This window comes from Gorilla gorilla, chromosome 8 (genome assembly GCF_029281585.2).
Source record: "Gorilla gorilla gorilla isolate KB3781 chromosome 8, NHGRI_mGorGor1-v2.1_pri, whole genome shotgun sequence".
Lineage (NCBI taxonomy): Eukaryota > Metazoa > Chordata > Mammalia > Primates > Hominidae > Gorilla > Gorilla gorilla.
Window position 1 is genome coordinate 90,421,215 of NC_073232.2, and position 288,358 is coordinate 90,709,572.

At 41.6% G+C, this 288,358-nt stretch overlaps 1 protein-coding gene, 1 long non-coding RNA gene, 2 other non-coding genes and 1 pseudogene across 28 annotated transcripts; 2 read left to right on the forward strand and 3 right to left on the reverse strand.

Moving 5' to 3' along the window:
* Positions 1-7,886: 7,886 nt before the first annotated feature.
* Positions 7,887-9,138, reverse strand: LOC101128973 (EKC/KEOPS complex subunit TPRKB-like; annotated as a pseudogene).
* Positions 9,139-14,551: 5,413 nt separating this feature from the next.
* On the reverse strand, positions 14,552-14,677 carry LOC115936130 (U4atac minor spliceosomal RNA). Its single transcript, XR_004071709.1, has one exon. It is a non-coding gene; the product is annotated as a U4atac minor spliceosomal RNA (small nuclear RNA).
* Positions 14,678-17,892: 3,215 nt separating this feature from the next.
* WAC (WW domain containing adaptor with coiled-coil) lies at positions 17,893-134,231 on the reverse strand. 25 transcript variants are annotated; one of them, XM_063710270.1, is made up of 14 exons: positions 134,113-134,231; positions 133,086-133,122; positions 131,363-131,558; positions 85,447-85,553; positions 79,092-79,207; positions 78,120-78,232; positions 72,882-73,190; positions 60,542-60,787; positions 58,145-58,267; positions 57,045-57,193; positions 54,542-54,660; positions 52,862-53,051; positions 51,410-51,537; positions 17,893-18,089 (listed from the first exon to the last, which is right to left on the reverse strand). In XM_063710270.1, the coding sequence occupies exons 3-14, from the start codon at positions 131,499-131,501 to the stop codon at positions 17,897-17,899; spliced, it is 1,932 nt and encodes a 643-aa protein (XP_063566340.1). In that variant the 5' UTR covers positions 131,502-131,558; positions 133,086-133,122; positions 134,113-134,231; the 3' UTR covers positions 17,893-17,896. The 25 variants fall into 25 exon arrangements, with proteins under 25 accessions (XP_063566340.1, XP_063566346.1, XP_063566339.1 ...); XM_063710276.1 differs by having other exon boundaries at positions 131,363-131,575; positions 133,085-133,122; positions 134,113-134,209; XM_063710269.1 differs by lacking the exon at positions 134,113-134,231 and adding an exon at positions 133,538-133,671.
* A 32,880-nt stretch (positions 134,232-167,111) lies between these two features.
* Positions 167,112-230,601, forward strand: LOC109028530 (uncharacterized). The gene is made up of 3 exons (XR_002007541.3): positions 167,112-167,538; positions 227,038-227,118; positions 230,504-230,601. It is a non-coding gene; the product is annotated as an uncharacterized lncRNA (long non-coding RNA).
* A 24,711-nt stretch (positions 230,602-255,312) lies between these two features.
* Positions 255,313-255,525, forward strand: LOC115936165 (small nucleolar RNA U3). The gene has a single exon (XR_004071732.2). It is a non-coding gene; the product is annotated as a small nucleolar RNA U3 (small nucleolar RNA).
* Positions 255,526-288,358: the final 32,833 nt, after the last annotated feature.

Genomic DNA, 288,358 nt, shown 5'->3' on the forward strand with positions numbered 1-288,358 from the left:
GGCAGGGAGTCTGTTCCTAGGCCAGTTCCCAAGGCAGAACCAGACACAAGGAAGCAGTGGCGAGGTGGGCTCCTGTACCTGGGGCCCAGCATTAGCTTGGGGCTTAGTCACTTACCAGTGTGTGGCTTCGGGCAAACATTGTTAAACCTCTCTAGACTTCATTTTGTCACCTGTAAAATATGACTAATAAAATGACCTCTAAGATCCCTTCTCGGCTCTGTGAAAGGCAACCTCAGAAATCAACTCTGAGTCCAAAACAAGTGGCATGAGCTTCTCCACCAAGTCAAATAAAGTGGAATTACTACTTTCCTAGAAATGCTTTAAGAAAGCATTGGAAAAGCAGATCTACGACTCCATCTGTCTTTCAGGAGTGCTGTCTCTTAAAAACAGATGTGAATAATAACACAAATATTTGGCAGGTGCCAATACACGTTAAAAGTCCAGTCCAAGGCGATGACCATTCTGATCACACCATTCTAGAACGGTCAACCCAGTGGAAAGTGTGGCATCTTTAAAAATTCTGTAATGAAGCAGAGTGATCAAGTTGGTAAAAGCACTTAATACCACATTCACACAGGGAATGTGAAGGAGGGACTTACATGATAAGAAAGGATACTTCATTTGTATAATTGCAGAGGTCACAACAAGGACTAGTGGGTGCCAGGGAAAAGGCACCACATAGGTTTAAGATAAGGAAGAACTTCTAGGAATTAATTCTGTCTGAAGACAGCACAGGCTGTGGTTCCCAAGCACCAGGAGAAGTCCAGCAAGGGACACACGGACTAATTGTTGAACCAAGTGACCATATAAAATCTCTTTCAATGTCCAGATGTTGTCATAACAGCGACATCTTCTAGTTATCATTTCCTTTAATATTAGAGATGACAATGATTTTTCACAACTAGGAAGAACGCTGCGCACTGGATCTCATCTAAGGAGTAAGAACCTGAGTGTCAGCTCGGACTTTCCTGAGCTGTTCAAGACCAAAGATGCCCAACTGCGGAGAGAAATGAGGGCAGGTGCGCAACTCACTTCAGAACAGGCCGAGCACCAGGGCTGGCTGCGACTGCTTAAGAGGAACAAAAAAAGGCATGAGATGGGGCCATCACATTCCTATGACCCAGCCCTCCCTAACCTAGCAGGCCTGCTCATGAGTGAATAATTATGGGAAGGGCTGCAGAGGGCAGAGGGCCCACAGAAGACAGCTGTAAGTAGGATCTTTTTTTTTTTTTTTTTGAGACAGAGTTTCACTCTTGTTGCCCAGGCTGGAATGCAGTGGTGCAATCTCAGCTCACTGCAACCTCTGACTCCCTGGTTCAAGCGATTCTCCTGCCTCAGCCTCCTAAGTAGCTGGGATTACAGGCACGTGCCATTATGCCCAGCTAATTTTTGTATTTTTAGTAGAGACAGGGGTTTCACCATGTTGACCAGGATGGTCTTGATCTCCTGACCTCATGATCTGCCCGCCTCACCCTCCCAAAGTGTTGGGATTACAGGCGTGAGCCACCGTGCCCAGCCCATAGGCAGGATCTTGATTCACGTTTAGGATCCATTTTAAACCAATAGGGAGTCTCCCAAACCTGTATTCTGTATGACTGAAAGGCACTTTCTCTCTCCCTTTTCTGACCAGTCTCTAAACAATGCCTCATGTCCATTTTGTTTTGGTCAACAACTGGACAGTTTTAACTTTCGACGGATTAAAGGTAAATTCTGTCTGGCAGGCTCTACCAATCTTCCTTATAAGTCATTTCATATCATGGCCAGGCACAGTGGCTCACACCTGTAATCCCAGCACTTTGAGAGGCTGAGGCGGGTGGATCACCTGAGGTCAGGAGTTCAAGACCAGCCTGGCCAACATGGTGAAACCCTGTCTCTACTAAAAATACAAAAATTAGCCGGACCTGGTGGTGGGCACCTGTAATCCCAGCTACTCAAGAGACTGAGGCAGGAGAATCGCTTGAACACGGGAGGCGGAGGTTGCAGTGAGCTGAGATTGTGCCACTGCTCTCCAGCCTGGGCAACAAGAGTGAAACTTTGTCTAAAAAAAAAATCATTTCATATCATATCATAATTCCAGACAAAAAAGGCAGAGGAAGGAGGTGGGAGAGAGAGGAAGGAAAACCCAAGTAGATCTGATATCTTTCTTTAAGGAGCAGTCATAGTTTATTTTCCCTGCTTTTGCTAACACTGTTCCTTGGTAAGTACCTCTTGAGGTGTATATACTGGAGGTGTACTGGACCTTCCAGTACCAGGAATAGAATCACCATATCCCAGCCTCTTGGCTTTTCTTCTCTTGAAAACACTGTCCTCCCCAGTCCCCTCCCAAGTTTTCTGCACATCACATAGCCTGGTAGCAAGAGAAGCAGCTTATGCTCCAAACCATCAAACCCTCTTTTTTTTTTTTTCTTTTTTGAGACAGAGTCTCACTCTGTTGCCCAAGCTGGAATGCAGTGGCACAATCTCGGTTCACTGCAACCTCCACCTCCCAGGTTCAAGCGATTCTCCTGCCTCAGCCTCCCCAGTAGGTGGGACTACAGGCACGCACCACCATGCCCGGCTAATTTCTTTTGTATTTATTTTTAGTAGAGATGGGGTTTCACCATGTTGACCAGGCTGGTCTTGAATCCTGACCTCGTGATCCACCTGCCTTGGTCCCCCAAAATGCTGGGATTACAAGTGTGAGCCATCGTGCCCGTCCTCAAGCCCTCTTTTATCAAATGTTTGGATTCTTACACGTACATCATTCAAGTTACTTAAAAAAATGTGTTCAGGCCAGGCCTGGTAATTCATGCCTGTATTCCCAGAGCTTTAGGAGGCCAGACTGGGGAATTGCTTGAGGCCAGGAGTTAAAGACCAGATTGGGCAACATAGTAAGAACCTTCTCTACAAAAAATATGAAAATTAGCCAGGCATGGTGGTGCATTCCTGTAGCCCCTCAGTCAGGAGGCTGAGGCAGGAAGATTGTTTGAGCCCAGGAGTTCGAGGCTGCAATGAGTTCTGCTCAAACCACTGCCTTCCAGCCTGGGCAACACAGTGAGGCCCTGTCTCTAAATAATAATAATAATAAATAATAATGCTGTGTTCATTCTCTAGAGAATAATGATGTTCCAAGCTCTAAAAGACTGAGGCGAGGGGAAGCAAGCAAACAAACAAAAAACCCACTAGGGTAACAACTGTTTCTTAAGCCAACACTGGAACTTTGGCATCTCTTATTACTTTTATTTTCCAGAGAATAAAATGCCTTCTTAACGGCAGCCCAGAGCTTTCTCTTCCATCCTCCCGCAGGGAGGGAGAAGTCCTGTCGCGGGTCTTTCTCGCCCTCTTGTGGTGAGAGGGAAGCAGCGCTCAGCTGGGAAGACAGCGGCTGCTGTTTGCTGTTGGTACAAGAAGCAAGGTCGTTCTAGGGAATATTTAGACTCGATATTTTAATGACTCTGTCTCCATGTCATGCAATGATCTCAGTAAAAGAGGACTGTGACCCCTGTTCCCAGAGTCTTTTTAAGGCTTCAGACAATAATGAGCCAGATTCCCTTTGTGCATAAGACAGAGAAGAGGTGGTGTTACCTCCAGCAGGTGCATATATGCCATGAAGTGCAACAGTGGCCATTGTTCTAAATAAATCACCCTTGCCTGAGAGTGTGTGTCACCCACCAGAAGGGAGAGTTTCTATTCTGGGCCATCCGAGTTCATTTCTGGGTCTTAATATTTTTGAATGGAAATGTGCTAACTGAACAGTACAAGGCATCATTCCTAATCTCTATGATCTAAACCTGGCCTTTTTTTTCCCTACAAATTTAGAAACTTTTGTTTGTTTGTTTGTTTGTTTGTTTGTTTTTGAGATGGAGTTTCACTCTTGTTGCCCAGGCTGGAGTGCAGTGCAGTGGTGTGATCTTGGCTCACTGCAACCTCCACCTCCCGGGTTCAAGTGATTGTCCTGCCTTAGCCTCACAAGTAGCTGGGATTACAGGCTCCCAAGTAGCTGGAATTAGCCACCACGCCCGGTTAATTTTTGTATTTTTAGTAGAGATGGGATTTCACCATGTTGGCCAGGCTGGTCTTGAATACACACTTTTTGACTGACTCTGACTTTAAAAAGCAAACAAACAGGAAGCCCCCAAACAGATGAATTAAGAAATGATCCCCTCCTTTCCTGATCTATATAACACCAAATGATGGGCGACTGAATTTTTGTCTCTAACTGAAACTGACAGCATTGTATTGACAGGAACTCTTATCCAGTCGGAGACCAAAGCCAAGAGACTAACAGGAAAAATCAGCCTCTAACTCTACATTAATCCCCAGTCTATACTGATCATATGAATCAAATAGTTCATGCGGATGCTAAGAGCTATGTGAGACCACATCAGCCACTCTTTAAATTAAATGATGGGGGCTGGATACGATGGCTCACGCCTGTTATCTTAGCACTTTGGAAGGCCGAGGCATGTGGATTACTTGAGCCCAGGAGTTTGAGATCAGCCTGGGCAACATAGTGAAACACTGTCTCTACAAAAAATACAAAAATTAGCCAGAAATGGTGGCATGTGCCTGTAGTCCCAAATTCCTCAGAGGCTGTGGTGGGAAGATCGCTTGAGCCATGGAGATTGAGGCTGCAGTGAGCCATAATCATGCCACTATACTCCAGACTGGGCAACAGAGCGAGATCCTCTCTCAAAAAACAAACAAAAATTAATTAATTAATTAATAAAAATGAGGCTGGGCACGGTGGTTCACGCCTGTGATCCCAGCACTTTGGGAGGCTGAGGCAGGTAGATCACCTGAGGTCAGATGTTCGAGACCAGCCTGGCCAACATGGTGAAACTCTGTCTCTACTAAAAATACAAAAAATGAGCCAGGCGTGGTGGTGGGAGCCTGTAATCCCAGTTACTCGGGAGACTGAGGCAGAAGAATTGCTTGAACCCAGGAGGCAGAGGTTGCAGTGAGCAGAGATTGCGCCATTGCACTCCAGCCTGGGTGACAGAGTGAGACTCCATCTCAAAAAAAGAAAGATCACATCTGTCTCTGATTTTACAGTTGAGGGGACCAAGACTAGGTTAAATGGCTTCCTCAAGGTCACACCAACTGCACCGAAGCGCTGAGTTCAGGACACCACCCTCCATCTCAAAGGCTGGGAAGCTATGAAGGGATCATCACTGGCAAATAGTGGTTTGTTTCTCCTTGAACAGGATGTGGCAAGAAATTGTTAAGAGAGGGAGGAGAAGGGAAGGAGAGGAAGGGGAGAGCCTTTATAGCTGAAAATATGGGCTGTTTTTGAGTTGATTAAATAACTACCACTCCCAAACTTGTCTCAGTTTCTATGAGCCTAAAGTAAGGAATTCTGGGAATGAGTTTTAGGTCATTCTTGGATTTCAGCTTTCAGTTACAGGAAGCAACCTGTCTAGGGAGCTGTCAGTGGCTGCTTTCTCCAATGCTTCATTTTATTTGCAAGGTCCTTCTGCTCAGAGCTTGGCCTTCTCCTATGGAAAAATGCTCTATGGGAAATTCCTGACCCTCACACCAGTCAGGGAAATGGCTTCCATGGAAGGGACACCCCAGGGCCCCTGGGGTCCATACCTGGTTCCATTTCAAGGACCATAAATGGGAGACCCACCAATCGCTAAGGACCTGGAGATGATTTTATCTTCCAGGCTGAAACTGCCTTTGAAAGATGACGATAGTGAGGGAAGTGTAGCATGGCTGACTCCATCTTGCTCTAGCCTCACAGGCTGGCTGTCTTTGCTCACACCTGGGCATACGCCAAATTAACCATGGGAAGAATTTAGTTTATAGTTTAAGTTGGAAGCAAGAATGATAATGGTCCCTCCCTCAAAGTAACCCCTTCCTTGCTCAGGGACCAAAAACTAATGAAAGGCGATGAGATTAAAATTATGGGAGGGTCCTGAACTCTGCTAAAATGTAGGAATAGTTTCTATAATCCCTTACTGCTCAGGAGTTCTGTGGCCAGAAGCCACAAGATTTGTGACTTCCCCAGTTGCTCCTATAGATAACACCACTGGTGTAGAAGCTCAGATTGGTCTTTTGAGATGTTTTCCAGATATTTGCATTCTGGCAACCGACTGGCCCCACCCAGGATCGTGACTAATGACTCAACCAGTCCTGTGGCCATCAACCAGAGGCAGACTCAGTGAACAAGAACCATTTTTCCATACCCTGTGATTTCATCACCAACCAGTTAGCAGCATCCATTCCCTAGTCTCCAGCCCACCATACTATCCTTGAAAAACCCTAACCCCAGTTTTCTGGGAGACTGATTTGAGTGACAACTCCAGTTCTTTCACGTGGCCAGCCTCAAGTCAGTTAAACTCTTGCTTTTGCTCTGTCACCAAGGCTGGAGTACAGTGGCGTGATTTTGGCTCACTGCAACCTCCGCCTCCTGGGTTCAAGCAATTCTCCTTCCTCAGCCTGTCTAGTAACTGGGATTACAGGTGCAAGCCACCATGCCTGGCTAATTTTTGTATTTTTAGTAGAGACAGAGTTTTGCCATGTTGGCCAGGCTGGTCTCAAACTCCTGACCTCAATTGATCTGCCCACCTCAGCCTCCCAAAGTGCTGGGATTACAGGTGTGAGCCACCACACACAGCTTAAACTCTTTCTTTACTGCAATACCACAGTCTCAGCGAACTGGTTTTGTCTGTAGCAGGCAGGAAGAACCCATCAGGCAATTTACAAGACCAAGAACAAGGAAGGTAGCTGTAACTTCCCCTGGGGCCCCGCCCTCTGGGCTAGAACGAAGTGGGTCTACCTAAACCCAGCTTCTCCACCTGACCTTGCTCGTTCAAGCTCTACTGCCTTCAGGTCACAACCGCATGGTGCTTTTGCTCTGACTACAAGACAGGGAGAGGACACACAGGAAGGGCCCTGGGCTGAGAGTCGCCTTGACATCAGCTGTTGGCCTGGCTCTGGGTCAGACTTCACTTAGCCCCTTGGGTTGCAAAGTCCTCAGCTACAAAACAAACTGACCTGAGAAATGGCTTCTCAAGTCCCTCCTGGCTCTAGGAGTTGAAGCCTCTTTTGTGCGGCTTGCTCACACTATGCAAGATAATGAAAAGGCTGTTAAAGTGGAGTCCTCGTTCTTGGTTCTTGCAGAGGCTCCAAAGACCTAGGTCAGTGATTCTCCAACTTCAGCATGCTTTAGAATCATCTGGAGTGCTTTGAAAAACAGATTCATGGGCCCCATCCCACAGTGTACAATTTAGTAAGGTTGAGATAGGGCCTGAGAATTTGCATTTCTTCTTTTTTAAAAGTGTTTGCAATTTTTATTCCAATTACATAAAAATAAAATATATTTGAATAGAAGTAGAAGACTAGAAGGCACTAACAAATAATAGTAACAGTGGTTATCTTTTAAAACAATAAAAGAGGTGGGGCCAAGGCATGGTGACTCATGCCTATAATCCTAGTGCTTTAGGAGGCTGAGGTGGGAGGATCGCTTGAGGTTAGGAGTTTGAGACCACTCTGGGCAACATAGCGAGATGCCATCACTACAAAAAAATAAAATAAAATAACATTTTAATCAGCAAAGGAAAATACATTTGTTTTGTTTTGTTTTGTTTTTGAGACGGAGGCTCACTCTGTCGCCCAGGCTGGAATGCAGTGGCACGATCTGGGCTCACTGCAACCTCCTCCTCCCGGGTTCAAGCAATTCTCCCAAGTAGCTGTGATTACAGATGCACCACCACTACGCCCAGCTAATTTTTTGTATTTTTATAGAGATGGGGTTTCACCATGTTGCTCAGGCTGGTCTTGAACGCCTGAGCTCAGGTGATCTGCCCACCTTGGTCCCCCAAAGTGCTGGGATTACAGGCCCAGTGTTTTCTTTAATGCCGAAAATTTCTGCAAATAATTCTTTTCACAAAACATCCTTTTCACAAAACATTCTTTGTTGACATTCTACAAATACCATCCAATAATGTTCCCAATGCTTTCTTCTTGTGGAGGGAGTGTATATTTCTTTTTGACTTTTGTAATATTTATTATTTCAGGAAGATTTTTCAGAGAAACCTGCTGACCTTCTATTTGAGATATTAGATATCCTTGATTTATTTGTTTTTCTCCCTCGTTAGTATAAACAATTGGAATTTAAGTGTCATTTGCTGAGATACCACATTTTTTCAATGCCTCTGAAATATTGTTATTTGGGGAAAGGCTGAAAATAATTTCAGTAGATAGAGCTCTTGTCTTCATTTCTCCCAGTTTGTAGAGGCAAACTGCTTTCTTTGTGGCTGCAAATATCTCAAATGGATTGACAATCACTGCAGGATGTATCAGTGAGCCATCAATGATACCTTCCATGGCTTTCTTCCTCAAGTTCCCCACATTTTTTACGTCTTTAAATAATATTAACAGAAGGGTCAGCCGGGCACGGTGACTCACTCCTGTAATCCCAGCACTTTGGGAGGCTGAAGCGGGCGGATCACCTGAGGTCAGGAGTTTGAGACCAGCCCGGCCAACATGGTGAAACCCTGTCTCTACTGAAAATACAAAAATTAGCCAGGCGTGGTGACACATACCTGTAATCCCAGCTACTTGGGAGGCTGATGCACGAGACTCACTTGAACCTGGGAGGCGGAGGTTGCAGTGAGCCGAGATCGGGCCACTGCATTCCAGCCTGGGTGACAGAGCAAGACTCCGTCTCAAAAAAAAAAAAAAGTGCCGAGCACAGTGGCTCATGCCTGTAATCCCAGCACTTTGGGAGGCTGAGGTGGCTGGATTACCTGAGGTCAGGAGTTCAAGACCAGCCTGGCCAACATGGTGAAATCCTGTCTCTACTAAAAATACAAAAACTAGCTGGGCATGGTGGCACATGCCTGTAGTCCCAGCTACCCAGAAGGCTGAGGCAGGAAAATTGCTCAAACCCAGGAGGCAGAGGTTGCAGTAAGCCAAGATGGTGCCACTGCACTCCAGCCTGGTGACAAAGCAAGACATCAACTCCAAAAAAAAAAGAAAAAGAAAAAATAGAACAGTCACCCATCCAGTCACCTGTCCAGTCTCTGGTGCATCTCCTGCAGGTCTTGTAAGTTCCCAGGTGATGCTGATGCTGCCAACTGGGGACCACCCTTTGAGAACCTTTGGCCTAGAGCTAGAGGCACCAGGTATTCTCCGGTTCTTACAAGACATGCCAAGAGATTGGAACCCTACTCTGCCAGCAATAAGAAGGCTCCTACAGGCAGACACCTAACCCTATACCTGACGACAGATTCCGACACAACCTGTTTCCTAAGGTCAGTCTCATGGAGACTGTTCAGTGATAACTAATATTCACACGGTGCATTATAGTTTTCAGAGAGCTGCACTTTACTTCATTTGTTTCTCCTCACAATTCTATGATATGGATACCGTACCTTCATTTTTGGAGAAAAAAAAGTCAAGTCTTTGATGAGTGTCATGGTCAAGACTTGGACGAGTGTCATGCAGCTACAAAGAGGTGGAGTGGGGACCCAGGACTCATCCAGGTCTTTTGAGTCATCCGTGATCTCTGTACTTTACCAAGCTGCACTTCAATCTACTCTTCTGGTTTACTGGAGCACTGGGGTTTTTTGTTGTTGTTGTTGTTGTTTTTTGAGATGGAGTCTTGCTCTTTCACCCAGGCTGGAGTGCAGTGTCACCATCTCAGCTCACTGCAACTTCCACCTCCAGGTTCAAGTGATTCTCCTGCCTCAGCCTCCCAAGTAGCTGGGATTACAGTTGGGTGCCACCACCCCTGGCTAATTTTTTTGTATTTTTAGTAGAGACGGGGTTTTGCCATGTTGGCCAGGCTGGTTGCGAACTCCTGACCTTAAGTGATCTGCCCGCCTCAGCCTCCCAAAGTGCTGGGATTACAGATGTGAACCACCATGCCCAGGCTGGGGCACTGTTTCTTTTCTTTTCTTTCTTTCTTTCTTTTCTTTTTCTTTTCTTTTCTTTTCTTTTTTTCTTTTTTTTTTTTTTGAGACAGAGTTTCTCTCTTGTTGCCCAGGCTGGAGTGCAATGGTGTGATCTCAGCTCACTGCAACCTCCACCTCCTGGGCTCAAGCGATTCTCCTGCCTCAGCCTCCTGAGTAGCTGGGACTACAGGCATGCGCCACCACGTCCAGCTAATTTTTGTATTTTTAGTAGAGATGGGGTTTCACCATGTTGGCCAGGCTGGTCTCAAACTCCTGACCTCAGGTGACCCACCCACTTTTGCCTCCCAAAGTGCTGAGATTACAGGCGTGAGCCACTGCGCCCAGCCCTGGGCACTGTTTCTGACCAGAAAACTACTTCTTGAGGTGCTAATTAGGGATCATTTTAACACATGCAAAACTGTGTTATTCAGACGGCCATTTTTCCCTGGTTCCATTGCAAATCCCAGTAGAAACCTGACCTGGAAGCCCTTGCTCCTGCATTAGAACATGGCATGGAAATAGTCTGGTGAAATAGTGAATTAAGTTTCGTTGTGTTTCAGTCATTGTCCTCAGTGGTGTCAGTTTTTCTGTACCGTCCAATGTGCTGGAGAACAACTCTCTAGATAGGATTGTCTAAAGATACATTTTGATATTTAGTTCTCAGTTTTGATTTTTCAAATCCCTGATCACTTTCTTTTTTTTATTTTTTGAGACAGAGTTTCGCTCTTGTTGCCCAGGCTGGAGTGCGATGGCATGATCTCAGCTCACGGTGACCTCCACATCCCAGCTTCAAGTGATTCTCCTGCCTCAGCCTCCCTAGTAGCTGGGATTATAGGCATGTGCCACCATACCCGGCTAATTTTGTATTTTGGGTTGAGATGGGGTTTATCCATGTTGGTCAGGCTAGCCTTGAACTCCCGAACTCAGGTGATCCGCCAGCCTCAGCCTCCCAAAGTGCTGGGATTACAGGCTTCTTTTTTTTTTTTAAAGATGGGGTCTCACCATGTTGCCCAGACTGGTCTTGAACTCCTGGGCTCAAGCGATCAACCCACTTTGGCCTCCTAAAGTGCTGGGATTACAGGCATAAGTCACCGCATCTGGCTCTGATCACTTTCTTAATTCCTTTCTGTCCACACAGAACATAATGAACAGCAAGTTCTTAGAAGTATTTGGCAGACAGTTAACATAAAGTGATGACTGCAAACAGAATAAGCTCATTCTCCTCCGTAGGTAACTCTTCTGCATTGACTATTAGGAACTTCCTAAATAATGTTACTTAAGTGATGTGTCCGGCTCATTCTTGATCAGTCCTTCAGGGAATGCCAGCTGTGGAGAGGATGCTGTTGCTGTCTTTCATGATGAATGACCCAGTGTAGTTAAAGGGAATTCAGCCCAGTTTACTAGGATGGACACACACACACACACACACACACACACACTCACAATCACCTATCACCTTAAATGTTTCTACTTTAGAACAAATGGACCATCTTATAATGACTTAACTATGCTTGTCCTATGGTGAAACATTGACTCTTGACATAGGTTTTTGTTTGTTTGTTTGTTTTTCTTTTGGAGACGGAGTCTTGCTCTGTCGCCCAGGCTGGAGTGCAGTGGCACAGTCTTGGCTCACTGCAACTTCCGCCTCCTGGGTTCAAGCAATTCTGCTGCCTCAGCCTCCTGAGTAGCTGGGATTACAGGCGCCCACCACCACACCTGGCTAATCACCCAGCTAATTTTTTGTATTTTTAGTAGAGACGGGTTTTTTTTTTTAATTTATTTTTTTTATTGATCATTCTTGGGTGTTTCCCGCAGAGGGGGATTTGGCAGGGTCATAGGACAATAGTGGAGGGAAGGTCAGCAGATAAACAAGTGAACAAACGTCTCTGGTTTTCCTAGGCAGAGGACCCTGCGGCCTTCCGCAGTGTTTGTGTCCCTGGGTACTTGAGATTAGGGAGTGGTGATGACTCTTAACGAGCACGCTGCCTTCAAGCATCTGTTTAACAAAGCACATCTTGCACCGCCCTTAATCCATTTAACCCTGAGTGGACACAGCACATGTTTCAGAGAGCACATGGTTGGGGGTAAGGTCATAGATCAACAGCATCCCAAGGCAGAAGAATTTTTCTTAGTACAGAACAAAATGAAGTCTCCCATGTCTACTCCTTTCTACACAGACACAGCAACAATCTGATTTCTCCAGCTTTTCCCCACCTTTCCCCCTTTTCTATTCCACAAAACCGCCATCGTCATCATGGCCCGTTCTCAATGAGCTGTTGGGTACACCTCCTAGACGGGGTGGTGGCCGGGCAGAGGGAGACGGGGTTTTTTAGTAGAGACGGGGTTTCACCATGTTGGCCAGGCTGGTCTTGAACAACTGACTCAGGTGATCAACCTGCCTCAGCCTCCCAAACTGTTGGGATTACAGGTGTGAGCCACTATGCCTGGCCAACATAGGCCTTTTGAATGAGAGATTAAAAACCATGTTCATTCATCCTGAGATTCTCCCCCCATCACAGGGTCCTGCATTCCTCATCAGTGATGCTGAGAGATGAGTGGGGCATAGGGTGTCAGTTCTGACCGGTGGAAGTCTCCCAAGCCACAAGGGATGGAGAGAATTGGGCTTTCTGGTCTTACAGTCAAAACCCCATCTTCGCAAGCCTATTTCCCTAAGACCAGACTCTAAGGAGAGAGGAAAGGGGAAATGCTGTGGCCTCAAGCCCTCTGGACAATGTGAAGGTTGGATAGTTGGTCTTGAGCAGCAGTTAGACAGAGATGAGCCCAGAAGGGCAGTAGTGGCCGAGCAGAGGTAGGGAGAGGTAGGGAAAAGGCCGCCCTGATGCATGACGAGGGCATGGACAGGAACACCAGGGCCAGGGGCAGGAACCAAACTTTCCCAAAGTCCTCAATGAGTTGACAGAATGCATTTTTTAGCAAACTGGTTGAGAGTCATCCAGAGCAGGATGATTCTGCCTTGAGATCTTCCTCGTTTGGATATTTTTTTTTTTTTTTTTTTTGAGATGGGGTCTCACTGTGTCACCCAGGCTAGAGTACAGTGGTGCGATCTCAGCTCACTGCAACCTCCACCTCCTGGGTTCAAGTGACTCTCCTGCTTCAGCCTCCTGAGTAGCTGAGATTACAGGTGCTCACCACCATGACCGGCTAATTTTTTGTGTTTTTAGTATAGAGACGGGGTTTCACCATGTTGGTCAGGCTGGTCTCGAACTCCTGACCTCAGGTGATCCGCCCACCTCGGCCTCCCAAAGTGCTGGGATTACTGGCGTGAGCCAACATTCTGTGGCCCCATTCTTGGATTTTATGCACTCAATCAACTACCTTCTCACCTAAATTTGGTTGCATAGCTTTGGTGAAAGTCAGGCCTCTCCTTCAGTGAAAAAATAATTTTAATACTTAATTATTCATCTTACATAGTAGCACAATAAAATGCACCACATTCTGAAGAAATTTCAGAATTATGGGAATAAGAGTCAGGAAAATTCAGATGGGCTACAATATCCACTACCTTAAACTCCAAAGACAAGGTTAATATTTACATATTTGTGGCTTAGCATGGTGGCTCACATCACACCTATAATCTCCAGCGCTTTGGGAGGCTGAGGCAGGAGAATTGCTTGAGGTCAGGAGTTCGAGACCAGCCTGGGCAGCATGGTGAGATCTCATCTCTACAAAAAAAAGTTAAAAAATTAGCCAAATGTGATGACATGCACCTGTGGTCCCAGCTACTTGGGAGGCTGAAGTGGGAGGATCACTTGAGCGCAGGAATTCAAGGACACAGTGAGCTATGATTGCAGCATTGCCCTCCAGCCTGGGTGACAGAGGGAGGTGCTGTCTCTAAAAATTAATTAATTAATTTAATTGATTAAAAAAACCATTTGGAGTCTGGGCGCAGTGGCTCACACCTGTAATCTCAGCACTTTGGGAGTCTGAGGTGGGCAGATCACCTGAGGTCAGGAGTTCGAGACCAGCCTGGTCAACATGGTGAAACCCCGTCTCTAGTAAAAATACAAAAAATTAGCCGGGCGTGGTGGCTGGCACCTGTAGTCCCAGCTACTTGGGAGGCTTAGACAGGAGAATCGCTTGAACCTGGGAGGCAGAGGTTACAGTGAGCAGAGATCCCACCACTGCACTCCAGCCTGGGTGACAGAGCAAGACTGTCTCAAAAACAAAACAAAAACCATTTGGTAAGCTGTAAAGATCCATTACTGGTATTCCATGGAACGGGTATCCTAGAAGGGACCATGAACGGGAGAATGAGCTCAAAAGAAGAACAACGGGAAGATGCTGAACACAGACTTCTGCTCACAGTTGTGCCTAAAGGCTACCATAGCTGTCCTTGGAATACGCAGCTCCTCAAATAAAGTTCTATTGCTGGTGTTTGGTGTGTTCTATAGGCAGCATTTCAGTATGACTTACTCTAAACTGAAATGTTTTGGACTCCCTGCTCATGTTCCCTAGGTTACTGACAAACAACCTACAGATAATCTCAGATGCTACCAGCACTTGGGATGAGAGGCCACTAGGCTACAGGGCACCCGCCCATACTAGGGAGCCGCCTTTCCCCACACTCAGCCCATCAGCACCGGAGAGAGGAGGCAGGGGGAGGAATTGCCCCTAATGCACTGCTTTTGGTTTTTGCTTTTTTTCTTTTTTTCAAAAATTGCACGAAGATAAAGCAAAGCTGTAGTTGATGCAGGTGTGTTGTGTAGACGCTTGCAGTTCCACCCTCACTGTGCGCTCACTGGATAGTAACGCAACCCCAAGTAAAGGATGGTGGTTGCTGCCAATGTACTTCCATTCCACCGGGGTGAGGTCCACCAAGCAAATGGTCTATTTGGAAAAAAATATAAGGACATTTGCTCTCCTACCCAGAAATGACCTTTGAACTTAGAAGAAAATGAATAAACACATAAAAATAAAAAAAGAAAGAAAATGAATAAACACAACAGAGTTAGGTTATTACATAGTGAGGTTCATTTTCTTCTAAAGTAACAAGAGTCACAACATACATGTTGAAGTCTGATACACTCTCTGTTCTTCTCCCTGCTATGGGTTCCCCACTAATAACTTTATGAGCTCAGGCTGAAATGTCAACTTGAACTTTAGCGCTTGTGGCACAACCAACTATAACTCAGTTTAAGCATACTTATTTTATTTGATTGAGTGTTTCAATTTACTCTGCACTTCCTGAGGTTCTTGGGTTAAAACAACATGATCTAATGCAATAAAAACTAGCAAAAATATATATTTATTCTTTATTTCCAGTAGCACAAGGCCAATTGAATCTACCCAAAGCATACCTAAACAGTGTTAACAAGCCTGCATGCTAAATGATTTTCTCTCCTTTCTGGTGCCCACACATTCAATTCAGAAGCCCCTTGGTTTTGCAATGGCATATCAACATACGCAGTTTCAGGACTAACCAAGAGTGTCTGCAAGCTAAAAGGTGGTGTTAATAGTGAGTGCATAAGGAAGTTTCTGAATAGTTTTGAGGCAGATCAGGCCAAGGAGAAACAAGGTTTATTCTTCAATGATTAATATTAATTGTATAACTCCTGCCAGGAGTATAGAGCATAAGAACTTTACAATTTTTATTTTTATTTTTTTGAGATGGAGTTTCGCTCTTGTTGCCCAGGCTGGAGTGCAGTGGAGCAATCTTGCCTCACTGAAACCTCCGCCTCCCAGTTTCAAGCAATTCTCCTGCCTCAGCCTCCCGAGTAGCTGGGATTACAGGCATGTGCCACCAGACCCAGCTAATTTTTGTATTTTTAGTAGAGACAGGGTTTCACCATGTTGGCCAGGCTGGTCTTGAACTCCTGACCTCAAGTGGCCCACCTGCCTCTTCCTCCCAAAGTGCTGGGATTACAGGTGTGAGCCACTGCGCTCAGCCTGAACTTTACAATATTCTTGAACACGTAAAACCAGGAAAGGGACCAGGGAGAAGCTGGTACTTGACTTGGACCTTAAAGCAAGAACAGGAGATTTAAAAAGAGAGAGAGTGAAGGCAGGAAAGCACAAGTGAGAGTGGCATGCATGCACTCAACAAATATTAATAGTGCATGAACTGGCTGGGTGCGGTGGCTCACGCCTGTAATCCCAGCATTTTCAGAGGCTGAGGTGGGTGGATCACTTGGGGTTGGGAGTTGGAGACCAGCCTGATCAACATGGAGAAACCCCATCTCTACTAAAAATACCAAAAAAATTAGCTGGACGTGGTGGCGCACATCTGTAATCCCAGCTACTTGGGAGGCTGAGGCAGGAGAATTGCTTGAAGCCAGGGCGCAGATGTTGCAGTGAGCTGAGATCACACCATTGCACTCCAGCCTGGGCAACAAGAGCGAAACTCTGTCTCAAAAAAAAAAAAAAAAAAAAAAAAAATAGCGCATGAACCATGTGCCAGGACCTGGACTAGAAGCTAGGATACATCCGTGAATACAAATATTTCCTGGAACTTACATTGTCACAGAGGGAGACACACAATGGACAAGTAACATATAGAGGTTACAGATGGTAATAGGTCCAATAGAGAATAGTGCTAGGAAAGGGGATGGGGGGTCCTGAGTGAGTTAAAACAGAGTGACCAGGTGATGCCTCTCTGATAAAGTGACCATTTTATAAGACCGCAAGGAAGTAAGAGAGCGGGTTGTCCAGCTATAAAGAGGAAGTTTTCTGCACAGAGGGTACAGTAAGTGTAAACGCCCTGTGGTAGAATTATGCTCAGAGAAAGCATGCATTCTCAAACGGGGCAGACAGCATCCTGAGGGAGTGAAAATTCATTCTTGGAAGATGAAGAAAAACTTACTCTTTTTTTCCCCCCGAAAGGGAGTCTCACTCTGTTGCCCAGGCTGGAGTGCAGTGGCGCGATCTCGGCTCACTGCAAGCTCTGCCTCCCGGGTTCAAGCGATTCTCCTGCCTCAGCCTCCCGAGTAGCTGGGATTACAGGCACATGCCATCACGCCCGGCTGATTTTTTGTATTTTTAGTAGAGACTGGGTTTCACTGTGTTAGCCAGGATGGTGTCTATCTCCTGACCTCGTGGTCCTCACGCCTTGGCCTCCCAAAGTGCTGGGATTACAGGGATGAGCCACCGTGCCAGGCCTTTTTTTTTTTTAGACAATGTCTCACTCTGTTGCCCAGGCTGGAGTGCAGTGGCATCATTTCGGCTCACTGCCACCTCTGCCTCCCGGTTCAAGCGATTCTCGTGCCTCAGCCACCCGAGTAGCTGGGACCACAAGCACATGCCACCACACCCGGCTAATTTTTGTATTTTTGGTAGAGATGGGGTTTCACCATGTTGGCCAGGCTGGTCTCCAACTCCAGACCTCAAGTGATCCGCCTGCCTCAGCCTCCCAAAGTACTGGGATAATAGGCATATAGGCATGAGACACCACATTGTACCAAAACTTACTCTTTTCTTTTTTTTTTTTTTTTTTTTGAGACGGAGTCTCGCTCTGTAGCCTAGTCTGGAGTGCAGTGGTGCGATCTCGGCTCACTGCAACCTCCGCCTCCTGGGTTCAGGCCATTCTCATGCCTCAGCCTCCCCAGCAGCTGGGACTACAGGGGCCCAATGCCACGTCCGGCTATTTTTTTGTATGTTTAGGAGAGACGGGGTTTCACCGTGTTAGCCAGGATGGTCTCAATCTCCTGACCTCGTGATCGGCCTGCCTCAGCCTCCCAAAGTGCTGGGATTACAGGTGTGAGTCACCGCGCCCGGCCAGCTTACTCTTTTAATGTACATAGCACAGATATAGATTCAGTAGATAACCATACATCATATATCCATGGCATTAAAATTTCTTGCCCCTGACAAGAGTGATAATTTTAAAAGATGGGAAAACACTGAGTTAGGGAAACAGTAAGGAAGCCAAGGTGGCTACAATGAAGTGAGCAAGGGAAAGTATAGAAGATGGCAAAAAAATATTGAGACGTGGCTCTTATTCTGAGTAACATTGGGGATGATTGCAAGATTTTAACAGAGCAGGGATGTGACTTAATTTAGATTTTAATAGCATCCGTCTGGCTGCTATGTTGAGCATAGACTGTAGGGAGACCAGCAGAAGATGATTGCTGTATCCCAGGTAGAAGACGATGAAGCTTGGTCTGGGGTGGTAGAGGTGGAGGTGGTGAGAAGTGGTAGACTCTGTAAATATTTTGAAGATAACGCTGACAGGATATGCACGTACTGAATCTGGGGAGTAAAAGAAAGAGAAGAGTTGAGTATGACTCCAAGTTTGGCCAGAAGAACTAGAAGGATGGAGTTGTCACTGACTTAGATGGAGACCATTGGGAGAAGAATTGGGAGAGGACTGTCAGGAGTTCAAGTGTTGTGTGTTAAGTTTGAAGTGCCTAGTATCCAAACACAGATGCTGAGTAAGCAATTGAATGCAGGAGTCTGGAGTTCAGGGGAGAGACTCAGGCTGGAGATACAAATCTGGGTGTTATACATGAGACATGGCAATAACATTAAAAGGAGAGGGGCAGGAAAAGAGGAATAGAGGAAAAAAACGAGAAAACTAACCAAATGGAAGATCCAAACCCAGACATATCAATAATTATATTAAAGATGAATGAACTAAACACTACAATTAAAAGGCAGAGATTGTCAGAATGGAAACTTACTCTATTTTTTCCTTTCTTTTTTTTTTTTTTTTTTTTTGAGATGGAGTCTTGCTCTGTCGCCCAGGCTGGAGTGCAGTGGCACGATCTTGGCTCACTGCAAGCTCCACCTCCTGGGTTCACACCATTCTCCTACCTCAGCCTCCTGAGTAGCTTTGACTACAGGCACCCACCACCATACCTAGCTAATTTTTTTGTATTTTTAGTAAAGACGGGGTTTCACCATGTTAGCCAGGATGGTCTTGATCTCCTGACCTTGTGATCCGCCTGCCTCGGCCTCCCAAAGTGCTGGGATTACAGGAGTGAGCCACCACACCCGGCCTACTCTATTTTTTTCTAGAAGAAATGCAGTTTAAGTATAGAAACACACAGATAGGCTAAAAGCAAGTGGAAAAAGATGTACCATGCAAACAGTAAGCATAACAGGGTTTGAGTGGCTGTATTAAGGCCAGATAAAATGGACTTCAAGAAAAACATATTTCCAGAGATGAAAAGGGACATTTAATTATAATTAAAATTGTTCCACAGCTAATATTTTACTGAATGGGGAAAAACTGAAAGCTTTTCCTCTAAAAACTGGAACAAGACAAGTATACCCACTCTCATCACTCTTATTCAATACAGTATTATTAATAGAAGTTCTAGCCATAGCAACTAAGCAAGAGAAAGGAACAAAGGGCATCCATATAGGAAAGTAGGAAGTAACATTGTCCCTTTTTGCAGATGACATTTTCTTATATGTAGAAAAACCTAAATACTCTACCAAAAAAGCCATTTGAATTGAAAAATTCAGTAAAATTACAGGATACAAAATTTTATACAAAAATCAGTGGCATTTCTTTCTTTTTTTCTTTTTTTTTTGAGATGGAGTCTCGCTCTGTCACCCAGCCTGGAGTGCAGTGGTGTGATCTCGGCTTACTGCAAGCTCCGCCTCCCGGGTTCAGGCCATTCTCCTGCCTCAGCCTCCCACGTAGCTGGGACTACAGGCGCCCGCCACCATGCCCGGCTAATTTTTTTTGTATTTTTAGTAGAGACGGGGTTTCACTGTGTTAGCCAGGATGGTCTTGATCTCCTAACCTCGTGATCCACCCACCTTGGCCTCCCAAAGTGCTGGGATTACAGGCGTGAGCCACCGCGCCTGGCAAATCAGTGGCATTTGTATGCACAAACAATGAACTAGCTGAAGGAGAAAATCAAGAAGGCAATTCTATTTCCAATAGCTACAGGAAAGTATCTAGGAATAAATGTAACCAAGGAGGTGAAACACCCCTACAAGGAATACTACAAAACACTGGTGAGAGAAATTGCCGAGGATACAAACAAATGGAAAAACACCCCATGCTCATGGATGGAAATAATTAATATTGTTAAAATGACAATACTACCTAAAGCAATTTACAGATTTAATGCAATCTCTATCAAAATACCAATGACATTCTTCACAGAAATAGGAAGAAAATATCCTATTATTTGTGTGGAACCACAAAAGACCCTGAAGCAATCCTAGCAAAAAGAATGAAGCTGGAGTCAGAACACTGCCAGACCTCAAAATATACTACAAAGCTGTAGTAACCCAAACAGCATGGCATGAGCATAAAAACAGACACTTAGACCAATATAACAAAATAGAGAACTCAGAAATTAATCTGCATATCTACAGGCAACTAATTTTTGGCAAAAGTGTGAAGAACACTCATTGGGGAAAGGACAGTCTGTTCAATTAATGGTGCTGAGAAAACTGAATATTTATATGCAGAAGAATAAAACCAGACCACCACCTCTCACCCTATATAAAATTCAACTCAAAATGGATCAAAGCTGGTGGGAGGGGAGCATAAAAAAATAAAAATAAAAATAATGGATCAGAGACCTAAGTATAAGATCTGAAACAATAAAAATACTAGAAGAAAGCATAGGGAAAATCCTTCAGGACACTGGTCAGGAATAGATTTTATGAATAAGACCTCCAAAAACACACTCAACAAAAACAAAAATAAACAAATGGGATATATCAAACTAGAAAGCTTCTGCACAGCAAGGGAAGCAATTAACAGCGTGAAAAAACAGCCTACAGAATGGGAAAAATATTTGCAAATGATTTATCCAGCAGGTGATTAATATCCAGAATATACAAGGAATTCTAACATCTCAACAGCAAAAAATAATCTGAGGTCAGCCGCGGTGGCTCATGCCTGTAATCCCAGCACTTTGGGAGGCTGAGGCGGGTGCATCACCTGAGATCAGGAGTTTGAGACCAGCCTGGGCAACTTGGTGAAACCCCATCTCTACTAAAAATACAAAATTAGCTGGGTATGGTGGCGCATGCCTGTAATCCCAGCTACTCGGGAGGCTGAGGCAGGAGAATCACTTGAACCCAGAAGCGGAGCTTGCAGTGAGCCAAGATTGCACCATTGCTTTCCAGCCTTGGCGACAGAGTGAGATACCACCTCAAAAAAAACAAAATCTGATTAAAAAATGGGCAAATTATCTGAACAGACATTTCTTAAAAGAAGACATACAAATGGTCAACAAAGATATGAGAAAAATGCTCAGCATCACTATCATGGAAATGCAAATCAAAACCACCATGAGATATCATCTCACTCCAGTTAGGAGGACTATTATTAAAATGACAAAAAGTAACAAATGCTGGCGAGGGTGTAGAGAAAAGGGAATTCTTACACATTGTTGGTGGGAAAGCAAACTAGTACAGCTACTATGGTGAGTGGTATGAAGGTCCTTCAAAAAGCTACAAATGGAACCACCATATGATCCAGCAATCCTACTACTGGAAATTTATCCAAAGACAAGGAAATCATTATATCGAAGAGACACCTGTATCCCATATTTACTGCAGTACTATTCACAATAGTCAAGATACGGAATCAACCTAAGTGTCCAACACTGGATAAATGGATAAAGAAACTGTGGTATTTATACACCATGGAATACAATTCAGCCATAAAAAAATTAAATTTTGTCATTTGAGGCAACCTCGAAAGAACTAGAAGACATTATGTTAAGTGAAATAATCCAGGAACAGAAAGTTAAACACTGCATGTTCTCACTCATAGGTAGAAGCTAATAAAAGTTGATCACATAGAAGTAAAAAGTAGAACAGAGCCTACTAGAAGCTGGGAAGGGTAGGGGAAAGAGAGGGATAGGGAGATTTGTTAAAGGATACAAAATTACACTAAGAAGGAGGAATAAATTCTAGTGTTCTATAGCACTACAGGATGACTAGAGTTAACAATAATATATTAATATTACATAGTTTCAAATAGCTAGATGGAAAATATTGAATGTTCCCATCACAAAGGAATGACAAATGTTTGTGAAGATGGATATGCTAATTGCCCTGATCTGATCACTATAAATTGTATGTATCAAAATATCACTATGTACCCCATAGGTATGTGCAATCATTATTTGCCAATTTAAAAAATAAACTAAATTTTAAAATTGTCCATTCATCAGGAAGACATAACCATATTTTGTATATGGTTTGTATATGTTTGTATATGTATATCTAATAATAGGTGTTTGAAACACATGAAGCAAATATCGATATAATTAAAGAGAAGAGAGGCATTTTCACAATTATAGAGGTTTTAATATCTCTCTTTCAGCAATTAACAGAACAACTAGGTAAAGAATAGAAAATACACAGAAAAACCACGCATGGTGGCTCATGCCTGTAATCCCAGCTACACAGGAGGATTGCTTGAGGTCAGCAGTTTGAAACCATCCTGGGCAACTTAGTGAGATCCCATCTTTATAAAGAAATAAATAATACTTAGAAGTTCTGAACACCATTGACTACCTTCCTAGAACACTATACCTAACAAGAACAGAATACAGATTATTTTCAAGTATATATGATACTTACCAGGATAGACTATATATATATATGCTGGGTTATAAAAAAAGCCTCAATAAATTTTAAAATATTGAAATAATGCAAAGTATATTCTCTGACTATAATGGAATTAAATCAGAAATTAAAAACAATAAAATAACTAGGAAAGCCTCAAATATTTGAAAATTAAACACAGGTTGGGTGCGGTGGCTCACGCCTGTAATCCCAGCACTTTGGGAGGCCAAGGTGGGTGGATCACCTGAGGTCGGGAGTTCAAGACCAGCCTGACCAACATGGAGAAACCCTATCTCTACTAAATACAAAATTAGCCAGACATGGTTGCACATGCCTGTAATCCCAGCTACTCGGGAGGCTGAGGCGGGAGAATCACTTGAACCTGGGAGGCGGAGGTTGTGGTGAGCTGATATCACACCATTGCACTCCAGCCTGGGCAACAAGAGCTTGACTCCATCTCAAAAGCAAAAAAAAAAAAAAAAAAAAAAAAAACACACTTCTGAAAAATCTATGGGTCAAAAGAAAAAATTATCAGAGAAATTAGAAAAGATTTCCAACTAAATGATAATCAGAATAAGCCAGGCAGAGTGCTTCATGTCTGTAATCCCAGCAATTTGGGAGGTTGAGGTCAGAGGATTGCTTGAAGCCAGGAGTTCCAAGACTAGTCTGGGCAACATAGTGAGATACTGTCTCTACAAAAAATAAGAAAAAAAAAAATTAGCCAGGTGTGGCCGGGCGCTGTGGCTCTCTCCTGTAATCCCAGCACTCTGGGAGGCCCAGGCGGGCAGATCATGAGGTCAGAAGATCGAGACCATCCTGGCTAACATGGTGAAACACTGTCTCTACTAAAAATACAAAAAATTAGCCGGGCATGGTGGCGGGTGCCTGTAGTCCCAGCTACTCGGGAGACTGAGGCAGGAGAATGGCATGAACCCACGAGGTGGAGCTTGCAGTGAGCCAAGATCGCGCCACTGCACTCCAACCTGGGCAACAGAGCAAGACTCCGTATCAAAAAAAAAAAAAAAAAAATTAGCCGGGTGTGCTTATAGTCTTAGCTACTCGGGAGGCTGAGTGGGGAGGCTCACTTGAGCCCAGGAGTTTGAGGCTGCAGTGAGCTATTATTGCACCGTTGTGCTTCAGCCTGGGTGATAGAGCAAGATACTAACTCTAAAAAAAAAAAAAAAAAAGTGAAATACAGCTGAAGCCATGCTTAGAATCTAGATGTCCAGCATAGCTCACCCTAGTCTATATTTTGAATATTCCTGACCTTTTAATCCTGCCTCAACCAGGGAGAAGGTCTCACTGAACGCCTGGAGCTCTGCAAAGCCAAAGCTTCTTCAGGTACACACCGTCTGTTACAGGAGGCCTCAGAGCGGAAGGAGAAAGGAGCAGGCTGGCTGTGGTACAGATTTACGAAAGATCAGTGATCAAAGGCCATAAAATACAGTAGGTTTCTGTAAAGTCCAAGCACTTTAAACGTCACCATTCTAAATAAACTACATGAGGAGATGCCCCAATAAGGTTCTGAAAACTGGAAAGATATTTTTTCCCCGCTCCCATGTAGATACGTCACAGTCTTCTGCTTTTCAGTCCAACTCTGATTCAGTTTTCTAGATAAATAAACCCTCCCAAGACCTGATTCTGCAGCTTCACCCGAGTGGACGTCATCCGATGTCAATGGAAGGTCTGCCAGTGTAAGAACTTCCTGACTGAGGCCTGAGCTGGTATTTGCTCAGGTACCTCCAAACCTCTGTCATGGTACCTCTGAGCCTCTTTTTTTTTTTTTTTTTTTTTTTTTTTTGCTATAAAAAGGCGATGGGGATGCTCAACAAGAGTCCTGCTTAAGTGTCACCGGTAAAAGTCTTTGCCAAGGCATGAATAGTTTATAATCACAGTAGCATGGCAAGAGAAGTATCTCTCACGTCTCTCTTGATTGACAGGTGTCAGTGTTGAAACTCATTTTGCCACCTCACACACCAGAACTCTCATTTTGCAGCTGCCTGTTGGTCTCCACGTTCTTCTGTTCCCTGAACCCATTTCTTGGTTAACTCAGACCACAGACACTCCCCTCCCCCAGGCTAGAGAGAAGCTCCTCCCTTCAACAGCCCACACTCAAACCAGGACCAGCCTTGAGGCTGTGTCAAGAAGGCCCCAATTCCCTCTGCGTTCCCTCGGGCTTAGTGACTCCCACTACCTGGGAAGTCTTCCCTTTGTCAAACCCATACATTTTACAAAGTTTGAAAATTTCATTTCCCGGCTGGGCACAGTGGCTCACACCTGTAATCCTAGAACTTTGGGAGGCTGAGACAGGCAGATCACTTGAGGCCATGAGTTCGAGACCAGCCTGGGCAACATGGAGAAACTGTCTCTACAAATAGGCAAAAATTAGCCAGACATGGTGGTGCACTCCTGTAATCCCAGTTACTTGGGAGGCTGAGGCAGGAGAATTGCTTGAACCTGGGAGGTGGAGGTTGCCGTGAGCCAAGATGGTACCACTGCACTCCAGCCTGGGAGACAGAGCAAGACTCCATCTCAAAAAAAAAAAAAATTTCCCGTTGGATCAACCTTAGCCGAGACAGACAGTTGACTCCCATTCTTCCCATGATACCCCTTTGTGTATTTTTTTTTTCAAGATGGGGGTCTTCTTCTGTCCTCCAGGCTGGAGGGCAGTGTCACAACCATGGCTCACTGCAGCCTCTACCTCCCAGGCTCAAGTGATCCTCCCACCTCAGCCTCCCTAATAGCTGGGACTACAGATGTGCACCACCACAGCCAGCTAATTTTTATTTTTATTTTTTGGTAGAGATGGAGTCTTTCTATGTTTCCCAGGCTGGTCTTGGAACTCCTGGCCTTGAGTGATCCTCCTGCCTTGGCCTCCCAAAGTGCTGGGATTACAGGCATGAGCCAGTGCACCCAGCCAATCCTTCGTGTATTTGAGGACCATTTATGACATGGACTAGCCGTATTAATGACATTAATCACTCGAGTTCCTTTCCCAAGATTAGTCACCAATGTGGCTGTCCCATGGCCTCTCTTCCATCTCTGGGTACTGCTCCCTTTTTGCCAAGGTCAGCCCTGAATGCTCAGTCTGCTGAGGGCCTGACCGAGACAGCAAACTGGCAGCCCTCAGCTCGCTAGTCAGTTCCCTAGCAGTTCTGAGCCTAGGCTGTGTGCTGCTGTTCCTTCCTCCACGTCACCTCCCTTGGTAACTCTGCTTTTGCAGAGCATAAAGAAGAGGAGCTTGTGGCAGGGCTTGAAAGGCAGGGACCCTACATGTGGCAAACAGCACTGATCCCATCTGTGTCACTCCTTGGCCACTGGATGGGACAAGACAGCTTCAGTAGCTGCCTCTGCCTCCTCTGCCAAGAATAAATGCCCAGACCTTAACTTTTGTGAGAAGAACTTCCTGTACCATATTCATCTCAGAGTGTGCTTCTTCTACTCACAAGACAGGGCTCTTCCCCAACTGCAGTGGCAGCCTTAGGGCCACCACCTCAGGTTCAATGTGGAGACTCCAGACGCACAAGGCAGGGCCTGGAAGGGGCTCCAGGAGACAAGGCAGGAGGGATGGAGCACACGGGCAGTCTTCCTCTCTCTGCCAGTTTCATCCATCTACCCTTGGGCCCCGCCATTCTGCAGGAGGAGAGGAGTTGGGTGTTGACGGGGAGAGACTTTACCTGCTTGGCACTCCAACCCATGGCTAAGGATCCTTCACCCACCAAACTTCACAGCAAGTAGGCTGAATGCAGCAGGACTCACCCTCCACCCCCCACAGCCAGGAAGTAAAGGGAGGGCCCCCCAATTCTGTACCGAAACTCCCTCTGGGAGCACCCTGGGCTCAACAAAGGGCTCTCCTTCCAGCTTATTTTACTTCCAAATACTTATTTCCTTTTTATTTATTAATTATTACTATTATTGAGACAAGATTTTGCTCTGTTGCCCAGGCTGAAGTGCAGTGGCACAATCACAGCTCACTACAGCCTCGTCTTCCCGCCTCAGCCTCACAAGTAGCTGGGACTACAGGCACGCATCACCACACCTGGCTAATATTGGTATTTTTTTTGAAGAGACGGGGTCTCGCCATGCAGTGCAGGCTGGTCTCGAACTCCTGGGCTCAAGTGATGCAACCGCCTCGGCCTCCCAAAGTGCTAGGATTACAGGTGTGAGCCACTGCACACAGCCTAAATACTGATTTTACTTCTTGGCAGAACAGCTGGAGGTAAGAAGCCCAAGAAGGGCTGCTTCCTGGAAAAAGGAAGAAGCGCAAAGCCTTGAGTTCAGGATAGTTCCCCAGCACGTTCTATAAATTTGGGTTATAAAAACATCTGTCATTTATTCATGTGTTAATGTTAATTGCTTGAGTTTCCACCTTCCAGTGAGTAGGAGCGTGTTAGTAGAAGAAGAAAGAGGTAGGTGCGGAGGCTAAATGAGACAAAAAGGAAAAGAGAGGGGAGAGGGGAGAAGGAGCTGAATGCAGACATTGATTTTCTTCCTATCTTCTCTCTCTTTTTTTTTTTTTGAGACAGAGATTCGCTCTTGTTGCCCAGGCTGGAGTACAATGGCGCGATCTTGGCTCACTGCAATCTCCACCTCCTGTGTTCAAGCAATTCTACCTCAGCCTCCTGAGTAGCTGGGATTACAGGCATGTGCCACCATGCCCAGCTAATTTTTGTATTTTTAGTAGAGACGGGGTTTCACAATGTTGGCCAGGCTGGTCTCAAACTCCTGACCCCAAGTGATCCACCTGCCTTGGCCTCCCAAAGTGCTGGGATTACAGGTGTGAGCTACTGTGCCTGGCCCCTATCTTCTCGTTTTTTAATCTGCCCTACAACTTCCCTCCCATCTTTTTCTTTTTTATAAGCATATAAGGGCTTCCTTACTTAAAAGCTGAGTGTGGCTCTCCCCTTCCTTGATGGCAAGGGCTTCCTAAGTGTGGGACAGACCGACCTCAGTGTTTCTGAGTTTATGGGGCTCTGTGGGGCTGCCTCCTACGTAACCACCTGCATGGCTGGCTTTGTTGGTGACTCGGCCTCTTGAACAAACCCTGTGATTCCTGGATCACTTTACTCTTTCTGGTGCGAGACAGTGATGGAGAAACACCTCTTCCAAGATTTTTAGTAGGAAGTAGGGAACAGTTGTGTTTTAATAAGCAAATAGTGAAAACAGCAAGACAGTAAGCTCTTTCAGGATTGGTATAATTGGGAAGAGACCAATGATTCTGGTTAACAGAGCTATTTAATACATAATATGTTGGCGGTGCACAGTGGCTCATACCTGTAATCCCAGCATTTTGGGAGGCTGAGGCAGGTGGATCACCTGAGGTCCAGAGCTCGAGACCAGCCTGGCCAACATGGTAATACCCCATCTCTACTAAAAATACAAAAATTAGCCAGGCATGGTGGCACATGCCTGTAGTCCTGTAATCCCAGCTACTCAGGAGGCTGAGGCAGGGGAATTGCTTGAACCCAGGAGGCAGAGACTGCAGTGAGCTGAGATCACACCACTGCATTCCAGCCTGGGCAACAGAGAGAGACTCCAGCTCAAAAAAATAAAGGAAGAAAATACATAATATATCAACCAATAATTTTTAGCAAATATTTATAACACTAAGACTGTAATGAAAATAGGTGTGATCTTCTGATGACTGAGCTAGACCATAAGTTGCTTGAGAATGGGGGCCATCTGCGCATCTCCCAGAGCCCTCCCCTCCCTTATTGCTGATCTGTGTGGCCCTTGCCTCTCCCTGGGGTCATCTCTGTGAACATCCAGCGTCCCTGTACTAAATGGATGGAGTGAAGCACTTGTTACCAATAACGATAGCAACAACAATCACATATCTCTTCGAACACTTTCGCATACATTCTCTCATTTGATTCTCACAACCAACCATGCAAGCTTTATAGGGAAATATTGCCATCTGCATTTTACAAATGAGAAAACTGAAACTCAGAAGGTTAATTGACATGACTGCAACTCTAGTCAATGAGAGAGCCAGGACCCCAATTCTGTGGGGCTGGGAGTTTGTCCACTTCTCCTCTGAGCTCTGATGCTGGAAGGCAAAGCCCCGTCAGCATGTGCAGAGATCACATGGTGAGAAAGGAAGCCAGAGAGAGCCGAAGGAGGTGCCACGCTCTAACAACCAGCTCTCACGGGAACAAATAGACTGAGAACTCACCAGCCTTCCCCCAACCCCCTCATAGGGAGGGATCGACCCCCATGACCCAAACACCTTCCATTAGGCCCCAACTCTGACACTGGAAATCCAGTTTCAACATGAGATTTGGAGGTGTCAAGCAACTATATCCAAACTATAGCAATGCTCCACATCACTAATGATCAGGGAAGTGCAAACAAAAACCGTGAAGAGATACCACCTCACCGCTGTTAAGATGGTCATTATATATGTTAAAAAACAACAACAGAAAACAACAAATGCTGACAAGAATGTAGAGAAGTGGGAACCCTTGTGGACTATTGGTTGGAATGTAAGATGGTGCAGCTGTTATGGAAAATAGTATGGAGGTTTCTCAAAAGCTTAAAACTAGAACCACCATATGATCCAGCAATCTTGTTTCCGGCTATTCTAAAAGAATTGAAAGCAGAGTCTCAAAGAGATATTTGCACTCCCCTGGTCATTGCAGCATTATTCCCTATAGCCAAGAATTGGAAACAACCTAAATGTCCCTCAAGGGATGAATGGATAAAGAAATTGTGGTAATATATGTACAATGGGATGTTACTTTGCCTTAAAAAAGAAGGAAGGCCAGGTGCAGTGGCTCACACCTGCAATCCTAGCACTTTGGGAGGCCTAGGTGGGTGGTTCACTTGAGTTCAGGAGTTCAAGGCCAGCTTGCCAACACGGTGAAACCCTGTCTCTACTGAAAATACAAAAATTAGCTGGGTGTGGTGGTGGGCGCCTGTGATCCCAGCTATTCAGGAGGCTGAGGCAGAACCGCTTGAACCCAGGAGACAGAGGTTGCGGTGAGCCAAAACGGCACCACTGCACTCCAGCCTGGGCAACAGGGGAGACTCCATCTCAAAAGAAGAAGAAGAAGGAGGAGGAGGAAGAAAATTTCTGCCATATGCATGGATGAACTTTGAGGAGATTATGCTAAATGCAATAGGCCAGTCCCAAATCAACACACACTGCATGTACAATTCCACTTATATGAGGCAGCTAAAGTAGTCAAACTCATAGAAGCAGAAAGTAAAATAGTTACCAGGAGCTGATGGCAGGGGGAAATGGGAAGTTGCTGTTTAATGGGCATAACATCTTAGTCATGCAAGATGAAAAAGTTATGGATATCTGTTTTACAAAAACATGCAAGTAAATAATACTGTGCTATACACTTAAAAATGTGTTAATGGCTGGGTGTGGTGGCTCACCCCTGTAATCCCAGAACTTTGGGAGGCTGAGGCAGGTAGATCACCTGAGGTCAGGAGTTCAAGAGCAGCCTGGCCAACATGGTGAAATCCTGTCTCTACTAAAAATACAAAAATTAGCCAGGCATGGTGGTGGGCACTTGTAATCCCAGCTACTCGGGAGGCTGGGGCAGGAGAATTGCTTGAACCCCGGAGGCAGAGGGTTCAGTGAGCCGAGATCCCACCACAGCACTCCAGCCTGGGCAACAAAAGCAAAAACTCTGTCTCAAAAAAAAAAAAAGTGCGTTAAGAAGGCAGATTTCACGTTAGGTGTTTTTTATCACAACACAATAATGAGGGTTAGCTTGAACACTAATTTTTCACCTATTTTACCCTTATTGAATTGTAAGCAATTTTCTTCTTGTCATTAAATATCTTGGAAAACAAAACAAACAAGTCATAAATTGTGAAGTAATATTCGTAATACACACATCAATAAAAAAAGAGGATCTTCCCTATAGAAAGAGTTTCCTAAAGTCAACATTTTATATAATCATTTTTCACTCATCAGATTACCAATATATAATAAGAATGACAGTGCCTGGGCCAGAAAGGGTGTGACAAAGGGCATTCTCTTCAATGTTGCTGGCCAGATTAACTGGTCCATACTGCTGGAGGTCAGTTTGGCATTGTCAAAAGTCTTAAAAATAGATATTCCTTTTGGCCTAGCAGTTTTGCATCTCAGAATTTCTCCTGAGCACTAAACAATCAAGTAATGTTACATGTATAAGAATGTTATCTAAAGCACTATAAAAAATGAAGAAAAGCCTCCAGACTAGCTTATTGAAGTAGGCCAAAAAAATTTTTTTTAATTAAAAAACTTTAAAAAAAAAACCAACCTTGATGTCTAACAACAGGTGGTTGTCAGGAAATAAATGATGATATTGCTGTACTTAGAATAATATGTGGGCAGTAAAAATCATCATGTGGTTCTATGTTCCTTGACATGCAATGATATCCATCTATATGTTAAGTGTAAAGAGAAGTTAACAAAACAATATGGATGGGATGATTCTAGTTTTGTAAAGATATATTTTGTTTGTATAAGTTAACTAATTAAAAAAATCTGGAGATATATCTGTGTGTATATATATACATACATATATAAACAATGGTTATCCTTAAACAGAATAAATAAAGGATGTTTTATTTTTCTCCTTACACATTTCAATATTTTTCAAGCAATTTTTTTTCTTTTTTGAGACAGGGATCTTGCTCTGTTGCCCAGGCTGGAGTTCAGTGGCACTATCATAGCTCACTGCAGCCTCGAACTCCGGGCTAAAGTGATCCTCCCACCTCAGCCTCCCGAGTAGCTGGGACTAAAGTTGTGAACCACTATGTCCAATTTTTTATTTTTGTAGAGATGGGGTCTAATTATGTTTTCCAGTCTGGTCTCAAATTTCTGAGCTCAAACGATCCTCCTGCCTTGGCCTCCCAAACTGTTGGGATTATAGGTGTGAACCACTGCATCTGGCTTTTTTTTTTTTCACAAAAACATAAAAAAATAGTTGTCCTTCTACATGAAATGACTGAGCAGTTACCAAAAATCCAATTTTGGTTTTGCATTTTCCCCCAAGACAGAAAGCTCTGTTTTGTCTACAATGCTCCTGGCAGAGGCTATGTTCCCTGCATTCCCCTGTGTCTTCTCCCCAGCCCTTCTGAATAGGTTGGCTTGGTTCAACCTAAATGACAATCAGCTAGTTCGACTCTAAGTCCTTGGAGCAGAAGGTGCAGATTAGTTTAATCTCATAAATAAACTAATTCCTCTGGAAGCAAGGACAAGTCACAGCTTAATTCAGATCTTCTTCCAATCAATGAAATCCTCGCTGGTGTGGACCAGGTGATCCGCTCAGGCTAGCAGCCGGATGGGTAAGGACACATGAGTCTCACCAGGACCCTGGGACCCCAGCCAGTAACACACAGTACTAGTACCCTCACAGTGGCCATGTAATTTATCATCCAAACAGAAACTGTTTTTTGTTTTTTTTTTCTTTTTTTTTCTTGAGACAGTCTTGCTCTGTCACCCAGGCTGGAGTACAGTGGCATGATCTCGGCTCATGCAACCTCTGCCTCCCGTGTTCAAGCAATCCTCCTGCCTCAGCCTCCTGAGTAGCTGGGATTACAGGCATGCACCACCATGCTGGCTAATTTTTGTATTTTTAGTAGAGACAGGGTTTCACCATGTTGGCCAGGCTGCTCTCGAACTCCTGACCTCAGGTGATCTGCCCGCCTCAGCCTCCCAAAATGCTGGGATGATAGGCGTGAGCCACTGCACCCATGATAGAAACACTTTTGAGAGGGAAATTTAGGGTTACTTGAGGTGCCAGTTCAACAGACATAAGTGGAACATTGCCAAGCAAACCAGGCTGCAGGGTTGCCCTCCCCAAGATGCTCATGGCTTTTAAGCTGAGATGGAGGCCTGTGGTCAGTGCCTACAGAAGCACAGTCCCACCTGCTCTGCCCTACTCAAGAATTCCTGAGAAATAAGAGCAGTCAACCTCACTGGATTTATGGGTGACTTTGGGGTCTAACAGGGAGGGCTGAAAAAGAGCTCAAAAAACAAAGGTGGGTTCTTTCTCTTATTTCACAAGCCTGGTTTTGTGTGTTTGGCAGGTGTTGCAGGAACCCCCTGACCGGAACAGCCCAGTAGCATGCCTGGATAGAGAAACCCTGCTCAATGCACACTTGCAAAACGAGCCGCCCTGAGTCCACGCAGGCCTGCAGGTACAGACAGGGCCTCGTGGGAGGTCACTCCTGCAGCTTCATGGGCACTGTCATATCCAGTCTAAGGCTGGACCCCGCTCTCTGAAACCTCACTCAGTCACTTTCTTTTTTTCTTTCTTTTTTTTTTTTTTTTTTTTTTTGAGACAGAGTCTTGCTCTGTTGCCCAGGGTGGAGTGCAGTGGCACGACCTTGGCTCACCGTAACCTCTATCTCCCAGGTTCAGGTGAGTCTCCTGCCTCAGCCTCCTGTGTAGCTGGGATTACAGGCACCTGCCACCACGTCTGGCTAATTTTATATTTTTAGTAAAGACAGGGTTTCACCATGTTGGCCAGGCTGGTCTCACACTCCTGACATCAAGTGACCCACCCTCCTTAGCATCCTAAAGGGCTGGGATTACAGGCGTGAGCCACCACACCTGGCCACACTCAGTCATTTTCTAAAGGAGCTTCTCTGAAAGACTAACATCACTGCTCCTCCCGATGGCTTGAGGGATACCAAGACTAGAGGTGGAAATAGGGTCCCTCCATTGGATCACTGGGCCCTTCATGGATGCTGTGCTGCCCCCCACAGCCCCCTGTGCTGCAAGGTGCCAAGAGCGACCTGTGCCATCCACAGCCTCCAATGCAGCACCAAAGCTATAGGGTACCCTGTGCAGAACCGGGAAACCTCCCATCTCACTTACTGCCAACTTTATTCTTCTAAAAACCTTGGAGTCATCCTCAACTCCTCTCTTCCTCTGAAACCATACATCCCATTCAACAGGCAGTTCTATTGAGCTGCCTTCAAAATCTCCCAGGACCCTGCCTCTTGTCACAATGTTGCTGCCTTGCCCTGGTCCAAGCTACCAGCAGGTGTACCTGGGTTACGGCAGTAGCCTCCTGAAGGGTATCCCTGCCTCTCTCCTCGCCACCACCTCCATTCAATCTGTTCTCAAGACACAGCCCTTGGAAATGTAAGTTAGATCACGTCACTGCCATGACCAAAACCCTCCAATGGGCATATCTTGCTTAGGGTGAAAGCCAACGTTCTTACCAGGCCTCCAGGCCCTGTACCATCTGCACCATGTGTGCCCTGTTACCTTTCTCCCCTTCTCTCTTCCTCATCTCCACACTGGTCACTCCATTCCTCCACACACTAGTAGTCCTGTTCTAACCTGGGGACCTTTGTGCCAGCAGTCTCCTCTTCTTATGTATGTATGTATGTATTTATTTATTTATTTTTGGAGACAGCATCTCCCTCTGTCACTCACACCCGAGAGCAGTGGTGCAATCTGAGCTCACTGCAGCCTCCAACTCCTGGGCTCAAGCGATCCTCCCACTCCAGCCTCCTGAGTAGCTAGGACTACAGGCATGTCTAGCTGAATTTTTTTTCTTAAAATTTTTTGTAGAGATGGGGTCTTGCTATGTTGCCCAGGCTAGTCTTGAACTCCTGGGTTCAAGTAATCCTCCCACCTCAGCCTCCTAAAGTGCTGGAATTACAGGCATGAGCCACTGTGCCAAGCAGTTTCCTCTTTGTGACGCTCCCTTAGCAATGGCCAAATCAAGTCTTGGCATCAATGTCACCTCTCAACCAAGTCTATTCTGACCACTCCATTTAAAATTGCAGTTGGTTCTTCTGGCCACATGCACATCTGGATTTTCTTATCCTGTCCCACTCTATATCACTTCCCACCTCCTAAATGACCACATAATTGGCTTATCTATTATATTTACCATTTATTGTCTATTCCCCACTGTGGAAGCTTGTGGGTTTCATGATGGCAGGGGTTTGTTACTGTTGTTGTTCACTGATGTATCTATCCTTAGTACCTAGGACAGTTTCTGGCACATAAGTAGTTGCTCCATTAATATTTGTTGAATGAATGGGCTGAGTGCAGTGGCTCATACCTGTAATCCCAGCACTTTGGGACGTCAAAGCGGGCAGATCACTTGAGTTCAGGAGTTCGAGACCAGCCTGGACAACATGGTAAACGCCCATCTCTACTAAAAATACAAAAATTAGCCAGGAATGGTGGCACGCGCCTGTAATCCCAGCTACTCAAGAGGCTGAGGCAGGAGAATCGCTTGATCTCGAACTGCAGTGAACCGAGATGGCGCCACTGAACTCCAGCCTGGGCAAGAGAATGAGACTTGGTCTCGAAAAAAAATTTTTTTTTGAATGAATGATCAAAAAAACCGTCTCTCTTTACCAATAGGCATGACACCTTGTCACTTGGGCGTTGAAGCCACTATGCTTGTGCTCCTGCCTGTGAGTCCTAGAGTCTCTTGTGAAAATATTCCTTCCTCCTAATTCATAGGTACATCTGAATCTCAGAGATAATTGCACGACTGAAATTAAACTGGTCCCAAAGATGGAAGAAAACAGGAGAAAGGGCAGGAGAACTCCCTGAATGCAGCCTCTCCGATGTGGCTCCATATCAGAGAACACATAGGCGGTAAAATCCGGGCTTAACCTCCCAAACACCCAATGACTGCTTGGGCAGGTGAATGACAACCCCACAGGGTTGTGGCTTTGTTTGGTTATAGAGATTATTATATACAACCACCTAATATATGGTAGGTATTTGATAAATGATTGAACCTTTTAATCTGCCTTTTCAGCCCAAGAAGCATGTTTGTAATTGCCATTACAAGGTGGTTGGGCATTTCCGAGGCTCGTTACCATTGACTGGGCACCACCAGCTTGCTGGGTAGCTGCTCCTATCTGAGTCATGTCTGGTAGCCCTGGCTAAATAAACAAACTGACCTGGAATGGAAAGCTGAAAGATAAGAGAAATGTAGCGCGCGAAACAGTCTGACACAGTTTTGATATTTGCCCTGGCCCAAATCTCATGTTGAAATGTAATTCCCAACTTTGGAGGTGGGGCCTGGGGAGGTGTTTGGATCATGGGGGTGGATTCCTCATGAATGGCTCGGGCTATGCCCTTGGCGATAAGTGAGCTCTCGCTCTGAGTTCACGCGAGATCTGGTCATTTAAAAGTGTGTGGGACCTCCCTCTGCCCCCACCCTCAATCTCACTTGCTCCTGCTTTTGCCGTGTGACGTGCCTGCCCCCGCTTCACCTTCCGCCATGATTGTAAGATTCCTGAGGCCTCCCCAGAAGTCGAGAAGATGTCGGCATCACGCTTCCTATACAGCCCGCAGAACTGTGAGCCAGTGAAACCTCTTTTCTTGATAAGTTACCCAGTATCAGGTATTTCTTTACAGCAACGTAAGAACGGCCTAACACACAGTCATTGATGCAAAAACAAGTGACTAGTTAATGATGTTAATTCTCTTGATGACTTCTCTTTCCTTTTTTTCTTTTTTCTTTTTTTTTTTGAGACGGAGTTTCGCTCTTGTTGCCCAGGCTGGAGTGCAGTAGTGCCATCTCGGCTCACCACAACCTCCACCTCCTGGGTTCAGGTGATTCTCCTGCCTCAGACTCCCGAGTACCGGGGATTAGAGGCATGTGCCATCACGCCCAGTTAATTTTGTAATTTTAGTAGAGATGGGGTTTCTCCATGTTGGTCAGGCTGGTCTCGAACTCCTGACCTCAGGTGATCTGCCCGCCTAGGCCTCCCAAAATGCTGGGGTTACAGGCGTGAGCCAACGCTCCCAGCCCCTCTTCATGATTTCTAATTGTAGAAAGCAACAAATGAAGATGCAGTAAAGAGCCAAACACACACACACGTATACACACACACGTATGCACACATTCCTGGTTCAAATTAAGCACTCTCAGGTGTTAACTGTGAAATCAACTTATATTGCCTTTTCTCTCAGGAAGATTTTTCAAGTTTCCTCCTCTTAAGGTTAAAAAAAAAAAGCTCCCAGGCATTGGTTACAAAGCAGTCATTAATATGCTTGCAGTTCTGCAGAGGTAAGAGAGCACCTACTCATTGGTGAGTGCTCAACCCACTAACTAGCATCTGTCTTTGGCAAGGAGAAGAATGATGTGTCATTCAGTAGACTTGGCTTCTCCCAGCTGAATTCTACTTTCTTTTATTCCTCTACGTGATCTGAGTAAAATAGCAAAGCTCAGAGTTAAGCAGGCCCATATGAATATCATCAGTCTCTTTACGCGTGTTTTTCTGTTTTAATTTCTTGCTAACTCCTTAGAAAAATAAACTTCACTATCTTACTAATGCCTGCTTTTCACCCAATTATCCTAGCTATAATAAGTACTATTTCTTGAGCACATTCTATGGGCCAAACACTGGGCTGGCACATTACCTACGTGATCTCATTAAGTTTTTACAGTCACCATTCAGAGAAACTTATGCAGCTGGGCACTGTGACTCATGCCTGTAATCACAGTACTTTGAAGGGTTGAGGTGGATGGATCGCTTGAGCTCAGGAGTTCAATACCAGCCTGGGCAACACGATGAAACCCTGTCTTTACCAAAAATACACAAAAATTAACTGGGCGTGGTGGTGCCCACACCTGTCATCCCAGCTACTCAGGAGGCTGAGATGGGAGGGTCACTTTAGCCTGGAAGGTTGCAGGAAGCAGAGATCATGCCACTGCACTCCAGCCTGGGTGACAAAACAAAACCCTGTCTCAAAAACAAACAAACAAAAAAGCCAGAGAAGGTCACCCAGTCCCCTGGTGAGGCAAGAGGAACTCACATGCACTCTGAGAGCTGATTTGCGCAGTCTTACAGTTAGAAATGAGCAGGGTTGACATTTGAACTCAGGTTCACCTGAATTTCTTTGTGTTTTTTTTTTCTTTTCTCTTTTTTTTTTTTTTTTAGGGAGAGAGAGAGACAGGGTCTTACTTGGTCACCCAGGCTGGAATGCAGTGGCACAATTACGGCTCATTGTCACTGTAATCCCGACCTCATTCCTGGGCTCAAGCAATCCTCCCACCTCAGCCTCCAGAGTAGTTGGGACTATAGGTGCACCACCTTGCCAGCTAATTTTTAAATTTTTTTGTAGAGATGGGGTCTCGCTATGCTGCCCAGGCTGGTCTTGAACTCCTAGCCACTGCATTTCTTTTCACTGATTGTCTTGGCTGACAACTTGGTGCTCACTTTGGAGATTAATTCCACCTTGCCCTGTACTATAAACTCAGCATGTAGAGAAAGCCCAGGTCCTCTTGTGCCAGCTGAGTTTCAGCTTGTCCCCAATCCTCTCAGGGCACTCGCCTTTCTTAGTTTCTTTGCCTTCCAACCCAGACTCTGTTGAGAACAGAGCTTTGCACAAATCCATGCTGTGAGCTCCATGTGGGCTGGAACCTTTGTGCCCCTCCACTAGGTGCTCATTGTGTCCATGGTTGTGGAACTAAGCCTTGGTCTCCTCACCCATGACCTAACCCCTTTCCTAGTCTGTACAGGCTCCTGCCCTCTCACTTGCTGTCAGCCTCTGGCTGCCATCTTCCTGTATAGATCAATCACTGTTAGCTGGGCGTGGTGGCTCACACCTCTAGTCACATGTACTTAGGAGTCCAAGGTGGGAGCATTGCTTGAAGCCAGGAGTTCCAGACCAGCCTGGGCAATAGAGTGAGACCCTGTCTCTATAAAAAATTAAAAAATTAGCTGGGCATGGTGGTGCACAACTGCAGTCCCAGCTACTCGGGAGGCTGAGGTGGGAGAACCACTTGAGCCCAGGAGTTCAAGGCTACACTCAGCTATGATTGTCCCACTGCACTCTAGCCTAGGCAACAGAGCAAGACTCTGTCTCAAAACAAACAAACAAAAAGAATCACTGTCCACTTTGGGCTGTTGCTCACCTGCACTGCTAACCCTGTTCCACCCGCAGCAGCCCTATGTCCTTCTCCTCTAAGCCAGTCCATGCCATGGAGATACAGAAGCCAAGTCGGCTTACATGATGAGAGTGAATGGGAAGTAGATCCCTCCAGCCACAAGGCTTTGGGTTTTTCAGAGTGGTTAGAATAGGGCAGGCAGATGCTTCCTGCAGCTTCCATGCTGCTAAACAGTTTGCTCCTTTATTCCTTTCCTATGTCCTAGGCACGGTCTAGACTGCTTCCACTGCTCACGGATCAATGCAGATCTGAGTGGCATGTGCACAGGGTCACCAGAATGGTAGACTTGAGGATCCTCCCCAGCTCAGAAAACTCCTATAAACACCAAAGGATAAACCTGAGGCCAAAAGACAGCCAAAACCAGCCAAGGAATGATACACAAGGCAAGCATTCTCAAAGACACAAAGCTGAGTGTTCTGGGGCTGCTATTTCCCATCTCGCTTCCAGCTTGTCTGGACAGAAGAGCCCCAGAGCTATCAGCTTCCACAGGTTCAGAGAGGTTCAGACAAAGAGCAAGAGAGAGTTTGCCAGAGTGTATGACTGCTTCCAGTTTGGGGGCCGGGATCTTTATTCATTCAGTAATTTTTACCAAGCACTTTTTTTTTAAGAGACTGGCTCTTGCTCTGTCACCAAGGCTGGACTGCTGTGGCACAATCATGACTCATTGCAGCCTTGGACTCCAGGGCTCAAGCGATACCCCTGCCTCAGCCTCCGAAGGAACTAGGATTACAGGTGGGTATCACTGTGCCCAGATAATTTTTGATTTTGTTAGAGACAGGGTCTTGAACTCCTGGCCTCAAGTAATCCTCCCACCATGGCCTCCCAAAGTGCTGGGATGACAGGTGTGAGCCACCACATCTGGCATATGGGGCATCTCTCATGTGCCAGGCCCTACTGTAGGTGTGGGGACCGAGCAGTCAATAAACAAGACCAAGTCCCTGCCCTTGGGGAGTTTATTTATTACTCGAGTAGCAGGAAAGAAACCATAAATACGTTAAAAATAAAGTGACCTTTCCTGATACTCACAGATAAATTAGTGTAAACTTAGAGAGGGCCACATGCCATGAAAAAAATACACAGAGTGGGCTGGGCATGGTAGCGCACGTCTGTAATCCCAGCACTTTGGGAGGTTGAGGCAGGCGGATCACCTGAGGTCGGGAGTTGGAGACCAGCCTGGACAGCATGGTGAAATCCCTTCTCTACTAAAAATACAGAAATTAGCTGGGCATGGTGGTGGGCGCCTGTAATCCTGGCTACTTGGGAGGCTGAGGCAGGAGAATTGCTTGAACCCGGGAGGTGGAGGTTGCAGTGAGTCGAGATCGCGCCACTGCACTCCAGCCTGGGTGATAGAGCAAAACTCCATCTCAAAAAAAAAAAAAAAAAAAAAAGAAAGAAAAAGAAAATACCCAGAGTGATAGGGTAGCGAGACTAGGAAGGGAAGGTCCCCCAGGGAGCGGCACTGCAGCCAAGACCTAGGAGGTGTGAAGGAACCAATCACCTGAGACTCTTGGGGGATCATTCCAGGCAGAGGCAACAGCTGGAGATAGCAGAGTGGATCTGCACTAAGAAGGGGCATTTGCCCAGCTCTTGAACGATGCTGGGTGCAGATACCTAGAGGAAGAGGCGGGCATTCCCAGGAGAAAGGGGCAAGAGGAGCTCTGACAAGGGAGGGCACACACCGGCAGCAGGTAGAAGAAATCAGTGCAACGTTGGGTGGACGTGGGCAGTGGCAAGAGCTGTCAGGGAGGGCTCTGGGTCAGCTTGCTGGCTGGGATGAGCCACCCAGTGACCCCGAGTCCTCTCCAACCTGCTTCTTAGGAGAAGGCTGATGCCGTCCTATGAAACAAAGCAGCTACTGTGCATGCTCCGGAGGGAGCTTGGCAAAGCCGGCCGAGGGCCTGAATGTTTCCATTCTAGGGTGGCTTTGTGCCAATATATTCTGAACCCAAAATCAAGATTCTTTGTCCATCAGGTATAAGTACACTTATGCTACAGGATGGACTCTGGAGGCCAATGGATAACTCTCCTGTGCTTGCAGCCTGTGACGCAGTCCTGCTCTCAACATGTGGGTGCTGTCCACCTCCCTGACTCTGCAAAAGAAGCCACTGTCCACCCATACCCAGGTAGCTCTGCAAACAAGGTGACTAGAGCAGAGGCAGAAGAGGTTTTCGAGAGGACAAAGCCAGCAGTGGCTCAGTTGTGGAGAGAAGTGAGTCATCATAGTTAAGTAGCCAGCACGTTGTATGCACTTGCACGGTGTCAGGCCCTGTGCTCAGTGCTTTCGTCACCCGTATCCCTGCCAGTCGTCCTACATAGGATAAAACAAAACCCAGCATTCTCTGGGTCAAGTTGCTTGTACATGGCAAGTCAACAAGGAGGGAACAGAATGAGGGTTTGAATTCAGTAGATCAGCCTCCTGAGACAATGTATAGAACATCTTCCCCCAAAAGAGGTGTATGTTCATTAAGTTCTCCGTCATTTCCCCCTTCCTATGTCTTTAGGGGTTTACTTGAAGTTCTGACATTCACTTTGAAAGTGCAACCACCCTTCTCTTGCCCCATCCCTAGTTTCCCAGGGAGGCTTCTCACCGGTTAGTACCGGCTTGCTGAATGTAGCTGAACACCGACACCTGGTGTTGAAGGCCCATGACAAGCCCAGTGGCCACCACAGACATGGCTGAGACCCAGTGTTCCTGACCGCTGCTTTAAAAGGTTTTGTATTTTTCTTCGTTCTGACTCCAAAAGAACATGCTCATTGTAAAACATTTAAGTATGCTTGTAGGGAGTAATTGGAAAAGCCTGCTTGCACAATAGAACGTGAAACCTCCTCTGCTTTGACCTCCATAGGGATATTTCTCTAATTATTCCTGTCCCCAAATTCCATCAAATTGTGTTTGCTTTTGTGATGACAATATATATGTAAATTTTTTTTTTTTTTTTTTTTTTGAGACAGTCTCGCTCTGTCACCCAGGCTGGAGTGCAATGGCGCGATCTCGGCTCACTGCAACCTCCACCTCCCAGGTTCAAGCGATTCTTGTACCTCAGTCTCGCAAGTGGCTGGGACTACAGGCATGCACCACCACACCTGGCTAATTTTTGTATTTTTAGTAGAGATGAGGTTTCACCATGTTGCCCAGTCTGGTCTCAAACCCCTGACCTCAAGTGATCTGCCTGCTTTGGCCTCCCAAAATGCTGTGATTACATGTGTGAGCCACCATGCCCAGCTTATTATAGTTATGTAGGATGATGGCCTTATTCTTAGGAGAGTCACACTAAAGTGTGTAGGGGTATGTCCCACCGTGTCTACAATTGGCTTTCAAATGGTTCAAAAGACCATACAGAGACAGAGAAAGAGAGGTAGAGAAATAGGACCATGTTAATCATTGAATCTCAATGGGGAATATACGAGTAGGTGCTCACTGTATAGTTCTTTCAACTTTTTATACGTTTGATATTTTTCAAAATAAGAAGTCACAGCATCACTGTTGAGGAGAGAGGAGAGACAGCTGGAATGTCAAACATCCACACTTAGAAAAGCTGACATGAGTGCCCTTCCATATGAGTGGGACTCCTAGGCACTGCATGGTGCTAACGAGCAAGCTGAATGATGTGGGATGGATTCCAGCCAAGAAACTCAATGGTAGCATTAAACCTTCTTGGAGATATGCAGTCTTCCCCTGCCTGAGAAGTTCAGTGGCCCCAGCCAAACAAAACATGGTAATTCTTACACGGCATTAAATGCAATTCACCAGAGTGATTTGCAGCAAGAACCTCCTATTGACCATCATCAGTGATTCTTTGGAAGCAGAGAGGATGCAGATAAGGGGGTCCCCATGATGAATGGCTGCCAAGGCATCAATGGAAAGGCTTGACATTTGCTCCGCAGTTTGCATTGACCTTGTCCCCAGGCACAGTTTTCCTCTTTCCTGGTTCAATTACATGGGAAAAGCTCAGTTCCTTCCTTTAGTGCTGGACACAGACACATTTCTCTTCCTAGGTTCTCACCTTCATTCTCTACCAGCGGCTTTTCTAACACTTTTCTGTTTTTACACTAAAGCAGGAAATACTAGCTCCAGCAAAGTCCACATGGAAAATAACAATAGGTGAAGAGACTCGATTAAGGTTCCCAAAGTGCTAGTTGATATCTTGTCTTGCGGGGTTGGGGCAGAGGGGAACGGGCATGTGTGGAAGAAGTAGAATGAAAAGATCTCACTAGGATCGTGGGAACCAGAGAGTGCGTCCATTTCTGAAGTTAATCGCTCCCGTCATCTGACAAATTCTTCTGGGAGACATGCATTTAACCAAAGTAAATGTTGAAAAAATTTTGCAATTGGTTCACATAATTGGAAACCCCACTGAGGGAAAAGCAGTGAAAAGGATTTTGTAATGAAGCCTCTCCTTCCCCAGATCTGCATCTTTTGTCCCAGGCCTGCCTGCAGGGCTCCACTGTTATGACCTCATCCCTGTGAGATTTCTTGAAGGCAATTCACACTGTGTTCAAACTGGAAAGTTTTTTGCACATTTAAAAAAGGACCCTCGGCTGGGCGCGGTGGCTCACACCTGTAATCCCAGCACTTTGGTAGGCTGAGGCGGGTGGATCACATGAGGTCAGGAGTTCAAGACCAGCCTGACCAACATGGTGAAACCCCATCTCTACAAAAATACAAAAATTAGCTGGGCATAATGACAAGTGCCTGTAATCCTGGCTACTCAGGAGGCAGAGGCAGGAGAATTGCTTGAACTTGGGAGGTGGAGGTTGCAATGAGCTGAGATGGTTGCAGTGAGCTTGAACCTGGGAAGCAAGAGGTTGCAGTGAGCCCAGGCTGCACTCTAGCCTGGGCAACAGAGTGAGACTCTATCTCAAAAAAAAAAAAAAAAAAAATCAACTAGACAGCCTACAGTGCTATAGAACACTTTTATTTCTCCCGTCTAGCTGTAATTTTATATCCTTTAACCAATTAATCAGTTTCTCCCTATTCCCTCTCCCCTTCCCAGCCTCTAGTAACGACTTTCTACTTCAATGATACCAACTTGTTTAGGTTCTGCATATGAGAAGTATGTATCTTTCTGTTCCTGGCTTATTTCATTTAACATAATGTCCTCCAGGGAATGACAGGATTTCATTTTTTTAATGGCCAAATAGTATTCCATTGTGTATACACACCACACTTTTATCCATCCACTGAGAGACACTTAAGTTGATTCTCTATCTTAGCTACTGTGAATAGTGCTTGCTGCAGTAAATATGGGGTTGCAGAGCATATCTCTGATACACGCTTTTCTTTAGGTACAGGAAATGCTACTAAAGGAATTGCTGGATCATATGGTGGTTCTATTTGTATTGTTGTTTGTTTGTTTGTTTTTTAAGACAGTGCCTTGCTGTTGTCGCCCAAGCTGGAGTGTAGTGGCATGATCTTAGCCCACTGCAATCTCCGCCTCCCGGGTTCAAGCGATTCTCTTGCCTCAGCCTCCTGAGTAGCTGGGATTACAGGCATGCACCACTGTGCCCGGCCCTATTTGTAGTTTCTTAAGGAAACTCCATACCACTTTCCATAATGGCTGTACTAGTGTCACATTCCCACCAACAGTGATTGAGTTCTCTTTTCTCCAATCCTTGCCAGCATGTTATTTTTCATCTGATAACAGTCAAAAGTGGAGTTGATATCTCGTGGCTTTGATTTCCATTTCCCTGATTAATGGTATCAAGCATTTTTTTCACACCACTGTATTTTAGATAGTATCTTTGGAACTCCTGTGCTTGTGAAGATACAAGTGCAGCCTGAAACGACTCTGACATCTTAAAAGTGAGAGCCCTCACCAACCATGGTAGTATTTTCAGCTTATCACTTTTTTAGTTCATAAAGGTAATAAAATGTCAAGGCATCAAAATGTGGGTCAAAACGTGAAATTTAAAAGGCTTATTGACAAATATCTGTTGATTCTCCAACGTGTGTTGATTCTTCTAGGTGATGGGGATACATAAGACACAAAAATGACAAAAATCATTGTCCTTACATTCTGTTGTCCCAAGATAAAGCCCTTGAACTGCCTAAAAGTGTAAGAAACAGTTCATACTAGCACACTAAGATACGCTGATCAAATTGGGCAATTAACAGAAGGCATCTTAAAAAAGGAAGCTCATTTATGGGGAAAAACAATGGCATCAAGTTCTGTTCAATCTTAATCTTCCCATCCCTTGCAAAGGCAGGCAATTCTTACATCCTAGCCTTTTTCCTTTAAGATGGGTATGGGTAGTACAGATGTTCTATTAGTGACACAGCTTAGAATGTGATGAGTGCCTGGTTCCTGTTCTAGAAGTCAGAAGGGGGCTGGTTGGATGTCAAAGCATCTTCTAAACCACAGGTTCAGTCCTACCTAGTGAAACCAGGCCAATCTCCAACCCCCATGCCTCACCCAATCCTGGCTTTAGAAGCAGGGTCACTTCCTCCTACCAGTCCATCTCCCCAGGATTGTCGCATCAGAAGCAGCATCTCATTTCTCATTGGCTTATTTACTCCTAAAACGTGTTCCTCTTAGGAATATGCTTACTGGTCCCTCTTAGGCTATGATTACTGGTTTAGTTGGTTACCCTTGCTTAGAGACTACATATGCTAACAATTTAGGACAGGTTTGCAGTTAGGTTTTGGTGACCAATCGTGAAGTGTTATTTTTTTTTTTTAAATGCTACTTGCTGTTCCTCTTCCATCTCTCAAGGTGAGGGGACCAAAATCAAAACGAAGAAAAAAAATTCATTAACCTTTTTACATCTTCACAGGTTCAGATTCGTCCAAAGCCCTTTAAACATTCACAATTCACTCAACACATCTGGTATTCTTTCGAAGAAAACCTGAGTGAAGAGTGATGGAGGTGCTTTTAGATGGTCTGAGCCATCAGCAAAGGCTAAAAAACAAAAAAAGTCTCACTAAGGCTGGTCTCAAACTCGAGCTCAAGCAATCCTTCCACCTTGACCTCCCAAGTGCTAGGATTACAAGGGTAAGCCACTGCACCTGGCCCAGGAAAGGCCTCTTTGAGGAGACTGATAAAGAGGCAGCAAGCTGTACCAATTTCTATCACGAGCTTTCTAGGCAGAGGAAAGCAAACCTGCAAGGAGACTGCAGCGATGAAAACGTGGCAATAACCAGGGGCTTGAACACGCAAGCCATGGTATGAGCTCTGGGCTTTATTCTGAGTGTGAATCATTGCAGGATTATGAACAGAACAGCCTGGTGGAGAACAGGTTGTGTATGCGCGGAGGTGGGGTGGAGAAAACCTTGGGAGATCTGAGTAGCAGCAGAAAGGTTAGGAGGTTGTGGCAGGGATTTGGTTCAAAGATGATCGTGGATTGGACTAGAGAGGTGAACATTAAGGAAACATTTTCAAAGAGCTTGTGGGTCTTGATGGATTAAATATCGAGTGTTAGAAAAAAAGGATGACTTGATTTGGGTTTTGGGAAACTTTAACAATGATGGTGTCAATTACTAAAAAACTAAAAGAGAATAATCTGAGGCACAAACCGTGAGTTCTTTTTGGAGCGCATGCTGTGTTAAGGAAAGCATCTAAGTGGACTGTTTTTGGGAACTCAAAGAGATCAGGGCTAGAGATAATCGGGATGTAAAGTAGCACATGAAGGGGTTTTTAGAGCCAAGAGCCTGGATGAGATCTTCTAGACAGGCTGCACTTCAGGGCACTATCAAAGGTCGTGATCAGGAAAAGGAGGGTACCGCAAATTAGAGCAGGACCTAAAGAATCCCAATTTTACGTCATAATTTTCACTAAAATGTTTCAGAGACTATTGAAACACACCGACTGATTAAAATTTCAGCAGCAATCTGTATTTTAAATTTCCTTACTCAAATGCAAATTATGCATTCTAAGACTTTCAAAACACAGTTCTGAAATAACTGCACAATATAGTCAAAACATATTTATTACTTTTCAGTGTCATTTTGTACACTCCCGTACAAATACAAGAATATAGCCATATTTACAGGTATTGAAAAGAAATCTGTATATTCAAACCCAACATCTAAATACAGTAGCTGGAAGTCCTGAACTACAATAGTTCCAGTGCGCAGAGTGAATTATTTCCCGCGTTGCCCTCTCCCCTTTAAAACAGTCCCTCAAAGATATGCTGGTTTTTGAACATAATAAACTGTTTTTGGAAATGGGTAACAATTCCTGGCAAAGTTTTAAGAACCTCCTTCCCAAGATTTTACAAGTGTGAAACAAAGATTTAGAAGAAAAATAAAACTACTAATTTGGACTGTTAAAAGAAGCATAATGTCTTGAAACAGGGCTGAAGCATGTTTTTAGTCTAGAATTACAGTCATTTCAAAATCAGGTTAGACAAGTTAGAAAAATAAAAAGCGTAGGAAAGCTGGTTCTTCAGGGGAGTCTCTAACCTTCTTTCATCAAATATATTGTTACAATACCACGACATTTTAAGTTTGAATAGAGACTACTAATCTTTTAAAAAGGGGGGGGGGGGGGAGGGAAAGGCCACTCAAGTTCCCTAGAGGCTATTCAGTATTTCTATTTTCAAAGTATCTAAACCAAGGTACATGTTCAAATCCATAGCCAACTAGATAAGGAATACTCCAGTCCAGAACATTATGCTTATTTTAATAGATATTCCCTAGTTAAGGTTAGGAGCTGGATACCATGTCTGTATTAAGGTGCAATATTTAAAATATTTCCACAAAATTTTAGATTTTCTGTGTTTAAAAATTCACTACTGGCCAGGAGCGGTGGCTCACGCCTGTAATCCCAGCACTTTGGGAGGCCAAGGTAGGCAGATCACCTGAAGTTGGCAGTTCAAGACCAGCCTGACCAACATGGAGAAACCCCATCTCTACTAAAAATAGAAAATTAGCCAGGCGTGGTGGTGCATGCCTGTAATCCCAGCTACTCGGAACGCTGAGGCAGGAGAATCGCTTGAACCCAGGAGGCAGAGGTTGTGGTGAGACGAGATCGTGCCATTGCACTCCAGCCTGGGCAACAAGAGTGAAACTCCGTCTCAAGAAAAAAAAAAAATTAACTATTAAGAAATATCAAATTAGGCATCTTCTCCTAAATATATGTGACTCATTCATTTAGGGATGTAAACTTTTTTGAAAAACAAAACATAGGTACACAGACCAGTAGACTATAAGCAAATCAAATTCAAATTTACCTAAATCACAAATTGCCATCTGATCAGGAAACATTTGCCTATTACAACAAATTGCTCACTTCTTTCCAGAAAAGATACAGTAAGGTTTCTAGCTGAACACACAGCTCTTTGGGGTTTCACTTACATGCACTAATTAAATTCAGCAGATGTTAACAATCTCACAGAGGTATAAACATGACAATAAATTAATGACATTTGTCTTTTCTTACATTTAAAAAGTATCCTTAAATTACAGGAAAATATCTTCCAGTATAAGATTTTAATTCCTTTTAATTACACTGGAACATTTTTGCATTTTAGAAAACACCAACACTATCGCTTACAGTTAACTTTTTGAGCTTACTGAAAAGCCTGAATATTTAACTTCCATACTTTCAATATATGCTTAAAGCACAAGAGCAATTTCAAAATTTATGTTAGCATCCGAGAATGTAGTAACATTGACATTGATGTCTAACATAAAAAATAAGCCCTTGGTGCTGCCAGTTTTGGAAGCACTTACCTGCCCCAACAGAAAAAAAAAAAAAAAAAATCACCAAAAAACCCTAAAGCAATTTAAAAAAAAAAAAAAAAAAGAAGAAGAAAAAACACCTTTCTAAATCAGATGGCAAGATTTTGATGGTAAAAGTTTTTTTGTGAGGGAAGAAAAGATTTTTTTCATGTGGAAACCCTTGTGATTTGATACATTACTGGCAGTGTGAAGCTAAGGCTATGTGACTAATATTTTAGCAAAGGAAAAAAAAAGTCAAGGTAATTTTATAGTAGCAATAGTTTCTTTTTTTATTTTAATATACTTTAGGAAACAATATACAAAGCTGCGCTTTCCTGCTATTTCCAGATAACAGCAGGAAGCTCCAATTACACAAATTTAGCGTTTTGTGATGGCTAAGAACAGCAGTCAGCACCAGACTTGAACAGTTAGCTACAACACAAACATCCTTCCAAATGAAATGTCATAATAGCAAGACAGGTAAACCAGGGTTTAACAAATGACAACTACTTGGGAAGTGACTTAATCATTCTTGTTGAATTTCTTATTTCATTAAATATCTTATACACAATTTCCTGTTAATACGTTTTAAACAAAACCTCCCTTAAGGAATTATTTCAATTAAGTATAAATATTCAACAAGAACAGTTGTGATAAAGAATCCCCAGGTAGTTCAAATGCTAATGTGCACTGACCGAAGGAAAAGAAAAATAACAATTTTTGTTTGTTTTAACATGTTTATTACAACAGATACAATTCACATCTGACTAGCTCTGTTTCCTCTTTCCCCTCCCACAACCATGTTCATTGGGCCATTTCCTTATATTTGAGCAATCAATGTACTTTGAGCACACATGCCTGTCCAGCAGTACTTTTAAGTCCATTCTTACAGGGTGCAAATGGATTTCAATAATTTATACAAACAAGTAGGTTATGCTCAATCACTGCAATTTTAAGCTACTGTACACAGGAATGAAAAGGTTATAGAAAAGTGCCATAGCAACAGTGCCTTAAGAAAGGAGATAAAGAGGAGCCTTAAAAAAATGGATAAAATCAGAATTTCAGAGGGAAATGGAAACACACGGGAAATGAAAAACATTTCTCTGCAAAACAAATGGAGAAGCACTGCTCTTGATCAGGTGCAAGTGTGGAAACAGTTGTTTCATATTTTGTACACTGCCCATATGGTTCAAAATCGTATCCTTAGACACAGATCGCCCGGCGCTTGCACTGAATTTTTGAAAATGCAAGATTTCTGAATGATAAATTAACCCCCCCCAATTTTTTTTTTTTTTTTTAAAAAAAGCTCATTTTGCAGACAGGTTTACATGTAAAAGGCTAGGTATTTAGCCACCTCAGCATTGATTAGTTTTGGATGTCTAAGCTCTGTTACACATGGCTTCCCATGGCTTCACTCTACAAAACATATTTACAACGTGAAGGATACATCTACAAGAAATCTACATTTCAAGCGTTTTACAAATCAATCTTGTATCTTTCCCCTGAATTGACTCTCACAGACCCCGTCCCCTTGTCATTTCCTTTGCCCAGCTTAACGGTCCAAAGTCTACTTAAATGCAGCTCAAAAATGTTAAGATTGGGCAACAGATTTACAGTTCCTGTTCTCAAAACCATGTGCAATTATTCACATCTTCACACCATGAAGGAATTCTGATTTTTTAGCTTTTCAAGTTCCTTAATTTGTTGTCTCAAAAATAGTATCCTGGGAAAAAAAAGCAGACATTAGAACCTGTGTACATATACAAATATTACAGAAAACCCAAGCTTTTATAATTAAAATTTTTAAAATTAAAACAAGTGATTTCTAATTAAGGCAAAGAAATTTAAAAAATTATTTAACTATAAATTGGTTTACAGTTAAGACAAAGTAAACATTTAATACATAACATCTATTAAAGTATAAGGATGATGAAAGGATGTTTTAGTTTTCTAACAACTTTTTATTTTATTTTTTGAGACAGAGTCTTGCTCTGTTGCCCAGGCTAGAGTGCAGGGGTGCAATCTTGACTCACTGCAATCTCCGCCTCCCGGGTTCAAGCAATTCTCCCTGCCTCAGCCTCCTGAGTAGCTGGGATTACAGGCACCTGTCCTTATGCCCGGCTAATTTTTATATTTTCAGTAGAGACAGGGTTTTGCCATGTTGGCCAGGCTGGTCTTGAACTCCTGACCTCAGGTGATCCGCCCACCTTGGCCTCCCAAAGTGCTGGGATTACAGGCGTTAGCCACCGCGCCCGGCCTTTTCTAACAATTTCTTAATAATTCCTTGGCTCTAAAGACTTAAAATGTATTACTTTATAAACCGTATCATCACAATAAAGAAAGCAGTAGCTATTATACATGAAATAAACCTATACTGCATGTTTTCTGGCCCACTATATAGTAAAGAGTAGAATTAACCAGGTGTAAGAGATTAATCATTTAGAAGAGCAATTCTCAATATGTAGGTACATAAAAATGAAGCCAAAAACCAAAAATTGAAACACACAAACCCCAGTTACCCAGATTCCCATGAACGTAAAAATATTTCCTGTTTTTACTCTTCTCTTCTGGGAACTATAATATTTATTGCCTGTACACATGAATGAGGCATAATCAGGCTGGCTTGATATTTGACTGTATATACTGTTTTCCTAAGATGCAATAATGAATAATTTCCCAAAAGTCGAATGAGGTAACAAGCCAAAATGAAGTTTGTTAGAACTACTTTCAGAGCAATCTGAGAGTATAAGAACCCAAGTTGTTACTCAGAGAGTACCTCTAGATATTTCAGTAACTGTAAATAAACTTACTTTTTCAAGCTGTACTATAAACTCCATTTCGTATTTACTAAATATTTATGGTTTCTTGACAAGATTCAATCGACCTGTAACTCTGTGACTTGCACAGACAGGACATAAAGCCATTGCCAAGTTTGTCCTCAATTCTGTAACAGGCATTAAAAAAAAATACCTATGCTATTATTATTGTGACCTAGATATTCTACTTGAGTGAAACACTAGATTAAGAAATACAAGACAAGAGTTCAGGTGAAAAATACTAAGACAGCAGATACACTAAACTTGCTAGACAAATTCTTTCTATACTTTTCAAGGGATCTATTGATGATGCAAGGACAAATAATCTGAAATTTCAATGGAAACACCCTCAGCAAGAGAGGACATTTATAATTAGTTGTGGTTAATATTTCATTTTTTCAGTAATATATTATTGCAGCTTATGGAGTTATGAGGAAAGTCTAATGAAGCATTCATCATGGGTTAAGAGAAAATCGACAGGCTTTATCCTTCACGAGAAATATTAACTTATGAAAATGCAGTGATAGAATGTGATCAATGTATCAAAGAGAACTTTACATTTCATAAATAAAATGTGATTTACATTCTTTAGTTCGATTTAAGAATCATAATCCTGAGAAACATAAAAATATATTTCAGTGAAAGACTTACCTTTGCTCTCGCAAAGTTGCTTGAATTTCACATACTCGGACTAAAGATCTTAAATTTTTTAATTCAGTACAAATTTCGGACATGTGAATAGTTCCCATGTTATGCGCTTCTTCGCGTAATCTTGATGCCTGTAATTAAAGAAATGAACAAAACATAAAATATAAACATTAACATACACAAAATAAAACATTAAATTTCTGAGTACAATTTTATACTAGGATTAGAGAATAATCCTTTTCCCTTCAATACACAAAAATGCTGGTGAATCTAATGGGGAAAATTAATTTAAGAAACTGTCTCTAAGGGTGGAAGGTACTTATTTTAATATTTCTCTTCTAAGTTGGAGAAAATAGGATTTCCAACCTGAAGCTAATACAGCACTAAGAAAGGACTCATAATTTATGGTTAATAAAAGATGCTGGGTCAGCCAAAGAGATTGTCGTTTCTGCAAGTTCAGGTATTAGCTATTGATTCAAGAGCCTCACTATACTCCTCTATCATAGACACACAACATATTCTCTGTAAACTTTCGAACATCCTAGATGGTCAGTTATCTGATAAAAAGAAAGAGGCAAATGGCAGTAACTGGAATGTCCTAAGGTCTCTCATCCCAAAGCAAAAATGTTTCCTAACTTCCAGTTGCTAGTCTAGTGAGAGAGTTATAGAAAATCAACAGTTTTTTGTTGTTGTTGTTGTTTTTCTTTTTTTTTTTTTTTGAGACAGAGTCTCACTGTGTCACCCAGGCTGGAGTGCAGTGGTGCAATCTCGGCTCATTGCAACTTCTGCCTCCTGGGTTCAAGTAATTCTGGTGCCTCAGGCTCCCGAGTAGCTGGAATTACAGGTGCATGCCACCATGCCTGGCTCATTTTTATACTTGTGGTTAGAGATGGGGTTTCACCATGTTGGCCAGACTGGTCTCGAACTCCTGGCTGGCCTCAAGTGATCCACCTGCCTTGGCCTCCCAAAGTGTTGGGATTACAGGTATGAGCCACTGCGCTTGGCCAGTAGATTAACAGTGCTAATGGAATCTGAAACTATCAGAGAAGCTGAGTGGAAAAAGTACACTGGCTTTGAGCCACATCACTGTTAACTGGGTGACCCTGGGATCAAGGTCTTATGCACTATTTGGTCTTAAGGACTTCAATGGCAAAATGAGAAAACTCTATCTACACTGCTTAGCTGTTTTAAGAAGCAGAGAAAATAAATATAAGGCATTAAGCACTGAGCTAACTGCTGAGTACTTGACAACAGTGCCTATAATTATGTTAAAATATTTTGTAAAACCAGAAAAGTTATCTTATATATCAAATATTTTTTAAATGACTACAAAGTTAGAGATTCATTATTTTAAATATTGCTTGAATTCAGTGGTCACATTATATTCTCTAGAAGTTGATTAAATTCTGTTTTGCTAATCATCCAAAGGTAAAATCTAGGCTGTACATAACATACCTGCTTCTCTGCATGATCTGCAGGCCATCCTTGAACGTGTTTTATGAGATTTTCACTGAAGTGTGCTGCTAGTGCAGGCGTTAATGAACACGTGGATCGGGCAGAAGAATTCTGTGGTACAACTGTTGCATTTGATGCATTACTACTATTAGAAGTATGATTGGGACCAGGTGATGGACTCCTCTGGCTACTAGAAAACAGAATTGAATGTGTAGTATGTTTAAAAGTAGTTTCTGGGTATCCTTATCCTAGAAACTGCATGTTAATACCTTTTATTAACTTAAAGATATCCAAATTCCTAAGAAAAATTTGTTATTTTAATGTCAAATAAAGAGAACTAACAATCCAAAGTATATTATTCCTCAAAACACTTTAGGGGGAAAAAACCCTTTTAACACTACTGTCAGAGTCAAATGTAAACTACTCTCCAAATCTGAGAGCAGAACCTGTTAACTCTTGTGTACCACAAACACTAATAATGTAACTTAAAAAAGTCACATTTTAACAGCTGTAGATGCACATCTGAAGACTGCTCATATACATCTAGATAAGGGGAAAATATATATTGCCTTTGTTCAACGTCAGAACTGCTGCTGAATCAGAGGGTGAAATAATGTGAAGCAAAATACAGACATTTTATTGGATAGCACTGAACAAGCATAGTGGCAAAACAAAACCAAAAAAATGACACTCTGAGATTCTTTATCTTCTTTTAAAACTGAATGGTTTGGGCCAGGGTTGGGGATATGGTGGTGAGAACCAAAAAATTTAATCACCCAAGTTGATCTCCTACCTGCTTCACCAGACTTGGCTCTGAATGCATTTCAGTTATTTCCAAAAACTAAATCTCCCAAAGGATGAAGAGTTTTCATCACTGAGGATATTTAAAATAATACTGCAGCCTCTAAAAACAATTTAAAAGAAGAATTTCCCAAAAATGTTCAGAGCAATGGCAACATTGCTGGAGTAAGTAGACAGCTTCCCAAGGTGATTATTTTGAAGGGAACAACTCTCATTTGGAGGTATAAGTTCTGAAATGCTTGTTTAGAAAACAACAATAAAAACAACAGTTGAATTATTTTGCTACCTCATAGCATGAAATAAAAAATAGGAAAATCAATCAAATGAAAACCATTTATTCAACAAATGTCATTTAAAGTTGTGTTGTTAATGAACAAAGAAAAGTGCTAACACAATACAGCAGTGTAGAACTATCTAAAAAGCCATCCGTATAGGGTCACAGTTAAGCTACTGGGAAAGCCTGACATATACCAGTTGGGAAACATTGGCCCAAGTTTTTGATACCAGACTTTGGCTTTCATCAATATACTCAAACCAAAACTGCTATGAGGAGGTTAAAAAGTAAGGTAATTCCAACAAATATTGTAAAATCGTGTGCCTTTCTGGTACAAGTATCACAAATCTTTAGCCCCGTCATATTCCACTGTGTAAAATTTTAAAGAGCCACTTTCTTCAAAATAACCCGGGCTTCACTACTAGAGACAATAACCTACCTCTTGTATACAGGTTTGTCTTTGTAAATTTTACAACATGTAAGCCTACTTTAGGGTATTCATGGAGTTTAAGGTTAAGTTCTATTTTACAGATATAATATTCAAACAACACAGTGTACCATCATTAAATAAAACAATGTGGTCTCAATATACAATATCAACCTACCTTGAGCGCTGAAGACTTCGAGGAGAGACAGGTTCATGACCTTGCTGCTTGTCAGCAGTTACAGGCTGCTGTGTGGCTGACTGTGACACTGGTCCTTGCTTAACTACTGGAGTACTAACCTGTAATGTCAAAATCTGGTGAGATGGTCTCCAAATCTAATCCACATCTCTCCCCCCAAAATCTAGGTAATCGTCTTGAAACATGTAAAATGTGGTGCTTTAAAGAAGACAGTCAAGTTCTGAAACTTAGATCTCATTTCTTTGTGAAAATGGCCCAAGGTCATAAAATTACTTCCCTATCAAACCAGTGTAAGAAACTAGTTCTCCTTTACAGCTCAGTTTTCTTTCCAATACATTATTGTCTCTTCTGATTTACTGTTACTTTTATATCAATAAAAGTAAATTATGTATGCTACCACATCATACACATAAGGATGCTTAGATTTTAATGATATGGAGAAATATGTGATTGGGCTATCAGAAAATGAGTTATGGCCCATATAAAGTTCAACATGAGAGTTTTTCAACGAGATGTTACTCTACAGAGGTAGACTGAAGTCCATGATTGCCAATCAGGATATGTATTATATTCAGAAGCCACATAGAGAAAAGCAGTTTAAAATATAAGCTCTAAATTGAGGCACAAAGGCAGATGGAGTCCTTTGTGATTAAGTCACACCTCACTGCTGTTTTTCTTTTGGTGGGGTGAGGGGATATGATTAATAATTCTCCCTAACAAATCTGGAATGTCCTGCTTAACTTCTGAATATTACCTATCAATTCTAGTCAAGTCTTATAAAGAACATTTTAGTAAGCACTACATAAAAGCTCAAATGTTCAATTATTTTAAAAAACAACTTGAAGAAGTTTTTGGAACACAAAAAACGAACAGCTACCTGCTTAAAGGAATTTTTTTTTTTTTCAGACAGGGTCTTAGTCTGGTTGCCTACTCTGGAGTGCAGAGTGACGTGATCTTGGCTCACTCCAACCTTGAATTCCCAGGCGCAGGTGATTCTCCTACCTCAGCCTCCTGAGTAGTGCACATCACCATGCCCAAGAAAGTTTTTCAGAGTTTCACTCTCTTGCCCAGGCTGGAGTGCAGTGGCGTGATCTTGGCTCAACTGCACCTCCACTTCCCAGGTCAAGTGATTCTCATGCCTCAGCCGCCTGAGTAGCTGGGATTATAGGTCTGTGCCAGCACACCCAGATAATTTTTGTACTTTTAGTAGAGACCGGGTTTTGCCTGTTGGCCAGGCTTGTTTCAAACTCTAGGCCTCAAGTGATCCGCCTGCCTCGGCCTCCCCCAGCAAATTTTCAAATTATTTTTGTAGAGATGGGGTCTTGCTATATTGCCCAGGGCCTAATTCAATCCTCCTGCCTTGGCCTCCTAAGTGCTGTAATCGTAGCTGTGAGCCACCGCGCCCAGCCTTCTTAAAGGAGTTGAAATGCTCAGTTTACAAGTGACTATAAAACCAATACTACCACTTATTTCACTTTTAACCATTATTCACTGTACTCTAAAAATGCCACCCTGAAGACAAGTTCTAAGCTCCAAAAATAACATCTTTTGCCAAAACTCACATTTTAATTCTTTCCTCCTTAAAATACTGGCAAATGATAAGGAACTGCATAATAAACTAACAACTGTAACTTGGAATTTTAAAAATCAATCTAAATTGACCCTAAAACATGCAATGATCAATGGCCAAGGTAGGGAAGGGATGAACAAACGGGAACACTTAAAAGCTGACCAACCACTTCTTTCAAGTTATATTTCAATGCATTTTTATTTTTGGGCTTCTGCTTAAGATCTTACAAAGAATTATTTGGCATTAAAAAGTCTGAAACAGCCCACTGTTTCAAAACTACTCGAAAGAAATTCCCCCTACATTTACCATTTAGACCAGCAATTTTCTAACTGCACCTATGGAGCCAGCCATGTAAGATTCTGCTGGGACAAATACAGGCAATATAAGCTTAGTAAAATGGGTCCCTGTATTCACAAACACCTAGGTTTCAAATTCTGACTCTACCACAAAAACTTAACTGAGAGTTTGATTTTCTCATCTATTAAATAAAGCTAGTGATTCTCATGATGTGAAAGCTAAACATACATTAAGTTCTTAGCACAGAAACTGCCTCATTTTTGAAATACAAATATGGAAAAGTCACTGGAAAACATGTTCATTCATGTCTTTTGGAGTTTGAAAATTCTACAAATATTAAGACTCAGTATATCCTCTTTATCTCACTCTCCATGTGACAAATCCCAAAACCATTAGGGAACAGACTCAGATGGTGTATTAAAGTAGCACAGATTCAAAGCCCCCCTCTATCCCTCAGTGAGCTGAGAAATTCTAGGCTGCATCTACTATCATACCTGTCATTCATTCTACCACTACACCTCATTCTCAGAGGGCTTTTTCTATAACAGATTCTAAAATGTTATTGACTTTCCAAAAGTAAGTAGTTTCTTTCCCAAATGTCTCTCAAAGGTGACATACCTTTGGCTGTGATGAAACAGGAGGAGTACTGATCAAAGGTTTGATAGGGACTGTGTTAGTTTGAGGTGTGCTTATTCTTGGAGAAACATATGATCTTGGGGATGACGCATCGGACGTTAAAGACATCGGAGACTGATTAGATGGCTGGGCTGTAAAAGAGGGAAGCAATTAATTTTAAAGAAAAACAAAACAAAACAAAAAACTAAAGTCCTTTGTAATATATGTGGCAAAGATATTTGTATTACTCTAACCCCCCCCACCCCCATATTACCCAGAGAACACTTATTGGAAGAAATCAGAATCTGACCTTCTCACTGGGCCACACTGACTAAGTGAGCTGTGTGTTCAGAGGTAAGCACACCCAGTGTGGCCCACTCTCCTTTATGTGGCTGGGACAGGAAGCTAGGCCTGAACCTAATCTCACATGGAAGGCCTCCTCACCATCCTTATTTCTTCTTTCTTATTCTACATTTAGGCCCAGGTATCCCACGCAGTCTCCTGCTCATGAGGCTAGCCAGAGGGTTGCAAGAGTCTTTGCACCATTATACTTCCATTCCAGACAAGGCATTCCTGCTGTTTATCAGCTTTCTGACAAAGTGACCCTTTCACTTCCCATTTGCTCCTATGTGTATCTCTCTCCATTTGGATACCTTCATGAAGAGGGATATCTAATTCAAGGCAGAAAATGAGCATTTCCATATTATCCAGTCAAAAAACATCTAACGTCAATCTGAACCAAACTTCAACTCTTCAAATACATGCAATGTTTCACAAAGATATATGGCACATCATAGTTTACTTTCAGCTTTGGCATAAAAAAACTCATTAATAACAAAGTCTGAATTAAATACTGTATTAAACAATTACAGATTTGATGGCAATACCTTAAGACAAATGTCAAAGCTTGCTTCATCTAAAAAGAAAGGAAACAAAAATACTACTGTATATGCCAGTGTTACAAAAAAAACAAAATTATTGTAGCTAATCTCTTAAAAAACTAAAAAAAAAAGGAAAGAAAAAACTAAATACAAAAAAGGGCTATTAATTCCAAAACAAAATCAAGATACCATTCTAGAGATATCTAAGATGAGTAAGAATACCTTGTGTAGAGAGCTGAGCAGCTTGAGAAATCAGAGACGTTATGTTGAAAGCAGATGGTCCAGCAGTAAGAAACTTATGAATTATAGACTGCAGTGAGGCTTGTGTCACAGCTGCTGTAAGAACTAAAAACATATTATTTCATACATTCATATAAAAACAAGAGGCTTATGTGGCATTAGTAACAACCTGACAAGGAAGAGAACTCACAAGAAACTGGAATATTTCAACCTAGAACTCTCAAAATAAAAGCCTACTAGATAGGAGTAATACAATGGGTCCCAAATTTGAAATGATCTGAGGCAGAGAAAAAGAAACTTAATGGGTTTACAATAAAGGTAAACCAACAGTTTCTTTTACACTAATTAAGATGATCACCTGAACAAAGTCTCTCTACAAAATTTAACGAGTGTTCACAGGAACTTCCGATTACGTCAGAAACCTATTCATATGTGAGTGTTCAGTATGTTACATGGAATTAACTGGATAAACAACTGCTATTTCATGTGACTGCCTTTTTAGACAAGCTGGCCATTCAAATCCTATATCAAGATCCACCCTAATAAATCTAAAAATGGATACAAAAAAGGGAGTATTGGCCAGACATGGTAGCTCACACCCAGCACTTTGGGAGGCTGAGGCGGGTGGATCGCCTAAGGTTAGGAGTTCGAGAGCAGCCTGCCCAACATAGTGAAACCCTGTCTCGACTAAAAATACAAAAAATTAGCTGGGCATAGTGGCAGGTGCCTGTAATTCCAGCTACTAGGGAGGCTGAGGCAGGAGAATCGCTTGAACCTGGGAGGCAGAGGTTGCAGTGAGCCGGGATTGCACCACTGCACCCCAGCCTGGGCAACAAGAGCAAAAACTCCATCTCAAAAAAAAAAAAAAAAAAAAAGTATTTAGAAATACCATGTATTTTTGATGTGTAAGATATTTTATTACTGACATTAACTATTATTTCTTCAACTATTTATTTTGGAGACAGGGTTGTGCAATCAGCTTACCATAGCCTTCACCTTCCAGGCTTAAGTTATTCTCCCACCTCAGCCTCCCAAGTAGCTGGAACTACAGGCGTTCACCACCACACCTGGCTAAGTTTTTGTATTTTTAGTAGAGATGGGGTTTCACCATGTTGCCCAGGCTGGTCTCAAACACCTGGGCTTAAGTGGCCCACCAGCCTCAGCAAGTGCTGGAATTACAGGCATGAGCCACTGCATCTGGCCTCCTCAAACTATCTAAAAGCCCCACTTTGCCTAAATGAAACATTTACCTACCACACAAAAGAACTGCGTGGTTAGAGAATAAAATAAAAATACAAAAAAATTAAGGACAGTAAGAACAGACTAATGACCAACTAGCCTGAGATAGCTTTATTTTTAGGATAAGAACTTAACCACTTAACACTACTTTTAAGTATATTATGTGAAAATGCACATAAAAATTGATCACTTTATTTTTATTTATTTATTTTGAGATGGAGTCTTGCTCTGTCAGCCAGGTTGGAGTGCACAGGCACCATCTCAGCTCACTGCAACCTCCGTCTCCTGGGTTCAAGCGATTCTCGTACCTCAGCCTCCTGAGTAGCTGGGATTTACAGGCATGTGCCATCACGCCTGGTTAACTTTTGTATTTTTATTAGAGATAGCGTTTCACCATCTTGGTCAGGCTGGTTTCAAACTCCTGACCTCAGGTGATCCACCCGCCTCGGCCTAAAAATTTATCATTTTCAACAGAAAATTTTGCAGTGCTTTTAGGAATTAACGTGTGAATCTGAATAGTTTCCAAATTAACACATCTACTTTTCACACTTTTTCAAAGTGGCTGACTAAATATTCTGAAACATAAGCAGCATTACTGAAAAGCAAGGCTGGAATTAAATAATGCAATTCACCAGGAAAAAAATGGCAACATTTTATCTAGTACCTATCTCCTCCCTTCTCAGAATTTTTTGAAAGTATTTTAAGTAGCTACCTGAATTCCTACTTTTCTAGTAATTAGCATATTTTAAATATTCTGAGTAATTATTTATACAGGTTTTTTAGAAACATACCAGAAGTTTTTATACCAATTTCAACAAACGCTCGATTGTTTTAATGTAAAATTTCACCATACACATTATGTGCATAGAATGGCTTATCTCCAGTAACTACCAGACACATAACAAGTATTGAAAAATATACACAAGATCCAAGCACCACTAACTCAATTATACTACCAATGGTCTTAAACTACAGTGGATATAAATTTCCAAACTCCAAAAACAAAAAACAAAACAAAAAAAAGTGTTCAACTATAAATTTCAAAGGAAAACAAAGACCATTCCTAAACTGGGGATTTTACTACTTACATAACTTTGCACAATGCAAATAAATTTTTAAAAAACTGTTACGAAGATTTACCTTCATTTATTTTAGATATGTCCACATTAGAATTATTAAGCTGCAGCGTGGCTTGCAAAGCAGGAAGCAATTGTCTAAGAAGATTTGGGTCCTGAAGTAAGGGAGGTATTGGTGACTGTGGAACAGGAGAAACAGGGACCGCTGAAGCAGATGTTGGAGGTGCAGATGTGGGGTTCAGTCCAGAGGCAGAAGACGTGGAAGGAGTTGTGCAAGAATGTGATACGGATTTGTCTCCTGATGTAGATTCTAAATAAAAAGATAATACGCCTGAAAAATTACTTGAATAGAGAAAATTGGAACAAACATCAAAAGAACACCTCTCATGTGCCAGCCAGGCACCTAACATAAGTAATCTTATTTAACCCTTACACATTGGAGCACACAGAAGATGCTCAGTAAACATTCACGTGACTAGAATAATGATTTAGACATTTCTCACCCTATTTCATAGGTAAGAAAGCTGAACAAGAAAGGTTAGATAACCTGAAGCCATAAAACCTGGTAAATCATACCCATATCTGATTTGAAAAGTACCAATCTGTCTACCACCAATGCTATCTCAAAGATAATTATTTATTAACCACACATTCAAATAAGCTTCCATTAGGATAAAAGGACAATATAATTCTACAGGATTTAATTTATATCTCATGAAATAAGGTGAAAAATGTTTATGGCCACAGTAACAACCTACCTCAATAAGACACTGGTCTTAATACAAATCAGGGTAGGTACACCAAGGTGGTTACACCCAAAATGGGCTAAAGATGTGATGAGAAGAGACTTTTATACTTAATAACTGGGTTTTGTAACTACATACTTCCCTTTTGTAATTCAATATATAAGGCAATGAGCTATTTGTTTCATTTTAAGATTATTAAAAAGGACACTTTAATATTAAAAACAACCCACCTCATAGTATTTAGAAATAAAAGATGTATAAAATATGCATGGAAAATTATTTGAAAGCTGTTGTTTCAATTATTTATATAGATTTAAGGTAACTGTAATCAAAGCCCCAAGAGCACTGTTAATACTATTTGACAAGCTAGTAACATAAATCCTGAAGATTCCATAACCTGAAGAAAAAGAACACTGCCAGCAGGACATGCCCTGCCAAATATAAAAACTTACATTTAAAACAAAGCCAGTTAAAGGTAGACTGAACTTTTGTGTAGGTATTTAAGTCTTTAAAACTCTTAGAGGAAAACACAGAAAGGTATCCGTAACACCAAGCAGATGTGTAAAGTTACAAAAAGCAGAACAATTATATTCAAAGTAGTGGTAATCAGACTAAAGAATTTCTATATGTCAAAAAAGACAAACTGCCCAATAGAAAAATGTACAGAAGACATTATTTCAAAGAAGGAACTTGAATGCCTAGGAAATTCAAGAAAAGATGCTCAACTTCATTCAGAATCAGGACAATGTAAAACAAAGCAACATATCCCTTTACATTCACCATAATGCAAAAATTTTAAAGTCAGACATACCAAATGTTGGCAAAGAGTAATGAGAACATTTACTCAACATTTCGGATGGGTAATAAATTGATATAACCACACTGGAAAGTAATTTGGCATTATTTAGAAAAGTTGAAGATACGAACACTACGTGACCCAGTAATTCCCCTTTAGGTACACACCCTCAGTGAAACTCAGATATATGTAAATCAGGAGAAAATTCAAAGACTATCACAACAGCACTCTGTTTGCTTTTAGTACAAAACTAGAAACAACCTATTTCTTTAAGATTTTCAAGATCATATATACAGTACTAGCAAGGTTATTGAAAACACACTCCCCAATGAGTCTTTTTACACTACTATAATGGTCGAAAGAACTAGGGATAATAGCTCTCTAAAGTGTGGATCTCATAGCTGATTTAAGTACATTTCAAAAATGTGTTGATTAACCATGATGAACTCAGAAGGACTAAGATATTTTTATTTGCGTAAGGGTATACACTTTTAAAGGAGGGTGCTTGAATCCAGCAGACTGCCTATTATTTTCAGCTTTACTGTTCTGGATTCATAGACAAGCACAAAGAAACTCAAATAAAACGATAAATGTTTTCCTTGCGAAAATTCTGCTGTCAGATGGACGTGGTGGCTCATGCCTATAATCCCAGCATTTTGCAAGTCTGAGATGGGTGATTGCTTGAGCCCAGGATTTCCAAGACCAGCCTGGGCAACACGGCAAAACCCTGTCTCTACTAAAAATACAAAAAATTAGCCAGCTGTGGTGGCTTGCGCCTGTGGTCCCAGCTACTCAGGAAACTGAGGTGGGAGAACCACCTGAGCCACGAAGTCGTGGCTGCATTAAGCTGTGATTCAGCCACTGCAATCTAGCCTGGGCAATGGGAGTGAGGCCCTGTCTAAAAAAAAAAAAAAACCACAAAACTGCTGTCAGCTATTGTATTTTATGGGGCAATCAATTATGGAGTATATTAGCAGTATTCTCCAGATCACATCCCTCTTAAAGGTTCTTTCACACACAACTTGGGGGCATCCTGATTAATATTAATAATGAAATAAACTCTTTATTTCTACTTACTGCATGAATTAAACTAGTATTAATATCCCCCTGAAATTATCCTCATTCTTTGTTATTTTTGTAAATTTTCTTCTGCTTTTAACAGAAACAAGTTGGAGAAGAAAGTGCAAGGTGTTTACAATTTTATTTGGTGCTACCAAATCTACGAGACATGAAAATTTGCAGAAGGGCTTAAAAATCCTTCAGTGTTGCTCATCAAGCCAAGCAAAAGGGAAAATACTCCAAAATAAAAAAAAAATACACATCATCATTAACAAAAAATAACAAAAACATCCTTAATTTCTGTTTATTTACCCCAAGGATAGACTTCTTTTGCAGTTTTGGGGAATTACAGGTGAGTAGTGTGGAAACCAGTTGATTCTACTTAATATTTATGGGACTCTTGGGCAAGTGACATCTCTGAAGGCCAGAATTTCTCTATGAAAACGTTTGATTTTATTAAACCTTTTAATAAAGGTATTAGTCCTCAACAGACTGCTCATCGGAATCACTTCTAAAGTTAAAAAACAAAACAAAACAGATACCTGGGCTCCAAGCCACATTTACTGAACGGAAGCCTGGGCATATCTAACAACTTGTAAAAGTTCTATGTGTGATTCTGGCACTACTTGCTGTTTATGCAAAAATAGACTGGAGAACCTCCAAGGTTCCTTTTAACTTTAAAAACAAACAAAAGAAAAACATAAAGCAAAATTGAAAAAATATAGCACAATGTGGAGAACTGAATTGAATAAGGATACGATCAGGGACAGAAGCGAAATCTTTTATCCATGCAGGTCTTCAGCATGCTATATTTACACTTTTTTTATTGCTCCACTCTCTCAACCAAAGACACACATACAAACGTCCTTCCAAAGCACGCTGCAAGTTATTTACATATTTCTTATGTTACATGCCTCAATCTACATGTATAATACTAAAAGCTGAGTTTAATAATACAAACATAAAATGCTATTCTGAGAGGTAGTTTTAGTTTTATCACTGAAATAGTATAAAAGGTAGAAGTTTTAAAGTGTTGGTTGGGTTCCCCTCCCCTTTGGTTTGGAGTGCCCTTACACAAATCTAGCGTATTACTCAGTATCTTCTATTACATAACATTTATTATCCCTCCTTTGTACTAGGAACATGAGCTTCCTCGGGAGAGGAATTGTGTTGTATCTTTTCTTTCCTGAGATACAGTCGTTCTCTGTCACCCAGGCCGGAGTGCAGTGGCGTGATCTTGGTTCTCTGCAATCTCTGCCTCCGGGTTCAAGTGATTCTCCTGCCTCAGCTGGAATTACAGGTGCATGCCACCACACCCAGCGAATTTTTTGTATTTTTAGTAGAGATGGGATTTTGCCATATTGGCCAAGCAAGCTGGTCTCGAACTCCTGGCCTCAACTGATCTGTTCACCTCGGCTTCCCAAAGTGCTGGGATTACAGGCACGAGCCACCACGCCGGGCCTTGTTGTACTTTTCTCTGTAGCCCTTGTAGAAAACAGGACTCGGCACCAAAATGGCATCAACATACACTTGCTGCCTGGGTGCCAGTTAATGACAGCATTCTTCAACACAGGTAACAGGAGCATGTACACATGCATTCGCATTTAACTTCTAGGCCAATCATCTTGATTGGCCTCAAAACTGATAATGCTAAACAATAAAAAAAAAAAAAAACCTGATAATGCTGGGAAGGTAGGCCTTACACTTCCATCGATGTAACAGTCAAAGAAAACGATGAATAGCTCATTTTATGCTATATTCATAAAGCTAAGTAACACTATGTAGAGACAAATTTAACTTAAACTTATTTTAAATAATCTTATAAAAATAAACCACCTTTTGTAAACACAAAGGCAACAAAACTTTGGAATAACTTAAAAAAAAATCAGCGTACTTTTAGTATAGAAATATATATATATATTGAGACGGAGTCTTGCTCTGTCACCCAGGCTGGAGTGCAGTGGTACAATCTCAGCTCACTGCAAGATCTGCCTCCCGGGTTCACGCCATTCTCCTGCCTCAGCCTCCCGAGTAGCTGGGACTACAGGCGCCTGCCACCTCGACCGGCTAATTTTTTGTATTTTTAGTAGAGACGGGGTTTCACCGTGTTAGCCAGGATGGTCTCGATCTCCTGACCTCGTGGATCCACCTGCCTCAGTCTCCCAAAGTGCTGGGATTACAGGCGTGAACTACCGCACCTGGCCTACAAATACATAATTTTAATTAACACTTCATTTGTCTGAAACCTTTTCGTCTAATTTGTTAGGATATGAGGCTAATATGCTTAATAACATGTTTTACATGTTTGCAACAAACTGAACATAAACAGAAAATCCACATCTTTGAAAAGAGCTAAACACAAAGAATGAATTTACGTAAGAGAGAATGTAGTGTTTTTCATTAAAAAGTCAGTTCAATGCTTTCTTCTGCGCTTGAAGAATATCAGCCCTACTCTCACTGCTTCAATGCAAACTTTTCCAAGCATTAAGGAAACCTAGACTACTACAGATCAAGCTCGTCCAACCCATGGGCCACGGGCCACATGAGGCCTAGGACAGCTTTGAATGTGGCTCGACACAAATTTGTAAATTTTCTTAAAACATGCAATTTTTTAAAAAGCTCATCAGCTATCATTATTTTATGTGTGGACCAAGACAATTCTTCTTCCAATGTGGCCCAGGGAAGCCAAAAGATTGGATACTCCTACTTTAAATGGTCTTTCAAAATCACTCTTTAGTAATGGAATAATATCTGGTTTTAGCTCTAGTGTTGACTTGTGTGTGGCTATGATCTTTCAAAGGATATTTTGTGATCTCTTCCTAAGCTATTTTAAACTTTCCTTCACTCTCCCATTTGACATTTCTGTGACTTGTATATCGACCAATTATTTGATATGTGCTGTAAATATCACCCTTTGATTTTAAATTCTATGTATTTAAGAGACAAAACTTCTTAATGCTTTATAATTATAAATTATTCACTTGTATTTCCAAATTCTGCTGGGGCAGGGCAGCCTACCAAAGACTAGACGCATAAAAATCTGTTGCTATAACCTCTTTCTAGGGTTTAAAATATTATCACTTCAACTCTTCTTAAAGGTACCCTTGCAAACTACTGTAAAGAGCATAAACTAAAGTCAAACTTTATTTCTTACCTATATTTTTCTGGTATCTCAAATCCTTTTCAATATACACAAGATCTAAAATGATACTGGTAATAAGTGCATTTCTAATCATTACTTTCCTGTTGTGTTTTGACAGTTGCTATAATACTGAGCAGGACATGGGGACACATGAAACTCAAATTACTGCTACAAAGACAGCCTGCTTTATCTATTTTGTAATAGTGGTGTTACATGGGAAACACAGAGCAGATTATGAAGAGGTATGTAAGTGTAGTAGGAAAAAACCATAAGGTAGGTAGGTGACAACACCTAAATCTGTGACTTTAATTTTTAAATTCATATTTTTACTCATGTATCCTTCTAGAACTTAATGCATTTATAAATGTACATAAATATGCTGTTTTATAACGAAGAAAGTATTCTTTAACCTGTTTTATTCAACTGAGAAAATCTTCATGTTAATACACACAAAAGATAAGCAACTTCCAACAGATTTTGCTAAAGTGACATCCCATACTAGCAAGACCCACTTACACACTCCCACATACTGTGCTTCCCAACATTCAATTGTTGTCATTAGTCTCAAGAGTGAAAAATATCCTCCTAGTAATCTTAATTTTCAGCATGCACTGGCAATCTTTCTCTTGCATTGTTTTTATCCTGGTAAAGTATACACAGCATCAAACTTACTATTTTAACCATTTTACAAGTATAATGCAGTGTCTTTAAGTACATCCACATTTCTGTGCAACTATCACCACTATACGTCTCCAGAACATTTTCATCTTCCCAAACAGAAACTTAACACCCACTCCCACCCCGGACACCACCAAACAGTCCCTGGTAACTACTATTCCAGTTTCTGTCTGTATGAATTTGACCATTCTAGGTACTCTAGTATATGTGGAATCGTAAAATATGTGTCCTGCTCCTGGCTTATTTCATGTAATATTCTCAAGGTTCATCCATGTTGTAGCATGTATCAGAATTTCACTCCCTTTGAAGGCTGAATATTGTATTGTTAGTCTATGTATCACGTCGTATCCTTTCATCTGCTGATGAACACTTGATTGTTTCTATCTAATGTTTGTCTGTTGTGAATTACTAGGAACACCCGCATGTAAGCATGTTTTGAGTCTCTGCCTTTCTTTTGGGTATGTATCTAGAAATGGAATTGCCAGATCCTACACATAATTCTGTTTAACTTTCTGAAGAGCTGCCAAACTGTATTCCCGAGTAGCTGCATCATTTTACATTCCCACCAACAATGTACAAGGGTTTCAATTTTTCCACACCCTCCAAAACACCTATTTCCATTTTTTAATTATAATAGTCATCCTAATGGGTATTAAGTGGTATTTCATTATGGTTTTTGAATTGCATTTCCCTAATGACTAAGGAGGCTGAGCATCTTTTCATGTGCTTACTGGCCACCAGGATATCTTCTTTGCAGAAATGTTTATTCGAGTCCTTTGCCCATTTATGAACTGTGTTGTTTTACATGGTTAAGCTGGACTTCTACATATATTCATTCATCCCTTATCAACATACATGATTTACAAATATTTTCTTTCATTCTATGAATTGCATTTTCACTCCCTTTGATGTACAAGTTTTTAATACTGACGAAGTCCAATGTGCCTATTTTTTTCTTTTGTTGCCTGTGCTCTGGTATCATATTTCAAGAAATCATGGCCAACTCCAATACCATTTAGATTTTGTTTTCTTCCAAGAGTCTCAGTGTTTTAGTTCTTAAATTTAGGTCTTTGATCCATTCTCGGTGAATTTTTGTATATGGTGCAACAGCTCTTCTCTAATTTTCTGTTCATTGGATTGTCCACTGTTCTATTGGATTGTCTTTTTCATTCTGCTTTGTATATATCTTTTTATGTATCTTTAATGTATCCTGTTACATGTCGCAAGTATTTTCTCCTGTCTGATACTTATCTTTCAACCTTTGTTTATTGTACTTTTCATAAAGAAGTTTTAAATGTCTATGTGGTCAAATTTATTAATTTTTAAAAAGACAAATCCATTTTGGGTCTTGATGAAGACTTTCCTTACCCTCAAATTACAAACAATATTTCCTAATATTCTTTTTATCAGTTATTTCTTCATTAAGTTGACTAAACCTAGTTAAATTTAATGACTAAGACTAAATTCCTACACTAAGTCATTCGATTATTCAATAAATATTTGAATAACTATGGCCAATCTTTCTAACTTTTCATGAATATTTAGTAAGCCTAAAAATTATTTTAAAGCAAAGCAACTGAGTGCTGAAGTTGGCCCACTACCACTGCCAGTTAATGACCATCTACATCAGCTATAAGAGCCTAGCTTTAACACATACTGAAGTTTTTGAGTTCATTCAATGGTCATTTAGTCTACAGATAGCATAAAAACAGAAGGAAATTTTACTTCAAGTGACTGACTCACACCTCATATTAAAACGACTAGTCTGTCCTGCCCTTTACATATGGCACCCAGCATGTGAGTATGTGATTATTTACACATGGTTCATACGGAGAGCTAGCTTGAGATTACTAAATAGGTCTAATTCTATGGCTACTTTGTTTTGTTTTCAAATTTATCTCTGCTAATAAATCATAATTCTAAATCACTAAATAGAGAACTTACTGAATAAGGATATTAAACTCTCCTGACAACTTGGTCATAGCAAACAATAAGGACCCACGTTTCCTATTTTGTCATTTCACCAATCTAGAAGGGATGGCAGAGTTAGAGCAGGTTTAAAATGGCCATTGGGGTGCCAACTGATAAAATTCAATTTTGTATTTTTTTGGTGTATCAGAGTTTCTCTATTTGTTGTATGGTTGTCCAATAAAGTGATCATACATAGATGTTCAAATGTTACCCTAACAAACAACTATAGACCTAAATGGGGTCACCTCACTCCCTTGTTTCACTCTACCTAACATCAAGACTGTTCTCTGCAAAAATAAAAGAGCTCTGCAGCTTTCTCTACCTTTCTGACTACTCATGCAGGCACAAAACTTGAATTCACCTTAGGTTCTTTCTCTCAAATGACATACTGGCATCAAACAGATCTAAATCCATTGCTGGTATGCTTTAATCAGATGCACAACACATACACAAACTTCTTTTTCTCCAAATACTTTTTTAAAAACCATGACCAGTGCAAGTGCTCCCAACTCTCAACACCTGTTCTTACAGCATCCATCTACAACAAATATTTAACACATAGAACATGGATGCCTATACAACATCCATTACACACATGTAGTACAGGCATCCATCCAACATTTACACACTGTTGTATAGGCATCTACAACAAATATTTACACACTGCCTATTATCTGTCAAGCACTAGGAATAGAGCAGTGGTTAAGAAAGACAAAGACTCTGCTCTTATACACAGCATCAACCACTGACATCTTTAGACACAGCTCAGCTATACTATCAGTGCTTAAGAACAACAGGCCAACCTGATTTGAACCATCAGCGCTTAATATAAATTATTTAATTGTTAAGAAAAACCTAAACAAGTAAAATCACTAATTTTACTTGTTTTAATCATTTTAATCATCTACTGATGAGAAGAGTCAATAGAAAGCTTAATTTAAATAACATGGATGTCTCCGTTGAGGAAAAAAATATGTCAAATGGACATTTCAGAAATATGGAGAACAATCTAAATGAACAATCTAAACAGACTAAATGGAAAACAATCTGTAAAGATTAAAGTTGCTATAAAACTTATCTAAGGATGTAACAGTCTTCAATTAACATACAAGGAGAAGTACTTGGAAAGACTGCACAATTTCCCCTACAAAAACAGATAATTCCATGGAAGGTAATCGAGTGTCTTCCTACAAGTTTAAGAATACTATATATAAATTATGCACATGCTTGTGATTAGCAAACACACTTCGTGAAATTTAAACTCGAATCTACTCTGTCAGAAATTTTACATTACGAGCGTCCGAACTGACATAGATGTGCTGTATGTTATGTCTTTCATTACATTTGGTTTTGAGGAAAGAACAGGGTTGTGGAGAAGCTGCCTCTAACACCACACGTTTGAATTGGGGTAATGTTTAGGCTCTTCATTTCTACCATAAGAGATATTACCTTCCCTCACAGTGTTGTTTTAAGGAATAAACTAAAATGAACATAAGACAATTAGCATCAAACTGCATGGAGGGAAGGGTTAGAAGGTGAACAAAGTACAAAATACAGTAAAACATAATGTTGAGCCCTAGAGGGGATAGAATCTAAGTGAAAAAACTGAAATTACAATGTTTAAGTGTTGTAACAAAAGAGTATTGGATTCAACAGGACAGCAATGAAAGAAAGAACATGTTCTGTTTAGCAAAAGCTCAGGACAGGAAAGATAATGGCAAGTCCTAACAAATGTCCAAGTTTGCAACAGATGAATTACAGAGAATTAAGAGTGCAACGGGTGGAGACCAAGCTAGTAAAACAGACTGCAACCATCCTGTCAAGTGCTTGCTATAATAATCTAAGCATGGACTTTATCATCCGGATGTTTAAAAAACCACCAGAAGTTTCTAAGCAAGGAGCCGACACAATTCAATTTAAATGGTATAATGATGCCACTGTTAAGCGGATAGACTGGGTAAGAAGATAATCAGGAGATTATTTCAAGAGAACCTGGCCAGGTATGGTGGCTCGCACCTGTAATCCCAGCACTTTGGGGGGCCAAGGCCAGAAGACTGCTTGAGGCCAAAAGTTTGAGACCAGTCTGAGCAATAGTGATTTTTACAAATTAACAAACAGAGAGAGATGACCTGAATTTCAGTAAGTGAAATCTCCACAAAAGATTTTTACAATTAAAAGAGAGAGAGACAATCTGAATTTCAATGAGTGCTAGGAGAAAGAGCCCAAGATTTGTCAATGGGTGGGTGGGTGAGAATGTTTAAGAATAAGGCAAAGTTAGGGAGAACAGTGCTGTCAATTACTGCGAATCTAAGAATAAATTGTGGGAAAGGGAGAAATTAGGGACACATTGTATATGAGGATACATAACAAATACTAAGAGTTTACAGAAGGTAAGTAGATACGTAAGTCTGAACTAGAACTAAAGACTTGCTAGTCTTAACAGTAACAAAATGACTACCAAGGAATATGGTTAACAAGAAAAAGAACCAAACAGAGGAAAAAAGGCTGAGATGCTGATATGTAAGAAGCAGGAAGGAACAGAAATAGGCAGCTGAAGGAGGGTAGTATCACAGAAGCCAGAGAAAGAATTTCAAAAAGGAGTTAAAAAGTGTTAAATGTACAAAGGTGACATGGGATAAATACTTTCAAAGGGCCACCAGAATTTTAACTGACAAGGATTGTTAAAGTAAAATTTTCTGTGAGCAAATTGTTAAAATTATAGGAACTTAAGAAACCAAAATGTCCTATGGAAAATATATTAACTATAGCATTAATTCAGATTTCATCTCTCAATATTTCTCTTTGCAAATTTGTCACAGGGTAAATCTGACATGTTATGTATGAATTTTGGTACAAACCATCTTTACCGAATTTGACATTTGGAACAAGCAATAATCTGACACATTATGTACTGTATGATATATATACTAAAGTATATGGTTGAATAACAAGGAAAATTCAAATAACATGTATAATACATACGCATGTATTACATGCATATAACATGTAATAAGAAAATTTCAAATAAAATGTATTTATAGTTGAGTTTCTGCTCAACTATAAATATTAATCTATTAATCTAGATTTTAAGGGGACTACAAGTTCTTTTTTAGGATTCTTTAAAATCACACTGTAGTTCAAGGAGAGAGGAAATCAGAAACAAAAGAAATCCAACTATTTGAGCCCTTTTGTCAACAAATTAAATCAATGTAAATTAATGTATCAAGCCTCTCCTAAACCCACAGCACATTTAAAAGCGCATCAACACTTACTAATGGTCTGCTAATGGATCTACCAGTGACAATTTATTTACTGCATTTTAATTTCCTTAGATTCTTAAAACATACTATGAAGTACAAGTTTCAGATTGTGAATGGTCTATGCAAATTTTATCACATTGCTTATGTTGTGTCACACCTTCCAAGTAGTTGTTCTTAAATTTTTCTGTAACTTTTTAAACATGCTATGATTATTGACACTGAGTTGGATAAACGCAATTTGGGTTGCAACGTTTAACTTCCACTCTTCAGACTTAAGGTCCAATTCAGACATTAACACGCCTTATCTTATGGCCCACAACTTAATTTTCTAATCACAAACTGAAACCAATAATGAAATGTTATACAGACATTAGTTTTAAAATACCTCTATTTATATTAAGAGAAAACTGAGACAATTTATAAACTAAACTGTCAAGACAATGATCACAAACAGAGAAAATTGAAGAAACAGTTACTTGACTTTAACAAATTACTTAAACCATTATTGTTATAAATTAAGCACTTGACTTAAAATTCAGAGGCAAGAAACAGTTCTGAGGCTGGATAATTATAAATTAAAGAAAAAAGCTAAATATTGCTAACTCTACACCTAACTCTACACAGAAACATTCTAAAAGACTTTTTTAAAAATTTATAATTCAGAGCCAAAGGAAATAATGTAATATATAAGAAACTTAGAAGAAACTTAGAAACTATAGTTCAACGTGCAGCATCTAGTAATAATGGCATACCTTTTCTTTCTGTTTTCTGTGCAGGGACAGAAGATGTGGGTGTAGGCAGTTTTGATAAAGTAGATGCTCCATTAGCATCAAATGATTTCTTTGGCTGGTGATCAGACTGTAGCGTAAATGGACTAGAAGGAACAGTGCTTGGGGTAGCAGTTGGATGAACCACTGGTTTGATGGGGTGCTGTACTGGCGTAGAACTACTGTGAGTCTCTGCTCTTGGCAGTCTGTAGTCTCTGTCATTGTGTCTGCTTGTTTGAGACAAAATATTCTGTGGGAGCAAACTACTGGCATCACTGGAATGCTTGTCTTCCACTTTAGTTCACAGTTCGAAAAAACAGATGTTGGAATGACAGAAGGGGGAAGAAAAAAGATTACATTAGAATCCTACCTTTAACATCAGCTAATTTAGCAACATACTTGTACTTACATATTCTTTTATAAAACTGCAAACCCAGTTAGTGTCTGCAGTTTTACCACTGGCCTATAAATATGCAATACTGGAAGAGGAGGAGTTTTTGCTCAACTATAAATATTCATCTATACTCATATTTCAAGGGTGCTACACATTTTTTAAGGATTCCTTAGAATCACACTGTAGTTCAAACAAAACATAAAAAAAACAAAGAAATCAACATATGGAGTTATAATATCTCATAAAATTTTTAAAAATGTTTTAAAAGCAGAAAAAGTAAATGCTTCGTTCTTTTGCACTACGGGTCACAGATTTTAATAACTGAATTATTCACAGTGGTTCAACTGCAAAGGAATATTAGGCTTTATTAGCCTGGTCTTTCTGAATACTAAGTTAGCTACAATTAGTTGCCTCTAAAGCAGTTTATAAGAAGGCTTAAATGAAATCATTTTAAGATGACTGAAGTTATGATGAACTGTGAACACAGTAAGTAAACCAATCTGTAGTATTTTTAATGTTACAAATACCAGAGAGTTAATAAAATCATGATGCATAATGCTATCTGAAAATAGAAGTCCAACACCTGCAGCATAGTCAGAACAATCTACTTATCACTAGGTGTATTAAAAACAAATCCTCTTTCAATTTAAAGCCACAAAAACACTTTAAGCTCAGAAATACTGAAAACAGTTTAAAATCTATCAATTTAAATTCTAACACCATGATTCCACAAAACAGTACAAAAGAACGAAAATTTCAACTATCATGTTGAAGTTCATTCAAAGTGTCCAATCTAAATTACAATATTCCCAACAATAACTAAAGAATTAAAATAACCTCCAAGGAGAGAAACGACCTAAAATCCAAGCATGTGATGTACAATAATTTTACTAAAGGATGCCCTCTCTGTTGATTATTGTATAGTTTTTTTCAATTCACAGCTCCTCCAATTGTAAAGACCAAGACAAAACAACGAAGGAGGAACATTCAAACTAGAAGTCAGTTTCAAAGCTGTCAGTACACAACCACTACATGGTACACCACAACAAAAGGTACCGGAATACCACCCAAAAAGTCAATCACATCAAAGCACAAGATCTTTTGACAATGACTTACTACATAAAATTCAGTGTTATAAATGATACAATATAAAAATCTACAAAAATGAACAGAATACAAACATCTATTGTATGATAGTAATATATAAGTAAGCTATCAACTTGCATGAACATGAAATTTAAAAAGTTTTATTCTACAGTTTCTACCTGCAATGAGGATACAACTAAGACAGAAACCTTTAGAGACAGACATAGCAGGAATATCATGCCCAACCCTGTATACAATTTTTATTTCCTGAACCAAGAAAACTTCCTTTCAGTTCTATATCGCTAGTCAAAATGTATCAAGCGTATGTACTCCAATGAAAATTAAGGATATTCTAACATTTTTGAATTAAAAAAACAAAAAGGGCAGTAGCATTACAGGAACAGGGGACGCTATAGCTGTAACAGCTTTCTATACTTACAACTCTAGATAAACACAGTTAAAGCAGTGCCTGTTTGTCACCCTCCCAGAGGGTGGTGCTTTGCTTGTCCTGACTGGAGAGAGGGGAGGTATGCTACTGGCATCTAGTGAGGAGAGGCCAGTTATGGTGCTCAACAACCTACAAAACAGGAAACCCTTCCATAACAAACAATTACTTCACCCAAAGTGTCATCAGTGCTTCTGTTGAGAAACCCTAAGTAAGGTTTCTCTAAACATAGAGCCGTCAACATATAAAGCACAGGTTTGCAAAAATAAAAATTAGTAGCAGTTAAACGCAAATTAAAAATTTTATCCATATAATTTTCAGTATCAAGTTGTGGAGAATATTAACATTTGATAAAATATTTTATTTTTTTTTTTTGAGACAGTCTCACTCTGTCACCCAGGCTGGAGTGCAATGGCATGAATCTCGCCTCACTGAAACCTCTGCCAGCCTCAGCCTCCCAAGTGGCTGGGATTACAGGCGCGCACCACCATGCCCAGCTTATTTTTGTATTTTTAGTAGAGATGGGGTTTCGCCACATTGGCCGGGCTGGTCTCAAACTCTTGACCTCAGATGATCCACCCGTCTTGGCCTCCCAAAGTGCTGGGATTACAGGCGTGAGCCACCGTGCCTGGCCTTTGTTAAAATATTTTAGTGCTTTACAAACACTTAATATATTGCAAAAAAAAAACAAAAACAAAAACCTCATTAAAACCTACTTTATCTCTTTACATGTAAAAATCTTCTGAATCCTTCCCCCTCTGCCATCCCCTAAAGTTCTTTTATTGGTAGTCAAGAACAAGCTTTAAGCTATACTCTACACAAACACCAATACACTGAAACACAAGGCAACACTCTGCCAATATGTTTTGGATAGACTACGTTAAATACTTGAATGGCTTATTCACTTTATTACTAAGTTGACCAATTTTTTAAAAAAGCAACAACACAGCTAAGGTTCTTCCTCAAACATTACCTAAACTAAAAAAAAAGTGTGATACATGACTACATTTCAACACAAGCACAGACACAATGACTCATCATTTGCCTATCTAGGAATTTAACTGAAGGCAGTAATCAGAGAAGTGGGCAGATATGAAATCATAATCTTGTTTATAGTAGGAAAAGGCCAAAAACCTCCCAAGTATTCATTGATATGGGATTATTTGTCAATGAAGGTATACCTACGCAATCAATATAACAAATGCAGAATTATAAACAGACATAAAAACATATTCCTGACACATTACTGAATAAAAGAACACGTAAAAAACAGCAACACAGAATCCCATTTTTCAAATACATACATATGTAATTTGTATACACATTTATATGCATACAGAAAAAAAAGTATATATTCCAAAATGTTCCGGAGTCATGGAATTTAAAAACTTTACCTATTTACGAATATGGCCTACTTTTGAAATCATGAAGAAAAACAAGTTAAAAAGTTATTTTTATACTTATCTATCATTCATCACTCATTTTCTTTTTTTTTCTTTTTTTTCCTTTTTTTTCGGAGACAGAGTCTTGCTCTGTCGCCCAGGCTGGAGTACAGTGGTGCAATCTCAGGTCACAGCAACCTCCACCTCCTGGGTTCAAGCGATTTTCCTGCCTCAGCCTCCCGAGTGGCTGGGATTACAGGCATGCGCCACCACACCTAGCTAACTTTTGTATTTTAGTAGAGACGGGGTTTCACCATGTTGGCCAGGATGGGCTCCATCTTGACTTTGTGATCCGCATGCCTCGGCCTCCCAAAGTGCTGGGATTACAGGTGTGAGCCATCGCACCCAGCCATCTGTCACTCATTTTCTGTGCATCCCCTCCCCTGCAATTTGCTCAAAAAACCCACAAGCTGGGTGCAACTTGTTTATGTCTAGAGGAAAACCTCGGTCTCATTTTTAATTGTTTGACAAAAGTCAGTTAATTAAGATATAAAAAGAAATGGGACTAGAATCTAATTCTTCCATCTCAAAATTCAATGTTCTTTAATATGCCAACTTCAGTACTTTATACCATTAAAAAAATTATATACAATTTCACTGATTTAAAAATTTAACACTTAATCCTGCAGATGTATGTTACTGTTTCATCTTAAATATTTTCTCCCATCAAAAACTCAATAATCCCTTCTAAGACCAAACACACCCCCAACTTTTTGGTTTGAGTTATAGGAGCAGGATGGAAACACTGAAGTCTAAGAATTCCCAGAAAACATCATCTTGAAATTCTTCTCAAAATTGCAAAAGGAACCCAAGAAGTCTATGTGACAGTTAAATTTTTTTTTTTTTTTTGAGAGAGAGAGTCTGACTCTGCTGCCAGGCTAGAGTGCAGTGGCAAGATCATAGCCAAACGCCAGGGCTCAAGTCATCTTCTTGCCTCAGCCTCCCAAGTGGCTGGGATTACAGCTGCGTAGTTAATTTTTAATTCTGTGGACACTGGGTCTTGCCATGTTGCACAGGCCAGTCTCAAACTCTTGGCCTCAAGCCATCCTCCTGCCTCGGCTTCCCAAAGGGCTGGGATTGCAGCAGGCATGAGCCACGGCACTGGGAGTAAATTTTATTCAAGTTAAGGGAAGCCAGTGGAAATAGAGTACCTTTAATAAAGCTTCAAATCTGGAGAATGAATTACAAAATAAATGTATGTTATACAAAATTGTCCCACTAGCACAAAATTTGGCCTCAGAAGAATACTGAGGTATTCCCACGGTTTGATTTATAGATGAAGAGCACCTTGGAACAAAAAGGTGTAAGTTTTCTAGTAGACATTTTTAAATTGCGTGGAAATTCAAACTAGAGATGTTACATAGATCTGTGATCATGGTGAAATTAGTTTCTAAATACACGGATAAACAAGTTACTCACTGGTAACATAAAAAAACAAGTAGCTATTCTGGTGTCACTGTGTGTAGCTATGATTCAATTATTAGACTAAAAGCCGGTGAGATTTGTGTCCAGTTTAACAGGACACAACTTAAGGGCAGGCAGGTAGGGTGGGAGAGGACGCTCCTGTCTGGGGGGATCAGGGGAAACCAATCCAAAACAAAATTTTACTGTTTGCAATTCAAGTCCACTATAGCCATAATGTGTAGTGGGAAACACATACCTGTACTACTCGACCGTGTATCTTTTCCCTTTTCAGGGACCAAAATGGTGGAGGGTATAATAAATCCAACATAAAACAATTTCCATATGTTTCTATTTATTTTAATTTACATATGTAGATGGCAATGGATACGGATTTGAAAAATAAATACGAATAAGTCAAACATACATTTCAAAGAAAAAAAATTAATACTTACTTCCACTGGCAAACCCACTAGTGGCTGTTGCTTGCATCACCTCTCTTCTGTAATCCCTATCTTTTGGGAAGCTGTTGACTGCCATCTTGTTTGCTTCTTTTTGTCTCTGTTCTCTAAAAATAAAAAAAAAGATAAACATATAAAAATTACATTAACGGCATGAGTTTCCATAATAAACAGCTCTGGCCAAATGCCTAACAAATGGTATATAGAAAACAAAAGGAGTGAACATGGTCATAATTTAACTGGTGTGTGAGATGGAACGTAGCAAACAGAACACTAACGTGTCTCACTAATGGCAAAATTATACCAATTATTATACCACTAACGCCATAACCAAAGCTCAGCAATTTTAATTCTACATGTGAAAGAAACATTACAGCCTTATGAAACTATTAAAATTTCCATCAAAATTAAAGATGCATAAATGTAGGTATTTTATTAACTATACTGACTATTCAAAAGTCCTTTGTGGACAGCTGCCTATCTATCCTAGATTTTTTTTTTTTTGGAGATAGCATCTTGCTCTGTTGCTCAGGCTACAGTGTAGTGGCACCATGATGGCTCACTGCAGCTTTGGCCTCTTAGGCTCAAGCCATCCTCCCACCTCAGCCTCCTTAGTAGCTAGGACTACAAGTGCATGCTACCACTCACAGCTAACTTTTTGTAGAGGCAGGGTCTCACTATGTTGCCAGGGCTGGCCTCAAACTCCTGGGCTCAAGTGATCCTCCCGTCTTGGCCTCCCAAAGTTCTGGGATTACAGGCATGAGCCACTGCACCCAGCCAGGTTTTTTGTTTTTAAAAGTAAAGACAAACTATGGAAAACATGAAGGGGCAACCAACCACTGCAACTAAAAAGTGTAGATGGGCAGCACTATAAAAAAGCTAAATTAGAATGTTTAATGCTGTAAGATGTTAACCAGTAGAACCAAGCTAGAGAAATAATGTTTAATTAGATTAAAAGCTAATTACCTTTCAAGCCACTCTTTTGGTTTTTCCCATTGTGAAACTTCTGTTCGACAATTGTAGTAGTACTTTTTCCCAGAAGAGCTAATATGCTCAGACCAGTCATCTGCAGAATCATAAGGCTTAAAAATATATTTTTTACAATTAGAAAATGTTAATACTATTTAATCCCATGAAGTATCAAGAACATCAAAGCACACATACAGGAAAACACTTATGAGATAAAGGTACTCTGAACTAGAATGCAATTATCTGTGTAAGTATTTATAAGACCTTAGTTTATGAAAGTCTTCAAAGACAACAGAACTTTATAAAATATCAAAATTAAGCAGAATAAAAATTAGATTGTTAGGCACAGAAAGAAAACTGTGAAATTAACATCACCTTGATTTTAGAAAGCATGACAAAATCTCCCACCACAATTTTAATTGTTGAAATCCAGTAACATGGGGGTGGGGAATGCACTCTCGACTAGATGATGGCATGAAATCATCAGTTCTAAATTCTAAGGCACAATAGTAATTATATATGGTATAAAAGAGAACAATCTTGCCTGTATTAACTGTTACTCAGTGAGAAAAGGAACCAAAATATGTAAACATAAACAGAAAGCTAATTAAAAGCTATAAGTTTGTTTCACCTTCAAAATGGACAAGATGGATCAAGTACACATAAACTAGAATCTTGTTCTCATGTAATATACAGGATTAGCAGTATCACTCTTTTTCCCATAACTAAAAATGGTCTTTCAAAAATTCTCAGGTACAGTCTCTTCCAGGTAGTTCTACAGACAATGTAACATAATGAAATTAGAAAGATCTGAAAGGTCTCGTTTCCACGAAACGAATCTCACAAAGATTAGTTAAGTATCTAATTGCCCCCAGGAAATCTGGTAGAATCTCAACTATCCTGGTTGAATTCCTTATTTTTTCAAAGGAGCTTACTGAAATAACATTGATTATATTTTGTCAAATAGCTAGGAAAGAGGATTTTGAGTGTTCCCAACACAAATAAATGTTTGAGATGATAGATACGCAAATTACTCATTTGAACATTATAAAAATATACTGTATGTATTGAAACATCACTATGTACCCCATAAATATGTAGAATTGTCAATTTAGAAAAATTAAAAAATATTTATAAAAAGATTAAACCACTTAAAAAAATGAAATAATGTACTATACTATCATAGCCTATCCTTCCGGGTTCACTGTATCGTGCCACAATTTTCAAGCTTGAGGAAATGAAGTCTTATTCACTGCCTTACCCTTGGCCCAGCTTTAATTTTAACAACTAGGAAACAAGCTGAGAGAACTTATGAGTTGTCTATAGGCCACAAAACTAATTAGTGGTTTATCAAAGGACAAAAAACTCTGGTTTCCAAATGCCTATTATTTCCACTAAATTAACACCAATTCTGGAAACTCCCCTAACAATTCTGAAGGCAGCTGGAAAAAGATCAGACTCTGCCATGTATTTATATGCTCAGGTTTACATCCCAAAATAATGAGGGTGGCAAAGCAGCCCTGTGCCCTCACACCTCAAAAAGCAGTGGAGAGTTAATTCTCAATCCCACTAGCTTCCAGAAGCCTACAATCAAGCTTTAGGAACCCAATCACAAAGGGCCAAATTCAGAAAGTTCTTGCCTACCACCTACTCCTCCCTATACATAAATTATTATGCAACTGATCCCTTCTACGGATGTTATCTGGAAGACTTGGTTTGCTTGCCAAGTGGTTATGTGGAATTACTGAACTGAAGAGGTAGAATGAGATTTGAGACTAGTGGACAGAGGACACCAGAGGTCAGTATGGTCTAGGCCAGTGCTCTTCCAAGTGATGGTTTGCCAACTTATCCTGGAGGAAATAAGGAGTTTGCATTTGAATATATAAACATACTGTTTCTTTCACAGAAGTTGTGCTTTAAGGAAAAAAAAAAGTCAGCTGAACTAAACATTCTATTTAAGTGATTAACATTCTGGCACAACCTCCAGGACAGAAAGTTCACAAACCCGAGCACCGGTCTACCACACTACATTGATTTTGCCTATCAAATTCTAGGTTAGTCCAAGCTGATGCCTTACACTTAACAAAATTCCAGGGTAGAGCATACAATCACATACCAATAACTTTATTTTCTCCACCCCACTGCCATCCTCAAGGGGTTAAGGAAAAAGAAACCCTTCAAATTATGGGATAATTTTTACAATGCCGATGTGCAATAGCAGGTGTCAAATTTCTTAACTTTACAAAAAGAGTAACTAATATTGAGAACTTAAACGAAAGGCCTGCAAACATTTAAAGTTTTCTAGATTTGGCCTGGGATGGTTGCCAACATATGCTCTAAAGCAGCTCTCCAAGTGTTATCCAGGAAACCTTGGGGAACCCCAACAGCCTTTCACAAGACCAGAACTATTTTCATAATAATACTAGCATGATTATTTTTTTCTTCCTCATTTTACCACAATCATACAGTGAAGTTTACCCAGAGGCTCAACAAAACACTGGATGTATCATAACAGATTGAATGCAGAAGCAGATATGAAATTATGAAATTCTAAGTGTCTTTTTCTATTAAGTCAAACATTACCAAGATGTTCAATGTCTATTTTTTAAAAATTACTTTTCATAAAGATGTTACATATGTTACCATATAATGGGTTTACGATTGATATTTTAAATGAAATGAATAGTTAATTTCCCAGTTTTAATTTTTAATATGGTAGATATTGATGAGACTCAAACTTTTTCTTTCCTTTCCGTTCTTCCCCGAGATGAGGTCTTGTTATACTGCCCAGGCTGGTTTCCAACTCCTGGGCTCAAGCGAGCCTCCCTCCTCAGTCTCCTGAGTAGCCAGGACTACAGGTGGGAAGCACCTCGCCTGGCTCAAGACTCAAAAGCTCCAAAGTATGCAGATGATGCTTAGTTGATAACAAGATGAGCTGGAATATGAATGCAAACTCATACAGGATTGAACTTAAGCACATCCCAGCAAATCAAAATTGGCATAGAATATTTAGAAGGGAAAATCTCAATTACAGTGTCTTTAAATAAAAATAAGCAACATTTTTTCCCTAATTCAGAGCCCCCTTTGAAAAATCAAATATGCACAACTAATCTAAAATAATCTACAAGTCATACCATGATTTTTTTATTTTACCTTTTATTATTATTTTTTTTGAAACAGGGTCTTGCTGTCGGCCAGGCTGGAGGTGCAGTGGCGCAACCATAGCTCAATGCAGCAGCCTCAACCTTCTGGGCTCAAGCAATCCTTTGCTTCAGCCTTCCAAGTAGTTGGGACCACAGGAACACACCACCACACTTAGCTATTTATTTTTTTATTTTTATTTTTTTGTAGAGACAGGCGCTTACTATGTTGCCCAGGCTGGTTTTAAACTCCAAGCCTCAAGTGATCCTCCTGCCTTGGCATTCCAAAGTGCTGGGATTATAGTTGTGAGCCACTGCGCCCAACATTCCCATGACTTTTTTGTGAAGGAGGCATTCACCAAGCTTTTCCTAATCTTTACCATAAGCCAGGCTCTGCGGTAAACACCCCACAATAAATGTTTATCAGAGGCCTTAGCAGGGAAGTACATTAAATGTTAACGCCTTAATCTGATACTGAAAATAAAAGATAATTTCAACTTGGTTTTTAATAGTTAACTTGATTTTAAAAAATCACCCACATACCCAAATATCTGTGTAGATAACTCTAAAGCCAACTTTTCAGGTAAGATTAAATTTACAGTTCATAAGGGCTGTTTGTGTCATTCCCACTAGGTACATTATAATGCAAAAGACCACTACATATGCACCTACAGGTGAAATCTAGAGAAACCAGAACGCGGATTCCAGAAACACAAAACATTTTATCTATTCTAGTAATGGTCTTCAACTTTCACTTACATAATTAAGTTCCCTGACACCCTTATGATTTGAATCATTCAAGCTTATCTACGCCCATTATTTATTCTTTCTGACTTCACTGGGTTAAACCCACTGCTGTAAAATCCTAATAATCAAAGTTTGTCTTCCCTGAATGAGGTGTTTGTTTTGTTTGCATTTGTGTTTTACAAAATAAAAAAAAAACAATGCCCACAAGAGCTGCTGCTGTCCTAAGAGTAGACAAATAGCAAATCTAAACTGTCAATGACAAGTGGAACTTTAGGTTAGTGTTACTTTGTAAAGTAATAGACTGTTTTCCAGGAAAACAGGCAGATTCATTCTAAAATCCTGAATATACATCTCAGTGAAAATGATTTGCTCCCCCTTCTCCCCACTTGGCCTCATCCTCCCTTCCCTACTTGAAAAAAAAAAAAAAAAAAAGAAAGGAAAAAGAAAATGACCCATCACAAATAGTTTGACGATAGCACGCGTGAAGGCTTAGCGAGCTGTTTTCTCAGTCCCAGTCCCACCCTTTGATAGTCCGCTCTGTGATGCTAGAGCTGGGACAGTGCAAATTACTCTCTATTTAGCCAGATGGCTTCCTTCCTCTTAGAAGCATTAGACGAATGAAAGGCAGGAGAAAGGAGCAGCCACAGTTGTTACCAGCTCTCGGCTACCATTCCACCACTAGAACTAGCTTCACTATACCCTCAGAGGTATTACTACCAGCTCTGTGGGGCTCCTCCTCTATGCTACTGGGTTCTAAAACCCCAAATTCATCCGGTTTTTCAATAGCCTTGAGTGGTGATTACTGTATGTGTTACCTCAGGGTTCCTTTGTTTTTTTTTCAGTATCTGCTTAACCAATCCCATATATTAAATTCTGTGTTAAAACAATTAACATGATTTTCTTTTCTTTTTTTGAGAGTCTTGCTCTGTCACCCAGGCTGGAATGCAATGGGGCGATCTTGGCTCACTGCAACCTCCGCCTCCCAGGTTCAAGTAATTCTCCTGCCTCAGCCTCCCAAGTAGCTGGGACTACAGGTGCTTGCCACCATGCCAGGATAACTTTTGTATCTTTAGTAGAGATGGGGTTTCACCATCTTGGCCTCAAGTGATCCACCCGCCTTGGCCTCCCAAGTGCTAGGATTACAGGAGCGAGCCACCGTGCCTGGCCAATAGTATAATTTTCTAAATGGACACTAATACTATCTATTTTTATCCAAATATTATCCTAATGTCTCAATTTTCTATGGAAATGTACTATCCACACTGCTTCAACAAGAAACAAAAATAAAATCTGAAGGTCTTTCAACGTCAATTAAGACATGATGATCACTCAAATATTCAAAGCAAAATCAGTTGGACTCAACCTACACCTTCGTCGGCCTTCTCATTGTTCATTCTTTTCTATATTTTTCACACTGCTACCCAAGATAATTTTTTAAATTGCAAATATGATGTTATTTTACTGATTATATCCTTCAATACCTCTCCACTGCCTTATATATGTATAATTAATATTCCTTGGCATGACATAGAGCTTCTTATGATATGCATCCCACTTACCTCTGTAACTTTAGCTCCTGCCATTTTTCCACACTGTCAAAATTCCGGCAGTTCTCTAACCGTGCTACACTATTTTACACTTCTACATCGTTGCAAGCTCTATTCCTTTGTATGCTATGAAGTCCAGAGCTCTTTTACTGCCTAAGTTTTAGTCAGCCTGTTGGGAAGCATTAGTTATACTTTACCATCTTCCTCACCCAAGCTGGGAGTCCTGTGTTGAGGACTCTCCAAAGCAACTTTAACAGGCACTATTTGTTTAGTTTTCTGTCTCTACCACAGGTCTCAGAATTCCTTTAAGATGGGCCACATTCCATATATATGCAGCTTAGCATACGCCTGGTGAATTAAAACCTTATTAATGTTTTGCTGAAATAAAAATTTCATTTAAACCTATGACTTAAAATTCAAAATAAATAACTTATTTCATTAAACTAAACTTCTGAAAATATTTAAAATCCCTCACTGGGTTTCACACCCTTGTGGACAGGTAACTGTATATCCCTAGTGTCTGGGAGAGTGTGTAAGGCACAGTAGATAATAAATGTATCCTATAAGGAGTTTATACACTATGGAAAGAAAGTAAGCTTAACTTACACCACTTTAAAGAAGTTTCAGCCTGAAGTTCTTTTTATTTCAGATATCACAACGGAAAAACATTGTTTTGTACAGGAATCCTAATTAAGTAATACCAAAGATACTATCTTCTGACAACTCTTCAGTTCCATTAATAAGCTTGGCTCATTGGTTTAAAATAGGATAATAATAATATCAAATAAACACATTAAGACTGTGATTGAAACATTTAAAAAAAAAGACATTAGATTTTACAAGACTTGCCATGGGTTGTGTTTTTTTTTTTGCAATAAATTCCAAAGAAACAATATTGGACATGTTTATAATACTTACTGCATCTGAAGTTTTGCTTGGGTTATTGCTTGGATTAGAAGAATGTGAATTTGAACTATGAAGAGCACTGTGGTTGTGTGAATTTTCTTGTGGAGAGTAACTGGTCCCTTAAAAAAATAAAGAACAAAGTGAATTACAAGTAAACTGTATTTCATGTTTAATCTAAACTGTTTTCTATCATACTAGATATTATTGTATATCTCTAAACGAACATCTTACATAAGCATTAGGAATATATACACAGTCATACTTTTCATAGTATATAAAGTATCTGTGAACCTACTAAAGATGTGGCTTTAAAATATTATACATAGTTGTCATCCTGATATGTCCTGGAACAGCAGCATTTAACAGAACCTTTTTGAGAGAAACAAAACCTTATCTTTATCATTTGTAGCAACTTCTGGGTTCTCTTAAAGTTTTACTGGACAAAAATAGAAGTACAATGTGCACAGAAAAAAGGCACAAGAACTCAAATGATACAGAACTAAAAGTCACTGTTATCAGTATGTTTTTGCAACTGTATTTCAATTTCTTAACAGCTTCCCCTATTTGCCTTTTAATAGTCTTGACGATTTTTCAAATAAAACAGCATCAACTTTTTTCAAGAAGTTAAAGAGTCTTAGGGAAGGTGCTCACTTATAAGATGATAAAGATGACATCAAGAGTCTTTTCCTAACAGGTCCAACTCTATCTAAAAATTGCTTAAGAGTAACTCAAGTTTTATGAAAATCTGTATATGTCAGTGACCACAGAAAAAAGTTTCTCTTGCTTTAAGAAAAAGCAGGGTATAAAAATCCAGACTTGCAAAAACACTTTGATGAATGACACAAAAAGGTTCACCACAGAGGTCTAATGTTAGTATTTCAATATCATTCCTTAATTCTAGATTTTTCAGCAACAAAGTAACATAATCCAACTGGTATTTTTTTTAATAAGTGATCTAGGAGTGGCATGGGGGCTACACTATTATGAACAAAAGCTAGAAGTGCAAAGAGCAATTTAAATGCGCCAGTGGTCCAGGAATTATCAGTCAGAACCAGGGTGGATAAAAGTAGAAATGAGTTAGGAATATTATTTCAATCAATAGAAACAACTAAATGGTAAGAGGAAAGGTGAACTGAGACAGATGATGACTACAAGGTTTTAGATATCCAAGTGAAAATGGTCAGATTAATACAGAACTAGGAATTCAGAAGAAAAGGTGTAAGTAGATGTGGATTTGGAAGTCTTTTCTATTAGAAGTCAAAGGTAGGAGAGGGGACTAACTGCTTTGCATGTAAGCAGCAGGCACTAAAAAAGTTCATGGATGAAGTAAGAGTATGACAGGAAAAAAGGCAATGGCCAAGATTTACCCTCAGATAAGGGTCTGCTTATAATGGAAACTACATGCAGATTCAAAGACCCAAGAAAGCTAGTGATGTCACAAAAGATCAAAGAGAATTACCTAAGTACAATGGTTACTTAAGAACAACGTAGGTGGTATGATAGAGGATATTTCCTAAGAAGCCTGATGGGTTCTTCTACTTATTTTGATTTCATCTTGCTGTACAGTATTCTATTTATATAGATAGAATACCCTAAACCCCCTTTTAAATAACAGGAAGCAAGAAATAAATCCTCAATAAATGCTCTATGAATGAACACAATCAAGAAGAAATCAGTCAAAAATAAGCTGAACACTTTGGGAGGCCGAGGCGGGTGGATCACCCGAGGTCCAGGAGTTCGAGACCAGCCTGACCAACATGGTAAAACCCCATCTCTACTAAAAATACAAAAGTTAGCTGGACGTGGTGGTGTGTGCCTGTAGTCCCAGCTACTCGGGAGGCTGAGGCAGGAGCATCACTTGAACCTGGGAGGCGAGGTTGCAGTGAGCTGAGAATTGTGCCACTGCACTCCAGCCTGGGCAACAGAGCAAGACTCTGTCTCAAAAAACAAAAAACAAACAAACAAACAAAAAGGCTGAGTATGCAGGAAAAGTTAACAGAAGCCCAGAGACTGCTTATCTTTAGAAAGGCTTTCTGGCACAGCTGGCCCTTGACAGACATGTGGGAATCTAGACTTCCAGAGGGATCTCACAACCCTAACTGATAAAGAGGTGAAAGAGGTGCTCACTGAGGCCAGGCACAGTGGCTTGCACTAGTCCCGACTACTGAGGAGGTAGAGGCAGGGGAATCCCTTGAGTCCAGGAGTTCAAGACCAGCCTGGGTGATATAATGAGAACCTGTCTTAAAAAAAAAAAAAAAAAAAAAAAAAAGAATCGCTCATTGTACCTAAGCTGTTTGGGTATATAATATGGTTTGTACTGAACACCTGCTTTCCTACTGGAGTCTGAAATTTTGGTACATGCAAGGCAAAGAGTACCTACATAACTCACCAAATCCAGTAAAAGCCATGCACACTAAATCTCTAGTGAGCTTCCCTGGTAGACAACATTCCACAAGTGTGTCACAATTTGTTGCTGGAGGAATTACGTGCATCCTGTATGACTCTCTTAGGCAAGAATTCTTAGAAGCTTACACCTGGATTCCTTCAGATTTTGCCCCATGTGCCTTTTCTCTTTGCACCTGTCCACTGTAGTAAGTCACAGTCATGATAATGACTATGTTGAGTCCTGAGAGTCTTAGAGAATCACCAAACCTCACAAATGGTTTTAGGATCCCAAAATGCTTAGTAACAAATGAAAATTAATACTTCAAGTTTTAAAGAAAAACATGAGATCTATGCTGAAATTTCTACTTTTCAGATATAACTCCAAAGATTTTTTAAAAATCAGATTTACAACTGAATATAAGAAGTAGAACTAGTAATATGGACTACTAGAATATATATGCACTACTCGCAGAGTGGGATTTCCATGAAAATTTCCTTAAGTTTGTTGACAGTAACGGGAAAAAAGCTAATCTTACTGACTGAAATAAATCCCAGAGTAATCCATTAAAAAGCCTGGGTTAGATACCCCACTCAGACATTTATTTGCACACATTCTTGAACAGTATGTTCTATGCTTAAATCTATGAAATGAAAGTGCCACATTAAAAGTTTGCTGAAAGACGTGACAGGTATTCTACAAACATAAGGTATATTACAAATGAGGTCTATTGACCTCTCATGAGGTTAAGATCCAGGAATTCACTCCGCTTTAGTGACTATTCCTGAAGTCAATGAAAACTCAAATACTGATAAGCATTCCAATTAATTATACCTCTAAAGAAATGGTATGCCTTCCACCAGCCTGACGGAAGTTACCAACTAACTTTTAGGTCTAGTGTATGTGTTTTCAGAAGGCACAGCATAATAATCAAGTCATAAGCATCAAGGCACACCAGCCTGACTTCTCTAAAAGAGAAAACGGAATCAGTTGTTGATGTGGAAATTATTTTCAAAGACAAGAGCTTTTTGGATAGGGACCAGATTCCACATTCTATGGAGATTTACTTAGACTGCTTACCAACAACAAAACTTAAAATGGGTGAGGAGTAAGATAAAGATATTTTTGTGAAAGACTAAGAATAAACTAACATTCTTAAACAGATTTCAAATTCACATAAGAGGTTTTATACAAAGCATGGCAGGCAATACATCTTTACATTCCAACTAGAAGGATGCCCTTTGGACCTGAAGGTAGTGCAGATTTGCCCCTGAATAAAATGACAATAATAAGGTAAACAAAGTTAAATGTCTCAGAATAAAAGCTTCAGCTTATATTACCTTACATACTTTCTTTGGTATTTCATTTGAGCCTCTTACTTTCTCCGTGTATCTCTTTCCAAACTGAAGTAATACACAAGTAGAAGAACAAATTGATTGTGCACATCCTCCCCAAGGCTGGGGTAATGGTGGTTATGATTTTCTAGAGCCATACCGAAAAGAAGTGATACAACACAAAATTCCTTTTAAATCTCCTATCTTAAAATATCACATGAATTTTTATATGCGACCCCACAAGTTTTAGATTTCTTTTATTATAATACAGAATCTAAGGCTAAGAGAAAGAATATAGTAAGACTTCTGAACCTATCCAGTAAGAGCAGAATCCACGCATAAAACTTGAACTCAGAATTTCAATCCCAAATCTAGTGAGTATTCAAGCACACAAAGGAAGATAATATATACATGCTCATGAGAGACAGAGTGCATAAAGGGTACTTTTTACTGTATAAACAGCATTGTCTCCATTGCTTCATTGGGTCACACATTGGGTCACACACTGATCCAAAAAAGCAACGGAGGCAATGCCATTTATACAGTCAAGTACCTTTATGCACTGTGTATATTACCAAGGAAAAGCTCGCTATTTAACGACAAAAAAAAAAAAAAATCATCTACCCAAGAAATACTGTATCAGTGAGTAAGTGGGATAAAAATGTTTTTAAATGTTGTACATTTAAACCAACCTCAAGAAATTAAAGTTAGGACTGATAAAGTTAAGTCTTAAAGGAGTCTAAGAAAAGGATGCTATTGGGAATGACCTGGTTTAGGGAGAAGAGCAGGACAGATATAGGGGCTCTATACTTAAGCTTGCAACTTGAAGAACTTAAATGGTGAGCAAAATTCTCCCTTCCAGTGCTTAGCCAGGGCAAATTATAAAATGGAGATGTAACAACATGACTGGATGCTAGTTTCAGACCACCGTCCAAGGGTCAGTACAAGAGAATGACATTTTCCCTGACAAAATCTTCAGTATTTTTGACAGAATAATCCCTATTTGGCATCTTCTGAAACTTCAGAAGCTAAAATTTAAGGGTGAGAAGGACACAACCCATAGTTTCAAAGAGTGAGGGCCTAGGAAAATAATCAGAAAATGGTCCAAAAAAATTCATCAAAACATAACTGACTCAGCGAGAAATGGACATTAAGCAATTACAATGCCCTTCCATTTACAAAAAGGAACCAGGATATTCGGAGCAGGGAAAGCAGAGGGAGGACATACAACTCTATACGATTAAATGGCAGTGGGAAAGGCAACCAGCTTTCAAAAAGGTGGAACAACAGTTTTCAGTCTACTCAGGAGCAAAATATTATGGCATTTATGTCCTTATTCAGACCCTGACAACCGCCAGAATTTATTACCAGATCCACACACTTAGAAGTCTTAGTGTCTTTATTCTCTTTAAGACACTAAGGAAGGAACAGGTATATCTGTATACTAAATGAAATAATTCAAAGACATCTACCATCTCATATTGCTTTCAGACAAAAGCAAAAATAGGACTGAATAAAGCTCAGTAGTGGATCTGAATCTTTAGTATATTAAAAATTGTAGATCTCAAAGTTGTCTTTCTCAGAGATTCTAATTCACAGTAATTTTTAAATTTTTTTGTTTTGTTTTGTTTTGAGACAGGATCTCTCAGTTACCCAAGCTGGAATGCAGTGGCACGATCTTGACTCATTGCAACCTCTGCCTCCCGGGCTCAAGAGATCCTTGTGCCTCAGCCTCCCAAGTAGCTGGCACTACAGATGTACATTACCATGTCCCACTAATTTTTGTATTTTTAGTAGAGACGTTCACTTTGTTGGCCAGGCTATTTTCGAACTCTTGTCCTCAAGTGATCCATCCACCTGCCTTGGTCTCCCAAAGTGCTGGGACTGAAGGCATGAGCCACCATGCCTGGCTTAATACCTGAATTTTTAATAGGCATTCCCAGGATGGTTCTAGTATAGTTAGCACCCAGGCCACACACTGGGAAACATAGGTTTACGAAGTCAAATGGTAGAGGACACTCAACGAATCTCCCCTGAAAGGATGGCAATATGCTAAAAATAAACTGATGATCATACCCTCTTCATTTACAGAGATGATTATACTCCACAGGTCTCTTTCTAAGTCTTTTCCAGTACCTTCCCAAGGATCTTCTTCCTCTGTTACTCTGAATGCTGTACTACCTTCCAGTGTCCTTGGCCTTTCATCACTCCTAACCAGTGGCCACAGCACTTAAGAGTTTCACCAAGAAAGCCACATATCTGTACTGTACGGTATTTCTGCTATAACATGATAAATGTTCTCCTTGAAAAGACTGAATTCTGCAAAACTGCATATTAAAAAGTCTTATGGGAAAAATAGGAACAAAGCCGTTCAAAATTATGCAACTTTATTATCAGAGTACTAATAAAAACTTGAATAGCACAGACAAGCAGCTCAGCATGGAAATCAATTACTTTCAAGAGATAATAATGCAAAAAAAACCATTAGGATAAAAATGCAGCTATTTAGGGGTAAGAACGTGGAAATGGAAGTAACTTCTGAGCATTATCCTTGACTAAAAAAAATTTGTACACACGAACCAATACAACTTTAGTTTATAATAATATCATTCTGCAATTTACCAACTGTATATCAAGAAACTTGGTGGTGAAAAGCGAAACTTATAGCTAACCAGGTTTTGTCTCTTGCGGGAGGGAAAAATGGATCACAACAAGTATCAACAATTTGACAGCTGGCTGTACAGTTACAAATCCCTCTACATTTGTGCTATTCAATGACAGTCACTGGCCACACATAGCTACTAAGCACTTGAAACATGGCTAGTAGGAATTGGAATTTTCTGTATGTGTAAAATAGATACTAGATTCCAAGACTTAGGTAAAAAAAAAAACAAATGCAAAATATCACATTAATATTTTTATATTGATTACATGAAGTGTTTTAGCTGTATCTGGTTAAATAATAAATATAATTGAAATTCCAGATGTTGGCTACTAAAAAACTTAAAACTGCATATGAGACTCACTGGACAGCACTGCTCTAGATGAAGGTGAGCTGATATTTAGTGAAAGGGGGCCAGGAATGCCTACTGCGCATTATACATGTCTCCCAAAGAACTGTCTAACGTCTGAAAACAAGCTGCTTATAATTAACTGAGTCTAGAACCAAAATCTGTTTAGCACAGCATGCTAAATTTTCCAGGAATATAGCTGCTATGCAAATTGTACTGTATAAAACTTAATTCTTTTTTACACATGAACCAATACAACTTTAGTTTATAATAAGGTCATTTTTGGAACTTTTATCAAAATGTTCACTACTTGGAAAAATCTCACCACTGACAATAATGCTATATATATAATACATCTGCCTTATATCTGTCACAAACAAATGACATTAAGTAGATTCCTTTGTTAACAGGTTCAAACATTGAAGTGGCAGAGATAAACGCTAGATGAAACACTCAACAAATTTCATTGTTTAAAAAACAGTACTGCCGTATCTTATATATATATGGCTACATATTTTTAGCACAGTGCTACAAAGAGTTTGTGAAAATTACACATAACATTATTTCTATCTGCAGGCAGTATATGTTATTATGTATATATTACTATGGCGATTTTATACCATACAGTCATGTGCTGCTTAAAGACAAGGATACGTTCTGAGCAATATGTTGTTGAGCAATTTTGTTGTGCAAACATCCTAAGAGTGTACTAACGCAAACCTAGATGGTATAGTCTACTACACACCTTGGCTATGTGGTATAACCTATTGCTCCTATGCTATAAATCTATACAGCCTGTAACTGTACTGAAGACTGTAGGCAACTATAATACAATGTTAGTATTCGTGTATCTAAGCATATCTAAACATAGAAAAGGTATAGTAAAAATACATTATGAGATCACCTTCACATACAGAGTCCTTCATTTATGGAAACATTATGCAACAGGGGAGTTTTAAAATGGGAGGCGGCACGTGCAAAAGAATGAAACTGAGTTGTGTTTGAAAAGACACTATCCAAAAGTGAAAAGACAACACATAGAATGTTGCTAATCATACATCTGGTAAGACTTTTACCTAATTCTACCAGTAAGAAGTCCACAGCTCAATAAAAATAATCTGATTAAAAATGAGTAAAAAATCTGAACAAACATTTCCTCAAAGATGACATACAAATTGCCAAAGCGCATATCAAAGATGAACAATGGCATTAGCCATTGGGGAAATGCAAACCAAACCTGCAGGGAAATAACACTTCACACCCACTAGAATAGCTATAGTCAAAAAGACAGGCAAAAACAAGTGTTGGTGAGGATGCAGAGAAACTGGAACCCTCTTATACACACTGCTAATGTGAAAGTAAAATACTGCATCTGCTTTGGCAAACAGTCTGGTAGTTCCTGAAAATGTTAAGCATAGTTATCTGTAGCCATAAAAAAGAACAAAAGCACATCATATATACAAACAAAACATTGGGTACTCGGGGACATAAAGATGGCAACAACAGAAACTGGGGACTACTAGAAGGGGAGGAAAGGAGGAGATAAGGGTTGAAAAACTAACTGTTGGGTACTATGCTCAGTACCTGGGTGATGGGATCATTCGTACCCCAAACCTCAGCATCACTCAATATACCCAAGTAACAAATCTGCAAATGTACCCAACTAAATCTTACACAAATAAAAACTTAAAAATAGGATATCCTCTATTAGTTGAAGATATATACAAAATACTAATAATAAACAAGTGCTATAATCCTGGGTTAAATAGAACATCAACATTTACCAAATAATAAGCTCTAGGTACCATTAATGTAACTTTTTCTTTGATTCATTCATTCATTCATTCATTCATTCATTCAAACATCTACTTGTGTACCTAAAATGTACTGGCACTATACTGGCAAACAAGAATAAAGCAGTGAAAAAGAGATGAAAAAAACCACCAACCAACCAATCAGTTATATGAGCCAGCAATCCCACGCCTAGGTACATATTGAGAAGAAATGAAAACATATGCCCAAACACTTGTACATGAATATTCATAATGCATTATTCTTGGCCGGGCACAGTGGCTCACACCTGTAATCCTAGCACTTTGGGAGGCTGAGGCAAGCGGATTGCCTGAGCTCAGGAGTTTGAGACCAGCTTGGGCAACATGGTGAAACCCCGTCTCTACTAAAAATACAAAAAATTAGCTGGGTGCGGTGCTGTGTGCCTGTAAGTCCCAGCTACCGAGGAGGCTGACCCAGGAGAATCGCCAGAACCCAGGAGGCAGAGGCTGCAGTGAGCTGAGATTGCACCACTGCAGTCCAGCCTGGGCAACAAAATGAGACACTGTCTCAAAAACAGCAACAGGCCGTGCGCACTGGCTCACTCCTGTAAGCTCAGCACTTTGGGCAGCCAAGACAGGCGGACTGCCTGAGGTCAGGAGTTTGAGACCAGCCTGGCCAACATGGGGAAACCCCGCCTCTACTAAAAATACAAAAATAAACCAGGTGTGGTGACGCATGCCTGTAATCCCAGCTACTTGGGAGGCAGAGGCAGGAGAATCACTGGAACCTGGGAGGCGGAGGTTGTAGTGAGCCGAGATCATGTCACTGTACACAGAGCAAGACTGTCTAAAAAAAAAAAAAACAAAAAACAAAAACAAAACAAAAAAACATAATGCATTATTCTTAAAGTCAAAAAATAAAAACCAAATGTTTACCAATTGACAAGAAAATGTGGCATAATCATGCAACAGAATATCATTTAGCAACAAAAAGAAATGAGTACTAATACATGCTACAACATAAATGAATCTCAAAAATATGCTAAGTGAAATACCCCGGTCACAAAAGATCATATATGGTATGAGCCCATTTATTCAAAACATTAAGAATAGACAAACCTGTCGAGACAGAAAATGCAGTAGCAGTTTCTTAGAGCTGAGGGTGAGGGGGGTGTTGGGGGATGACAGTTAAAGGGTTTGTAAGTGATATAAATATTCTAAAGTTGATTTAGAACATTGGTGACTACTAACTGTGAATATATTAAAAATCAGTGAACTATACACTTCAAATGGCTGAATGGTATGGTATGTGAATTACACATGAATAAAACTTACGCCCCTCCCCAAAAAAAAGCAATCTACTATACATGTGACTTTAATTTGTCTAGCTTAGACACAGTCCTTAATTCTTCAGTTCTCAACACCTAATCCCATGGGATGCTTTGAATAGAAAGTGGTGCACGACTGTGAATCTGGAATAAGCTGTACTGACATTCTCTTATGGCTTAAATGTACCTTATAGGCTCTGAGAATTACTGGAGTAAAATTTTAACCTAGGAAGCGAAAGCCTAAGTACTGATATGTAAAACAACATGAGCGAGCCTTGCAAACACTAAGTGAAAGAAGCCAGTCACAAAAGACCATATACTACGTAATCAGTTTATATGACACATCCAGAAAACAAAAATCTAGAGAGACAGAAAGTAGATCAGTAATTGGGGAGTTGGGCTTTGAGAAGAAAAAATGAAAGTGACTGCTAATGGGTATACAGTAATTTTGGGGGGGGGGGAGATGACAATTGGTATGTGAATTTCATCTCGATTTTTAAAAATAATCAGGAATTCCAGACCAGCCTAGGGAAATATAGGAAGAGATTCTGTCTCTACAATAATACTAACAAATATCTTAAAAATAGAAAAAAAAATAGCCATGTAAAATATTTTTTAAAAGAGATGGCTGGTCTAACCATGTTAAAAGCCACTCCTTTAGTGAAACTAGCAATCAGGCAATCTGGGCTTCACTTCAGATTTTGCCTCTACCTAGGTGGGGGCCCACCTGTGGTCACTTGTCAAATAAGATATTGCCTGACACTGTACACACACAGCTGAAATAATCACAACAAAGTCTAAAATGAGATACTTATGAATGTTTCTAACTTCTTTTGACCCCTGCCATCTGACTTTTCACTAAGGAATTAGCTAAGATTTCAAGAGTAAGGTTTTTGTTGTTGTTGCTGAGACTGAGTTTCGCTCTCATCGCCAAGGCTGGAGTGCAATGGTGCAACCTTGGCTCACCGCAACCTCTGCCTCCCAGGTTCAAGCAATTCTCCTGCCTCAGCCTCCCAAGTAGCTGGGATTACAGGTGCCCACTACCACGCCAGGCTAATTTTTGTATGTTTAGTAGAGACGGGGTTTCACCATATTGCCCAGGCTGGTCTGGAACTTCTGACCTCAAGTGATTGGCCCACCTCCGCCTCCCAAAGTGTGGGACTACAGGTGTGAGCCACCACACCCAGCCAAGAGTAAGATTTTTAGATCCTTTATACATTCTGTATCTACTCTCCTCTATCTCCCACTCTATTTCTTGGTCATGTTTGATTTCTCAGCTTAAATGTCACATCCTCAGAAAAGCCTTTCTTGACCACCAAATTTAAAGCAAGCCCCCATCACAGCACACATCTCTCCTTAATGGCTTTTTTTTTTTTTTTTTGGAGACAGAGTCTCACTCTGTTGCCCAGGCTGGAGTGCAGTGGTGCGATCTCGGCTCACTGCAAAATCTGCCGCCCAGGTTCAAGCGATTTTCCTGCCTCAGCCTCTCGAGTAGCTGGGATTACATGCACCTGCCACCACGCCCAGCTAATTTTTGTACTTTTAGTAGAGATGGGGTTTCACCATCTTGGCCAGGCTGGTCTTGAACTCCTAACCTCATGATCCACCCGCCTCGGCCTCCCAAAGTGCTGGGATTACAGGCCTGAGCCACTGTGCCTGGACAACAGCTACTTTTATGCAGTGTAATTACATCCCATATTGCTCCCTGTTTTATTTTTAAATTAAGTAGTTATTCTAAGGGAGGAAAGCATTCCTCTGAGAGAAAAAATATAGGTTAGTGTAAAACAGTTAAGTTTTATAAAAATTTATCAAATTATAATAAGATTCTAAAAGGTGAGCAAGTAATATAGCTAAAAAACTGAGTTATTATCCCTTTTCCAAGCTGACTGATTAGAGTTACAAGAACAGAAGGCAAAAAGAAACAGAGGCAGGTACCTGCATACACATAGGTGTCTCCAAGTAATTTTACCTCCTGACCCTAATTAACCAAGAAGTGGATTTCAACTTTGGAAGCCACATGGAACTCACCTCTCAATCTGAAAAGGAGTGAAAATGAGCACAAAGCAATCTTCAAGTACATGCTGCGCTATCATCTGTCTGAGTTACATTAAGATAGTAAGGCAAGCTACAAAAATCATCTCACACAGAAGATTTCAACTTGGTACAGTAGACAACAACCTTCAGTCAAGGGACACATTATAAACAACAGCATAAAAGTAGGAAAGTACATGGTGATAAAGATTCAGAGGGCAAAGTACAACAGTCTGACAGGAACACGGTTACTGTACCTGCGATGTAACAGATGTGTAAAGCTGTTATGCTAGACTACTAAGGGGCCTTGGATACTAAACTAAAGAAAGAACAGATCTCATCTTCTGAATAACAAATTCTCAAAATTATTTACTTTTCACTTTTAAGCATTTTTCGATGCTTCTGAATAGTACTCGTGGCATCACAAAAAAGCACATTAAAAGTATATATTTAAGGGCCAGGCATGGTGGCTCACGCCTGTAATTCCAGCACTCTGGGAGGCCAAGGTGGGTGGATCACGTGAGGTCAGGAGTTCAAGACCAGCCTGGCCAACATGGCGAAACCCCAGGTGTGGTGGCGAGCGCCTGTAGTCCCAGCTACTCGAAGAGGCCAAGGCAGGAGAATCGTCTGAACTCGGGAGGCCGAAGTTGCAGTGAGCCGAGATCGCGCCACTGAACTCCAGCCTGGGTGACAGAGTGAGACTTCAACTCAAAAAAAAAAAAAAAAAAAAAAAAAGTATATCTTTAAGGATAGCACAACTAAAGAAGAAGAGTCTTTCTAGAACAACAGTTATCTAATTTTTTCCCCAACTATTTAAAGCCACAGAGTTCTTTCCTTATATGGCTGGCTGTTCATCCTTCAGGTGTTAATTCATAAGTCAGCCTTTCCCTGACCAATGTAACTACTCTGCCTACGACACTGCCACTACTGTTTGAATCACTATTTCCTTATCACACAATTATCCTTTTATATATTTTATATTGCCTGTCTCTTCCACTAGAAGAGAAACTCTGAGGACAGGGATCTTCCTGACATGCCACTGGAATAATTTCATAATTACAACAGTGCCCAGATCTGACAGTAGACTCCAAAATAAAATAAATGCATGAATGAAAGTCCAATACTTAAAAGCAGAGCTGCTCCTATTGCAACAGGATAGTGGGTGATTAAGGAGCAACTCTTAATTCAGTCTGTTCTTAGAACCTTTGGGCTCCATACCGCATCATTTAATAATAAGGGATAGAGAGAGTCTCTGCAGATGAGCTGCCGAAGGCTGGAGATAACAAATCTTAGTGTCATATCCAAGAATATAAACATCATCTATTAAATACAACTATTATAAGCATAGCAAAAAAGTTTTAAGACAACACACTATACCTGTAATACCCACTAAAAATACTTAGAATAAAAGTCGGTAACTAGTAACTTAAAATTACTCTAGCCTCCGTTCTATTATCTGTACATAATAAAATAAATTGGAATAGTACTTTTCCCAAAAATATGTGGTATTAAAGAGAGAAAAAAGGTAGCATATTACAGCAGAGTTACCTCAAGGAAAACTTTAAGTAAATTCTCCCTTACAGATAAGACAATTTCAATACTGCTCATGTGTCTCAGTTGAGACATGTGCACACAGCAGTATTTATTCTAAAACCCCAACTGTTTTGGGTGCTTAGTCATCCTGCTTTTATGCTGAGGGAACCAGAGGTGCATTTTTGGATAGAGCCATTGATAACCCAATATTGGACACTTTTGGTGCTGTTGAACTATGAAATGGTTGTTTATTCAAGGGAAAGTACATATTGCCACACTGCCTAAACCAATTTTATACACAAAAAGAAACAGATGGAAATGTTACTTACTATAAAATACTGTACTAAAGATAAAAACAGAATCTCAATGATTACTGGAGGGGAAGCCCCAACAAACCATATGTATGACAACATGCTCTAGACATATCTCTTCACTTTCCCTTCAGTCCCAATCTTTCCATTCCCCACCAACCTCCTTGCCCAGCCACAGCTCTAGCCAAACTAGATTATAGAAGTTCATTGAGGAACTGTTTCAAACATTCAGAGATTCTCAGTGTATATATGCTCCAGAAACAGATTCAATCATAAAAGTAATCAACTGCAAAATGCTGACAAACAATAGAATAAGAGAATTCACAACTATATACACCCCTTAGCACAGGAATACAAAATGGCTGAATAATCAGACTGGCAAAAATATAATTCTTAAATGTTAATGTCTTTAAAATATGCTATCAAAAGAGAGCAGTTGATAACATTCAAACAGATATCCAACAAAGCATTAACAACTAATTGTAGGAATAGATGAATGTTTCCTTAATATGAAAAAGTTTTTGCATAATGATCATTTACCACCAGGCACAAGAACGAAATTCTCATAAATCTATTTTTACCACTACTTTTAAAAACTGCAGTACTATTTTATCTGATTTTCTATAAAGAACAGTTATTAGTATTAAGAGGCTATAGAAAAACACTTAGAAAAGGTGAGTCTCCTCATAGTTTTTCTATATGTACATATTGTAACCAAAAATAGAATCATGCTACTTTGTGTGGGGATTTTTCTATTTAGTATCCAGGAACTTCTTCATTCATCAATAAATGTGCCTCTTACACCATCATTTTTAACAGCAACTCCACATGTACAATGCATATATTGTATGTAATCCACATGTACAATGCATATATTGTATGTAATCACAGGGACATGTACGTTCTCTAATTACTATTTATCTGGGTGTTGGAATTCCCAACTCATATAAAAAGAACTTAGGCCAGGCACAGTGGCTCATGCCTGTAATCCCAGCACTTTGGGAGGCCAAGGTGGGCGGATCATGAGGTCAGGAGTTCAAGAGCAGCCTGGTCAGCATAGTGAAACCCCGTCTCTATAATAAATTAGCCTGACATAAGGGGAACATCACACACCGGGGCCTGTCGTGGGGTGTGGGGAGAGGGGAGGGATAGCATTAGGAGATATACCTAATGTAAATGACAAGTTAATGGGTGCAGCACACCATGATGGAACATGTATACATATGTAACAAACCTCACGTTGTGCACATGTACCCTAGAACTTGAAGTATTAAAAAAAAAAAAAAATTAGCCTGGCATGGTGGCGGGTGCCTGTAATCCTAGCTACTCAGGAGGCTGAGACAGGAAAATTGCTTGAACCCGGGAGGTGGAGGCTGCAGCGAGCCAAGATCGTGCCACTGCACACCAGCCCGGCTGACAGTGCGAGACTCCATCTCAAAACAACAACAAAAAAAGAACTTAGTATCTAATATTGAAATAATCAAATGAAAGTTATCTTAAAAGACCTATTTCCAATTGACTTAAAAAGCCATTAATTCAGCAACTGGAATAATGTATTTTTGCAAACAACTCAGATGAATCCGACAGCAAACTGACACTGAAAATTACATTAAAAGTAAACTTTCAAAAAGAAGACAGTTTGAGAATATGTTTCTGTATTTGCCCTCTATAACACCTATCAAAAATAACTAAGGGACCAAAAAGAATATGTAATCAAATCTAACAAGGCAAGTCATAACTCAACAAACCGTCTCTGACAAATGGTTTCAAGAGACAAATTAAATCCATACTGAGGCCGGGCGAGGTGGCTCAGGCCTGTAATCCCAGTGCTTTGGGAGGCCAGCGTGGGCGGATCGCTTGAGCCCAGGAGTTCAAGACCAGCTTGGGCAACATAGCGAGACCCCCATCTCTACAATGGTGTGGTGGTACCTGCCTTTAGTCTCAGCTACTTGGGAGGCTGGAGTGGGAGGATCACTTAAGCTGAGGAGGTCAAGGCTGCAGTGAGCCATGATAGTGCCACTGCACTCCAGCTTGGGCGATAAAGTGGGACCTCATCTCCATTTAAAGAAAGAAAGAAAAAAAAGAAAAGCCCACACTGAAATGCAGGAAGGTACAAATTCCAATTCTTGCCAAGGCTACATATTTTGAAAACTTATGGCAGGCAGAAGAGGTGGGAGAGAAGGGTCATCTGTACCAATAAACTGCCTTTTTTTGGCCCAGTGATGTAGAGAATTGTCAGAAGGGAGCCCTGCGCCACCCTACATCTTTGCCTGGATCCCCAGGTGTAATCTCTGAGAAGAGACTTCATCAAATACTGTAAACCTTCAGAGTAAATATATAACCTCCTCACTTTATCACTCTCTTCCAAATACATGCCTTTCATAGCTCTTTCCTTAACCTGGCCTCAGTTACAAACACCAAATTTTAAGGGCACAATTAAAATAGTGTCCAAAAGAGTAAGACGCAGAATCAGAGAGTATCTAATCATACTATCCACACTGGATCCACTCAAAACAAACACACACAAAGCCTGTACAGACATGGAAGTGGGGGTATACAACATAAAGAAAATATAATTAGAAAGAAATTTCAGGAAACCAAAAACTTTAGATAAAGTCCCCCCAACTAAAAAGAAAAAAAAAAAAAGGAGCTGAAATTTAGAGGAACTTAAGGAAAAAGATGAAATTATTTAAAAATAAAACCACATTAGAAGTAGCAAAAGAATAACATGACTGAAAGCAATGTCAATCATAAGGAACAGAACAGAGAAATACCATAAAGCACATAAGACAAAAATGTAAAGTACTTAGAGATAAGATGCCCAATATGAAAGATGAAGCCAATATATGCAAAACTGAAGGTCCTGAAAAAAAAACAGGGAGAACATTCAAGGGGATAATAAAACAAAACTTCCCTGAAATAAAAGAAGATCTGAATCTGCAGATTGAAAAGGACTCACCACATACCAGCAAAAATAAAGAACTGAAAAAAACTGACACATGTCCTCATATCCTGGTGGAGCTGTTGAATTTTACCCATTAACAAAAATTCTAAAAGCATCCCAGCAGAAGCATGTCACTTACAAAACAAAAATGGGCTGACCTTGGACTTTTCCACAGTAACACTAAATGCCAGAAGACAATGGAGTAATGTCTTATGGTAAGAGAAAAAAATTGGATGTGACCCAGAAAATTATTTTCCAACCTAAGATGTCATTCATGAGTGAAAGCAATAGGAAGACATTCTCAAATACACTGGGGGAGAGGAAACTACAGAATACAGACAATCATAAGAAAAATCAACATACATTCACAAATGGAGTAGCTGTACTTTGAGGACTGACAGTGTACACCAAATCCAGCTAAACTCACCTGCTTACTGTCTGAGATCAATAGCCACTCTGATTACCATGTGCTTATTTTGACAACTTAATTTGTTTTGTGTCCAAGGACTGACATTATACAGTAAATATTTACTCAAAATATATTCCTCACACTTTTTCTATTTTTTTATAAAAACAGTCAACACTTGCCCCACCCTACTCCCAGCATATGCACACACACACGTGCACACACAATACTTAACAAACATTTAATTTATTGAACATTTACTATATGCCAAAGCTGGTATAAGACACCAAAAGAGTAAGATAGAAATTATTCTTCCCTGGAGCTTTGTCTGACTTTCCAAGCTTTATTAGGCATCAAACAAAACTGAAGTGCTTTTTAAGATTCAAGTCTCCTACGTCGTCTAAGGCAGAGTAAGTAGCCTTCAGTACTATATTTTACTCTAATTTTTTTTTAACACAATGGCAGTACTATAAGTATGAAACTTTGGTATAAATGTCAGATTCTAGATTGTGCTCCTGCTTTCTGCACACTCTTTAATATTTTTAAACATCTCGAAAATACAGAGTGGCAGCAAAATTACCTGTGAAAACATACTAGCTCAAGAGTTTGACAGGCTCAAAATAAATTACCTTAAATACATTAAACAAGAAGTGTATTTGTTATACAGTATGTACTGACCAAAATTAAAGTGCAGGTTGTACAGAAAGAGTTGCTTGTGTTATTTTATGAGCAAAATGAAAAGCTAATTTGGTACATTTAAAAATTAGCATCTAGCAAATTCCTTTTAAAAATTCAGGTATTTCCATAATAACCTACAGAAAAATGTAATGAGAAGACAATAGATAAAAACAGTAACAATTTATAATAATATTATTTGATAATTGATGACAATAAGTGAAGATTATTCTGCTTTTAACTGTCACTAGAACATTAAGCAGAGCTGGGTGGGGTGGTGCACACCTGTAGTCCCAGCTACTCCAGAGGCTGAGGCAAGAGGATTGCTTGAGCCCAGGAGTTCCAGGCTGCAGTGAGCTATGATTGAGCCACTGCACTCCAGCCTGGGTGACAGAACAAGACCCTATCACTTCAAAGCAAAAGTAAAAAATGTTAAGCAGCTAACCTACCATATGAATTTTGCAGTTGCACTCTTGGGAATTTATCACAGAGATACAAAAAGTTATGTTCACACAAGAATCTGTACATGAATGTTATAAGAGCTGTACTGCTAACAGCCTTAACCTGGAAACGATCCACATTTCCTTCAATGGCGTATGGTTAAACAAACTGTGGTACATTCAAACCAGCAGTAAAACAGGAACATGTAACAACCTGGATGGTTTTCAAGGGAATTTTGCTGAGTGAAAAAAGCACATTTCAAAAGGGTAATGCTATACCATTTATACATAACACATTCCTGAAATGACAAAACTAGAGAGGCTGAGAACAGATTAGATTAGTAGTTACTAGGGGTTATGGAAGGTTAGGCCGTGCCTTTAAAAGAGTAGCACAAAGAATTCTTGTGATGGAACTGCTCTGTATCTTGACTGTGGCGGTAGTCACCTTAACGTATTCATGCAAAAAACAACAACCAACCCTGCATGGAACAAAATACAGACACACACACTGCATGCAAATCTAGTAAAATCTCAATAGAGTCAATGGGGATTATCATTATCAATTTTGAGGCTGTCATAATATACTACAGCTATGCAAGGTGATGCCATTGTGGCAAACTGGATGAAGGCTATACTGAATTTCTCTGCAGTATTATTTCATAATTGCAGGTAAATCTACAATTATCTCAAAACAGATTTTTCTTCCCCTAAAAAACTAGCTAAATATAAACAGATGAGGTTTAAACCCAAGTATAACCTTTATGTCTATTCTCCTGCCTATTAACAAGCATGAGTAGTGTGGTTTTGTTCTCCTTGTCCCTAATGATAAAGACATTGTTGGTGGATGTTCTTTTGGCACTGCTCCTCAGTATCCCCACTAACATTCCTTAATCTCCACTAATGTGTTTTCATCACTCCCACTACTCCTCTAACCACCATGGCCTTCTCTGTCTTCTCTTCTTCCATCTCTATGACTTCAGTCAGCATCAAAACTTAATCCAAAAACTCATTTTTGCCTTCTAGCTACAACAATAGTATCTGACCACAGGACATTTTCCCTTCCCATTGTTCTTGTTCCTAGGGTTTTTGTCTTGTTTGGTTTTGTTTTTTTGAGACAAGGTCTGGCTCTATCGTGCAGTGGCACAATCTTGGCTCATTGCAACCTCCACCTCCTAGGCTTAATCCTTCCTCCCACCTCAGCCTCCAGAGTTGCTGGGACTACAGGTGTACACCACCATGCCTGGCTCATTTTTGTATTTTTTGGTAGAGATGGAGTTGCCCAGCCTGGTCTCAAACTGAGCTCAAGGGATCCGCCCGCCTCAGCTTCCCAAAGTGCTGGGGTTACAGGCTTGAGCCACCACATCCAGCCTTTTTCTTCTACTTTCAGATTGGATGGTGTTTCAGAAAACAAGCCTCTATTCAAATAATATTTTACTATAATTCTCGTTAAAAATAGTGTATACTAAGCTGGGCACAGTGGCTCACGCTTGTAATTCCAGCACTTTGGGAGACCAAGGCAGCGGATCATGAGGTCAGGAGATCAAGACCATCCTGGCCAACATGTTGAAACCCCGTCTCTACTAAAATACTAAAAATCCAAAAAAAAAAAAAAAAAAAAAAAAAAGCTGGGTGTAGGCAGCATGCATTTGTAGTCCCAGCTACTCAGGAGGCTGAGGCAGGAGAATTGCTTGAACCCAGGAGGCGGAGGCTGCAGTGAGCGGAGATCGCGCCACTGCACTCCAGCCTGGGTGACAGAGCAAAACTCCGTCTCAAAAAAACAAAAACAAAAAACAAACAAACAAAAAAACCCACTGTATACTAAATCTCTTGTGTTGCTATCATTAAACTGCCACAAATCTAAAACATGTTGAAGAACCAAAAAGACTAAAGATACCTTATGTCAAAATATACTATAAAAATTCCCAAACTTAACTAATTACTGTTACAAAATACAGCATTTTAAGAATTCTAACAAATATTTCCTAAAATAGAGAACTATTAGCTCTTTTGTTTTTCCTCCAAAACCTCACTTGTTCTACCTCCTAGAACATAATCACTAAGGTTGGCCATTAAGTGAAAATTAAGAAAAGATAGGAACACTGGGTATTACTAATCTTCCCAACTAGAAGGAAAAGAATCAAATTACTTGAAAAGAGTAATGCTAAAATGCTCGGCCACATGCGGTGACTCACACCTGTAATCCCAGCACTTTGGGAGGCCAAGGCAGGCAGATCACTTGAGGTCAGGAGTTCGAGACCACCCTGGCCAACATGGTGAAACTCTATCTCTACAAAAAATAAAATTGAATAAAAGAGTCATGCTGAAAGAGTAATATAGTTCTTTGTACCTAACTCCAAAGAGTTTTACTCAAACATAAAACACAAAATAAAATTTTTGATCACCCGCTGCACACTAGTAATTGTTACAGATTTCACCGTTTCATTTATTTTTCAAGAAAATCTTTGCAGAAGGTAGTAAAAAATACATTTTTCACAGTTTGAAAAACAGCATTAAAGAAAAAAAAAGCCCAAAGCCACAAACTGGGAAGACAACCACAGGCTAGAGTTTTTGCCCTAATGCTAACTTTGTTATTTTCATTCTATCACTGTCATTAATGCACTACAATTTATACAACATCTGATATTTGGTTACAGTATAGCCATAATGTAATTAGTTTAACCTCTTCAAATAAGCACAGAATGAAATGCCTAAATGTTGTCAGCTTTATTAATGTTTACTACCTTTCTTATCTCATAAAAATGTTCTGAAAATATATTCAAATTCAGAAACATTAATAACACTTATTAAATCACCATATCATTCAGCATCTCCTATGTGCAAAGACAATACATACCAGACCAAAAGTCATGTTGTAAAATACCAGATCACTATATCAGACCAAAAAATCATGGTTGTAAAATGATCAATCATTATATTTGCAACAAATTTTCAAATATTGTCACTGCTCTTAAGAAACTGGAAAAAAACACATAGAAAATCTATTAGAAAATTGGCTGGGCCTGGTGGCTGATGCCTGTAATCCCAACACTTTGGGAGGCTGAGGTGGGCGGATTACTTGAGGTCAGAGTTCGAGACCAGCCTGGCTAACATGGTGAAACCCCGTCTCTACTAAAAATACAAAAATTAGCCAGATGTGGTTGCGCACACCTACAATCCCAGCTACTCAGGAAGTTGAGGCAGGAGAATCACTTGAACTCAGGAGGCAAAGTTGCAGTGAACCAAGATGGCGCCACTGCACTCCAACCTGGGTGACAGAGCACGCGACTCCATCTCAAAAAGAAAATCTATTAGAAAACAGAACTAATCTCAGCTGTCTGTAGCATATCACAGATCATACTCAGCTCCTAGTCTCTGCACCCTACCTGCTTCTCATCCTTACCCTTCTTCCCAACAATTCCAATTCAATGGGGGTAGAGGGTGGTTGGGAAGGTGTTGATGGTTTTGGGGTGAAACGATTCCACCTCAGATAAGGCATTAGTTAGATTCTCATAAGGAGTACATAACCTAGATTCCTCGCATGCACAGTTCACAATAGGGTTCTCATGCTCCTATGAGAATCAAATGCCGTGGCTGATCTGACAGGAGGCGGAACTCCGGCTGCAATGCTTGCTCAACTGCCGCTCACCTCCTGCTGTGAAGCCTGATTGCTAACAGGCCACAGAAAGGTACTGGTCTGCGGCCCAGGGGTTAAAGACGCCGGGGTTTCAAAAAACCTGTATTATTTCACCCATTATCCCACCTAGCGAAAAAACTTAAAAAGTTCCATAATCCTTTTTTTCCCACAGGGTCAAATTCCATTAAATACACACGTGCTCTAATGTAAATTGTTTATGCCATCTTTAAAAAAACAAAACATTTAAAAGTGAACTTTTCATTTTGGATTAAATTCTTGTCAAAGGAAAATCTGTAAAACTGCATTTTGGATAAATCCAAACTAGAAACAAGATAGTCAAATTAATCGGAATGACAAAATCAGGACAATTCTGGGAAGAGAAGGGTTAGAGAATAAAATGACTGAGAAAAGGTAGTACATAGCGGCTTCCTTTATGTGTAATTGAGTGGTGAGTACCCAGTTCTGGAGAGCTGTAGCAGATCATCACCTTGTATTACTGTTTGTGTAACTTGGCCATCAATATTTCACGTTAAAAGACAGAACATAAACTAAAATATTTTGAAATATTCCCAAGTCCACTGATACTGCTCTCCAGTAATGTCAATGCCCTCTAGGTTGCAGATTTTCAGTTATTACAGTATCTGATCTACTGGCAGACCTAGACACAGTATACACTCACATATCCTTGAGACATCCTCTTCATCTGGCATTCAGTAAACATTCTCTTCATCTGGCATTCAGTAGACATTCTCTAGGTTCTCTTCCTACCTCACATGCCACTCCTTCTTGGTCTCATTTGCTAGTCTCTCCTCATATCCTTGCCTCCTCAACAACATAGTAATACAGGGATCCCCCCAAAGCCTTAACTTCCTGTCTACAGCAGGAGTGTACAAATTAGGAAAATCTGCCTACTGGTCAAAGCTGGCAACACTCCTTCACTTCCATCTTGCCTGTGGCTGCTTTTACACTATATAGCCAGACTTGAATACTACTACGTTTGCAAGAGACTCTATAGCAGCAAAGCCAAAAATATTTACATGTGTCCTTTACAGAGTTTGCAGGTTCCTGGTCTTTACTCAATTTCTTTAAGAGTCTGGGTGGAATATACTAGTTTCATGGTTTTAAATTCCATGTACATGCAGATAACCTCAGCCCAAATCTGTGCCTTCGACTCTAGACTCTACCTACTTATTTGCCTACTCAACATCTGTTTGGTATCTAAACCAGAATCTCAGGCATAAGACAACACAAAAAAACAAAATTCCCAATTCTCTTCACACCACAAACATTTTGCTCTATAGTCTTCCTCATCTCAATAAGCAATTCCAGCTAATGCCTGCTTCGGCTTAAAATCATGCCCCCCACACACACTCCCACTCCCGACAGGATCTCGCTTTGTTGCCCAGGCTGGAATACAGTGGCATCAGGACGGCTCGCTAGACCTCCTAGTCTCAAGCTATCTGTGACTGCCCCCTCAGGTGCCTCCCATCCCCTAGCAGCTGGTACTACAGGTGCCTACCACCACGCCTGGCTAATTTTTAAATTTATTTTATTTTTTGCAGAGACAGAGTCTCACTATGTTGCCTAGCCTGGTCTCGAACTCCTGGGCTCATGCAATCCTCCCACGTCAGCCTCCCAAAGTGCTGGGATTACAAGCATGAGCCACCACGCCTGGCCTTATTCTTCGTTCTTAACTTCCAGTTCATCAATCAGTTGATTCTTTCAAAATTATCCAGAAACACATTACATCTATTGTCATTACCCTAATCCAAGTCATTCTATTCAGAGGAAAAACCAAAATCCTTTCCAAAAGCCTGCGAGACCTTACATGATCTAGCCCTTGTGAGAAAGAAAAGAAACATCTATCTGAGGAATGTGAACCCTTTCATCAGGCCCAGAGAGGCAATGAAATGTGACACGAAGTCATGTCTCACTCCCTGCTCAAGCTAAGTAATCACCTCTTGAAGTTTCTTGCTATGTGGGTTCTAGACTGACACCAAGTAGCCGTAAATTAACCTAACAATGATATGCTGGACACCTTAACTTATCCCTTATCATTAACAATAATAATAATGTTATTTCTGTAAACCAGTGGGAACTGCCATCAAACATCCTTGTATCAGCCCACTCCTTGTATCCTTGTCTTTACAAACTTGCTTGTCACAAATGCTAAACAGAACACCTCCCAGTGTTTTTGGGGCTGCAGTGCTCAACCTTGGTCCAAAGGAAATCTCTATATTAATTTTGCCTCCGTTTCCTTCTTAGGTCAACTCTTGTTACCCCTTCCCTGAACTCATCTTGTATTACTTTCCCACCAGAAACACACTGCTAGCTATCTTGTTTAAACAAACACTCTCACCATAAGGCCTGGACATTTACTGTTCTCTGCCTAGAACACACTTCCCTCACTCCCATATCCACAGGCTTAGCTTCCTCACTGTTACATAAAAAAGCAACTCCTACTTCCCAAGCATATCTTACTACTTCCTCCTTTACCTAGCTTTATTTTTCTACAAGACAGCACTATCACCAACTCATATACTATCGCACCCAACAGAACATCAGACTTACACACACACACTCTCTCACACACACACACAATCAGGTTTCTCGAGAGCAGAGATTTAACTAATCTGTTGTCTACCATACCCACAGTACTTGACACACTAGGCTGCTTGATATATTTACGTACTACGTTAAGTGTCTCATGGAAAATATTACACCCACCTCCAAAGCTTTATTTTACACATTCTATTTGTTATATTAACAAATTGAGCTGGGTTGATTTGCACCAAATGAACTACCCGTATTCGTCAATTCTAGGATTTTCTGATATTTTCCAACATTCCAATAACATCAAAAGCAATACTTGACCTCTAAGGGCCAGCCAACTGTATCAAGTAAAAAGCCCACAGTGCACAAAACTTATATTCTACTCTTTGCAATGTATCTTTATCACAGGACAGCACCACCTTTGGATTCCTTGAATTTCTTGAGTGCACCAGACTTTGTTGATTCACTGTAAAGCAAACTCACTATTATTTTACTTGCTTTCATTAATACCCACGATTTTAGTCTCTGATAAAATGAAGGCAATGAGGAACAACATAAAAAATAGAAAATTTTGGAACATAACACAGGTGGTTCACTTACATAATTTTTTTTTACAATTTATATTTATACAAATAGATTGCTACACATAACTCAAAAGAATTAAAATTAAAATTAAACAAACCCGGCTTCCTAATGAAAATGAAACACACTCAGCCAATCACAGGTGGCTAAATAGGTATTAGTTACAATGTCTTGAACTTCCCACTTAGTCCAAATAAGGCAACTGCTCAAACATTAAGAAATCAAATAATTTCTTTGCTCTGCTTCTGCATTTACCCTATATTAGCTTTCCCCTCAAACGCCGCAGGCTGAGCTCCCTAACTGCTTAAGGTCTGATTGTAAATCACTCTCCTCAATAAAATCTTTAAATTTTAAACATTAGAGAACAAAGTGGCAACAGAAAAAAAAAGGAGAAAAATAATTTCACAAAGTTTTCTCTCTAAAGATTGAGTTTTCTTGTAGATATTTTATAGGGAAAGAGCTAGGCCAAAAGATGACCCACAAGGAGTTTCTCAAAGTGTTTCAAGTGACTCTAAGAGTATTTTCTTTTTTTTCCGAGACGGAATCTCGCTCTGTTGCCCAGGCTGGAATGCAATGGCACGATCTAGGCTCACTGCAACTTCCGCCTCCTGGGTTCAAGCGATTCTCTTGCCTCAGCCTCCCAAGTAGCTGGGACTACAGGCGCCTGCCACCACACCCGGCTCATTTTTTGTATTTTTAGTAGAGACGGGGTTTCACGATGTTAGCCAGGACAGTCTCAATCTCCTGACCTCATGATCCACCCATCTCGGCCTCTGAAAGCGCTGGGATTACAGGCGTGAGCCACTGAGCCTGACCCCTAAGAGTATTTTCTTAACATCTATCAAAATCTATCCAAAGACATTTTTCCACATTCCAGGACCATTTTAATAAAGCTATTCCTTTTTCTCTTTAAAGACACAATGTCTCATTCTGTCTCCCAGGCTGGAGTGCAGTGGAACAATGATGGCTCACTGCAGCCTCAACCTCCTAGGCTCAAGCAATCCTCCTGCCTCAGCCTCTCAAATAGCTGAGACCATAGGGGCACACCACCACACCCAGCTGATTTTTAAAAATTTTTGTAGAGACAAGGTCTTACTATGTTCAGGTGGGTCTTGAACACCTGACTTCAGGTGATCCTCCCACCTTGGCCTCCCCATGTGCTAGGATTATAGGTGTGATCCACCACACCCAGCCTACAACTATTCCTTTATTTTCCAATTTTGACGGTTTATACAAAAGAAAATCTCATATCCTTTATACAGCTAATGACACTGTATAATATTGACAGTTTTATAATATTATTACATTGCTTCAATAAGGTGATTTTTATTGGCACTGAAAATGCATTAAATTATGCCTAACAGTTTATTAGTCAATATTACAAGGCACTCAAATTTATCTTTAAAAATCTGGCACAGGAACCTGAGTCAGGATATAAACACCTATATTACCAGTTGTTATTAGAAAAAGGCTGTTCAACTTAAATAACCCTGACTTATACCTATCAAAATTCCAATGAAATTTTCAACACAAAAAAAACTCCCAACATTTGTAGGGAACATAAAAAGACCACAAATAGCTAAGCATTTTGAGAAAGAACAAAGCTGGAGGTATCACAATTCTTGATTTAAAAGTATCTTACAAAGCTATGGTAATAATAAAAAAAGTATGGTTCTGGTATAAAAACAGAAACATGCACCAATGCAACAGAATGCCCAAAAATAAACCCATGCTTCCATGGTCAAATAATCTTTGACAACAATACACAATGAGAAACGGAAATGGAAAGTCTCTTCAAAAAATGTTGCTGGGAAAACTGGATATCCGCACGCAGAAGAATGAAATTGGATCCTTGTTGTACACCATATACAATCAGTAACTCAAAATGAATAACAACTGAAAATATAAGGTCTGAGACTGTAGAACTCCCATAAGAAAACATAGGGGACAAAACAGCTCTTTGACTTTGGTTCTGGCAATAATTTTTTGAATACTACACCAAAGGCACAGGCAACAAAAGCAAAAATACGTGTGACTATGTCACACTAAAAAGCTTCTTGCATGAAAAAAAGAAAAAAATCAACAAAACAAAAAGACAACCTACAAAATAGTAGAAAATATTTGCAAACCATATATGTGATAAGGGGTTAAGTATCCAAAATCTATAAGGAACTCACCAGCTTAATGGCAAAAAAAAAAAAAAAAAAAATTTAATAGGCAACGAAATTGAATCTACCATTTTTAAAACATACAAATGGTTGACAGGTATATTAAAAAGTGCTTAGCATCACTAATCATCAGAGAAATGCAAATCAAACTGCAATGATCTATTAGCTCACACCTCTTAGGATGGCTATTATGGAAAAAACAAGAGGTTAAGTGTTGGTGAGGGTGCAGAGGAGGGAACCTTTGTACACTATTGGTGGAAATAATGGAAACCAAAATAGAGGCTTCTTTAAAAATTAACAATAGAACTACCATATGATCCAGCAAACCTACAACTGGATATCTATCCGAAGGAAAGGAAATCAGTATCTCAAACAGATGTGCTCGATATCTGATCAGGGTTCTCATCCTCCACCACCTCCCAGGTGATGTCTAATCACCCTGGCCAATATTCAGCAGGAATCCTGCTTGGCTGGTGTCTTAGTTTTCTGTTGCTATAACTGAATACCAGATTGTGTAATTTATAAAGAATAGAAGCTCATTTAGTTCATGGTTCTGGAAGCTGGAAAGTTGTACAGCATGGTGCCAGTCATCACATGGCAAGAGGTCAAGTGCACACAAGCTCAGGTCTCTTTTCCTCTTCTTACAAAGCCACCAATGCCATCATGGCGGCCCTACACTGGTGACTTATCTAATCTTAATTACTTGCCAAAGGCCCAACCTCCAAATACGATCAATATATGAATCTGGGAATTAAGTTTCCAAGAAATAAAAATTTAGGGAACGCACTCAAACCATAGCAGTTGGTTTAGCCAAATCCCCCTCTCACCACTGTATGTTTCCTCTTAGTAACTTTCCACCCACTGACTCCTACACTACTCCTTGCTATGAATTCCCACTTGCTCATGCTGCATTCAGAGTTGAGCCCAACACTCCCACCAACCCCAAGACCTGGTTGCAGTGGTTCTTGTATCTACTGCAATAGTCCCAGAAAAAAAAATCTTCCTTACTGTGCTTTAAACAAGTATCACTGAATAACATTTTCTCTAATATAAGGCAGGAATGTGCCTGGAATGCTCAAGGAACTACAACGTTCATGTGACTGAGTAAACCTAAGTGAAGAGCATAACTCAGAGATATAAGGTTGGAGAGGTAAGGGGGCTAGGCAGGAGTTAACAACGTGTAGGGCCTCAAGAGCCACTTGCAAGGACATCTGAGAGGGTTTTGAGCAGAAGAGTAACTGGAGCTCATTGCTACACAAAGATACTGAAGAGTAGAAGGTTGGAAAGCAGAAAGACCGGTTAAGGAGGAGGCTCAAGATTACTGGCCTGGCAATTGGGAAACTGTAGTTTCCATTTAACAAAATGCCCAAGACCTGAGAAAAGCAGGTTTGGGGGGGGAAAACACACAATTCTGTTTCAGACACTAAAATACTATCATCATAAACTATTATATGTGATAACGGATATGCTAAGTAACCTAGACTTGGGGGTTGAGAGGATAGAGGAAGTAACTTTTAAGTTGAAGCCTGAAAAATAAGGAATTAACTAGGCAAAAGGAGCTGATGGAAAGAGAGTATTCTAGAAAGAAAAAGCATGTGTGAGGTACCCAAGATAAGTCGGAACTCTTACCTCAAAGAACATCTTCAATGAAAGAGCAAAGGGGAGGGGTGGAAAAGTAGAAAGACATAGGAGTTGGCCACTGTAATGTCTGTGCTTCATTTTAAGGGCAATAAAAGATTTTTACAAAAAGAACAAGCAAGTGTGCTTTTCTTAAAAGGTGATTCTGACTGCAATGTGGAGAATGAACTGGGAGGGAATGGTGGGGTAGTATGACTCTTAGAGCAAGAAACAATCATGGCCCAACCCAGAAAAAGTGAACAAATTCACGAGCTATTTGTGGATATTGGGGATAAGGGAGAACAATGACCTAAGCAAAATAAGGGAAACCAAGATACAAAAATGAACTTAAGTTAATACAACTCCTAAGTTTTATTAAACCTCAGTAGTTCCTTCCATTCCACAGCAACAGAAGCAAACAACTTTACAAATATTAACTGATTCTAGATATCTGCATTTTGAAAAAATCCATTTTCACAAAAAATAAATCATCACATTTAGGTACAGTCATGTCTCAGTATCCATGGGAGACTGGTTCTAAGATGCTCCAGCTGATACCAAATTCCACAGATGCTCAATTCCCTTATATGAAATAGTGTAGTATTTGCATATAACCTATGCACATCCTGTGTACTTAAAATCACCTCTAAAGCTGGGTGCAGCAGTTCATGCCTATAAATCCCAGCACTGTGGGAGGCAGAGGCGGGCAGATCACTTGAGGTCAGGAGTTCGAGACCAGCCTGACCAACATGGCGAAACCCCATCTCTTACTAAAAATACAAAAATTAGCCAGGCGTGGTGGTATGCGCCTGTAGTCTCGGCCACTTGGGAGACGGAGGCAGGAGAATCACCTGAACCTGGGAGGTGGAGGCTGCAGTGAGCCAAAATAGCACCACTGCACTCCAGCATGGTTAACAGAGCAAGACTCTGCCTCAAAAGAGAAAAAAATCTCTAGATTACTTATGATACCTATTACAATGTAAACATTTCTTATACCCTATTCCTTAGGGAATAAAAAAGAAGTCTGTACATGTTCAGTAAAGACACAACCATCCTTTTATTCCCCCAAATATTTTCTATCTGTGGTTGGGGAAACCACAGATGTGGAATCCATGGATATATAAGGCTGACTGTATTAATATTTACACTCTACTTATATACCTTAACAACCTTAAAACTTTAACTTAAAACAGTAACAACCCTTCCCTCAATCTTAAACGGCACTATAAAACCATATAATGCCTTTGTTCTTCAACACCATGAGTGCCTTAAGGAAAAAAGAAAAAGCCATACATTTAAAATACAAATACACAAGAATTTCTGAAATATGAAATTCATTTTTCATTAAAAAAATTAAACCCACCAGAAATAAAAATTGTATTTGCCCAGTGGATTAAGTTTAAAATGCTTAGTATCTACTATTTCAAGAGTCAAAATGAGTATTTCCTGACTTAAGCAGAAAATGAATACTGTATCTGGCAGGCAGCTTAAGATTTACTAAATTGAAAGCTGTATTAACAAGGCTACAAAGTAAATCACTTTTTACATAAACAAAAATTATTTGTAAACAAACAGTACATACAGTACATACAGCAAAAACTATAAAAGATTTGTTTATAATAGTTGTGAAAATTTTCAACCTTGTTTCTCAATGTAAACCTAATAAATCCAGAGATAACTATTTTCCTGTTCTATCCTTCTCTATATACTGATGAAAATATTAAATGAACATTGGGGGAAAATATTCCATTCGTCTCCACACAAACAAATGAAGCCATAAATACTACCTCGGGCAGGGAAAGTTACCATGGGCTGGCAGGACACAGAACAAATATTTGAAAGCAAAAATTAAAGTACAAAAATCGAAAGGCTCTCCTGTACAGGTCTCAAATCATTTATTCTGAAAAGGACCTTGGAGATTATCAAATTCAACCTTGTTCTTTACCCAAGAAGACCAAAAAAAAAAAAGCAGCCAAGTGGATTTGCTGTCAAAACACTAAAAACCAAAATAAAAACGGCAACATCCAGATCCCAAGACTGCTCTAATACTCTTTTTTTCTCACTTTAATTCTTGTTATCGAGTTAACAATACTCTCTACCAGCATACAACCCTAAATGATACATAATATCCAAACCCAAAAAGGAAATTCCTCATACACATTAGAATCCAGTCAATATTCAAAGAGTTCTGACTATATGATTCAAAATTTTCAGTTTTAAATTTTATTTGGTGTAATTCCTTAACATGATGCTTTCTCAAAAACCCAAAGGCCAACCAATTAAGGGTCTTCTAAAGTAAAACTACACAAAACACAAGCTCTCTATATGCTTCCTTGCATTCCTCCACTGACAGCAACATTAATGATATTGAAAGAATTACAATAGAAAGAGGGGTAGTATCTAATGTCATAAGGAAGAAACAGCGCTAACAAACCAAAATATAAACTACCACTCTGACCAACAAGCCTGATTTTAACCACCTGATTCTGATCAATTCTGAGCCTAGGCAGAAGAAAAACCATAATGATACATCACTGCAGCATCCACAAAATTAATGCTTTTTAAAGTCAGAAGATGGCTTTTCAAAAACCACACATATACCTAAGAATAAATACTAAGAGGAAAAAAAACTGAAAAGTAACAAATAATGTATTGATTTTTAAAAAGTAAACATTATTACAATACCTATACAAGGGCTGGGCGTGGTGGTGGCTCACGCCTAAAATCCCAGCACTTTGGGAGGCCAAGGCAGGTGGATCACCTGAGGTCAGGAGTTTGAGACCAGCGAAACCCTGTCTCTACTAAAAATACAAACATTAGTCGGGCGTCGTGGTGCACGCCTGGAATCCCAGCTCCTTGGGAAGCTGAGAGGCAGGAGAATCATTTGAACTCAGGAGGCAAGGGTTGCAGTGAGCCGAGATCGTGCCACTGCACTCCAGCCTGGGCAACAGAGCGAGACTCCATCTCAGGAAAACACACACACACACACGAAACATAAAAGCATTTAAGTCTAAAATGACATCAATTCTCAAAACATTAACTGTTTCTGAAAAACAATTTCAGATCCTACAGCATTCACTCCAATATCTTAAGCTAATTAATTATTGGGGATGGGTTTAACCATTAAAAACAATTCAGTGAAATTCAGTGTCTTTAAACTTCAAGTTATATTTATACAAGCCAGAAACCTAGTCTGAGATGCTAACTTTCAGGCATGGACGTAACAGTTCATTTCAGTGGCCTCTTATGTACATTAGATAAGAAAATGTATCTGATAAGTATATGTGGAAGCGGAGAAACTCATTTTTGGACAACTGTCATCAATACAACATAATTAAGACCTATAAAATTCAGGCTTTCAGGGTTAATGAAAGGAGTATGTTTAAATTTGTAGTTAATTTTTACTCAGCTGTGAGTAAAGAATGAGACAACAGGTCTGTAAACAAGATATTGCAATATTTTAAAACAGGGCAATGAGTTCTGGAAGTTGCCCATAAACACAGGAAAAAAAAATCAGGGACAACTTCCCAGGCATTAATCAGGACAGGGAATAGCCAAATTAGAAAAAGATTTAGGAAGATTATCTATAGAACATTAGGTGGTGGCTGTCCAATAAGCAAAGAGATAGGTAGGCCTGAAAATCAAAGGATTAAAAGCATGAGATACCCACAGCTATACCCAGGTAGGGTATGAAAACTGAGAAAGCAGCAAAGACAGAACACCTCAGAAAAAGTAACTTTTGAGTCACGGCTCAAGCATGAGATTAAAACAGCAGCACAGAAAGGAAAGCCAACACCATAAAAAATCAAAAAGTTGTCTGGATGTGGTGGCTCACACCCATTATCCCAGCACTTTGGGAGGCAGGAGGATTACTTAAAGCCAGGAGTTCAAGACCAGCCTGGGTAACATGGTAAAACTATGTCTCTATAAAAAATGCAAAAATTAGCCAGAAGTGGCAGCATGTGCCTGCAGGCTCAACTACTTGGGAGGTTGTGGCAAGAGGATCACTTGAGCCCAGCAGTTTTTTTGAGGCTGCAGTGAGCCATGACCATACCAGTGCACTCCAGCCTGGGTGACAGGACAAGACTCTGCCTCAAAAACAAAACAAAACCAAAAAAAAACTACAAAAATTGAGTTTCTTAGCTGCACTAGCCACATTTCAAATGCTCAATATACTTGTAGCTGGTGGCTACCACACTGGACAGCTCAGACAGCAAACATTTTCAACCATATATTCTATTTGATAGAGTTGACCTAGTCTCGTATTCCCAAACATGAATAGACAACTATGAACAGCAAGCATCTGAGGAACCCAGTAACATGGGTATGATGCACCAAACTCAACCAGAAAAAAATATATTTAACATGAAAAAAACTAAAAAATAACCCAAATTCTCAAGAGTATTTCTAGTAAATCAGTCATAAAATCACAAAAAGCTATGAAAAAAGCACAGCACCCAAAATAAAACTTGGAATTGGCGGATGAAATGAACACAGCTTTAATTATCAGGGGGTTGAAAGAAGATGCCAAGAGATTCTCCCCAGAGTGGAGTGTACACTTAAAAATTATCAAACTACTGTATTTACTATTTACCAGGCAAAAGAGAAATAGAATAGAACCAAAAAACATCTAACAGGAGTTCTAAAAGGAGAAAAGTTAGAAACAAGTAAAAGAGAAGAAAAAAAGAGTGTGGAAGATGACTCTCTAACGGATAGGGTTAGACAAAAAGGCACTAAGCATTCAGGGTATTGTCCAGGGTCTTTAGAAAATTAAAATGTTGGCCGGGCGTGGTGGCTCACTCCTGTAAATCCCAGCACTTTGGGAGGCAGAGGTAGGTGGATCACCTGAGGTAAGGAGTTCAAGACCAGCCTGGCTAACATGGTAAAACCCTGTTTCTACTAAAAATAAAAAAAATTAGCCAGGCATGGTGGCACGCACCTGTAATCCCAGCTACTCGGGAGGCTGAGGCAGGAGAATCCCTTGAACCCGGGAGGCGGAGATTGCAGTGAGCCAAGATTGCGCCACTACACTCCAGGTTCAGCAACAAGAGCGAAACTCTCTCTCAAAGAAAAAAAAAAAGAAAAAGAGAAAGAAAATTAAAATGTAATTAAAAAAATAAAACGCACTAATTAGAAGTAACGAAAAAAGGCCTACACTTACAAAGTGAGATTTGTGAAGTTTTAGATCCAAGGATAAAGAAGGAAAAACTTTCAAGCTGGGTAGGAGAGTAAATTAGGAGTCATACATCCCAATGGGTATCTATCCATGAAAAAGAACCAGGTTTGATTTTTAGAAATATCTTCAGGGAAAAAAAAAATTAAAGGATAAATGATTTTTTAATATAGCCAAAAGATAATTTATTCAGACATGAAAACAAAATGAAGACATTTCCCAACGTGCAAAGTCTTAGATTACAATTCACAAAAAAAGTTGTAAGTCTTTTTTTTTTTTTTGGAGATGGAGTCTCACTCTTGTTGCCCAGGCTGGAGTGCAGTGGCATGATCCAGGCTCACTGCATCTTCTGCCTCCTAGGCTCAAGTGATTCTCCTGCCTCAGCCTCCGAGGTAGCTGGGATTACAGGCACATGCCACCACGCCCAGCTAATTTTTGTATTTTTAGTAGAGACGGGGTTTCACCATGTTGGCCAGGCTGGTCTCTAACTCCTGACCTCAGGTGATCCGCCCACCTTGCCCTCCCAAAGCGCTGGGATTACAGGGGTGAGCCACTGCACCTGGCCAAAAGTCCGAAATCTTTAAGCAAACATATGTAACACACAAAGCAAAAAGTGCTTTTAAAAATGAGAAATGAAATGAACTATGCTATAAAATAATCCCATCTGTCAGAAAATGCTAAATCAAATAAAGATACAAAAGACATACTACATAATTATTCATTAAATAATTTAAAAGCTTATCTACTGACAGAGATCTTTGTACCCAACAGGAAATACATTATTTTCAAATATCCCAAAAATATCGACAAAGTATCCAGAGATAATAAAAATCCTAATTCCAAAAAGCCAAGAAAATTAGAAACAAAAAGAAAGCCCAACAGTGATTTACAAAACTGATTCATTTAGATTTTTAAAATACCCTTCTTAATAGATTTGGGTTAAAAAAAAGACAAATCAAAACTGAAATTACATTTAGGCTTGAATAAAAAATGAGATAACTCTTCAACTTTCCATCAAAACCTATGCAATATGAACAAAGCAGCAAAGTTTACAAAATTTACATGTTTAAATAAATAAAATTGGTCCAACTCAAAGGGGAGAGTTCATTCTGTTTTTCCAAAATAATTAACACTGGCATTTATTTAACAGCTATACAAAAAAGGAACTCTCATAATTACACAAAAATATAAAATTATTTTAGTTTTAGAAAGTACTACTTTGGGACTTAACTCATTATTCTTTAAAAAAAATCAAAGTATCATAACTACGATTCAGGTATCTGTGCATATTAAATATGAATGCTTAGAAGACTGACAAGGAGCCAGCAGGCAGCAGAACAGAAACCAACCCCAATAACCACAGAAAAGGTTCCTGAAGGCAGCAGAGAACAGTACTTCTAGCAGCTTGTCACTCTGTACCCCAACTTCTCCAGCTTTCTTCCATTACAATGAATCTTTTCACAATCAACAGGCACACAATTCTATGAAGTTAGAACAAATTATTAAATGCAGAAATATTTCATGATGATCCTCTCTTCATCGTAACCAAAGTACTCCAATGTAACATAATTCACTAGCATTGCTTTTTTAGCTACCAGAAAAGATTAGTTCTATGAATACAGAACAGGTCAGAACCTTTAGGAAGACGCCAATAGTAGGTCACGCTCTTTTGGCACTCTCATACAAAGTCAGAAGTAATTAAAGCCTACACAGAAAGACTAACACTATCTAAATATATCAACCACACACATTCTAAATTTCCTTTAAAATGCAAATACTCCTAAGAGTAAACTTCAGGAAATCTTTTGTTAACACCTAAGATCAGCCTAAGTATACTCTACTAACTTGGAGAAAGGCTATTTTTCCAACTGAGATAAAAGCTAAATGAAATTTACCACTGAAGTGTCTCAGGACAGCTTAATGCTAGAGACGAGGTGTTATGGTGGAAATGTAGTACCTAAGTACGTATTATCTAAAGTAACACCAGTGGCTCCAGATACTACCCAATGTATCTCACTGGCCTGTCCAATTAGAAACTTATCTACTGCTGGGCATTAGATGCCCTTGCACAGGATATTAAGTTAGCTATTTAATAGCAATTACTTACAAATCCTAATACTATCTGTGAATCTAGAAGATGATAGAGAATTCTTTGAAACAAGAACACATTACACAATTTGCCAAATAACCACTCTAATAATCAGACTGTTAATGATAAAACTCACATTCCTTAATGTCCACTTCAGAGTTCCTCTTCCCTTCTGTGTACTCTCCCTAAATCTGCAGTTTATAAATACTTAAATTAACCCAGTGTTTATTTTAAAATTCAGTTTTCTTCTCTTTTTCTTCTTTTAGATGGAGTTTCGCTCTTGTTGCCCAGGGTGGAATGTAATGGCGTGATCTCAGCTCACCACAACCTCCGCCTCACGGGTTCAAGCAATTCTCCTGCCTCAGCCTCCCAAGTAGCTGGGATTACAGGCATGCACCATGCCTAATTTTGTATTTTTAGTAGAGATAGGGTTTCTCCACATTGGTCAGGCTGGTCTCTCCCGAACTTAGGTGATCCGCCCTCCTCGGCCTCCCAAAATGCTGGGATTACATGCATGACCCACTGCGCCCGGCCTAAAAAATCAGTTTTCTAGACTCCATCAACTATTGCTTTGATTCTGGGTAATGGGGAGGGAGTCAAGGAAGCTGTAACTTTAAAAGCTTCTCAGGGGAGCCTAATAAGCAGCCTAATTTGGGAACCATTACTCTAAACTTGCACTACCATTTTTTTTTTTTTTTTTTTTGAGACAGAGTCTCACTCTGTCACCCAGGCTGGAGTGCAGTGGTGCAATCCTGGGTTTAAGCGATTCTCCTGCCTCAGCCTCTCGAGTAGCTGGGATTACAGGTATGCACCACCACGTCCCAGCTAATTTTTGTATTTTTAGTAGAGACAGGGTTTTACTATGTTGCCCAGGCTGGTCTCAAACTCCTGAGCTCAGGTGATCTGCCCGCCTTGGCCTCCCAAAGTGCTGGCATTACAGGCGTGAGCCACCGCGCCTGGCCGTTTTCTGTTTTTTTAACCCTTACATCTATCCCCAAAAATCTCTGAACCACAAAGTCCTGGAAATGGGCAAGTTCCAAGTTAGAATGTTCCCACAAGCCACATCATGTAACTCTCATTTGGCAAACTGTCCAGCATGTTTCTTCCTAACTCTAAACAAAGAAAGCAGCAGCAGCTTTAGAAGTAGCTATAGGTTGCTAATCTGACACTAAATTTAATCACAGGAATAAGAGCAAGCCTAATAATCTACTCTGTCACAGTCTGGGCACTGGGGTAAATGCTTTACAAATACACACAATTTCATTTAACCCCGCAACAATCCTACAGGGATGGACACAAACACTCAGAAATTAAGTAGCATGTTAGGTCATCTAGCTAGCGAGTGCCTGAACCAAAACACCAACCTAACTGAAAAATGACTTTCCTAATTAGCTAGAAATATAAAGTAGGTATCAGTATTCCCTGAGCCCCAAATGAAAACTACTTCTAGTCAGTCCTCTAAGACTGACAGTCAACACCAAGTATTTGTTTAATCCACTATGCAAATATTAATACAAGCGAATAAAGGGAACACAATGCAAAACAATTTTACAAAAAATCTGGAAAGAAGTGGGCTCAGTGACTCATGCCTATAATCCCAGCACTTTGGGAGGCTGAGGCGAATGGATCACATGAGGCCAAGAGTTCAAGACCAGCCTGGCCAACATGACAAAACCCTGTCTCTACTAAAAATACAAAAATTAGCTGGGCGTGGCAGTGCGCACCTGTAATCCCAGCTATTTGGGTGGCGGGAAAATCACTTGACCTGCAGAGGCGAGCTTGCTGTGAGCAAAGATTGTGCCACTGCACTCCAGCCTGGGATGACAGAGTAAGACCCTGCCTCAAACAACAAGTACAACAACAACAACAAAAAACAAAACAAAGGAAACCAATTCTGGAAAGATTACAGAATACTAATTATTTTATGGCATGAGAATGTTTTCTATGAAAACTAGTGATTAACTCTTAAATGAGAAGATACAAGGCGACTTTGTTTTTCCCCTTTTCTCTGCATTTCCTAATTTTTCTACAATGAGCGTGTACTAACAAAATTTTAGTACAAGCAGCACTATATAGCTCAAGGACCCATTAACTCCAATCTTGCTTTGCATAAATATGGCATTTCAGAAGTCAAGCATACAAAATACTTTCCTTAGAGAAATAAAAATATATGTAAAAGCCAGACAGGCCAACAGAGCGATCACATTCTTCAGAACCGCATTGTCCAATTCAATAACCATCATTCACATGTGGCAATTAAACACATGAAATGCGGCTTGTCCAAACTGAAACGTGCTGTAAATGTTAAATAGACACTAGGTTTCAAAGATCTTGTACCAAAAAGGGAATGTAAAGTACGTCATTAATAGTTTTTAAGGTATCAATTACAAGTTGAAATATTTTTGATATATTGTCAAATAAAATATACTAAAATTGAATCATTTTTACTTTTTAAGCAAAGCTACTAGAAAAGTACACATATGGTTTGCATTTGTGGCCAACATATTTCCACCGGACGGTGCTGCTATAGAACCTTGTTACTCTAGCGAAGCGTAGGTATCATCCCAGATCTTGTTAAAAGGCAGATCTTTGGGACCCACCCAAGAATTACTGACTATAGTGTCTCCAGGTGCTTAGTATACACATTCAAGTTTGAGGAATGCTAATCCAAAATACTGTAATTTCATTCCCCTTAAATTATAACAATCCAAATTTTTTTTATCTATCCATTTAGTTAAATGCTATAAAGTTTCAGGCACTATTCAAGGTAACAGGAATACAAGGTGGATAAAAACATTAAAACTCTCACTTCCTCTTCTGGTGGAGCTTATATTCCACAAAAGGCAAGCAAACAAAAACTAAAATACAGTCAGTTCTGCTATTAACATTTGTTTCCAAATACACAAATTTGTTTGAAGGCTACTGATATATCAGAAACCAGCAAATTTCCCACTTACGTGTATTTTCACCTGTGAGAAACACTAGCTACATCAAGCTGCACAGGAATTTACAAGGCAGATAGACACAGCTCAAACATCTAATAGCTATCTTAGTTCATCATGAATTATGAGTCAGGTCCATCCACATTTGATGTTACAAGTTTTTGTCTCATATCAGGTATCTTCCATCCATCACTTTACAGTAATTCATGAGCTGCAACCCTTCCAATGAGTGGCCACTTTCACAAGAAGTCAGGTTTTGGTCAAGGTAAAGTGCCATTTATTGCGGTGTTAAGTATTCTTTAACCATTTTATACATGTAAAACTAAGTTACAATTTTTATTAGGTTCCTATCTTTTTAAAATGTGTCACTGACAATGTTTTTGGTTACTGTGCTCCTAACTCCATTTTCCCCATAAATTGGTCTGGTGCAATTTTGCACAGCACCGTGACTTTCAGAAATGCCCATGTCATGTTATAGCAGAATGACTATAAGTAAATCATAACAGGTCACCTTCATACAAGAAAGGAACAAGCAGGGGCAAGGAAAGACAATGAGAATGACTGTTTCAGAGTGTTCAGCAAGGGCAGAGAAGGCCCTGTGAGAGGGTGACACTTAAGCGGACACATTACTGAAGTGAGTGAGCACAGTAGGAGAAACATAAAGGCACATAATGTGCAGAGCCCCTGAGACAGGAACAAACTTCTGCCTGCAGGGCCAGTATGGAGAGAGTAGCACAAACAAGGGGAAGATAGTAGAAGAGGCTGAAAAAATACCCAGACACCAGATTACACAGGATCTATTATAAGCCTTGCTAAGAAACAGGGAGTCACTGGAGGGCCGTGAGCTTGAGAGAGATGTGAGGTGACTGGCATTTTAACTGGATCACTCTGGCTACTGTGTGGGGAAACAATCATACAAAGCAAAATGGACTCGGGAACACTAGGGGGCTCTTGCAGAATTCAAGCTAAGAAAAGGTGGTAGCCAGAACTAAAATGATAAAGTAGTGAGAATTAGTTATACTTGGAGTATAATTTGAAGGCAGAGATAAAATTTTATGTGAAGAGACTTCCTTTCCAGTTTCAACAACAGTAGGCTAAATACTTTATAATTTCATCAGTACAACAGGAATAATACTGATCAGCCTATTTCAAAGAGCTACTGTGGAGTCAGAAGAGAAACAATATAGAAACCCTTTGAAAATTATAAAGCATCATACAAATCCTGAAAAGGACTGTTCACAGAATATATTTGCAAGCCCCAAATAATTGATTTTGCCAGGGGGTGGAGGTTGCAGTGAGGTGAGATCGAGATCGTGCCACTGCACTCCAGCCTAGGTACAGAGTGAGACTGTCTTAAAAAAAAAAAAAAAAAACAACAACACACACAACCCCACAAAAATTGGTTTTGTAATTATCAAATTGACAATGAGTTGTATCTAGTGCCTGGTATAGCATCCCAAATGCCCAGCTTATTTCCATCTTCACTCTTTCCAGCATCATAACAAAATGATGCACTACCCCCCCCAAACAATTCTGCACAACAGAATAAGGTAACAGATGCTTAACAGACACAAATTAGAATATATAAATTTTCTGTGAATTACAGACCAAAACCCCAAGTATGTTACACCAAAAATTTTAAATACTTCTTGCACAACTAGAAAACAGTTCAATTAAGACTGTCTTAAGGATCTAAGTGAACTCATCCCAAAATATTGTCATTGTAAAATAGAAATACCATTAAATCATAAACAATACATAATAACCATCTCTCTAAAAATATAAAAAGTTAAAATATGATGATAAGCGTAAGACAAATGACTTGGTACTAGTGTTCAAATTTAACAATTTACATGCACAGATGCTTACATCACAGACACTGTTTTCTAAAATTAAAAAAAAAAAAAATGAAGAGTTGAAACATTAAGACTGCTACTCCTTCAATCTTATTCCACTTCTCTTGAAACAGAGTATGTTTCCTGTGTTTTCTAAATTGACCAATGGAAATTCAATGCAAACATTTCTGCATAGTATTATCACAAAGCATAAATCAATGAAAAAAGGTCATGTGTCACTATTTTTACTAGACAAAAAATACTTAACATCACTCAAACGTATTGTTAAAATCCAAACGTTAGTGTATTATATTCTATGCAATATTTCCACTTCGTAAACAAGTCTTCAAATATGAGGGATTAAGAGAAAATGGACTTTTCCTAGTGAAATCTGTGTCATGCTTCCATGTCAAAACTTATTTTTGAAAATAAAACACTGATGTGATAACTGGGCCTAGAACTACACAAATACATTTTATCAAGGTACTATAATTTGGCAAGTTGTAACCACTGAGGGAAGAAGGGTGAAGATATTAGCAGGATAAAAGCAAAAATGCCTTCAAACTAATTCATGCCATAGTAACCACCACCAAATAAGCTTTCAATACCCAAGTGTTTAATCTCTGACAACATACAAGTTACCGAAGTTAGAGAACTAGTTTCTAGACTCAGCTGTTGCTCTCTGTTCAATTTTATTAGATTTTCCCTCATTTGTAAAACTGGAAATAAGGATACTATCTGTTTTCCAATGTTAACATGAGTATCAAAAGCGACTGTTAACTTGTATACTTACTTTCTATACAACATTTCTAATGTTAGTAATTTGTAACATTACTAACTCAAAGCGTATTTCAAAGTCATCTAAACAACGGTAAGACCATGTTGCTCAACTGCCAGTCTATTATTCAATGTGAAAGACTCAAACGTTACTAAATTATATTAAAAAAAGACAAATTATCACCAAATAATCCCTACTAATTCCTTCAAAATGTTAATAGTAACTTTTATTTGAAAGTTAGGGAGATGAAAATACATTTCCAAATTTTTCCAAAGATATAGCTAAATGACAAAATAAAAACTTCACTATGGGCCAGGCGCGGTGACTCACACCTGTAATCCTAGCACTTTAGGAGGCCGAGGCAGGTGGATCACTTGAGATCAGGAGATTGAGACCAGCCTGGCCAACTTGGTGAAACCCTATTTCTACTAAAAATACAAAAATTAGCCGGGCATGATGGCATATGTTTGTAATCCCAGCTACTTGGGATATTAAGGCAGAAGGATCGCTTGAACTCAGGAGGCAGAGGTTACAGCGAGCCAGGATCACACCACTGCACTGCAGCCTGGGCGACTCTGTCTTCAAAAAAAAAAACAAAAACAAAAAAACCCTAACGATTGTACCTTAAGGTTTTTGCTTTTGGTTACTTTAAACACGATTGTATGTTTTCAGACAGATCACAGACTATATAAAAATAACTCATTTCACAAAAAAATCTTTTAATTATACTCTCATATAACCTATCTTAAATTTACAATAGACATTATTTCCTTTAATAAATCCTAATGGATAAAATCTCTAAACTATACACGCTATGTTACAGCAAGTCTTATTTTAACTAGCAAGGTTTTTGGGAGTAAAAACCCTCACAATCCCTGATTTCTCACTTTTTATATTATATCTGCAAGTCCTTTCATACATTACTTCTGAACGAGCATTTTTCAATGAAATCCAAGATGCTAAAAAATCTAGTAATTACTGAAAAATGCTGTGATGCCAGTAAAGCCTAATCCTAAGGTAAACAAACACACAAGTTCCACATTTAACTTGCTTTGTAAAATGCAAGTTACAAATCATAGCATATAGGTTATTATTAGTAAAGAAAATCATTAAATCTTAAAATGAAAAACTGAGAAATTTGAATTCAGTAGTTCAATGCATATAAGTAACCTGCTGTAATCTTAAGTTTTTTACATGCTTAGAGCTTAGATAATCCAACTCACTTGCATTTGATTTTTGATAATGGTCTTGAATTTATATACATTAATTCTTTTTTCTTTTTTTTTTAAACAGACAGGTCTCACTCTATCAACCCAGGCTAGAGTGTGGTGGCACAACCACAGCTCACTGTTAACCTCAAACTCCTGGGCTCAGGCAATCATCCCACCACACCCAGCTAATCAAAAAAAAAATTTTTTTTTTTTTTTTAGTAGACACAGGGTCTTGCTATGTTGCCAAGGCTAGTCTCAAACTCCTGGCTTCAAAGGACCTTCCCATCTCAACCTCCCAAGCAACCAGCATTAGAGATGAGCAGCTGTGCCTGGCTGAATTCTTTTTTTTGAGACAGGGTCTCAATCCGTCTCCCAGGCTGGAGTGCAATGGCGCAATCTCAGCTCACTGCAACCTCCACCTCCTGGGTTCAAGTGATTCTCCTGCCTCAGCCTCCCTAGTAGTTGGGATTACAGGCACTCGCCACTGTGACCAGCTAACTTTTGTATTTGTAGTAGAGACAGGGTTTCACCACGTTGGCCAGGCTGGTCTCAAACTCCTGACCTCAGGTGATCTGCCTGCCTCGGCCTCCCAAAGTGCTGAGATTACAGGCGTGAGCCACTGAACCCGCCTGAATTCATTTTTGGATAAAAATCCAAAGGAGTTTATAATGCCTGCAATAAAAATCATACATATACACTTTTAACATCTTAGTGCCAAACACATCATTAGCAATAAAAAATAAACACCAGAAAACAAATTATGACTAAATATCTCACTATAAAATGAGGAAAAATCACCATTTTACGTTTTTTGAAGACAGAATTAATGTTAAAGATGTACTCTCAATTCCAGAATGGAGATATACCTCATATTATTATTTCCATATAATATAAAGGAATATGGCAGCCAGGTATGTTAGAGATGGTAGAGACAGGAATGGAATTACAGTATTAGCTGGAAGACTCCAGAAGACGACAAGCAGCTAGAAAGAAAATTGGCAAGTGGGGCCTAACTTAGCAAGTGATTAGATCAGAAAAACATCAAGTTTCTTGCAAATGAAGCTAAAGAAACATCAGGAAAGATGCAAATTTTTAAAAACGAAAAGCTAACAAGTACCTGGAGTTCATACAGGTAGAAAAATGAAAAATCAAAGTGAAGAAAAAATGGGTACAGAAAAAGTAAGTGGCTAAAACACCACTAGCTCTCAAGAGTCAAAGCATTTAAGAATAGCTTCAAGGCCAGGATCACATCTTGACTCCCAGGAGTATCACACAAATGTTGGCACACAGTAAATGCCCCAGGTTTGTTGAATGAATAAGCAACAGAATGTTCTTGGGATTACTTCACCTGTAAAAGAATTGGCTGAGCAAGGTTTGCTGGAAATGATTGAAAGCATTTATAACTGAAAAACTGACTTCTTGCATTTGGGGATAAACTGGATCACAGTCACTAAGATAAGAGCCTATTTGTAAGAAGATGGGTGCCATATCTATTTTGTTACAATCACCAAATTTTTCAAAATAAATACAGTATAGTACAACCAGTACCTGCTCTCCAATAGCTAACATTAGAAATGAAATCCACTATAGAAGAGTGGTTGATAGAGAGTACCATCTCAGGCTTTATATAATACTATGGAAAACTTACCCACAAAACTGATAACTCTAAAAGCTTAATTTTGCAACCCAATAACTTGTAACACTTTAATAATCAAATACACCTGCTACTACTGTTACAAAAATGTGGTTTATCCGCATAAATAGCACTAAGCTATAACTACATTCAATAGAGAACTACTTTCTTCTCATCCAAATTATTCAATCCCAGTGCAATCTTCTGACTGTATTTTCTCAAACCAGTAATTATGTAGAGGAAGCCAATGTTTCTCAGTATATGATCACACTGAATAAAGCTGATTTCTATCCTAGGTGGACAAAAGGGGCAAGATGCAAGGTATTTTTTTTTAAAGTAAGCCAAGTATTGAAGAACTAGCTGCCAATAGGGGCAAAAAGTCACATGGTACTTTACTGAGTTTCCTTGGAAGCTTTTAATATTGTAAATCTGCTTAAGATATGTTATCTACTTAAGCAACATGTAGGAGAGAATATAGGTGTCTTTACTGAAATTGCTTTGTTCCTTAATGCATGCTTTTGACATGAAATGTAATTCGGGCAAATTAAGCCTGAAAATAGTTACTGAGAATTGGTTTTGTTTACTTATTCTCAGACTCCTACCACAAACAGCTTGAGGCAAACTTATAATTGAAGGTACAGGACTGTGCAAAAGAAATCAGACTAACTTTTAAAAAGAATATTTCAATGAACCAGGTATAAAAATCACATCACCAAAACTGGAGAATACTGAAAATGTTTACAACAAAAAGCAAGAATGTATTTTCTAAGTCACAAATAATTTTTTAAATCTGGGAACTATCCTGAAAAAACATACTGAGTTTTTAAATTCATAGTTTATCATTGTAATTAGAAAACAGATTTGAACACCTTAAAAAGTAACAAACTTAAGCAACAATAAGGATCTCAAACTGAAATCTTTAAAAGGTCAAAGTTCCTTTCTTGGAAAAAAGTCCTGCATTTTTCCCATCCTTAAGAAAGCATGTTTTAAACTATATTCATAAATGCATTCCCTTATTATTAAACACTAAAGTCCACTTTTTTTTTTTTTTAATGGAGTCTCACTCTATCGCCCAGGCTGGAGTGCAGTGGCACCATCTCAGGCTAACTGCAACCTCCACCAACCAGGTTCAAGTGATTCTCCTACCTCAGCTTCCTGAAGAGCTGGCACTACAGGCGCCTGCCACCACCACCATGCCCAACTAACTTCTGTATTTTTAGTAGAGACGGGTTTTCACCTGCTGGCCAGGCTGGTCTTGAACTCCTGACCTCAAGTGATCTGCCCGCCTCGGCCTCCCAAGTGCTGAGATTACAGGCGTGAGCCACCGCGCCTGGCCTTAGAGTCCACTTTTTAGATGCTCACATCAGCATCTTGTTTCTACAGTAACTTGTTCAGAGTATAAAAAAGAAAAAAAATGATAGGATTAAAATATTTTAATGACATAACTGAACAGTAACTTCTTCAAGCTAGAAATACTACTGCCGCCTTTTATATACAGCTATTGTTAAAAACGTATGTCAAAGTTTCAACAAGAAAGATACTCACCACCATCCCTCTCTCTAACTCTGTGAGTATGCACATTTTTGGCCTTACTGTGACCTGTGCTGTCACTGTATTTGTTTTCAGGACTATCAGATCTCCGCAACATTTTATTTGGTGGTGAAGGATCTGCGGCGTCTCGCATCTTTTCATGTCTGTGATCACCGCTACTGGGGTGACTCTTCGATGAATACTTAAGTGCCTGTAAAACATCACCCCCCCAAAAAAAGAGAGAAAGAATTGAAACCTTAAACTCCCTAATTTAAACATAAACTTTGGTGTATTATCACTAAATTTTATGAACTTACAAAATTAAAATTTCCACTTTCAATTCTGCTTTACTCTTTAAAGTTTCTCAGACAAAAAACCTAATGCTTAAGCGTTACAATAAGACTCCTGATAACAAATCATACTAAACACAAAAAAACCACTCCATTATCTTATAAATAAACCACCTTGCACACTGATTCTGCAAAAAATAAAAAAATTTGGCTGAGAATATTTAGAATCATTTTTTGATAGTCAAAAGAAAACTAGAAATTCAGTACTACTATAATCAATTTCTGCTCTACAGCTGATATACACAAACACATGTATAAATAAGCACATGCATATTTTTGCAAACCTATCAAAAAAAAAAAAAAACCCACACACCAGTTTCTCCAATTCTTTGATTCAAATAAAGCATTTCAGACCTAACTTCCTTACTCTCCCAGGTGTGGGAAACAATTTTAAGGTATAAAAATACTAACCAAAATAAACTAATGTGAGTACTATTTCTAATTAAGCATAATGCGCTCAAAATAATGGTTTAGCTTTATTCTAACACATATCTTAAGACAACCATGATGTACTAATCTGTTGCAGTGTGTAATCAGCTATACTTTGGAGGAGAGATTCAGTAAAGTTTAATTTTTGACATATCCAATGTTTTACATATCAGAGGACAGTGTTTTCAAATTCAGCTGTATAACACAACCATCAGGTTAGAAACCTGCTCTCTAGTCCTTTAAGATGTAGAAAGTGTTTTCTGCAGTCATCTGATGGTTAACAATCATTATGAGGTTTCCCTCCTGAAAATTGGGGCCACTTTCATCATAATCCTTAGAACTTTACACGCAACGACTGCAGTAACAAAAAGGAACCCACCTACCTAGAACCACCTACATCAGAATGATTATCCAAGTACCCAAAGACCTCAATTCTTACAGAAACAAAAGCACACATATCTTTTACTTGTAAGGCAATTAAGTATACCAAAAATATTAAAAGGGGAAAGGGTAGTACTTTATAACCGACTTGAAAGTTGTAAGTCATTTAGCTATTTACCCAAGTTCTTCACTTAATTTTAATACCTTTACATTAACTTTTCAGTTCCCCCAACACAATAAATAAATAAATAAGCCTCGGAAGTCACCTATCATCTCATCCCATCGATTCCTTCACTCGCAAATAATCAAATAATCGAGTCAGGTCTTTCTGGCTGCAAATGATTCTTTTTTCCTAAATCAGCGAACTCCCTCCAGTCACCTGTCAAAATAAGTCACTAAACCTTGCTGGAGGGCGCTAAAGGAACCAAACCTGGAATTTTAAGGGGATCCGCGGTGCTAGTTTCAGATGTGTTGCACCGAAGGGCCTGTATCGACTTCTGAGGCCTGCGCTCGAGTAGCAGTCCCTCCCTTCCCCCTCCGGCCCCTTCCAATCCCTCCACCCCGGCCTCGGCTGGTACCTGGTAAGGCTGCGAGTCCCCCCTCCGGTCGTGACAGCTGAAAAACAGGAAGAGAAGGCAGCGACATAAGACACGGCGGGGGTGGGGGGCCGGGGAGGAAGAAAACGGGGCCCCCGCCGCCCCTCCCCGCGGGAGACCTACCGAGCGCCCCAGCACCGAGCCCCGCACGCACACGGCACAAACCCGGAGCCTCCGGAAGGGCCGGAGAGGGCGAAATGCCGCGAAGCCGGGCCCCCGCTCCCCGCCACACTGCGTTCCCGCCCGCCCGCCCGCGCGGCCGCTCCTCCTCCCCAACCCGATCCGGATCAGGGTTAACAACAAAAATGGCGGCCCGGCCAGCTCCAGATAAGGAGGAACAGCCCCCCCGCCGCCGCCCCCCGCCGCCGCCCGGCCCGAAACGAAAAGACAATTTACCCATCACTGAGTCTCTGCTGTTTCCTCGCATACATTACCATCAATGCCCGGCCTGTGAGTGTGTGTCGGGGAGGGGGGAGAGCGGCCGCAAAAGGCGGGCGGACGCGCAGGCGGCGGCGGCGGCGGGCGGCGGGCAGCCCCGGCACCTGGGCCCGGCGCGCCCTCGGCGACTCTCAGCAGCTCCCAGTTACTGGCGCCGGCGCTCCCGGGCCATCTCCCTCCGTCGACACCACGCTCACTCTCAGCCGGGGCAGCGGCGCCAACTACACGGCGGCACCGCGAACCGGGGGGAGGGGGGCAAGACGACGCGTCCGGCTCAGCCCCGCGGAGAGCGACTGCCTCCTCCGCCTTCTCCTCCTCCTGCTCCGCCGCCTCCTCCCCTCCTCCCCCCGCCGCCGCCGCTGCTGCCGCCGCCTGGTCCTTCTTCTCCTCCTCCTCCTCCCGCCGCCGCCGCCGCCGCTGGTGCCGCCGCTGCCGCTCCACCAACTACATCCGGGCAACTCGGACGCTGCCGCCTTCGGGAAACCTCGGCAGTTTCCGCCGGGCCCCTCCTCTCCCACCCTCGGCCTTCCTCCCCGCCCCGCGCGGGTCCGGAACACCGCCCTCGGCAAACCTCGGCTGGCTCCGGCCTTTCTCCTCCTCTGAGGCCTGGATCTCCTCTTCGCGACCAGTCTGCCCTTTCCTTCTTTTCCTCACTCGCGAGTCGGCCACCGCCGTTCCCGTTTAGGGATAGTCTCGCTCGGGCGCCTGCTCAAGGCTGATCCCAGGGGCTCCGCGCTGCGCAGGGAGGGAGCCGCCTTCCGGAAGAGGACGGTGGGGCGCGAGGGAAGCCATCGCGGACTAAATAAGGGAGGCTGCAGCGGCTGCGCGTGCGCCCAGAGGCGCCGCGGGAGGGGGTGCTCTCGGGCGAGCTCTCCGGCCGCGGCCTCCGCCCCTGCGCTGTCGGGCGGGGAGGTCGGAAACCCCCTGGCGAGACCACGGGCAGACGCTTCCCGAAGAGCTGCCTGGGCTGCAGCCGCGGAAGCTGCGTTCTGGGGAGCGGAGAGCGTGCTCCGGCGCCTTCGGGCCGCTGCTGGAAGCCGGAACCGAGCCCGGGCCGCTGCCCCTCACCGGACGCCGCGCGCCACCGGCCCTCCGCGGGGCAGGGGCTGCTGCGAGCTCGCCGGGCGCCCTTTAGACGTGAGTCTCACCCTGCGCCCCGAGACGGGAAGGAGCGCGTGCAGTCCCGGCCAGAAACGGCTAATAGGAAGGGCTGAGGGGTTCTGTGTCCAAGGCAGAAGGCCGTGCGTCAGGACGGCCCTCAGCGGAGATGCCTGCACGGAGCGGGGAGCGCCGCTCGGGGCAGGGAATGAAAGCGGCCCTTGAGACTGGAAATTTAGGGAGATGAGTTCCTTGGGAACAACGCTGAACCATCTCACTGCCCCACCCTACCCCTTGTTATGTTTTTTTTTGAGACAGGTCTCGCGCTGTCGTCCAGTCTGAGTGCAGTGACGCGATCATGGCTCACTGCAGCCTCGACCTCCGGGGCTCGCGGGTCGTCCCACCTCAGCCCTCTGAGTAGCTGGCACCACGGGCATGCACCACCACACCCGGCTAATTTTTTTAAAAAAGTTTTTCCGGAGATAGGGTCTCGCTGTGTTACCCAGGCTGGTCTCGAACCCCTGGCCTGAAGCGATCCTCCCGCCTCGGCCTCCCAAAGTGCTGGGATTACAGGCGTGAGCCACTGCGCTCGGCTTTTCACCCGTTTCTAACGTTTTCCATACCCAGCGGTGCCCTGCCCACCCTCTCTTTATCTCTCACTTTTCCCTCCTCTGTTTATTCCTCGCTGAAGTCCATTGGTGAAAGAAAATTCATGTGAAAGTTCTGGATGTGAATAAAGGCCTCAGGTGTGTTAAGTGAAATTGCTACAAATTTGATTGTATGTACAGCTGCAGGTACACTGAGAGAAGAAACGTGAAGTATACCAAACAACCGTTAGTTGAGAGTGGTGGTATTCGGGTGATTGGTTGACTTTTTTTTTTTTTGCACTATTTGTAAGGCAACATAGTTTAATGAAAAGAATTGTGGTAAACATAATTAGGTGATTAACACAGGAGAGGCAAATAGTAAACAAGTCAGAAGAAACAACCCCCTCCAAAAAATAAAAAGTAACTGATTTACTTGGTATCCAAGAAGTTACATTATTGCTAGACCTAATAGAATGAAGAGATGGAATGATGTAGGGAGAAAGGCTCTGAAATCAGAACTGGTTGGAAAAAAAATTTTAATTACATAATCTTATTTGTCACATCCATCTGCCAGATGTAAAGCTTATTGCTGTTTGTGGAGATGTGCAGACCAATAAAAAGCCTATTTAATGCTCTCTTAAACTACCAGTAACTAAAAAAAAAAATTGCCAGTGACTGAAATTATGAAAACAAAAAAATTCGGTAGCGTCTTAACATGTAATTTCTGACATATTTGTAGTGAATCCATTGAAGACAAACATCAGAGGAGTACAACAAATAACATTTCATAGAAACTTTTTGAAAACTGGCAGCAAAATTACTACTAATTTGTTTGATAACTAGATGTCTGCTGAAATTGGTATAAACCATTTGCTCAAAAGTAGCCAGGCATGGTGATGCATGCCTGTATTCCTAGCTACTCCCAGAGGCTGAAGCTGAACAATCACTTTAGTCCAGGAGTTCGAGACTGCAGTGAGTCATGATCACACCAGTGCACTCCAGCCTGGACGACAGAGGGAGACCCTGTCTCAAAAAATAAATAGGCCAGATGCAGTGGGTCATGCCTGTAATCCCAGCACCTTGGGAGGCCAAGTCAGGTGGATCATTTTGAGGTCTGGAGTTTGAGACTAGCCTGGCCAACATATTGAAACCCCATCTGTACTAAAAATATAAAAGTTAGCCAGGTGTGGTGGCGTGCGCCTGTAATCCCAGTTATTCGGGAGACTGAGGCAGGAGAATCGCTTGGGCCTGGGAGGCGGAGGTTGTGGTGAGCCAAGATCTTGCCACTGCACTCCAGTCTGGGTGACAGTGAGACACTGTCTCTAAATAAAACCACATTATCAAAAGTCTGATCTGCCCTCCTTTACAGAAATACTTTATCTTTACTTCTGTCTCTTGAACCCACAGACTTCATTCCCACACTCCTGGACCTGTTCAAGATCATCTGTAGCGTCCATGTTTTCAAGTCTGATTTTTATTTCTCAGTCTTCATCTCTACTTGTCAGCAGCATTTGACACAGCTGATAACTTTCTTCTCCTTAAAGTTCATTGTCTTGCCTACCAGGATTTCATTTTCTTTCTTGCTTCTCTTCCTTCCCAAATGGCTGTTCCTTAGACTCCTTACTGGTTTCTCCTTCTTTTCCAGCCTCTAAATGCTGGAGTGGCACCAGATTCAAATCTTACAACCCGCACTCCTCTGTTCTCTCTCCCTAGGCAATCTCATTCAGATCTCTGGCTGGATGAAACCCACATTTGAATTTCCAGTCCACACCTTTCCTCTGAACACAAGACTCACACTTAACTGCCTACTGTATAGCGCTGCTTGAGTTTCTAACAGGCATCACAAACTTAAATGTATTCAAAACGAAACTCTTAATCTCCCCCCACCCCAAACAAGTCCTGCTGAGATCTTCCCAATCTCTTGAAATGACAACTCCATTCTTCTAGTGGAGGCTAAAAACTTTGGAGTCATCTTTGATTGTTTTATATCTCACATTGACTCCATCAACAAATTTTGCCAGCATTACCTTCAAAATGTATCCACAATCTGATCTCTGTAACCCACCTCCAGCAAGTTCACTCTGGTCCAAGCCACCATCATTAAACCTGGACCGTGGCAAAGGCTTTCTAACTGATCTTGCCCTTCTGTGCCTGCTTCCACATTGTTTGCTGTCTCATACAGTGTAGTAATCCCTTAAAAAGTCAGATAATATTCCAATCTTGAATGAAAGCCAAAGTTATAGCCATGATCCACTAGGCCATATGTAAACTGCCTGTTACTTCTGGCTTCTTATCCACTGACTTCTTTATTTGCTCTTTTTTTGTTTTTGTTTTTGTTTTTGTTTGAGACTGATTCTCACTGTCGCCAGGCTGGAGTGCAGTGGCATGATCTTGGCTCACTGCAACCTCTGCCTCCCAGGTTCAAGCAATGCTCCTGCCTCAGCCTCCTGAGTAGCTGGGACTACAGGCACGTGCCACCACACCCAGCTAATTTTTGTATTTTCAGTAGAGACGGGGTTTCACCATGTTGGCCAGGATGGTCTCCATCTCTTGACCTCGTGATCCACCCACCTCAGCCTCCCAAAGTGCTGGGATTACAGGCGTGAGCCACCGCGCTCAGCCCTGCTTTCTCATTCTCCCACCGTTCTACCCTCCCTCCCTGTTTTCTCCAGTATACCAAGCATGCCTCTGCCTCAGGACCTTTGCACTGCTGTCCCTTTGCCTGGAATCCTCTTCCCTCTTAGTACTTGCTTGGCTCACACCCTCACTTCTTCAGGTCTCTGCTTAAGTCTTGTCTTGTTTAATTGAGAACTCTACATGATGGCACCCTACCACCATGTTGCTCCCTTAACCCTGATCTATTTTTCCTAAACCATTTGCCATATATTTTGTTTATTGGTTGTTTCCCACTAGAATGAATGCTTCATGTGACATACCATAAATATTTGTTGAATTAAAGGATATTTGCCTGCAGAAACATACAATAAAAATAGCAAAATTGAATTCTCAAGAGGAAAAAGCTTAGGTTCTATTTCTGTTTACATTGTGAAAGAATAAAAGAATTATAAATCCAGTCCTGTTCTCACAAATAAGATGGAGGATAAAGCTAGATTATTCCTAATACAGGCAAAATATTGTAATAGTAAAAAAAGTACATGAATTTGCATGTATAGGAAATCTTAAACCAGATTATTTACACTGCTATCTAATGAGAAATATCAAGTTTGCAAATGAGTAAAAGACCCATATTTCAACCTGTAGACTGAACACATACCAACCAATAGAGGGGAAAAACCATCAACTCATAGGTTATATATAGGTTGACCAAGATTTTAATATGATTCTATTGAAGGAAGAACTGAAGGAGGAACCAAAAAGTGAAATCCTCAAGCCTCTAGTTGTGAAAGGGATTTTTTTTTTTTTTTTTTTTGAGACAGAGTCTGACTCTATAGCCAGGCTGGAGTGCAGTGGCGTGATCTCAGCTCCCTGCAACCTCTGCCTCCTGGGTTCAAGCGATTCTCCTGCCTCTACCTCCCGAGTAGCTGGGATTACAGGCACTTGCCACCATGCCTGACCAATTTTTGTATTTTTAGTTGAGACGGGATTTTGCCATGTTGGCTAGGCTGGTCTCGAACTCCTGACCTCAGGTGATCCGCCCACCTCAGCCTCCCAAAGTGCTGGGATTACAGGCATGAGCCACTGTGCCTGGCCGTGGACCTTCTTTTCAAAGAATTATGGAGGCTTATTTTAGTTCCCCTAACTTGGAAATCTCCTGAGGAAGAAAGGTGACTACAGGCATTTGTCAAAAATTTGTAAAGGCAAGTTTATTAGCCTCTGCCATCAGGGGCAAAGAATAATAGCTAAGGCAAACAATAGACACACCAAAAAGCCTGGGAGGAAAAGCTGGAAAGTAAGATATTTTGGAGAATAAAGGCTTTTAAAACTTCCACATATTCCTGGGAATCCAAAAGGCCACATGTACGTGCAGGGTGAGCAAATACTCAGAAAAGACTTGAGAAAGCCTTAAACTCTCACCTCTGGCTAACCATCAGGCTTGCTCAAATGGGAAGTGAAAACTAAGGTGAATTTGTTGCTTAGCTGAATGTTGAAGGTGTGCCCCAGCACTTACACAGAGCCTACTGGTAAAGACTGAGAGTGTTTTCTTTTTGTCTTGGTTTCAGGCATTTAAGGAAATCTGTTTCTCTTTTGGATCACTAGCTGCGAATTAAGCTAACAGAACAGAAGCTCAGCTGGTCACACACAGCAACGAATACAGACTTTATAAAGTTCAGAAAAGTTACCAAACAGTGGTAACCATAACAAGTACCAACAATGAACTATGGGGAGGGAGGAGAATCTGATTTCCAGAGTTACCACATTATAATACTATTCAAAATGTCACATTTTTAGCAAAGATTACAAGACAAGGAAAAACCAGAAAAGTATGGCCCATACGCAGGTAAAAAAAGAAATTAATAGAAACTACCCCTGAAGAAGCACAGACTTTGGATGTACAAAACAGACTTTTCATCAACTCTTTTAGATATGCTAGAAGAGCTAAAGGAAACCATGGACAGAGAACAAAAAAATTAGGAAAGCAATGTCTCATCAAATACAGAATATCAATAAAGAGATTGAAATTGTAGAAAAGAACCAAATAGAAATTCTGGAGTTGAAAAGTATTATAACTAAAACTGAAAATTCACTAGAGGTATTCAGCAGCAGACTGGAGAAGTCAGAAGAAAGAATCAACAGGCTTCAAGATAGGTCAATTAAGATTATACAAATGGCTGTTCCTTAGACTCCTTAGAGTCCTTAGAGCAGAAAGGAAAAAGAATGAAGAAAAATGAACAGAGCATAAAAGACCTCTGGGACTCTATCAAGCATACCAGTATATGCATGAGGGGAGTCCCAGAAGGAGAAGAAAGAGAGAAAGGGACATAATAGTTGAAGAAATAATGGTAGAAAATGTCCCAGCTTTGATGAAATACATGAATCTAGATATTCAAGAGGCTCAAAGAACCCTAAATAGGGTAAACTCAAAAAGACCCACACCAAGACACATCATAATTAAACCATCAAAAGTCAATGACAATCCTGCAAGCAGCAAGAGAGAAGCAATTCCTCATGTACAAAGGATTCTCAATAAGATTAATAGCTGACTTCTCATTAGAAACCACAGAGGCCAGGAGGCAGTGGGATGATATATTCGAAGTGCTGAAAGAAAAAACTGTCAAGAATTCTGTGTCCAGCAAAACTATCCTTCAAAAAAAAAAAAAAGTGAAGGAGAAATTAAGACATTCACAGATAAGCAAAAACAGAAAGAGTATCTCACTAGTAGTCCTGCCTTACAAGAAATACTAAAGGGATCCTTCAGCCTGAAGTGAAAAGACACTAGACAGTAATTCAGATCCACATGAGGAAATAAAAAACACTGAAAAAGATTTAAATACATAGGTAGATATAAATGAAAGCAATAATTATATCTGTGTCAAAGCACAATGTATAAAGGTGATTCATGATGAGGAAAGGATGAAGTATAGGAGCAAAAATTTTGTGTACTATTGAAACTAAGTTGGTATTTATTTGAAATAGATTGTTATAAATGAAAGTTAATTGTAATCCCTAGAGCAACTACTAAGAAAATAACTAGAAATTTTGAAAAGGGAATAAAAATGGTATGCTAGAAAATATCTAATACAAAAAAGGCATAAGGGAGGAATTGAGGAAGACATAGGGAAAACAAATAGCAAGTGGCAATGTCCTTCCTACTAATTACATTAAGTGTGAATGCCTTAAACTCCATTTAACAGATGGAGAGATTGGCAGAATGGAGTCTTTTAAATGTTCTAACTATATCCTGTTTACAGAAGACTGACTTTAGAACCAAAGACACAAATATGTTGAAAGTGAAAGGGTGTCACCTTAGTTTTCTTTCTTTTTTTTTTTTTTTTTTGGAGATGGAGTTTCACTCTTTTTGCCCAGGCTGGAATGCAATGGCGTGCTTGGCTCACCACAACCTCCGCCTCCTGGGTCCAAGCAATTCTCCTGCCTCAGCCTCCTGAGTAGCTGGGATTACAGGCATGCGCCACCACGCCCAGTTAATTTTGTATTTTTTAGTAGAGATGGGGTTTCTCCATGTTGGCCAGGCTGGTCTTGAACTCCCAACCTCAGGTGATCTGCCTGCCTTGGCCTCCCAAAGTGCTGGGATTACAGGCTGAGCCACCGCGCCCGGCCAGCACCTTAGTTTTCTTGTGCTGCCGTAACAGAATACCTGAGACTGGGTAATTTATATAGAGCAGAAATTTATTTTCTCACAGTTTTGGAATCTGAGAAATTCAAAATTACGACATTGGCAGGTTTGGTTGTCTGGTAAGAGCTGCTTTCTGCTTCCAAGATGACACCTTATTGCTGCATCTTCTATAGGGGAGGAATGTTATATCCTCAACGTGGCAGAAGGTAAAAGGGCAAAAAGGAATGAAATTCCTCATCAGGCCCTAACTTAAGGGCACCTAATCTCATTCATGAGGGGAGGAGCCCTCAAGACTTAACCACCTCTTCCTGGCTGGGCGCAGTGGCTCACGCCTGTAATCCCAGCACTTTGGAAGGCCGAGGCGGGTGGATCACAAGGTCAGGAGATAGAGACCATCCTGGTCCTAGTAGAGACACGGTGAAACGCAGTCTCTACTAAAAATACAAAAACAAGATTAGCCGGCCGTGCTGGCGGGCGCCTGTAGTCCCAGCTACTTGGGAGGCTGAGGTGGGAGAATGGCGTGAACCTGGGAGGCGGAGCTTGCAGTAAGCCGAGATTGCGCCACTGCACTCCAGCCTGGGCGACAGAGCAAGACTCCGTCTCAAAAAAAAGAAAGAAAGAAAAAAAAAGACTTAACCACCTCTTAAAAGTCCCACCTCTTAATACCATCATGTTGGCCATTAAGTTTAAATATCTGAATTTTGGAGGGCACACATTCAAACCCATAGCAAGTGGAAAAAGACATTCCAAGATATCTCAGGTTCACATGGAACATTCTTCAGAATAAAACATGTTAGTCCACAAGTCTCAGTTTTAAAAGATTGAATTACAAAGTGCCTTCTCTGACTACAATGGAATAAAACTGAAAATAACACACCCTTAAACAACCAATGGGTCAAAGAAAGATTAAATCACAAGAGAAATCAGAAAATACTTTGAGATGAATAAAAACAAAAATGCAGCACCCTAAAACGTTTGGAATGCAGCAAAAGCAGTGCTCAAAGGCAATTTTATAGCTGCACATGCCTACATTAAAAAATACCTAGAATCAGCAACCTAACCTTCCACCTTCAGGAACTAGAAAAAGAAGAGGAAATCAAACCCAAAGCTAGCAGAAGGAAGGAAATAATAAAGACTGGAGTAGAGATAAATGAAATATACAGTAGAAGATAGAATCCACAAAACCAAAAGTTGGTTGTTTGAAATAATGTTCACAAACCCTTAAAAAGACTGAGCAAGACAAAAAGATTCAGGTTACTAAAATCAGGAATAAAGTGGGGACATTACTGCCAATGTTACAGAAATAAAAAGGATTGTAAGGAAATACTATTAACAATTATATGCTAACAAATTAGATAACGTAGATAAAATGGACAAATTCCTAGCAGCACACAAACTACCAAAACTAACTCAAGAAAAAACTAAACCTATAATAATACTAGTTAAAAAAAAAAAAGTAAACCAGTTAAAAACAAAAAACTTCCAAGATAGGAAAGATCAAACCATGTGGCTTTACTGGTGACGTAAAATATTTTAAGAGTGCCAGTCCTTCTCTAATACTTAAAGTAGGGGAAGAGGGAATATCTTAACTCATTATATGATGCCGGCGTTACCCTGGTACCAAATCCAGACAAAGACGTCACAAGAAAATAAAACTACAGTCCAATAGTTCTAATGAATATAGATGCAAAGATCCTCAGCCAAAGTGAATCCTGAAGCACATTACAAGGATATCCACAAACAAAACTGTTAGAGCTAATACCTCAATATCACAGGATGCCCAGGATCAACATACAAAAATTAGTTATATTTCTGTATCCTTGCAATGAACATTTCAAAGTGAAATGAAAACTCATTTACAGTAGCATCAAAAAGAATAAAATACTAATAAACAAGATGTAAGACTTACACACTGAGAACTACAAAACATAGTTGAGAGAAATTTAAAAAGACCTAAATAAATAGGCATTTTATGTTCATGTATTAGAAGACTTTGAAAATGGCAATACTCCCCCAATTAACCAACAGAATCAGTGAAATTCCTATGAAAATTCCAACTGCCATTAATGTAGAAATGGGCAGGTTGATCCTAAAATTCATAAGAAATTGCAAGGATGTGGCCAGGCGCGGTGGTTCAACGTCTGTAATTCCAGCACTTTGGGAGGCTGAGGCGGGCGGATCACGAGGTCAGGAGATAGATACCATTCTGGGTAACACGGTTAAACCCCGTCTCTACTGAAAAAAAAAAAAAAAAAAAAAAAAAAATGTAGCCGGGCAGGTGGTGGGCGCCTGTAGTCCCAGCTACTGGGGAGGCTGAGGCAGAAGAATGGCATGAACCCAGGTGGCGGAGTTTGCAATGAGCCGAGATCGCGCCACTGCACTCCAGACTGGGTAACAGAGCGAGATTCCATCTCGAAAGAAAAAAGAAAATGACAAAAAGAAATTGCAAGGATGCCAAAACAGTCTTGGAAAAGAACAAAGTTAGAAGACCCACATTTTGTGATTTCAAAATTTACCACGAAGCTACAGTAATCAAGAGTGTGGTACTGACATAAGGATAGATATATAGGCCAATAAAACAATTGAGAGCCCAGAAGTAAGCCTATACATCTTTGGTCAATTGATTTTTGACAAAGGTGTCAAGATAGATCACTGGGGAATAGAATAGTATTTTTAAGAAATGCTGAGGATACTGGGTATCCACATGTAATAGAATGGATTTGGACCCTTACCTTACACCACATGCAAACATTAAGTCAAAATAAATCAAATACCTAAATATAAGAATGAAACTATACAACTATTAAAAGAAAATATTGGGGTAAGTCTACATGACCTGGGATTTGCCAGTGGATTCTTAGATATGATACCAAGAACTCAAGTAGCAACATGAAAAATAGATACAATTGGGCTTGATCAAAATTTAAAACTTTACATATCAAATGAAACTATCAAGAAAGAGAAAAGAGAACCCACTGAGTGAGAGAAAATATTTGCAAGTCATATACCTGGTAAAGCTCGAATAACTATTACAAGTCATCAATTAAAAGACGACCCAAGTTAAAAATGGGCAAAGGACTTGAATAGACATTTCTCCAAGGGCGATATTCTAATGGCCAAGTACATGAAGAGATGCTTTGCATCATAACCTTCCACCTTAAGGGAAATGCAAATCAAAACCACGATGAGATACCACTTTCTATACTCACTAGGGTGCTATTATTAAAAGACAAGTGTTGGCAAGGATGTGGAGAAATTGGAAAGCTCATAAATTGCTGGTGGAAATATAAAATGGTGCTTTCATTATAAAATAGTTTGATGGTTCATCAAAATTTTATACGGAATTAACATATAACCCAGCAGTTCTCCTAAATATATACTCGAGGATAGAAAACTAATCAAACAAAAACTTCTGCATGAGTGTGTATAGCAGCACTATAATAGCCAATAAGTAGAAACAACCCAAATGTTCATCAATAGATGAATGGACAAATTGTGGTATATTCATATAATGAAAAACTACTCAGCCATAAAAAGAAATTAGGTACTAGTATATGTTGCAACATGGATCAACCTTGAAAGACCTTGCTAACTGAAAGAAAAGGCCACATCTTACATGATTGTATTTATGTGAAACATCTAGAAGAGGCACATCCATAGAGACAGAAAACATTGGTGGATGCTAGGGGTTAGGGAAATGTAGAAATGGGGAGTTGCTGCTTAAAGAGTTTCTTTTTTGAGTGATGAAAATATTCAGATTTGGGTAGTGGTGATACTTGCAAACATTGTGAATGTACTGGAAGGCACTGAATTGTACAGTAAAATGGTTAAAATGGTGAGTTTTATGTCATGTGAATTTTACCCCAATAATACCTCAATAATAATTTTTTAAAAGTAGCCCCTCTCTTAGTCCATTTTGTGCTGCTCTAACAGAATACCCGAAACTTTATAAAGAACAAACGTTGGCCGGGCACTGTGGCTCATGTCTGTAATCCCAGCACTTTGGGAGGCCAAGGTGGGCAGATCACGAGGTCAGGAGTTCAAGACCAGCCTAGCCAACATGGTGAAACCCTGTCTCTACTAAAAATAACAAAAACTAGCTGGGCGTGGTAGCACATGCCTGTAATCCCAGCTACTTGGGAGGCTGAGGCAGGAGAATTGCTTAAACCCGGGAGGTGGGGGTTGCAGTGAGCTGCGATCACGCCATTGCACTCCAGCATGGGCGACAGAGCAAGAGACTCTTGTCTAAAAAAAAAAAGGAACTATATTGGCCCACATTTCTGGCAGTTGAGAAGTCCTAGATGAAGGGGCCACATCTAGTGAGGGCCTTCTTACTGCATCATAACGGTGGAAGGCATCACATGATGAGAGAGAGAGCAAGAAAAGGTGCTTTTGTTACAAGCCCATTCCATTATAATGAACCCACTCCCATGATAACAAGCTATTCATGAGGACAGAGCCATCATGACCTATTCTCTAATTAGGCCCTACCTCCCGACACTGTTGCATTGAAGATTAATTTTCCAACACAAGAACTTTGGGGAACACAATCCATAGCAGTCCCTCTCTTCACTAATTTCTTTTCCATGAATTCTTCCACTCCCCTGACTTTTGTGTGTAGTTACCATCTATACACAGATGCCTCAATAGAGGCAGTTTGTATCTCCAACCCACATCTTTTTTCTGAGTTCCAGATGTGAATATCCTGCTGTTTACTTACCTACCACCTCCACACATATGCTTCAAATGCAACTTTGAAATATAAAACTGAGTTCATTACCTTTTCTCCTAAATTTGATTATCTGTGAATGCTTTCTGTCTCACTAAAGATAGCTTCCAGTCATTGAGAGTTTGCTGTATGTTTGGACGAAAGTGTTAATCCATTAATTTACTTAATCCTCAGAAGAACCTCAGATAATACTATTTTCCATTTGCAGCGAGAGAGTTGAAAGGTAAAATAACTTACTGAAATCACAAACCTTTTAAGGAAAGGCTAGCCCTCAACAAAGGCAGCCTGACTTTTCAGAGCCTATGTTCTTAATGCCATTGCTATACCATCCTCTAACTTTTTCTAGAGACCTAGAAGTCATCTTTGTCACTTCTCTCCTTTACATGCTTTATCAAGTTGATCATGAGGTCCTATTGATTTGACTTCCTAAATAACTCTCACTCCATCCAGTTCATTTCATCTGCTACTGCCAGCCTTATTCAAGCAACCATCTTTTGTCTATACAATGGCCTCTTAACTAACCTCCCATATTCACTGACAACAACCTAATAAAAATATTTATAAATATAAATTTGTATCTTACAGGTAGGGAATTAATATTCTTCTCTTATTATGCCCAAGGAATATTTCCAAATATTAATCATAAGATTGATCACCTAGAAAACCTTAGTGAATCATGAAAAGTAGAAATCTTAAGAGCTGCTTTTCAGATAGTGCAATAAAACCTAAAGTCAACAAAGGTTGTTTTTTGTTTCTTGATGATTTTAACTGTTGGTTTACTATCAGTCTCTCCAACACTCCTGCCTTAATTCTTGGTGATTTTAATATGCACATCAATGATCTTTCCAATATCTTGACCTCCAGCTTCTTGGACACCTCTTTTCATTCCACTTCAGCCACTCCTTTGGTCATTGCCTAGGTAGATCTGCTTATTACCATTAACTGCAAACTCAATTATCTCAACTTCATGCATCCACCTTTCTGGCTGCCACATCCTGTCTTTCCAGCTTTCCCCTCTAGATCCCTAGCTCCTCATAATTATTTATCTTTGTTGGTAATTCTAATCTATTGATTCTATCACTGTTTCACTGCCCCTCACCCTTATTTTCCTCCTCACTTGGTTTAAATTCCATAGCCAGTCATTGACTGGATATTCCTTTTTCCCACTGACAAAACCGTAACCCTAATCATTACTTATCTACTCCATTCTTGCTCCCGTGTAGCTGAACATGACTGGAAGAAAAATGCAAGAGTTTCACTTTAAATTCTTGAAGACAAACCTCATGTGACCTCAAAATGCTGCCAGTCAGTCAAATTATATTTTCTCCAAGTTTATTCACTTGTAGTCAGCTTGGGCTGCTACAATAAAATATCATAAACTAGGTAGCTTGTAAACAACAGACTTGTCTTCCTTATGGTTCTGGAGGCTGGGAAATTCATGATCAAGGCACCAGCAGATTTAGTGTCTGTTGAAGTCCAGCTTTGTGGTTCATGGATGGCGACTTCTCACTGTGAGAAGATATGGTGGAAGGAAAGAGGGGTCCTTTCTTGAGCCTCTTTTATAAGGACACTAATCTCAATCATGAGGACCACCCCCCATAACCTAATCACCCTCCAAACGTGATTAGGCCTTCCAATACTATCACCTTGTGTGTTAGGATTTCAACATACGAATTTTGAAGGGACACAAACATTCAGAGCATAGCACTCCCTTTTCCTGAAATGATTTTATGTAAAATTGTCTCTTTTCGAATATCCAACACTCTATTCCCAGTCTTACCCTCGATGATAACTCTTGTTCCTATTTCCTGGAGAAAATCGGAGCAATCAGAAGAGATCCCCTGCCACTAAATCTATCCTTCTAGCAGCTTGTGAACTCATATAATTTTCTTTCCAGCCTGTTACTATACATATATGCATGATGTCCATGCTCTCATCTAAAATCAGCCTCTGCTTGTGTACTAGATCAGGGTTGACAAAATGCAGCCTGTGGCCCAAATCCTGCATTTTGTTTTGTTTTTGTACAGCCCGTAAGCCAAGAATAGTTTTTACTTTTTTTTTTTTTTTTTTTTTTTGAGACATTCTTACTCTGTTACCCAGGCTGGAGTGCAGTAGCACAATCTTGGCTCACTGCAACCTCCACCTCCTGGGTTCAAGCGATTCTTCTGCCTCAGCCTCCCAAGTAGCTGGGACTAGAGGCACCCGCCACCAGGCCTGGTTAATCTTTGTATTTTTTAGTAGAGATGGGGTTTCACTATGTTGGCCAGGCTAGTCTTGAACTCCTGACCTTGTGATACACCCACCTCAGCCTCCCAAAGTGCTGGGATTGCAGGCATGAGCCACTGCGCCCGGCTAGTTTTTTACGTTTTTAAGTGTTGGGGAGAAAAAAGTATATACAGCAGAGACCATGTGTGATCCACAAAGCCTAAAATATTTACTGGCTCTTTCCAAAAAAATTTTACTGATTCCTGTACTAGATCACATTCTCTCACACCTACTTGATAGTAACACAGCAATTCTTCCTTCTCTCTTCTACATTAACCAGTGTTTGCCCTCATTCAAGATTACTTCCACTAGCATTCAAGCATTCTGTTATTTCTCCCATCTTTAAACAAACCGAAAAAATCTCGATACTACTTTTCTTGCCAGTTACTGTCCTGTTTCTTTGCTCCCCTTCGCAACACAGCACCTTGATTTTTATTTTTATTTTATTTTATTTTATTTTGAGACAGGGTCTCGCTCTGTTGCCCAGGCTGGAGTGCAGTGGTGCAATCTCGGCTCACTGCAACCTCCACCTCCTGGGTTCAAGTGATTCTCCTGTCTCAGCCTGCTGAGTAGCTGGGATTACAGGCATGTGCCACCATGCCCAGCTAATTTTTGTATTTTTAGTAGAGACAGGGTTTCACCATGTTGGCCAGGCTGGTCTTCAACTCCTGACCTCAGGTGATCCGCCCGTCTTGGCCACCCAAAATGCTAGGATTACAGGCACGAACCACTGCGCCCAAACAGCACCTTGAAATAATAATCTATAGTTGCTGTTTTGAATTCCTCCTTTCTAATTCTCACTTGAACCTACTCTAATCAGGTTTTCTCCCCTGTCACAAAGACCACTGTCCTTATCACAGTCACTAATAGCTTCCATATGCTAATTCCAGTGGTCAGTTTTCAATCCTACTTTATTTGACCTAGCAGCAACATTTGACCAAGTATATTCACTACCTCCTCCTTGGTAAACTTTTCTTCACTTGATTGCCGAACACCACACTGTGTTTTCTCCCTACATTACTGATGTCTCCTTTATTGGTCTGATACGTTTCCCAGATCTCTTCACACTGGAGTGCCCCAGGGCTCAGCCTGTCTTTCTCCATCTACACATCTTGAGGGATCTTATCCAGTTTCATGACTTTCAAAACCACCTATTTGCTGACAACTCCCAAATTTATATGTAGCCTTGACTTCTCACCTAAAACCCAGATTCCTTTATCGAACAACCTACCCAACATCTCCAGGTAAATGTCAGATAAACATCTCAAAACCAAAACATCTAAAACCAAATTTCTGATATTTAATCCTAAACCTGTTCAGTAGTTATCCTCATTTTATGAATGTTAACTCATCCTTCTCGATAATAATGGTAAAAACTTTGGAGTCGGCTGGGCACGGTGGCTCACGCCTGTAATCTCAGCACTTTGGGAGGCCGAGGTGGGCGGATCACAAGGTCAGGAGATGAAGACCATCCTGGCTAACACGGTGAAACCCCATCTCTACTAAAAATACAAAAAAAATTAGCCAGGCGTGGTGGCGGGTGCCTGTAGTCCCAGCTACTTGGGAGGCTGAGGCGGGAGAATGGCATGAACCCAGGACATGGAGCTTGCAGTGAGCCAAGATCAAGATCACGCTACTGCACTCCAGCCTGGGTGACAAAGTGAGACTCTGTCTCAGAAAAAAAAAACAAAAAAAAAAACAACTTTGGAGTCATCCTTGACTTTCCTGTTTAATACCACACATTCATTGTATCAAGAAATCCTTCTGGCTGTACCTTTGAAATGGAACAAGAGTCTGACCCCTTCTCAGTCCTCTACTGCCACCACCTTGATCCAAGCTGCTATTATCTCTCACCTGGGTTACTGCTCACTTGCCTCCTACTTCTATCCTTGTTCCCTGTAATCTGTGCTCAAATAGCAGCCAGTCATGCTTTTGAAATGTAAATTATATCGTGTCACTCATCTGCTCAGGATTCTTCAGTGGCCCCCCATTTCACTCAGTGAAACCCAAAGTCATAACAATGGCCTAAAAGCCTACGTGAACTGATCCCTCTTGCGTCTTGGACCTCATCTCCAACTCTCCACCCATGCTATTCTGGGCACTTACTAATTCAGGGCTTTTGCACAAGCTGTTTACTTTCTATTCTTCTGCTGTGTATTCACTTGGCTAACTCCCTCCCCTCCTTTAAGTCCTTCCTTAAATCCCACCTGCTCAGTGGGGCCTACTTTGATCACATTATTTTAAATTACAGCCCCTCCATCTGCACATATGATTTTCCTTTCTCTTTTTTATTTTTGTGTTACATAGAACACTTATCACCTTCTAGCATGCTGTATAATTTATGTATTATGTTTATTGTCTAGCTCCTGCCCCCTAATGGAGGCTTCATAAGGATAAAAATCAGAATCTCTTTCGCTCTGTGATATATTCCAAGCACATGGCTCGTAGTTGATACTTCATAGATATTTGTAGAATAAATAAAAATGAATTTAAAAACTTCCCAATTCTTTAAAAACACTACAAAATAATTACTGGATTATAGCAGATGTCAAATTTGAGATTACAAGTTGTATACAAATTGGAAAACTGGAACACTTCATATGAATATGTATGGGAAGTGAATCAAACCTAAGCCCAGAGAAGAATTCATAGCTTTAAAGGAATATAATGCCAAACAAAATAATTCTTACCGTGATCAGAGCTCTTACTAATAATGTTCTCTCTATCATCACTTCCTGCATCAATCTCCTAGCAAAGCTACTGGGCTTTCTCTCCCAAAGTTATTACGTTAGAAGACGGTTCTCAATATGTAGTTGCTGGACTAACAGCATCAGCTTCACCTGAGAACTTGTTAGAAATGCAAATTGTTTTAATAAGCCCGCCAACTGATTTCAATACACGCGATTGTTTGAGAATATTGCATTAGACTCAGGAAGCTTATTTCTTAGTGCCTTTTTCTTTTCTCACATAAAAGAATAGAGTCTGCTGTTGATTCAAACACTGTCTTGCTTAGGGAGGCAAATTTAATGGATCAGACAGGGTTAATAGATAATCGTTTCTCCCGTGTTAGCTAATATACAATTATCTTTAGGGCCAGGCACGGTGGCTCACGCCTGTAATCCCAGTACTTTGGGGGGGCCGAGGCAGGCGGATCAGGAGTTCAAGAACAGCCTGGCCAACATGGTGAGACCCCATCTCTACTAAAAATACAAAAATTAGCTAGGCGTGGTGGTGTGTGCCTGCAGTCCCACCTACTTGGGAGGCTGAGGCAGGAGAATCGCTTGAACCCGGGAGGCGGAGGTTGCAGTGAGCCGAGATTGTACAACTGCACTCTAGCCTGGGCGACAGAGTGAGACTACTCAAAAAAAAAAAAAAATGCATTCTGGATGCATTTTGTTCACCATGTATACCTTGAGTATCATTATCTTAACTTCTATTTTTAAGATGAACCAAAACAAAAATATTGTGTTGAAGTCATAATCATAGGCTTGTATCAGCCTTACAGTTTTTATCCTGAGGTTCATAATCACAAACAAATTTTTGTAGAAAATCCTGTTTAATATCCACGAATATGTTTTAAAAGAAATATCAAGACATATTCAGAACATCTTAAGAATTTACAGAAGGGCGCTCTTGGGCAACCTACTTTCTCAACATGAGGAAGCTTTCTCTCTCTCTCTTCTTTTTTGTCTATTAAACTTTCCACTCCTAAACTCAAAAAAAAAAAAGAATTTACAGAAGAGCATAAAATAATCTAAGTCAAAAAACCATTTAATTTCCTGGTTAGAATAACTTAATAGTGTAAAGATAACTTCTTTACACTATTAATATATACATGTAATGCAATAATTTCAATCGTAATCATAACTTTGGAAAAATGAGGGTAGTATTTGGTAAGTTGATTCTAAAATTTATCCTGAGAAATTAATTCATGGAAAAATTTAAAATCATGAGGAAGAAGAAGAATGTGGGAATACCATACATTAAAATGTACTGTAAGTCTAAAGTCATTTTAAATGTATGTTATAGCTACCGGAAGAGACAAATACTACATGAATCAAAATACTTCAAAAATACCTCCATATGGCCATGAGAATTGAATGAATTATAAAGGAGGCATTTTCAATCAGTAGCAAATTGATGGAATATTTAAGAAATAATGTTGGAACATGTATCTACTCATTCTGAAGAAAAAGTTAAATCTCTTCTTTACATTGTACTCCGAAATAAGTTCTTAATGTATTAAATACCTAAATGTTAAAAAATAAAGTATGAAAGCGCTAAAATAATATATAGAATTGTTTTAATCTAGGTATCAACAGAACATGAAACCCAGAAGCCACAGAGAAAAACACTGATAGATTTGACACATACAAATTTATAACTTCTTTATGATGAAAAATATAAATAAAGTTAAAAGTTAGGTTATGGATTTGGAGAAAATAATTACAATACATAAAAGAATCAAGAAGTTAATCCATATACTATACAAATAACTCCCCAAATTAGTAAAAATACCAACTCAACAAAAAGTAGATAGAATATATTAACATACAGATGAGTCAGAAAAGGAAATACAGATGGCCAGTAATAAATGTTTAATCTCATATATAAAGTAAGAAATACAAATAACATTGAACTTTCAGTGTAAGGCTAGACTGAGCACCCATATGTACCTCTCTTTCAAGGTCTTACTTTATTTTTCTAATTTCACTGTTACATACCCTCATGGGTATCACCTCATTATTACCATCACTCTACAAATAAGGAAACTAGGACATAAAGTAGTTAAATCATTTGGCCAAAGTCAAACAGATAATAAAAGCGGCAGAGCTGGGGTGTGCACTCAGCATTTGGACTGCAGGATCTACCCTCTAACCCACCATACTATGCTACCTCTAAATGAATTAAAGCAGGTCTGGGAGTGGCCAAGACACTTTCAGAGAAGATCTACGAAGTTAAAACTTTTCGTAATAATAGCAAAACATAATTTGGCTTTTCCACTCCTTCATGAGTGTGGCAATGTCATTTTCCAGAGACTTCATGACGTGTAATGTTGCAAAAGATTAAATGCAGAAGCAGATACGAGAATTCAGCTGATTTCCATGAAGTCTCATCTTAAAAGAGATTTACAAAAAAGTAAACAAAGCCACTCTTGTTTGGAAATATGTAACTTTTCATGAAAATATTTATAATGTAATTAGTTTATTTTAAATGAATTTATAGTTTTAAATTTCTCACTTTTAATTTCTAATTGGTAAATATAAATAGATAAAATCCACATAAACAAAAGCTCTTTGTATTCCTCAATAATTTTTAAGGATGCAAAGGGATCTTGAGGCCACAAAGTTTGAGAACTACTGAATTAAACAATTACCTCCAGTCAACTGACAGCTGAGCCAGTTAGGCCTCTATCCCCCTTCACTCACAAATACAGAGGGAACCCTCTGGGAATCTGTGGCTTTTCCCCCAGGAATAAAATCTCAAGAGGTCTTCTGTAGGCTAGAGCAAAGTATGGTAAGGAAAAACATTTGAGATGGTACCATGTCACCATCAGCTGTTCTCTACGTCCTGGGCACAAACTTTTGCACAAGTGCAAACTGTCTATTGAATAGCCGGTTCACTAAATGGCCCCACTGTGGCATGCTAGCAGATGCTCTCTGTTAGGGAAAGGGACGTGCCCATCTAGTATCAACAGTAAGAAATCTCCTAGATGACAAAGGAGTGACTGATGTTTCTAATCTGTTGTGCCTGAAAAGGCACCTGATTCTGGTTTTCCATTTACAGTACTGCAGTGGCTCACTTCTGTAATCCCAGCACTTTGGGAGGCTGAGGCAGGCAGATTGCCTGAGGTCAGGAGTTCAAGACCAGCCTTCCCAACATGGTGAAACCCTGTCTCTACTAAAAATACAAACAATTAGCCGGGCGTGGTGGTGGGCGCCTGTAATCCCAGCTACTTGGGAGGCTGGGGCAGGACAATTGCTTGAACCCGGGAGGCGGAGGTTGCAGTGAGCCAAGATCGAGCCACTCCACTCCAGACTGGGCGACAAGAGCGAAACTCCGTCTCAAAATAAATAAATAAATAAATAAATAAATAAATAAATAAATAAATAAAAAGTTTCCTTTTAAAATAAATTTAGTGGCCAGGCGTGGTGGCTCATGTCTGTAATCCCAGCACTTTGGGAGGCCGAGGCGGGAGGATCACCTGAGGTCAGGAGTTCGAGACCAGTCTAGCCAATGTGGCGAAACCCTGTCTCTACTAAAAATACAAAAATTAGCCAGGCATGGTGGCTTGCACCTGTAATCTCAGCTACTCAGGAGGCTGAGGCATAAGAATCACTTGAACCCAGGAGGCGGAGGTTGCAGTGAGCCGAGATCGTGTCACTGCACTCCAGCCTAGGTGACAGACTGAGATTCCATCTCAAAAATAAAATAATAAATTTAATTTTCAAAATTGAGTTGATTTAAAGAAAAGTGTTAAGAAAATGTTATATATGTAAAGATGGCAAAAATTGTTAAGCGAAGGAAGTTTGAGAAACATTGCTAGAAAGCAAATCATTAGTCTGTCTCGGGTGGGTCTTTGATGTAGTAGTTAGGGGTCTGAGAAAAATGGGGCAGACATGAGGTAACTCCAGACCCCCACGCTAAGGGAGATAAGAAGCAAAGTGAAAGGGCAACTCTGCCTGAGAGTGAAAGATTGAAACTCTGCACCCTGGCATTCTCTGGTCTGTACTTGTTCCTTCCCCAGTAAATCTGCTTACTGGTATGTTTCACTCACACAAAGCTTGTGTTCACCTCTCTGTGTCTTCTACTGCTACTCAGTCTTCATTGGAGACCTAATTTTCCCTTAAAACTCTTTATGATTGGCCAGGCACGGTGGCTCACGCCTGTAATCCCAGCACTTTGGGACACCGAGGCGGGTGGATCACGAGGTCAGGGGTTCGAGACCAGCCTAACCAACATGGTGAAACCCCTTCTCTACTAAAAATACAAAAATTAGCTGAGCATGGTGGCAGGCGCCTTAATCCCAGCTACTCAGGAGGCTGAGGCATGAGAATTGCTTGAACCTGGGAGGTGGAGGTTGCAGTGAGTCGAGATCGTGCCACTGCACTCCAGCCTGGGTGACAGAGCGAAACTCCGTCTCAAACAAAACAAAACAAAACAAAACAAAAAAACACTTTATAATTGCCCAGGCTCGGTGGCTCATGCCTGTAATCCCAGCACTTTGGGAGGCTGAGGCAGGCAGATCACGAGGTCATGAGATCAAGACCATCCTGGCTAACATGGTGAAACCCCATCTCTACTAAAAATACAAAAAAATTAGCTGGGTGTGGTGGTGGGCGCCTGTAGTCCCAGCTACTTGGGAGGCTGATGCAGGAGAATGGCATTAACCCGGGAGGCAGAGCTTGCAGTGAGCTGAGATCGCACCACTGCACTCCAGCCTGGGCGACAGAGCGAGACTCTGTCTCAAAAAAAAAAAAAAAAAATAGAAAAACACTTTATGATCATCTATCTGATAAGGAATTGCTACCCAGAATATATAAAGAACTCTCTACAACTCAACCACACACACACACACAAAAACAATTAAAAAATGAGCAAAGGACTTGAATAGACATTTTCCCAAAGAAGATATACAAATGGCCAATAATCCCATAAAAAGATGCTCAGTGTCACAAGTGAAATGCAAGTCAAAACCACAGTGAGATACCACCTCACACTCATTAGGATGGCTATTATAAAACAAAAACAAAACAGAAGATAACAAGTGTTGGTGAGGATATGGAGAAACTGGAACACTTGTGCACTGCTGGTTGGAATATAAAATGGTGCAGCTCCTATGAAAAACAGTTTGGCAGTTCCTCAAAAATTTAAAAATATGTTTACCATATGATCCAGCATTTCCACTTCTGGGTATAAACCCAAAAGAAAGCAGTAACCCTAACAGATGTTTGTACACCAATGTTCGTAGCAAAGTTATTCACAAAAGCCAAAAGGTGGAAGCAACCCAGGTGTCTGTTGATGGATAAATGGATAAACAAATGTGGTATATACATATAATGGAATATTATTCAGCCTTAAAAGAGAACTAAATTTTTAAATTTTAAAAGAGAATCGCTTGAACACATGCTACAACATGGATGAAACTTGAAGTTATTATTCTAAGTGAAATAATGTCATCATGAAAGGACAAATATTGTATGATTCCACTTATGTGAGGTGCCTATAGTAGTCAAATTCATAGAGACAGAAAGTAGCATGGTGGTTGCCAGGGGTGCGGGGAGAGGGGAGCAGGAAGTTCTTATTTAATGTGTACAGAGTTTCTGTTTGATATGATTTTGAAAGTTTTGGAGGTGGATGATGGTGATGGTTGCACAACAGCATGGATGTACTTAATGCCACAGAACTGTTCATTTAAAAAATGGTTTTACTGGTAAATTTTATGTTATATATATTCAACCACAATTTTAAAAAAAACTATTAGGAACTATTATCCATGTAACTTAAAATACGATCTGAATCGTAATATAATATGTCTCACGTGAAACAGATAACGAGACATACAGCACAGATGACCTCAAGGTACTAACCAATCCCTGCTCACAAACCACAATATTTAATGTAATTTGCATGGCATGGTTATCTGTTCTTTTACTCACAGATTAAAAATTTAGACAGATAGAACATTGCATTTAGGTCTCCATTTTAGGCTTTTCTTTTGCAACCCTGGTAATATTACAATACAGCAGGCTGGAGCCAAAAAGGAAGCAGTAGGGCTCTGTTGTGCCAGGAAGTTACCCCAAAACAGAAGCACCTGTTATCCAACTAATGTGTGATGCAACCGTGCTTGGCCAGGGAGTTACAGTGCTACAACAACAGTTGTCCAGGACCTACATATTCAGATCCTTGGTTTATCCAGATCATTTTGCTGTGCAGACTTTCTTTTTACAAAACAGTACATGTGCTGTACAAAACCTTAAGACAATGGTAAGCACTTTTTTAATAGGAAAGGTGATTCATATTTCAAAACATTTTCACAATTTTATCTGTTTTTTACCAAGATACGATAGTCACAGTTTTCTTGTGAGTCAATGGTTGGTTGTTATTTATATATTTATTTTTACTTATTTATTTATTTAATATTTTTTGAGAGAGTCTCACTCTGTTGCCCAGGTTGGAGTGCAGTGGCACGATCTCGGCTCACTTCAACCTCTAACCGCCAAGTTCAAGCGATTCTCCTGCCTCAGCCTCCCGGGTAGCTGGGATTACAGGTGCACGCCGCCACACCCAGCTAATTTTTGTATTTTTAGTAGAGATGGGGTTTCACCATGTTGGCCAGGCTGTGGTTGTTATTTAATATATAATATTAGAAACTGCATAAACTAGCAACATTTCTTCAAGAAAGAGATAGTTTAGAAATGGAAGCACAGCCGGGTGCGGTGGCTCACGCCTATAATCCCAGCACTTTGGGAGGCCGAGGTGGGTGGATCACCTGAGGTCAGGAGTTCAAGCCCAGCCTGCTCAACATGGTGAAACCCCATCTCTACTAAAAATACAAAAGTTATCCAGGTGTGGTGGCAGATACCTGTAATCCCAGCTACTTGGGAGGCCGAGGCAGGAGAATCGCTTGAACCTGGGAAGCAGAGGTTGCAGTGAGCCGAGATTGTGCCACTGCACTCCAGCCTGGGTAACAGAGTAAGACTCAAAAAAAAAAAAAAAAAAAAAGAAATGGGAGCAGCTCTTTAATCTTTTCCTTCTGCGTGCGGGTTCTCTTGCTCCTTACTCATTGCTGTCCTATATGCTGTTTTTCAATCCCAAATGCCACCTGTATCTAGGAAGCTTTCATCCTTGACCAAATCCTGGAGCACTATGCAACTTCCGCAGCCCCAGTGTAGAAGCAGGAGTATTAATTCTCAGGTCGAACACAAATTAATCAGTGAATACAATGATCTTCTACTTTGGTTTCTTATTCTTGCAATTGTTTTGCCAGTGAATAGTGTCACTAGGTAAGCTACCTGTAGCTCTTTGGCTTCCAATGGCTTATCATTGCCTCAGAGGCTTCTGTATTATCCTTCAGCGATTTGTCTTTGAAATGAAGCAGAAGGAAAGCCTGCCAGTGGTTTCTTGGGGCCCTTTATTCTCCTAAATTTTAGAGAAATGGTACCTATCTAGAGGTCTTTGGTAAAGCAAAATTTGCTTAATAATAGAATGTGTTGTAGAATCCTAGAGGTTTCTAATATTTTCTGTAATTGTCTCTTGTTAATGTAGGGTTTCTCTGGACCCTGCAGCTGGCAATCATTATCCCTGTCAACACTCTCTCTTTACAGACTCTAATGCTCCATCAGCTCAACACAGCATCCACGTCCTCAAAACCTTCCATCATAGTAAACATAAGACTCGGTAAGTGTCTTGAGGCTTGAAAGAATACTCTCACAGAAGTCACATCATCCCAAAGTGATAACAATATTTGATTAATTAGGAAATATTGGACATTTATATGAGTGGAATTATCATATTTCCTCAAATACTGCATGAAAATTGGGTGCCTAGTAATTCGTTGCTACGTTGGATTAATCTGTAGCCTGCATGACTCCATTGATCTATCTTGCAGGAATTCAAATTATGAAGATAGTATCTGAATATGCATGTTTGAAAGATGTTTGTTTGTTTGTGTTTACCGAGTCTTATGTTTACTGTGATGGAAGGTTTTGAGGACATGGATGCTATGTTGAGCTGATGAAGCATTAGCGTCTGTAAAGAGAGAGTGTTGAGGAAATATGATAATTCCATTCATATAAATGTCCAATATTTCCTAATTAATCAAACCTTGTTATCACTTTGGGATAATGTGACTTCTGTGAGAGTATTCTTTCAAGCCCACCTTTGGCCTGCATTATGAGCCTTTAGGCCACTGCATTAAAAGCATGTAGCAGGGAGCACACTTGGCACATATAGGCAGGTGCTTTTCCTAGCAGCCCAGCCCAGCAGGGGCATATGACTCCATCGGCAGGGTTCCAAATTCATATTAGTGTTGTCTGCTTGCCAGGTGGTATACAACTGTGCGGTAGTACTGAATTCTTTCCTTTTACAATGCTGTTTTCCATCTGGCTTTGATTCTTTTTTTTTTTTAATCACAAAGTATACTTCCAGAAAAAGGAATATACATTAGCGGTATCAAAAAAGACAGGCCATCTTAAATTAACATTTAAAAAACTAGATTTCATTTGCAAAATTCTAAAATAAATTTTGGATGTTTTTCTATATGCAAGTTACTTTCATATTCGAAAGAAGATTGACCCGTTTATATAAGTGAATAAATTTACCTGTGGAACACTACAAATATAAAAGCTCTGTCAAAAGGAGGCTTTCTCCCAATATTTTTTCTCCATTCTTTCTTTGTAGAATCCCTAGTTTTTAGTGGGCCTCTCTCTGTCCAGAAAAAGATTGTATTTCTCCACTTCCTTTGTAACTTGATGTGGCCATGTCTGTCCAACTGGATATAAGCAGGAGTGGTGCGTGGAATTTTCAGGAACTATCCTTAAAGGGAAAAGGTTCTTCTACTTTTCTCCTTTTTTTTTTTTTTTTTTTCTGAGACGGAGACTCGCTCTGTCGCCCAGGCTGGAGTGCAGTGGCACGATCTCGGCTCACTGCAAGCTCCGCCTCCCGGGTTCACGCCATTCTCCTGCCTCAGGCTCGCGAGTAGCTGGGACTACAGGCGCCAGCCACCACGACCGGCTAATTTTTTGTATTTTTAGTAGAGACGGGGTTTCACCGTGTTAGCCAGGATGGTTTCTATCTCCTGACCTCATGATCCGCCCGCCTCGGCCTCCTAAAGTGCTGGGATTACAGGCGTGAGCCACGGCGCCCCGCCTGCTTTTCTCCTTTCTGGCTACAATGTGAATGTGAGAGCTGGAGCGTGAATATGCACCTTAGACTATGAGTGGAAACCATGTGCTAAGGATGATAGAGCCAAAGTTAAGAGCCCGGTTTCCTGGCATCGTGGGACGGCGCGTCACCTCTAGAGAGACTACTACCTCCCTAGAGAGATTTTTAATGTGAGTGAGAAAATAATCTGCTTTTTTGATAAACCACTGTAATTTTGCATTTACTGTTATTCGTAGCTAAACGAATTTAAATGGGTAAACCCTTAAATATGGGAAGAAATTATCTCCTTTTGAAAATACACCATACTGGCTGGGCGTGGTGGCTCACGCCTGTAATCTCAGCACTTTGGGAGGCCGAGGCAGGCGGATCACGAGGTCAGGAGATCGAGACCATCCTGGCTAACACGGTGAAACCCCATCGCTACTAAAAATATAAAAAAAAAATTAGCTGGGCATGGTGGCGGGCGCCTGTAGTCCCAGCTACTGGGGAGGCTGAGGCAGGAGAATGGCGTGAACCCGGGAGGCGGAGCTTGCAGTGAGCCGAGATCGTGCCACTGCACTCCAGCCTGGGCAACAGAGCAAGACTCCGTCTCAGAAAAAAAAAAAAAAAAGTTGCTGTACCAACTTTTTTGTACTGTTTATCTATATAACAAGTTTACCTATATAACAAAACCTGCACATGTACCCCTGAACCTAAAAAAAAAAAGTTAAAAGAAAAAAAAATTATGGTAAGGTTCTAAGAAACCTTCCATAAGAAATATAACTAATATAAACTCCTACTCATAGCTTGATTAAATAAATAATGAAAAAAGGCCGGGCGCAGTGGCTCACGCCTACAATCCCAGCACTTTAGGAGGCCAAGGCGGGCGGATCACGAGGTCAGGAGATAGAGACCATCCTGGCTAACACGGTGAAACCCTGTCTCTACTAAAAAAAAATACAAAAATATTAGCCGGGTTTGGTGGCGGACGCCTGTAGTCCCAGCTACTTGGGAGGCTGAGGCAGGACAATGTCATGAACCTGGAAGGCGGAGCTTGCAGTGAGCCAATATCGTGCCACTGCACTCCAGCCTGGGCAACAGAGCAAGACTCCGTCTCAGAAAAAAAAAAAAAAAAAGTTGCTGTACCAACTTTTTTGTACTGTTTATCTATATAACAAGTTTACCTATATAACAAAACCTGCACATGTACCCCTGAACCTAAAAAAAAAAAGTTAAAAGAAAAAAAAATTGTGGTAAGGTTCTAAGAAACCTTCCATAAGAAATATAACTAATATAAACTCCTACTCATAGCTTGATTAAATAAATAATGAAAAAAGGCCGGGCGCAGTGGCTCACGCCTACAATCCCAGCACTTTAGGAGGCCAAGGCGGGCGGATCACGAGGTCAGGAGATAGAGACCATCCTGGCTAACACGGTGAAACCCTGTCTCTACTAAAAAAAAATACAAAAATATTAGCCGGGCTTGGTGGCGGACGCCTGTAGTCCCAGCTACTTGGGAGGCTGAGGCAGGACAATGTCATGAACCTGGAAGGCGGAGCTTGCAGTGAGCCAATATCGTGCCACTGCACTCCAGCCTGGGCAACAGAGCGAGACTCCGTCTCAAAAAAAAAAAAAAAGAAAGTTATTAGCTATCACAAAACAATGATCTGAAGAAGTTAGCTGATTTTGGATACTCATTTCATAAATGGCTCATATAAATAACAAGTAACTAATGAAAGTGTAAAATTAAAATATATTAACTCTGAATTGAGTCTAAATGAATCCACGATGATTAAGAATTCTTACCCACCCACTTCAAAATGGAAGCATCAGTTTCCAGCAAACACATTTTACTTCTCTTTACGTGAGTAGCAGTTGCTGAATCTTTTTTTTGTTTTTTTAATTGAGATGGAGTCTTGCTCTGTCGCCCAGGCTGGAGTGCAGTGGCACGATCTCAGCTCACTGCAACCTCCACCTCCTGGGTTCAAGCTATTCTCCTGCCTCAGCCTCCCGAATAGTTGGGACTACAGGTGCGCGCCACCACACCCAGCTAATTTTTGTATTTTCAGTAGAGACGGGGTTTCACCATGTTGGCCAGGATGGTCTCGATCTTTTGACCTCGTGATCTCCCTGCCTTGGCCTCCCAAAGTGCTGGGATTACAGGTGTAAGCCACTGAACCTGGCCGTGCTCTTTTAATGTACTCACAGTTCTGCACTATTCTCATCAGCCTAGCTCTCAGTGGAAATATTGAGCAGAGATGCTAGCTGGGCTTCCTGGGTCGTAGGGGCTGAGAAAGCTGTGAAACTCACTCGTTTCCTGCATCAGGACTTACTTTGGTCCTGGATGAATAATATTGAAGATATATGCTTAAAATATTCCTAACATCAGAATTTGTGCATGTGTTTTCTTCCCCAGGAAAGCTATAAACAGTAAAAATTTTGCTGTAAGCTTCCCTGTGTCCTCTCTCCCTCTCTCCCTTCCCCCTCCCCTGAAACTAAAAGAAATGTTAAAAAACCCGTTTTTCTGTGACCAGCAGACCTTATCTATGCTCCCAATTCCAATTCCCTGTAAATACAATTTGTAAGGTCTTGTGAGATCCTGTCTCCTTTGCCATGCCGCTGCAAGGTTATAAAGTAGATAAAACTTAAGTTACAATTCCGGTTCTCAAGATCTGAGACAGATTAATTGTCTTTGTTTCTCGCTCTGGTAACATCTTCCCATCCCACGTATTTCCGGCCTTAAAGAGTTTAAAAGGTGATGAAAAATCTAACACTGGCTACCCACTCGGGACCCCTTCCACGCTGTGGAAGCTTTGTACTGTCACTCTGCTCAATAAAGTCTACAGCTCTTTTTCTCTCGGTCCGATCCCTGTCTCTCTCGTCACGGGCTACCGCCACACCAATCCTTTGGCATGGCTAAGGCAAGAACCTTTGGCATTACAATGTCAACCTCTAACAAATACCTGCCTTACTCATAAAGGACACCTATTACATCTAGAGACAAAAATTTAAAACTGAATGATACTTAGTCCAATCTCTTCATTTTAATAAACAGGAAACTGAAGCACAAGGAATAAATGATTTGTCACAGATAACACAGCTAGAAACAGGGTTTCTTGATCCCTACCTCATTAAAATACAATTCATTGTCTTAACCATCAGTGAGATTTGTGATTGGAGGCAGTAAGAGGGGACCCTAGAAACAGGCCAGACTTAGCAGACAAGAAAATGCTTGTGCACAGAGCTGCTTCTCAGTAAATCACACCAAAATGATCACCTGCAAGACTATAGAGGCCAAACTATTATAGACGCCAAGAGTTGGACTCACGAAGGCAGTAAGTAGGGAAAGAGATGTGGTGTAGTAAAATGTTACTAAGAAAGGACTTCAGGCAACGATAGACACGTATAAATAAAATCCACCTGGAGGGTGGCCACAGTGGCTCACACCTGTAATCCCAGCACTTTGGGAGGCCGAGGCAGGAGGATCACTTGAAGTCAGGAGTTCAAGACCAGCCTGGCCAACATGGTGAAACCCCGTCTCTACTAAAAATACAAAAATTAGCCGGGCGTGGTGGTGGGTGCCCGTAATCCCAGCTACTCAGGAGGCTGAGGCAGGAGAATCGCCTGAACCTGGGAGGCAGAGGCTACAGCGAGCCAAGACTGCGCCACTGCACTCCAGCCTGGGCGACAGAGTGAGACTCCATCTAAAAAAAAAAAAAGAAAATCCACCTGGAATGTGGCCTCAGAATCCTTCCGTCAAAGCCATGCCTTCTTGACTCACTTGTCTCTCAAAACTTCTTTCTCTTCTCCATCTTGTTTGCCCATCAATGCTTCCTTCAGTTGCTTATTTTAGCCAGACTATTCTGCACATAATTTTTTTTTTTTTACATGGCAGGGAGAAAGGTATAAAGTACAGAACACATAGGCAGTGTAATTCTCCTAAGTCCTGAATTCCCTTGACTTAGTCTTAGCTATAATTGTTTAATAATTTCCCCTATGTATTGAAGGGAAATAAAAGGTTATGTTTCCCTTCAGAAGAACCATGGGATTGCTGCATGATGCACCTAATGGTCCACACTTTCGGAAAACAAACTTGAAGAAAAATAAAGACAACATTAAACTTATATATTTATGTGACTAGAATACCTCCTGCCTATGAAACTTGTTAGAGGATTAAATACATTTAAAGAAATAATCCACAAATGCTTCTATGAAATTTACCAAATAGAGTGTTAAGTACTTGAAAAGAAATAAGATTGGGAGGCTGAGGCAGGTGGATCACTTGAGCCTAGGACTTTGAGACCAGCCTGGGCAACACGGCGAAACCCCATCTCTACAAAACAAAAACAAAAACAAAAAACAAAGTAAAAACTAGCCAGGCATGGGGGTGCACCCAGCTACTGGAGGGGCTGAGGTGGGAGGATTGTTTGAGCCTGGGAGGCTGAGGCCACAGTGAGCTGTAATCACACCACTGTACATCAGACTGGGCAACCGAGTGAGATCATGTCTCAAAACAAAACAAAACATGATGGGTGCGGTGGCTCACGCCTGTAATCTCAGCACCTGGGGAGGCTGAGGCGGGTGGATCACCTGAGGTCGGGAGTTCGAGACCAGCCTGACCAACATGGAGAAATCCTGTCTCTACTAAAAATACAAAATTGGCCAGGTGTGGTGGCACATGCCTGTCACCCCAGCTACTCAGGAGGCTGAGGCAGGAGAATCACTTGAACCTAGGAGGCAGAGGTTGCAGTGAGCTGAGATCACGCCATTGCACTTCAGCCTGGGCAACAAGAGTGAAACTCCCTCTATTAAAAAAAAGAAAAAGAAATAAGATAGCAGAATCTTACTCTCCAAATCTGCTTTCTTTTTCTAATATGTACTTTTAAAAAATATGCAGTATTCCTCTTGGTAAAGCATTAACTTAGGGATTAGATTGTGCATGGCAGTGGCAGCCAATGCATCATTAATCTTAGAGGACTGTTCACTCTCATCAGTTGTCAAAAGGTAATGAAGACTGAGAATTTCTCAGCCCTATTGATAACACATGAGTACAGGCCGATTTGTATTTATTCCATGATCCTATTTTAGTCCCTTTTGGATAATGGAATCCCACTGTCTTATCTGTCTTTTTCTTCCTTCCTTCCTTCCTTCCTTCCTTCCTTCCTTCCTTCCTTCCCTCCCTCCTTCCTTCCCTCCTTCCTTCTTTCCTTCCCTTCCTCCCTCTCTTTCTCTCTCTCTCCTTCTTCCTTCCTTTTCTTTCTCTTTCTTCTTTTCTTTCTTTTCTTTCTTTTTATTTCTTTCTCTTTCTTTCTTTCATTCTTTCTTTCTTTCTCTCTCTCTTTCTCTCTCTCTCTCTGTCTCTCTTTCTCTCTCTCTCTTTCTCTTTCTTTCTTTCATCAGGATCTCACTCTATTGCCCAAGCTGGAGTGCCGTGATGCAATCATTGCTTACTGCAGCCTCAAACTCCAGGGCTCAAGCGAGCCTCCTATCTCAGCCTCCTGAGTAGCTGGGACTACAAGTGTGCACCACTACACCTAGCTATTTTTTAAAAAATTTTTGTAGAGACAGGGGTCTCACTATGTTGCCCAGGATGATCTTGAACTTCTGTCCTCAAGCAATCCACTTGCTTCGACCTCTCAAAGTGCTGGGATTATAGGCGTAAGCCACCACACCCAGCCCTGATCGGGTTATTTCTTTTTAAAATATCTCTTATACTTTCAAGTAAATTGACATTTGTGAACTTTCTATTTCTATCATTTATTGTTATTATAGAAATTATCATCTTAAAGTTTGAACATGTAAACATCCAGCTTCTGGAGATTGTGGTCTACCTAATTCTGAACCCTGGGAGTTTGCATCTAGGGTTGCTTAACCCTATCTGTAAAGTAGGAAAGTTCCAGCTCAGACTCTGGAATAATTCACATCCTCTGTATGTGGTGGATAAGAAACGAGATCTTCAGCCCGACACTGGGTCATCTGATCCTGTTTCCCCAGTATATTCAGGAAGTTGATTCCTTATTTAGACTTCTGTGCCTGAGGCCTTGCCTTCCACCTTGGTACATCAGAAATCTGACTGTGGCTTTTCTTCCTATGCCTCACTGACCCTGTTCCCTGCAAATTGGACTCTCCTCTATCTCCCCAATTCCATCTAGCCTAGTGAATGAGTTGCTCCTCTGCACGTCACTTTCTGTGACCAAATTCCAACAGCTACTTTTAGACCTTTCTGGCATTATCTCCCCTTTCTTCTGGAGCTTTTCCAAAGGTCTGACATTTGGACATCTACCAATCACCTGCCTTTGTTGACAAAAATGTGGTAGAGCTAGAATGCAAGACCAGATTTCATCACCTCCAAAGACTGCTTGTTTGCACCAGATCCAACCACTGTTTATATGGACATTTTGAAAAGGTTCCCCAGATGAAGGGCCAAGATAGTGGCTCATGCCTATAATCCCAGCACTTTGGGAGGCTGAGGCAAAAGGATCGCTTGAGGCCAGAAGTTCAAGATCACCCTGGACAACAAAGTGAGACCCTGCCTCTAAAAATAAAAATAAATAATAAATGTTTACAAATGTTCCCCAAATGAGAGATTTAGCAGAGCAAGTTCTGCAAAGAAAGCCTCTTGCAAACACTGGCTTCCTAAACAGTCAACTCACTGGGGCAAGAGCCAACTCTCTTCATCTAGTTGATGTCAGCGTAACTGAACGCCTGTTAGTCGAGGTGAGACACTGTCCCCTAGCAGGGCTAGGGCATGGAGGTAAAGATGACCTGTGATAAGGTGGCCTCATTTGGTAGCAAAGGCAAATTGAAGATTTCTTGATCCATAAATCAGTCTATAAAAAATAAGTAAGACTTTGGACTAACAGTCACTAGATTTTGGATACCTGGGGGGTTTTTTGTTTTGTTTTTTGTTTTGTTTTGTTTTTGCCTGTTTGCAGGCATCCAACACTCCTCTCGAATCGGTGTCTTGCAGAAGCAGAAGAAAAGTAATACATCTATTGTATTTTGAAATGAAAGCAGGAATTATTTTGCTGCAGAGCTATAGCTTAACATTTTTAGCAAAATGTGGATCCTTCTTCTCAATCTTCATTTAGGATGCTGTGACTACAACCCTCTGTTTAGTTAGTGGAATTGAGAACAAGACCCAGGTGGATGATTGAGGTTTAAACCCCAAACTTGCCTTGGATCACTCCACTGTTTCAGGTAAGATCAGAGGGTAGTTAACTCTGAGTTATACAAATTGTTGTCTGCAGTAGCATGAGAATACACCTTTCAGGTCTCCTACTGCAGGAAGCATAATTTATTTCCAGCCCTAGCTGCCGGTGTGCCCAGCATTGAGGCCACACTTCCTGTGGGCTGCTCCCAGTCAATGACTGAGTATGGCAGGGATACCAAGGAGGCCCCTTCCTAGGAGGCAGGGGCTCCTCTAATGGGCAACTTAGGTTCACTGACTCCCTTTTGACCTTGCTGAAACTTTCTGAGAACTACAAGGCAGTCTATGGCCTGTCTTTCCTCCTTCCTCCCTCCCTCCCTCCCTTCCTTCCTTTCTTTCTCCCTCCCTCCTTTTCTCTTTTCCTCTTTCCGTCTCCAGTTTCTTCCTTTCTTCCTTCCTTCCCTTCTCCCTCCTCTCCCTTCTCTCTTCCTTCCTCCCTCCCTCACTTCCTTCCTTCCTTCCTTCTTTCCCTCCTTCCCTCTGTCTTCTCAGGGGGTAGACGTGTGTCATGATCTGATGGCTCTCCTATCACCCTCTTGTTTCCTTCTCATTATCCCTCCCCAGTGCCCCGGTATTTTCGCCAATTAATCTCTTATCCAGCTAATCCTTTTTTGGCATTTGCTTGTCAGAGAACCTGGACTAAATCATTATTTAACTAATTTGTTTTGCATGTGTAATTTAGGATCAAACATCACTTCTGAGTTCGGGGGCACATATCATTCTTTAGAAGGGGGAAGACCTAATGCTGAAAAACAAAAACAAAAACAAAAACCCAATATGTGCATTCTATGGATCAACTGACTCTGTTGACCTAAACATGTAGAACAGTATTCCAGTTCTTAATACTTTAAAATCTCTAGAGCAAGGCCTTATAGCTTGGAAGAAAACCACTGGAAAGCCAAAAGGAAAGAAGTGGCACCAGCCAATTCTCCTCATTCTAGGCCCAGGGCAATGAACTTAGGGAGGAGGTCGTGCAAACTGGAAACCATAGCCTTGTTTCATGGCTTAACTGGGGGTGGTTAAGGCTCTGAGAGGCAGGTTGTCACCTTATTATCTATCCACCCATGCACACAATGAAGTCCATGGAGAGCTCACTGTATGACCAGCACTGGTGGGCCCTGAAGATAACAGAGGTTATCCTCAAGAAACTCAAGTCTATGGAGAAGATAGGCTTGGAAACAGACTGATGACACAATACAAGCCCTAAAACTGAGATGTGAACTGACTTGGGAAGTATGGTAAGGACACCTCCAACTGCTTGGCAGATGGAAAGGCATTTAAAGTGGAAATTGAAGGACGGAAGAGATGGTCAGACAGTGAAGAGAAGTGACACTAAGGAGCTCCATTCACAGAGAGCAAAATAGATACATCTACAGTCTTTTTCTTCTTTTTCTTTTTTTTCAGCCAGGGTCTCACTCTGTCACCCAGGCTGGAGTGCAGTGGCGCGATCTCAGCTCACTGCTGTCTCAACGTTCCAGGCTCAAGTGATCCTCCCACCTCAGCCTCCCAAGTAGCTGGGACCACAGGTGGATGCCACCATGCCCAGCTAATTTTTATCTTATTTTTGGTAGAGATGAGGTCTCCCTATGTTGCCCAGGCTGGTCTCTGACTCCTGGCCCAAAGTGATCCTCCTGCCTCAGCCTCCCAAAGTGCTGAGATTACGGGTATGAGTCACTGTGCCTGGATTTTTTTTTTCTCACACAAAGAGAGAGGAATTAAGTTTCTTCTCTTAAGGGAGGCAGTATCAGAGGATTTGTGGATATATCTTTAAAACCATCATATTGTTTTGAAAGACTACCATTCTGAAACAGACATAATTAGCATAAATGTAGAAAAATGCACAAACTACTTGCTTCAAGTACTTGTCACAAACTACTTCAGTGGATAGACTTCATGCCAAGACTTATCTAGAAGGCAAGGACAGGTTTTTTTGTGTTGTTTTGTTTTGTTTTGTTCGTTTGTTTGAGACAGAGTCTCTGTCGCTCAGGCTGGAGTGCAGTGGCATGATCTTAGCTCACTGCAACCTGTGCCTCCTGGGTTCAAGCCATTCTCCTGCCTCAACCTCCCAAATAGCTGGGATTACAGGTGCCCACCACCTCATCTGGCTAATTTTTGTGTTTTTAGTAGATACGGGGTTTCACCATGCTGGCCAGGCTGGTCTCAAACTCCCGAGCTCAAGTGATCCATCCACCTCAGCCTCCCAGAGTGCTAGGATTACAGGTGTGAGCCACCACGCCCGGCTGACAATGGCAGTATTTATCCTTCCATTGTCATTAGTGCTTAGCATTGATCTGCTCACACATGGGGTCTTGAAATCTGAATTGCTTTACTACAGAGAATAAAATATTGATAAAGAGATTGGTATCCATGCAACATATTCTTTAAAAACAAGATTCTATCTTTAATAATTCAAAATAAAAAATAAGTCCCTAAAGGGCTGTATTTGAAATTGTAGCCCCACAACATACAGAGCTGGTGACACAATTTGCAACCTGCATATTTGCTGAATTGCTTGAGCGTGTATAGAGAGCATTAGAACGTGTATATAGAGCATGTATAGAGAGATTACAGAGGCTTCTTATTTATTTATGTATTTATTTTAGAGATAGATTCTTGCTCTGTCACCCAGGCTGGAGTGCAGTGACACAATCCTAGCTCACTGCAGCCTCAAACTCCTGGGCTCAAGCAATCCTCCCACCTGAACCTCCCAAGTAGCTGGGACTGCAGGTTCAGGCCACCACATGCCTAGCTAATTTTTAAAATTGTTTGTAGAGATGGGGTCTCGCTGTGTTGCCCAGGCTGGTCTCGAACTCCTGGCCTCAAGTGATTCTCCTGCCTCAGCCTTCCAATGTGTTGAGATTACAGGCGTGAGCCACTGGGCCCTGCCTCCAGAGGCTTCTGTATGGATTCCGCTGTGATCGCTATGCACTAACACCCTGGGCCTCTCAGTCACAGAATGGAATGGGACGGGTTATAGAGCTGGTCAGAGCGGGTGTGGCAGATAATAAGCATCTACCTGTTGTTTTACAATGCCCTCAAAATTCTATGCAAGATCATAATCAAGTAGAGAATGCTCAAAAGAGCATTTTCCACTTCCTCCCAAAGCAATTTGCTAACATACGCACTGTTAATAATTCTCTTAAGTAGCTTAATTTTTCCTGTGTATAATGATAATTTAATTTTTTTTCCTCTCAGATGTATTCATCTGTTTCTTCCTGCATTTCTTTTTCCTTTCTGATGAGAGAATGAACCCTCAAACCGTTTCTAATTTAAGCTAACACTGCACAGGCTTTTTTGTAATATTGTATTTGCTTTCCTTCCTCTTCTCTTTCCCCAAAGTGTATTACAGAAGAGTTGTAGCTATTTCTCAATTTTAAACAGCTGCTTTCTGGGGAAACAAACCAGCCGGAGAATAAACTTAAAAAAAATAAAAAAGATCAGCACCTTCTCTCTTGCTTTTTATTTGTTTTATTTGTTATTCGTCATGTCTGTGGCTATGGCTCCTCCAGGAGACCACAGAATTTTATCAAAAGAATTGCACATAAATCACAGCCTATTTTTACCAAAACTGGGATTTCTCTTTTTTTTGAGACGTCGTCTTGCTCCGTCACCCAGGCTGGAGTGCAGTGGCGCGATCTCGGCTCACTGCAAGCTCTGACTCCCAGGTTCACGCCATTCTCCTGCCTCAGCCTCCGCAGTAGCTGGGACTACAGGTGCCCGCCACCACACCCGGCTAAATTTTGTATTTTTCTTTTTAGTAGAGACAGGGTTTCACCATGTTAGCCAGGATGGTCTCGATTTCCTGACCTCGTGATCCGCCCCCCTCAGCCTCCCAAAGTGCTGGGATTACAGGCGTGAGCCACCGCGCCCGGCCTCAAAACTGGGATTTCTGTGTATCAGGGGCTTCCTAGTATTACATACTTTTCTCAGGTCATTTTTCTTTCTTTCTTCTCTTTTTCTTTTTTCTTTTTTTTTTGTTTGAGACTGAATCTGGCTCTGTCACCCAGGCTGGAATACAGTGGCGTGATCTCGGCTCACTGCAACCTCCATCTCCCAGGTTCAAGCGATTCTCCTGCCTCAGCCTCCTCAGTAGCTGGGATTACAGGCACCCACCACCATGCCTAGCTAATTTTTGTATTTTTAGTAGAGATGGGGTTTCACTATGTTGGCCAGGCTGGTCTTCAATTCCTGACCTCAAGTGATCCACCTGCCTTGGCCTCCTAAAGTGCTGGGGTTACAGGTGTGAGCCACTGCAGCTGGCCAATTCATTTTTCTTTCAGAATCTCTTCGTTCTCCCTCCCCTTTCCTCTCCCTGCCTCCCTCCCTCTCTCTATTGAGGCTGAAGGAGTTGACATTCTTCTTTCCATTTCTGGTGGTCACTAGCAGTTCTACCATCAACATTACCTTCACTGCTGAGTAACTGCACAATTTCTCCTCCTCCCTTCCAGTCCTACACAAACACAAGCGCCTATGAGTTGGGAGGTTTTTCCTTTTGTCTTTGTGGGAGGGGTGGGGCAGTTGTAGTTTCATTTGAGTTTGCTCATGTGTATTTTCCCACTCTAGTGTAGGAGCAAATAGGAGCTAAACTAAGTACCAACAAAATATTTAACATTTACCAGCAGTGAACTGGCGCTGAAAGGACCAGGGTTGTTCCCTGACATCGCCTCTTGCTTGGCCAGTGAGAGGCCTGTGCTGTGTAACTGACATAGCCCCTTGGACTCCAAGTTCACTTTCCTGTATATCTAAGTCTTCCATTTTTTAAAGATTGTCATTTTCAAAATGAAAGTCAACAATAATTACCAGTTTAATTATTTATTTTATCACACTAGCTCCTTATTAACAGTCAACAATCAGAAGTCTCTCAAGAAATTGTACCATATCGAAGACAGTTTTCTGAAAGTGGATGCAATTGTTGTCAGCATAGTAAGGCAAATATGAATATTAAGGTTGGGTTGCCCCAGGAAGCAGTATCTGAGATGGAAACTAGTGGGCAGGATCTTTATTAAGGAGTGTTCCTGACCACTATGGAGAACAGTTTGGAGGTTCCTCAAAAAATTAAAAATAGAGCTACCATATGACTCAGCAATCCCACTGCTGTTATATACCCCAAAGAAACGAAATTAGTATATTGAAGAGGTATCTGCACTCTCTTGTTTGTTGCAGCACTGCTCACAATAGCCAGGATTTGAAAGCAGCCTTAGTGTCCGTAAACATATGCATGGATAAAGAAAACATGGCACATATACTCAATGGAGTACTATTCAGCTATAAAAAAGTATGAGATCCTGTCATTTGCAACAACATGGATGGTACTGAAGATCATTATGTTAAGTGAAATAAGCCAGGCACAGAAAGACAAACATGACACGTTCTCACTCATTTGTGGGATCTAAAAATCAAAACAATTGAACTCATGGACATAGAGAGTAGAAGGATAGTTACTAGAGGCTGGGAAGGTTAGTGAGGGGGCCGGGGGGAGGTGGAGATGTTTAATGAGTTCAAAAAATAGTTAGCAACAATGAATAAGACCTATAATTTGACAGCACAACAGGGTGACTATAGTCAATAACAACTTAATTGTACATTTTAAAATAACTAAAAGAGGCCGGGCGCGGTGGCTCACGCCTGTAATCCCAGCACTTTGGGAGGCCGAGGCGGGCAGATCAAAAGGTCAGGAGATCGAGACCATCCTGGCTAACACAGTGAAACCTGGTCTCTACTAAAAAAATACAAAAAAAAAAAAAAAAAAAATTAGCCGGGCCTGGTGGCGGGTGCCTGTAGTCCCAGCCACTCAGGAGGCTGAGGCAGGAGAATGGCGTGAACCCGGGAGGCGGAGCTTGCAGTGAGCCGAGATTGCACCACTGCACTCCAGCCTGGGCTACAGAGCGAGACTCTGTCTCCAAAAAAAAATAAATAAATAAACTAAAAGAGTATAACTGTATTATTTGTAACACAAAGGATAAATGCTTGAGGGGACCGATTCCCCATTCTCCATGATATGATTACTATGCATTTCACGCCTGTATCAATACAGCTCACATACCCCATAAATATATGCACCTGTACACCTGCTATGTACCCATAAAATTTTTTTTTAATATATTTTTAAAGGAGTGTTCCTGGGAGCTTACCTTGAGAAGGAAGGAGAGGGGACAGGGAGGATTAGGCAAAGGGAGAAGTTGGGCTCGGATGGAGTTTTGACAAATGCTGTAATCACAGAGAGCTCTGAACCCAGGAAGGCCTTCCAGAGCTGTCGCAGTTGAGTGAGAGGCTGTGTCAATTAGTCACTGGACATGGGCCACCCTGGGAAGGGCGAATGACCTTGGGTAAGGTTTTTCAGCTGAGGCAATTCCAAAAATGACAGCTGTCTCCTGGCAGAACCTCCCACAGCTTTGGGACTGAGGCCTTCATTCCTGAAGGGGAACCTGGGTGGTACATTACAGGGTTCACTACAGCCGGCATGCCCTTTTGCAAGAAGAGCACACCAAATTCTGTGTCTGAAAGTGGAGAATGCACAGGAACCTGTGGCAAGGTCATCTCTGTGGTGCAGGCAAAGCCTCTGCACCCTGAGACTCGTCCATGGTCACCAGGCAAGCTCTGATCATAGCAGTCAGAGAAAGAAGAGTAGGGAAAGAAGTTCATAATCCCCTGCACCACCTCTGAGTCTCTTCCATTATTCTAACTTTCCAATGACAACTCAGCTGACACTCGACCTCTCACGATTGAGCAGGGGAAGAGTTGGCTTTCCAGCTGGAATGAAGACCCAGCCACATGCCTGCATTCACACCTCTTCCAGTCTCTCCCTTTGTTTCTTTCTTTCTTTCTTTCTTTTTTCTTTTTCTTTCTTTCTTTCCTTCTTTCTTTCTTCCTCCCTCTCTCTTTCTTTCTTTCTCTCTCTCTCTCTCTCTCTCTCTCTCTCTCTCTCTCTCTCTCTCTCTTTCTTTCTTTCTTTCTTTCTTTCTTTCTTTCTTTCTTTCTTTCTTTCTTTCTTTCTTTCTTTCTTTCTTTCTTTCTTTCTTTCTTTCTTTCTTTCTTTCTTTCTTTCTGACAGAGTCTTGCTCTGTCACCCAGGCTGGAGTGCAGTGGCACGATCTCAGCTCACTGCAACCTCCACCTCCTGGGTTCAAGCAATTCTCTGCCTCAGCCTCCTCAGTAGCTAGGATTACAGGCGGCCGCAACCACACCCAGCTAATTTTTGTATTTTTGGTAGAGACAAGGTTTCACCATCTTGGCCAGGCTGGCCTTGAACTCCTGACCTCATGATCCACCTGCCTCAGCCTCCCAAAGTGCTGGTATTACAGGCGTGAGCCACCACATCCAGCCCCAGTCTTTTTCTTTTTTAATATATATTTTAAAATATGGGGTCTCACTACATTGCACAGGCTGGTCCAAAACTCCTGGGCCAAAGCAATCCTCTGGCCTCAGCCTCCCAAGTACCCAGGACTACAGGGGCAGCCACCACACCCAGCTCTCCCAGTCTTACACCTTCCCTCAGATGTCACCCAAACAAATCTTTTCCCTTTCTCATACTTAAGTCCTACTTACTTTCCTTTTGTGATAACCCAAAAATATGGGCCAATGTGAGGAAGGGGTGACTTTTCTGGAACTATAATTCCCCCGGTCTTTTTTTTTTTTCTCTCCTCTTGTAGCCAATTGACCCTGATAATGGAATACTCTTATCAACACCCTTTTAATGGAATATGGCTGTCAAGAATCCCCACCTACACCATGTTCTTCTAATGTCATTTTGGAGAAGCAATATCAAAAATAGATACCACCTTCTGACATTCTGGAATGATTTGCATTAAACTCACAAAGGTAAATAGAAGAATAAGGCAGAACTACCTAAAAACCATGATCAATCCTTTATGTCAGGACAAGAGAATGTATTCATATTTCCCTTGGAAGTTTTCTTTCAGAGTTGAGCTTTGTAAACACGCATATTGGAATATGTTACAGGTTCTGCTACGGAAGCACCAGGGATTCTGTCTAGGTCCTGCTGGTCACACAGAAAGCCAGTCACTGACATGATGAATATTGCCAAGGGAGAAAGGCTTTTTAAAAAAATTTTTATTTATTTATTTATTTATTTATTTATTTATTTATTTATTTATTTTTTGAGACGGAGTCTTGCTCTCTTTCCCAGTCTGGAGTGCAGTGGTGGGATCTCAGCTCACTGCAAGCTCCGCCTCCCGGGTTCATGCCATTCTCCTGCCTCAGCCTCCCCAGTAGCTGGGACCACAGTCTCCCGCCACCACGCCCGGCTAATTTTTTGTATTTTTAGTAGAGACGGGGTTTCAACATGTTAGCCAGGATGGTCTCAATCTCCTGACCTCATGATCCGCTTGCCTCAGCCTCCCAAAGTGCTGGAATTACAGGTGTGAGCCACCGCGCTGGGCCGAGAAAGGCTTTAATCGGGTGCTGCAGTCAAGGAGATGGGAGCTCATTCTCAAATCCATCTCCCTGATGACTAAAAGTAGGGGTTTATATAGCAGAGAGGAAATGTAACAATGTGTAAGAAAACAGGAAGTAGGGAGGGGCTAGGAAACAATCACGACAAATGAGGGGTCCACATATCATTGGATGTGGTTGTCTGGTGAGTTTAATTTCTTTTTTCTTTTTTTTTTTGAGAGGCCTGAAGTTGATTTCTTAAGGAAGGAACTCACATAAAACAAATGTAAGTTTCAACATTTAAGACCAGAAGGGTCAATTTTTGTTTATCCAAAAAAAAAGAAAACAAAACAAAAAACCCAAAACTCTCTATGGGATTATTGGGTCAGTTTAGTTCTGTGACTTGTTTGTATTTACAGAAGAATCTTCTAACTTTATATTTTATTTGAAATCTTTGGCTTTGAGCACTGAATAATGACAGATCACTACCAGTCATTTTAGTCTGACTAGAATCAAGTAGGGCTTTCTGTGTATACAGTGGGAAGGTAGTTGGACTGAGTCAGTGAGGAGGAGCCGAATGGGAGTTGAGATTCTTTTCTATTTTCTTAGACAGATAAGAAATTGAGAGGACCTGAAAGACCTTTGATGAGATAAATGATATAGTGTTGAAGTCAGAAGGTTTTCTTCTATTTATTTAAGACAGGGCCTCAGCTGGGTGCGGTGGCTCACACCTGTAATCCTGGCACTTTAGGAGGCCGAGGCAGATAGATCTCGAGGTCAAGAGATTGAGACCATCCTGGCCAACATGGTGAAACCCCATCTCTACTAAAAATACAAAAATTAGCTGGGCATGGTGGCGTACATCTGTAGTCCCAGCTACTCGGGAGGCTGAGGCAGGAGAATCGCTTGAACCCAGGAGGCGGAGGTTGCAGTGAGCCGAGATCACACCACTGCACTCCAGCCTGGTGACAGAGCCAGATTCTGTCTCAAAACAAACAAACAAACAAACAAACAAAAAACTAGACAGGGTCTCCCTGCATCTCCCAGAATGGAGTGCGGTGGCGCAATCAGAGCTCACTGCAGTCTCCACCTCCCAGGCTCAAGTGTTCCTTCCACCTGAGCCTCCTGAGTAGCTGGGTGGACAGGTGTGTGCCACCACATCTGGCTACTTTAGAACAATTTTTTTTTTTTGTAGAGGCAGGGTCCCTATGTTGCTTAGGCTGGTCTTGAACCCCCAGCCTCAAGTGATGCTTCCGTCTCGCCCTCCCAAAGGGCTGGGATTACAGGCTTGAGCCATCATGTCTGGCCAGTTTTCTTCTATTTTAAAAGGAATTTTAAAGTAATGAGAGAGAAAGGAAAGCATAGAGAGCAAGTACTGCAATGATAGGAAGAAATAAAAATATGCACACAAAAAAATCAGTAAGCCGTGTAAACGGATCTCTCAAAAGAAAAAGATGGAAAAGAAGAAGTAATCCTTTGGAGGCATCAGTTCAATCTCCTAATGCTAATTCATAATATTTATGATTTGAATTTCTATTTTGCTTATGAGATAATACTAATTTTTAAATTTTTGGTTGTCTTGGAGTTCCATCAAGTTTTATACTGGTGACATCGAGTGCTAAAAGCTTATCCATTCTAAAAAGACTGCTGGATACAGCCACAAGCCAAAACTGCTAGTCTTAACATCTTTCCTCTATTTCTTACTTGTCCGTAGAAGAGAAGCAATTAATTGAGGAGGCAATAGATGCTTAATAGATTTTATCTGTCTTTGTCACATAGCTAATAAGCATTAAAGCCAGTACGTCTTTAATCCAAGTATGGGTTATCCCAAAGTCCATGCTCTTTCCACCACCTTAGCCTCATATCTAATAAAGATTTCTGAGTCAACATCAAGAACCTGTTATTGAAAAGACCTAAAAAAAATGCCGGAGTCAGATTTTTAAGGGGCGACTGAATTTCAGAGGAATACATCAGTGAAAGTGAACTGAAGACTTTTAGTTGAGGAAAGAATATCTGATTCTTAAAGAAATTACTTAATTTGAAATTCTAAGTATAGTATAGCTGTGATTTTCCAAGGAGAGTGTTCTTAAATTGAATCAGATTCTGAAATATATCGACAACACAGAAAAATGTGTGATTTATATGCTAAATGATTAGACAAACAAGGCAGAGACAAACAGAAAATAGAAACCAGAGGTTATGCTACCATAAATAAAGTAAAGGAGACAAATTGAAATAAAAATAGGATAAAAAAGAGAAAAGGAACAGAATAGAGCAAAGCAGATCTTGCTACCTCTTTTTAAAATCTTTTCCCTACTTTTCATGGCCCAACACTTGTGTTTGCTGCAGAGAAACAAATGCTGGCCTTGAGACTCAAATAACTACAGTTGACCCTTGAAAAACATGGGTTTGAACTGCAAGATCCACTTATACATGGACTTTTTTCCACCTCTGCCACCCCTGAGACAGCAAGACCAACCCCTCCTCTTCCCCATCCTCCCTAGCCTACTCAACATGAAGATGACGAGGATGAAGACTTTTATGATGATCCACTTCCATTTAATGAATAGTAACTATATTTTCTCTTCCTTATGACTTTCTTAATAACATTTATTTTATCTAGCTTACTTTATTGTAAGAATACTGTCTATAATATGCAGAACCAACATACAAAATATATATTAATAATTGCCTGTTTATGTTATTGATAAGACTCCTGGTTAACAGCAGGCTATTAGTAGCTAAGTTTGGAGGAGTCAAAAGTTATATATGGATTTTCAACTGCGTGGGGTTCAGCACCCCTGATATGGTTTAGCTGTGTCCCCACCCAAATCTCATTTTGAATTGTAGTTCCCATAATCCCCAGTGTCATGGGAGGGACCTGGTGGGAGGTAATTGAATCATGGGGGCAGGTGCTGTTCTCGTGGTAGTGAATACGTCTCAGGAGATCTGATGGTTTTATAAGGGCAGTTTCCCTGCACATGCTCTCTTGCCTGTGGCCATGTAAGACAGGCCTTTGCTCTTCCTTTGCCTTCTTCCATGATTGTGAGGCCTCCCTAGCCATGTGGAACTGAATCTGTTAAACCCCTTTTCCTTTATAGATTACCTAGTCTCAGGTATTTCTTCACAGCAGTGTGAAAATGAACTAATATAGCCCCTGACAAAGGTCAGCTCTAATACCAAGGGGTGCAGAGGGAGCTTGGTCCTTCTTTTTTCTGCTCTTGGTCCTTCTTTCTTTCTTCTGTTAAAGACCTGACTGTGAACCTGAGACATCCTGGTTGATACAACCAGAAAGATCAGGAGAGGTTTGTAAAGGGAATAACTTTCTCTTGGTGTGAATCCACGTTATTTGATCCTCATCCAAAAGGCAATTGTGTCTCAACTGTTGGGTAGTGCTGCCCCACAGCAATCAGTAGCAAGTAGTTACTGACTCAGTTAATACCCTCAAATTATGTCTTTGATATTAATCTCAAGGATCATAGAAGATACTAGATAATTCTAGAAGACACTAGAAGATAATTCTTGCATAAGGAAACATAATATCTACTCATGTACTAGCATGAAACAATTAGCCCTTACTCAACAACAACAACAACAACACTAACAACAACAAAGTCACTTTGGAAGGCTGAGGAAGGATGATCACTTGAGTTCAGGAGTTTGAGACCAGCCTGGACAACATAGTGAGACCTCCAAAATTAAAAAATTTGACTGGGTGCAATAGCTCACACCTGTAATCCCAGCACTTTGGGAGGCCAAGGCAGGAGGATTGCTTGAGCCCAGGAGTTTGAGACCAGCCTTGGTGACATAGTGATACCTTGTTGCTAAAAAAACAACACACACACACACACACACACACACACACACACACACACACACACACACATATATAGTTTTTGTTTTTTAAACAGAGCCTCACTGTGTGGCCCAGGCTGGAGTGAAGTGGCATGATCTCGGCTCACTGCAACCTCTGCCTCTCTGGTTCAAGCAATTCTCATGCCTCAGCCTCCCGAGTAGCTGGAACTGCAGGTGCCCACCACCACACCTGGTTAATTTTTGTATTTTTTAGTGGAGATGGGGTTTCGCCATGTTGGTCAAGCTGGTCCCAATCTCCTGACCTCATGTGATCCGCCCATCTCAGCCTCCAAAGTGCTGGAATTACAGGCGTAAGCCACCGCACCCAGCCAAAAATACATACACCTTTTACTTCCAAGATAAGTTGGTCTTTGCTAATACTCTTCACAAGGCAAACTGGAATTGTCCTTGGAATTGGAGATTGGGTTGGGAGAGGAGGAAAGGCACTTCTACTGTCAGAAGGCGGAAGTGCTGGCACCATGTTTAAGATGAGCCCTGTGTTCAATATCAGCATATATGGCAGAACTGAGCCACAACCAGAGGTGTGTGAGATCCTTAGGAATTAAAAATGAGATTCTGACTCAACAATAAATAATGTAGAAACCTGCATTGTTTAAAGTACATATGTATTTTGGATTTAAGAGAAATTTGAGGTTTCCTGTCATGGTTAATGGTAGGGATATGAATTTTTAAAAAGTGACTTCTTGTCAGAAGATGTAGCAGAGCAAGTTCTGGATTTTTTCTCTGGTCAACCACTAAATGATTCACTTTTTATCTTGGTTACTTTTTTCCAAATGTTTTCCCAAGGGTTTTGTAGTACTCTTCTTTCACCTACAGAAAGTTTTGTCTCTCTTTTTTCTTTTCTTTTTCTTCCTTCTCAATCTGTCACCCAGGCTGGAATGCAGTGGCATGATCTCGGCTCATTGCAACCTCTGCCTCCTGGGTTCAAGCAATTCTCCTGCCTCAGCCTCCCAAGTAGCTGAGATTACAGGCACCCACCACCATGCCCAGCTAATTTTTGTATTTTTAGTAGAGACCAGGTTTCACCATGTTGGCTAGGCTGGTCTTGAACTCCTGGGCTCAAGTGATCTATCTGCCTCACTTCCCAAAGTACTGGGATTATAGGTGTGAGCCACCTCACCTGGCTTCTTTTTTGCACAATTTCAAATGTGGCAAAATTAGTTGCAAAGATAGGAGTTAATTTTAGGAGCCGATATTCTAATAAAGCTCAGATTATGAACTGTACACTTACAATTACTTAATGTTAAATTAATCTAAGACACTCAAGTACACGGATGCATGAACAAGAAATAGGGGTTTCAATTGATTAGTTAGAATAAGACTAGGTTATGCTGCAATGACAAATAAAATTTCCATGACATATTTACTGGCTCACATCAACTTTAGTGGCTATACATCCACTGAAGGTTGACAGGGGCTTTGATCCTCAGACCATAAGAGACTGAAGCTGACATTGGCTCACTATCTTGTTACACTACCATCTCAGCACACATCTCAAAGGACACTACAAAGGGCATGGTGTGGAGGACTCACAAACCAAATCCTCCTCACAGCCTGGTGGCCAGACCTAGTCACATGGCTCCAACTTAATGGCAAGAGCTACAAAAAAAGAGGAGTACCAGAGATGGTGATTCTTCTCATCGCTACCACACCATGTTATTTGAAAAATAATCTGTGTTATGTGTAGACTGTATGAGTATTGCTATCATTTTAGAAACATGCTTAATGGACTTTTTATTAAAAAGTCATGATGGAGCTGGGCGTGGTTGCTCATGCTTGCAATCCCAGCACTTGGGAGGCCAAGGTGGGTGGGTCATTTGAGGTCAGGAGTTCGAGACCAACCTGGCCAACATGGTGAAACCCCACCTCTACTAAGAATACAAAAAATTAGCTGGGCATGGTGGCACATGCCTATAATCCCAGCTACTTGGGAGGTTAAGTCACAAGAATCGCTTGAACCTGGGATGCAGAAGTCCCAGTCAGCTGAGATTGCACCATGGCACTCCAGCCTGGGTGACACAGCAAGATTTCGTCTTAAAAAAAAAAAAGTCATCATGGGAAGAGAGTCACAGTTTCAACTTACACAGAGTTGAGCTTTGATATAAGAATTCTTCCCTGGTGCAGTGGCTCTCACATGTAATCCCAGCACGTTGGGAGGCTGAAGTAGGAGGATTGCTTGAGCTGAGGGGTTCGAGGCTGCAGTGAGCTATGAGTGGCACTGTACCCCAGCCTGGGTGACAGAACAAGACCGTGTCTCTAAAAGAAAACAAATAACTCTTGTAATTACAGAAGTTTGTACATTTTCATAAGTAGTGGAATCATTGGAGAGCTGGTCCCTATCCCTTAAGATTTTAGCGCAGTGAGTCTGAGGTGCAGTCCGGGAATTTAAATTTTAACAAGCACTTCTGGGGCTTTTCATGCAAGTGGTCTTCAGTGTTTGATAAACACATGAGCACTGGTTTCTGCTTTCTGACAGTGAAGTGTCAAGGCTTCAGCTTGTGTGTGTGCATGATATTTTATTTTGATGAGTGGGGTGCTAAGAAGCAGATGGCTGTTTCTTCTAGCACATTGATCTTCACAAGTTGAAAGCCTCAGTGGACATGGATCCCAAGGCTTCAAAGGTGTGTGGACAAAAGCAGCTGAAAGTGAGAGAAAGTAGAAAGCACAGTGCAAGAAGCTGCGGAGGATGCAAAAGCCATGAGCAGGTGCGGAGGAAGAATGGAAATGAGGGTGAAAAACATCCCAGTGGACAAACCACGTCGCTGGAGAGAGGGATTAACTTATCTGGGTCAACATATGGTCTGGTGGAAAGAGAACATGCTGAAAGCATTCCACAATATGGCAAAGGATTTTGTGATGGTTTTATTTAGAACCACTTGACTGAGAAGCAAAGATGGGTCTGAGAAGGGGCAAAGTCCTGCTGAACTCCCTGTCATTGGAAATGTGATCATTTGCTAAAGAATTAATCAGAGACGTACATGAGTATTTATGTTCAAAGTTTTTGCAGCATCTTTGTAATGATGAAAAATTGGAAATCACCTAAGTGTATGCCACTTGGAAATTGGTTAAGAACATTAGGCTTCATCCATGTGATGGGATGTTATGTAATCATTAAAAGGGTTGTTGGCTCACGCCTATAGACTCTGTATTTTGGGAGGCTGAGGTGGGAGGATTACTTAAGGTCAGGAGTTCAAGACCAGCCTGGACAACATAGGCAGACCCTGTTTTTCAAAAAAAAAAAAAAAAAAGCCAGGTGTGGTGGTGCATTCCTGTAGTCTCAACTATTTGGGAGGCTGAGGTGGGAGGATCACTTGGGCCCGGGAGGTTGAGGCTTCAGTGAGCTATGATCATGCCACTGCACTCCAGCCTGTGTGACAGAGCAAGAACATGTCTCAAATAAATAAATAAATAAATAAATAAACAAAACAAAAAACAACAAGTGGTATTGGAACATCCAGTAAAGGCAGTAAAATTAACAGTTTTACAAAATTTCCTTCTAACACTGACTGGAATGAAGAAAACAAGATGTACCAAAAGAAACATCCTCCAACACTCAATCTAGGAAATTTTTCCAACCTCATACCACAGACTTCAAGACATCTAAATCCAAATACAAGACACCCAATGCATCCAAATAAAAAACAATTAGGTCTGAATTGAAATAAAATTCTGGGAACCAACCCACAACTCCCTTTTTGGAGTGAGCTGCAGCACGTGGTGAGAGAAGGCTGCATTTCTAAAAAATCCCACTAATACTTCTCACTTCGGAGGAACAGGAAATAGGGGCCTGAGCTGGCAAGAGAAAAGATCTGGAATGTTCTGCTTGGGGGCCCTTTTCCCCTGCTGTACAGCTAAACGTCAATCCAAGGCCACAGTGGTGGGAGAGAGTACAGAAATAGGCTTCTAGCAGCAATTGTCCCTGAGGGCCAGGCAGCTGTGACATAGCAAGCTGGCTGGAGAAAAGTACTTGTGGCCACAACAGACAAGGCGTTCACACGCTGCTGGGCTGGGATCCAGCTTCATATCTGATCCGCCGGAGTGGGGAGACAAACCCAACCCTCCAGACCCACTGCCCAGCTCTGGGACAGGGTCTGTCCCTTAGGGACTGGGGACCCTAGTCAAGGGTTTCATCAAAATCAGAAATAAGATGAATGGAAAAATAGGCCAGGCATGGCGGCTCACGCCTGTAATCCCAGCACTTTGGGAGGCCGAGGTGGGCGGATCACTAGATGTCAGGAGTTTGAGACCAGCCTGGCCAACATGATGAAACCTCATCTCTACCAAAAAATACAAAAATTAGCTGGGTGCGGTGGAACACACCTGTAATTCCAGCTACTCAGGAGGCTGAGGCACGAGAATTGCTTGAACCCGGGAGGCAGATATTGCAGTGAGTTGAAGTTGCACTCTAGCCTGGGCAATAGAGAGAGACTCTGTCAAAAAAAAAAAAAAAAAAAAAAAGGAAAAAGAGTTCCCAGCTTTGACTGCACATAGACCCACTTTCCTCCCCACCCTTCTCAGACAGCTTTGGGACCAACAAATAAAAGTGATTTTGATCCAAGCCCCAGCTCATATTCCATAGAGAAGATGCAAATTGCATGCAGGTAAACAGAGAGATAAGCAAAAGAGACCACATCAGTATTATTTAGGGGGAATAGTGGGCCCATGGAGAACTGCCACTATTTCAAAATGACTAAGCAACAAGAAACACAGTGTGGTGTCTGTGCAAGAATTCTGCCTCTCATCTAAAAAAGAAGGAAGAGGAAGAAAGGAGCTTAAAACGTGCAAGACAAAGAATTCTCTCTGGAATAAAATTTCAGAAAATTGTTTCTACTCCTAAGCAAATTAAGAAGACACATAAAATCAAAATAGTGGAATGGAGAGGATCTCTGAAATACCTGGGACTTAAATATACACAGTAGTTTGAAGAGACGGAAGAGACTCCTCATTGTCTCCCATTAGGAAGGGCCACATACATTTTATGAAGCCGTGACTTTTTTTTTTTCTGCTTTAGAGGTAGGGTCTTGCTCTGTCACCCAGGCTGGAGTGCAGTGGTGCAGTCATAGCTCTCTGCAGCCTCCAACTCCTGGGCAGTCCTGTGCTTTATAGGATATTTAGCTCCACCCTGGCCTCTACCCCTAGACATCAGCGGCATTCTCCTGTTCCCACACACAGTTGGGAGAAATAAAAATGTCTCTAGATATTGCCAAATATTCCCTGGTTGTTGGGGGGTGAGGGGGCAGGTAAAATCACCCCCAGTTGAGAACCACTGTTTTAGAGATTAAGTAGCTTGCCCAGGTCTCATAAGAGAGAAGGGGTTGGATTGTTCGTTTGTTTGTTTTAGTACTTTATTGTTGCTGTATTTTTTTTTTCTTTTTTCTCTTTAGAGATGAAGTCTCACTTTGTCACCTGGAATGGAGTGCAGTGACATGATCTCGGGTCATTGCAGCCTTGACCTCCCAGGCTCAAGCAATCCTTCCACCTCAGCCTCCTGAGTAGCTGGAACTACAAGCACATCCCACCACACCTGGCTATTTTTGTATTTTTTTGTAGAGATAGGGTTTTGTCTTGTTGCATAGGCTGGTCTCGAATTCCTGAGCTCAGGCAATCCTCCCATCTTGTTCTCCCAAAGTGCTGGGATTACAGGCGCAAGCCATCACGCCAGGACGGTATTTTGTATTTCTTTGATAACAAGGCCATTATTTTATTGTAGGCTCATTAATCATTTGAGTTCCTTTACTTCAGATAATTTTCTTTTTTTATTTTTATTTTTTTGAGACAGAGTCTCCCTCTGTCCCCAAGGCTGGAGTGCAGTGGCATGATATCGGCTCACTGCAAGCTCTGCCTCCCGGGTTCACGCCATTCTCCTGCCTCAGCCTCCCGAACAGCTGGAACTACAGGCGCCCACCACCATGCCCAGCTAATTTTTTGTATATTTCCTAGAGCTGAGGTTTCACCATGTTAGCCAGGATGGTCTCAATCTCCTGACCTCATGATCTGCCTGCCTTAGCCTCCCAGAGTGCTGGGATTACAGGCGTGAGCCACCGCGCCTGGCTTCTTTTTGTTTTTTTGAAACAGGGCTCACTCTGTCACCCAGACTGGAGTGCAGTGGTGCAATCATAGCTTGGTGTAATCTTGACCCCCTGGGCTCAAGGAATCCTCTTGCCTTGGCCTCCTGAGTATCTGGGACTACATGCATGAGCCACCATGCTATGCAAATTTTAAAAAATTTTTTGTAGAGATGGGGGTCTCGCTTTTTATTGCCCAGGCTGGGTTTTTTTTTTTTTTCTTTTAGATTCAGGGGGTGCATATGTGGGTTTGTTACATGGATATGTTGTGTGATGCTAGGTTTTGGGCTTCTGTTGAACCCATCACCTGAATAGTGACCATAGTATCCCATAGGTAGTTTTTCAACCCTTGCCTCCCTCCCTTGCCCATTTTGGAGATGCCAGTGTCTGTTGTTCCCCATCTTTATGTCCATGTGTACCCAATGTTTATCTCCCACTTATAAGAACATGTGGTATTTGGTTTTCTGTTTCTGTTTTGCTGCAAAGGACATGATTTCATTCTTTCTGATGGTTGCAGGAGTCAGATTTTGAATCCAGGTCTGAATCAAAGCTTATGCCTTTTGACCGGGCACAGTGGCTCATGCCTGTAATCCCAACACTTTGGGAGGCTGAGGCAGGCTGATCACTTGAGACCAGAAGTTCGAGACCAACCTAGGCAACATGGTGAAACCCTGTCTCTACTAAAAATACAAAAATTAGCCAGGCATGGTGGCACATACCTGTAATTCCAGGTGCTTGAGAGGCTGACGCACTAGGATTGCTTGAACCTGGGAGGCAGAGGTTGCAGTGAGCCCAGATTGTGCCACTGCACTCCAGGCTGGGTGACAGAGCAAGACTCTGTCTCAAAAAAAAAATTTAAAAAGCTTATGCCTTTTGCCGTCATGCACTTCCCTGTCTTTTCCAACTTCACCTCCTGCACGCCTTCCCTCTGCCTTCAGGTATGCTATACTCTTCCTCCTGCCATGGTTTCTGCCCTAACCTCAGCCTGGAACTTTCTTCCTTTCCCGACCTTACTTGGACAATTCTGATCATTTATCAACGGATAGCCAGAGTTGTCACCTAGGGCAGCCCCAACTCCAAATCCTAAATTCAATGACATCAGCCTCTGACCACAGCCTTTGTGCCCTCCACTGCCTGTCTCTTGCCCAGGCTCTGCAGGGTTAAGACTGAATGTGCTTGTGTGCCATGATTTGCCTAGAGCCTAGGGTATAGAAGACCGGCTCTTGTTTGCTGAGTCGAATTAAGTTGAAGCCCACTACACTTCCTTTTCTATCTCATTGAGATATCTAGGACCTCAACCGTTCTTTTCTTCCCTCAGTTATTCATTGGAAAGTTATTTGCCAAATACCCTTGCCACATAGTCCCCATCGCAGTCAGGGTTCTCCAGAGAGACAGAACCAACAGGCTTCATATATGAGAGAGGATTTATTAGGGAAATTGGTTCATGTGATTATGGAGACTGAGAAGTCCCCACAACCAGCAATCTATAAGCTGGAAACCCTGAGATGCTGGTAGCATGGCTTAGTCCAAGTCTGAAGGCCTCCAAGCCAGGGAAGCTGATGGGGTGTAACTCTCAGTCCAAGGCCAAAGGCTGGAGACCCTGAGGGACTGCTGGTGTTAAGTATTCAGGCCAGGGAGCGTGAAGTTGTTGTCCAAGGACAGGAGAGGAAGAGTGTGCCCCAGCTCCAGCAGATAGATGGACATATTGGTCTTTTCTCTGTTTCTATTCTCTCTGGGCCCCCAGCAGATTGGATGGTGACCACACTGAGGGCAGATCTTCCCTACCTCGTTTACAAAGACTCAGATGCTATCACCTCTGGAAACACCCTCACAGACACACCAAAAATAATGCTTTACCAGGTTTCTAGGCATTCTTTAACCCAGTCAAGTTGACATCAAAAATTAACCATCCATCACACGAGGCGGGCAGATCACTTGAGGCCAGGAGTTTGAGACCAGCCTGGCCAACATGGTGAGATCTCATCTCTACTAAAAATAAAGAAAATTAGTCAGGTGTGGTGGCATGTGCTCCACCTATAATCCCAGCTACTCAGGAGGCTGAGGCACGAGAATCACTTGAACCCCAGAGGTGGATGTTGCAGTGAGTCAAGATCGTGCCACGGCACTCCAGCCTGGGCGACAGAGGGAGACTCTGTCTCCAAATACAAATAAACAGACCAGGTGTGGTGGCTCATGCCTGTAATCCCAGCACTTTGGAGGGCCAAGGCAGGCCGACCACCTGAAGTCAGGAATTCAAGACCAGCCTGGCCAATATGGTGAAACCCTGTCCAAAAAAAAAAAAAGAAAGAAAGAAAGAAAGAAAGAAAGAAAACAAAAAAAAATAAATAAATACCATAAAATAGATTTAACCATCACAGTCCCCACTCTCAGGAAGCGAGTCAGTGATAGAAGATGCACATGAATCTTTTTTTTTTTTTTTTTTTTTTGAGACGGAGTCTCGCTCTGTCACCCAGGCTGTAGTGCAGTGGCGCAATCTCGGCTCACTGCAAGCTCCGCCTCCCGGGTTCACGCCATTCTCCTGCCTCAGCGTCTCCCAGTAGCTGGGACTACAGGCGCCCACCACCACGCCCGGCAAATTTTTTTGTATTTTTAGTAGAGATGGGGTTTCACCGTGGTCTCGATCTCCTGACCTCGTGATCCGCCGCCTCGGCCTCCCAAAGTGCTGGGATTACAAGCGTGAGCCACCGCGCCCGGCCTGCAGATGAATCTTTATACTTTAATGGGGGTGAGTGGCAGAAAATAAATAGGCAGTTATTGCAATTTTATGGGATGTGCTATATGGGAGGTGGTGGTTTTGTTTGTTTGTTTTTCTATCCAGACTAGACTCCAATTGAATCACTTTCTTCCAAAGGTTCTTGAGTCCCACAACTTCTCTCCTCATCTTACAGTTGCCTTGCAAACCACCAGACTGAGACGAACGTGCGCTAACCTTATGGCTTCACGTAGCTTCTCAGAAACTCCTCCAAAACTTGACCTCTCTCCTCAAATTTCCCCCACCTCTTGATGGGGAGGGGACTTTGCTTCCAAAAGGCCTGCCCAGAAACCGTCTTTCTTTCTCATCCATGCACTTCCCACCCGTTTCAGAGGCCAAGCTTTCCCTGAACCTGTCTCTCCTGAAACCTTGCTCCCGAATTACCTTCCCTCTCCCTCTGTGTTGTCATCTTCTCACGTCTCTCCATTCATGAAAATCTGTCCAGAACCCTTGGCTTCCCTCAAGCTACTATCTCACGTTTTCTTTCCTTTTCTATAGCCCATTTATTTGAAAACGCCATGTTCACTCATCATCTGCATTTCCTCACCTCAAAAAAGCTAGACTGTCTTTGTTGGTGTCTGTAAGAACCTCCTCAGGCTGGGTACCGTGGCTCACACCTGTAATCCCAGCACTTTGGGAGGCCAAGGCGCGTGGATCACCTGAGGTCAGAAGTTCAAGACCAGCCTGGCCAACATGGCGAAACCCTGTCTCTACTAAAAATACAAAAAATTAGCCAGGCGTGGTGGTGGGCGCCTGTAGTCCCAGCTACTTGGGAGGCTGAGGCAGGAGAATGGCATGAACCTGGGAGGCAGAGCTTGCAGTGAGCAGAGATCGAGCCACTGCACTCCAGCCTGGGTGACAGAGCGAGACTCTGTCTCAAAAAAAAAAAAAAAGAAATTCCTTCTCCTGGCTCAGAGGCTCCTCCACTGAGCACCTTGTGACCCCCCCACCCCTGCCAGCAAGACAAAAACCCCCTTTGACTGTAACTTTCCACTACCCACCCAAATCCTATAAAACTGCCCCACCCCTATCTTCCTTGCTGACTCTCTTTTCGGACTCAGCCTGCCTGCATCCAGGTGACTAAAAAGCTTTATTGCTCACACAAAGCCTGTTTGGTGGTCTCTTCACACAGATGCGCGTGACATGAATATATTCTTGCTAGAAAAAAATTGAACAATATGCGTGATGTGAAAAAAAGCTGCCCTATCCTTCAATCTCCCAACTGTAATCCCCGTCTCAGAGGTAGCTATTGTTTTCAATTTGGTGAATATCTTCCCAGATCTTTACTTCTTATATTTACTTACAAAGATGAGTGTATACACAAATACAGCTTTTTATGTATACGTGTGTGGGGTATGTGTATATATGTGTTTATATAAGTAAGTGTCACATTATATGAGTTGTTCCATACCTTGCTTTTAAAAATTTATGTCTTGAGGGATTTTCACTTCAGAACAACATATATTTAACACATTTTTTAAAACGGGCTGGTTAGTATTCCTCACGGTGGAGACACAATCTTTGATTTAACCCCTCCCCTGTTGGCTGAAATTTAGGGTCTTTCCAATTATTTGGTATCATAAACAACATAACTCTGAAAATCCTTGTACTTCCCTTTTAATCCACATGGGCAATTATTTCTCTAAGGCAGATGGTGAGAAATAAAAGACAGGGGCTGAATTTTAAGTGCATTTTTGTTTCTTGTGTTTGTACATACTGTCCAAATGCCTCCCCTGAAGTCCTGACCTTTTCTTTTCTTTGAGACCGAGTTTTGCTCCTGTTGCTCAGGTGGGAGTGCAATGGTGTGATCTTGGCTCACTGCAACCTCTGCCTCCCAGGTTCAAGCGATTCTCCTGCCTCAGCCTCCCAAGCAGCTGGGATTACAGGCATGCACCACCATGCCCGGCTAATTTTGTATTTTTAGTAGAGATGGGGTTTCTCCATGTTGGTCAGTCTGGTCTCGAACTCCCGACCTCAGGTGATCTGCCCTCCTTGGCCTCCCAAAGTGCTGGGATTACAGGCATGAGCCACTGCGCCCAGCCAGTCGTGACCTTTTCTTGTGTATGTTATGGGCATCCCTAGAAGACAAGACCAATTTTTTTTTTTTTTTGAGACGGAGTCTCACTCTGTCTCCCAGGCTGGAGTGCAGTGGTGCCATCTTGGCTTATTGCAACCTCTGCCTCCCAGGTTCAAGTGATTCTCCTGGCTCAGCCTCCTGAGTAGCTGGGATTAAAGGTGTGTGCCACCATGCCTGGCTAATTTTTTTTTTGTATTTTTAGTAGTGATGGGGTTTCACCATGTTGGCCAGCTTGGTCTCAAACTCCTGACCTCAGGTGATCCACCCTCCTTGGCCTCCCAAAATGCTGGGATTACAGGTGTGAGCCAAGACAAGGCAATATTTTTAAAGGAGTGACTTTTATTTAAAAATGACAAGCAGAATTTTGCCTCTGGAAGTTGAAACTCTAACTTTGGGGTCCTCTATTTCATTGTAAAGTGGGTGTGAATCTCATGTCACCAACTCAGATGTGCCGGACATATCACCATACTCCCAACCATTTCACTTGCACCTGAAATGAAGCCTCAGTCAAATTAGGGGCTATTAGTGAATTCCTGTGCCACTTAGTGTGGGGTTCGTTTGCATCCCCTAGGCCTGGTTGCTTGGTTGTGGCAGAAGACAGAGAGCCACTGGTGAGGAGTGGGGTGAGGATGGGTTTGGTGTTCTTTTTCTTGCTGTTAGCTACTCTCAGAGGCCACTGCAGGGGTGCATGCTCTCCCATCTGGTCCTTGTTGGACTGTGCGTGTCTCAGCTGCATGGACTCACCAGACCTGGCTCTTTCTCTGCTATTTCTCACCTCTTGGAGGCAGAGAAAATGCTTGGCTGTACTTCTTTGACAGGTTGGTGTGCAGGGAATTGTATCCAACTCTCTCCATCCCCACTGTGCGGCCGTGCTTTATAGCCACACCACTGACCCTCAGCTGGTGGGGTGGACACTGGGCGCTTTGACACACCCTGGACTTTACATAAGCACAGAGGGACGGGACCTCTTCTCTTAGATTCCCCAAGCAGATCTATGATTTCTAGAAATCCTTGCCTCCACTTGGCCCCAGGCCAGTTGTAGGGAGAATGGAGGGGGACCCATAGGTAGGGTGAAGATACATTAGTGCCGGTCGGCCTGGACCAGTCCTGGTTTGTGTCTGTGTCCAAGGCAGAGTCATTAACAACACTCCCTTTCACTTTCGGAAGGGTCCTGGTATAGACAGTAAACTGTGTCATCACCCTACTCACACAGAATCTAGTTTATCTGGTTCTTTTTTCATTCTCCCCTCTTCCAACCTTGAGAATCGATATCTCATTTTGATTTAGAAAACCTGGTTTTTAACAAGCTCCTCATATTCTAATTGAGTGTTTATGGTGTAAGATTCATGCTGTGACTCTTTCAAGGCCAGGCATTTGACACTGAAAACCCAGATGTTTGCAACTCCAAAACCCATTTCCCCTGATTTCCTGATGTAATAACCCTTTCCTGGGTTGTACAACGGACGCCGCACAGTCTACTCTGTCTGGCAAAAGGGCCACGGAGTAGAAAGAAATTATCACTAATGAAAAACACATTGCTTAGGATTCTAAAAACTTATCTTACCACATCTCCCTCCTATAATCCCTCCTGCCTTTACAAAGAAAGTTTACTTCTCATAGAGGTGTCCTCTGCTACCCGACTCGCCAGGAAGTGGGATCAGAATCTTGGCTCTAAGCTGGGGGATCTGGAGAGTTTCCATGCAAGATCCGTGTGGTTTGCTGACCTAGGACCATCTGGGGTGACTTTGGCCCATGACAGGCCAGATGCGCATCCTGAACACAAGTACCCCTGAAGGTCAAGGAGTTAGACACAACCTTGGAGAGTCTGAATTGAGTGAAATTACCCTGAATTCACTAAAGTGAAGTTTCTGCCACACATAGGAATGGGCACACAAAATAGAAACTAAATAAAGTCATGGAAAAATAAAGCAAGTTCTACTTTTTGCATATCTGAGTTGTGGCCTCGGACTCACCCCAGCTACATTCAGGGACTCCTGTGTGACTTATATTAATAATAACAATGATGACAGCAATGATGATGGCTAATATTTATTGACTGCTTGCTCTGTGCCAGGCTGTGTTCTAAGGGCTTTCCGTGTCATTCTATTGTAGCTACTATTATGTGTCCCATTTTACAGAAGAAAACTGAGTCACAGAGAGATGAAACAATTGTCCAAGGTCAGAGTACACATTGGCCCCACAGACTGAAGACAAATCCCAGAATGGTATTGGCAGCAGGTCACTCCAAGACATGAGAACACTGGTGTGCAGAGATGAGGCAAATGTCTTAAAAATTCTTGTTGATTTAGAAATATTAATGGGCTGTGATGAGACTGCACTGGGGAGAAAAAAACCAAAACTATAGTTTTTGAGTATATGCAGGATAGCCAGCAAAACGAAGACATTTAGGGGCAAGGAAATGATAATTTTTTTTTAAGGTGGAGTTTTGCACTGTCGCCCGGGCTGGAGTGCAATGGCGTGATCTTGGCTCACTGCAACCTCCGCCTCCCTACTTCAGCGTCCCAAGTAGCTGGGATACAGGCATGTGCCACCATGCCCGGCTAATTTTTTGTATTTTTAGTAGAGACGGGGTTTCACTATGTTGGCCAGGCTGGTCTTGAACTCCTGACCTTGTGATCCATCCATCTCGGCCTCCCAAAGTGCTGGGATTACAGGCGTGAGCCACCGCGCCCAACCAGAAAGGATAATTTAAAGGTCTTCTGTGCCTGGGTGCGGTGGCTCATGCCTGTAATCCCGACGCTTTGGGAAGTGAAGACGGGTGGAGAGCTTGAGCCCAGGAGTTCAAGACCAGCCTGGACGACACAGTGAGACCTCCGTCTCTCTCTGCAAAAAATACAAAAATCAGCCAGGTCTGGTGTCACATGCCTGTAGTCCCAGCTACTCAGAAGGCTGAGGCGGGAGGATCACTGGAGCCAGGGAGGTCGAGGCTGCAGTGAGCCATGATCACACCACTGTACTCTAGCCTGGGGGATGGAGAGACACCCTGTCTCAAAAATAAATAAATAAATAAATAAATAAATAAAATAAAAGCTCTTCTGGGAATTTCAGAGTGAACTAAGATTTGTCCTAGAAGGAGAGAAGCCTTGTAGCTTGTTGCTCCACATCAGCGACCCCAGCCCTGACCACCCAGGTAGAGGGATCCCAGGCTTTAACCTGCCATGAATTCCTCGAGCCACTGCAGAGCTGCTGTGCTTTGGAGGTGCCTCCCAGATTCATGGCCAGAGGGAAAATGCACTCATCCTAAAGGGGATGAGGTTTTTACTTTGTTTTGTTTTGGAGACAACTTCTAAGAGTTTCCGGAAGAGCAGCTTCTCCTGATTTTGTCAGTGGGAAGTGGAACATTTGACAGTAGACCAGTAGACCGTCACACACATGCTAAAGTGGGTGTGTGGGGCACTTCTGCAAACTGCAAGAGCCTAGGCTAAGCCTGCCCCCTGTTCTCCATCTTGCTAGACAGCCAAGGCCTAGAAGAAACCAGGAGGAGAAGAGGCAGGGCTGGGCATGCAGGTTGAGGAATTAACTCGCATCACCTGGTCCCCTGAAGGAGAGGTACTTGTAGTTCCACGCTCCAAACTGGCTAATAATAACCCCCAGGTAGGTGAGGAGATCCGAGAGAGAGGGGTGTGGCTGGGGAGGCGGCAGGTCTTCAGAACCTCCCATGCAGCAGGGCTTGGGAGCAGGAGAGGAGAGACGACCTCAAAGGATGTCTGGGCCTAAGGGCCTGGGGCCACCTTGAGGTCCCTGTGCACCCCATGAGGCACAGGCTGTAGCTGAGCATTTCCTGGTGTGGCTGAGTACAGTGTGGATGCAGCACAGAAAGCCAGAGCTTGGCTAAAGGGAGCTATAACCAAGCCAGAGGCTGTCTCAGAGGATGCGGGGCCTCAGAGGACGCCTGTGGGGACAGAACAGCCCGAGGGACCAGGCATCTCCTCCCACAGATGTTGCAAGTCCCACACTCTCCATTCCCAGAGTTTAGACGCAGCTCTAGGAAGCGAAGAGGGAAAAACCGGAACTGCTGAAAGAAGTTATAAAACTGGCTGAGAATGGCCTGAATTGGCTAAGATTTAATTTTCACTCCAACTTAAGGTTTGGTGGTGAGTAGTGATGATATTTCTTAATATAAATAATTTATTTATTTATTACAAAAAATCAAAGTTCCAATTCTTGTATATCAGACTTTAAGTTCTAAGTAATTCGTTCCCATGCTGTTTGTTTTGGGAAGTTTGCTTGAATAGGCCCTATTGTACTCAAAAATTAGCATCTGAAATTCTTTTTTTTTTTTTTTTTTGGTAGAGGTCTTGCTTTGTTGCTCGGGCTGGTCTTGAACTCCTGGACTCAAGCAGTCCTCCTGCCTCGGCCTCTCAAAGCGCTGGGATTACAGGTGTGAGCCACTTATGCTGGCCTTAACACCTGAGATTCTTAAAGAAACTGGGAAATCACAATTAACTCAAAGGCAGATGAAAAGAATTCTGGTTTGTGCATTCCAATGAGTGGTGATTCTCTTGATTTGTGATGTGAGAGGTGGGAGCTGTGGCTCTGTCTGAATGAAGACAATGCCAGTTCCTGTGGAAGAAGGTTTTTGTTCACGTTTTGATTGTTGCTTACAGGCAAGAAACAAAGGAAAGAAATGGAAGTGTCTGTTTTTGAGAGACACTTTGAGAGACCTGCAGGAACGCATAGATTTGCAGTGGGCTCAGACGATAGTGGGAGGGTGGATCCCCACACTCTCTGGCGCTGAGGGCATTGTATTAAAGGGCTGTTGGCAGAGACACTGGTGACTTTGTGCCAGGGCAGCAGATACCCTTCTTCGAGCAGCCTCATGGCCAGTAGAGGTCAAACAGGAGGGAGGAGCTGGGCAGGAAGAGCCTGGCAGCAGGATGGCTGGGCCCTGGGAGTCACAGAAGGTAATGCCTGGAAGACTTGGATATAACACAAAGACGCTGAGACTCGGGCATGTGGGTTACGTATGATGGGTGTGAAGAGCTCCATAATGATTAGGTGCAAGAATATCACATTTCTTTACTTTTCTGAGCAAAAGCAAATCTGGCACAATGTTCACTGGCCTGGCTAACAGGATATTCCAGTCAGTTATTAAAAAAAATTGATAACTTACGCCTAATAATTATATGTATGTATTGAAGCAATGTGATATTTCAATGCATGTAGACATAGTATAATGATCAAATCAGGGTAATTACTGTATCCATCACTTTAAACATTTATCATTTCTTTGTAGTGACAACATTCCAAACTTTCTAGCTATCGTCAAAGGTAGAATACATGGTTATTTGTGATAGTCACCCTACTGTGTAACTGATATGGTTTGGCTGTGTCCCTACCCAAATCTCATCTTGAATTGTAGTTCCCATAATCCCCATGTGCTGTGGGAGGGACCCTATGGGAGGTCATGGAATCATGGGGACTGTTACTTCCATGGTGTTCTCATGATAGTGAGTTCTCACGAGATCTGATGGTTTTATAAAGGGCGGTTCCCCTGCATATACTCTGTCTTGCCTGTCATCATGTACGACATGCCATTGCTCCTACTTCATCTTCCGCCATGATTGTGAGGCCTCCCCAGCCATGTGAAACTGTGAGTCCATTAAACTTCTTTTTCTTTATAAATTACCCAGTCTTGGGTATGTCCTTATAGCAAAGTGAGAATGGACTAATATAGTAATATAACAAAAAAACTTATTTTTCCTATCTAACTGTAACTTTGTACCCATTGACCAACCTCTCCTGGTCTCTCCCTCTGTCCTTCCCTGTCCTCTCCCCAGCCTCTAGTAATTACTAATCTACTCTCTACTTCTACAAAATCAATTTTTTTTTTTTTGAGACGGAGTCTTGCTCTGTCTCCTGGGCTGGAGTGCAGTGGCGTGATCTCTGCTCACTGCAAGCTCCGCCTCCCCGGTTTTACGCCATTCTCCTGCCTCAGCCTCCTGAGTAGCCGGGACTGCAGGCGTGCACCACCTACGCCGGGCTAATTTTGTGTGTGTGTGTGTGTGTTGAGTAGAGATGGGGTTTCACCGTGTTAGCCAGGATGGCCTCGATCTTCCTGACGTCGTGATCCGACCGCCTCGGCCTCCCAAAGTGCTGGGATTACAGGCGTGAGCCACAGCGCCCGGCCTACAAAATCAATTTTTAAAGATTCTGCATATGAGTGAGATCATGTGGTCTTTGTCTTCCTGTGCCTGGTTTATTTCATGCAACATAATGCCTGCCAGGTTCATCCATGTTATTGCAAATGGCAGGATTTTATTGTGTTTTATGGCTGAATAATATTCCATTGTGTGTGTGTGTGTGTGTGTGTGTGTGTGTATTTATATCACATTTTCTTTCTTTCTTTCTTTTTTCTTTGAGACAGAATCTTGCTCTGTTGCCTAGGCTGGAGTGCAGTGGCGTGATCTCAGCTCACTGCAATCTCCACCTTTGGGTTCAAGTGAGTCTTCTGAGTCAGCCTCCCAAGTAGCTGGGACTACAGGCATGCGCCACCACACCCGGACCATATTTTTTATTTTTAGTAGAGAAAGAGTTTCACCATCTTGGCCAGGCTGGTCTTGAACTCCTGACCTCAGGTGATCCACCCGCCTTGACCTCCCAAAGTGCTGGCATGATTACAGGCATAAGCCATGGTGTCCAGCCTATATCACATTTTCTTTACTCATTCATCATTAGATGGGCTACTATCAAAAAGACAAAAATGACCAGATGCAGTGACTCATGCCTGTAACCCCAGCACTATGGGAGATTAAGGCAGGAGGATCACTTGAGCCTAGGAGTTCAAGACCAGCCTGAGCAACATAGCAAGACCTTGTCTCTCTGAAAATTTTAAAAATTAGCCAAGTGTCATGGCACATGCCTGTAGTTCCAGCTACTTGAGGGGTTGAGGTGGGAGGATTGCTTCAGCCTAGGCTGCCAAAGCTGCAGTGAGCTGTGATTGTGCCACTGCACTCCAGCCTGGGTGACAGAATGAGACCCTGTCTCAAAAAAAAAAAAAAAAAAAAAAAATGCTAGCATGTATGTGGAGAAAGGGGAATTTTTTTTTTTTTTTTTTTTTTAGACAGAGTCTCTCTCTGTTGCCCAGGTTGGAGTGCAATGGCGTGATCTCGGCTCACTGCAACCTCCGCCTCCCGGGTTCAAGCGATTCTCCTGCCTCAGCCTCCCAAGTAGCTGATATTACAGGCGCCCACCACTACACCTGGCTAAGTTTTTTTGTATTTTTAGTAGAGATGGGGTTTCGCCTTGTTAGTCAGACTGGTCTCGAACTCCTAACCTCAGGTGATCCACCCACCTCGGCCTCCCAAACTGCTGGGATTACAGGCGTGGGCCACCACGCCCAGCAAGAAAGTGGAATACTTATACACTATTGGTGGGAATGTCGATTAGCACAGCCATAAGGAAAACAGTATAGAGGTTCCTCAAAAAATTAAAAATAGAACTACCATGGGGGCCAGGCACGGTGGTTCATGCCTGTAATCCCAGCACTTTGGGAGGCTGAGGCAGGTGGATCACAAGATCACGAGTTCGAGACCAGCCTGACCAACATGGTGAGACCCCTTCTCTACTAAAAATACAAAATTAGCAGGCTTGGTGGCACGTGCCTGTAATCACAGCCACTGAGGAGGCTGAGGCTGGAGAATGGCTTGAACCTGGGAGGCAGAGGTTGCAGTGAGCCGAGATCACACCACTGCACTCCAGCCTAGGCAACAGAGCAAGACTCCGTCTCAATAAAAAAAAAAAAAAAAAAAAAAAAAAAAAAGGCCGGGCGCAGTGGCTCACGCCTGTAATCCCAGCACTTTGGGAGGCCGAGGCGGGTGGATCAAGAGGTCAAGAGATAGAGACCATCCTGGTTAACATGGTGAAACCCCGTCTCTACTAAAAATACAAAATAATTAGCCGGGCGTGGTGGCGGGCGCCTGTGATCCCAGCTACTGGGGAGGCTGAGGCAGAAGAATGGCGTGAACCCGGGAGGCAGAGCTTGCAGTGAGCAGAGATCGCGCCACTGCACTCCAGGCTGGGCGACAGAGCAAGACTCCGTCTCAAAAAAGAAAAAAAAAACAGGACTGCCATGGGATTGAGCAATCCCAATACTGGTTATCTATCCAAAGGAAATGAAATCAGTGTGTTGAAGAAACATCTGCATTCCCATGTTTATTGCAGCACCATTCACAACAGTTATGATATGGAGTCAATCAGGAAGTCATTTTTGGAAGGCTATGTCTCCAAATGAAGGCATTTATCCTCTGGGTACCAAAATCTCCCAAACAGAATCTTGGGTAAAGGAGGCAAATGGTTTGGGGTAGGTCAGTGATGGTATATACCATTGCTTCCATTGCTCGGATTCCCCAGCCAAGTGGATCCTGGCTCCAGGAGAAACAGCAGCACTGGCCAGAAAATATGCTGTGTCCCTATAAGGTATCTCTCCAGCTGGCACAGCAACCGGCTGCCAATTGACCATTCCTCTGTTCTCCTGAGCCACCTGCTTTTGGAGATGGGACACCGTGACAAGATCAGTGAGTCCCATGGGCATTAGCCTCTTGGCTTACTTTGTCTCTGCAAAATGTTTCTTCATCAGAAGTAATATTGTGTGGGAGACTATGACAGGCTACAAGCCATCTAGCACGAGCATAGAGAGAGTGCTGGCAGCAGCATGACAATGGCCAAGGAAACCAAATCCAAATCCGGAAAAGTGCCTGTTCCAAAGGGAACAAATCGCTGCCCCCTCTCTGATGGAAGAGGTCCAATGTAATCAACCTGCCACCTGGTAGCTGCCTTCTCCCCCAGCTTCCTCATTCCACTCAATGGCACCATCAGTCATGCAGCTGAGCGGGCCAAAATCCCAGGAGTTTGCTGTCATTTGTCCTTTTCCCTCACACTCAATATCCAATCTGTCAGCGGGTCCTATTATCTCTACTTTTAAAACAGACCCCAGATCTGATCTCTTCTCAACCACCTCCACCTCTATCACCCTAATCCAAGCCACTGTCATCTCACCCAGAGCACTGCAATAGCCTTCCAGCTGGTCAGCCTGCTTCTACTCTACACACCAGCCAGAGTGATGTTTTAAAATTTTAAAAATTGTGATAAAATATATATAGCATAAAATTGACCATCTAAACCATTTTTAAGTAGGCAGTGCAGTAGTGTTAAGAACATTCATATTATTGTGCAACCAATCTTCAAAACCCTTTTATATTGCAAAACTGAGACTCTATATTCATTAAACACTAACTCCCCATTCCTCCTCCCCTAGTTCCTGGCAACCATTATTCTACCTTCTGTGTCTATGAATTTGACTACTCCAGGTATCTCACGTGAATAAGAGGAATCGCACAATATTTGTCTTTTGTGACTTGTCTATTTCACTTAGCATAATGCCCTCAAGACTCATCTCTGTTGTAGCATATGTCAGAATTTCCTTCCTTTTGAAAGTGGGATAATTTTCCATTGTATGTAGGTACCATGTTCTGTTTATCCAGAGTGAATTTTAAAGGCATGTATTAGGCTCAGTTTACTCCACAAAAAAATGACATAGGAAAGAAGCAAATGGATAAACTGTAATGTGATTATACAGTGATTTGAACAAACCAACTGGAAAAAGATGTATTTGAGACAATGGAGCAATTCAAACCAGAATTGGAGATTTGTTAAGGAAATATTTTAAGAAATAGTCATTTTTTGCTTTTGTGATAAGACTATTGTGGCTAGGTTTTTAAAAAACTTTTTATCTTCTAGGGATACCTGCTGAAGTATTAATGAATAAGTCACTACCTGGAATTTAATTACTCTAGAAAAACTACGTTCATGTAGGGAGAAATGAGGTGAAATAAGATGGGCAAAATGGCAATCATTGTTGAAGCTGGTGATGTATAAATGAGGGTTTATTATATTTTCCTCTCTACTTTTATATATATTTAAAGATGTCTGTTAAAAATTCTTTCTTTTTTTTTAAGACAGAGTTTCGCTCTTGTTGCCCAGGCTGGAATGCCATGGCACGTTCTCAGCTCACTGCAACCTCCGCCTCCCAGGTTCAAGCAATTCTCCTGCCTCAGCCTCCCAAGTAGCTGGGATTACAGGCATGCATCACCACGCCCAGATAATTTTGTATTTTTAGTAGAGACGGGGTTTCTCCATGTTGAGGCTAGTCTTAAACTCTTGACCTCAGGTGATCTGCCCACCTTGGCCTCCCAAAGTGCTGGGATTACAGGCGTGAGCCACCGTGCCCGGCCTAAAAATTCTTAAAGATACTTACTAGACCTATTTCATTACTCTTCTAAAAATTTTCCAATAACTTTTACCACTCATAGGATAAAGCGCACCAGTATAATATTATAGTATTATTGTAGTGTGATAGCATGATATTCCTATACAGAATTGTGAGGGTTACATGAATTTACAGATGTAAAGCATTGGGAGGAGTGCCTTGTGCATCTTAAGTGCTATACAACTGTTCGATATTAGTACTAGTTTAACTTATTAACAATCAAAAGGGGAATTCACTATGCTTAAAATTTAAAAACCCCACTTTTTGAAGACTTTAAAATAGGACTTTTATAAGTCATGTTCATAGAAAGATAAAAATTATGAATAGTAAATAAAATTAGAAAAATCAGTGGAGGAAGATAGCCTTTTAAAATGGTGCTAGAGTAATTGGACACCCCAAAGCAAAAAATATGACCTGTGTCCTAGTTTTATACCACATACAAAATTTAACTCAAAATAGATCATGCGCATAAATGAAAATGTAAAAGTGTAAACATTTTAGAGAAAAATGTAAGAAAAAATCTTCATCATCTAGGGATAAGCAAATCGTTCCTAAGTCTTGCCACCAGAAGCAAGATTCAAAAAGGGAAATGTTGATAAATTAGACTTCACCAAAATATTTACATTTTTACTTTGTAAAATACTGTCATGTACCACACAAAGACATTTCAGCCAATGATAGGCTATATATACTATGGTGGTGCCATAAGATTATAATACCGTATTTTGTCTGTACCTTTTCTATGTTTAGACATAGATACACAAATTCCACTGTGTTACAACTGCCTACACTATTTAGTGCAGTAACATGCTATACAGCATTGTAGCCTAGGAACAGTAGGCTATATCATGTAGCCCAGGAGTGTCATAGACTATATCATCTGGATTTGTGTAAGTACACTCTATGATGTTTGCACAATGAGGAAATCACCCAACAACACATTTCTCAGAATATATCCCCATCGTTAAGTGATGCATGAGTGTGCCCAGTTAAAAGGAAGAAAAGAAAGCCACATGCTGGAGAAAATATTTGCAAATCGCATACCCAGCAAAGGACTAGTATGTAGAATATATAAAGAACTCTCAAAACTCAACAGTAAAATAGCAAACAATCCAATTAAAACATGGGTAAAGGACATGAAAGACATTTTGCACATATATACGTACATATTTACACACACATATACATACATATTGATGGCAAACAAGCACATGAAAAGCTGTTCAACATCATTAGACATTGGGGAAATGCAAATTAAAATCACAATGAGATTTTGGCAGGGTGTAATGGCTCACACCTGTAATCCCAGCACTTTTTGAGGCCGAGGTGGGGCAGATCATTTGAGGTCAGGAGTTCCAGATCAGCCTGACCAACATGGTGAAACCCCCTCTCTACCAAAAAATACAAAAATTAGCTGGGCATGGTGGTGCATGCCTGTAATTCCAGCTACTCAGGAGGCTGAGGTGGGAGGATTGCTTGAGCCTGGTGGGCAGAGGTTGCAGTGAGCTGAAATTGCACCACTGCACTCTAGCCTGGGTGACAAAGTCTTAAAAAAAACAAAAAACAAACAACACACACACACACACACACACACACACACACACACACACACACACACACAGAGAGAGAGATTTATATGTCAGCAGATTACAGACTAGGAAACCCCAGACCCTCTACCCCCATGGAGACACCAATTCAACAGCATTACAGGGACCAATTCCTTTGTGAGAAATCTAGAAACTAATTAAGAGGCTTCTGAACCCCAGGTGAGCACAAAAACAGCCTCATGGAAGCCAACTGGAAAATATGCGGCAGTTGCTCTCCATAGTCCCATCCCTGGCTTAGCATGGCATGATCAGAAGAAAAGTTGCAGCTCCTGGCTTCTCCCTGGGAAGTGACAGAGAAGACTGAAATATATGTCCATGTTTAGACGTTTCAGGGGTCTGTCCAAACAACTGGTTTCTGTTGTGTCTGAATTTAAGAAGTGACAGGAGCTGGGCGCGGTGGCTCACCCCTGTAATCCTAGCACTTTGCGAGGCCGAGGCGGGCGGATCACAAGGTCAGGAGATCGAGAACATACTGGCTAACATGGTGAAACCCCGTCTCTACTAAAACTACAAAAAATTAGCCGGGTGTGATGGCAGGCGCGATGGCGGGCGCCTGTAGTCCCAGCTACTCGGGAGGCTGAGGCAGGAGAATGGCGTGAACCCGGGAGGTGGAGGTTGCAGTGAGCCAAGATCGCGCCACTGCACTCCAGCCTGGGCGACAGCGCAAGACTCTATCTCAAAAAAAAAAAAAAAAAAAAAAGGAAGTGATAGGAAAAGGTACCAGGTTGGGAGCCACTGAGAACAAAGCTAAGGTTTGGGCTAGTATGCACTCACTCACCATAGCCCCTCCCCTGGCTCAGTGTGGTGTGATCAGAAGAAAATCTCCAACTCTCAGCTTCTTCGTTGGTAGAGAGAGAGAAGAATGGAGTTTGAATTCAACATCCTGGCTTTTCAGGGGGCTGCCCAAGGGACTGGTTTTTGTTTCACCCGTCTTGGAATGCTGATATGACTTTAGGTATACTTTAGGTACCCAGGGGTTACTGAGAACAAAAGAGAGCTAAGTAGTTTGCTGCTGCTCCAGAAGACCTGCAGTGCAGCAGGCAGAGGCTGATACAGCTCAGTGGCCTCTCTCTTGGTGAAGGGGGAAGGAATAGGGAGAAGAGTGGAGTATGCATCCAACATTCTGGCTTTTGAGGGGGCTGCTTGAGGAACAAGTTTCTGTCTCATTGACTTGGCATGCTGATGAGATTCGGCATACTCTAGAAGCCTAGAGCTGCTGAGAACAAAAGAGAGCTGGGCAGCTTAAGGGAGCTCAAGAAAACCTGCAGTGCTACAGAAAGACACCAGAGAAAGCAAGAGATTACTAGCTTCTGAAAAAAGAAACTGTGAAATCACTCTAATTGGGATTTTACATGCACAAGTCCAGAGAATAGACATCCAGAAAAGGTTTGAAAGGCCCACAGGATCTCTAGTTGGGCTGATTTTGTTTTACCCGTACAAAGTCAGTCTGCAAATACAGAGAGGGGGCTATATTTATTTATTTTTCTCAAATGTGTAGATCTCACCACAGATTACAAGGCACATAAAGAAACAAGGAAATTTGGCACGTGCAAAAGAGTAAAATAAATACTCAGAAACCAACCTTAAAGAAACATAGATATATGAACTACCTGAGAAAGAATTCAAAATAACCATCATAAAGAAGTTCAATGAGCTCAGGTAAAGGATGAGAATGTTAACAAAGAGAAAATATAAAAAGAACCAAACAGAAATTTTGGAGCCAAAGAATGTAATAACTGAATTGAAAAATTCACTAGAAGGGTCAAACATTCACTAAACGGGCTGGGTGCAGTGGCTCACACCTGTAATCCCAGCATTTTGAGAGGCTGAGGCAGGAGGATCACTTGAGCCCAGGACTTCGAAATCAGCCTGGGAAACATAGTGAGATGCCATCTCTACAAAAAATTAATAAAAAATTAGCCAGACATGGTGGCACATACCTATAGTCTCAGCTACTTGGGAGGCTGAGGCAGGAGGATCACTTGAGCCCAGAAGCTTGAGGCTGCAATTAGCTAAGATCACACCACTGCACTCCAGCCTGAGCAACAGAGTGTGACTCTGTCCCTCCAAAAAAAAAAAAAAAAAAATTGCTAAAGGGGTTAAGCTTCAGACTTGATCAGTCAGTAAACTCAAAGACAGGACATTTGAAATTATCCAGTCAGAGGGGGAAAAAAAAGATGAATGAAAAAGAATGGGCTGGGCACAGTGGCTCACACCTGTAATCCCAGCACTTTGAGAGACCAAGGTGGGTGGATCACTTGAGGTCAGGAGTTCGAGACCAGCCTGGCCAACATGGTTGAAACTCTGTTACCAAATACAAAAATTAGCTAGGTGTGGTGGCATGCATCTATAGTCCCAGCTACTTGGGAGGCTGAGGTGGAAGAATTGCTTGAACCTGGGAGGTAGAGGTAGCAGTGAGCTGAGATCATGTCACTGCACTCAGCCTGGGTGACAGAGTCAGACCGTGTCTCAAAACAAAACAAAACAAAACAAAAAAAAAAAAAGAAAAGAAAAGAAAAAAAGAGTGAAGAATGTTAAGGGATTTACAGGACACTATCAAGCAAGCCTATATATACATTATGGAAGTTGCAGAAGGAGTACAGATAAGGGAGGAGACCACCCCTCATATTGTCTTATGCCCAATTTCTGCCTCCAAAGAAAGAAGTAAAAACTAAAAGGCAGAAATGAAATCTGCAGGCAGACAGCCCGACACCACACCCTGGGACCGGCAGTTAAAGATAGACCCCTGACCTAATCGGTTATGTTATCTATAGATTACAGACATTGTGCAGAAAAGCACTGTGAAAATCCCTGTCCTGTTCTGTTCCATTCTAATTACTGGAGCATGCAGCCCGCAGTCACGTACCCCTGCTTGCTCAATTGATCACAAGCCTCTCACGTGGACCCCTTTAGAGTTGTGAGCCCTTAAAAGGGACAGGAATTGCTCACTCGGGGAGCTCAGTTGTTGGAGACGTGAGTCTTGCCGAAGCTCCCAGCCGAATAAAACCCTTCGTTCTTTAACTTGGTGTCTGAAGGGTTTTGTCTGCGGCTTGTCCTGCTACACAGAGAGAAATGAGCAGAAAGCTTATTTGAAAAAAAAATGGCTTAAAATTTCTCATATCTGGGGAAAGATATGGATAAGATTTAAGAACCCCAGGAGACTCCCACTATGATAAATCCAAAGAAGTCTACACCAAGACACATTACAATTAAATTGTTGAATGTCTAAGACAAAGAGAAAATCGTAAAAGCAGCAAGAAAAAAAATGACTTGTATGGACAAGATAGCCCTCGTAAGACTATCGGGGGATTTCTTGGTAGAAACCTTGCAGGCCGGAAGAGAGTGGGATGTTGTATTCAAAGTGCTGAAATAAAATGAAATTAAAAAGCTCTGCCAACTAAGTGTTCTGTCTCTGGTAAAACTGCCTTTCATAGATAAAGGAGAAAGACTTTCCCAAGCAAACAGCTCAGGAAATTCATTCCCACTAAACCTGCCTTACAAGAAATGCTAAAGAGAGTCCCTTAAGTTAGAACAACAGGATGCTAGACAGCAGCACAAAAGGATATGAAAGTATAAAGTTTACTTGTAGAGGTTAATATATAGAAAAATACAGAATACTGCAATACTGTAACTGTGGTATGTAAGTCACTTACAATTCTGGTGTAGAAGTTGAAAATCAAGTACAAAAAAGAAATATAACTATAAAAATATGTTAATGAAGACACTATATAAAAAGATGTAATTTGTGACAGCAATAACAAAGTGTGGGGAGGAAAGAAGTAAAAAAGTTATTTTGGTATGCGACTGAAGTTAAGTTGTCAGCTTAAAATAAAGTGTTTCAACTATGAGCTGTTTTATTTTATTTTATTTTATTATTTTTTTAGACAGTCTCGCTCTGTCACCCAGGCTGGGGTGCAGTGGCACAATCTCGGCTCACTGCAACCTCTGTCTCCCAGGTTCAAGCAATTTTCCTGTCTCAGCCTCCCAGGTAGCTGGGATTACAGGCACACACCACCATGCTCAGATAATTTTTGTATTTCTAGTAGAAGCAGGGTTTCACCACGTTAGCCAGGCTTGTCTTGAACTCCTGACCTCAAGTGATCTACCCGCCTCAGCCTCCCAAAGTGCTGGGATTACAGGCATGAGCCACCATGCCCAGCCTACAAGATATTTTATGTAAGCCTCATTGTAACCAAAAAGAAAATACTTCTAAGATGACACACAAAAGGAAATGGCAAAGGAATCAAACATGCCACTGCAATAAAAAATAAATAAATAATCAATAGAACAAAAAGGCTGATAGCAAGAGAGGAAAAGGGATGAAATTCTATAAGAAAACAATTAACAAAATGGCAATAGTAAATCCTTCCCTTCAGTAATTACTTTAAATGTAAATGAATTAGACTCCTCAATTAAGACACAGAGTGGATGAACAGATAAAAGAACTAAGATTCAACCATGTGCTGTTGATAAGAGACTCTATTTATTTATTTATTATTTTTGAGATGGAGTCTTGCTCTGTCACCCAGGCTGGAGTGCAGTGGCGTAATCTTGGCTCACTGCAACCTCCGCCTCCCAGGTTCAAGTGATCCTTGTGCCTCAGCCTCCTGAGTAGCTGGGATTACATGCATGAGCCACCACACCCAGCTAATTTTTGTATTTTTTAGTAGAGATGGGGTTTTACCATGTTGGCCTGGCTGGTTTCGAACTCCTGACCTCAGGTGATCTGCCCACCTCAGCCTCCCAGAGTGCTAGGATTACAGGCATGAACCACCGTGCGTGGCCAAGAGACTCACTTTAGATTAAGGACACACATAGGCTGAATATGAAAGAATGGAAGAAAAACTGCATGCAAATGTTAAACAAAAGGGAGCAGGGGTGGCCATATTTATGTCAGACAAAAGAGACTTTAAGTCAAAAGTTGTCACAAGAGGTAAAGAAGAACATTATATAATGACAAATGGGTCAGTTCACTAGAAACATATAAACTTTTAAAATATATATGCACCCAGTTTCAGAGCACCCAAGTATAAGAAGCAAATATTGACCAAACTGAAGGGAGAAATAGATAGCAACACATTAATAGTAGGAGATTTCAAATGCCACTATCAACAACTGATAGACTATCAAGGCAGAAAATTAATATGTAAACAAAAGACTTGAACAACTCTGTAGGCAAATAGTTCTAAGAGACATATATGCAATGTTCCATCCAATAGCAGCAAAGTACACATTCTTCTCGAGAATATACAGATCATTCTCCAGGATAGATCACTTGTTAGGTGATAAAATAAGTCTTAACAAATTTAAGAAGATCGAAATAATACCAAGTATCTTGTCTGATGACAATGGGATGAAACTAGAAATAGTAGCAGAAGGAAAACTGAAAAATTCACAAATATGAAGAAATTAAACAACACACTCTCAATCAATGGGTCAAAGAAGAAATCAAAAGGATAATTAGAAAATATCTTTAGACAAATGAAAACAAATATACCCAAACTTATTTGATGCTGCAAGAATAGTACTAGGAGGGAAATTTATAGCAGTGAAGGGCTACATTGAAAAAGAAGAAAGATATCAGTAAACAACCCAACTTTAAACCTCAAGGAACTAGAAAAAGCAAAGCAAAGTGAGCACAAACTTAGCAGAAGAAGAAAATAATAAAAATTATGGAAGAAATATGTGAACTAGAGAAGAGAAAAATAATTGCTGACATTATCTGACAGAAAACCCTAAAGCTTCCACCAAAAAATCTGTTAGAACTAATAAATGAATTCAGCAAAGTTACAGAATACAAAATCAACATACAAAAATTAGTTGTGTTTCTATATGCTAAAAACAAACAATCCAAAATGGAAATGAAGAAAACAGTTCCAGGGCTGGGCACGGTGGCTCATGCTTGTAATCCCAGCACTTTGGGAGGCTGAGGTGTGTAGATCACAAGGTCAGGAGTTTCAGACCAGAATGATCAACATGGTGAAACACCATATCTACTAAAAATACAAAAATTAGCCGGGCGTGGTGGCACGCACCTGTAATCCCAGCTACTCCGGAGGCTGAGGCAGGAGAATCGCTTGAACCCAGGAGGCGGAGGTTGCAGTGAGCTGAGATTGTGCCACTGCACTCCAGCCTGGGTGACAGAGTGAGACTCTGTCTCAAAAAAGAAAGAAAGAAAGAAAGACGAAAGAAAGAAAGAAAGAAAGAAAGAAAGAAAGAAAGAAAGAAAGAAAGAAAGAAAACAATTCCATTTACAATAGCATCAAAAATTATAAATATAAGATTGAGGAATAAATATAAGGAGGTGAAAGACTTGTACAGTGGAAACTACAAAACATTGTTGAAAGAAATTTAAGATGATACAAATAAATTGAAATGTTTCATTTTCATGGATTGAAAGACTTAATATTGCTAAAATGTTCATACTACTCAAAATGATCTACAGACTAAATGCAATCCCTGACAAAATCTCAATGGCATTTTTGTTTTCAGAAACAGAAAAAAAAATCCTAAAATTCTTATGGAACCACAAAGGACTCTGAACACAATCAGGGTCCTTTGACAAAAAGACCTGGATTCTTGAAACTATCTTAAAAAAACAAATCTGGAGGGCTCACATGTTCTGACTTGAAAAGCTATTGCAAAGCTACAGTAATCAAAACAGTATGGTACTAGCATAAAGACAGACATATAGATCAATGGAATAGAATAGAGACCCCAGACATAAATCCACACATATATGGTCAAATGACCTTCAACAAGGTGCCAAGACCACACAATAGGGAAACTAGTTTCTTCAGCAAATGGTGCTGGGAAAGCTGAATATTCACAGCAAAATAATAAATTTGGACCCTTTTCTGACACCATACACAAAAGTCAACTCAAAATGGATTAAAGATTTAAACATAAGACCTGAAACTACGAAACTTCTAGAAAAAGACATAGGGGGAAACCTTCATAACATCGTTTTGAAAATGATGTCTTGGACATGACACTAAAAGCACAAACAACAAAAGCAAAAGTAAACAAGTGGGACTACATGAAACTAAACAGCTGTGTGCTCAAAAGAAACAATTATAGAGTGAAAAGGCAACATACAGAATGGGAGAAAATATCTGTAAACCATAAATTTCATACGGGGTTAATAGCCAAAGTATATAAGGACCCCCTACAAAAAATAATAAATAATCTGATTTTAAAACGGACAAAAGGTTTGAATAGACATTTTCCCAAAGAAGATGCACAAACCGCCAACAGATATATAAAAAGATGCTAATCACTAATCATCAACGAAATGCAAATCAAAACCACAATGAGCTATCACCTCACATCTGTTAGAAGGGCCATTATAAAATAAACACACACAGACACACACACACAAACACACAGAAAATAAGTGTTGGTGAGAATGCAGAGAAACTGCAACCCTTTGCATTATTGATGGGAATGTAAAATGATGCAGCTGCTATGATAAACAGTATGGAGATTCTGTAATAAATTAAGAATAGAGCTACCTATGATCCAGCAATCCCACTTTTGGGTATATAACCAAAAGAATTGAAATCAGAGGCTGGGCGTGGTGGCTCACGTTTGTAATCCCAGCACTTTGGGAGGCCGAGGCGGGCGGATCACAAGGTCAGGAGATCAAGACCATCTTGGCTAACACGGTGAAACCCTGTCTCTACTAAAAATACAAAAAATAAGCCAGGAGTGATGGCGGGCACCTGTAGTCCCAGCTACTCGGGAGGCTGAGGCAGGAGAATGGCATGAACCCAGGAGGCGGAGCTTGCAGTGAGCCAGGACCCTGCCACTGCATTCCAGCCTGGGCGACAGAGCGAGACTCTGTCTCAAAAAAAAAAAAAAAAAAAAAAAAGAATCGAAATCAGAATATTCTTCATTGCAGCTTGTTTTTGTGAAGAAGATTGAAGAAGATTCTGTTTTCAATTCAAGATTTACAATGAATCTTCATTGCAGCTTATTCACAATAGCCAAGAGGTAGAAACAACCTAATGGATGAATGGATAAACAAAATGTACATACATACAAAATGGACATATACATTGTATACATACACAATGACATATTATTCAGCCTTAAAAAAGAAAGAAATCCTGCCATACACAACCACATGAGTAAAACTTACATTGTGCTAAGTGACATAAGCTAACCATAGGACAAATGTTGCATGATTCTCTTTATATGAGGTATCTACAATATTCAGTCTCATAGAAGGAGAAAGGAGAATGGGGGGTTGCCAGGAGTTTCAGGAAGAAGGAAATGGGATATTGCTGTTCAATGGGTTTAGAGTTTCAGTCATGCGAGATGAAAAAATCCTAGAAATCTGTTGTGCAACAATGTGCTTATAGTTAACTATGCTATGCTATGCTATTGTTAACTATAATACTATACTAACTATAATCTGTAATAACTACGGTTATTATAGTTATATTATATTGGTGCAAAAGTAATTGCGGTTTTTGCCATTGATGCTGCAATTACTTTTGCACCAACCTATTAGTTAACTATATTATACTAACAATATTATACTATAGTATCTATGTACTTAGAAAGTTAAGAGGGTCGATCTTGTATCATATGTTTATTAACACATTAAGAAACACTCATTCGGCCAATCTGTTGGAAAAAAAAGAGAAAACCACAAAGATACATCAACACCTGTGAAAAGATAAAGTATAGATAAAAAATAAAGATCATCAACACCTGTGAAAAGAAGGAAAAAGAAAAAAAAAGAAAAGAAAAAAGCAGAGACAACACCAAATGCTCTTGAGGATGCAGAACTGGTGGGCCATTCACACATGGTCATAAGATATAAGATTAATAGACAAAAAAATCATTTACTCCCTTATACTAGCAACAAGTATGTATAAACTGAAATTAAAAATAGAATACTATTTACAATTGCTCAAAAAATGAGGCGATTAGGTATAAATTTAATAAAACATGTATATGCTGAAAACTATAAAATGATGATGAAATTAACTGAAGATATAAATTAAATGAAGAGATATATATTGAGTTCTTAGAGGAAGGTCTCAATTCTTTTCCAAATTGATCTATGGGTTTAACCCAATGCCAGTCAAAACTGTAGTAAGCATTTTTATAGATATAGACAAGAGTATTCTAAAACTTACATGCAAAGTCAAAGGAACTAGAACAACTAAAATACTTTTGGAAAAGAAGAATAAAGTAGGAGTAATAACTCTAAAACAAAAATAAGCAAAGCCAAAAAAGTTTGCACTGTCCATCAGAGAGCCCAGAGTTTTTGCTTACCCCTCCCTAGCCTACCTTCATTGCAAACTATTGGCTGGTTTATTTTATTTTTTTACTGTATTCAGCTTAGTGATATTTTGTGATAGTTATATTTTAAACACAAAGAGCGAAATTGTGAATGGAAGTTTTTATTTAACATTTGGAGTGTGGCTAACTCAAATTGAGTCACATCTTTTGAGATCAAGTTCCATTTTCTTGCTATTGCTGCATAAATATTACCTATTTGAACTGACTGAAGAAAGTGTGTACCATCATGCATCTCTTAAAGACAGAGATACATTCTGAGAAATGCATCCTTAGGTGATTTCATCATTCTGTGAACATTACAGAGTGTACTTATGCGAACCTAGATGGTAGAGCCTACTACAAACTTAGGCTATGTAGTACAGCCCCTTGTTCCTAGGCTGCAAATCTGTACAGCCTGTTGCTTTACTGAATACTGTAGGTATTTGTAACGCAACGGTAAGTATTTTTGTATCTAAATACATCCAAACATAGAAAAGGTACACAAAAATAAGGTATTATAATCTTGAGGGACAATCATCGTGTGGTCCATCATTGACTGAAACATTATATGGTGCACGACTGCCTGCATTTTTTTTTTTTTTGAGACCGAGTCTTGCTCTGTCACACAGGCTAGAGTGCAGTGGTGCGATCTCCCCTCACTGCAACCTCTGCCTCCCAGCTTCAAGTGATTCTCGTGCCTCAGCCTCCCAAGTAGCTGGGATTACAGATGTGTACCACCACACCCAGCTAATTTTTTTGTATTTTTAGTAGAGACGGGGTTTCACCATGTTGGCCAAGCTGGTCTCGAACTCCCAACCTCAGATGATCTGCCCGCCTCGGCCTCCCAAAATGCTGGGATTATAGGCATGAGCCACCGTGCCCAGCTCCACTTTCAACCTAGAGCACTTTGTGATTTTGAGTTCAAAAAGCCAATTTTACACTGACAGGGTGAGCTATGTAGTATCAAACCACAGTCTTCAAAACAGGTATAAGTTTTATTTCTCTATGATATTTCAGTATAGGCTAAATATACATCTTCCTGCCCATTTCTGAATTATTCTTTGTGTAAAATGTGAATGTTTTTTAAAAAGCAGACTGTTTTGTTGAATAACTACATGTATACATTGTTCTGCTAGAATGGAGCTAATTCATTCCATGTTGTAAAATGGGTTGAATACAAATTTTTTTAAATGTTCATTTCCAGATCCTAAATTCTTTGTTTTCATGAATGAGCCTTCCACATTTCTTTGATTTAAAAAATCGCATATATTCCTCGGTTTTCCAAAGCTGGTAAATACAGCACTCCATACAGTCTGGAAATCTCTTCCCTGGCTGCACTTGCAGAGAGAACTGATCAAAAGCTCAAAATGAGCCTTCTGGCCATTCTCATCACACTCTGTTCCCTGGAGAGTGAAATCTTTTTTCAGATTAAAGTAGATTGTTCAAACAGATATTTTTGTGATTCCTTCTGTCTTCTAATCCAATGTGTGATTATTTTATGTTTTAAGCATAATTGCCTCCCAATATAAGACAGATTTTTCTTACTTATTTGCATGTCAACATTTTCATTATGCAAAACAATTTTAAATATTTAACTGACCACCTTGTTTTGCTAAGTAGAATATAAAGAGAATTATGTAGAATCAGTCTCTGCTTTAGAGATGTCTGTAGTTTAAAACAGACACCCAGACAGTGGTACATTGATATCAGAATAAAAATATTAAACCAATGTATGATAGGAAGGTGAAATACTAACATTATCCCTTCCCCACTATGATTGGCTTCCAAATTGAGATCGTTTTTCAGAGATAAATTGACTCCATATGTTAAATTGGTCTGTGTCTATTACATCTATCTGGTCCTATTGGGAGGAGAGAGGAAAGATGCTCTCTGATAAAAAGATCTGAAATGGAAAGGAGGTGAGAATGTTGAACTTGGACAATAGGACAATGAGTGTCCACTATAAAGCATGGACCAAGGGCAGCTTGGGGTAATTGAAAAAGGACCCATTGTTAAAGTAGACAATAAATTATCCATACTCCAGCTCTGCCATTTCCTTGCTGTGTGGTGTTTGGGAACATGATTTAACCTCTTTGAGTATGTTTTCACATTTAGAGAAGCAGAAAAATCGTGCCCACTGTTTCAGATTGTTGGAAACATTAAATGTTGGGAACATTAAACACTCATGCAGTTGGGGTGATTAGGGTTCTTTGGGAGCTGGGACCGTGTGCTAGGACAGAAAGGTTGGCCTGTGGTTTGGGGGTGTGGATCAAGGGAAATGCCTGCATCATGGGTCAGAGCAGATTGGGAGGCAAAGGAAAGCTAAAGCATCGAGGCCACTGCATGGAATTGGCCTTCTTGCCTCTTTCTACCTTCCTCTTATTTCTTCTTCCTCTTAATCGACATTTATTTATTTATTTATACTTAATTTTTTTGAACCGGAGTCTCCCTCTGTCACCCAGGCTGAGGTGCGTGCAGTGGTGCAATCTGGGCTTACTGCAACCTCTGCCTCCTGGGTTCAAGTGATTCTCCTGTCTCAGCCTCTCTAGTAGCTGGGATTACTGGTGGGCACCATCACGCCTGTCTAATTTTTGTATTTTTAGTAGAGTTGGGATTTCACCATGTTGGCCAGGCTGGTCTTGAACTCCTGACCTCAAGCGATCCACCTGCCTCAGCCTCCCAAAGTGCTGGGATTACAGGCGTGAGCCACCGTGCCCGGGCAATTGGCTTCTTTTTAAATAGTTACTTTTTTTTCTTGTAAGCATTCTTGCTATAAAATGCATGCTTACTGTGTAAGAAATTTGAAAAATATACAGAATAGTATGCAAAAAAGAAAGATAGAGAATTACTAAATGCTGAGAACACATGACTGTTTCCAGAACATTACGTATTGGGAGTAGTATCATTGGGTCAAAAGGTCGTAACAATTTTTTTCTTTTTTTTTAGAGACAGGGTCTGGCTTTGTTGCTCAGGCTGGAGTGCAGTGACAGAATCATGGCTCACTGCAGCCTCCAGCTCCCAGGTTCAAGTGATCCTCCTGCCTCAGCCTCCTGAATAGCTGGGACTACAGGCACACACCACCACATTAGGCTAATTTTTAAATTCTTTGTAGAGATAGTGTCTTGCTATGTTGCCAATGCTGGTCTTGAGCTCTGGGCTCAACTGATTCTCCTGCCTCAGCCTCCTAAAGTACTAGGATCAACATTTTTAATGCCTAAAGTACTAGGTTTTAACATTTTTAATGCCCACGTGCCCACTTACAAATTGCTTCTAGGGTGTTTGCAGCAATTTATGCTCCCATCAGCATGGGCTGGGTGCACTTATGTACAGGGACATTTCTAGGTCTTCATAAGCTGAGACAATCTTTTGGAAGCCTTAGTCCATCTCATATATTAGAGTGAGGTGGTGCTTGCCATTATCTGCACTTTTTTTTTTTTTCTTACTATGCAGATTTCTGGAGAATCATTGTGTATGCTTCAGAATCCTTGCAAAGCAAAAAGATCTACAAAAATTGCATTTAAGATAATGTGATTATTCTGAATCCTAAATTTAGCAATTAAGAAGTTCAGGGCCAGGTGCAGTGGCTCATGCCTGTAATCCCAGCACTTTGGGAGGATGAGGCGGGCGGATCACTTGAGCTCAGGAGTTCGAGACCAGCCTGGCCAACATGGTGAAACCCTGTCTCTACTAACAACAACAACAAAATACAAAAATTAGCCGGGCATTGTGGCACACACCCATAGTCTCAGCTATTTGGAAGCTGAGGCAGGAGAAACATTTGAACCCAGGAAGCAGAGGTTGCAAGTAGCCGAGATCACACCACTGCATTCCAGCCTGCGTGACAGAGAGACTCCATTTCAAAAAAGAAAGAAAGAAATTCGGGATGTTATGGTTTCTACATTTATTAATTTTTAATATTATTGTCATATCTTTAATTTTTTGTCCTATCTCTAGCAATAAAGAAATGGGATGTTATGGTTTTCAATATTTATTAATTTTAATTTTATTGTCATATCTTGTAGCCAATATATTTTTTTCAGATTTCAACATATTTGCAGTCTCTGAAAAAAAATCTCGTCAGCCTTGAACCCTGAATTAGAGTGGCTGATCGATAAAATGTCACCTCCTATGTCATCTTTTCTAATTGACCAGCAAAATGACATTTTTCTTTCTTTTTTTCTTGTTTTTGTTTTGTTTTGTGTTGTTTTGTTTTTTTGAGACAGAGTCTTACTGTCACCCAGGCTGGAGTTCGGTGGCATTATTTCAGCTCACTGCAGCCTCCACCTCCTGAGTTTAAGCGATTCTTGTGCCTCAGTCTCCCAAGCAGCTGGGATTACAGGTGTGCACCACTGCACCCACCTAATTTATGTATTTTTAGTAGAGATGGGGTTTTGCCATGTTGGTCAGGCTGGTCTTGAACTCCTGGCCTCAAGCAATTCTCCTGCCTTGGCCTCCCAAAGTGCTGGGATTACCGGCGTGAGCCATGGTGCCCAGCCTTTCTTTTGCATTTTGAACCGTATGATCTATTTCTGGATATTTGTTGGGTATTTTTTATGGAAAGTCCTGTACTCAAGGAAACTGAGTCTAGTAAGAGAGAACATATGTCTGATGATGATTACCAGAAACAGGTGTAAAGAATTCAGCTGTGGGAAATCCAGAGAATTCAGAAAGCAACTATGGGAATTCAGAGAACAAAGAGATTATTTCTGTCTCTAGTTGTCAGGGACATCTGGATGAGGCATTATTGTTTGAGCCAGGCCTTGAGGCAAGGGTAGAATTTTAACAGGGAGAGGGATGGAATGGGTTAACTCATGATATGCAAGATACATAAATTAAAAGATATTTTATCTAGGCTGGGTGCGATGGCTTGCACCTATAATCCCAGCACTTTGGGAGGCTGAAGCAGGAGGACTGCTTGAAGCCAGGAGTTCAAGACCAGCCTTGGCAACATAGTGAGACCTCATCCCTTAAAAAAAAGATATTTTTATCTTGTAATATATAAGAAAAATACACGTATACGACTGGACACAGTGACTCATGCCTGTAATCTCAGTACTTTGGGAGGCCGAGGCTGATGGATCACTTGAGATCAGGAGTTCAACACCAGCCTGGCCAACATGGTGAAATCCTGTCTCTACTAAAGAAAAAAAAAAATTACCAAGGCGTGGTGCTGCACACCAGTACACCTGTAGTCCCAGCTACTTGGGAGGCTGAGCCAGGAGAATCGCTTGAACCCAGAAGGTGGAGGTTGCAGTGAGCCGAGATTGCACCACTGCACTCCAGCCTGGGCGACAGAGTGAGACTCTCTCTCAAAAAAAATTAGTCAAGTGTGGGGGTGCATGCCTGTAATCTCAGCTACTCGGGAGGCTGAGGCAGGAGAATTGCATGAACCCAAGTGGCAGAGGTTGCAGCAAGCCGAGATCATGCCACTGCACTCCAGCGTGGGCGACACAGCAAGACTCCATCTTAAAAAAAAAAAAAGGAAAGAAAAATACATGTATATGAACCATCCAAGGATCTTGTTAAAATGCAGGTTCTGATGCAGTAGGTTTTGGCCGTGCCGTTTCTAAGAAGCTCCCATGTGATGCTGATATGACTGGTCAGGCATTTCAGGTTGGTGGAACAACAGGAACAAAGGCAGAGGTGGGAAAACATCAGAGGAGCTGCCATGCGGAGAGAAACAAGAACAGTGCAGTCAACCAGAGTGTGGTCGCTAGATGGTGAAGCCGTGGGAATGAACTGCCATGGCAGATCAGATCCAAACTGCAGAATGTTTTGAATGTCAAGTTTCAAAATGTGAACTTTATACCACAAACAATAGGGAAGCATGGAAAACCATTGAGCAAGTGAATGACATGATCAGAATGTGTGTTAGTGACATTAATCCTGCCATGGTATGCAGGAGCCAGGGAGACCAGTGCGGAAGCTAACTCTAGCAGTCCAAGTGGGAGGTATTAAGGGCTTAAGTTAGAGAGATGCCTGCAAAGTCGGAAAGGAAAAAAAATTCTTTTATGTAGCAAATGGATGCTCAAAACTGTAAATCGGATAAATAAATGAATCAGTGAAAAAAGTAAAAGGCTTAGCAAAGAAAGAGTGAACAGGACATAATGGTCAACAGGTGACTTTACTTTTTTTTTTTGAGACAGAGTTTCACTCTTGTTGCCCAGCCTGGAGTGCAATGGCGCGATCTTGGCTCACTACAACCTCCGCCCCCTGGGTTCAAGCGATTCTCCTGCCTCAGCCTCCTAAGTAGCTGGGATTACAGACATGCACCACAACTCCTGGCTAATTTTTGTATTTTTAGTAGAGACGGGGTTTCTCCATGTTGGTCAGGCTGGTCTTGAACTCCTGACTTCAGGTGATCCGCCCGCCTTGACTTCCCAAAGTCCTGGGATTACAGGCGTGAGACACTGCACCTGGCTGACTTTACTTTTTATATATGGGAGAATGATGACACCATTAACAGAAAACTGAGGAAGAGCTGCTTGTTTTTTGGCAAAACATAACAGCAATATTTACTGAATACTCACTGTGTGCTATTTATAGTTTTGAGTGCTTTTAATACCTTGTCTCATTTATTTATTTATTTCATTATTATTATTTTTTGAGACAGAGTTTTGCTCTTGTTGCCCAGGCTGGAGTGCAATGGCGCGATCTCTCCTCACTGCAGCCTTTGCCTCCCGGGTGCAAGCGATTCTCCTGCCTCAGCCTCCCAAGTAGCTGGGACTACTTGCCGTACACCACCACACCAGGCTAATTTTTTTGTATTTTTAGTAGAGACGGGGTTTTGCCATGTTGGCCAGGCTGGTCTTGAACTCCTGGCCCCAGGTGATCTGCCCACTTTGGCCTCCCAAAGTGCTGGGCATGAGCCACCGGCCCCTTGTCTCATTTAATCTTTATCACAATCCTGTGAGAAGGTGCCATTTATTTGCCCCATCTTAAGAAAAGAAACTGAAAAACAGAGAGGTTAGGTAACCTGGGCAAGGTCACACAGCTAGTAAGGGCTGGAGCCAACACTGGAAGCAGCGAGTGCAGGTCCAGAGTGCAACTCTTAATTGCTGACCTAAGTCTCATAATGTGTTAGATACATTTTGCGGTAGTTCCCTCACCCATTCTCCTTCTGGGGCAGGGGCCATCCGGATCCCATGCCCCTGGCCACAGCTAAGTATCTAGGGGAGGAGACTTGTCAGGATAGGCCACCCACTGGCTGGCCTGACACCTAAAATCTGGTGCCCTGGTGGGAAAAGTGAATTGGGCCAATCCATTTCCTCTTCTGAAAACCTGGAATGCGGAAACACTGATTTTGGAAGATAAGGGAAGAGAAAAGAAGCCCTTGTCCCTGCCCTGCCTGAGAACATTTTTTTTTTTTTTTTTGTGCTCCTGTGATCAGTGGCCTTTCATTAAGTCCTACTTTTCCCAAAATACCTTAGTCTCTGTTCTTTGTACCCAAATGATCCTGATTTCATCTCATTTATTTCCTTATAAGAATTTATCCAGATTCTAGGCTGGACGCAGTGGCTCACACCTGTAACCTCAGCACCTTGGGGGGCCAAGAAAGGAGAATCACTTGAGGCCAGAAGTTCAAGACCAGCCTGGACAACATAGCAAGACCTCATCTCTTAAAAATACATAAATAAATAAATAAATAGCCAGGTATGGTGGCGTGCCTGTGGTTTCAGCTACTCAGAAGGCTGAGGCAGAGGGATCACTTGAGCCCTCCAGGAATTCAAGGCTGCAGTAAGCCATGATTGTGCCACTGCACTCCAACCTGGGTGATAGAGTAAGGCCCTGTCTCTTAAAAAAAATGTTATCCAGATTCATTGAAAGATGAATAAAATACTTAGGTATTGCTGGGTAAACGCTAACCCTCCAGTTTCTCCTCTTTCTGCTAAAAAATACATAGACATTTGTGAAGTAATGTGCGTTTACAGCATTCACAAGTGAAAGCTTGGAAGTCAGACTTCAGCCTACACTAGCAAGAGAGAATGTTTGGGTGAAAAATGTATTTCTGGCAAAGACTGCCCACCGTCCTCCATCTGCAGGTTCTTCTTTCTTTCAAAAAAGCCATTCTCCCTGCTGTAGCAGGATTAAGGGCAGAGATATGGGTGAAAGTCTTGCATTGAGAGCTGTAGGCAACTCAATGTGAGACACACACAGGCCTTACCAAACAACAGGCTTTTTTTTTTTTTTTTTGAGACAAGGTCTCACTTTGTCACCCAGGTTAGTTGGAGTACAGTGGCAAGATCATGGCTCCCTGTCCCCTCGAACTTCTGGACTCAAGTGATCTTCCTGCCTTAGCCTCCCAAGTAGCTGGGACTACAAGCATGCACCATCATACCTAGATTAAAAAAAATTTTTTTTTTGTAGAGGTGGGGTCTTGCTATGTTGCCCAGGCTAGTCTGGAACTCCTGAGCTCAAGTGATTCTCCCTCCTTGGCCTCGCAAAGTATTGGGATTATAGGTGTGAGCGACCACACTGGGGCAAACAACAGGCAGTTTTCACTCTATTCTGGAAGAGACACCTCCTCAACTTTTGTGCTATTAAGAGTGAAGACACCTAAAGCCAAAGAAGAATGCTGGATGGAAGGGTGATGTGGCTGCAACGCTGATCACCCCATTGATGGCCAGGGTTGATTCTGCCCATCTGAGTAGCATCCTATCCAAGTCACTGCTGCACATACCTCCTTCCTTGAACGGCCCACTGGCAGAGCAGGCGGCCTTCCCAGACAGAGGAGCACATTTCTTCAGTCCAGGGTGCGTAAGTGTCTGTGCCCCTTGCTAGAACATTCTAGTAAACTCTAGAGGCAACTGTGTGGAAGAGTGTAGTAAGGAAAGCTTCCAAGATTCCAGACGGAACCAAAGCAGATGCAGGAGCAGCCTGCCTGTCAAAAAGATAATTTATGTTCACTCACTACTTAAAACTTGAGTTCTGGAAATTGGCAAGAGAGAGATTAAAGTTGTCTGTAACTAGCTGTTGCTACTTTCTACAGAGTGTTTATTGAGAGTGGAAAATCCTTTGGCCTTGTGGCCTCCTGGAAAACCCCAATTCAGTTTTCAAGCTTAACTCCAATGAGAATCTTCTCTGACCTTCTCAGGCACTTGTTTTTCCTCCCTGGAGCTCCCGCTCAGCCTGGCACATGGTTTAGTAGAACAATTTTCATTCTTCCATGATGATTGAACATTGAGATGTGTTTTTGGATCCCTCAAGGTCTGGCACTGTGTTTTACTTTTGTGCCCAGTGCTTGGGAAAGGAGGGAGGAGCGATGACTTAAATTGTAGTTCATAGCTCACTGGGCTGCAAAGGTCTCTGTCCAAACCTGAGGATGAGAACTGTGAATCAGAGCAAGGTTCTCTAGTATGAGCTGCAGGCAGTAGAGGAATGGGTGTGTTCTCTGCTGTAGGAAGAAAGCTGCAAACAAGAACAGATTCTCCTCCCCTTACGATGGGGCTACATCCCAATAAACCCACTGTGAGTGGAAAACATTGCAAGTTGAAAATGCATCGAATAGAACTAACCTACTGAAATCATAGCTTAGCCTAGCCTACCTTAAACATGCTCAGAGCACTTATGTTTGTCCGCAGTTGGACAAAATCATCTAACGCAAAGCTGATTTTATATGAAAGTGTTAAATATCTTATGTAATTTATTGAGTACTGTACGAAAAATGAACAACAGAATGGCTGTGTGAATACCTGAAGTACTGTTTCTACTGAATTCATGTTGCTTTTGCACCATCATAAAGTCAAAAAATAATTAGTTGAAAAATTATAAGTAAGGACTGTCTGCATTTGGTGCCAAAAGAGTAGAAGGTGGCAGAAATAGAAATAGAAATAGTACTTACCAAAATTCACATTCTCTTCTTCCTGGGCACAGAGTCATATCACATTTCCCAGCCTACCTGGCAATGAGGTATGGCCGTGGGACTGACTCCTGCCAATAGGATATGGTGGAAGTCCCATGAGGATCTCACATGAAGATCCTCCAGGCATTTCCCTCTTCTGCTGGCTGGATGCCAGTGTCTAGAGAGACCAAAATCAGAGCTGCTCCCCATCACTTTCCCCACCCAACAGGGAGCACAGGTTTGAACTCTTAAGCAAGTAAGAAATAACCTTGTGTTGTATGGGGGGTTAATTGTTACAGCAGCTGGCAATCCCTAGCTCATGCAGAGCGTTCGGCTGTTTTTCACCTGAGGCAGTGGTAGCCCAGACTCATCTCTTACCTGAAGCATTCTTGGGGTTCTTCAAGTTATAATGAGAGAGAAGACCCTTGAAGAGGAGAAAAAAATTACTCGACTGGCAAGATGAGGTTTCAGAGAAGCTTGATTTGACTATTAAGAGATATTTGATGGCCAGGCACAATGGCTCATGCCTGTAATCTCAGCACTTTGGGAGGCCGAGGCGGATAGATCACTTGAGGTCAGGAGTTCGAGACCAGCCTGGCCAACATAGTGAAACCCCATCTCTACTAAAAATACAAAAAATTAGCTGGGCATAGTGGTGCGCGCCTGTTATCCCATCTACTCAGGAGACTGAGGCAGGAGAATCGCTTGAACCCAGGAGGCAGAGGTTGCAGTGAGCCAAGATTGTGCCACTGCCCTCCAGCCTGGGTGACAGAGCGAGAGACTCTGTCTCAAAAAAACAAAACAAAACAAAAAACCAAAAAACAAGAGATATTTGACTTCATCTTGTACTTGAAGCTGGTGAAATGGGATGTAGCTCAGTTAACATGAGCCTTACGGTTAATATTAAACATTTATTTCTTCATTTCCTCCACTGATTCATTATTTTAATATTAGAGAAGGTTACTTAAAACATAAGAAAATACTCAAAACAAGCTGTTAAGCGAAAAAGCCTACTAGAAAATAGTAGATTCAGCATAATCCCACTTTTAAAAAGCAAGCCAAGAACCTAAAAATATATTCACATACATATTGACCTAGGAAGGTGACATCAAACTATTAAGTGGTCATTTGTAAGTAGTAATAATAAGTGTGATTTTTTATTTGTCTTTATTCTATTCAATGTTTTTCAGTCTCTTCCCAGTACACATGCATCACTTAGAGATTAACAACAGCAAAAGCAATAGAAGTTATTTTTAAGGAAAATATAGAGAAAAATGTTGTCTTGCAATTAGAAAAAAAAGAGCCAGTCTCTTCACTCATTATTACTGGGAGTTCTCGGTCAAACTCATATCCCAAGCAGAGACTTGGGGATCCACCAGTACTTCAATAATCCTAAAGTGGCAAGCAACAATCCTTGTTTCTGTTGAATGAGCAATCTTGTTTCTTTTTTTTTTCTTTTTTGAGACAGAGTCTAGCTCTGTCACCCGGGCTGGAGTGCAGTGGTGCTATCTCGGCTCACTGCAAGTTCTGCCTCCCGGGTTCACGCCATTCTCCTGCCTCAGCCTCTCGAGTAGCTGGGACTACAGGCGCCCGCCACCATGCCCAGCTAATTTTTGTATTTTTAGTAGAGATGGGGTTTCACCGTGGTCTCGATCTCCTGACCTCGTGATCCGCCCGCCTCAGCCTCCCAAAGTGCTGAGATTACAGGCGTGAGCCACCGCGCCTGGCCACAATCTTGTTTCTTTTGCTTCTGTTGAATTATGCTGGGTGTTTAATCTAGAACTTGAAAAGTAGGAAGATCAGGCTAGGCATAGTGGCTTATACCTGTAATCCCAGCACTTTAGGAGGCTGAGGTGGGGTGGGAGGATCATTTGAACCCAGGAGTTGGAGACCAGCCTGGGCAACATAGTGAGATGGAGACCTCATCTCTACAAAAAGTAAAAATAAATAAAAATTGGCTGCGTGTGGTAGCATGTGCCTATGGTTCCAGCTACTTGGTAGGCTGAGGTGGGAGGATCGCTTGAGCCTGGGAGGTCAAGGCTGCAGTGAGCCGAGATCGTGCCACTGCACTCCAGCCTAGATGACAGAGTGAGACTCTGTCTCAAAGAAAAGCAAGCAAGCAAGCAAGCAAGAAAGAAAAGTAGGGTAGGGGCCTGGCATGCTTGCTCACACCTATAATTCCAAGACTTTGGGAGGCCTAGGAGTTCACTTGAGCTCAGGAGCTTAAGGCCAGCCTGGGCGACGTGGTGAAACCCCTTCTCTACCAAAAATACAAAAAAAATCTGGGGGTGGTGGTACACACCAGTAGTCCCAACTACTTGGGAGGCTGAATTGGGAGAATTGCTTGAGCCTGGGAGTTGGAGGTTGCAGTGAGCTGAGATCATGCCACTGCGCTCCAGCCTGGATGACAGAGTGAGATCCCATCTCAAGGAAAAAAAAAAAAGGGTAAGAGAAAGTAGGAAGATCTCACAGAGAGTTTTGCATTGTTAAAGTCTCTTAAAGACTTTATTGCTTTCCAACAAGCATGTCTCTATACTCTTATTAAATTTGGGAAATATATCAGTTTTCTTGGCTAAACTCAGGCAAATCTAGCCGTGGGAGTATTCCAGTGCTGTCAGCATCAGAAGAGTTATTTTCTTCTGCTTTGATTTACTTGTTTATTTATTTAAGAGACAGAGTCTTGCTCTATCACCCAGGCTGGACTGCAGTGGCACGATCATAGCTAGCAGTCTCCAACTCCTGGGCTCAAGTGATCCTCCCACTTCAGCCTCCAGAGTAGATGGGACTACAGACATGTGCTACCATGCCCAGCTAATTTTTTTTTTAAGAAACAGAGTCTCACTATGTTGCCCAGTCTCGTGTCTCCTGGGCTCAAGTGATCCTCCTGCTTCGGCCTCCCAAAGTGCTGAGATTACCTGCATGAACCACCACATTCGGTCTTTCTTCTGCTTTTATTATCACATCCTAGCTAAGAGTGTGATGAATCTTCATTTCGTGAGATGAACAGAATTCCACCAGCAGGTTAAAAATACTTCATATTCTAAGGAAATGGAAGGCTGACCACAGCGAGGGTTTCAGGAACATCAGGCACCACTCAGGCAACTGAGATTTCAGCACCCCTCCCGCCTCTTCTTTTGGCTATCTCTGGTCATCCTGTAACATAAATGTTCTTTTTACTGGAACAGAATAAATGTGGTCTTTATATTAGGGAAATCCACATGTTTGGAAAACTTCACAGCTTGTTGTTTGAACGCTAAACACAAATCAAGGAAAAGGCAATGGAATTAGAGCAACATTTGTATACCAGACTTCATTGCTCTCTAAATTCTAAGCATTTACTATGAAAAGATCCGGATGGAGATGATACGGACATGAGAAATATAAATACATGTTTGGAGGAAGTGTGGATTATTTAAAGGATGTAGACTTTGGAGCTTGACAGACACAGGGTCAAGCTCCAGCTCTGTCACTTACAAGTGGCACGACCTGAAGCTAGTTTTTAACTTCTCCAAATCTGTTCTTTCAGTGGGAATATGAGGATTATAGCACCTATTTGGAGGGTTATTGGGAGAATTAAGGAACAAAAGGTACGAAAAGCACTGCATACAGTACCTGGTACACAGTGGATGCCCATTCATCGTGTTGACTTGGGTGCTAAGGCAAAAGAAAACCAGATTGGAGTGAAAATGGGAAAATGTTGAGTGAAAATCAACTTTTTTTTTTTTGAGATTGAGTCTCATTCTGTTGCCCAGGCCGGAGTGCAGTGGTGCAATCTCTGCTCACTGCAACCTCTGCCTCTTGGGTTCAAGCGATTCTCCTGCCTCAGCCTCCTGAGTAGCTGGGATTACAGGCATGTGCCATCACGCCCAGCTAATTTCTGTATTTTCAGTAGAGATGGGGTTTTGTCATGTTACCCAGGCTGGCCTTGAACTCCTGAGCTCAAGCAATCCACCTACCTCAGTTTCCCAAGGTGCTGGGATTACAGGCGTGAGCCACTGCACCTGGCTAAAAAAAAAATTTTTTTTTAAATTAGCTGTGCGTAGTAGCACATGCCTGTAGTCCCAGCTATTTGGGAAGCTGAGGCAGTAGAATCACTTGAGCCGAGGAGTTTGAGGCTGCAATGAGCTATGATCGTGCCACTGCACCCCAGCCTGGGCAATGGAATGAGACCCTTTCTGTACAAAAAATTTAAGAAGTCTTTATATAAGGTATTTATGCTTGTAATGAGTTAAAAATACATAATCTTGCATGTGGTAAAAAGTGAACATGCTTCTCTTTACTTCTTCTCTATCAATCTCTCTTCCCAGGGTAAACCACCTCTTCTGTTTTTTGTGTTTGTTTTTTTTTGTTTTGTTTTTTTTAGGAACTGATGTTTATTTTCCATCAACGTTGTTTCCATGTTGCTTAATAGCCGGTACAAGAACAGCTTAAGACCATTCAGTGGTTGCCCCTACCCATTCAGTGGCCTGAGCAGTGAGAGCTGCAGACCAGTCTTCCACGGCAGGCTGAGCGCTCCAGTCTTCAGTAGGGAACAGCTGAATAGGCACAGAGGGCACCCGCATGCCGTCAGACCAGTCTGCAACCTCAGGCTGAGTAGCAGTCAACTCAGGAGCTGGAGCAGTCTGTTCACCCTGAAATTCCTGCTTGGTCACAGGCTTTTCAGCAGCAGCCTGCTCTTCTTTTTCAGTCTCTTCAGGATCCCTGTAGAAGTAGAGATCAGGCATGACCTCCCACTGGTGTTCGTGGGAAATGGTACCACGCATGTGCAGAACTTCCCGGGGCAGCAACTGCATCAAACCCACTGAGCGAGCTTCCATGTTGTTGCATGGGATGGCAATGTTCACACAGCGCAGAGGAGAAGCTGTGTGACACAGAGCAATGGTGGGAAAGTTAACATAAGATGCCTCTGTGAGAGGCTGTTGGTCAACCCTGGGGACAGTAACCACAAGAAGCCGTGGCTCCCGGAAGGCTCCCTGGATCTGGTTAGTGTGAAGCGGCCAGCAATTGCTCTGGCTCCAGTGGCAGCAGCAAACTTCAGCACGGTCCTCTGGCCAGTATTCCTGGAGGTTATGACGCTGACATCAGCAGGGTTTTCAGTGGCAACAATGGCGTGAGCTGCAGCAGAAGCTTCTCCCAGGTCCTTTCAGATTTAGGATGTAGATGCCATCACTTTTCCTTTCGTAGATGTACTGTTCCATTTGGAAGTCAAGGTTGGTGCTACCTAAGTGGATTTCTGCTGCATAACTTAAGGACATCCTCCTTCTTCATTTGCAGGACATCAAGGGCTCCAGACATTGAGAAATTTTCCCTTTAAGTTGCGATGGGAATCCAGAACAACGCCATATGGACCCCTCTGTGAGTAGCATGGAAAGAGAAAACCACTTATTATTATTATTTTTTAAAGAGTCTCACCTTGTTGCCCAGGCTGGAGTGGAGTGATGGATCTGCAACTTCCATCTCCCGGATTCAAGTGATTCTCCTGCCTTGGCCTCCCGAGTAGCTGGGATTACAGGCACCTGCCATCACGCCTGGCTAATTTTTGTATTTTTAGTAGAGACAGAGTCTCACCATGTTGGGCAGGCTGGTCTCGAACTCCTGACGTCAAATGATCCACCCACCTTGGCCTCCCAAAGTGTTGGGATTACAGACGTGAGCCATCACGCCCAGCTGGAAACCACTTCTAATAATGTAACAGGTTATATATTGACACATAGACAGTTTTTATGAGATCATACTATCTCTCTACATTTTTTTCTTTTTATTGAGACGGAGTCTCACACTCTGTCACCCTGGCTGGAGTGCAGTGACATGATTTCGGCTCACTGCAACCTCTGCCTCCCAGGTTCAAGCGATTCTTGTGCCTTAGCCCCCAGAGTAGCTGGGATTACAGGCGCGTGCCACCATGCCCTGCTAATTTTTCTATTTTTAGTAGAGATGGGGTTTCACTATGTTGCCTAGGCTGGTCTCCAACTCCTGACCTGAAGTGATCTGCCCATCTCAGCCTCCCAAAGTGCTGGGATTACAGGCATGAGCCACTATGCCTGGCCTATCTACACATATTTTTTAAACTGCTTTTTAAATCTTAACATTATGCTATGGACATCTTTTCACATAGTAAATACAAATTTTCCTCATGTTTCCAACAGTACAGTAAGAGGCGCAGTAGAATCTAGGAATTAAGAGCATGGACTACGTCAAAAAAAAAAAAAAAGTTATAGGCCGGGCACGGTGGCTCATGCCTGTAATCCCAGCACTTTGGGAGGCGAAGGCAGGTGGACTGCCTGAGGTCAGGAGTTCGAGGCTAGCCTGGCCAACATGGTGAAACCCTGTCTCCACTAAAAATACAAAAAAAAAAAAAAAAAAAAAAATTAGCCGGGCATGGTGGCAGGCGCCTGTAATCCCAGTTACTCTGGAGGCTGAGCCAGGAGAATCAGTTGAACCTGGGAGGTGGAGGTTGCAGTTAGCTGAGATTGCGCCATTGCACTCAAGCCTGGGGGACAAAAGCGAGACTGTGTCTCAAAAAAAAAAAAAAAAAAAAGCATGAACTACTTGGGTTGGATACTAACTTGTGCCCCTTAGGTTGTGTGTGAACTTGGACAAATGACTTCCCTTCTCTGTGTCTTAATTTCTCTATGCATAAAATGTGTTCTGATAAAATGCTTGTAGTAGCATATGAAAAATGCTCAACATCAGTAATCCTCAAAGAAATGCAAATTAAAATCACAGTGAGATATCATCTTATACCAGTCAGATTGGCTAGTATTAAAAAGTAAGAAGATAACATGTTGTTGAGGATATAAAGAAAAAGGAATGCTTATACACTGTTGGTGGGAATGTAAATTAGTATGACTTTTATGGAAAACAGTATGGAGATTTCTCAAAGAACTAAAAATAGAACTATCATTTGCTCCAGCAACCCCACTACTAGGTATCTACCCAAAGGAAAGAAATAATTATATCAAAAAGATACCTGCATTCATATGTTTATCACAGCACTATTCAAAATAGCAAAGATATGGAATCAACCTAAGTATCCACCAATGGCTGACTCGATAAAGAAAATGTGGTGTATATATACAATGGAATACTCTTCAGTCATAAAAAAGAATAAAATATTTTTTGCAGCAACATGGATGGAACTGGAGGCCATTATCTTAAGGGAAACAGCTCAGAAAGTCAAATACCGCATGTTCTCACTTATAAGTGGGAGCTGAGTCATGTGTACACATAGACATAGAGTGTGCAATGGTAAACATGGGGGACTGGGAAAAGTGGGAGGGTGGAGGAGGGTGGGCGATGAGAAGTTACTTGAGTCCAATCTGCTCTCTTTAGGTGATGGATGCACTAAAAACCCAGACCTCACCACTGTGTAATATATCCATGTAATAAAACTACACTTGTACCCCTGAAATTTATACAAATAGGCTGGATGTAGTGGCTCATGCCTGAAATCCCAGCATTTTGGGAGGCTGAGGTGGGCCAATCACCTGAGGTCAGGAGTTTGAGACCAGCCTGGCCAACATGGTGAAACCCTGTCTCTGCTAAAAAATACAAAAATTTTTTGTGCACCAGGCATGGTGGTGCATGCCTGTGGTCCCAGCTACTGGGGAGGCTGAGGTAGGAGAATCGCTTGAACCTGGGAGGCGAAGGTTGCAGGTGAGCCGAGATCACACCCCTGCACTCCAGTCTGGGTGACAGAGCAAGACTCTGTCTCAAAAAAAAAAAAAAAAAAAAAAAAAAAAGTATACAAATGAAAAGGAAAAAAAGATGCTTGTTGTGGGGATGAAATAATTAATGCGGATAAAGCCTCTAGAATAGTACTAGGGCATGTAACAAGCCATAACGACTCTGTCTATCCTTAGTGAAGTTTTAAGTTCTTTTTAAACTTTATTACAAACAATGCTACAATGAAGGTTTTATCACATCTTTTTGAACACTTTACTAGTGTTTTTACAGGACAGAAGTCAGAATGAGGGATCATGTAGGATGTTCACACAAAATTAGAATGGACATTGCCTAACTGCCTTCCAAAGTTGTACCCATTGGCCGGGAGCGGTGGCTCACGCCTGTAATCCCAGCACTTTGGGAGGCAGAGGCGGGCGGATCATGAGGTCAGGAGATCGAGACCATCCTGGCTAACACGGTGAAACCCCGCCTCTATTAAAAATACAAAAAAATTAGCCGGGCGTGGTGGCGGGAGCCTGCAGTCCCAGCTACTCGGGAGGCTGAGGCAGGAGAATGGCGTGAACCCAGGAGGCGGAGCTTGCAGTGAGCGGAGATCGCGCCACTGCACACCAGCCTGGGCGACAGAGCGAGACTCCGTCTCAAAAAAAACAAAAAAAAAAACCAAAAAAACAAAAACAAAAACAAAAACAAACAAAGTTGTAGCTATTTACCCTCCAGCCAAGAGTGTACAAAATGGTTCATATTCCCAGACTTTTGCCCAAACTGGATTTTATCATTTTGAAAAAATTGCGCCCACCTAATAACAACTGATCTTTGACGCATTGAATTACAGTATAAAGAGGGCTTTACCCAAATGGCCCACAAGGCTACCTAACTGGGCAGAGGCCATACATACGTATTTTAAAATTTCAATAGAAAATTCTTTATTCAACATCGAGGCTTATAAAATTCTTATCTTTTCCTCCATAAGGCTTCTATGTGTCTTTATTCTGAACTGAGGGTATATGAAAATAAATTTTCCTTTCCTTGATTTCCTTCCTTTTAAATTCTGCAGATGCTGTGAAATACTTCAGTACTCAGGAGAAGTCATGTTCTGGTTGCTGCAAGCGTGTGATGCCCTGTCATTAAAATAAGAAATAGATTGTTATCCTCCGCCCTCCTCTGTGCATATGTGTGTGTATGTGTGTGTGTGTGTGTGTGTGTGTATAGATAGATTTTTTTCTTTTTTTTGAGACAGAGTCTCACTCTGTCATCCAGGCTGGAGTGTAGTGGTGCGATCATGGCTCACTGCAGCCTCAATCTCCTGGACTCAAGTGATCCTCCCACCTCAGCCCCCCAGTAGCTGGGATTACAGGCACATGCCACCACACCTGGGGTAATAATTACATATATAATTATATTATATATATATGTGTATATATATATATTTTTTGTAGAGACTGGATCTTGGTATGTTGCCCAGGCTGGTCTCGAACTCCTCTGTGCAAGGGATCCTCCCACCTCAGCCTCCCAAAATGCTAAGATGGTAGGTGTGAGCCACCAGGCCCCGCCCTTTGTGCATTTTCTGAGACCTATCTTTCCAAAACTGGTCTCTAGGAGATGAGCAGGCAGGTTGTAAAGGATTTAGTCTCTATCACAGACCCAAATCGGAGAGAAACAACTTGGAAACGCCAGGGTTAAATCAAATTAGTATTCAAGGCCATATTTCCGCTTTTTCATGTTCCTGAGTTGGGAATCCACATGTGGCCGCTGGGCAGTGGGGATTGTTAAGGAAGTTCTCTGGGCTGCCCTGTCGGCTCCAGGGGTTTTATTTGCCATCTTTTTCGCCCTCTGCTGGTATTTCAAGAGAAGAACATGAATGGGAAGAATGGCTTTCTCTGACCTCGGGAGATTTTTTCTTGCTTATTTTTGTTCTGGGAAATCAAAATTCCAGTTGAATTCCGTAACTATAAAAATGTTAAGAGAAGACATGTGGGTTTCAATGGAATAGACTAATTTGAATTACCATAGGTTTTCGGAGATGGGGTATGGGGATAGGAAAAAACTCTGGCTTTACTTCTTTTTATGCATGTCTTACTGTTTAGTTCTTCAACTATGCATTTTCTGGTATGTATAATGGTCCTAAATCATAAATTTAAAGAATAGAATGCGTATGAATCTATATCTATCTATCTATCTACATCTCTATCTATCTATCTATCTATATCTCTATCTACATGAGCTATCTACATCTATTCATATATCTGTATCTATTCTGGAACCTTGCCAATCTGGGAAACTCAGAGCTGAAAGCATCCTAAGAGACTGAAAAAGAACACAGGGGTTGACACCTTCCACTTATAACCAGACCCCTCAATCCAACAAAATATAATCGAATGTTTTCAGAGCCCTAAAAGGCTTTTTTTTTTTTTTTAATTTGAGATGGAATCTTGCTCTGTCGCCCAGGCTGGAGTGCAGTGGTGTGCTCTTGGCTCACTGCAACCTCTGTCTCCCACGTTCAAATGATCAAGCAATTCTCATGCCTCAGCCTCTCGAGTAGCTGGGATTACAGGCACACAACACCATGCCTGGCTAATTTTTGTATTTTTAGTAGAGATAGAGTTTTGCCATGTTGGCCAGGCTGGTCTCCAACTCCTGACCTCAGGGGATCTGCCCTCCTCGGCCTCCCAAGGGATTACAGGCATGAGCCACTGCGCCCAGCCAAAAGCCTTTCTTTAATTTACAAGTTCTGTATAAGATCTATTCTAGGAAATTCTCAAAGCTTCTAGGCATTATAATGATAAAGATTCATTGAAGAGCCCATTATTTCAAGAGTTCTGGTTTGCATGCGAAGTGCATGCAAGACAGCAAACCCCACACAGGGAGGTGACGTCACACAGGGAGGTGAGGGCCCCAGTCACCAGCCTCCATTCTGAGCAGGTGGTGGTGTTTTTCTTAGTCTGGCATTCTTTACATCCCTCTGGTCAAAATAATTGGCAGATGAGCCAAACCTGGCCGCTTCTTCGCTGGGATTTTACGTTAATGCTGGAAGAGAGAAGCTGTCTCTTTTCTCTAGGGTAACACCTCTGGGTTATAAAGGTCTGAACCTGTCTGTGATACTCATCTATTCCCACCGACTTTATGGTGGACACCCAGGAGAGTGGACATGCAGAGAAGTAGACACAACTGAAATGTGTTTTGAGGTAGAATCTGCTGGAGGATTGAATTAGAGGCAAGAGACATGCAAAAGGTAAGAGTCAAGAATAACTTCTAGATTTCTAAATGAGGTCCTGGATGAATGTGTTGCTATTTCTTAATATGGGGGAGAACCAGGAGTGGGATGGGAGATGAAACCAAAGCTTGGCGGTGACAATTGGGAGTTCTGTTTTGGACATATGGACTTTGAGATGCTGTGAGATAGCTGAGTGGAAATGTCAAGTACGTAGTTATATATGTGACTTTTGAGAAGGGGAAAAAGATGTGAGCTGGACGTATTAATTTAGAAGCTGTGACATAAACTGTATGTAAAGATATTGGAGTGGATGAGAATATTTAGGTATAGAAGATATTAAAAAGAGGGCCCAGGACCAAGTTTTGAGGAGAATCAAATTTTGCTGATTGAGTAGAGAAGGAGAACTTAACACAGGAGAGGCTGGTAAGGTGGGGAAAAGTAGAATGGGAATAGGTTGCCACAGAATTGGAGAGAAGAGGGTGTCAAAAAGGGGAGAGTGGTCAACTCAGTCAAAAGTTGATGAGAATTAGAGAAAGTTGAGGTCAGAGACACATTCATTGGGCATGGCAATATACACAGCATTGGTGAAGTTGACAACGGCATTTTCGGTAGAGTAATGGGCATGAAAAGTAGTTTTGAGGCAGGGAGAATAGGGTCTGGAGGCAGGGAACCTAAGGCCGATTCACGCTGACTTCCTAGAACTAAATCAAAAGGAAAACCCCACCTTTCCACACCCAAGTAACAAAAGGACAGGAGGCTACTTTGTTTGCAACCGCCTGCCCCTTTTTCTGCCTGGCAGATGGAAAATTGAAAGTACCTCTGATTGGTTGCTTTCCTCAACCAATAAGACGTTTGCATAGGAGTGTAACTTTGTAACTTCACTTCAGCCTCTGAGCCTCTGATTGGTTGCTTTCTACAACCAATCAGACTGATTGTAGGCCAACTCTTCCTTTGCATAGAAGTGTAACTTTGTAACTTTACTTTAGCCTCTGATTGGTTGCTTTTCACAGCCAATCAGATGTTTGCATAGGGTGTAACCTTTGTAACTTCACTTCAGCCTCTGTTGGTTGCAGCAGCCAATCAGACTGATTGCAGGCTACTACTTCATTTGCATGGGGGTGTACACCAAGTGACCAATGGGAAACCTCTAGAGGGTATTTAAACCCCCAGAAAAAATTCTGTAACAGGGCTCTTGAGCCACTATGCTTGGCCTGCTCCCACCCTGTGGAATGTACTTTCGTTTTCAATAGATCTCTGCTTTCATTGCTTCATTCTTCCCTTGCTTTGTTTGTGTGCTTTGCCTAATTGTTTGTTCAAAACGCCAAGAACCTGGACACCCTCCACTGGTAACAGTTTGAAGAAGGTTAAAAAGGAATGGTGGTGACCAGCAGTGCAGATGGCATTGTGGGTTCAAAGGAAACTGATGACCACCCCCCCCCCACACACACACACATGCACGCACACACAGAGTACAAACAAGTAGTGCAATCTACAGAGTATTTAAAAAATATTTTAGAGACTGTCATTGTGTCCTCTGGTGTAAAAATTCATTCCATATGTCTTTGACTCCTAAACAATCAGAGCCCAAAATCATGAAGACTACAACATAAATATTGAGGGGTCCTTAGGTATAAAAGTGGAGGAGCTACTCTCACTTCCACTCCTTGCTTCCCCATTTATATACAGTTTATTCAAATTATTCATGGTAGTTACATTCTATAAAGTTTCTTCTAATGCTGAATTGGCAAATAATGAACTATTGCTCCAAGAGGAAAGACTAGGTTATGTTCCTGTGAGCCTCTGGTCATAAAATTTTTGCCAAACAAAATGCCACCCTTGGCATTATATAGGTTTGTTTGCCAGTGTCCTTGTAAAACAAGCCAGTCTCATCAGCATTGAAAGCCTACTCTTGTACATAACCCTTTCCTGTATAACAGTTGGCAGATATTTAAAAAAATTCGTCTGCAGCCTCCTGATCTGCAGAACCTGCCTCACCTGCAAGTTTAATGTTTCTCAAGCTCTGTTGCCTTTTGAAATGTGAAAGCCAGCCAGCACTAGCTCAGAAGAGTTTCACATTTTCCTACTCCTGGGTGTGATGGTTAATTTTATGTGTCAACTTGACTGGGCCTTGGGGTGCCCAGATATTTGGTTAAGCATTATTTCTGGGAGTGTATGCGAGGGTCTCTCTGGATGAGATTAACATTTGAAACAGTAGACTGAGTAAAGCAGATTGTCCTATCTAATCAGTCAAAAGCCCGAATAGAATAAAAAGCTGAGTAAGAAGGAACTGTCTATCTCTGCCTCACTGTCTTCAAGCTTGATCATTGGTAGTCTCTTGCGCTTGGGCTTGGACTAGAATTTAAGCCATTAAATTTTTAAAAAAGAGCTTAGGTCATTGCTAATTCCTTATAATAAATTTCTCTCTCTCCATTTATATATTTATATATGTATATATACACTATATATGCTATATATATGATACATATACTATGTATATGCTACATTATATATATATAGCAAGGACATATATATATATATCTTATTGGTTCTGTTTTTCTAGAGAACCCTAATCCACTAGGTAATGTGTCTATAAATTTATTACTGGAGTGGCCTGACTTATAGGTCAGTGCATTTCTTTCTCCTTTTCCTGGATGTATTGTGTTGTTGATTCATTCACATTGAACTCACAGCCAACAGCACTATAACTCATGCCTGAATGAAGCTTATCTAACACATACATTTTCTCCATAAGGCACATCACAGTCTTCCTGTTTTTAGGAATACTAGACAGCACTTTAGCATTATGCTTAGGGGCCATTTCAAACAGCAGAATTACCAACAAAAAGCATAGAAAGTGGGAAATATGGCACTAAATAGACATTGAAAATAATGCTTATTTATAGTATGGGATCTGAAACAAGAAACATTGCCTTGTTCAGCCTGAGCTGGCAACATGCAGAGGGCAACTGACATTTCTTGCCACCTCTGCACATGTCCTCAAATAACCATGAAAGTGCCATTGGTATTGATTTTAGGGTTATAAATAAATTTTAGCAAGTAGGCAAATTTGCAAGCACAGAAGCTATGAATGATGAGGATTGACTATATGTTGGTTTTGGAAAAACCAATACCATATATTGATGATCAGTTCAGAGTCTATACCAAAATTCTATAGCAGGGCTGCAACATGACATGTCTTTCCAGCTGGTGCTAGCATGTTATTTAGACCCGTCTGTAATCCAGGTTCAAATTTTTCTCATCAGCTAACAGGATATAATAAACTCCCTGTGAGGCCTTACGTCTTTTGAGATTGATTGAAGTAGCAGTGGACAGGAATAGCCCTGTTGGGAAGATATGTCACCTGTTTATGCAATTCGTTTGTGTCTTCAGGACCTGCTCAGTCCGGATTAGGTGTCTGACACTTCCACTTGCTAATGGACTGCTTCTTGGCATCTCAACTGTATAGAGAAGTGAATCAGAAAACAACCATTTTGTCATGGCCAGCTCAATCACATTGTCCCCTCATGTCCCATAGCGAGGCACTCAGTTTCTACCAGGGTTCAGTAGCAAGCCAAGAGCTGTTTCCCAAAATGGAAATTGTTACTAATGCAATACAGCATAGCCTTGCTTAAAAATCCTATTCTCCAATCAAGGTTAGCTTCAGCCTCCATACAGACGGCCCTACTCAAAGGTGGCAACAGAAAATATTTTAGTTTACTTAGTATATGAGCTGCAGAAAGAGACCTAAAATGTAATATAGATAGCTTCCAAAATCCACAACGTTCCATCAAGTATTGTGCTTCTTTCTTTTTTAAATTTAAATTTAAATTTTTTTGAGACAGGGTCTCACTCTGTTGCCCAGGATGGAGTGCAGCAGTGCAATTATAGCTCACTGCAGCCTCAAACTACTGGGCTCAAGTAATCCTCCCCCTTCAGCCTCCCCAGTAGTTAGGACTACGGGCATATTACCACACCCAGATAATTTTTAAGTTTTTTTTGTAGAGATGGGGTCTTGCTATGTTGCCCAGGCTGCTCTCAAACTTCTGGCCTCAAGCAATCCTCCTGCCTTGGCCTCCCAAAGCACTAGGACTTCAGCTATGAGCCACCACACCTGGCCTTGAGCTTCTTTTGTAAGGGTAGGAGGTCCATATTTTCATGAGATTTTCCTCCCATACTTTAGCAGGCATGTATCTTGGTTGGGCATCCGAGGAACTTCCTAATTCCAGTCCACCCATATAAATGTCATCAAAATAGTGAATAACCAGGATGTATAGTTGGTAGGAATATCAAGTTTTCAAAAAATTCCCTTGGATAAGGCAAGGGAGGAAAGGAGACTGATCATGAAGGTGTCCTGCTGTCCTTTCCAGGCAAAAGCACACTGTTTCTGGTTTTCTCTGTTTATTGATTGGAGAAGGGGAAGCATTTTCTAAATTCATAGCAGCACGTACCACGTATCTGTGCCTGTGCTGCCTTGCTACCATAAGGAAATCATATCCAGAAAAGCAGCTGTAATTAAAGTCAGTTATTAATTAGGCTTGGGTTAATCCACTGTCTTTTTCCAAGATAAGTTTCTCTTCTGCAAAGACTCTACAACTGAGTGTAATGGGGGATATCATAGGTATAACCATGTCTTTATTGTTCAAAACTTTGAAGAAGACACCAATTACTACAATTCTTCAGGAATGTGTTATTGCTTTTTGTTTACTCTCTCTGTAGGGAGGAAGAACTCAAAGGGCTTCCACTTGGCCCTTACCACCATAACTATCCTTTTTCTACAGGTCAGAAGACAATGTGAGGATTTAGCCAGTTGATGAAGGCAAGAAGAAAGGAGATTAGTTATTAGCTGTGTCTGTCTCTTTTATTCAGAAAGCAAAAACTCACCCAGACACTTCGCATGAAGTTTTCACTTCATGTCTAATTGACAAAATCTTGCCACTGACTCTAGTGGCGGAGGAAACTAGAAAATTAAGTATGAATTTAACATTTCCAGTCTTGATAGTAGAGAACAAAGGAGAAAGCTTTGGGGAATGATATGCGCATTTACCACAACTCCTTATAAGCCAGGGCTTTATCATAGCTTTGATACCCTGACCTTTGCTATCTCTTATCCCAGGGATCTGTTATTTTCTGGCTGCCACATGCATTCCAGCTCTATGTGGCACTGCTGTCAGAGAGCTTAGGGTTTTGTGGGGAATACAAGCAGTGCTGTAGGGAAAGGTTTTGCTGTTAACTTGCATTTTCTATTCTTTTGCTTTACCATCCCCCAGCCACCAATAAAAAAGCAGCAATGCCTTCCTATGATGCATTGTCCCCACGGGAAGGGTGGATACAGCCTAGCAAAAAGCAATCATTATTTAGCTTTGAGCTTCGAAATATGATTTTGTTTTTAGAGACAGGGTCTCACTCTGTCAACCAGGCTGGAATACAGTGATGCAATCATAGCTTGCTTCAGCTTCGAACTCCTGGGTTCAAGCAATCCTCCCACTTCAGCCTCCTGAGTAGCTAGGACTACGGGCGTGCACCATCACACATAGCTGAATTTTTTTTTTTTTTGTAGAGATGAGATCTCACTATATTGTCCAGACAGATCTTCAATTCCTGGCCTCAAGCGATCCCCTCAAAGTGCTGAGATTACAAGCGTGACCCACTTAGCCCAGCCTCAAAATATGATTTTTGAACTCCTTAGCTACCATATCAGTCTGAAAGCTGAACACGTTTGATTTTTGATTGAGAGATAATACGCATGCCTTAGAAAAATCAAAGATTCAGAGCCTAGAAGATGGGAACACAGATTTTATTAACAATCAACTCTAATGTGGGTAAAAAATAGCAGTTCTTCCTGAGCTGAATGGAATAAACTTGTTGGATTAAACAAGTTGAGAGTAAGTTAGGTGCCCAAGAAGCACCCTCCCACCCTCCAGAGAAACGCGCCTGGGCTTTGCATTCCAGGGGGTTGGCAAGCCTGTAGGAGAGACCCACATGAACCATGGTTCGAGGCATTGTCCAGGTAGATGGACCTGACTGCAGCGCCGTAGAGTCCTGCACCCTGCGCAATGATGTGAAACAACAGGTCAGAGTTCCCGAGCCCAGGGAGAAACTAGAGGCATAAATGCTCAGAGGAAGGGTATAAGGGTGGGAAGGGAGCAGCCTGGATGAAGGTGAAGAATGAGTGGACCCAGTGATTTCACCAGAGGCCATGTCACGGGCCTTGGATATCAGCAAGTGATGGCAGCCCTCAATACCTAAAACCAGGTGGCATGTCCCTTCCTCTTCAGAGGCCAGAAAGACTTGGAGAAAGACTCATGGTCCAGATACTCCATTCTTTAATGTCAAGATGTTACCAAAGTCACCCAGAAACTTAGATTATGTGCAGAAAGAAGTCAGCTGAAAGGAAAACTGACAGGATCTTAAAACTGCCTGCGTATTTACTCAAAAGAGACTGTTTCGCTCCAGAAGGGATTCCTAGGTGGCCAGAATATGTGTTTTCTGTCATGTATGGCTACGTGGCTCAACAGTTAGTTGAATTTTACTACAGAAAATAAAGAAAGCTACCTTTCCTACACATCGAATTTGTGGCTATCAATTTCATACCACCTTCACCGGGGAAATTGATAATTATAATGCAATGTGATATGTGGTAAATAAATCATTTGAAAGCAGTAGGAACTGAGAAAGGAAGCATCTCTCTCCTCAGGAAAAAATAAAATAATTCAAATAGGAAATTATATTTGAGATGAGTTTTGAAGGGTGAGAAAGTACTTGCTAAACAGACAAGTGAGGGAAAATTGTTCAAGCAAAGAAAACAGCCTGAAGACACAGGGCCACAAAAGGGTAAGGTGTGTTTTGGGAAATGGCAAGAAGTCAGGGTGAGTAGAACTTGAGTTTTGCAGGGCAGAGTAGAGGAGGCCAGGGCCAGGCGTGGGGGCGTGGACCTGTAGTCCTACCCCCTCGGAAGGCTGAGACGGGAAGATCTCTTGAGCCCAGGAGTTCAGGGCTGCAGTGAGCTATGATCACACCACTGCACTCCAGACTGCGTGACAGAGCAAGACCCTATACCTGCAAACACTAGCCAGGCATGGTGGTGCACGCCTGTAGTCCCAGCTACTTGGGAGGTGGGGGCGAGAGGATCGCTTGAGCCCCAAAGTTGGAGGCTGTGGTGAGCTAATGGCACCATTGCACTCCAGCCTGGGCAACAGAGTGAGACCTTGTCTCTAAGTAAAAAAAAGAAGCAATAAGAAAAATAATCAAAGTGTACATTGGATTTGGTTACAAGAAGATCATTAGTAACTCTACCAAAAGCATATTTTTAGGAGTGGTGGGGGCAGATGCCAGATTGGAGTGGGTTGAAGAATGAATAGGAGGTGAGAAGTAGAAGTAGGCAATTCAAGGAGATTGGCTGTGAAGGGGTAAGATTTCCATTTTGGACATATTGTGCTAGAGATGCCCTTGTGATGTTAAAGTGTAGCTGTCCAGAAAGTCACATATAAAAAACTATAGCTAGGGAGCATGTCTTGGATGAGAAAATAGATTTGGTTTGCAACAATGTGTAAGTGGTTGCTGAACCTGGGATTAGATGAACTCCCCAAACAACAGTGGGAACAACAGCAGAAGACAGAATCAAAGGCAGAGCCTGGAAGATAAAAACATTTAAGGGGCGGCCAAAGGTATCAGAGCCCTAAGAAGAGACTGATGACTAATTGTCAGAGATGTAGGAAGAAAACCAGGAGAGCATGTGCTGGAAGCTGAGAAAGAGGAGAGTTTCAAGAAGTGCAAAATGCTACTGATAAATCAGATGAAGATTTAAACCGAATCATTGGTTGGCTTTAACTTTTTTTTTTTTTTTTTTGAGACAGGGTGTCACTCCGTTGCCCAGGCTGGAGTGCAGTGGTGCAATCTCGGCTCACTGCAGACTCTGCCTACCAGGTTCAAGAGATTCTTGTGCCTTGGCCTCCCAAGTAGCTGGGACTACGGGCGCATACCACCACACCTGGCTAATTTTTGTATATTCAGGAGAGACAGGATTTCACCATGTTGGCCAGGCTGGTCTAGAACTCCTGACCTCAGGTGATCCACCTGCCTCAGCCTCCCAAAGTGCTGGGATTACAGGCATGAGCCACCGTTCCTGGCCTAGATTTAACTTTTGAAGATCATTTAAGACTTTTGTTAGAGAAATTTCAGGAGGGTAGTGGATCAAAAGCCAGATGATAAAGGGTTTATTCAAACATTGAGAAGTTAGGTAAACAAAGTTGATGAATATTGACTCCTATTGAAAGGAGTTTAGCAACATATATAACAAGAATCAATTAATATTCTTTATATTATTATATTAATAATAGAGCAATATGATATTAGTTAACATAAATTATTATATTAATGTGATATTACTTATATTAATCCAGATATAATTATATTTATAAATTATCAATTTCTATTTATATCAATATATTATAATTAATATAATCGTAATGTTATAAATAATTGTTACAAAATCCATGCATTATAGATTAGTGATATATACATAACATGCATTATTTTATATACATTATAATGAATTATATATCAATATAAAAGGCACAATTGATATATTAGTTAGTATAACTATATTTACATTATTCTAATTATTCTAATAATTATAATGATTAATATACTTAACACTAACATTACTAAATTAATAAGAAAAAGGAACATAACCCATTAAAATGGCAAAGGATAAGTGTATGTAGTTCACAGAAAAGGAAGTATAAAAGGCCAATAATTATATCAAAGCAACATCAAACTTACCGTCAGGAAATGCAAACAAAACAAAAGAGATCCAATTTTTCCTCCAGAGACTGACAAAATTTGAGTTTACTAATATCAAGTGTGGTGACATCTAGGAAAAAAATTTAGCTCCATTATTTTCTATAATGCTCTTTTTATCTTAGGGAAACTTCCCTTTTATCTGATAACTGCAGGGGGCTGGTATGGAATAAACTAAAATCAGTCCCATTTGGTAAACTGAATCCTAGCTGATATTTTAAATACATTCATTAGATAACTCACAATATAATCAGAAGAGATCTGGATTAGGCCAGGCATGGTGGCTCATGCCTGTGATCCCAGCACCTTGGGAGGCCAAGGTTGGCAGATTACCTGAGGTCAGGAGTTCGAGACCAGCCTGGCCAACATGGTGAAACCCCATCTCTACTAAAATACAAAAATTAGCTGGAAGTGGTGGTGTGCGCCTGTAATCCTAGCTACTTGGGAGGCTGAGGCAGGAGAATTGCTTGAACCCAAGAGGCAGAAGTTGCAGTGAGCTGAGATCGTACCACTGCACTTCAGCCTGAGCAATAGAGCAAGACTCCATCTCAAAAAAAAAAGAGGAAGAAGAGATCTGGATTACCTAGTTATCCTGTAGAACACAAAATGGATCTGTTACACTGAGGACATGTGCTAATTGGACAGGACGAGCAAGAGGTGCTAACAGCAGGAGGCCTTGGCAGGACACATGTGCTCCATAGGGCAGGAGATCATCTTTATGAATATTCATGGAACTGCCACTTAGGTAAAGATTTTGGGTGTCCAGATTAAAAGACAAATTGCTGCATCTTGCATCTCACAAGAAGAAAGTACTAGCCCTGAAGCCCTCTTCCCATTCCACACCTGGGCACACAGCTCTAGTTCACATACTGAGTTACCTGAAAGGCTGGCAGCTTTGAGTGAATCCTGCAGCAAAAAGGGCTCTGCAGTGAGTCCAGGTGGCACTACAGGCAGTCCTGCCACTTGGCCCATTCAATATGGAAGACCTTGGAAAGGTCAGTGCTGGAAAGTTATGTCATGTGGAGCTTATGGGAAGCTCCAGAGGAAGAGTGCTTTTGTCTTTCTAGAATAATTCCTGGTGTGCTATGGGCCCCAGCCAAGGCAGCACTTTACCGTGGAGCATTACATAGCCATGAACCCGAATCTGCTCATTATGAGCTGGGTTCTCCTTCTTTCTTTCTTTTTTTTTTTTTTTTGAGATCAAGTCTTGCTCTGTCATCCAGGCTGCGATCTTGGCTCACTGCAATCTCTGCCTCCCAGGTTCAGGTGGTTCTCATGCCTCAACCTCCTGAGTAGCTGGGATTACAGACGCCCGCCACCACGCCTAGCTAAGTTTTATATTTTTAGTAGAGAAGGGGTTTCACCATGTTGGCGAGGCTGGTCTCAAACTCCTGACCTCAAGTGATCCTCCCTGCTCGGCCTCCCAAAGTGCTGAGATTACAGCCGTGAGCCATCATGCCCGGCCTGAGCTGGGTTCTCTTGAACCCACCAATCAGAGTCAGGGAGTCCCAGCCGCCGTCTATATGAAGACAGAAATGCAATGTCAGTGACTGAGCCTGAGCAGCACAGCAAGATGTGTGAGAAGCTAGCCCAGACTCCCCTTTTCTTTAGAGCTGTACCATCATCTCCCCCTCCAACTCACACATTTGGCCATAGAGGGCAATGGAAGAGATGCTGAAAGAGGAGAAAAAGCCTGAACTCGGTTTATGGATAGATTAGCTTAGATTGTTTTGTGGGTGCAAGTTTAAAATGAATAGCAGACGCATTACAGTCACACTCGGGGAAATTTAAAAGACAGTACTGAGTAATCCCAGCACTTTGGGAGGCTGAGGCTGGAGGATCACTTGACCCTGGGAGTTCAAGGCTGCAGTGAGCTATGACTGCACTGCTGCACTCCAGTGTGGGCAACGGAGTGAGACCCTGTCTCAAGAAAAACAAACAAAAAATGAAAAAAGTGTTGAGAGAAAAATCTTTCCAATGGGTAGAACTTTGAGTATCACCTGATCATCCACTTTATGCAGAAAGAAATGTAGCTCAAGGTGAGAATTTACAAGAGCTCGCGGGAATGGTGAATAGCCTGGTTGGTTTGCCAGCAGACTGAAACAGAAGGACTGAAAGATTGGAGACATGGAGGTCTAGGGTAGAGGCATGTGAAATGACATTCCCGGTGGGTGTGACAATTTTTGTATGCATCTTTGCTGCTCCTCCTGTCATAGATGAGGGTCTGTCTGCCCAACCCTTAAATCTAGGCTGAGCCATGTGACTTTGGCCAATGGGGCTACAGACAAAGGATACAAGCATAGGCTTCAAAAGTGTCTGAGCCTTGAGACTTGCCCTTCTTTGCTTCTAAGAATGCTTTGTCACTATGTGAAGAGCATAGCCTAGCCTCTTGGAGGATGTCAGCAGGTGGACAGGGCCTCTGCCATCCCGCCTTTCCCAGTGGAAATCTCAGTGCATGAGTGAGCCCCACTGGTACAACACAGAACAGAAGCAAGTCTTCCTAGCTATGGCCCATCTCAATTACCGGTCCATAGAATCAAGATCAAATCAATGGTTGTTCAAAGCCATTATGTTTTGGGGTAGTTTATCATGCAGCAAAAGCAAACTGATAATGTAACTCTCTAGGCTTGGCTCTTAAAATATCAATAGGATGTGAAAAAACTCTCTTGACAAAGACAGGCTTCAGAAATTTGCTTCTGATTCAGAAATGTCAGGTGTGAGCTTCTGAATTGATGAGCCTTTCTTCCATCAGACCTGCTCTCCCTTTCCTAGGATATTAAGCCCCATGTATCAGCCTTGGGGATGGAAATCTGCAAGGAAATACGGTTTAAGGAAGAAATTTAGGGAAAAACACATTTGCTTAATGTTTTTCAAAATATTATTATTCTCATTATTGAAATTGGCAGAAGACCAGGGAAACAGGTACTCTTATACACAGCTGATGGTAGAATAAATCATACAGACATTTTGGAAGACAAATTGGCAGTATCAGCCACAATTGAGCGTGAACCTGCTGTTTGTTCAAGTGATTCCATTTCTTTGTATCTGCTTTAGATGTGAAGAAACAACTATATAAAGAGGTCTAGACAGAGGTGTTATTTGCAACATTTTAATAGCAAAAAGTTGGAAACAGGAAAATAGTAATGTAAATGATGGTATGTCTATATTGTGGAACATTGTGTTGCAACTAAGAGGAATGAGGTACTGGATAGAAAAGATATCCAAGATAAATTCTGAAATGAATATACCAGCTGGGCATGGTGGCTCAAGCTTGTAATCACAGCACTTTGGGCAGGCGGATCACTTGAGATTCAGGAGTTTGAGACCATCCTGGCCAACATGGCAAAACGTTGTCTCTATTAAAAATACAATAATTAGCTGGGTGTGGTGGCACACGCCTGTAATCCTAGCTACCTGGGAGACTGAGGCAGGAGAATCGCTTGAACCTGGGAGGCAGAGGTTGCAGTGAGCCGAGATAGCGCCATTGCACTCCAGCCTGGGTGACAGAGGGAGACTCTGTCTCAAAAAAATAAATTAATTAATTAAATGAATACAGTTCTTAGTTAAGGAAATACTAACTTCTATTATAGGTAAACATCAAAATCTCAAGGGTTTAACAATGGAAGTTTATTATTTACTCATAAAATACAGTCTGCAGTAAAGGAGAGGGTAGATCCATTCCTTGCAGTCACTCAGGGTCTTAGGCTGTCATCTTCCAGTCACATTTTCTAAGGTCTCCCTGAGCATCTGCCTCTGGCCAGCAGATAGAGAAGAATGGAAGAATTCCTTGAGGGAGATTGTTAGGGGCCAATCCTAGAAGTGGCACTCATCATTTCTGCCTGTATTTCATTGGCCCAAATCAGTCACATGAACATGTCTAATTTCAGGGTAGCTGGGAAATGTAGTCGAATTGTAAAGAAGGTGAAAGAGAAATGAATTTGATGAACAGCTGCAAACACTGTTAGAACTCATTCCCACACATATACTGCAGGTTTCCACTGATACATACATGAACACCTCACAGATATTGCAGATGAGTTTCCCGACCACTCTAATAAAGCAAATATCACAATAAAGTGAATCACATGAATTTTTTGGTTTCTCAGTGCATATAAAAGTTATGTTTACACTATACTGTAGTCACTAAATGTGCAACAGCATTATGTCTAAAAAAGGTACACACTTTAATTAAAAATACTTTATTGCTAAAAAAAATGCCAATGATCATCTGAGCCTTCAGTGAGCTGTAATCTTTTTGCTGGTGGAGGGTCTTGCCAGGATGCTGATGGCTTCTGACTGATCAGGGTGGTGGTTGTTGAAAGTTTGGGTGACTGTTTCTTAAAATAAAACAACAATAAAGTTTGTCACATTGATGGACTCTTCCTTTCATGAAAGATTTCTCTGTAGCATGTGATGCTGTTTGATAGCATTTTACCCAGAGTAGAACTTCTTTTAAAATCGGAGTCAAGTCATCACATTACCTGACTTCAAATTAACAAAAACAGCCTGGTACTGGAATAAAAATAGACATATAGAACAATGGAACAGAATAGAGAACCCAGAAATAAAGGCATCTGTCTGTAACCAACTGATCTTCAACAAAGTCAACAAAAATATACGCTAGGGAAATGACACCCTATTGAATAAATAGTGCCAGGAAATTGGATAGCCACATGCAGAAGAATGAAACTGGACCTCTTCCTCTTACCATATACAAAAATTAACTCAAGATAGGCTAAAGACCTTAATCAAGTTTGTCTAACCCCCAGCCTGTGGGCTTCATGTGGCCCAGGACAGCCTTGAATGTGGCCCAACACAAATTTGTAAACTTTCTTAAAACATTATAAGACTTTTTTTTAGATTTTTTTTTTAACTCATCAACTATCTTTAGTGTTAGTGTATTTTATGTGTGGCCCAAGACAATTCTTCTTCTTCTAACATGACCCAGGGAAACCAAAAGATTGGATACCCCTGACCTACATGTAAAACCTGAAACTATGAAAATCCTAGAAGAAAACTTAGGAAAGTCCCTCCTGAACACTGACCTGGGCAAAGAGTTTATGACCAAGTCTTCCAAAGGAAATGCAACAAAAACAAAAATAGACAAATGAAACTTAATTAAACTAAAGCGCTTCCGCAAAAGAAACAATAAACAGAGTAAACAGACAACCTATAGAATGGGAGAAAATATTTGCAAACTATGCATCTGAGAAAGAATCTACAAGAAATTCAGCTCAACAAGAAACAAGTAAATAACTCCATTAAAAAGTGGGCAAAGGACATGAACAGCCATTTTTCAAAAGACATACAAGTGGCCAATAAATATATGAAAAAATGCTCAGGATAACTAATCAGAGAAATGCAAATTAAAAACATAGTGAGATATCATCTTACACTAGTCATAATGGCTATTATTAAAAAGTCTAAGTCCGGGCGCAGTGGCTCATGCCTGTAATCCCAGCACTTTGGGAGGCCGAGGCGGGTGGATCACAAGGTCAGGAGATCGAGACCATCCTGGCTAACATGGTGAAACCCCGGCTTTACTAAAAATACAAAAAAAAAAAAAAAAAAATAGCCAGGTGTGGTGGCGGGCACCTGTAGTCCCAGCTACTTGGGAGGCTGAGGCAGGAGAATGGCATGAACCCAGGAGGTGGAGCTTGCAGTGAGCCGAGATTGCGCCACTGCACTCTAGTCTGGGCGACACAGCGAGACTCCGTCTGAAAAAAAGAAAAGTCTAAAACAAGCCAGGAACAGTGGCTCCTGCCTGTAATCCCAGCATTTTGGGAGGCTGAAGCAGCAGGCTTGCTCTTGAAGCCAGGAGTTTGAGACCAGCCTGACCAACATTGTGAGATCCTGTCTCTACAAAAATAAAAAGATTAGCTGGGAGTGATGGTGTACTGGAGAGGCCAAGGCAGGATTGCTTGAGCCCAGGAGTTCAAGGTTGCAGTGAGTTATAATGGCACCATTGCACTCCAGCCTGGGTGATAGAGGAAGACCTTATTTCTTAAAAAAAGATAAAAAAAAAAAAAGGCTAAAAACAACAGATGTTAGTGAGGATATGAAGAAGGGGGAACACTTATACACTGTTGGTGGGAATGTAAATTAGAATGACCACTATGGAAGACAGCATGGTGATTTCTCAATAAAGTAAAAATGGAACTACTATTTGATCCAGCAATCCCACTTCTGGGTATCTACCCAAAGGAAAAGAAATTATTGTATAAAAAGACACCTACACTCATATGTTTATTGCAGTACTGTTCACAATAGCAAAGATATGGAATCAACGTAAGTGTCCATCAATGGAGGATTGGATAAAGAGAATGTGGTATGCAGACACCATGGAATGCTACTCAGTCATAGAAAGGAATAAAATCATGTCTTTTGCGGAACATGGATGGACCTGAAGGCCATTATCCTAAGTAAAATCACTCAGAAACAGAAAGTCAAATACTGTCTGTCACTTATAAGTGGGGGCTGAACAACGGGTATCCATGGACGTCGAGTGGAAAAATGTACACTGGATACTACAAAGGTGGAAGGATGGGTAGGGAGAGGGTTGGAAACTACCTATTGGGTACGGTGTTCGCTATTCATGTGATGGGTTCAGTAAGAGCCAGATATGCCTTCCTCACTAAGCTTAATCATTTCTAGTTTTTGGTTTCAAGTGAAGGATATACAACTCTTCCTTTTACTTGCACAAACAGAAGCCATTGTAAGGTTATTAATTGGCATAATTTCAATATCGTTGTGTCTCAGGGAATAGGCAGACCAAGAGACGGAGAGAGGTTGGGGAGGTACTGGTCAGTGGAGCAGTCAGAACACACACATTTATTGGTTAAGTTTGCCATCTTATATGGTATTGATTCATGGCCTCTCAAAACAATTAGAATAGTAGCATCAAAAATTACTGATCCTACACCACCATAACAGATGTAATTATCATTAAAAAAATGTGCAAGATTGTGAGAATTACCAAAATGGGACACAGAGACGCAAAATGAGCACTTGCTGTTTGGAAAAATGGCTCGATAGACTTGCTCAATGCAGGGTTACCACAAACCTGCAGTTTATTGGAAAAGAAAATATCTGTGAAGCACAGTAAAATGCAATAAAATGAAGTATGCCTGTACCGTCAAAAATCTTGTGCATTCTTTCCTTGTTCCTTCTGTCTTCTCCACGGTTAGTGTCTGTACTTGACCTCCAAAGTTGGCTGGGATCTGACTCTAGTTATGGGTCTGGAGGTCTTGAGATGGGGAAGGGTGGGTCTCAAGGATAGTGTAGCATCTCTCTGTATAAAAACTATGTCAGGTCCGGGCGTGGGGGCTCACGCCTGTAATCCTAGCACTTTGGGAGGCCGAGGTGGGCTGATCACTTGAGGTCAGGAGTTTGAGACCAACCTGGCCAGCACGACCAAACCCCATCTCTACTAAAAATCCAAAATTAGCTGGTGTGGTGGTGGGTGCCTGTAATCCCAGCTACTAGGGAAGCTGAGGCAGGAGAATCACTTGAACCCAGGACGCAGAGGTTGCAGTGAGCTGAGATTGTGCCACTGCACTCCAGCCTGGGCGACAGAGCGGGACTCCATCTCAAAATAAATAAATAAATACAAATAAAAACTATGTCAGATGAGGACACTACGAGGGTCTTCAAGCAAGAGGGAGCTTCTTTTCAGACAGAGGAAAGTGAGGTTCCTCCTATTCTAACTCACTGTAATCACTAGGATGCCGTACTTTCCAAACCAGTCCCTAACTAGCATAAAAAGACCTAGAGAAGCAGTGAATTCACCTTAGGTTGTAATTTTGCAACTCCTAGGATCAAACCTTGGATCTCGTTTTTACATGTGCTAGCCTGACAGCCACAAGAGACCAGCTCCTTTAGGGCAGTCATAGATGCTCTCTGGTCCTCTGTCCGGGAAGTCAGCTGACAATGTCAAGTGCTGAGCTCGCTGTTTCCTTTCTTTTTCTTTTTTCCTTTTTTGAGACAGAGTCTTGCTCTGTCACCTAGGCTAGAGTGCAGTGGCACGATCTCAGCTCATTGCAACCTCCGCCTCCCATGTTCAAGCAATTCTTCTGCCTCAGCCTCCCAGGTAGCTGGGATTACAGGCGCGTGCCACCATGCCTGGCTAATTTTTGTATTTTTAGTAGAGACGGGGTTTCACCATCTTGGCCAGGCTGGTCTGGAACCCCTGACCTTGTGCTCCACCTGCCTGAGCCTCCCAAAGTGCTGGGATTACAGGTATGAGCCACTGAGCCCGGCCTCCTTTCTTTTATTCTGCAGGGTGATCAAAGCAACCAACCCATGCACCATGCTTTTAGTCTTTCATAACATTATATCGCAGCAGCCACTTGGTCTCTCAAAGCACTTTAATTTTTTTTTTTTTTTGAGACAGAGCCTTGCTCTGTTGCCCAGTTTTGTGAGAAACTGCCAACCTGTCTTCTGAACTGTCTGTCATTTTGCATTCCCAGCAATGCATGAGAGTTCCTGTTGCTCCACATCCTCGTCAGCATTTGATGTTGTCAGTGTTCTAGATTGTGGCCATTCTAATAGGTGTGTTGTAGTAGCTCATTATTGTTTTAATTTGCATTTCCCTGATCATATATGAGGTGGAGCATCTTTTCATATGTTTATTTGTCATTTACATATCTTCTTTGGTGAAGTTTCTGTTAAGGTCTTTAGCCCATTTTAAAAATATTTTTTAAACATTTATTTATATGTTACTTGTTTTTATTTTATTTTTATTTTTAGAGATAGGTTCTTGCTATGCTGTCCAGGCTGGTCTCAAACTCTTAGCCTCAAGTGATCCTCCTGCTCAGCTTCCTGATTAGCTGAGACTATAGGAGCATGCCACCATGCCTGGCTCTTTGGCCCTTTTAAAAATCCTGTTTGTGTTTCTTATTCCTGAGGTTAACAGCTCTTTGTATATTTTAGATAACAATCTTTTATCTGAAATGTCTTTTGCATATATTTTCTTCCAATCTGTGGCTAGTCTTTTTATCCTCTTGACAGCAGACATTTTCTCTTTCTCTCTCTCTCTGTTTTTTTTTTTTTTAATTTTTATTTATTTTTTTTGAGACAGAGTTTTGCTCTTATTGCCCAGGCTGGAGTGCAATGGCACGATCTTGGCTCACTGCAACCTCTGCCTCCCGAGTTTGAGCAATTCTCCTGCCTCAGCCTCCCAAGTAGCTGGGATTACAGGGATTACAGGCATGTGCCACCACGCCCAGCTAAGTTTTTGTAGTTTTAGTAGAGATGGGGTTTCTCCATGTTGGTCAGGCTGGTCTCGAACTCCTGATCTCAGGTGATCCACCCGCCTTGGCTTCCCAAAGTGCTGGGATTATGGGCGTGAGCCACTGTGCCTGGCCCTAGACATTCTCTTTGACAAAAGAGCAAAGGCAATACAATGGAGAAAGATAGTCTTTTAAACAAAGAATGTTGAAACATTCTTTGTCATGCAGAAAATGAATCTAGACACAGACCTTACACCCTTCACGAAAATAACTCAAAAAGAGTCACAGACGTAAATGTAAAACACAAAACTGTAAAGCTCTTAGAAGATAACACAGGATAAAATCTAGATGACTCTAGACATTTTAGATGCAACACCAAAAGGTACAGTCCATGTAAAAAAGAATTGATAAGCTAGACTCCATTAACATTAAAATGTTCTACTCTTTATTACTATTTTTTTAGAGATGGGGTCTCACTATGCTGCCCAGGCTGGTCTCAATCTCCTGGGCTCAAGGGATCTTCCCGCCTTGGCCTCTTGAGTAGTTGGGATTACAGGAGAGAAACACTATCCCCAGCCATTTCTTTTTAAAGGATGCAGTCTAATCCCTATTTATAGACTAAGGGAAGGAGCCAAAGATTCTGAAGAAGTTGGACATAAAAAGACTTGAAAATGGTAGAGCAAGATCTTGGAGGAGTCCAGAGAGGATGGGTTCTAGTTCAAGTGGAGATCTCAGACATGGAGACTGAAGATACAGAGGTGAGAGCAGATGCCAGTGCAGGTGATCAGGAAAAAAGAAAGAAAGATAAGAGACATGCCAATAATTTCTCAATAGAGCATAAGGCAAGGCCTCCACATGAGAGTAAGTAAATGGGGAAAGTGGGAGGTGATGACCACTGTGACTATTTGGAGTGGTTGCATCACCTGACCCAGAATCTGCTGAGGTTGCTTAAGGATGCTTCAGGGTGTGCCGATCCCAACTCACTGGGTGGGGCATTTTAGAGCTGAAAGTTTCTGTCATGGTGTTTCTGAGAATGAGTAACATCTCCCATGACATCATTTAGAGCAGGGTTTCTCAGTCTTGGTATTATTAACATTTGGGGCCAGATCATTATTTGGGAAAGGGAGAGGGGGCTGTCCCATGCACCGTAGGATGTTTAGCAGCATCCCTGACCTCCACCTGCTAGATGCTAGTAGCAACTCCCCACACACTAGTTATAACACCCCCAAATATCTTCAGACATCTCCAAATATCCCTTGGGGGAAGAAGCGAAATCTTCTCCGGGTGAGAACAACCAATGTATTTATTTATCAATTGAGATGGAGTTTCACTCTGTCACCCAGGCTGCAGTGCAGTAGCGTGATCTCAGCTCGCTACAGCCTCCACTTCCCAGGTTCAAGTGATTTTCTTGTCTCAGCCTCCCATGTAGCTGGGATTACAGGCGCCTGTCACCATGTCTGGCTAATTTTTCATATTTTTAGTGGAGATGGGGTTTCTCCATGTTGGCCAGACTGGTCTTTAACTCCTGACCTCAGATGATCCGCCTGCCTCAGCCTCCCAGTGTGCTGAGATTACAGGCGTGAGCCACCGCACCCATCCAAGATCCACCAATTTCAAGCTAGAGTTAGTGATGACATGCCAAGGCTACTTCTCAAGAATGTGCAAGCTGCTCTGATTCCTGGGAATGGTCTGCCCTGCCTGTCTTTGGGAAGGGTGGGAAAGCCTTTGGCATTTGAGCAAGGTATTCACAGAGATGCTTCACCCAGACTCTTAGTGCTGTTTGTATTAAAACTGCCAACAATGGAGGTGTCTCCATGGCTGATCAGCCAATTCTTCTCTTATGTAACTTCTCACTATCACCACCTTGTGGAAGAGGACACAGTTTCTCCCCCTGGATATGCGACCACTGCAATTCAAAGCCAAATGCCCCCTCTTCTTCTTCAGATTTCTTTCCAAGCATTTTGACTTTTACTATATCAAAATATAAGAATATAGCCAGGACTCTCTGAGCATCAACTACACAGAATTAAATGAAAGGTATGTATCATAATTTTCATCAGATCAAATCAACAAAACATCCCCCCTTCTCTTCTGGGATCTTCCTGTTCTTTTCTTCTCCTTATTTATGGAGAATTTATTGACATTCACTGCTTTCTAGGCATTATGCCAGGGGCTGGATACTCCAAGATAAAATATCTGTGCTCCCTGCTGTCAAGGAGCTTACATCAAATAAACCAAGTAAACAATGTAATAAAGAGTGCTAAATATTAATAGACCTACGCACCCAGTATTTTGAAAGCACAGCAGAAATAGAATGCCTGGAGGAGAGGAGTCGTCACAGGTCAGGGAGGCATCTCAGGGGCAGGGAGGGATATTTTGGTTAACTCTTAAATGATGCTCAGGAGTTCAGAGAGCCAGCCCAAGGACAGCATTTCAGGCAGGAGAATGGATTACACAAAGACCACGAGTTGTGCTTGGAAGCCTTTGAAAAAGTAGCTGTGGGCCAGATGCGGTGGCTCATGCCTGTAATCCCAGCACTTTAGGAGCCTGAGGAGGGAGGATCGTTTGAAGCCAGGTGTTCAAGACCAGCCTGGGCAACATAGCACGATCAGCCCCTGCTCCCCTCCGCTCCTGTCTCTTCAAAAAATAAAAATAATTGGCCAGGCGTGGTGGTATGTACCTGTAGTCCCAGCTACTCAGGAGGCTGAGGTGGAGGATGGCTTGAGCTTGAGAGTTCAAGGCTGCAGTGAGCTATGACTGAGCTGCTGCTCTCCAGCCCGGGCTACATTAAGACCCTGCCTCTGAAAAAGAAAAGAAAAGAAAACGTGGGTGTGGCTGAAGTGCAGCGAGTGGAGAGAGAAAATAAACTGGGAGCAAATGATGAAGGCCCTTGCAAGCTGTTTTTAGGCATGGAAGTTTTCCAATGACTGGGTCCTGTGCTGACTCTGATCTCTTGGGTGGTGGTTCACCCCCCTTCCTCCTCTCTCTCTCTTTTTCTTTTTTTTTGAGACGGAGTCTTCCACTGATGCCCAGGCTGGAGTGCAGTTGTGTGGTATCGGCTCACTGCAACTTCCACTTCCCAGGTTCAAGCAATTCTCATGCCTCAGCCTCCCGAGTAGCTGGGATTACATGTGTGTGTGAAGAAGCTCAGCTAACTTTAAATTTTTTTTTTTTTTTCGGTAGAGATGGGGTTTCACCATGTTGGCCAGGCTGGTCTTGAACTCCTGACCTCAAGTGATCTGCCTGCCTTGGCCTCCCAAAGTGCTGGGATTACAGGCGTAAGCCATCGCGCCCAGCTCCTCCTCTCTTTTAGTCCAAGGTCTAACATTTTGGATTCAGGCAAATATAATCTAGCCATCATCTGAAGTCTTCCCAAAGAAATCACTTCATAATCTTATTTATTCATTCATTCATTCGTTCATTCATTCATTCGTTCTTCTGTTTTCTCCTCTGCAAAGCAGACCTCATAATTTCTATCACTGCACGTCCTAGGCTCTTCCCAGCTCTGTTATCTCCTACTTTCTGCTTTGCAGAATCCACCGGCTCCCACAACTGCTAGTTTTTACCCAAATTCATTTCCCTCTCCCCATCAAAATAACCGGGAAGACACTCTTGCTCCTACTGGGACATCATATTCAGATGGCATTAAATAGCCGAGCCCAATTTCTGGGCATGATTCTTTAAGAAGAATTTGCATGTCTGACATTTAATAAGATGAATTCTCCTTGCACCAACCACACCGGGCATAAAAACATACACAGTAATTTTTTGAGGTGTTTTTCTCCTTGGAGAAGGTAGCTGTCAAGGTGGGTGATGCTCTGGGCAGGAAGCAGTGTCTTTCACTAACGGGTTCTGACAGGTATATAGAAAATCCTGAAAGTACCTCTGAAGAGAGAATAGTTTCTTAAGCCTTTACCATGGAGAGTCTTAAGAGTTGTTTCATAGCAGTTAGCTGAGAGCAAGATACTGCAGGAGGTGGGCAGGTTTGGAGATGCCAGAGTGCAGAGAGACGGAGACAGAGAGAGAGACAGAGAGAGAGGAGAGAGGGAGGCAGAGACACAGAAAGAAACAGAGGGAGAGAAAGAAGGAGAGAGACAGAGACAGAGAGAGAAACAGACAAAGAGAGGGAGAGAAAAAGGAGACGGATAGACAGAGAGAGACAGAAAGAGACAGACAGAGAGAAAGAGAAACAGAGAGGGAGAGAAATAGAAGTAGAGAGAAAGAGAGACAAAGAGAAAGGGAGAGACAGAGAGAGACAGAGTAAGAGATGAGAGTAAGAGACAGAGAGAGACATCGACAGAAAGAGAGAAAGAAAGAGAAAGAGAAGAGAGAGAAAGAGGAGAGACACACACATCAACAGAGACAGAGACAGAGAGAGAAACAGAGAGATAAAGAGAAGGAGAGAAAAAGGAGAGAGAGACAGAGAGAAACAGAGAGAGGGAGAGAAAGAGAGAGAGACAGAGAAAGGGAGAGAGAGACAAACAGAGAAAGAGACAGGGAGAGAGAGACAGAGAAAGAGAAAGAGAGAGAGAGAGAGAGAGAGAAAGGAGGCCATGAAGGCCAACTTTCTGCACATCATAATCAGCCCAGACATGGCTGTTTCCCTGAGAGCATGCATGTGTGAGGACTGTGCTTTCAGAGTTCATGTCCACAGCTCATTGCGGGGGCCGTTTCTCTGATCATGCGGAGCTGGATGCCAGGAGCAGGACACACCGTGTTCTTTCCTGAGCATGAAGCCAGCTCTCGGAGTTGTTTTGTTGCACCTGCCATTAGGCATTGATGATGTTCTTTCTTTCCTCCGGTAGGGTAAGAAGGAGAGGACGCAGTCCAAGTGGTTTCCCTTCTTAAAAAAAACAAACAACAAACAACAAAACAAGAACACTAACGTGGGACCAGGCACAGATGCAAATTCTCGTTTCGAACTTTGAACCTGCCCAGGAAGCCCTTCTCATGCATCTTCAGTATCATATACATACACCTGGGCCAGGCACGGTGGCTCACACCTGTAATCCCAACACTATGGGAGGCTGAGGCAGGTGGATCACTTGAGGTCAGGCGTTCCAGACCAGCCTGGCCAACAGGGTGAAAATATAGGCCCGGCTCAGTGCCTCACGCCTGTAATCCCAGCACTTTGGGAGGCCAAGGCGGGCAGATCACTTGAGGTCAGGAGTTTGAGACCAGCCTGGCCAACATAGCAAAAACCTGTCTCTACTAAAAGTACAAAAAAAAAAAAAAAAAAAATTAGCTGGGCCTGGCAGTGCACACTTGTAATCCCAGCTATTCAGGAGACTGAGGCACGAGAATCACTTGAACTTGGGAGGCAGAAGTTGTAGTGAGCTGAAATTGACCCACTGCACTCTAGCTTGGGTGACAAAGCCAAAAAAGAAAGAAAGAAAGAAAGAAAGAAAGAAAACATAGAGTTGAGGTTGAAAGCATCACATAATACCCAGAAGTCCAAGAAAAATGATGGATGTGTTTGTCTGCATAACATCTTTAATATGGAAAAAAACACAGATGAAATTTTAAAATAGGAAAATGAGAAAAAAATCTGCAACAGATATGAGAGACAATGGGTGATTATCTTTTCTATGCAAAGAGCATTTACAAAATAATAAGACAGACAAGAGAAACATGGGCAAAAGACATGAATAGGAAATTTACCAGTAAGATATGAGACTACATTCAATCTCCCTGAAAAGCAAAGAAATGCAAATAAATCAGAAGAGCATTTCCCACGTCAGATTTGCCATGATAAATACTTTGGATAAAACCCATTGTTGGCAAATATATGGTAAAATGAACAGTACCATAAAATATTGGTGATACTACACATTGTTATGCTTTTATAGGGTAGTTTGGCAATATCTATCCAAATATAATATGTGCATATCATTATGACTTTTAGGAACTTATCCCTAGAAGATAATTCCACCATTATGCAAAGATGATTGTATAAGAATGTTCAGAGCAGTGTTGCTTGTAATAACTTAAAAAAAAAAAAAAGCAGTTTTTGCCAGGTGCAGTGGCTTATGCCAGTAATCCCCGCACTTTGGGAGCCTGAGGCAGGCGCATCACTTGAGGTCAGGAGTTCGAGACCAGTGTGGCCAATATGGCAAAACTCCATCTCTATTAAAAATACAAAAATTAGCCAGGTGTCACTGCAGGTGCTTGTAGTCACAGCTACTCGGGAGGCTGAGGCAGGAGAATCACTTGAACCTGGGAGGTGGAGGTGGCAGTGAGCAGAGCACTCAGCATCGGTGACAGAGCAAGACTCCATCTCAAAAAAAAAAAAAAAAAAAAAAAAAAAGGCCGGGCGCGGTGTCTTACGCCTGTAATCCCAGCACTTTGAGAGGCCAAGACGGGCGGATCACGAGGTCAGGAGGTCGGGACCATCCTGGCTAACGCGGTGAAACCCCGTCTCTACTAAAAATACAAAAAAATTAGCCAGGCGTGGTGGGGGGCGCCTGTAGTCCCAGCTACTCGGGAGGCTGAGGCGGGAGAATGGCGTGAACCCGGGAGGCGGAGCTTGCAGTGAGCCGAGATCGCGCCACTGCACTACAGCCTGGGCGACAGAGCGAGACTCCGTCTCAAAAAAAAAAAAAAAAAAAGCGTATTGTACTTACATTTTAAAAAGAAGCTATTTCAAAGAAAACTTTTTTAATTTTGAAAAATAAAAACAAAACATGTACTGGTTGAGATCAGTTTTCTGGAGAACCGGCCCACTCTCCAGAGGCCAGAGAGCTGCGATGCTTCCATAGCAGAAATGCCCAGTGAGTAACGAGGGCTAGTCTCAGGAAGCACACAGCCCCATCAGAATAAGCTGTATTCACAGGAAATAAAAGGTGAATTGACTGAAGTGTAAAATGATTCAACTGGATTTTACTTTGTTTTTAAGAAGAGCATATCCATTGAGACCAGCCTGGGTGACAGAGCAGGACCCTGTGTCCAAAAAAAAAAAAAAAAAAAAAAAGCCAGGTATAGTGGTACATGCCTGTCGTCCCAGCTATTCAGGAGGCTGAGATGGGGGGACTGCTTGAGCCCAGGAGTTCAAGGCTGCAGTGAATGATGATTGCACTGTTGCACACCAGCCTACTTGACATAGTAAGACTGTCTGAAAAGAAAAAAAAAAGCATATTCATAGAACAGAAATTGTTTGCACAGTCTTCATAGGGGATCCCCAAAAGTAAATAGTTGGTAGAGTTTAATCTGATATTTTCTGTATTATTTAGGGTAAGTTAACTGCTATAACAAACAATCTTGAAATATGCATGACTAAACACAACAGAATTAGTTCCCTCTCACATTGCTGTCCACTGGGAGTGAGGGGTGGGTCCCCACAAACTCATTCAAGGAGCCAGGCTTTCCAAAACTGGTTCCACTATGGGATCTCTGTGTCTCATCAATGGACAGGGAAGAGAGAGAGTGAGCCAGTGCAGAGGGCAGGAGTGGGAAGTCCAGGTGCCAGGCCTAGATATGATAGGCATCGCTTTTGCTTCCATCCCATTTGCCAGCACTGGTCACATGGCCCCACCTAGATGCAAGAACACCAAGAAATGTAGCCTTCCTGTGTGTCCAAGAGGAAGATGAACTGGTTTAGGAAACTGGTTCTGCTAATTGTTCACGGAAGAAAGTTCTTGAATCTGACAGATGCCCATATTTTAGTTACTCTCATATGGTTAAAAGTAAATCTTTAGTGTCACCATGCCTGGATAAAACATCCCTTAAGAAAATACTATCTCATGTTGCTCTAAGCAGCTTTCTCTTTTCTTTCTTTCTTTCTTTCTTTCTTTCTTTCTTTCTTTCTTTCTTTCTTTCTTTCTCTCTCTTTCTTTTCTTTCTTCTTCCTTCCTTTTCTTCCTTTCTTGTTCTTTCTTTCTCTTTCTCTCTCTTTCTTTCTTTTCTTTCTCTTTCTTTCCTCTCTCTCTCTCTCCCCACCCCCCGCCTTCTTTTTTTTTTTCTTCAAGGTCTCACTTTGTCACCCAGGCTGGAGTGCAGTGGCACGATCTTGGCTTACTGCAACCTCTGCCTCTTGGACTAAGGTGATCCTCCCACCTCAGCCTACACAGTAGCTGGGATCACAGGTGTGAGCCACCACACCTGGCTAATTTTTAAAAAATAATTATTTGTAGAGACAAAGTCTCACTATATCGCCCAGGCTGATCTCAAGCTCCTGGGCTCAAGCAATCCTCCTGCCTCACCTCCCAAAGTGCTGGGATTACAGGTATGAGCCACCACGTCCAGATTTCTAAGCAACTGTTTTTTTTTGTTGTTGTTGTTTGTTTTTTGTTTTAGACAGAGTCTCGCTCTGTAGCCCAGGCTGGAGTGCAGTGGCATGATCTCGGCTCACTGCCACCTCTGCCTCCCAGGTTCAAGAGATTTTCCTACTTCAACCTCCAGAGTAGCTGGGATTACAGGCACACACCACTATGCCTGGTTAATGTTTGTATTTTTAGTTGAGATGGAGTTTCACCATGTGGGCCAGGCTGGTCTCAAACTTCTGGCCTCAAGTGACTGCCCACGTTGGCCTCCCAAGGGATTATAGGTGTGAGCCACCCTGCCCGGCCCTAAGCAACTTTCTAAAAAATAGTTCAGTGCCCTATGTATCCTGATATCCAGAAGAAGTCAGATGAGGCCAGAATCCCAGTGTTTAGAAAATAATTTGTTTCTTTCTCTCTCTCTCTACTGTTTCGGTAAATTCTCTTTCTGTTTTATGTATCTGTGAATTTTGAGTTTGAGTTCACTCTGTAGCGTTTCTGGACCTGGAAGGCTAGAGTGGGACCTGAAGCTCGGTGGCCACAAGAACATTCTGTGGTCTCATGGGTCCCTTATGTTTCCATCCCTTGGCATCATCTCACTCAAACTGCAAACTGGAGCATCCGGTGGGGCTGGCTGGAGCAGGTGCAGAAGGCAGAAGATCAAGTCCAGAAAATTAATTAAGCCTGGATCAGAACCAAAACCATGAGCCCATAATTTCAAAGCTGGAAAAGAGTCTGAAATGTATTAAATTAAATTTATTTATTTATTTATTTATTTATTTATTTTGAGCCGGAGTCTTGCTCTGTTTCCCAGGCTAGAGTGCAGTGGCTTGATCTCAGCTCACTGCAACCTCTGCCTCCCGGGTTCAAGCGATTCTTTGGCCTCAGCCTCCTGAATAGCTGGGATTACAGGCATGCACCACCATGCCCAGCAAATTTTTGTATTTTTAGTATAGACAGGGTTTTGCCCTATTGGCCAGGCTGGTCTCAAACTCCTGACCTCAGGTGATCCGCCCACCTCGGCCTCCCAAACTACTGGGATTACAGGGATGAACCACTGCCCCCGGCCCTGAAATGTATTTTAATATCAAAGTAAAGCAGAAATGGGGCTGGATACTTAGGCATCAACCTTTTTCTTTCTCTTTCTTTCTTTTTTTTTTTTTTTTTTTCCTCCTAGATACAGGTTCTCATTCTATTGCCAGGCTGGAGTGCAGCTAAGAGCGCTGGTCTTCAAAGAAAGTTTTCCCTTAAGCAGAAACATGGACTCAGCATCTCCTGGTTAGACTATTAGCTGTCTCTTGGGCAGCAGCCCAATCACAGCTCACTGCAGCCTCCCACTCCTGGGAAGAAGTGATCCTCCCACTTCAGCCTTGCAAAGCACTGGGATTCCAGGCATGGGCCACTGTGTCAGGCCCATCATTGCCCTTTTAAAGCAGGGGTGCTCATCTGCTAGGACTTACTCTGAGAATGCCAGAAAGCCTGACTTTGCAAAGAAAGGCAAACTTAGTTCCACCAACTGCTGTAAGAGTAAGGAGGGCTGAGGAGCCAGCAACCTAGGGTGGAGTAGCTGATTTGGTTTGGCTGCGTCTCTACCTGAATCTCATCTTGAATTGTAGTTCCCATAATCTCCACGTGTGGTGGGAGGTACCCGGTGGGAGGTAATTGAATCATGCAGGTGGTTACCCCCGTGCTGTTCTCGTGATAGTGAGTTCTCAGGAGATCTGATGGTTTGAAAAGGGGCTTTCCTCCCCTTTTCTCTACACTTCTCCTTGCTGCAACCATATGAAGAAAGACGTGTTTGCTTCCCCTTCTGCCGTGACTGTAAATTTCCTGAGGCCTCCCCAGCCATGCTGAACTGTGAGTCAATTAAACCTCTTTCCTTTATAAATGACCCAGGCTTGGATATGTCTTTATTAGCAGTGTGAGAATGAACTAATACAGTAGGGAACAGAAAAAGTATCTCTTCCCCTTATTCTAGGAACTTTCCAGTTTCACATCAAGATAAATCTAGCGCTCTTCACCTCTGAATGTGAATTTCTGTTCTCCTGTCATCTTGGGAGGTGTTAGTATTCAGTCTAGGTAAATTAACAAGTTCTGTAAGAATTAGCTCCTCTGCTCACCAAAGTTACTCACATAAAAAGCCCTCAGACTCAGGTATTTAACTTCTGTTCGCATCAGAGCTGAGGCTGCTGGGAAAAAAGCCCAAATCAAGGCCTTTTTTGTTTATTAAATTTTGATCAAGAGCCCTTTAATTCGGGATATGCGGCTTTCTCTTATGGCACATACTGTTGCACTTGAAGTGGTTAATTGAGAAAGCTCTGAGCTGCTGCAGCCCAGGAGAGAGTTAATAGTCTATCCAGGAGGTGCTTAGTCCTCACGTCTGCTTAAGGGAACCTCTGCTGAAAACTTCCTCTGAAGACCGAGGCTCTTGCCTGGATTCTTAGATCACTCACAGGCAGAACCTATTTGATAATTTGCGGGACCAAGTGAACAATAAAAATATGGTGCCCTTTATTCAAAAACTACCAAGACTTTCAAGATGGTGATAGCAGAGCATTAGCTAAGTTGGGGGCCTCTCCTAAGTGTGGGGCCCTGAGTGCCTGCACAAAGTCACACACCCACGAAGCCAATCCTGCCCACAAGTTATCTTCAAATTCTACAGACTCAAGCTAAATGCCAGTTTTTCCTTCCTTGAGCATATTTTTTTTTCCTCCTGTACTTATTACATTTAACGGGACACTGTCTACCCAGGAAAAAAGCTTGGGATCATCCCAGATTTCTCTCTCCCCTTCACCCTACCATCCAATTTGTGATGATTCCTGTTAATTTCACCTGGAGAACTTCTTTTGTTATTTAACACATTTCTCACCTTAATCCTCATCCTGGTTCTGACTCTCATGATCTGTCAGTGGTATCTGCCTGCCTGAATCCCCCACAATGATCCCTCTAAACCACTCAGCTGATGACATCACTGCCCTGCTTACAAACCTTCCAAGACTCCTTGGAACCTATGAAATAAAACCCAGGTGATTTAGCATGGAGCATGACACCCTCTGCAGCCTGGTTCATCCCCACCGCCTCATACCTGATGCTCCCACAACTCTAAGCGACACAGATTCTGGATGCTCTGTACTGAGTCATGCCACTGTGCCCTCTTATGCTTTTCCTCCTGTCAGAAATGCTGTGCCTGTCTCCCTCATGTTACCTCCTGGAAAGGCTGACTGATGGCCCCCCCAGAAATCCAGGTCTCAATCTCTGGAATCTGTGAATGTTACCATATATAGCAAAACAGACTTTGCAGCTGTGAAGTGCTTGAAATGGGGAGATGATCCTGGATTACCTGGGTGGACACTAAATACAAGCAGAAGTGTTCTTATGAGAGGGAGACAGAACTCAGACTCCACAGAAGAGGAGAAGATGATGTGGAGCTGGAACAGAGGGAGATTTGCAGATGCTGGCCTTGGAGATGGAGGAAGGGGCCATGAGCCAAGGAGTGCAGCTCTAGAAGCTGGAAAAGGCAAGAAATGCATTCTCCCGTAAAGCCTCCAGGGATGCACAGCCTTGCCAACATTTTGGTTTTAGCCAGTGGAACCCATTTAGGCTCTTGACTTGCAGAACTGTAAGAAAATAAATGTGTGTTGCTTTAAGCTACCAAGTTTGTGATTCTTTGTATGACACATAGGGAACTAATATACCTCCCTTCCTTCCCCAGTACAACCAGCTATGACCCTTCCTCTGTGCATACATAGCATCAACAGCATACTTTCACCATATTGTACTAATTGCACATTTCTTATTTCCTCATTAGGTCATATGCGCCTGAAGGCAGGGACCATGTCTTGTTCCTTTTTTTTTTTTTTTTTTTTTTTGTGACAGAGTTTTGCTTTTGTTGCCCAGGCCGGAGTGCAATGGTGTGATCTTGGCTCACCGCAACCTCTGCCTCCCGGGTTCAAGCAATTCTCCTGTCTCAGCCTCCCGAGTAGCTGGGATTACAGGCATGCGCCACCACACCCAGCTAATTTTGTATTTTTTTAGTAGAGATGGGGTTTCTCCATGTTGGTCAGGCTGGTCTCGAACTCCTGACCTCAGGTAATCCACCCGCCTCGACCTCCCAAAGTGCTGGGATTATAGGCGTGAGCCACCGCGCCCGGCCCTGTTCCTCTTTATCTCCCTGGCACCTAGCCAGATGTAACAAGCACCTCATAAATATTTTTCAAATGAAACTGCCCCACAGTGTGAAAAGCAGGGCAAGAGGCGTGTTAATGGGGAACAATCTACTTTCAGTTCAAGAAGTTACCCTTTCTATGATCATAATGTTCATTGCTCCAGGATGAGCAAAACCCATGAGAGCAGAACAAGTTGTACAGAGCACAGAGCCCTCAGATTGCAACTGGCCAGTGTGTAGCCCTCTCTGATGGAAAGAACAAACTGGCCCAGAGTAAGAGGACTATTGAAATGCATTTCGGAAAGTCATTTTATAGAGAGCAATATGCTTGGGGTAGCATTGGGATATCACTGATACAGTCGATGTCAACTGTGATTTTTGGGAAATTGATAGACACACGCTGAAATTATTGTGCAAATAGTAGTTAGGACTTCGATTCAAGGCAGTGACACCTCCGCACAGATGCAACAAGGAGCAGGCAGACAAGTATCAGCAGAGCTCGGAAACAGCAGGGAAAGGATTTTGGTTGAGAAGAAAACTGTTCTCTTAGCCATACTCACTAACGGTTTCCAGCTGCTTTCTAGGCCCCACTGCCTGCTAGCTGTAGTTAGATATGTGAACGTCTGCTTGCTTCCTCTATAGTAAAAACTCTATTAATTGTAATTATGTAATGTGATGTAGTGATCGGTTGTGATCTACTCATCTTTTGTTGCCTTTGCAAACTTCAGCGTTAATGAACACCCTGAGATGTTATTCTAGAAGCATCTGACTTGGAGGATCCTGATTAACGGTTGCCATCAGGAATCTGGTGATCACAGTGAGTAAACTAAAGTAAGGAACTCCACTTCCAGAAAGCTGCTTTGACAAGGCTCCCCTCTGCCTGGGTGGGCCACACATCACCGATGTATAACCCAGAAGAGCTGGATAATTCTCATCTGTGACCTGACCCACATCATCGTTTACTCTGTTCAAAGACAAACATGGAAATGATGGAAAAATTTGGAACCTCCTAAAATTGCCCAGACTGTGAAAACTCTGGTCTTAAAAAAATGAAAGAAAAAAGCAACATGAATCAGCAAAGCTGATTGCCTTGTCGTGGCAATAAACAGCTCCACAAATTGGTGTCTGTAAAACTGGTGTTGGTTCCTCCTCTCGTCACGTGGCCCAGTCTTGCCTGCCATCCACCACTTCTCTGGTTAACACCAAATCCAAGCGTACCCACTCCAGGAAGTTTACTCCCATCATGTCAGTTAAGGCCATAAAAATCGATTGCAGAAGCAAGGCTGAGAGGAATGCCTCTTGCTGCACAGATTTTTTAAAGTAATTATTCAAATAGATGTGGAAAGCCAGTGATAAAAGAAAAACTTTAGCTGAATTAAATTTAAAGGAGTTTAATTGAGCAATGAATGAGTCATGAATTGGGCAGCCCCCAGAATCACAGCAGATTCACAGAGACTCCAGCACAGCCACATAGTGGAAGAAGATTTATGGACAAAAAAAGGGAAAGGACGTATAGAAATTGGCAGTGAGGTACAGAAACAGCTGGATTGGTTACAGGTTGGCATTTGCCTTATTTGAACACAGTCTGAACACTTAGCAGTGTATGAGTAGTTGAAGTGCGGCCACTGGGATTGGCCATGACTCAGTTATTGTTAAGGTGCACACGCCTAAGTTAGGTTTTCATTCTTGTCTGATGATTAAGCTAGGTTACAGTTCATCCACAAGGACTCAAATATAGAAATACAGAGTCCTGGCCAGGCGCGGTGGCTCACACCTATAATCCCAGCACTTTGGGAGGGCGAGGCGGGTGGATCACGTAAGGTCAGGAGTTCAAGACCAGCCTGACCAACATGGTGAAACCCAGTCTCTACTAAATACAAAAAATTAGCCAGTCATGGTGGCTCATGCTTGTAATCCCATTGGGAGGCTGAGGCAGGAGAATCACTTGAACCCGGGAGACAGAGGTTGCAGTGAGCCAAGATCACGCCATTGCACTCCAGCCCAGGCAACGAGAGTGAAACTGTCTCAAAAAAAAAAAAAAAAAAAATAGAGAAATACAGAGTCCTTCTCAGGCCATATTTGGCTTGCTTTAACACCAAGAAGAGAATGATGCTAATTATTTCATTAAGAGTTCATGTTTCCTCAGACAACCTACAGAATGGGAGAAAATATTCACAAACTACAGGTTCAACGAAGGTCTGGTATCCAGAATCTATGAGGCCCTTCAATAGTTTAACAAGCAAAAAACAACCCCATTAAAAAGTGGGCAGGCCGGGCACAGTAGCTCATGCCCGTAACCCAGCACTTTGGGAGGCTGAGGCAGGATAATTGCTTGACCCAGAAGTTTGAGATCAACCTGGGAAATATAGGGAGACTCCACTCTTACAAAAAAAAAAAATTAAAAATTAGCCAGATATATAGCCACCTATAGTTCCAGCTACTTAGGAGGCCGAGACGTGAAAATCGCTTGAGCCTGGGAGGTTGAGGCTATGGTGAGCCATGATCATGCCACTGCACTCCAGCCTGGGCAACAGAGTGAGACCTTGCCTCAAAAAAAAGTGGGTGAAAGACATGAAAAGACACTCTCAAAATAAGACAAAGAAGCAGCCAACAAACATGAAAAAATATTCAACATCACTAATCATCAGAGAAATGCAAGTCAAAACCACTATGAAATACCATCTCATACCAGTCAAAATGGCTATCAGAATGGCTGTTACTAAAAAGTCAAAAAATTACAGATTTTTGTGAGGATACAGAGAAAATGGAACGCATATACACTGTTGGTGGGGATGTAAATTAGTTCAGCTCCTGTGAAAAGCATTTTGGAGATTTCTCAAAGAACTAAGAACTACCATTCTATCCAGCAATCCCATTACTGGGTATATACTCCTCCCCAAAATAAATTGTCCTACCATAAAGACACATGCATTTGTACATTCATTGCAGCACTATTCACAACAGCAAAGACATAGTATCAACCTAGGTGCCCATTAATGGTGGCCTAGATAAAGAAAATGTGGTACATATACACCATGGAATACTATGCAGCCATAAAAAAGAGCGAGACCATGTCCTTTGCAGAAACATAGATACAGCTGGAGGCCGTTATCCGAAGTGAATTAATGCAGGAACAGAAAACCAGATACTACACGTTCTCACTTATAAGTGTGAGCTAAACATTGGGTACACATGGACGTACAGATGGCAATGATAGATACTGAGATCCAATAGAGCAGGAATGGGGAGAAAGGGTACAAAAGCTGAAAACCTACCTATTGTGTATTATGCTTACTACCTGGGTGACTGGATCAATCATACCCCAACACTCAGCATCACACAATATACCCATGTAACACATCTGCATATGTACCTCCTGAATCTAAAATAAAAGTTGAAAAAAAATTTTTTTGAGACAGAGTCTCGCTCTGTCGGCCAGGCTGGAGCGCAGTGGTGTGATCTCAGCTCACTGCAACCTCTGCCTCCCGGATTCAAGTGATTCTCCTGCCTCAGCCTCCCAAGTAGCTGGGATTACAGGCGCCCACCACCATGCCTGGCTAAGTTTTTGTATTTTTAGTAGAGATGGCGTTTCACTGTGTTAGCCAGAATGGTCTTGATCTCCTGATGTCATGATCTGCCCACCTCGGCCTCCCAAAGTGCTGGGATTACAGGTGTGAGCCACTGCGCCTGGCCAAAAGTTGAAATTTTTTAAAAAAGACTTCACATTCCCAAGTAGGAAACATGACTTGATGAGCCCTCTAAAGTGCCTAACACGCCATAGGCACTCAACAAAAATCTAATTAAAATATCTAGACATTGGAGGGAAAATGCATTTTTTTTTAGACATAAGAGAACACAGCTGTGTTTGTGGTCTGTTGACTGTCTCAAGTTATTTTGAAAGCATTTTGTTTTGGTGACAAACTTGGCAGGTTCTCTTTCCCCTCGTCTTTATATCCATGTGTATTTAAAGGAGAATTTAATCCATATGTTCCTGATTCAATTATACTTGACTCATCCCAGTATTGCTTTGTGCGAGTGATTTGAACGCCAAGAATCTTGCAAATTTCCTAACAAACTCTGAAGTTTTGTTTTGTTTTGTTTTGTTTTGTTTTCCGAGAACTAAGAAATTTGGTTTTGTTCACTGAACATTCTGAGAGTTGTTTTAAGGAAGCACGCAGACTTTCACTTATCACTGTGTTAGTATTTAGTTACAACTTGGGATGATGAGTTGTGAAAATGATGACATGAATATAGCTGCATTAAATGTTGATTATTGGCTGGGTGTGGTGGCTCATGCCTGTAATCCCAGCACTTTGGGAGGCCAAGTCAAGTGGATCACCTGAGGCCGGGAGTTTGAGACTAGCCTTGCAAACAAGATGAAACCCCATCTCTACTAAAAATTCAAAAAATTAGCCAGGCATGGTGGCACACGCCTGTAGTCCCAGCTACTCGAGAAGCTGAGGCAGGAGAATCGCTGGAACCTGGGAGGTGGAGGTTGCAGTGAGCTGAGATCGTGCCACTGAACTCCAGCCTGGGTGACAGAACGCGACAATGTCTCAGAAAAAAAAAAAAATGTTGGTTATTTAGTATTCCTATTACATAACTGTTCAAAATGAAATTGACCCCGAAATTAGATCATCGTGGGAATTATCAAACTCTTACAAGCTCTCAACTTGGTTCAAATCAATTGAAAATATCGAGCATCAATCAAGTGCAAGTCACACTGCTCTCACAGCAGACGAATTCTGGAATGTCTGCCTCATTCCCAAATTAAACGCCCTCTGCCACTCCACCTACCCGCCACAATACACAAGGGGGCTTCCGGCATCCTGGTTGATTTTTTGACTAAGTGGGCACTTAACTCAAATGAGGTTTGCCAGAATCACCTGTTGATAATTTAAATTCGGAAAATAGAGAGAGAGAGAGGGGCAGGGAAGGAGAAGTAGCGGAGGAGAAGAAGGAAAAGAAGGAAGAGGAGGAGGAGGAGGAGAAAGTGGAAGATAAAAAGAAAAAGAGATTAGTTTGTTTATGTGACTTGTATCTGTACCATATAAATGTGAGAGCAAAGAGTGGGCATTTTCTTCCATAAAGTGTGTGGCCAGAGTAAGTCATAAGCCAGCATGCAAAGACAGAATGAACCAGAAAAATCAATGCATATATTTAATGCATTATTTTTCTCCAAAATCTGTTATAATCAATGCACTTTAGAATGTGAGAAATTCAACTGGACGTGGTGGCTCACGCCTGTAATCCCAGCACTTTGGGAGGTGGAGGTGGGCAGATCACTTGAGGTCAGGAGTTCGAGACCAGCCTGGCCAACATGGTGAAACCCTGTCTCTACTAAAAATACAAAAGTTAGCCAGGCGTGTTGGTGCACACCTATAACCCCAGGTACTTAGGAGGCTGAAACAGGAGAATCACTTGAACCCAGGAGGCAGAGGTTGCAGTGAGCCGAGATCAGGCCACTGTACTCCAGCCTGGGTGACAGAAAAAGACTCAAGAACAAAACAAAACAAGAAACAAAAAACAACAACAACAAAAAAATCCAACAACCCCCCAAAACAAAAGAAAATGTTGCAAGGTGTTACCAGTATTTAACACTGAGAGTTAAAATTATAAGTTATTTTTACTTCTATTATTATTATTATTTTGTTAGTAGGGTCGGGGTCTTGCTATGTTGCCCAGGCTGATCTTGGACTCCTGGCCTCAAGCAATCCTCTTACCTCGACCTCCCAAAGTGCTGGGATTACAGGCGTGAGCCACTACACCCGGCCTTTTTACTTTCTTATTTAGACTTTTTCTATACTTGGTGAATTTTTTTACAATTAGAAAATCACTTGAGTTGTTTCCTTCTGAGCAAAGGAAAAGGATCTGTAAATGTGAGCGTAAAAAATGTGAACAAATGACTTCTGTATGGGTCACAGGGTGAATTAAATAGGGTTTACATTTTCCCAGAAATTAAAAAAAGATTCGTCAGACTATGATTTTTTAATGAAAAATTTTAATATTATATAACTTTCCCTTTACACCAAGTTAAAAAAAAAAAGTCGTTATGTTGAACAAGCAAGATTCCTGGGGTGTGATCTGAAAACACTTTCATTCTCCCATGCCCCACACCATCTGCTCACGCCCATTCTGTGGGGATAATTTGTGGGTTCTTCAGAGCCCTCTCTCACCAGCTGTTCTCTAGATTCATGCAGAATTGCATCTTATGTCTCTGATTCTGGGAGGACAGATTTAGCCTCCCTCTGATAAGATCTCCTGGCCCCAAAGGATTTAAGAAAACCCCGGGTGGGCTCTGCGTGGCCACATCTGGCCCATAGAATACGCTCCCCTTAGATCTGCCACTAGAGGGCGCACAGGCACTTCCCAAACTTACTCCTTCCCCTGCCAAGGATTTTCAGCCACGATGTTGCCTGTAGATTACTTTTGAAGCACACATCAAGCTCCATCTGTATGAGACACTTGTCAAGCTTCCCATGTGGTGGAGAGACGTTCACAGCCCATCCGTCATACCCTCCAGAGACACCTTGTTTAATCTCTACCTGAAAGTATTTCATAACTTCCAGGTGGGATCTCGGTTAAGGGTAACAAAACTGTGTTTAAATATCTGCTTTGCAAGTTCTGACTGTGTGTCCTGGCACCTCACTTTGCAAAATGGAAGTAGCTAACATCATCATCTTGGGGGCTCTGTAGAAACAGATTGGTAATGTCTGATCTTAGCATCCTGGCCAGGTGCCGTGTCTCACGTCTGTAATCCCAGCACTTTGGGAAGTGAAGGCGGGTGGATCACTTGAGGTCAGGAGTTCGAGACCAGCCTAGCCAACATGGTGAAACCCCATCTCTACTAAAAATACACAAAAAATTAGCCGGGCATGGTAGCTCACACCTGTAATTTTAGGTATTTGGGAGGCTGAGGCAGGAGAATCACTTGAACCTGGGAGGCGGAGGTTGAAGTGAGCTGAGATCACTCCACTGCTCTCCAGCCTAGGTAACAGAATGAGACTCCATCTCAGGAAACAAACGACGACAAAAACAAATAATAAAACCATCCTGTTATATGAAGACTCACATACATAGAATCCTATTAGTGTTTTGTCATTTTATTTCTGGAAAGAAGAAGGGGAAGGAAAGATGGAGAACAGATGGAACTTTAAATTTTCCTGAGCATCTATTACTAGAAATTTTCCATCAATTTCTAATTTAACTTTTTTTTTTTAAACGGAATGTTCTGTTTTCTCAGATGCCTTTTCTGTGTCAGTGGAGATTATGACTTTGTTCTTAATCTATTAATAAGGTAGGTTATATTAAACAATGATAGCTGCTATGCCAGGCTCTTTGAAATATACATATTTGGGATGATATTATCCTAGAGTTTACAAATGGGAAAACTGAAGCTCATGAAAGTGAAGTGAAGCAGCCATCACAAGGTTAATGAGAATTACTAGCCAGCTCTAGGCAGAATTATAGTTAGGCCTTGGCCAGGGTGTTCTGATACACTTCAAACCACCTCCCTGCAGCTGATAACTATCCAAGAGGCATGTAGCATGCTGACCACCTGCTCCCCATTGTCCCTATAGATAGAATCTTTGGCACTGGACCTTTATTTATTTATTTATATGTTTTTTAGAGACAAGGTCACACTCAGTCATCTAGGGTGAAGTGCAGTGGTGCAATCGTAGCTCACTGCTGCCTCTAACTCCTGGATTCAAGTGATCCTCCTGCCTCAGTCTCCTGAGTAGCTAGTAGTACAGGTGTGTGCCACCACGCTCAGCTAATTAATTTTTTTTTTTTTGTAGAGGTGGGATCTCCCTACATTGCCCAGGCTGGTCTTGTACTTCTGACCTTAAGCAGTCCTCCTGCCTTGGCCTCCCTAAGTGCTGGGATTACAGGTGTGATCCACCACTCCTGGCTGCTACTGGACCTTTTTACCTAAGAATTGCTTAAGATATTTTTTCTGATCCTGAATTCCAGCAAAATAGCTGACACCATCCAGTTTGAAGACCCCCATCAAGTAGCCACCTCAGCACGGGGATGCAGTTTCTTCATCTCCCTGCCCCGTGACTCCATCCGTCACTTCTCAACCAATGAGCAACTGCCATGCTTTAGCCCGTCACCTGTCTAGACTCCTTACAAACCCCATACCCAAACCTCGTAGGGAGGTGGATTTGAGGTTTGCTCCCATCCTGTCATCCAGCGGGGCTATGATTATTATTATTAAACTTTCTCTGCTGTGACCCCTGGAGTCTTGGTATATTGGTTCACTTTGCATTGGGCAACAAACCTATGACAGTCGTACAAGCTTACATCGCTCAGGAGTGATGGGTGGTCCTGGTCCCACTGACTGGAAATACCACGATTTTTCTACTTTAACTATACTTCCTTTCATGACTATTTCATGGTCAATTACTAATCTACATGGTAAACCAATGGCTTTTTAAAACAAATAAAACAATTGACCAGAGTATTATTTTTAAAAGATTTCTAAAAGCACACATTTTAAAGAGGAAATGCTAGATAAGCATCAATCCCTTTTTTAGTTCTGTTGTCAGAGGCCTGTATCTAGGCTATTCCTATAAGGCAAAGTTCTTCAAAGACCAACTGTTGCAGAATCACCTATGGCAGGAGGTCCCCAACCTTTTTGGTACTAGGGACCAGTTTTGTGGAAGACAATTTTTCCATTGACTGGAGGCTGGGGATGGTTTGGGGATGATTCAAGCACATTATATTTATTATGTACTTTATTTCTATTATTATTATATTGTAATATATAAGAAATAATTATATGACTCACCATAATGTAGAATCAGTGAGAGCCCTGAGCTTACTTTTCAGCAACTAGATGGTCCCATCTCGGGGTGATGAAGGATAGTGACAGATCATCAGGCATTAGATTCTCATAAGGAATGCACAACCTGGATCACTAGCACACGCAGCTCGCAGTAAGTTTTGTGCTTCTATGAGAATCTAATGCTGCTGCCAATGATCTGACAGGAGGTGGAGCTAAGGCAGTAATACGAGCAATGAGGAGCAGCTGTAAATACAGATGAAGCTTCACTTGCTCACTCACCACTCACCTCCTCCTCTGTGGCCCAGTTCCTGACAGGCCATGGACTGGTACCCATCCATGGCTCAGGGGTTGGGGACCCGTGACCTAGGGGGTTTGTTACAAATGTAGATTCTGAACTGACCCCTTTATTAGTTTCCCATTGCTGCTGTAATGAAGAAGGCTTAGTGGCTTAAAACAACAGCAGTTCATTACCTTCCAATTCCAGAAGTCAGAAGTCTAAAATGGGTCAGGGGTTCTGCTTTCCTGATGGTTTGGAGGAGAATCTGTTTCCTTGCCTTTCCAGCTCATAAAGGCTGCCGGCATTCCTTTGCTGGAGGTCGCATCTCTGTGGCCTCTGCTTCCATCCTCATGCCCACATCTCTTTCTCTGCTCTGACCTTCCTGCCTCCCTCGTTCACCTATAAAGACCTTTGTGATAACATTGGTCCCACCCAGTTAATGCATGTGAATATTTTCATCTCAACATCCTTTTTTTTTTTTTTTTTCCACCCAGGCTGGAGTGCAATGGCATGATTTCAGCTCACTGCAACCTCCACCTCCCGGGTTCAAGCGATTCTCCTGCCTCAGCCTCCCAAGTAGCTGGGACTACAAGTCCCTACCACTATGCCCAGCTAATTTTTGTATTTTTAGTAGAGACAGGGTTTCACCATGTTGGCCAGGCTGGTTTCAAGCTCCTGACTTCAGGTGATCCACCCACCTCGGCCTCCCAAAGTGCTGAGATCACAGGTGTGAGCCACAGTGCCCAGCCTCATCTCAACATCCTTAATGTAATCACATCTGCAAAGTCCCTTTTACCATATAAGAAAATATATTCATGTATTTTGAGGATGAACATCTGTGAGGGGCCATTATTGCACCTGCTATGATGCCCTAGGGATTTCTTTTCAGAAATTCTGTGTGGGGCCCAGGAATCTTCATATCTGATGAAGCCCCTGCTGGTTGTTGCACTAAAAATTTGGGGATCATTACTATAAATAATTATATGCTTTTTAAAAAAAAGATGAGCATCCTAGGAGATTTAATAAGTGCATCAACAACTTATTTTAAACCTAAATTTGTTTTATCAAAATCAATGATTACAAGGATTTAAAGTATGCCTTTTGCTCAAATCCAGTATGCTAATGTCACAGTATTTAACTGTATTTATTTATTTATTTTTATTTTTATTTTTATTTTGAGACAGAGTCTTGCTCTGTCACCCAGGCTGGAGTGCAGTGGCACAATCTTGGCTCACCGCAACCTCTGCCTCAGGGGTTCAAACAATTCTCCTGCCTCAGCCTCCCAAGTAGCTGGGATTACAGGTGTGCACCACCATGCTTGGCTAATTTTTGTATTTTTCGTAGAGACGAGGGTTCACCATGTTGGTCAGGCTGGTCTCGAACTCCTGACCTCAAGTGATCAACCCACCTCTGCCTCCCAAAGTGTTGGGATTACAGGCATTAGCCACAGCACCTGGCCATTGATCGTATTTTAAAATCTCTTATTGTGCTTTTGATATCTTAAGCAGTCTAGGTTTCCAGTATTTATTTTATTTGCTCCTTAACAATATTTTCATAATAAGGGACACCAAAACCCATCATAAGGAATATCAAGCCAGTTCTGAACATTGAAGCCAGGACCCCTTACTAAGATTTCACATAATTTAATTATAGTATTGTACCTAAGAGCATCAACTTTATAGCCAAATTGCCTTGGTTCAAATTCCATATCTGCCATTACTAGCTGTATAGCCTTGGGTAAGTTACACAACCTCTCTGTGTCTAGGGTTCTTCACCTATTAAATGAGGGTGACAACAGTCCCTGTCTCATAAGATTGTTGTGAGGATTGAAGAAGTTAATACATGGCAAATGCTTAGACTAAGCACCTACTATATGGTATACATGTAATGAACACTGTTGTTAATGTTGTTATTATTCTTTTTTTTGAGACGGAGCGTCTGTCTTGTTGCCCAGGCTGGAGTACAATGGCATGATCTCGGCTCACTGCAACCTCCGCCTCCCGGGTTGAAGCAATTCTCCTGCCTCAGCCTCCTGAGTAGCTGGGATTACAGGCATGTGCCACCATGCCCCGCTAATTTTGTATTTTTAGTAGCCATGGGGTTTCTCCATGTTGGTCAGGCTGGTCTCGAACTCCCGACCTCAGGTGATCCGCCTGCCTCAGCCTCCCAAAGTGCTGGGACTACAGGCGTGAGCCACTGAGCCCGACATTATTATTCTTTAATAATGTGGTTCACCATCTTTTCATCTCTTTGTGTAGTAATACACCCCCAAGTGTTTGTCTTCATTCATTGTCGTGTAATTGTCAAGGAGAGATCATAAATAGCACATGTAGCCTGTGGTTGTTGAGGGGACTTCTTTAGGTGCACTGTGGGGCTTTATTTGTGTGACATGGCACAGTCCTCTGTGGAATGAATTAAGCAGTCCTAAAGACTGGGGAGACATAAAGTGTGGTCCTGTTGGGAAGGACTATCCTGCTGAAAGGAGGAATGGCATGGGGTGAGATGTGAGTCGCTCTCAATTGAAGGTCAGATGTCCTTATGTCCCATCAGCGGGAGGGCCAGAAGGACTCTCAAGGAGAGAGTTGTATCTGTCAAGGTCCTAGCAGGAAAGAGATGGCACATTCAAACTGGGATAATTTTAGGAGCATTTTATAAAGGGACAAAGATGGTGAGGAATAGGGAATCCCGGGACCTGTAACAACAGAGGTACATTACTGTCCTTAAGCCTGGAGGGGGAAGGGGAGGGTGCAGAACTAGAGACAGCCTTGTAGAGGGGGCTGTGGGGCAGGATGGGCTGCAACCCTGAGAGCAACCTTCAGGGAGGGGATAAAATTACTTTTTAAAAATAATCCTCCCCGGGCCGGGCGCGGTGGCTCACGCTGGTAATCCCAGCACTTTGGGAGGTGGAGGCTGGTGGATCGGGAGGTGGAGGCTGGTGGATCACAAGGTCAGGAGATCGAGACCATCTTGGCTAACACGGTGAAACCCCGTCTCTACTAAAAATACAAAAAATTAGCTGGGCGTGGTGGCGGGCACCTGTAGTCCCAGCTACTCGGGAGGCTGAGGCAGGAGAATGGCGTTAACCTGGGAGGCGGAGCTTGCAGTGAGCCAAGATCAGGCCACTGCACTCCAGCCTAGGCGACAGAGCGAGACTCTATCTCAAAAAAAAAAAAAAAAAAAAAAGATCCTGCCCTCCCCTCCCATTTTCTTCCCTTCCTCTCCCTTCCCTTCGTCCTTCCCCTCCCTTCCCTTCCCCCTTCCCTCCCTTCCCTTTCCCCTTCCCTCCCTTCCCTTTCCTTCCCTCTTCCCTCCCTTCCCTTCCCTTCCCCCTTCCCCTCCCTTCCCTTCCCTTTCCCCTTCCACCTTCCCCTCCCTTCCCCTTTCTTCCCCTTCCCTCCCCTCCCACCCCTGTCTTTCTCTCTCTTCCTTTGTTTCATTTGTTCTTCTAACAGAGTCTTACTCTGTCACCCAGGCTGGAGTGCAGTGGTGCAATCATGGGTCACTGCAGACTCAACTGCAGTATCAAGCCATCCTCCCACCTCAGGCTCCCAAGTAGCTAGGACTACAGGTGCGTGCCACCATGCCCAGCTAATTTATTTTTAATTATTTGTACAGACAGAGTCTCCGTATGTTGCCCAGACTGGTCTTGAACTCCTGGGCTCAAGCAGTCATCCTACCTCAGCCTCCCAAAGTGCTGGGAATGCAGGCATGAGCCACTGTGCTCTGATGGGGAATAAGAACTCTGACCTCAGTCTGCTCCCACTGATCTGTTGGGGTCTTCATTGGCCTAACCCAGCCAGATGCTAAAGGACAACTGTAGTGCCCACAGAGAGCCTCCTGTGGACTCAGAGGAGAGCTCATAAGGGTGGCAAATGGGTCTGGAGGGGCAAATGAAAGATCTCTAGGATGAGAGGCATTTTCACTCATTGAAAAAGGTGTCTCTGCCCTGCACCAAGTGAACTTATATGTCCTAAATTGGTAGTACAGGAATGTTAATCCTGGTATGTCCAGCCAGGAGCACAAGGCAGCCGAGACATCCCAGCAGCCCAGTAGACCATGTCAGCACATTGCTTGAGAAGTGCAGAAAAAGAGCCAAGTAAGCCCTGTGGAGATCACTGGCAGGGCTTGTGCGAGCTCGCTGAGCTTAAGGGAGAGTCGGTGCCCATCCCTAAGGCAGGGCAGGGTGTGTCCTGAGACTTTTGTCAGGGAGCCACACGCAGTATTTCATCACTGTTGTGGAAAGACCTTTGCTGACAAACTAGAGTGCTTGGAAGTAAAGAAGCATTCAAATGCTCCCTGGAGAGTGTTTTATGGGTCTCCAAGCAGATGTGGGGGCCTAGGACACAATCCTCGGTGCTATGAGCGCACCTGGGCCAGGGCTACACTTGGTTATTCCATCCTATCCAGATGTTTAGGATGCCCTGAAGAAAGAAACATTATTCTCAGGAGCTTTAAGATTCTCGAAATGCAGTCAGAGAGCAAACAAACAAAAATAGCAAGAAAGAAAATTAAAAAAAATTTAACCTGTAAAAAGGACGGAGCATTTTGGGAATTGAAGTGGAACATGAAATTGTCAACAGCATGATTCTGGAGAACAGAAATGTCAGGAGATAAAAGAATACTCAATGACAGGAAACACTTTTAACTTTGCCTCCTACCTCTTCAATCTGCTTTCTACCCAGCAGTGAGAGTAGCTTTTCAAAAGGATATAAATCGTAACGTGTTACTCCTCTCCTTAGAACCTCTCAGTAGCTCTTCAGTGAGCTTTGAACAAAACCCTAACTCCTCACTCTGCTGAGAATCCCTGGATGATCTCTCCGTGCTAACTGCTTCTGCCTGCGTATCTCCCGCATGCTCACCTTAGTTCGCTGCATTCTGTCACTGTTCACTGTCCTTTCCCTAAAGCTGTGTGCTCTTGATAACTTCAAAATTGCTGCACTTGAGTTACTGGAAAGGGGCCCTGATCCAGACCCCATGAAGAGGGTTCTTGGATCTCACACAGTGAAGAATTGGAGGGGAATCCTTGCAGTAAACTGAAAGCAAGTTTATTAAGAAAGTAAAGAAATAAAGAATGGCTACTCCAAAGGCAGAGCAGCAGCTTGGGCTTGATTATATGCTAAACAAGGAGTGAATTATTTATGAGTTTTCTGGGAAAGGGGTGGGCAATTCCAAGAATTGAGGGCTCCTCCCCTTTTTAAACCATATAGAGTAACTTCCTCACATTGCCACGGCATCTATAAACTGTCTTGGCACTGGTGGGAGTGTCTTTTAGCATGCTAATGCAATATAATTAGTGTATAATGAGCAGTGAGGATGCCCAGGTGTCACTTTTGTTACCATCTTGGTTTTGGTGGGTTTTGGTTGGCTTCTTTACTACAACCTGTTTTATCAGCAAGGTCTTTGTGACCTGTATCTTGTGCCGACCTCCTGTCTCTTCCAGTGACTTAGAATGCCTAACTTCTTGGGAATGCAGCCCAGTAGGTCTCAGGATTATTTCACCCAGCCCCTATTCAAAATGGAGTCGCTCTGGTTCAAGCACTTTTGACGCTTGTGCTTCCTTCTGCCCGGGCTGCTGAATCATTTCCTTCACCAGTTCTCAATGAGCTGAAGGCCTTCCCGATCACTTTCTCTAAAGCAGACTGTCCTCTCTCTCTGCACCGTTTGTTTCCTTCATAAGACTCATTTCAATGTATAGTTTTTATTTGCTTCTGTAAACTAATAATAAAATCCTAAGGCCCCCAACCAACTTGGCCAAACGTACCCCAGAGAAACTTGAAAAACTGTTTTCTGGGCCATGATGGGAAGGGAGGTTGGACATGTCTGTGATACCCACTCCCTTTTGGAGTTTAGGCGCAACTGACCAGCGTTAATGTTAAAATAGGTATTATAAGACTGACAGAGTGGACTCTTTGTGGCAATATGATACCAAGTTATAAACGAGACCTAAGCGCATGCAAGGCAAGGGTTAAGTCATGCCCTACAAACCACAAAATCTCATTAAATGTGTGTTTTTGTTTTTGTTTTTCACATTAGCCTGGTATAATGTGGCTTACTTTCCAGCCTGACTCTGGTATAGCATCACATGACAGGTAGCAGACCTCCTTATCTTAACTTGAAGTCAATAGAAGGGAATGCTAGGCATTGTCTAAAGACTTCAAGTCTTTAGACAAAGCTTAACTCTTTCAACCAATTGCCAGCTAAAGAATCCCTAAAACTCATCTACAACTTGTAAGCCCCTCGCTTCGGGATGTCCTGCCTTTTTAGGCTGAACCAATGTATACCTTCAGTGTACTGATTTATGATTTTACCTGCAATTTCTGTCTCCTTGAAATGTGTAAAATCAAATTGTAATCTGACTGCCTCAGGTGCACTTTCTCAGGACCTCTGGGACTGTTGTCTCTGGGCCATGGTCACTCATATTAGCTCAGAATAACCCTCTTTAAAATATTTTACAGAGTTTGGTTTTGCAATTAACAGTTTTTAACTTGTTTATTGCCTGCCTTTTCCACAAGAGTACAAGCTCCATATGGTCATGGTTGAGTTCTACTGTAGAATCTGTATTCCCCATACCTGGCATGGGTGGGTGAATGGATGGATAGATGGATAGATGAATGGATGGATGGATGGAAAGATAGGTGGGTAGATGGATGAATATATGGATGGATGGATGGATGGATGGATGGATGGATGGATGGATGGACAGGTGGATGGATACGTGGTTAGATGGATGGATGGATGGATGGATGGATAGGTGGATGGATGGATGGATTGGTAGATGGATGGATAGGTGGATGGATGGATGGATGGACAGGTGGATGGATGGATGGACACGTGGATGGATAGATGGATGGATGGATGGGTGGATGGATGGATGGATGGATGGATGGCTAAGTTTTCCAAAACCTAGCCTTTGCTTTTTCTGCTAACACTAAAAAACTATGTTATTTAACATATAATTTATTTGGATTTTGTTCTGCTAGCCACCACTAAACATTTCTTGACCCTTTGCAACTGGAGAGAATCAAAGCAATGTGAGACAAAGCAGGAAGTAATTACACATGGAGGAGAGGTCACATTTATTCATTCCTGAATAATTACTCCAGAAATAACAACTCTTATTTGCTTTAGAATTGGTAACTTGCCTCACGAAAGCTAAAAAGATTAAAAGCCTAATTTCCTTGTAAGAGAGATTATAAGTGGCTTTCTGTGTTTGTGCGAGCACATGAGTGTGTATGTATATGTGTTTGTGTGCATGTATAGCTGCCATGTACCTAAATAACAGAAGGATTTTAGACTCAGAAATTTTGCCAGTGCTTTTGTATAAACAGAACTCTCCTTCTTTGCAAAAAGCTAAAAAAAATTCCAGGCAAATCTGGAAAATCTGTTTTTGTCTAAAACCTCTTAGAGCACTTTCTCAAGGATTTATGATGTCTGAGAAAGTTTATACTTCTAGACACTGAAAGCCAAGATGGACAAAAATTAAAAGAAGTCCTTGGAAAGAATTCTACCCTTGTATACCATTCCACCTCTAAGTTTGTTATTTAATACGGGCCTAGGAAAATATGTAAAGGAGAGAAACCTCTTTTTACCTGACTATAGAATTTACAGCAAGACGGTCTTATAGAGAGGGGAAAATACTCTGTGACAAAGCCACAGAACAGGAGCATGAAAGGGAACTCAATAGAGGTAGGACCAAAGAGAGCCCTGCTGGAAGACTGCATGCATTGTGGATAAGATCCTTGGTTTTGGATTTCTAAGCATCTAGGTTCAAGTCCAGGCATTGTCACTCACCAACTATGGTAACTTATCCCTTATTCTCTCTGAATTTCAGTCTTCTGGCTTGTAAAATTGAAATGATAATAATACATTTTTTAATACTGCTATTATGATGATTAAATGAAAACCCAGTGTGCACAAAACCCTTGGCATAGTATACCTGCTAGGTAACCCTTAGTACACAGTAAGCACTCAATTAACCTCACTCATAATTGTTTGTCAAACTCTGTCCTGTGCAACAGAATAATAATGTGAGCCACATATGTAATTTACAAATCTTCTAGCAGCCACATTAAAAAAAAAAATTTAAACAGCTTAGAGTAGTGGCTCAAGTCTGTAATCCCAGCACTTTGGGAGGTGAGGCGGGTGGATAGCTTGAGCTCAGGAGTTGACACCAGCCTAGCCAACATGGCAAAAACCCCGTCTTCACAAAAACAAAAACTAGCTGAGCATGGTGGTGTGCACAAGTAGTGCCAGCTAGTCAGGAGGCTGAGCGGGGAGGATCACATGAGCCCAGAAGGTTAAGGCTACAGTGAGCTATGATCGTGTCACTGCACACCAGCCTGGGCAACAGAGCAAGGCCCTGTCTTAAAAAAAATTAGATGAAATTATTTTTAAATAATATATTTATTTAATTCAACATATTCCAAATATTATGCTTCAATATATAATCAATATAAATAATCAACAAGATATTTTATATATTTTTTAATGCTAAGACTTTGAAATCCACTAAGTGTTTTGTACTTACAGCACATCTCAATTGAGACTGGCCACTTTCCAAATACGTAGTAGCCACCTGTGGCTAGTGGCTACTGTACTGGATAGCACAGGTCTAACATCTGTCTCTGATTCCCACAGAATGACCCTCTAACTGCACAAAGCTCCTTTCTGGCAGTCGCACAGATGGACTCAAGATGGAAAAGCTCTTCATGCCTTACAGCTAATCCTGTTTTACGGAAGAGCTGCAGATGAAACAATGTTGACTATAAGGGTGAAGTAATTTTCTATAGTTTGACTCATATTCCCATGTCCCACACCCCTTCTCTGGAAACTCTAATGTCAATGCTGTGAGACTAGAACTGGATTTGTTTGTTTTTCGAATTCTCTAAGTCTTAGAGGAATATGGTACCGCTCAATAGTGTTAGAGTGTATTGTTGTTTACTTAAGAATCTTTCTAGACGGGCGGTGGCTCATGCCTATAATCCCAGCACTTTGGGAAGCTGAGGCAGGCGGATCACGTGAGGTCAGGAGTTCGAGACCACCCTGGCCAACATGGTGAAACCCCGTCTCTACTAAAAATACAAAAAAGTAGCTGGGCATGGTGGTGCGCACCTGTAATCCCAGCTACTCGGGAAGCTGAGGCGGGAGAACTGCTTGAACCCGGGAAGCGGAGGTTGCAGTGAGCGGAGATAGCGCCACTGCACTCCAGCCTGGGTAACAGAGCGAGACTCCGTATGAAAAAAAAAAGAATCTTTCTAGATCTCGGAGGCTGAATTATACTGCCAGGACCAAGAAAAATGGCCTCCACGTTCCCCTTCTTCTAGTTTACCGTTGTCTCCTCTGGGAGATTACCCCTAAGAGAGAAAGGAGGAGAAAAAAGGTCCTGTGTTGGATCCTTTCTTTCCCATGCATATTGACGGCGTACCAGCAGGTGGCAGTGTAACACCTTGCATGATACATTTCAGGCCCATGTATTTGCTGAGAAAAGCAGTGGTCAACGTTTGGTCTTTGCTTGGAGTTCATGAGATAATTATAGGATTGTGGTGAAGACAGCGCAGTTAAGGCTGAGGTGGGTATTCCAATATAAATCTCTGTCTTCACTTTTAACATATTTCAAACTGTTTTTTGGATTGCTTTTTCACATTTAGTTTTTCAGCTCAAAAGAATCATAGAATTAAAAAAGACATGAAATAATGTACATTTCCAGTTATTATTAAATGTTCCTTACTTTTCTCCTCTTTCTTCCATGCCATTAGCTCTCTGACAAGCATAACTTATGTAGTTGAGTGTTACCGAGGAACACTTGGTTTGCAAAATATGAAACTTTTGTTGAGCAACATTTATGACAGGCAAGGTTTAGAATTTCATGCTATAAGCCTATGGCTTCTTCATTTTCCATAATTAAATAACTTCTGAGAATGTGACTTCTCAGAAGGATGCATGAGAATTAAAACCAGCAGCTCTCAAAGATCAGATATCCACAGTTAAGAAAAACCCTTGAAATAAACACTTACATGGGTCAGTTTTTCCTTCTGACAAACATCGGCTTATTTCAACATAATAGAATAATTAGATAATATCTAGCTTATTATAGGATTGTAATAGATTATTATTTTTGGCAAAACGACATCAGATAATATACACATGCTTCTTTAAGAGTTTTTAAAATAAAAAAATTGTAGAAATTAGTAAGTAAAAACTAGGCGCTTTCAATACAAATGTCAAAAAATGAAGGATTCTGATTTGTATTTGTTAGAGTCACTCATTAACGTCTCATGTATTCAATACATTAAATATTTGCTGGGTGTTTATTCTGGGATGAGCATGAGGGGACGTTGGTCTTTCTCCTGTCTCTGGACTGGGCTTTACACCATCGATTCCCCTTGTTCTCAGGTGTTCAGACTCAGTTTGGAAATACACAAGAGCTTTCTTGGGTCTTAGTTTACAAACGGCTGACTTCTTAGCCTCTGTAAGATCATGAGCCAATTCCTCATAATAAATCTCCTTCTTTCTGTCTCTGCCTATATCTATATATCTATCTACGATTGGCTCTATTTCTCTGGAGAACCCTAATACAACCAGACACAAAAGGACAAATATTCTACTTATATGAGGTACTTAGAGTAGGCAAATTCATAGAAACAAAAAGTAGACTAAAGGCTAGGCATGGTGGCTCATGCCTGTAATCCCAGCACTTTGGGAGGCTGAGTTGGGCAGATTGCTTGGGCTAATGAGTCCGAGACCAGCCTGGACAACATAGCGAAACACCATCTCTATGAAAAATACAAAAATGAGCTGGATGTGTTGGTGTGCGCCTGTAGTCCCAGCTACTTGGGAGGTTGAGGTGGGAGGATCACTCGAGCCCGGGAGGCAGAGGTTGCAGTGAGCTGAGATCACGCCACTGCACTTCAACCTGGGGGACAGAGGAGACCCTGTCTAAAAAAAAAAAAAAACCAGCAGATTAAAGGTTATAGCGGCTGTGGGGAGAGGAAATGGAGAGCTATTGTTTAATGTGTACAGAGTTTCTGTTTGGGATGATGAAAGAGTTCTGGAAATGAATACGGTGAAGGTTGGTTGTGTAACACTGTGAAGGTACTTAATGCCACTGAGTTATATACTTCAAAATGATTAATTTTTCTTTTCTTCTTTTTCTTTTCTTTTTTTTTCTTTTCTTTTTCTTTTTTTTTTGAGAAAGGATCTCACTCTGCCCAGGCTGGAGTGCAGTGGCATGATCATAGCTCACTGCAGCCTCAGACTCCTGGGCTCAAGCCATCCTCCCATGTCAGCCTCCTGAGTAGCTAGGACTACAGGTACCACCACCATGCCAGCTAATTTTGTTTTTACTTTAATTTTTATGTATAATAGACACGGGGTCTCGCTATGTTGCCCCAGCTAGTCTCAAACTCCTGGCCTCAAGTAATCTTCCCTCCTTGGCCTCCCAAAGCCCTGGGGATTATAGGTGTGAACCACCGAGCTCTGCCCTAAAAATTATTTAAATAGTAAATTATATATTATGTATATTTTACCACAATAAAAGAACATTTTTTTAGGCTAGGCACACTGACTCATGCCCAGCACTTTGGGAGGCCAAGGCGCGAGGATCAGTTGAGCCTAGGAGTTCAAGACCAGCCTGGGCAACATGGTGAGACCCCATCTCTACAAAAAAAAAAAAAAAATTAGCTGGGTCTGGTGGCATATGCAACTGTGCTCCCAGCTACTTGGGAGGCTGAGGTGGGAGGACGGCTTGAGCCTGGGAATTTGGAGCTGCGGTGAACCATGATCACAGTACCACACTCCAGCCTGGGAGACAGAGTGAGACCCTGTCTCAATAAAAGGGGGTTTAAAAAAAAGGCAGAAACGTTGTAAGTGTTCATAGGAGAGTTCTTAGCAAAAGGAACGACATAATCCAAGGCTCAAGGGGCAGGAAAGATTGAGGAGGATATATTTTGGGAGAAACTTTAATCTCAGAAAAGCTCCCAGTTACCCTGACGTGCAATTTTGGTAATGCAGGCTGGCAGGGTGATGGGGCAGATCTGGAAGAGAGGTTCTGAGGCAGCAGAGCCGGGGCTTAGCGCGGACACTTAAGTAGCTCAAGTCCTGCCATCTCTAGGACCCAGTGTCCTTGGGCATGGGTCAGGTCGTTCAGTGAGGTCCAATTCAATGAGCAGAGTCGTATGCTTCGGAAATTGAGTTGTTAGTCTAATACAGAAGTCAAGAGGGCTGGGAAGGATCCAGCTTGAACCTGGCTAGACTTGTGCAGAACACCAAGCCATCATTTCTGCCAGAAAAACATGAAGAAGAATAGAACACAAAGAGCAGAACGAACCCACAAACTAGGCAGATTGCTCATCTGGAAGAGGGTTGGCAATGCTCTGGAAGGAAGGCTCCCTCCTGACTTCCTCCTGGCTCCCTGGCTCCCAGCACTGACTGACAGGGAAGGCTACTGGGCAGGGCCGTGCTCAGGAGCACAGAAGATCTGACCAGGCCAGTGGACTTGGGTCCCTGAGAAGCATAAGCCAATCCAAAACACTCCAGAAGTTGGGCGCAGGCTGCTGATGCACCTCTGTCAGGGCTACCTCGCCACCTGAGGAGCTGCATGGAACTAGAAGAGACCAAGGCAAAAGAAACGAAATGAAACCGATAGGATCATGGGAAACATACAGGGAAAAAATGGGAGAAAAGGTTGCAGGGAAGGTTAGGGCCAGCTTGCGGACAAATTCAATGCCAGGCTAAAGAGCCTGAGTAGAATTCCATGACTAACAGGAAGATAGAAATCTCTTGAATAGAGAAGTGATATAAAGAAAACATTGCTTTTAAAAGATTCGTCCAGACTGTGCGCGGTGGCTCACACCTATAATTCCAGCACTTTGAGAGGCTGAGGCAGGCCGATCACCTGAGGTCAGGAGTTCAAGACCAGTCTGGCCAACATGGCAAAACTCCGCCTCTACTAAAAATACAAAAATTAGCTGGGTGCAGTGGCTGCCTGTAGTCCCAGCTACTTGGGAGGCTGAGGCAGGAAAATCGCTTGAACCCAGGAGGCAGAGGTTGCAGTGAGCCGAGATCATGCCAATGCACTCCAGCCTGGGTGACAGAGTGAGACTCTGTCTCAGAAAAAAATAAAAAAAGATTAATCCAGCATGTAGGATGGTTATAAATATAAAAGTCTATAAGTAGGTAGGAGAAAATAATAGCCAGAACTAGAATGGTGAAGTTGAATGGAAGATTCAGATGTATAAGTTATTTTTTTGCTGGAGAGAGGGAAGTATGCCACAATTGTATTTCCATGTTTTAATTGATTGCAGTCACTTAAAAATAAAATGTAAAGTGTATTAATTTATTTTTCATTAGAACTATTATACCCATAATAGGAAATTTGGAAAATCAAAAAAAGTAGAGGGTAAAAAATAAAATTGTTCTCAGTGCTTATTGCATCAGTATAGCCACTATTGATATCTTGGTATATTTCATTCTTGTCTTTTTTCTTTACCTAATTATTTACATTGCTTTTTGCTTGTGTGTTTTACTAGTTGTGATTATGTTATGTATACAGTTTTATATCAGTTTTTTTATTTAACATGGTCTTATTATGTAATAAGAACACTGACGTCGGCTGGGCATGGTGGCTCATGCCTGTAATCTCAGCACTTTGGGAAGCTGAGGCGGGCGGATCACAAGGTCAGGAGATCGAGACCATCCTGGCTAACACGGTGAAACCCCATCTCTACTGAAAATACAAAAAATTAGCCAGGCGTGGTGGCAGGCACCTGTAGTCCCAGCTACTCGGGAGGCTGAGGCAGGAGAATGGCGTGAACCCAGAAGGTGGAGGTTGCAGTGAGCTGAGATTGTGCCACTTCACTCCAGCCTGGGCGACAGAGCAAGAGTCCATCTCAAAAAGAATACAGACTTTTATTAAGAATACAGACGGCAGAACCAGACTGCCTGGGTTCAAATGCCAACATCTGCCGTTACTAGCTGGATGACAACCTCTCTGTGCCTCAGTTTCCTTAGCCATAAAATGGTAGTAATAATAGTAACAGTCTCATAGAGTTGTGGTGAGAATTAAATGTGTTACTATATGGAAAGCCTTTGGCATCTGGCATATAGTAATTATTTGTGTTGGGCATTTTACTAAGTTATTGTAAACGTGTGTTGGAATAGTTTGAAGATTTTCACTCAACATAGAAAGTAGGGAAATTTACAAAGAGTGGTGGTGCCCTTAATAGTTACAGGAAAGAAGGAAGGATGGTTTGGAAGGTGGCAGGGATAGATGTAGGTTTAATTGTATCAAATTGAAGTGACAGGCAAAGAGAACAGGTGGAAGTATTTAAGAGGGCTTGAGATACAATACAGAGATTCAAAAGAGAGAAGTTATAACCAGACATCTGGATTTAGGGAACATCTGTCTACAGGTGACAGTTCATATCATAAGAAAAAAATGAGATCACAAAAGTGTTGAGTTCAAAACTTTGGAGAACACCCACATTCAAAGACTGAAAGACAGAAGTAGAACCTAGGAGAGATGGAAGAAGAGGTAAAAAATCAGAAGAGGAAATGAGAAAGATAGGGAGGGTGTGATGGAATTTGTTCATTGTGGCTGAATCTCACAATGTAACGCCTTTGAACCCCTGGAGTCCTAAATGAGCAGTGGGCAGGAGCCCCTCCTCTGACCTCTTCGCCTTTTCCAGGGCAGAGCCTGGAAAGGGAGCATTAGAACACAGAACCACCACCTAGCCCTATGCCTTTCTCTCCTCTTCTCACAGTTCCCCACCCACTGCCCCCTTCTCCTGCTTCCTGACTTGTTCCCCTGGAGCTCTGCTAAACCTTACATTGCTTAGGGCTTTCTCCCACAATAGACCTTTGTGAGCTGATTCCATAGAGCCTAGCGGATTAAATGCAGGGATGGAGGTGGGCAAGACTAGGGGCTACAGGGGATGACCCATGACTCTCTTTAGAAATTGTTGTCATTCCTTTGATGACAACCATCTTTTCTTCTTTTTGAGACAGTATCTCACTCTGTTGCTCAGGCTGTAGTGCAGTGGCACAATCATGGCTCACTGTAGCCTCTACCTCCTGGCCTTAAGCAATCCTCCCATCTCAGCCTCCCAAGTAGTTGGGACTACAGGCACACATGACCACGCCCAGCTAATTTTTGTAGTTTTTGTAGAGACAGGGTTTTACCATGTTGCCCCAGGCTGGTCTTGAATTCTTGGGTTCAAGTGATCTGCCCACTTGGCTTCCCAAAGTGCTGGGATTACAGGCATGAGCCACCATGCCCGGCCTGCTTTGGTGACAATAATCTTAATCTCCTTCCAGGTACAGATCCCTCAGGACAACTAAAGCAAGGGTCCATGTACTAAGCAGGGCAAAAACGTGGCGTATTAATTTTTACGACAGTGCCTCGTAAAAGAAGGGTATATATAACTGGAGGTACAAAGTAGGGTAAAGGCCCAGGAAAAGAGGCTTGGAAAAGAGGAATGACAACTTCTAAATATAGGGAAGACTGAACATACCTCAGCATTTTGAAGCAGAGGAGGTCAGTTGAAGGAGTTGCTGTGAGATGACTCAGCGGGAGTGTGGACAGACTTGAAGTGGTAAAGTGCAGGAACCCTGGATACAGACATTTGGGCTTGGAATTCCAGTTCAGCCACAGTTCAGCCACTTTCTATCTGTGATGCCTTAAGAAATGTCCTTAATTTCTGTATCTCAGTTTCTGTGTATGTTAAAAAAAAAAGTGACATTGACATAATAATATCTACCTCATGGGCTTGTTATAGGGATTAACTGCATTACTGTATCTACATGTGAACTATATTTGCTCTAGATAATTAGGTAAAGGTGTGATAGGTGACCTTGGGAAAATGCAGGGGGTGGAGGCAGAAGAAACTCCATCTAGCAATTGTTGACAGCAATTCGGGCAGCCAGAAATTTAGTGCTAGGGAGACTCAGTGCCTGCTTTATTTTTCTCTGGTTGCCTTATCACCAACTGATTATGATTTTTTTTTAACTTTTTTTGTGTGTGTGGGGGAGAGAGAAACACATGTATTTTAAAAGTCTTCATTGTTCTGAGAATCTTTTTGAATGAGAATGAGATAGTTCTTTTTATCTTCTAGAATCCAAATAAATTCTTGGAAAATTATCTCTGATATTATTGCACATCTAGATGGGTTACTTCCCACCACTTT

Coding starts and splice junctions, on each gene's coding strand:
- WAC (XM_063710265.1), bottom strand. CDS start 133,540: ATGGTAATGTATGCGAGGAAACAGCAGAGACTCAGTGATGG. Junction 73,191..78,119: donor TAGTGGGTTTGCCAGTGGAA/GTAAGTATTAAT, acceptor TGTGAACTAAAG/TGGAAGACAAGCATTCCAGT. Junction 53,052..54,541: donor CGAAGTCTTCAGCGCTCAAG/GTAGGTTGATAT, acceptor TCTGTTTTCTAG/TAGCCAGAGGAGTCCATCAC.